At 46.6% G+C, this 277,862-nt stretch overlaps 22 protein-coding genes and 2 long non-coding RNA genes across 55 annotated transcripts; 13 read left to right on the top strand and 11 right to left on the bottom strand.

Annotated features, from left to right (window-relative positions):
• Positions 1–12,277: 12,277 nt before the first annotated feature.
• ache (acetylcholinesterase (Yt blood group)) lies at positions 12,278–25,406 on the top strand. 3 transcript variants are annotated; one of them, XM_015340819.2, is made up of 6 exons: positions 12,278–12,560; positions 15,408–15,653; positions 18,551–19,996; positions 21,106–21,298; positions 21,587–21,765; positions 22,438–25,406. In XM_015340819.2, exons 3-6 carry the CDS (start codon positions 18,580–18,582, stop codon positions 22,557–22,559), a joined length of 1,911 nt encoding a protein of 636 aa, XP_015196305.1. In that variant the 5' UTR covers positions 12,278–12,560; positions 15,408–15,653; positions 18,551–18,579; the 3' UTR covers positions 22,560–25,406. The 3 variants fall into 3 exon arrangements, with proteins under 3 accessions (XP_015196305.1, XP_015196304.1, XP_015196306.1); XM_015340818.2 differs by lacking the exon at positions 15,408–15,653 and having other exon boundaries at positions 12,279–12,560; XM_015340820.2 differs by lacking the exons at positions 12,278–12,560; positions 15,408–15,653 and adding an exon at positions 13,205–14,632.
• A 1,060-nt stretch (positions 25,407–26,466) lies between these two features.
• LOC107076585 (schwannomin-interacting protein 1) lies at positions 26,467–31,105 on the top strand. 4 transcript variants are annotated; one of them, XM_015340608.2, is made up of 8 exons: positions 26,467–26,665; positions 27,216–27,511; positions 28,147–28,402; positions 28,563–28,696; positions 29,086–29,161; positions 29,246–29,413; positions 29,549–29,675; positions 29,902–31,105. In XM_015340608.2, the coding sequence occupies exons 3-8, from the start codon at positions 28,178–28,180 to the stop codon at positions 30,000–30,002; spliced, it is 831 nt and encodes a 276-aa protein (XP_015196094.1). In that variant the 5' UTR covers positions 26,467–26,665; positions 27,216–27,511; positions 28,147–28,177; the 3' UTR covers positions 30,003–31,105. The 4 variants fall into 4 exon arrangements, with proteins under 4 accessions (XP_015196094.1, XP_015196093.1, XP_069042636.1 ...); XM_015340607.2 differs by having other exon boundaries at positions 26,468–26,665; positions 27,266–27,511; positions 29,543–29,675; XM_069186535.1 differs by having other exon boundaries at positions 26,468–26,665; positions 27,262–27,511; positions 29,543–29,675.
• A 1,081-nt stretch (positions 31,106–32,186) lies between these two features.
• gpr204 (G protein-coupled receptor 204) lies at positions 32,187–37,682 on the bottom strand. The gene is made up of 2 exons (XM_006627506.3): positions 37,432–37,682; positions 32,187–34,450 (listed from the first exon to the last, which is right to left on the bottom strand). Exon 2 carries the CDS (start codon positions 34,290–34,292, stop codon positions 33,069–33,071), a length of 1,224 nt encoding a protein of 407 aa, XP_006627569.1. The 5' UTR covers positions 34,293–34,450; positions 37,432–37,682; the 3' UTR covers positions 32,187–33,068.
• A 3,448-nt stretch (positions 37,683–41,130) lies between these two features.
• On the top strand, positions 41,131–47,936 carry LOC107076622 (P2R1A-PPP2R2A-interacting phosphatase regulator 1). 5 transcript variants are annotated; one of them, XM_015340822.2, is made up of 10 exons: positions 41,132–41,419; positions 41,525–41,961; positions 42,162–42,246; positions 42,546–42,602; positions 43,510–43,574; positions 43,746–43,797; positions 44,169–44,236; positions 44,641–44,699; positions 45,501–45,585; positions 45,833–47,936. In XM_015340822.2, exons 2-10 carry the CDS (start codon positions 41,861–41,863, stop codon positions 45,957–45,959), a joined length of 699 nt encoding a protein of 232 aa, XP_015196308.1. In that variant the 5' UTR covers positions 41,132–41,419; positions 41,525–41,860; the 3' UTR covers positions 45,960–47,936. The 5 variants fall into 5 exon arrangements, with proteins under 5 accessions (XP_015196311.1, XP_015196308.1, XP_015196313.1 ...); XM_015340825.2 differs by having other exon boundaries at positions 41,131–41,961; positions 45,501–45,573; XM_015340827.2 differs by having other exon boundaries at positions 41,133–41,961; positions 43,528–43,574; positions 43,749–43,797.
• A 20,400-nt stretch (positions 47,937–68,336) lies between these two features.
• Positions 68,337–79,059, bottom strand: LOC102685177 (chromatin complexes subunit BAP18). Of its 6 annotated transcripts, none has more exons than XM_015340760.2 (7): positions 78,860–79,059; positions 78,408–78,553; positions 76,918–77,012; positions 75,429–75,530; positions 72,701–72,918; positions 71,040–71,144; positions 68,337–70,844 (listed from the first exon to the last, which is right to left on the bottom strand). In XM_015340760.2, exons 2-7 carry the CDS (start codon positions 78,426–78,428, stop codon positions 70,780–70,782), a joined length of 606 nt encoding a protein of 201 aa, XP_015196246.1. In that variant the 5' UTR covers positions 78,429–78,553; positions 78,860–79,059; the 3' UTR covers positions 68,337–70,779. The 6 variants fall into 6 exon arrangements, with proteins under 6 accessions (XP_015196246.1, XP_015196245.1, XP_015196244.1 ...); XM_015340759.2 differs by having other exon boundaries at positions 78,408–78,524; XM_015340758.2 differs by having other exon boundaries at positions 78,408–79,059.
• Positions 79,060–80,168: 1,109 nt separating this feature from the next.
• Positions 80,169–83,909, top strand: LOC102685378 (ribonuclease kappa-B). The gene is made up of 3 exons (XM_006627447.3): positions 80,169–80,452; positions 81,970–82,052; positions 82,807–83,909. The coding sequence occupies exons 1-3, from the start codon at positions 80,375–80,377 to the stop codon at positions 82,949–82,951; spliced, it is 306 nt and encodes a 101-aa protein (XP_006627510.1). The 5' UTR covers positions 80,169–80,374; the 3' UTR covers positions 82,952–83,909.
• Positions 83,910–84,291: 382 nt separating this feature from the next.
• alox12 (arachidonate 12-lipoxygenase) lies at positions 84,292–103,789 on the bottom strand. Of its 4 annotated transcripts, none has more exons than XM_015340755.2 (15): positions 103,533–103,789; positions 95,355–95,501; positions 94,792–94,990; positions 94,496–94,577; positions 93,477–93,599; positions 93,280–93,386; positions 92,866–93,038; positions 91,959–92,102; positions 91,198–91,401; positions 90,786–90,872; positions 90,439–90,608; positions 89,652–89,773; positions 88,036–88,136; positions 87,028–87,198; positions 84,292–86,052 (listed from the first exon to the last, which is right to left on the bottom strand). In XM_015340755.2, the coding sequence occupies exons 2-15, from the start codon at positions 95,499–95,501 to the stop codon at positions 85,873–85,875; spliced, it is 2,010 nt and encodes a 669-aa protein (XP_015196241.2). In that variant the 5' UTR covers positions 103,533–103,789; the 3' UTR covers positions 84,292–85,872. The 4 variants fall into 4 exon arrangements, with proteins under 4 accessions (XP_015196241.2, XP_015196240.2, XP_015196243.2 ...); XM_015340754.2 differs by lacking the exon at positions 103,533–103,789 and adding an exon at positions 98,078–98,137; XM_015340757.2 differs by lacking the exon at positions 103,533–103,789 and adding an exon at positions 98,023–98,112.
• Positions 103,790–105,468: 1,679 nt separating this feature from the next.
• Positions 105,469–118,893, bottom strand: pelp1 (proline, glutamate and leucine rich protein 1). Its single transcript, XM_006627507.3, has 17 exons — positions 118,731–118,893; positions 117,759–117,823; positions 117,121–117,226; positions 116,283–116,432; positions 115,962–116,033; positions 115,660–115,719; positions 115,305–115,455; positions 114,972–115,104; positions 114,562–114,649; positions 114,307–114,395; positions 113,246–113,359; positions 112,803–112,953; positions 112,091–112,259; positions 111,866–111,921; positions 111,186–111,398; positions 105,980–107,908; positions 105,469–105,731 (listed from the first exon to the last, which is right to left on the bottom strand). The coding sequence occupies exons 1-17, from the start codon at positions 118,869–118,871 to the stop codon at positions 105,642–105,644; spliced, it is 3,777 nt and encodes a 1,258-aa protein (XP_006627570.2). The 5' UTR covers positions 118,872–118,893; the 3' UTR covers positions 105,469–105,641.
• A 731-nt stretch (positions 118,894–119,624) lies between these two features.
• Positions 119,625–131,331, bottom strand: plod3 (procollagen-lysine, 2-oxoglutarate 5-dioxygenase 3). Its single transcript, XM_006627449.3, has 19 exons — positions 131,069–131,331; positions 129,014–129,105; positions 128,606–128,742; positions 127,588–127,751; positions 127,104–127,216; positions 126,594–126,657; positions 126,392–126,489; positions 125,968–126,069; positions 125,560–125,691; positions 125,327–125,448; positions 124,989–125,093; positions 124,776–124,901; positions 123,710–123,851; positions 123,473–123,586; positions 122,980–123,051; positions 122,094–122,198; positions 121,734–121,880; positions 121,296–121,421; positions 119,625–120,918 (listed from the first exon to the last, which is right to left on the bottom strand). Exons 1-19 carry the CDS (start codon positions 131,157–131,159, stop codon positions 120,763–120,765), a joined length of 2,208 nt encoding a protein of 735 aa, XP_006627512.3. The 5' UTR covers positions 131,160–131,331; the 3' UTR covers positions 119,625–120,762.
• Positions 129,268–132,956, top strand: LOC107076604 (uncharacterized). Its single transcript, XR_011186597.1, has 3 exons — positions 129,268–129,434; positions 129,509–129,683; positions 132,456–132,956. It is a non-coding gene; the product is annotated as an uncharacterized lncRNA (long non-coding RNA).
• Positions 132,957–136,225: 3,269 nt separating this feature from the next.
• Positions 136,226–143,075, top strand: asgr1a (asialoglycoprotein receptor 1a). 2 transcript variants are annotated; one of them, XM_069186529.1, is made up of 10 exons: positions 136,226–136,376; positions 136,654–136,728; positions 137,520–137,625; positions 138,089–138,211; positions 138,659–138,754; positions 139,124–139,195; positions 139,570–139,662; positions 140,753–140,904; positions 141,752–141,861; positions 142,766–143,075. In XM_069186529.1, the coding sequence occupies exons 3-10, from the start codon at positions 137,556–137,558 to the stop codon at positions 142,911–142,913; spliced, it is 864 nt and encodes a 287-aa protein (XP_069042630.1). In that variant the 5' UTR covers positions 136,226–136,376; positions 136,654–136,728; positions 137,520–137,555; the 3' UTR covers positions 142,914–143,075. The 2 variants fall into 2 exon arrangements, with proteins under 2 accessions (XP_069042630.1, XP_069042629.1); XM_069186528.1 differs by having other exon boundaries at positions 136,553–136,728.
• Positions 143,076–143,168: 93 nt separating this feature from the next.
• On the top strand, positions 143,169–146,659 carry LOC102686116 (BTB/POZ domain-containing protein KCTD21-like). The gene has a single exon (XM_015340698.2). It carries the CDS (start codon positions 144,716–144,718, stop codon positions 145,544–145,546), a length of 831 nt encoding a protein of 276 aa, XP_015196184.1. The 5' UTR covers positions 143,169–144,715; the 3' UTR covers positions 145,547–146,659.
• Positions 146,660–148,627: 1,968 nt separating this feature from the next.
• LOC102697928 (RPA-related protein RADX) lies at positions 148,628–161,800 on the bottom strand. 4 transcript variants are annotated; one of them, XM_069186527.1, is made up of 15 exons: positions 160,970–161,785; positions 160,117–160,265; positions 159,015–159,186; positions 158,696–158,804; positions 157,998–158,086; positions 157,608–157,733; positions 156,619–156,720; positions 155,908–156,075; positions 154,825–154,964; positions 153,510–153,649; positions 152,638–152,721; positions 152,038–152,102; positions 151,484–151,798; positions 150,922–151,074; positions 148,628–150,296 (listed from the first exon to the last, which is right to left on the bottom strand). In XM_069186527.1, exons 1-15 carry the CDS (start codon positions 161,571–161,573, stop codon positions 150,166–150,168), a joined length of 2,547 nt encoding a protein of 848 aa, XP_069042628.1. In that variant the 5' UTR covers positions 161,574–161,785; the 3' UTR covers positions 148,628–150,165. The 4 variants fall into 4 exon arrangements, with proteins under 4 accessions (XP_069042628.1, XP_006627572.2, XP_015196156.2 ...); XM_006627509.3 differs by having other exon boundaries at positions 157,998–158,089; positions 160,970–161,779; XM_015340670.2 differs by lacking the exon at positions 150,922–151,074 and having other exon boundaries at positions 157,998–158,089; positions 160,970–161,800.
• Positions 161,801–162,968: 1,168 nt separating this feature from the next.
• On the top strand, positions 162,969–167,857 carry LOC107076600 (zona pellucida sperm-binding protein 3-like). Its single transcript, XM_015340681.2, has 9 exons — positions 162,969–163,762; positions 163,970–164,076; positions 164,601–164,704; positions 165,145–165,319; positions 165,483–165,600; positions 165,901–165,992; positions 166,388–166,488; positions 166,720–166,860; positions 167,596–167,857. Exons 1-9 carry the CDS (start codon positions 163,067–163,069, stop codon positions 167,751–167,753), a joined length of 1,692 nt encoding a protein of 563 aa, XP_015196167.2. The 5' UTR covers positions 162,969–163,066; the 3' UTR covers positions 167,754–167,857.
• Positions 167,858–169,332: 1,475 nt separating this feature from the next.
• On the top strand, positions 169,333–176,137 carry LOC107076602 (CD9 antigen-like). Of its 2 annotated transcripts, XM_015340691.2 has the most exons (9): positions 169,333–169,534; positions 171,958–172,060; positions 172,689–172,786; positions 173,882–173,956; positions 174,313–174,417; positions 174,658–174,750; positions 174,858–174,941; positions 175,523–175,637; positions 175,802–176,137. In XM_015340691.2, exons 1-8 carry the CDS (start codon positions 169,469–169,471, stop codon positions 175,622–175,624), a joined length of 726 nt encoding a protein of 241 aa, XP_015196177.2. In that variant the 5' UTR covers positions 169,333–169,468; the 3' UTR covers positions 175,625–175,637; positions 175,802–176,137. The 2 variants fall into 2 exon arrangements, with proteins under 2 accessions (XP_015196177.2, XP_069042627.1); XM_069186526.1 differs by having other exon boundaries at positions 169,334–169,534; positions 175,523–176,137.
• Positions 176,138–179,061: 2,924 nt separating this feature from the next.
• LOC102698126 (UDP-GlcNAc:betaGal beta-1,3-N-acetylglucosaminyltransferase 7-like) lies at positions 179,062–185,391 on the bottom strand. Its single transcript, XM_015340689.2, has 2 exons — positions 185,010–185,391; positions 179,062–182,844 (listed from the first exon to the last, which is right to left on the bottom strand). Coding segments are annotated over exons 1-2 (1,179 nt in total). The 5' UTR covers positions 185,012–185,391; the 3' UTR covers positions 179,062–181,667.
• Positions 185,392–197,577: 12,186 nt separating this feature from the next.
• Positions 197,578–203,296, bottom strand: LOC107076599 (zinc finger protein 449-like). Of its 2 annotated transcripts, none has more exons than XM_015340679.2 (3): positions 203,002–203,296; positions 200,001–201,012; positions 197,578–199,204 (listed from the first exon to the last, which is right to left on the bottom strand). In XM_015340679.2, exons 2-3 carry the CDS (start codon positions 200,816–200,818, stop codon positions 197,899–197,901), a joined length of 2,124 nt encoding a protein of 707 aa, XP_015196165.2. In that variant the 5' UTR covers positions 200,819–201,012; positions 203,002–203,296; the 3' UTR covers positions 197,578–197,898. The 2 variants fall into 2 exon arrangements, with proteins under 2 accessions (XP_015196165.2, XP_015196164.2); XM_015340678.2 differs by having other exon boundaries at positions 203,011–203,296.
• Positions 203,297–208,404: 5,108 nt separating this feature from the next.
• On the bottom strand, positions 208,405–226,245 carry LOC107076605 (uncharacterized). 3 transcript variants are annotated; one of them, XR_011186481.1, is made up of 3 exons: positions 226,155–226,245; positions 225,678–225,790; positions 208,405–212,175 (listed from the first exon to the last, which is right to left on the bottom strand). It is a non-coding gene; the product is annotated as an uncharacterized lncRNA (long non-coding RNA). The 3 variants fall into 3 exon arrangements; XR_001477800.2 differs by lacking the exon at positions 208,405–212,175 and adding an exon at positions 215,033–216,151; XR_001477801.2 differs by lacking the exon at positions 208,405–212,175 and adding an exon at positions 218,155–219,173.
• LOC107076592 (proteinase-activated receptor 3-like) lies at positions 213,019–214,151 on the top strand. Its single transcript, XM_015340635.2, has one exon. The coding sequence runs from the start codon at positions 213,229–213,231 to the stop codon at positions 214,093–214,095; it is 867 nt and encodes a 288-aa protein (XP_015196121.2). The 5' UTR covers positions 213,019–213,228; the 3' UTR covers positions 214,096–214,151.
• Positions 225,530–233,686, top strand: LOC107076603 (proteinase-activated receptor 3-like). Of its 4 annotated transcripts, none has more exons than XM_015340693.2 (4): positions 225,530–225,621; positions 226,635–226,704; positions 228,052–228,846; positions 231,767–233,686. In XM_015340693.2, exon 4 carries the CDS (start codon positions 231,779–231,781, stop codon positions 232,682–232,684), a length of 906 nt encoding a protein of 301 aa, XP_015196179.1. In that variant the 5' UTR covers positions 225,530–225,621; positions 226,635–226,704; positions 228,052–228,846; positions 231,767–231,778; the 3' UTR covers positions 232,685–233,686. The 4 variants fall into 4 exon arrangements, with proteins under 4 accessions (XP_015196179.1, XP_015196180.1, XP_015196181.1 ...); XM_015340695.2 differs by lacking the exon at positions 225,530–225,621 and adding an exon at positions 226,245–226,323; XM_015340694.2 differs by lacking the exon at positions 228,052–228,846.
• Positions 233,687–238,045: 4,359 nt separating this feature from the next.
• Positions 238,046–239,143, top strand: LOC102689779 (G-protein coupled receptor 35-like). Its single transcript, XM_015340636.2, has one exon. The coding sequence runs from the start codon at positions 238,046–238,048 to the stop codon at positions 238,907–238,909; it is 864 nt and encodes a 287-aa protein (XP_015196122.1). The 3' UTR covers positions 238,910–239,143.
• Positions 239,144–244,856: 5,713 nt separating this feature from the next.
• LOC107076593 (proteinase-activated receptor 3-like) lies at positions 244,857–247,937 on the top strand. Its single transcript, XM_015340637.2, has 2 exons — positions 244,857–244,922; positions 246,993–247,937. The coding sequence occupies exon 2, from the start codon at positions 247,033–247,035 to the stop codon at positions 247,930–247,932; it is 900 nt and encodes a 299-aa protein (XP_015196123.1). The 5' UTR covers positions 244,857–244,922; positions 246,993–247,032; the 3' UTR covers positions 247,933–247,937.
• A 1,331-nt stretch (positions 247,938–249,268) lies between these two features.
• On the bottom strand, positions 249,269–266,935 carry LOC102686321 (TRPM8 channel-associated factor homolog). 4 transcript variants are annotated; one of them, XM_006627452.3, is made up of 9 exons: positions 265,868–266,931; positions 260,058–260,207; positions 258,351–258,983; positions 255,751–256,742; positions 255,258–255,352; positions 254,806–255,019; positions 253,625–253,864; positions 252,553–252,890; positions 249,269–251,883 (listed from the first exon to the last, which is right to left on the bottom strand). In XM_006627452.3, exons 3-9 carry the CDS (start codon positions 258,959–258,961, stop codon positions 251,641–251,643), a joined length of 2,733 nt encoding a protein of 910 aa, XP_006627515.2. In that variant the 5' UTR covers positions 258,962–258,983; positions 260,058–260,207; positions 265,868–266,931; the 3' UTR covers positions 249,269–251,640. The 4 variants fall into 4 exon arrangements, with proteins under 4 accessions (XP_006627515.2, XP_069042617.1, XP_069042618.1 ...); XM_069186516.1 differs by lacking the exons at positions 249,269–251,883; positions 252,553–252,890 and having other exon boundaries at positions 253,490–253,864; positions 265,868–266,002; positions 266,525–266,935; XM_069186517.1 differs by lacking the exons at positions 249,269–251,883; positions 252,553–252,890 and having other exon boundaries at positions 253,490–253,864; positions 265,868–266,002; positions 266,687–266,935.
• Positions 266,936–270,105: 3,170 nt separating this feature from the next.
• On the bottom strand, positions 270,106–275,373 carry tm4sf5 (transmembrane 4 L six family member 5). The gene is made up of 5 exons (XM_006627470.3): positions 274,797–275,373; positions 274,018–274,098; positions 272,539–272,687; positions 272,112–272,298; positions 270,106–270,747 (listed from the first exon to the last, which is right to left on the bottom strand). The coding sequence occupies exons 1-5, from the start codon at positions 274,965–274,967 to the stop codon at positions 270,730–270,732; spliced, it is 606 nt and encodes a 201-aa protein (XP_006627533.3). The 5' UTR covers positions 274,968–275,373; the 3' UTR covers positions 270,106–270,729.
• Between the last annotated feature and the right edge of the window lie 2,489 nt (positions 275,374–277,862).

Genomic DNA, 277,862 nt, shown 5'->3' with positions numbered 1-277,862 from the left:
AGGACAAATAGGCCGAATTACCTTGTCTCTTTTGCAACCATTCTTATGTTCTTCTTTTCCCATTTGAATCCACAAACTTATTTTTTCTTGATTCTTTTAGCATCAGGGAGAGAACTGTGTCGTTATAAACGAGGAAGTTTTGGATCAATGCATTATGACTCATTCATTTTCTAACTGCTTCATCCAGTACAGGGTCATGGGGAGCCAGAGCCTAGCCTCACTCAAGACAGAGAGTGCATTATGAGGGATGCCAGTCCTGCCAGGCCCTGTACACCTAGAGGGTGTGTCTTTCCGGTGTGTCTTGCTGTGTAGCCTATTTACTTCCTGTGTCTGCTCTGCTCCTGGCTCTGCCTTGAGGGTACGGATGTCCTGGGACCCGCCGAGCACCAGGTCGGCCTACGTCCTTGGCCTGAGGGCAAAGGTTTCTATACCGACATCATCTGACCCCCTGAGCCTGGGCTAACCCCTGTGTTGCCCCCTTTTACTGCTACGCAGGGTCTTTATTGCTCTCCTGGCCATTCCACAGCATGCCCTTCTGCCATCCGTAACAAGTCCATTGCAGGACACACACAGACTGTCAGGAACAGTTCTCTTCGAACCCTATGCAGACGACGCGATCCGGGGTTGAGTGAGGAAACACCGCGGAAAAAGGAGTGCAGGATACAGGAATAAAAACAGGGGGGTGTCCCCAAGGAGTACTGGTGATCAGGGGAGGTGTAAACAATCCAGGGACGAGTCCAAAGAGAAATCCAAAAACAGAGCATAAGTCCAAGGCCAGACGATCCATCCGAGACAGAAAATTAAAAACCAGAGCCGGGTCGGGACCGGCAGGGGAAACAGGAACAGGAACAGAAACTTAAAACCATAACAGAGCGAGGCACATCCAGGTCCCGGGCTCGCATGATGCCAGAACCAATGCAGGGCCCTGATTAGCGTCAGCGTCTGGCTTTTAAGGGGGAACTGAAACGGGCCTGGAACAGGGAACAGGTGCGGGGAATGAGGCAAACAGGGAAGGCCTGGAGCGCCCTTAAGAGCAGGGGTTTGCGATCGTGACACAGTCAGGGCCCATGAACCTACAGTTGACAGAACAACCAGAACAACCTGAGTAGGTCTTTCAACTGGGGCAGGAAACCAGAGCACCCAGAGGAAACCCATATGAACACAGGACAAACAGACAAACTCAAGACAGGTATAGCGGCACCCCAGGTCCAGATTTGAACCCTCCCCCACCTTACCGCCCACATTATGATTCACTAGCAGCTCATTTTAGTGGACAAATCGCTAATAACATAACATGCTACGTTAACGTTTACAGACTCGTAAAATCCAGCGACAGAGGGGAATGTCTGGCTTTTGTTCAAGGACATTCCTACACGTTGAAAGCTTTTTATCTTCATTTTCAATTTTACATCATGAAATATCATGAATATAATTCAAATCACAAGAATTATATAACAACATAATGTCAGCTTGTACAGTATTATGTTGCCGTTGCTGTCAGGCAGCCCAGTCAGAAGCTCCACACTGCTCCACACTGCCCTCTGTACTTACAGGTGGTGACACCATCGTAGATTTTTAAATACGTGTGGAACACTGTGGCTCTTTTGAAGGAAATCTGACATGACAAGAATCTATATCTGTTTACCCTAACAGAAGCTGCTTCTAGCAACAGCTCAAAGCTTGTCTTTGCATTTCACCCGGATCTCTGTGGGAGATTTCACGAACCTGGTAGTGGCAACGACAGAACAGTTTGATGGAGAAAACCCAGTCTCTTTAAAACTAACATGTTAATAGTCTCGCTACAAATGCACGGGTTGATATTTATACAAGGACAACAGGTGATTAATCAACACTAATGTGTTACAGTTGTTTCCGCTTTTTATCAAGGAGGTGGAGTGAAGGACATTTCACACTGCTACAACTTCTTTCTGTAAAAGTCTGCCTGGAAAAGTGCGTAGACTAAGTAATTAAATGATAAACCGCTCTTCCTCCAAGCAGGGAGAAACACAGCTTCTGTCTTCTGTGTCGCAGAAGGATCAAACCCTTGCTTTATCTCTTGAAGGAATGTATTGCTAAATACAGTATGTGAGATGGGTGTTAAAGTGCTGTATAGTTTTGGTTTTGAATACACCAAAGCACAAAAATTCATAATACAAAACACTGACAACCAAGCGTGGCCAGATTGTCTTTGCCCACCTCCAATCTGTCCCGATAGTTCGGTCAAATACTAATGATGCCTCAACTGTTTTTTTTTTAAAGGAAAGATGCTCTGTTTGCGTGTTCAGGCATATGTGTTTCCATGTTTGTTTACATGACTACATCTTGCTTACTGGTGATTAGGAAAACCCCATCCTATGAGTCTCAGACAGTATAGCGTTCAAGTTTCAAGTTTATTGTCATTACACTCATATACATGGTATATGGTATAATGAAATGCTATTTAGCTAGCTCTCGGACATAAGTAGTACAAAGAGAAAAAACAACAACAACAATAATACAATTGTGTAGCAAAAGAAAGACAGAGACAACAGGCAGTGTGCAAAAAACAACAACAGACGATGTGCAAAAAAAACAACAGGCAATGTGCAAAAAACAACAACAGGCAATGTGCAAAACAACAAAAAGGTAACAGGTTATGTGCAAAAATATGCATCAACAGAATAAATTTAAAGGGATAGAAATTATGGGGAGTGAGCTTTTGACATGTATGGTAGAGGTAGATTTTCAATGTGTGTTTGGGTTTTTGGTAAGAAAGAAAGGAAGAAGTGTGCACATCGCGCTGAAACAGTGCTGGCAAATCACAACCCATCACTCTGCATGAACTTTCCCCCTAGCCCAACCTGTCATAGTGTATAATAGTGTATATTGCTGAATAGTTCACAGGTCCACGTTGCCCAATAACAGCCCTGAATTGAGAAATATTTTCAAAGCATTGCCATTCATTGCTTTTATTGCTTGACATCAGCAGATGTGCTCATCAGATAATACAAGTTTCCCTTGGAGCTTTATCTGCCTGCAGCTTGTTTGCTAACAAACAATAGCATGCAATGTAGCTAAGGCGGTCCTGTCCCTTCCTGAAGAATAAGGTGTTCTCCCGTTCTTTGCTCACTGAATTGTTGGAGTGTCATAACCGCCTAATGACAAGCTTCAAACCTCCCATCTGCCCCTAACACTCAGATTTAACCCTTTGCTGTGCCTCACTCCACCCTGTGTAGCTCCAGAATACTTGGTTCTCATGATGTTTTAAATTAAACAAGTCAGAGCTAAAGGTGCCAATTACAAAAATGTGACAGTAGTAATGTTAATATTGATTCTCTTTCCTCCCTTACAACTGGCTTCTCCATGGTGCTCCTCTGAGCCCATTGCCTTCAAATTCTCCTTCCCGCTGTGCTCGATGTCTTACTTGGGCCTCTTCTTTCAGCTTGAATCTAAAAAAAAACTAAAAATAGTTTTAGAAACCACTTTGATTCCAAACGGAAGTAATAATAATAAATCTTTACACTAATATATTGTAGTGCTTTTCTGGACACTCCCCTCCACCACCACCAGTGTGCAGCCCCACCTGGATGATGTGATGGCAGCCAAAGTTCACCAGAACACTCACCACACACCAGCTCTCAGTGGGGAGGAGAACAGGGTGATGAAGCCAGTTCAGAGATGGAGATTATTAGGAGGCCATGACTGGTAAAGGCCAGGGGAAAATTTAAACACTGTTTAACACCCCTACTTTTTTTGAGAAACACCCTTGGATTTTTAATAACTGAAATGTCTAATTAAGTGTATTCTGCACTTGATGAAGCAATATGTAAAGTAGCTGACTCAATGATGACAGCAAAAACGTTCACAGATAAGTACCGCATCATAAATACCAAACCTCAATAAAACTTTTCAGAAAAAAACAGATAAGTAATCTTTGCATTCTGCAATTGTAATGCTATTAGTAGCATGGGGTTTAAAAATAGGTGGGGTGTTTCCTATATTTTGTACTCAACCCACATGCAGAGGCTCCTCGATGTTGGAAAGAGGTGAAAGTTCAGCTCTGTCTCAGGAATCCTGGGACAGAATGCCCAGCAGTGACAGATGACAAGACAGTGTATATTTCAGAGTGCAGCAGAGAGCAGACAGAGCTTCAGTCAGACTGGTTTGCTAGTTCCTGCTTCAGGTTTGAATTCAGTTGTGAAAAATTTAGGCAGACTTACGTTTTTATTATATTTTGATTTTAATCACGCCACAGATATGGAATTTCGGCGGTCGCTAGCATCGCTGAGAAGTACTGTTTTCCTGACATCAAGAGCCACACAGCACAGCCAAATGCATGGTAGATAATTGTAAAGCTTGAGAGAAGATCATTACAGACTTTACTGCTGATACATCTTCCTCACTGACAGCAGGATTAGTCCTAAAGACATTTGCCCAATGACAAGCCACGTTAATGGATAACAGTTTTAAACATGGTTCCTAGGCAAACCCCTCATCATTCCTGTGGTCACACCAGTACATGGCTGAGCCTGGCACTTGTATCCATGGCTGGTGAACCTTTGTGCATCAAGCTAACTGCTCCCCAGCCTGCCTCTCTGCAAGGTGTTCCCATGGGCTGACTGTGTGCTGTTCATCCGTAGCTTCCTATTGGAAACCGCCACAGGAAATCACGTGCCATTGGTAGCTCCACTAGTGCGCTAGACTATGACGGTCAATCCTGTGCTCACTGGACAATGAGCAGTCACACCAGACTCACCGCTAACATCGTCAATCCTGTCCAGCATTTAGCTTCTACAACAATGTGCAATGGAAGACAATCAGTGCCACCCGTCAGATTGTAACTTCCTCCATTATTTAAGACCTGCCTCCATTATGTAAGACCTGCTTAGTGCTTTAGCCTTAGTCCCTTGTTCTAAGTGTTCTCAAGTCCCTTACCTTCCATGTTTTGACCATGCTCCTTTTCACTTCCTTTTCCTGGTTTACCCCTCAACTGTGCCTTGCGATTGTCTCGGGTTTCACCCATGGCTTGCTGTTTCTGTAAGGGGAGCCGGTCCAGGCTCCCGCCAAGCGCAGTTCAGGACCCTGTGCAGACAGTATAATCCGGAAGTAAGTGGAGAAGGACAACAGGGGAAAGGCGAAGAGGATCAGGACGGGTTGACGGACAGGGGGGCGTGGCGAAGGCAAACAAATCCGGACAGTCCAAAGGGGGAATCCGGGGCGCAGTCCAGAGTCCAGGAACCGGGGGATCCATCCGAGACAGACTAAGTTAGAATCCGGAACGGGATCCGGGACAGGAACAAGGAGTAAAAACAGGGTAACTAGGCCAGGCGCTCCGAGTCCCGGAATCAGTCGGTGGGGACGCTGTGAGAAATCCTATGCCGTTGGTTCTCTCCTGGACCTGCTGGTAGGTGGGCTTCCGGCGTCCATCTCCCAGTGCTGAGCCAGGAATAAATATTGGCAGACTAAACAGGGGGCAGGTGCACGTAATGAATTAAAGCACGAAAGGGTCGGAGCACCCTTAAGAGGAGGGATGACGATCGTTTCCACTTTTGCTTTTATGCTTCCCTGTGGTACTTCAGTCTGCGATTTCCTGTTTTTGACCTCCACCTCTTCCTGGCTTCAATATTGGATGACAGTTTTTGCCTTTAGCACGGTGCACCACGTTTCCTGATACAGTCTCCAGCGTCAGGCCATGTCACCCTTGCAGTGAGTACAGCAGTATTACATTCATGGCACATGTGAAAGTTACCCCTTGCTACAGGTACAAGCTATTTTATCCATGAGTCCTTTTTAAATAGTAGTTTTAAAGTTGGTCACTGTTATTATATAGCACTATGGGCATACTATGACTTTCCATTATAATTATTTTGAACACATTTCCTGTAGTACATCATGGTATTCCCATTGCACAGTGAGAGCTCTAAAAGCATTACAAACAACAAAATGTCAATACAACAAAAACCAAACCTCAAAAAAAGGTATTTTAGCAAGCCTAAGTAGGCGGACTGCTATAAGGGGTGTGGCAGGTGTTTCTTCCCATCCCTAAGGTTAGGAAAGGCTCCTTTGCAAGAGTTTCAGGAAAGGAAGAGTCAGATGTCTCCAGCAGGTGGAGCCCTAGGAATCTTTTTCATGTGAGCGTTGCCTCAAACACATCAACACAGATGTTTCTGACCTGCGTGAGCAAGATGATGCGATATGTTTTTTGTCAGAGCTCAAATGTAAAAACAATCCAGTCGGGATTTTTTTTGCCTTGGCATTGGCAAAGTGCCGGGCTGCATTTTAAGGAGCTTGTGCAGTCCAAAGGCACCATATGAACGAAGCGGTGATTTTCCATCGAATGGCAAGACCCAGGTCAGAGCACACCACCACAGGAGGCACAGAAGTAGGAGAACGTTCCGTCATTTTGTTCCTGTGCCGTTCTGCCCTGTGGAAGGCCGTGGCTGCAGCTGTCAGGAGACAAAAGGAAAGCAGGATGTGCCACTATTCCTTAATGGCAGGAGCCCCTGTGCTAGAATCACACCGGCAGCAGGAAGACAGGAGATTTAAGCTGTGGGACGGCTGCCAGCTCAGTGCAGCATGATGGGCTAGGCAAGATTGATTTCTGGGGGCCATCAGTTCTGAGCAGCAATTAGATAATAGCCTGGAATCAGCAGTCCTAACGATGCCCATTGCAGATTAGCCTGAGAAAGCTCTTTTTCCTCTCTGTATTAGATAAATAGGCCATGCTGTGAGTCTTGCCCCTGCTGATGCAGCGGCACAGGGCTGCAGGCTCCTCCACAGGCCCCGAGGAGCTGCATGACGTCAGGCAGCTCGCATACTTTTTGTTGAGCTGATATTTAAATCTAATTTTAGGGGGAGAAACATTTCCGATTACATTTATCAGCATTGAAAATGGACATTGATAGCGCAGCTCGTTTGAGAAGTAACCCACCTCCGGCCTATAGAATATTGCAGTGCCAGTTGCTCCAGCCTGCTGCACTGCTGTCAAAACACTACTGTATTCAGTATATGCAAACTCTTAATGAAGATCCGAAATTAATGAATGCTCCAGGCCACTGAAGATCAGTTGATTCATTATAGATGAGCTGGACAGACCGCCCCAATTTTCTACATCCCTATTGTTCCAGAGTTGTCTTCCCTGCGTTATTTCTTCCTGGGAGTGCTGGCTGTGTGGACTTCCTGGCCGCTGACAGATAGCGCAGGGGCAGTGACACTCTCTCCCAGGTCTGGGGAGGAGCATTCTGCTCCTTCAGCTCTGATGATGGGATTGGAGCAGCTACTGAGCGAACTGGTCTGAAAGACCACGGAGCATTGTAGATCAAATTCCCTATGACCCACCTAGGGAACATTGTTCCAGTCTGCTGCACTGCAGTCAAAACACTACTGTGTCCGGTTTTGCAAACTCTCAATGGAACAACCCTAAATGAATTAATGGTCCAAGCTGCTGAAGACCAATTGAATCACCCACAGGGTCACTACCCCTCTGGGGCCATGGGGGGAGTATTGTGACTCTGGGATGATGCCAGAAAGGTAGACATTTGGAAAAATTAAAATGGCTGAGTCCTGTTTGTCTTCAGCTTCAGGACCCATCTTAGTTTAGTCAGGAAAGCAGCCCTTAATGACGGGGAATTTGTTTTCTTTAGCTTGTTAGTGATTGTTTCTGTCTTTCCAGTATTGTTCCTTTTCTTTCTTCCTCTGTGGCTTCCTCTCATTGTCAGTAATTGATAACTGGCTTGATTTAATTAAAGATGATTAACTGTAGGTGGGGGAGGCAGTAGATTGAAGATTCCCAGCAGAGACAGATAATCAATGGGAACAGCATTAACACCAGCCCTGCCTGCTGTGAACCAGCCAGACACACGCGTTTACACTCTCACACACATACAGATCACTCACACGCATTCCCAAATGCACACAGACAGATCACACACATGTACCACACACTCCTGCTGTCCAGATGTTTCAGCCAGCTCCCATGCTAACAGGGCCACTGTACCCGGGGCCAGAACTCTGTCCTCCCCTTAGAAAGTGCAGGAACACACCATGAAAAGGTACCAAGGTCAACATTCTTAAAAACAGGCTTTCGTTTTTGAGCTCATGGGCCACGTTCTGAGAATTAATACTTTGTACTGACATGCTAACTATCCCCGCCCCCCCCCCCCCTGAGCAGTCTGCTCTGACCTGCTCCACGCTGTGTGTGTTTTGTACACACAAAAAAAAGGATATGCTCATACAAGCGTAGCAGCATAGCCATGTTACAAAAATGGAATAAGAAAACTAATTGAAAAGTGCGTACAGGATTGCTCAGGACACACTCTGGGAGGACAGAGCACTCTCTTTAATGAATGTATCGGACCCAGCCCTCTGTTCATCTATCAACCTGATTCCCCCTCCTCACGTCCTCTCCTCTCCTGCTCAGAAAGACACCTTGTGTAGACAAGGAGACTAGCATTGCAGTGAGTGAGACGTCACTGGTGACTGTCCCCTTTTAGAGCCCTCATGTGATCTCTGAGCAGGGCTGGCAAACAATAAGTCACGCTGGAGGGCCGAGAACAGAAGAAGAAGCAGCAGTGCTGCCCACATTTTCTCACAAAAACACAACCCTTGATGATGTCGAATCTAAGTGCTAGGTTTGTATCTAGTAAGTAAGGCAATATGGCAGTGCAATTCTTCATTGTTAATGTACAGCAGTGTCAGAAAGGAAAAACAGATAAGCAGCTTGAAGACAAACAGATATAAAACACGGAGTAGCCATAGTATTGTTCAGACCGCATGAAGTCTTTCAGTGAGCAGTGACTAATGACTGCATCCCTCTGGCTGATTTTGTAATTGGAAAGGACTTTTTTAAGGAAAGGCACAGCTCGGGACTGAAGCGCTGCAGGACATACAGGTTACTCTGCAGCACATGGTTCTCCTGCGGTCCTTTAAAACGCTGGGCTTCAGGCAACAGCTGGGGGCCGTGTGGGCAGGTACTGCACACCTGGAATGAGCTGATGAAGCTGCCAGTGGCGTCCTGACAGACCCACTCAGGAGCCATTGTGTGGTGTGGCTGCCTGGGCGCCCACTGGAGAAATGGGGCATCGGGTGGTCACTGTCTCGATGTGTCAAGGCCAGTCAGTGCGTTAGTCCGGGAGTGTCAGAAAATCAATATGAGCGTTGCCTGTACCGTCAGTCTGTCAGCCATGCCAGCGCCAGTGGTGCAGAGCCAGTATCAGTGTCAGCGTGTCCGAGTTAGCGTGAATGTGACTGTGCCCGTGTGTATGAGTGAGAGAGTCTCTACAGAGCCGTTTCTATCCTACACCTGTGGTTCTTAAAGATAGAAACTTTCCATTCCAGCTGGCCTGCGGGCTTGGGCTCACTGGCCTAGGGGCTGGCCTGCAGTTGCTGTAGATCAGGGTAGGGGCACAGCAGTACAAAGGGGGGTTGCATTCAAACACATTTACACAGAAGTCCTGCACAGAAGGGCAGTGTATCTTTGATGAGACTAATAAGAAATCTAAGGGTCAAAAGGACAATTGATTGGGTGGAGTGCGGACAGTAATGTGCCATTAGTCAGTTTTTGTTTGTTTCTAACTATTTTCCTTAAAGGCAAAAACAGCATTAAATTCTTGCTGATTTCAGAAAGGGATTTGCTTAAACGGAGAATCAGACCCTGTTAATTAATTAAGCCGGCACTTCCCATGGAAAGGTTAATTAAAAAAGAGGGGGGAAGGTTATCGAGTTCCAGTTGAAAAATGCAGTCCTGCAGAAAATAAATCAATGCCCTCACTGCACACTGTCCCTTGTCCCTCACTTGGAGCAGATCTTTACAGCAATTACCTCAAGACCCATTAATACAGCGGGGCATTTTGCTGGAGCAAATGGACTGAAGTACCTCCCAGTCCGCAGTCCACACCCCTAACATCCCTCCATCCAGTTTCTCACCACTTCTTCCAGTTTAGAGTTGCAGGGGAGCCAGAGCCTATCCCGGCAAGCAACGGGCACAAGGCGGGGTACACCCTGGATGGGACACCAGTCCATCGCAGGGCAGACGGACACAAACACACTCTCACAAGGGCCAATTTCCCCAGATGCCACTTAACCCACCAGCATGTCTTTGGATGGCGGAAGGACACCAGAGCACCTGGAGGAAACCCAGGCCAACATGGGGAGAACATACAGACTCCAAACTGATAGCACCCCAGATACTGAACTGAACCCAGGGCTCCAGCACTGTGAGCCAGCAATGCAAAGTGCTGCGCCACTGTACCACCAGAGCCCTGGCAGCTTATTCCAGTTACTGTCCCTCTATCACCATCTGGCCTGAGTGGAAGTAGTCTTCATAGGGTAGAAAATCAGAGTAGAGCACTGTCACTCAGCACACAGAGTGGGGACCACTTAACAACATTGACATATATAGACAATGTCCGCCTGGAATATCCTCCCCCTTAAACATTTGTTATATCTCTGCAGAAGAACATAGCAGGAGCCTGGTTCAGGTCTTAAATTGAAGCTTAAATTCAAGCACAGCCAGCAGGAGAAGGACAAGGGAATGAGTGCAGAGTGCAGTGCTAGCAGCCCGCTGAAGCTCTGCAGGTGGGATCCTGGCCAGTACCTGGAGGGGAGACCTCCAGGGAAAGCTGAGGCTGCTGCTGGAAGAGGTGTTAGTGGGGCCAGTAGGGGCCGCTCACCCTGTGGTCCATGTGGGTCCTAATGCCCCAGTATAGTGACGAGGATACTAAACTGTAAAAAAAGGTGCTGTTCTTCGGATGAGATTTAAAACCGAGGTCCTGACTCTCTGTGGTCATTAAAAATCCCAGAGAGTTTCTCGAAAAGAGTAGGGGTGCAACCCCACCGTCCTGGCCAAATTTCCCATTGGCCCTTCCCAATCACGGCCTCCTAATAATCCTCATCTCTGAACTGGCTTCATCACTCTGTTGTCCTCCCCACTGAGAGCTGGTGTGTGGGGAGCGTTCTGGCGCACTATGTCTGCCGTCGCATCATCCAGGTGGGGCTGCACATTGGTGGTGGTGGAGGGGATCCCCATTACTTGTAAAGCACTCTGAGTGGAGTGTCCAGGAAAGCGCTATATAAGTGTAAGCAATTATTAGTAGTAGTAGTAGTACACAGCCCTGCCCAGTGCCCTAACCCTAACCCTCGCCCTCTCCTTTTCAACAGGCTGCTCCCAGGCTGCCCCAGAGCTCTGGTTTATGTGACACCAAATATAACCCTGCCCCCGGACCACGAGGTGAGCTGAGATATCCGAGAAGGAGCCAGAGGGCTTTGCCACTGTTGTTTTTGCTCCGAGAGCTTTAGAAAGCCCTGTGTTCCCAGTTCCCATTAAGGCTTCTTGGCTATTTCTCCATTGCCAGAGGGGTTTTTTGTGTCGCCTCACGTATGTTATGAAGTTTGTATGCCCATGATTCTCCAGTTTGAGTCACTCTTCCCCTCCCTCTCTATGCCCAGCCCTGCTTTTACCAGAATTTAGAACTGAGTTTCACTACTCTATACTGTACTCTTACACTGAATTTACTGAGCTTTAGTGCGCTTTATTCTGATTTTGCCATGATGGAACTGTGATTTGCTACAGTATGTTCTGTTTTTCCTTTGCGTGGGTTTTGATCTGAATTAAATGAGCCTTCACTCCAAGCCACAAACACTGTGGAGTTTTCTGAGATGCAGAGCAAACGCTACTATGAGCAATGGCAGCAGCGACAGCACGTGTAGTGGTAGCAGTAGCTGTAATAACAGCTGCTAGTGGTAGGAGAAGTGTTAGTAGAAGCAGAGTAGTAGTATAGTGTTGTCAGTAGCACTGCGAGGGGGGAGGTGAGGAAGTGTCCGGGTTACAGGTTTCTCCTTCTGTTTTGCTTCTGCTGATCAAATGACCAACGATTTTGTTAACCCTGGCTAACTACACACTCCGGTGACCAAGCCCCTGTAAAAGGAGGCCCGTTGTGGGAACCAGCGCAAATCGCACCCTGCTGGAGAGGAGGAAAAGGGGGGTCGCTTTCCCGGGGTGTCCCGCCGAGCAGGAGAGAGGGAATTCCGGCGTGAATCTGACAGACGCTCCCTTCCTCTCTAGGATGTCTGGGTTATCCCCGCGTCCACAGCGCCAGACTCGCTCACGCCAGCGCCGAGATCACGGAACTGGCCCGGACTAGCGCATTAATTAAATTGAAACCGATTTCTTTTTTTTTAAATGTCTTTCTTTTTTTCCACTATTAGGATTAAAAGCGCATGATACAGTGGCCGCACAATATTTATTACTAGACAGAACCGGGGGAGAGAGGAGGAGGGGGGGGGGAGATCTCGCGAGAATAGAACCCGTCTTTTTTTATTCCGAGGGGTTTATTCTAGGCAGGCTCTGAGAGACCAGCAGTGAGCGAGTCCGGAGCGAAGCGTGACCGCCTCGGTGCTCTCGGCAAGCAACAGACGGTTTCCCACAGCCGTCTCTCTTCATTGTTTTCCGGTCCCCCCTCCCTCCCTCATTTGTCCAAAGACCGCCGGAGTCCCCAAACCAGCCCAGCCAAGGAAGACGATAGCAGGAGAGAGAGAGACAGACACGGACTGACGGCCGCCAACAGGAGCAGGTAGCCCCTAAGGTACGGTAACTGAGTGCACGGCTGCCTGGTTTACAATTTAAAATAATAAAAAAAAAACAGCTTATAGTCTTGTTGGTTTTTTTTTTAACCACTCTGATAATAAGCAGGTGGAGCACATTCAGTATTATCGGCTGGCGCGCTGTGCCGTGTTTATACAGTGAAGGGCATGATCGCCTGTGTGTGTCGGTGTGTGTATGCCCGTGTGCGCGCATTTGTGAAAATGCCGCACATTCCGGACGTACACAACTTGGCACGGCCGCTTCTATACATAGAGGGGACTCTGGGGATGCAGAACGCCAGTGTAGTTAATGGGTGGCCCCTGTGTGATGGCCTGAGTTGCTTTGATGTCAGTGTTTTTGTTGGCTCCAGTGAGCTGCCTCCGAACAGCGTAAAAACACTCAGAGGGTGGCGATGATGACGGTGGTTATTACGGTTGCATGCTACGACAGTTGAGGGAAGAAATGGAGCGATTTAATATTCCTAGTAATACGATTTCCTGTTTTAGGATATGGTATATATTTCGTTTTGATTGAAGCATTCACGGTATCAACACTAATCGGACCATCCAGCGCGATTAGCGTTAGTCGCGCCGGGAAAAGAGTTGCGCATTGGTGGTGGGGTGGAGTGAATGTTGCAGAACGGCGGCGGGTCGTTCGAGCAAGAGGAAACCTTCAGAGTGGAGAGGTCTCTTGCTCGTGCAGCCCGCGCGTGTCTTGTGCGCCGCGAACTCCAGCGGAGCAGGTTTCTGAAGCACGGGCTGCGGTCAAGGCTGAGGCGCCGTCACACGCGCCCCCGCCCCCGGGTCGCACGAGCCCAGCTCACCTACTGTACAACGCCTTCGCCTCGCGGCACCCCGCCCCCCGCAATTCATTTTCCAGGACAGACAAATATAGCTGAACCCTTTAAATAAACACAGGAGGCAAGCGAGTCTGTAGAGCGATACCAGGGGAGAATAACACCGCAGCACAATCGGGAATCAGAATGCAAGACGGGGTAGTTTAGTGCTTTCGGTCTGCTTGTTTCAACGCCGAATTGCATATTGTTATACAGACAGTGTATGACACGTTCCGTGACTCGAAATCCTAAAATAATACCACAACGACGTGGGCGCAGCTGAAGACGGAAAATGAAGACGAATCCGAAAAGCTAGAGTACTGTACGTCTTATGCACAGGACGTGAAGGTGCTGGCTGACGTGTACACTCGGTGCACTGGGTATGGGCTCCGGGAGGTCGTTCCGCAGGTCTGGGGGCGACAGAGCCGGGGAGCTCGGGTCTCCCGGGGTTCGGAGTCCCGTGCCGAGAACGGGTCTTGGGTCCGAAGCGAGAGCACGTGCGGGCGTCTTGGGCGGGTTTAAGAGTTCAATGATATCGTCAGGAACCAAACGGCTGTGACCGCCCTGTCCACGCCGGTTTTTATCACCCTGTCCCTTCCACCGTCCTCTTCCCCTCCCTCTCCCTCTCCTTCAGTCTCATTTATCGGCTTTTTAAAAGGCTGTAGAAATAGCTCCAGTAAAAGATTTCCGCTCGGTCGTCGTCTTCGATATGGAGGCGGACGACGAAAAGCGGGATCTCACCTTCACGTAGCGAGTGAACCGGCCGAAGACCAGCCGCCTTCGTGAGCAGCACCTATCAGGCCTGGACAGCAGAGCGACGCTGGGCGTCCGGAGTCGGGTTTTTGTTTTTTTTCGCGAAGGGTTTCTGTTATCGATAACACTGCTTATCGAAAACATCTGCCTCATCGCCAGTGGGCTGGAATTGCTCTTGACGACCTCAAATAAATATTCACTAATTCACAATAACAATCGGGATTTGCACCGCCCAACCCCACGCTTTTGAACGAGGAAATCACGTAACAGGTCAACTTGATGTGATTCTGGCAGCAGATGGTTTAGATCGAGCGCGCATGAAGTCACCTGGGACGGATGTGTATATATAGAACTCATGTGTTTTCCTCAGTAAGCGCCAAGTGCAGTTACTCCCGATGTTCATCTGTGCTCGCTGCTGAAGCTGTGTGTGGACAGCGGGGACGAGCAAGAGGAAAAGACTTCGCATCTCCGACGAAAGTCAAAAGGTTGAATTATTGAAATGAAACAAGAGAAACGTTTCCGTGATTGAGCTTAAAACCGGAAAACAGCGATCGTCCAGTTTGTCGCCGGTGCGCCAGGGGTTAGCGCTTTTGCCTCGCAGCGCTGGGGCCCCGAGATCAGTTTTGGGGGTGCTTTCTGTGTGGGGTTTGTCTGTTTTACCCCGTGTTCGTGTGGGGTTTCCTTCCAGATGATCAGGTTTCTCCCCACAGTGCAAACGCATTCTAGTAGATGAATTGGCTCTGAGAAAATTCGCCCTGGTGTGTGTGCGTGTCCCGCGGCGGACTGGCGTCCCGCCCAGCGTGTACCCTGCCTTGTGCCCGCTGCTTGCCGGGATAGTCTTCGGCTCCCGCGCGACCCTGAATTGGCTGAAGCGGTTAGAAAACAGATGGAGGGGTGTTCGTTGCCCGGCCCTTATATAGGTCAGCTCTAATCGCCAGCGATGTTTGCAGAACACATCTGCTTGGCCTGCAGTTCCCGCTGTTACACAGCTGCTGGAGGAGCATCGCCCTTCCAGTCAGCTGGTTTCCAGAGTCTAATGTAATCATTGTCTTCTTAGTGAGCGCCGAGTTGCTGACAGTTACGATTGTAAGACAATTCTACTGGGTCTAGCATGGTTTTGATTATTGCTCCGCTTTTTTATAGGGCTGTTATGATGTTACCCTGCCTATAGAGCAACGATGAAGCTGTATGAGGTCCCATCGCTAGCCGTCATGTGTTTGTTTGTCGTTCTCGGGGCAGTCCCTATACTTCTCTTCCCAGAGCCGTGAGCCCATGCTGCTGCGTGCTGCGTCGGATGTGAATTATTACACAAAGCGTGAAACAGAGCAGTTCCTCTCCTGGAAGAAAAGCTTTGAAGGGGGGCGGGGGGTGATTCCCCTGCGCTCGTCAAACTGTCATCTCGGCTGGAGTGACAACGCGACCGGGCTGTGTCAGCGGCGCGGCAGATCACAGGATCTACATTAGGCGCAATCGCCAGCGGACCGGGATTACTCCGAGCGACCCCAGGTCTGTCCTAAAAATAAATATCCACTTAAAAATATATCGCATACGACAGAAATACGTGGTCTGTGCAGTGGGCCTCCGCAGGAAGGCGGCAAAGAGCCGTGGCTGTTTTTAGTGCGAAATTTTTAATGCTTCGCCTTACACGGCTCTCGCTCGCTGTTGTCTGGCGACTCCCTGCCAGTTGTCTCACGGGGAGAGAGCCTTAAACAGTACTGGGAAGGAACGACTGGACTGGAGTGTGGAGACACGCTCGACATGTACCAGTCGTCTTTCTGAACGAATACATGATAAGATGACAGTGTTCGTGACGTCTAACTCGCAGCCGGACCGCGAGCGCCGCAGGTCTTTCCGCAATATCGGTCTCTCCGTCGTGGGTCGTGGGTCGTGGGTCGTGGGAGCCACTTAAAACGCGGCAAGAGCGGACCTGAGGCGCACCGAGTCGGGAGGAGTGAAGGAGGGAGAGACGGGGAGACGGGCTTGCCAGGAGGAGTGAGGGCTGGGGATGGCAGGCCGGGGCTGGGTTTCTATGGCAACAGGCGCGCAGTTCGGAGTGAGGCTCCATGGAGAGTGAGCGGGCCTGAGGCCCTCCCCGCCACGCTCACTACATGGGCACCAGTGAGCCTGGTGTAATCCCAAACTGAAACAGATCCCCATGTGAACTCCACACACAGATTCCGGGGTCTATTTTCAGGATGGGAGCCCCTGCTTCCTCTTGCCAGCTGTTCGTCTGCCTGGATATTAATATCGGGGCACAGAAACAGCAAGGCTGTCTGTCACCACCAGCACCTCACTGCTCTCCGTGGACAGACGCCTCTGCCTCTCTCTGCCTTCAAAAGGCGAAGGAGGTATCAGCCAGAGGTTATCTCTGAGAAACTGCTATTGTCTCTGCAGACTGCCAGTCTGCAAAACAAGGAGAGTACAGCTGCATCTGTACAGGAGCCCTGCATGGCCCGCCAAGTGTAAAATGAAAAACAACAAAAATATATGAGCTTCTCAATCGTCTCTGCCCCTTTCCCGCTCTGTCCCTCCCAGCGTCCTCTCCCTCTCCCTTTTCCCCTCCTCTCCATCTCCCTCTCCTTCAGTCTCATCCCCCTGTCTCCTCTCGCTTTCCTCTCCCTCTCGGTTCTCCCTCCCTCTCAGCACGTAGCTGTAATGACTTGGCTGGCCCAGCTGTCAGTCTGAATGTGTGTGTGTGTGTGAGTGAGTGTGTGAACACCAAAATAGAGAGGCGCAGAGTTTGGGGGGCCAGAAATAGCAGGCATCCCAGCCATCCCCGTGTTTTCCTGGACATGTTAATCCCATCGCCATGGCAACCCACACAACACCGGAAAACAACAACAAAGTGTGTGTGTGTGGGGGGGGTGGGGGCTGCTTGTGTGTTTTAGGGGAGAGAGGAGGTAAAATCCATTTCTCCTCTGGGAGGAAAGGGACGTGGGTGCACCAGGATTTATTCGGCCTGTTGCTGCGCACATCATCTGAGCCGGACCCAACCGGCGCAGGTCAGGGTGACCAGCCAGCCTCCTAGGTAGAAGCCTGTAGGGTTCAAGTGTCCTGAGAAAAGAAAACAGAAAAGAAAATTATCTATCTCTTCCCCTACAGTCTGATTTCTATAAATAATACATGTGCTGTTCTTTTGGCTTAAAAGAGTGCAGAAATCACAGCTGAGATTCTGCAAAGGGGTGGACAGCTTGCAAGGAGTCAGGAGGGCTCGATGTCACCAACAGCTGGCCTCGGGTTTTTCACACAAAACTCCGCTCTCGCAGCAAACGCGCTCATATCTCTGCAGGACGTCGGCCCGCGCCAGTCGCCAAACAAGAAACGCGTTCCGAGTGGAACCGAGTTTGATTTACGGGCCGTTGCCTGGGATACGGCTGGAAGCTTCTTTTAAACTTGGCCCAAGTCCGGCTTTTTTGGTGTCTCGGCAGAGAACGCTAGAAAGTGCTGCGGGACAGGAGCGCAGCCTTCTGAGGAAAAACAACACAAAACTTTTCAGGACTGGGCCCGGCTAGGGACAGTCACTGTATAGAAACATGTCCGTGTCGAGGAGAGTTAGTCAGTTAGGAAAAGTCACACTTTTGTCATCGGTTATTCAGGACATGCGAATACAGTCGATTTTGGCGCTGTTTTATTTTCAGTGGCCGGGTTATTAGGAACCCCTTGGCCTATGCAAATATCCTGTGTTAGATACAGTTGGTCACGACAAAGAAGATAGGACCCTATGCGGTGCTTGGCCAAAGATTGGAGGGAGAAATAAAGTAGAGCAGAAGCCGGGTTTACTTAGGCAAGTCACGTAGTCAATAATCGTGGTCAAGAGAAAGCGTGGGTCAAGTATTCAGAGTTTCACGAGACGATGGGTTTCTAGGCGTAGTTTTGAGAACGTAGCCCGGTGAGGTTGAACTCAGTACTGAGCGTGGGAGTGCAGTTGAGGAGACCTTAAGTGGTGGGTTGACGGGAGGTGTGGTGCAGGGCGAGGGGCGTGGTCGGGTAATTCGGTTGTGCGTTGGCGTTTATGGGAAGTAACAGGGGCTTGTGTCTGATCAGTGAGACCCGTGACACCCTGCAAGTGGACAGGCGCGAAGAGGTTGGGCTTGAGGCGTAATGTACAGACTTCCCTGGCCAGAATGGTCTCTCAGCCCTCAAAACTGCAGAAAACCAGCAAAAATGTTCATCTAAACCAGAACTGAAGGCAATTTAAGGGACAGGGCAGCAGATACGTCTCATTAATGTGGAATGTTTTGCATGGCATGTTTTGTTCTAGCTGGTTTTGAGAGGCCTACCGGTATTTGGTGTGGGTTCCTAACATTTGGGCCAGTGAGTGTAAAAGGCATTAATTAAACAGAGGGTATCAGCAGAACTAAAGAGGATTCAGACAAATTTCTCTCTTTTCCTCTCTCCTGCAGAGGCTCATCTTGACCAGCAGCCCTCAGACATGACAAGGCTGCACTCCTCCTCTCCCCCCTTACTCCTCTTACCCCTCTCCCTCCTCTTCCTCCTGCCCTTCTCCTGCCCTTCCCATGCTAGGGAGTCTGAACTCACCGTCTCCACCCGGCTGGGGCGTGTGAGGGGGGTGCGCCTCACCGTCCCCGACAGGGGTCACATCAACGCATTCCTGGGCATCCCCTTTGCTGAACCCCCTGTGGGCAAGATGCGCTTCCGCCGGGCTGAGGCCAAAAAGCCCTGGCAGGGGGTCCTCGAGGCCACGTCATACCCTAAAACCTGCTATCAATACGTGGATACCTCCTATCCGGGCTTCCCTGGCACCGAGATGTGGAATCCCAACCGGGAGATGAGTGAGGACTGCCTGTATCTCAACATATGGGTGCCGTCCCCACGGCTCAACAACCTCACCGTCATGGTCTGGATCTACGGGGGAGGATTCTACAGTGGCTCCTCTTCCCTCGATGTGTATGATGGGCGCTATCTGGCTCACTACGAGAAGGTGATTGTCGTCTCCATGAACTACCGCGTTGGGGCATTTGGGTTCCTAGCCTTGCACGGCTCCTCGGAGGCGCCCGGAAATGTGGGTCTGTTGGACCAGAGAATGGCGCTGCAGTGGGTCCAGGATAACATCCAGTCTTTCGGCGGCAACCCTAAGCAGGTGACCATCTTTGGGGAGAGTGCAGGAGGCGCCTCAGTGGGCATGCAACTCCTCTCCCCAGACAGCCGCCCCACCTTTACTAGGGCCATCATGCAGAGCGGGGTGCCAAACTGCCCCTGGGCCACGGTGACCCCTGCAGAGGCCCGCCGCCGGGCCACCCTCCTGGCCAAGTTAGTGGGCTGCCAAGGAGGAAATGACACTGAGATCGTGGACTGCCTGCGGTCCCACCAGCCTCAGGACCTAATCGACCAGGAGTGGCTTGTGCTTCCCTATAACAGCCTCTTCCGTTTTTCCTTCGTGCCCATGGTGGATGGCATGGTCCTGCCTGAGAACCCAGAGGCCATGCTAAGCTCGGGCAACTTCAAGGACACCCAGATCCTCCTGGGTGTCAACCGTGACGAGGGGTCCTACTTCCTTCTCTATGGGGCCCCTGGGTTCAGCAAGGACAACGAGAGCCTCATCACGCGGGAGGACTTCCTCGAGGGGGTCAAGCTCAGCGTTCCCCATGCCAACGACATCGGCCTGGAGGCGGTGGTGCTGCAGTACACCGACTGGATGGACGAGAACGACGCAAAAAAGAACCGGGATGCCATGGATGACATCGTGGGAGACCACAACGTCATCTGCCCCCTGCTGCACTTCGCCAGCTCGTACGCGCAGCATGCCTCCCTCCGTGCGCAGGCCTCTTCCATGTCTCCAGCATCCTCCGGAGCAGCAGGCAGTTCTGCAGGACCAGATGGAGCTGCAGGTAGAGGCATCAACATGTAAAGGGTGGGGGGTCTCTGGGATAAGGATGAAGTGGAATTATTTTACGGGATCTTAAAATGCCCTAAATCACTGGGAACAATATATTCTTTCTGATGGAGATTTCTATTGGTTTGTCATTTATTTTAGAAGATCTAGGTCATAGAAAGATGCTTCAGTATCATGCAAAAATTGGTCCAAAATCCCTAAGATGCTTTAAGACAGGCCAGGAATTTAAAAATCTACCTTATACAGAATGAAATTAACATGTACAGTATATAGCCTCCTATACCTTTCCTATGACAAACATTGCCTAGTTACTGGGTGTGCCATCCACTGTGTGTGCCCCCTGATCACAGGAAGAGAACAGCTCATCAGAGTTATTTCTTTTGGGAGCCTTTGCAAAATATGACAATTTATTTTTAATTAACATTGAGACAAGCACTTTTGCACGGGTACCTGCAAATGTGACTGTCGCAGTTCAGCGCATTGTCGTGCCCTCCACCACCCGTTCCGTTCCGCAGCACCGGGGGGGCACGAATCCGGGTTTATGGCGTAACGCAACAGGGAACCAGCCGCATGAGCTAAAGGAGACCTCCCCCAGCCCCAGGCAGCTGAGGTCCCTGCTACGCATGTTGAGGGCGATGACGTCAACGTATCCGAACTAGCTCCACTACACCCTCCCCTGCTGAAAGGGCACTCCCATCCGGGTCACGGCACCAATGTGACCGTCGTGGTTCCGCGCGGTGTCGTGCCCCCCGCCACCCGTTCCGTCCCTCGGCACCTGGGGGCGCGAACCCGGGTCTCTGGCGTAACGCAACAGGGAACCAGCCGCATGAGCTAAAGGAGACCCCCCCCCCAGCCCCAGGCAGCTGAGGTCCCCGCTATGCACAGTGAGGGGGATGACGTCACCATATCCGAACTAGCTCCGCTACACAAAGAACAACAGGGCAACCTCATGGTAAGAGTAAACCAAGCGTTTTGCGGTCAGCAGGCGTCTGAAATCCCCATTAGGATTGATCATTTCCAGTTTCTTGGCTTGTTAAACGGTTCCTCTCCCCCTCGCCCTTGTCCGCTTCACCTCTCCGTGGTCTCGCTCTCCCTGTCTCGCAGGGAGTGTCTACGCCTATTTCTTCGACCACCGGGCCTCCAACCTGGTGTGGCCGGAGTGGATGGGCGTGATCCACGGCTACGAAATCGAGTTCGTCTTCGGGCTGCCGCTCGAGAGCCGCCTGAACTACACGGCCGAGGAGGAGAAGCTGAGCCGCAGGATCATGAGATACTGGGCCAACTTCGCGCGGACTGGGTGAGAGGCGGCATGGGAGGCTCAGAGAGGGAGGGAGAGGGAGAGGGAGGGGTGGAGGGTGTTGTGTGTGAGAGACAGAGGCACTGCATGAGATCAGCACAAGGGGAGTCAATAGAGAGGGGCAGAAGAGGATGGAGTGTTTGTGGGGTGTAGGGGTCGGGACTTATTCTGCGACTTCGGGCACGTCTTCACTCCTCCTGCTTCATTCTACTTCTTTTCTTTCCCTCTTCCAACTCTTCCTTGCTCGCCCCCTCCCTCCCACTCTCTCTTCTGCCGTCTTTCTCTCAGAAACCCCAATATCAACGCCGATGGCAGTGTGGACCCCCGGAGCAGGTGGCCAGTGTTCACTGCCAGAGAGCAGAGCTACGTGAGTCTGAACATGGAGCCGCTGAAAGTCCACCAAGGGCTCAGGACTCAGCTGTGTGCCTTCTGGAACCGATTCCTGCCCCGCCTGCTCAACATCACTGGTAAGCTGTCCACCCCTTTGCAGAATCTCAGCTGTGATTTCTGCAGTCTTTTAAGCCAAAAGAACAGCACATGTATTATTTATAGAAATCAGACTGTAGGGGAAGAGATAGATAATTTTCTTTTCTGTTTTCTTTTCTGTCACTACCGCCACAGATGTACCAAACACTGCACAACTGTAGACCTGCTGAACACTGTACACACTCTGCTCATCAGACTGCTGCCACAGTCACAGAAGTGTCCATATAGACCCACTGAACACTGTACAGTTACATTTACTGAACGCTATAAACACTATGCTTATCACACCATCGCCACAGACATACCAAGTACTGTCCAGCTATAGACACTCCAAACACTGTACACTGTGGACACAAGGAATGCTGTGAAATGAAGTATTCAAAGACTGAGAGACATACACAGGGTGACAACGTTGTAAAAAAAGCTCAATGTCCATTCTCTGCCTCCCGGGCAGCTCTGCAGAAGCCTCTTCTCCGTAAGTGGATTAGGTTCTCATTAGAGAAAGAGCAGGGTGAGGGAGGGGAGGGGAGGGGGGTGGTTTTGCAGCCCCAATAGCTCTGGGGTAGTGCAGTGGAAAGACATGCTCAGCTAGCAGAGCAGAAGGGCTCCAGGCACAGCGGCGCGTGCTCCTCACTCCCTCTCCCTCTTCCCAGACAACATCGACGAGGCAGAGAGGCAGTGGAAGGTGGAGTTCCATCGCTGGAGCTCCTACATGATGCACTGGAAGAGCCAGTTTGACCACTACAGCAAGCAGGAGCGCTGCGCCGACCTCTGAACTCTGATCCCCGCCGGGAGCGCGCGTGTATATATGTCTGTGTGTGTGAGCGAATGCGCCTGTAGCAGGTTGTGTGCGTGTCGCTCTCAGAGGGCCAGGGTCCCGGTCTCTGCAGCAGTGGGCTGCTGTGCAGGAGCGTTGGACCGCCAGTCTGTCGGTGTGCATGTGTGTATCAGGGTCTGACTGGGAGATCTCCACTGACAGGCACACTAGGATCCTGTGTAAATGAGACATTTGATGTCGTTCTCACTTTAACTTTATTTTTCCAGCAGGCGGAAGCCTGTCTGGCTGTTTGTCCCTCCGTCTGTCCGTCTGTCTGTCTGTGGGTCCAATCAAAGCTGCTGAGCCAACCCAGGAAGCAGGATTCACACTGTCAGTCCTGCACTGAGCTCTTTGTGTACTGTGCTGGTGTGTCAGTGTGTGTGTGCGCACTAGAACCTTTCACATCAGCCTGCTGATCACTTTGTCTCTCTCTCTCTCTCTGCGGCTTGTTCCCGCCTTGTCCTTATCTGAGCATGGACAATCAGGACTGGCCTGTAAGTCCTGGCTGTGGAGCCCGGAGCACTCAGACTCATCTTTCTGCTGCAGGTGGACTGGATCTCAGCTGCTTTGACACCCCTCACCTGGGCAAGGGGCTTGTCCCCTCCAGACCTTCACCGTCCCCAGTAATTGACGGGATCTGGTTATCTTACTGGAGGGGTTTTAATTTATTCCAGTCCCTACCCCCTAGAGAGAGCAGAAGTCAAACAGGCAGAGAAGGTGACATCGTGCACACACGCACTCGCACACAGTACCAGTCCATCTTGAGCGAGGTTAACACTTCTGTCTGCCTCTTCATCCAACCTCACTGATACTTACGGGTTTATCCAGTTTAAAATGGTGTCTGTCTGTCTGTGTGTCCAGCCGATTTCTCTTACTGGTACGGGTTTCTGCAATTCCAAACTGTCTGTCTGGCCTTTATCTGGATCCTCTCAGTGTGACCTCTGACCTCAATCCCGTCTGTCTCTAAATTATAGCATTATTTTGTATAAACAAAACACTGTGCTACGGGTCCTTGGGTGTGTTTTGAATGGTCAGAGGGTCTCCCAGCGTGTATTTGGTTGGTTTTTGACTTTGTGTCAGTGCATGTCTCTCTCCCCTCAATGGCCTCTCTGTCTTTTACACTGGTGTAGAATAGCGGAGCTGTAAAAAAAAAAAAATCCTAGCTCGTACTCGAAACAGCCGAACAGATCATCTGTCCATACCGATGGAACGGAAGATGGTCCATCACCCGGATGTGGGAGAACGCGTGTGCGCTTCGGACGAGAGCGGGAATGGGAGAGACGGCCGCTCCGGACGCCCCTCGTCCAACAGGGGGCAGCAGTCGCGCTGCACCCCCTCCGGAAAGCCCTCGTGCATGCCTCGAGCCCGCGCCCCGTGTTCCCAGTGTCGTGACTGTCCTTTCACTGTAACATAGCCGCGTGCCGACCTGTTGAGTTTGCGATGGGAAACTATTATAGCAGCTCTAAGATTTATTATACTGATGATGTTAGCAATAATAGAATATAATTATTAAGGATATTTAATATATAATAACTACAATGAAATGTATGAGATTATTATTACTATGGCAATGTCTGGAAACGGTTAAATTAAAGTGTCATATTTTGTATTTTCTGTTTGCACTTTAACCTACCACATGCATTACATATGACTGTAGAGCTAATTCTTTTTTTTTTAAATTATTATTATATTTTTACCAATTTACGCTGAGGCGTGTGCGTCTCTGTGTGAGCATATGAACTCTCCGCCCAGTTGAGAAAAAGCACACCGCCAGGCCTGGACTTCCTTTGCGGCGACGGTTCATTTAGCTGGTTTAATAGACTGTCCTTGGTCTCCCTCTGGCGGTGGGAGTGTAGGACTGCAGCCTTCCTTTCCTTTTCTTTTTCACTGTGATGTGTGCCGCCGGGAGACGCGCCAGATTCCTGCTGTCGAGTGCCGGGATCTAGACCACTGCTGTTGCTCGCAGGCTCGGAAATAATGAGTGGAAATCCGTCTGCACTCGTTAGTTTGTTTTTACGCGTGAGGTCGCGTCAGTCTGTAAGCGTCAGGGGCCAGCACCGTCTGGTAGCAACACCTCCATTGAAGGATTTTGTGGATCAGAAACCCATATCCTTTCACATATTTTGCTGCACTCCATCTTGTGGGGGAATTCGCGGGCACCACACTGGGGAGATATGAAGAAATGAGGGATGCCTGCGCTGTCTTGGTGTAGTAGTATCCTGCAAGATACTGCAAAAAAACAAAATCCTGCGAAAAGTCAGGAGTAATACAGGACTTTCCCCTGTGTGCTCAGTGAATGTCTGGAATCCCGCTGGGCAGAGATCCGCGCACAGTCTCTGTCTCTGGGGGCAGAGACTCTCAGCGTGGCCCACAGTTTCGCGAGAAGCGATGGGGTTCGAAGCAGTGGAGGAGCCCAACTGCCTGTCAGAGGAGGGGTTCTCTGCCGTGGTCATTGGAGAAGATAATTACCCCTCGGTCGCTGCGCTGTTGCCCTCAGAGGTGCTGCCGAGTGCAGTGAAGAACACAGAGGGCACCCAGTGTTTCATTTTGATGAGCCAAGGAAATGTGTCGTTTTCTCTGTAGGTGGTGGCGCCAACCCAGTGCCGCCGGTCATCTGTGAACCTGTTAGTGCTGCTTCAGTATTCAACAGGGATCATTCCAGACATTGCCATCCCCCCCCCTCATGTGCCAAAGTGATCTGCTTTGACTGCGGTGTCTGGAAACTCTGCATGGCATAACTGTGTATCCTGTCCGGTCTCCTGGCACCCACCAAGAGCAGTGACAATAAAGGAAAAGTGAAATGCACCACAGCTTGTTGTTGTACACGTGCTTGTGAGTGTGTGGCGCCTCCCTCCTTCTCTCCCCCCTTTCTTCTCTTTACCCCTCTCTCCCTCTCTCTTTGCCCCCAATCTGCCCCCTCTTTATCCTCTCTCTTTCTCCCCAACCTGCCCCTCTTTACCTCTCTCTTACCCCTCTCTCTCCAATCTGCCCCTCTTTACCTCTCTCTTACCCCTCTCTCTCCAATCTGCCCCTCTTTACCTCTGTCTTACTACTCTCTCTCCAATCTGCCCCTCTTTACCTCTCTCTTACCCCTCTCTCTCCAATCTGACCCTCTTTATCTAGATTTTACCCCACCTTTCTCTTTCTGCCCAATCTGGCCCTCCTTTATCTCTCTCTTATCCCTACTCTCCTCTCTCTATCTCCCCAAACTGCCCCTCTTTATCTTGATTTTACCCCTCCTCTCCCCTTTTCCAACCCACACTGCCTTCTCCCTCTCTTCTCTTCTTTTCCTTCTCGTTCTGCACATTTCTTCTCTCTCCTCCTCCGCTCCGTCTCACAGACCTTATATGTGAAGGCGTGTCACAGAGATCTCTGGAACCCTTTCCTACAGGCTGATATTTCCTACTGATAGGAGCTCTGGCTACGTGCTGCAGATGGATGTGCACCTGCCCCTGTCCAACCCAGAGCTACTCACAACACAGGGAACAATTTAGAGGCCTCAACTGACCTATTATTTACCGAGTCAGAACAATGATGATATTAATCGACTGTGTCATGCAGCGCCTTTAAAAGTAGCTTCGCAAAGCACTTTGACAGTAAGAAAGAAATACGAGAAGAGGAGACAACAGAATGAGTGCAATTAAAACAAGGCTTTTCAATTCAGTAAAAGCCTCCTGTGGGAGAAAACCTCTGTGGACATGGAGGATGATGCAAACCTCTCTCACAAGGTACACAGGGCCTGAATCTTTAATACTGCCAAGGGCGGAAACAAGAGAATATTATCAATAGATGGACCCTATTTTTCTGTTCTTCTTTGAAGTTTTCGCATTTGGTGCTTAGCTCCTCTAGCGGTTAAAACAGGGAAGAACGGATTCCTACAGGGGCTGCTCGGGCTCGTGTAGGCACTCGTGCAAATGGCGCAATTGCTCACAGTTGAGAGTGCAGCCGCCCTGCGTCTCCAATGATCCCGGTGACCTCCGGGGAGCTCGGAAGCGGCGTCCGCGAGCTCTTGCGAGCCCAGGGGGACGGACACGGGTGGGGAGGAGCCCCCCGTTCACGCACAGGTGGGTTCAGCGGAAACTTCAGAGAGTGAGGGGGGGAGTTTTGAAGGCACTCACACTGCAGCAGGAATCTCTGGGCTCGGCTCTGTGATTTCGCTGGGTGTGTGTGTGGAATAGCAAGTTCTAGTACGGCGCGTTGACTGTATTTGGAAATAATGCCACTGACTCTGTTTAACTGGCTTTAATAGTAACAGTGGTTTTCCGACCTAGAATCCCAGCGAACAGAAAACGACAAACGCATTAGAACAGCAACGGCACCAGTATCTTCGCCTCCACCCTAGTACGACAACGCGATTACGTTGCGGTAGTCTCCCCGGTTGTTTGCTCGTCTGCTTGAAAATTATTTTAAAATTCTTTAGTTGAACCGAAAGGAAAAACCTAGGCAGGATCTTGTCCCCTTCCCATCAAACAATCCCCCCAAACCCTCTTTTTCCCCCTCAAACTTTCTCTTTAATGATGTCGGACTCATCTGGTTTGAATCATCTCTGAAACCGGACACCTGGCTCGGTTCTCCTTTCCCTCCCTCTCCCTTTCCCTCCTTCAATTTGCGAAGGAATCTGCACAGTCTGGACAAGTTCACCGCGAGTTACACCCCGTAGGCAGTTTCATCACAGGCGCACGCCAGCAGGCGGCCAGCCCCGCACCGAGCCGAGCAGACGAGGGACGTCTGCGAAAGGGGCAAAGCCGTTTCAGAAAGACGTTGTGGCAAAAGACGGTGGCTCCGGAGAAGTTAACAACTCGGCCTTGCACAGCTGCATGTGTGAGACCAAGAGGGACTTTCCAATCTATGCACCTCCAAGAAAAAGGGGAGCTGAGAGGAGAGAGGGAACAGCTTCCCATCAAACGCAGGTGAGCTGGTCTGTGTATAGGTGTGGTGCGGTTGCTAAGTTTCCTGTGTCTCGATTTTTGTCTACACATGTCTTTCTGTGGGGTGGCAGGCTTATAGTTCTCCTGGCTATACTGTCTGTCAGTCCGGCTGCTCTGTACCCTACATAATGACCCCCCTCCTGCCCACCACAGCTCCACATACTGTCTCGCACTCCCCGTCTAGGATCGGTGACCAATACGCAGCCGATCAAACTGCTCCAGGTTTTATGGTTTAACTGAGTCAGACTCCCATTGTGTAGCAATCTAATCCACTCCAGGTTTCACCAGGCTTCCTGTGTAGGAGCCTGCATCAGAGTCTAGAGTTGTACTCCTGGAATGGGAGTGAATTTGCCTAGAGAGTCTCAGAGAATATTTGTTATAAAATCTCAAAACTGTTTTACATTTATTGCAGCACTGTTACTGTGTATTCGCAGAATAGATTTTTATGAGCCAAAAATCTTAAAGAACTTTCATACTCTGACTTTGTAACCTTTGTAGAATCGTGACAGTCATCAATCAATTGTCAACTGGGAGGTTATAGTTCTAAAAAAGCAGTGGAAAGGTGATGGGATATGCCCCTTTCTTTTTCTCAGGAAAACCTTGTTTTCTCTCCCCAGTCTTCCCACATTTCAACTTCTCTAATTCCCAATGATGGAGCCACAGAGTGAAGGAGAGAAGGAGAGGGAGAGCACGTGGGGTGAGGAGAAAGACTACGATGAGGCGGAGAATTCTGATCAGGCAGCGACAGAGCCAGCCCTGACTTGGGGGAAAGGGTCCATGGAGGATGACCTTGGCCTTCCCATCATGCACTGGGAGGCTCTGAACCAGCGCATCACGGAACTTGAAAAGCAACAGGAGGAGAGTCGGGCGAAGGTGAAGAGAGAGAAATGGAGTGGGGGGTTACAGGAATTTAGGAAACTTTGTAGTTTAAAGGGGTTGGCTCCTTTCATGGTTGCATACAGTTAACATGTCCCAGTGTCTCAAATCTAGCGAAGCAAATCGATCGAGATGATCTCATTCTCCCCTCTCTCAGCCTGCAGGTGTGCAGGAGCGAGGAGCTGTAGCAGCAGGCTGGGCGGAGGAGAGGGAACGAGGGAGTGTCAGGGAGAGTTGGAGAGAGGAGGATGAGGATAAGGACAGCAGCCGTTTAATAGCGCTGACTTCAAGGTACAGGGCAGTGTCTTTTTCCTGTTTTTTTGTCTTTTGCGGATATTTTTTTGGGGGGCAGTGGTACTATAGTCTTCATCAGGTGTGAGAAATTCCTGCCTGAAGGGTGGATTTCTAAAGATCATGGAAGTACTTTTAATAAGCAACATAGGGAGACTTTAAAACTCGGGTGATTTGGTTTCAGATTCAGTTAAAAGTATTAAGTTTAAATTTGGAACAAAAACCTGTAAGTCTCTGCCCTTCAAGGATGGAACTGTCTACCCCTGCTGTGAAACCTGTGGTCTGGTATTCGCCCTCTGTCTTTTTCTGTAGATCATTCCCGTTAAGATACAGCACAGCTCTGTATTGGGCCTTTTTAATCAGCATCGATCCTTTCCTCTTCCTCTCAGACTACAGAGTCGAATGAATCTCCAGCTCTGCTTCATCAACAACAGTGAGAGTGAGGAGGAGGAGGAAGAGGGAGAGGTAAAGATCGGGAGGTCAATGAAGGAAAAGCAGACGTTTGGACAGAGAAGGGGGAAAAGCAACTGTTTCCATGTTGTTTCACAGAGTGCTCTGGGCAGCAGTGGGTGTGGGCTCATGCAGAAGGCCAGTCCCCCTGCACAGGCTGCTGGTAGTGAGTGGTCTGAGAGACGGGCAGAGCTAAGGAGAGAGGCACAGGTTGCACTGAGCACTCTCCGAGAGAGACTGAAGCCATCTTGCACTGCACAGAAAGAGGTAAGGAAAGGTGGATAAAGACGCATGCTGTCAGAGGAACGGTGAGGTGGAAGTGCACCACAGACGCATAGATATCCTGTCAGGCTAGGAGGCAGTATTTATCCTATGCTGTGTTTGTCCTGTTGTGAGGGTCAGCCCACCGCAGGTTTAAGCGAAGGGCTAGGGGTGAAGAAAAGGAGACGACTGGAGCGCAGTGACCTTCAACCTCTGAGCCTGCAGCAGCTGGACAACCTGAGGGAAACACTGAGCCAGGCCATACAGGGTGAGTGTGTCAGAAGCACTGACCAGTCTAGATCAGACATGGTCAACACAGATCAGGACTGAGCCAATAGATCGATACTGAAGTTGTTAATTTATATTGATTTATATTAAGGAGTACCGAGTACAACCTGTTAACTATTACTCTGTTGCCCCCTGACACACACACACACACCCTTGCTGTAATGTCTTAATGTGTACTGACCACCGTTATCCTGTGTCTCAATCAGATTTGAGTTCTGAGTTGGTGGGGCTGCTGCTGACCCGTGACCAGCTGCGAACGGAGCAGGATGCCATGCTGCTGGAGGTTCAGGATATGACATCATTCTGACACCACATTGTGTGCCTTAGCCATGGTTCCCTGACTGATTGACCTCCTACTTCATACTGTATCACGAAACCCCTGCTGGAGCAACATCTTTTTAGTTTTACACATCCAGGCTACGGAGTTGGAGTGGACATTGTCAAAGAGAAAGCACAACACAGACTTTTCTGCTCTTTAATGCACTGCTGTGTGAAATCATTTGTATCAGTCAGGATGACTGAAGTAACATTCCCCAGACAAACTGAGAGGAGCAACTGACATTTTATGACTATTTCCTGTAACTCCTGTTAGTTTTATTCATTTTTCTTCTGTTGTATGAAGGTGAGGAAGTACAAAGTAAAAGAGATTTGTCTTTCAGTTGCCCGAGGCCTTTATCACCTTTGGCTACTGACTGTCTATGCTGTCTGTCGCCACATAGCTACAGTACACTTTCTCCTTTACACCTTAAAATTCTGTCAAATGCAAGCTGCTTGTCTGTGTTTGACTGACATCTCAGACAGAGAGAACTGTTGATGTTTCTACTGAAAACATCAGCTGTGTGTGATGACAACAGAAAAAAAGGCAGAGACGTTACATCACATGAGCAACAACAGATGATGTCATGCAAGGGGCTGGAGTTGCTCCATGAGAAGATGTAATTCTTATTATTGTACCTGTCGTGAATTGTGCTTGCTCATTTAATCGTGAGCGTCTGAGAGCTGTTGTTGACTGAAAGAGTTGTATCACGAATAAGTGAATGTCCACGGTAGAAAGTCAGGCAGCTTTAACTGCAAACTCTACTCGGAATGGCATGATAACATCACTCCTAATTAAATGAAAAACTGTAATCTTGGAGTGAGTTACAGGGACCTGCCCTGCTGCCTTTCTGTCTCAGCATGGAGATGTGTATGTGACCAACCACCAGGCATAGAATCAAGAGGATATAAACCACAGTGCCTTTCTACTTGGGTTAGTGCTGCATACACTCAGGGTCATTTTGCTATGGTGAAGCTTCATCCTCTTTCCAGAGCTGCTTATAACAAAAGGGAGTCTTTACTGTTTTTCTGGCATGAGCAGTTCAGTGTGGTGAAGTTCTCTGTATTTCAATAAACTTTTACCATTTTTTTAAATTGTTGGAAATGTGATGTTAATTCAGTAGCTCATCAAATTCTAATTAACACAGCAAGACGATGAATACAGGGGGGGAGTGTGCTTAATATTTTAATGTTTGCTGTTTATTCACCTGGGTGAGAAAATAGGCCATAAGTTTAAGGCTGACAACTAACTCTCGGCAGGGAGGCTGTGTTGAAAGTGGTTTGAAACCACAGCCCATCATTATCTGTAAGGCTCAGACAGATACTCAGGCAAGAAATTGGAGTAGAGGTTATGTTACTGTACACACAGTGTGTGTGTGCAACTTCAATTGTCTGTGCTGCTGTATGTGTATTAATATTCAGGAAAGCAATCGGGACTTGAACTTTGGGTTGTGTTTAGAATCGCTGATAAATGATTAACAACACATTAACCTACACCCCAGGGCCGGAGCTCAGGAAGATTTCCCCATCAGAACACCATGAACTGAATGAATAACGAGCATAGCTCATGCGCATACATGAACATCCCCTTCCGGTTCCACCTTTATTGAAAATCGTTTACAGGCATATTTCAGTTTACAGTTTGAGCACTTTCAATGCGTAAAGTCTGTTTTCAGGATATGTTTAAGATGTCTTCCTTTGCCGAAGAGTTTGTACGCTCAGTACAAGCAGAGGCTTGGTCCTGCGTTAGAGAAGAGAGGTGACTTCTGGGCTCTCCTCAGAGCCGGGCAGGAGAAAGGTGCAGCTTCTTGGCTTACAGGTGTGTTTTTATAGATCTTTGCTGTGTCTCAATGTTTTATTAATAAGGCTATCAAAGCTTTATCTCATTATTCCAAGTGCACCCAAAAGGACAGCGGGTACACTGGTGTCTGCAGGCCCTTTCAGCAATCCTGGTTTTTAGCACATATCTACAGCTAAAGACCTGAATGCTTGTAAGACGGATCCAGCAGTAACCCCAGTCCTCAAAAATAGAGGAGACCTGATACAAATATTGAAATCCACAAGCATTGACAAAGTCAAGACAATGGGCTTCTTAAGGATCAGGCAGGGACGTATTTGGTTTTTAACAAGAAACTGTACATTGTACACAGAGTTGGCACATAAACCAGACAGGGAGTGGAATAATTAAGTGTTATTTATTTAATCATGGTAAAAACACAGTATCACAGAGGTGAGCCCGTGGGACCACTCTGAATACATATACACACATTGGGCATGAGTGGAAAGAGGCTTAATACGAGGAGATTGCCCAGGCCGAGCACAAGCCTCTTATCCCTTGTGTAGTCTTTGGGAAAAGAGATACAAAAAATGCATTGAACAAATAGAATCACTTTCCAGCCCCAACACACACACACACCACCACCACCCCAATATACTCTTGTCTGTTCATCAACAGATGCTGCTCATGAACAGCGGTATGACCCAGCCAGTTTAGCCGATGAAGAACAGGGCTGATGAAAAACAGGCAAACGGGTCTCTACCAAACATGATCATTGCAGCTACAGATACATGCGATACTCCATGGGATGCACAGACAGACGTACCTTTACAACCAGAACCCCTGCCTGGTGAAAGAGCTTGTTCACCTTTGTCAGGGAGTGACCATTAAGGGAAACGGAGTCTGTCTGTGACACTGCAGGCTATGTCCAACATATCAGTGCCCCTGTTCTGCAGTGTCCAGTGTATGAGTATCAAAGCATCTGACTGCGGGGTCCAGTGTGTCGGGAGGGTTATCAATGTCTTCTGCTCACATGCTGAGATGTGCTCTGTCACTGGTCTCACATTCCCCTGCTGTTAGTATTCTGCCTCATAGGATTCAAGTACAATCTGCGAGTCCATATGCCTTTCTCCCAGAGTCTTTATGCCTCATCTTTTCTTTCCTTTCCGCTTCTCCTCCCTTCCCTCTCCTGTTCCCTTTTCTCTGTCTCGCTGTATCCCTTGTTCTCTCCCTTCTTACTCTTTCGGCCTCCCCCCACCCCACTCACCGCTGTCCCCTCTCTCAGGGCAGACTCCGAAATATGTTCCCCGAGGACTTAGATTCATTATGGTTGTTGCTGTCCTTGCCTCCTGTCCCTCCTGCTCCCCTGCGGAGGAGACGCAGCGGCCAGGGCAGCTGTGGTGGCTGTGGGCAGTGAGGGGCACCCTTCTCCTTGGTCAGGAAGTAGAGGAGGGCATTCAGCCAAGCGTTGAAGGAGGCTAGGGGCCTGGTGACCTTGTAGCAGATGGAGACCATGCGCATGGAGTGGCAGGGCACCCTGGGCGAGACCTTGAGCAGCAGGAAGAGGGTGCGAGTGACGTGAAAGGGGAAGAAGCAGAGGGCGAAGAGCAAAGTTATGGTGATGATGGTCTTGATTGATTTGCGGCGCCTGCGGAAACAAGGCGACTGGGGGCCCGATGTCACCGACAGTCCTCCCAGGGGTGCCCGTCCCAATTCCACCACCCTGTTGCCACCCTCTCCTTGTAACTGGGGCTGGGAGCGCAGGGTGCGGACAATGGTAGTGACCACGCGCGAGTAGCACCAGGCAATGATGGAAAAGGGGACAAAAAAGCCTAACAGGTGCAGAACGATTCCATAGGGAACGTAGTCCAAGAACTCCTTGTCTATGGCATCATCCCAGCAGTTTTGGAAGGCTTCTCCTCCTCCATCGTCTCCAGCCCCCCCGCCTCTCTGGACATGTTCTGTCTGAGCAAATCGAAAGATGGGGCTGGTCAGGGCAAAGACCACTGCCCACACCAAGACGCAGGTTCCCCTGACGGCACGCTTGGTCTCCAGGGTAATGGTCTTCATTGGGTGGCAGATGCCCAGGTAGCGGTGTACCGAGATGCAGGTGAGAAAGAAAATGCTGCAGTAGAGGTTGAAATAGAAGAGGAAGCGAACAAGTCGGCACATGAAGTCACCAAAAACCCAGCGGTCCCTCATGATGTAGCTGGCCACCAGGAAAGGCAACGAGAGCCCGTACATGAAGTCTGTTGTCGCCAGATTGACCATGTAGATAAGGGAGGCGTTCCACCGCTTGGTACGTCTGAAGGAGCGGTAGAGGATTACAGAGTTGAGAGAGATGCTGAAGACAAAGGTGAAGGAGTAGCAGAGAGGCAGGAAGACATACTTGTAGGATTCATCAATGCTGCAGGATGATGAAGGAGAGGACCAGCTCTGGTTGCCGTCGGTGACAGCAGACCCCACCTCCTCTGTTGTACTTATTATCATGGTGCCCATGGTCATGGTGCGTACAGGCTGCTGCAATGCTTATAGTGTCATATCCTTTTCTGGGTGCCTTCACGTCTTTGCTCTGTTTCCCCCAGTACTCCCCTCTCTCCTGGCAGACCCACAGTCAATCAGGCATGTGGACTGGATGTGAATGATCCTGACTTCAACTTTTCCTGTGGAGACACATTTCAGAGTTATATTTTGTATTTGTGTTTTTATTTTTTAAAGATAGAAATGCCAACGAAATGGGCTAAACAGACCTAAGTGCAGAGACAGACGTGCACAGATCCAGCAGATACTCTCCTGACTTGGGCTTATTTCCTCTACCCTTGCTCTATCTCTCTCCCCACACGTTTTCTCCCTCTCCCTCCTTCTCTCTTGCACAATCTCCTGTGTTGTTTGTCCGCCTGTCTGGGATGCTGACTCAGTCCACTCTTTCGCTCCATTACTCCCTCAATCAGTAACCAAACTTCCAGCTTCCCGGGAAATCAACACCCTCTCTTTCCCCCCAGTGCACACAACTCTCTCCCACTCTCCTACATAGCCTCCATCTTTCTCTACATCTCACCTCTAATTACTGCCTTTATTTATATATATATATGGCTGACCGTTCTGTAGGTAAAGAGCAGAAGATGGGACAGAGGGAGGGAGACAAACAACTGATAAGTGAGGGAAATAAGAAAATGAATGCAGCTCCAAATGCCAGCCTCCCTCAGCCTAGATGTCACACTGCACGGCATTAATACAGACCACTGAACTGCAAACTCAACAGCCATTTGCAGTTGCAACACTGTTTAACTGGAATTCCATCCGATGTGAATCATATGTGCTCAGAAGCCCAGTCTTTCTGAGTTTCTGGAACGCATCAGCGTTCTGAATGGTCCCACTGCAGGGAAACCTCTACCCGGATCAGGCCTAAATTGTGACTGGTGAGAGTGGCAAAATGTCCAGCATTTGTACTTGGTGCCTGGTTTCCAGTGGGTAGGTGGAAGTGGCTGCTGAAAAACAGGGAATCTCCATCAAGACCCTGTTTTCAGCACAGGATGGGGGACGAAGGCTGAGGGTTCAATCCAAGCAAAGTTTTGGAATGCTTGCTGGAGCAAATTCACAGGCAGAAGGTCCAGAGCAGCTTATTCAGAAACGGAGTCTGTTATGAAGAGTTCAGGAAGGATGACAACAACCAAGTTCAATCAGACTCGGATGTCAGTTATTATAAGGGTTATTGCCAAAAATTGCTTGATAACCTAAATGTTTTAAGGTGAACCTGTATCTTCTGGGCCTGGCAAACAAATCCAGTTTGCTTTCAGTGTCAAGACAAAACATGTTTTTGTTCTGATTTCATTTCCAACTCTTAAACACTATGAATACCGTACGTGATGCCCTTCTCTCCCTCATGTATGTCTTTTGCATCCCACCTCTACCCCATCTGCACCTCTGCAGCTCCTTCTCCTTCTGGCCTCCTCCTCCTATTCACTAAACACTCCACACTCCTTTCAGGACACCTCATTCTCGGGTGGTGTTGTTCCCAGTGAAAAAGCAGTACACTCTAAGAGCTGCTCAGTTGTGGGAAACCTTGGGGTGGAGTTTGTCAGTGTTGCCCAATCTCAGCACTCGCTGGGCGTATGATCACAGTATAGGATTCTGCTTTTCTCCCCACATGTTTTTGCCAATGTGTTTTCAGAAACATATCTGGAAACAAACAGGACATGTAGGTGGGTTTGTTAGTCTGCTGCTTTGTTGTAAGAAGGAGCTGCACAGCAAGAAACTCATTCCTTGCGAGCAACTAAGGAATCGCAACAGTGAGACTAGGGGTGGGTAACTTGTCATTGGCAGAGGATATCCATGCATTAAAGAAATCAATTTGTTGTGAAATTGCTAGTTTCCCCTTATATATGTTCACTGTTCACATCTGAAGGATAACAAAACATGCTCTCCTTGCCACTCCTTTCCCAAAAAGCGAAAAAAAAATTAAATTTTATAATCAGTGATAAATCTGTGGCTAGTGGTATTTACATCTCCAACAAACCCAAAAGCAGCTTTTTAGTGGGGATCCCAGAAGACTGCCTCCTCTCAGACACCACATGATACAAGAAAAACCAACATGCGAGGAAGAACTCCAAACTGTAGAGAGGCAGCTTGTTTTGAATCTCTGTCAGCTAGATTGATCACTCGGCCTCCCTTTCTCTGAGCGGTTTTTCCTTGCTTTTTTTTTACCAATGTCTTGTCTTCATTCCCAAGAATAAAAAAAAAAATCCCCAGAACTACAAAAAAGCTGGCAGCCTCCCGATGAAAAGTGAAAAACTTGTGTTGCTCTTTATGGTTAATTAGTTCACAGGTCTAGTTATGCAGGCTTACAGTAATACCATCTCTTCAGGTTTTGCTGAACGACAATGCTGAGATGGTCATTTGCGTCAGCAATGAAAGGTGACAGATTCTCCTGGCAGGTCGGAGCTTATTAATAGCTTAGAACACCCTGTGAAAGAAGACCAGGGGTTTAGGGCTCCCTGGTATTCTGCCCACAACCTCCTATGTCTTACCTGCATGTGTTACAGTGTATGTAGCTAGAAGCTTCAGTTGGCTGTATTTTAGTGTCTATGATATTGTGATTATGTGCATGTATCTGTAACCTTTTGGGTCTGTGCTACGGGAAGCACAGATACTGCTTCCTTTGCCTTTGAGTCAGTGTGTGTGTCATACGCTGTATGACTCGGTTCCCATGGTCCAGTGTAGTTAAGCATAATGAAAGCATTTTGAAGCTATGGGCAATGATAGAAAATCAAAGTAAAATAGCAAAACTCTTCCAGTAATGTAGGTTGTGTATCAGAAAGGGTGTAGCTTCTCTGTGTGAGATTGTGAGTGTTTATTATTGTTTCGATGTAGGGATACATTTTGAGAAAATGTTCCCATAGAGATAATAACTAATGACAAAATGTATGATGTGGGATATCCCTTCAGTGTAAATTACATTTTTTTAATCAATGCAACAGTTTTAAAATCTAAAAGCGTCCATAATAATTTTGTTCACAGATGCTTTCACTGACTGCGGCATTTCATTTCAAGAAACAGAAAAAGGACGAGAGTTATTGGGAAGTCCCTTTAAAGACGTGAGTAGAAATGTGTGCCATTGCATCGTGTGAGCTGCTTTACCACTCACCTCTTTCTCAGTCCCCTCTGCCCCCAGTTCTCTCGGTCCGGGAGCAGCCCCCTCTCGGAGCCGATGAGCAACGTTGGTCAAAGCCTTCGCCCTTCGCTGTCCTCCTGACGGCTTTCCACCCAAAGTGGAAAAATCTCTGCGGCAGCTCCTGGGATCGTGAGGTCCGTCTCTGCTGCAGGGAAGCGTGCTGTTCGCTGTGCCCACCCACTCTGTGGAGCTCTGCAGGTGCCTCTCGGGTCTCTGCCTGTCTATCGTGCTCTCTCCCCTGTTAGCACCTCCTCCCTGCTGCCCCACTGCTTTCTGTCTCCCCTCCCTGCCCTCTTTCCCTCCCTTGGCGTGCCGATGTGTGCGTGTGTCCCTGTGTATTGTTGTGTGTCTCTGTGTAATAATGTGTGTCGGTTCGTTAGGTTTCCCAGTATATTGTTGTGCAGGTTTTGCTGAACATGTGGGGACCCTAACAATTGCTATTATGAGGACCGTTTAGGTCTTTTTAGAACCTAAATGTCATCGTCTTTAAAATCCAGACTACTTGAGAAAACTCCATGTGGAGTTTCATTTCAGTGGAGTATGGATTTGTGATGAAAAATAGAATGAAAGTCAATGGGAGGTCCTCACAAGTACAGATGCTTAAACATGAGTGTGTGTCAATGTGTCTCTGTGTATCAGGGTTAGAGAATGTGTTCCTGTGTGTAGGAGTGTATTGGTTGTCTTAGCATGTGAGCTGTACGTCTTTGTATGAGCCTCACGGCTTATGTGTGAGTTTCTTTGTCTTACCATGGTTTTTCAGCATACTGGTGTGTGTGTCTCTGTGTATTAGTGTGTGTCAGTGTGTCCTGTCGTTAACAGGCTGTTTTCCCTCGTTGGTGCTGAGCTGGCAATTTCATCACAGACATCGACGAGGGTCTAGCTAATTAACACAAGAGTGCAGGGCAACAAGACACAGCGCCAAAGCCACATACTGTACACATGCCAAAACTAGGCAAAGTTTTCTAAATGAGACCTAGGATAGGTATGATTTTCCTCAGTTTAAATTTAAATTCTGCACTTTCTCTGCGATCTCTGTCAAGAGCAGGACAATGAAACATGATAACAAGATGCTTTCTATAGGTGGCATAATGAAGCTCTGGAACCATCGAATTTTCTATATTTACAGTATAATGCTCATTCATGCTAAAAATTACCAGTGCATTCAAAACACCTGCAAAATCACAAAGTCATTTTTCACTAAACAAGTTCTGGGTCAGTTTCTTACTTTATATCTGTAAATGGAGTTTGCTTTCAATAAAGAAGCCATCCACATGAGCAAAATAGGCCTACAAATTTCTATTCCTATATGTAGCTGGCATGCAGATGGCATGGTGGGGCAGTGGTAAGCATGGCTGCCTGGTGCGCTGTCTGTGTGGCGTTTGTATATTCTCAACCGTGTGTGCCTGGGTTTCCTCCCCCAGTCCAAAGGCATACTGGTAGTTTTATTGGCTTCTGAAAAAATTGGCCCTGGTGAAAGTGTGTGTGTGTCTGGTCTGCAATGGACTGGCATCCCCTGCACAGTGTGTCTTGCTTTGTGCCCATTGGTTGCCTGGTTATGGTTTGGCTCCCTGCGACCCTGAATTGGATGAAGCAGTTTGAAGGTGGATGGATGGATTGATGACATGCACCTTCTGCATTTCCTCACCCATCCAGGAGATGATTTCTATACTGAGTCCTTCACTTTTTCCACTACATCTAAAAACGGGCCTTAATTATTTGATGTATTTATTTTTTTCTTTGAGAGGTTTCTCCTAACCTCGCTGCCTGACTGTTTAAACTGTCCCAGGATCTCCCAGACCAAGCTGGATGTTCCGCTGAAGTATTTCTCGAGTTTAAAAGGTATTATGACGAGTGTGTGAACTAATACCCCAATCCAGGAAAAAGGAGTAGTTTAGTAGTTGAGGTAATTGTATGTTTAAGATATTTAAGGTGTTACCGTTCCCAAAGCTACAGAGATATCAGGTGAGACGCTCACATATCCTATCAGGTGGCTGGAATGAATCACCACAGGGGCAAAAATATTAGAATGACAAACACAGTATAAACTGCCCATTCATTCTCTGAACAGCATGCCCCCGTTTTCCAACACACTGTTCTAGAACACAGCCCTCTGCCACATCCCTGGAGCCCCATTGGCGGAGTCCAGCAGTCCCGTCACAGGGGAGCAATGGGCGGCCAGTGTGAACTTTCTACCCTTCCGATGACTTTTTAATAACGGGGTACCTAATGAAGCATGAAGGCCCTTGGGACACATTATTATTATTATTAGCATTCTAGGAATGATTAACCGCCAGCAGGCCGGCTGGTGCAGGAGGGAGCCTCCCCCTGCGCTGTTTGGCACTGACCACCAGGCAGGCTGGGAGGGGAGCGCGTCACGCGCCAGATCGGCTCTCAGGGTGTGAAGTCTGCCGGCTGCACGATTCCAAGACCTAGCTGGTCAAGGCTGTGCTCTTAGGCTGTGGGATTTCTCCGTGCAAAATCTACAACTTTGTTTATAGATTGTTATATTATACATACTTTCAGCTTTTACAGAGGCCAGTATTTAAATTAAATACATTTAACTTCTACACTTCTAATATAATAACAGTTCATAGTTTGTCCTTTCCATAAAGGTATTTGCAATTGTTTTTCTAGTTACTGTTCTTGTTTGGCACCTTAATGCAATAAGTCACTTGCAGTAAATAACATTTTGGTGGAACAATCGGTGTGTCCAGAGAATACCAATGAATAATAGCGTTGTTCCCACAGAAGTCTGGTTTGCTTGTTTCAGGCCCAATAAAGGGGAACGGACTGTGATCATGCAGCTTTCCCCTCTGCCTGTTTCCAGGGGCTGCTGGCTCAGCTGTGTCCTGAACAGAGCTTTGCTAAGCGTCTTGCCTTTAGGTATGGTGGTAACTCCTGGGTTGTTTAGTTGCCTGTGTCTTATTTTATCTCCCCTGCCAGATCCTGGGACTTGAACCCACAGCCCTCTAGCCATCGGCCCAGGGCCCCCTCCACACTGCTGGAAGGCAGTCCAGTTCTCATTGGGGTCACGTTTTCTTTTACCACTCAGACAGCTGCTGCCTGTAAATGCCCAGCTGCATGAAATGGTACAAATGCAAGTTGCTTTGGATAGAAGCACCAGCCAGATAAATTCCTAATAATAAAACAAATGGTTATTATGCCCCTAGTGGGTACTGTTTTTTTAAGGAAAATCAAATTTATACACCTGAGGAATCTATACCACTTAAAACTGCTGTAATATAATTACTCCTATTTATAATAATAACCCCTTACACTTATATAGTTCTTTTCTGGACACTCAGAACTACCAGTGTGCAGCCCCACCTAGATGATGTGACAGCAGCCATAGTGCACCAGTATGCTCCCCACACACCTCAATCTCTCTGTGGGGAGGAGAGCAGTGGGAAATCTGTCTAGGACACTTGGGTAACACCACTACAAAAGATTAACATATCAATAAATAACAAAAGCTAAATGAAAAGTCTGGTAGAAGTAATACAGCTAATCTGAGAATACTGCGTATGCAAAGTCTAGAATAAAACGATGTTTAACCATTCAATACTTTGATCCAATAATCCAGTTTAAAAGTAGCACAGTACACCCAGAGGCTGACAGCCCGACCGACTCGCATCTCCGGGCTCACTGCAATGCCAGGGCTGAACGCATAGAGGAGCTGTTTCGCCTGTTCGGCCGATGGAATGAAAACATTTAGCTGCGGAGTATATGAAAAACATTTTAAATGTGTGATATTAATAACAATTTGGATATGTCGCGACTTTTGAACTGAATTGGAGAGAAAGGCGAGACGAGGACGGATGGAAAAATAAGCCTTGGATTATTATTAAGTCGTTCCTTAAATTCACTAATTTTGTTTTTTTCCTTTAAAAAACAATAAATTAAGAAAATATATTTCTGCGATTTAAACTTCAGTTCTGACGGGGGAAAGTTTGAAAATACTGTAAGTCATGCTAACTTTGGTATTTTACCGTAAAACAGACAACAGCAAAGAGTCGGGCACTCAGCCCAATTAATTTTTTTATTCGCGTTAACTTTCTCATTTCAGGTGAAGGTATTTACAATGGAAACGAATTAATTTGGTAACTTGGTCCACGTAATACTTGTTCAGAACAGACATTCCCCCTCCCCCTCTCGCTCTTCGCCGCGGTCTACGCTAAAACCACGGGTCTGGCTTCTCACCCCGAAGATGCGATAGTGGGGCAGGGAGGAGGACAGTGTCCCGCTGATTCGGCGGTTTCGGTTCAGTTTGGACCGAGACGGTCGAAGGTGAGGCCTGCGGGTCAGGCTTTCACCGGGCTAGAGTTGGTGCGCCTCGCCGGGTTCGGGAGCGCAAGGGTCGGCGAGAGGGCTTGAGTCGAGCCCGGAGGCCCATCTAGACGGGATGGAACGGATGGAGGTAGACCAGTGCGCAGGCGCAGCTGCTGGCAGTGGAGGCGGGGCTCTGCGACGGTCCAACAGCGCCCCCATGATCACTGGCGTCAGGTGAGGGAATTTTTAAGGTAATTTAATCAATCGAATGATGTTCTTCGGTGCAATTAAAGTGTGTACAAAACATGTAACTTTAACGTTTTTCAATAGTATTATTATTTCAATAGTATTATACTCTCTCCTTTTTGCTTCCACTGACAATCCCCCTGTTTCTTCTATTGTCTTCCTCATCCTCCCTCCTCCCTTTCTCTCAGTGACGGGATGGCGGTGTTCAGTTCTGGCAGTACGGCCCGTTATCGGAGGAGCAGTGTGTCTGTCAATCTCGGTTGCCCAGGACTGGTCAGTCATGCTCTCTGTCAGCACTCCTATCTGTGTCTCTGAGTGTCTCCTCACCACGTAGCTTTACAGGGGTTGTTACACGTAGACACACTGGCCTGGCCTGGTCTGTCTGTCTCTCAGCGCACCTGTGTTTCTGCGCTGTTTGTTTGGCAGGGTGTCTGGCATGTTCCTAGTCTGTCTTTTGGCTGTGCTTCTATTGTCTTTTAGTACAGGGATTCAATATTTTTCAGGCTGCTCGTGCTGTCTACCCCCCCCTGCCCAGACATTCCTAGTGAGCCAATCGTGTCTTCTCCTCCTAGGCCCTCCCCCTTTCGCCGTTTCCGCTGGTCTGCGGATTGCTGGAGCACTCGAAGCAGGTGAGAGAGTGAGGAGAGAAACATAAGAGAGGTGAAAAAGAATGTCTGTCCTGAATCACTGGGACTGTCGTAGCTTATTTTATTTTTTCTGTGGGCTGTGCCCACCCTGCTTGCCTCAGACCCTTGCCTCTACTCCTTGCACAGCTTCCTGTATCCTTCTGACAATCAGTGCCTCTCCATCCCTCTTTTTATCCCTCCGTCTGTCTCTTCTCCCCCGTTCTCTCGCTTTCCTCTAACTGACCCCTTTCCTGCTTCTCTTCCCGGGTTCAATTCATATTGCATTAGTGGCATGAGTAACAACAGCAGTGTTTCTAAAGTACCTGCACAGTATATCCAATAGCGCATCTGGTGTATATGTTTTTTAGACAGAAAGGTAAATATGTTTTAATCACTAAACAGATTCAATTGAGATGCGTAATCAATTGCAGGAGCGACACATGAGTATTGGAGCCAATCGCATGTTATATTTTAATGCCTCTCAGTGTATGTGTGTGCCTTTGTAAAATAACTGATAAATATCACTTAATACAATCCAAAAATATCATTCATCACAGGTAATGTAAACTGAATCAGTGAGCTTTAATAGCTAACCCTCCCCTCTCTGGTGGTGTTACTCTGTGGTCCTTAGGCTGGCACAGGGGGTCACACTCTGGGTGGCTAGCGGGGCTGTGTGTCCTTGTCCCAGCTCTCTCATGCGTGGGGAAATGCAGGAGGGCAATTAAATGTTTTAGTAAAGAAACTGTTTATTATGGCACACTTATTGTGTCGCAGGAGAAAGTGTATCTCTTGGCAGCCAGGACTGCCTCTATCAGACAGTTTCAATTAATGGGCCTCTCCCACCCCAGCTCCTCTTTTACCTCCTTTCTCTTTCTCCTCCCCCCTGTCTTCTCTCCCACTGTGCTCACAGCGTGTCTCTCTGTCCCAGGACGAATGTATGGAGCCGAACCCCAGAGGAGCCATACACAGACAGAGGTGAGACCTGAACCGTGACTGACCGACTCGCCCATCGTGTCAGACTCAAGTGTGATCAGTTAAGACACGCTCATAATCACACAGGTACACACATGCTGACCGGGGAAGACTTCCCCAAGCAGTCTTTCTGTCTGTGAGGATGACAAAAGGACTGCTCTCTTTTTCGCCCAGCAGTGTTGGTCCTCCACCCCCTGAATGTCCCTGGGAGGACCACAGGATCCTGGTGAGTTGAGCAACCGGAAACCAGTCAGTGTGACAGTAACTCAATGTGTCATTGTTAGTGCATGAGACAGTGAGTCAGTGTCAGTCGTTATATCGGTGTTTTACTATGTCAATCAGTGTTTCAGTTGTCAGTATGTCACTGTATCTGCCAGTCAATGTATTCGTGGATCAGTTTGTCACTCCGTTAGTCCCCATCAGTGTGTCAGCAAGTGTTTCAACCAGTTAGTGTATTAGTGTGTGCATCGGTATGAAAAGAATTCAGCCAGCTGTCTCAGTGTAAGGTGTACCTGTAGGTACTAACATCTACACTAAAGGAAACGGGAACCTGCACTGTCAGTACCTCAGTAGGTATCATTCACCATCTCTTCTCAGGGCCTCCACTCTCTTGACAGTGGTATCACACCCAATTCCTCCCCCAGCCCAACAAGAAGATTCAAAAAGTAGGTTCTGCCTCTTATTTGCTCTTCCAAGAACAGTTATTTATTTTTAAAAATTAATGTGATAGCTAGTAAGTAGCAACTTACAAATAAATGTTGAAGGTTTTCTTTCTAGTTTTAAAGCTCCCCTTCTCCTGAGGCAACACAGACCTCAATGGACTTAGAGGGGAGATGGATGGTTCCATTTTCCATGGAGGAAGTGATCTTTACCTAAATGCTAGTATTTAGAACTGTTCTATGACATAGGAATGAACAGAATACCTTTTCTGAATGCCGCTGTGTTGATAAACCCAGAGTCTTGGGTGCATTCAGATGTGTATTTCACATTACTGGATGACAGTTAATTCAATATTAGCTTTACCGTGGTCCTTAATAATGATGATAATTGTTATCCCTGTCCTACCCAGCAGGGGGAGTGTCAGTCCAGCAGTGCGATGGCCCGTCCTCACTCCACTTAAGAGGAAAGGTCAGTCTGTCTCTCCCTCCCTATCTCTCTTTGTCTTACCTTCTTTCACTCTCCCATGTTTGTTTTAATAGTCCGTGAAATTCAAAGTGAAAATCTCTATACACCATTCTGATTTCACTTTGCCCATTATCGTAAAGCCAGATATTCCTGCTAATAGTCACAGGGAGCCTGATGTCTGTCCAGGAAGCAGAGGGCACAAAGTGTGATTACACCCTGGATGAGATGTAGGATATTTCGGCTCAAGATAGCAATATACTAGGATCATTTTGTGACACGAGCAGTGTCGAGGTACCTTTGCACTCGCTTCCTTATGTCTTCCTTTTTTGCGGAAAACATGGCCTTTCCCTCATGAAGGGTTGCTTTGAAAGAGGCAGTGCACACTAGTGTAGCGGGGCTAGTTCGGATACGGTCACGTCAGCGCCCTCCCTGCGCGTAGCAGGGACCTCCGCTGCCTGGGCTGAGGGAGGTCTCCTTTAGCTCACCCGGCTGGTTCCCCGTTGCGTTACGCCGGAGACCCGGGTTCGCGCCCCAGGTGCTGCAGGACGGAACGGGTGGCGGAGGGCACGAGCCTGTCACGGAACCGCGACGGTCACACTAGCAACTAGCATGTCTTTTGGAAGGTGGAAGGAAAGCAGTGCATGTGGCAACAACCCACAAGGACAAGGGAGAGAGCACTCACACTACCTCAGAGATGTCTTCCTAGACTAGAATTAAATCCAGCCCTAAGAGCTCTGAGGCAGCGACTACAAAACACCACCCTGATATCATTGTTCTTTATGTTTTTCCTGCTCTCTCTGCCAGGTGGAGTGGAATCAGATGGCCCGCCCAAGAAGCTGTTTGTCACAGGAGTGACCGACCCCCCTCATCTAACTGGGTACACCGTCAGGTCGGGCTTACAAACTGTACAAACACGCATTGTGTACACCACTGTTCACCGTACATGCGGTAGATATAAACATGCTGCTCAGTGTCGGAGTGCTAATGCTGGTTCCAAAGTAGCATCTCCCCTTCGTCACAAAAGCAACGGTAGTCAGCTCAGGTTCTTGCTGTGTTTTGAGGTTGAAGTGATGTCAGTGGTGCATCGGTCAAGTTAACTTGCGCGGTTGTTCTGTCTCTCCTCTCCCCCTCTCCAGTGTTGCGCCAGCTGGCTCTTCACCAGTGGGGATGTCCGGCTGTGTGCCTCCCCAGGGAAGCCCACTCTCTCTTGCCATCAGTGTGCCCACCCCCCCTTCGTTCACCCCGCAGCACCCCGGGATGTAGCCAGTCAGTGCCGGGGAGAAGACGCTAGCCCAACCCAACAGAGACCAGAATGAAGAGCACACTTGCCGATGGCCACTCAGAGAACCTCAAGAGGGGCAGCAGCCAATTAGAAGAAAGCAGCCTGGAAACCTGTCCAGTCCGGCTGAAAGAAGCTTAACTAACCGACTCCACCCACTCAGATGCACAGTCTGGCTTTGTAGCCTAACAGAGCAGATAGGATATGTGCTAAGCCAGTTATAGAACAGAAAAGATGGAAGCACAGCCGATCACTGGATGATAGACAGGTGGGCGAGAGAGTGGCCCCACAGAGAACAGATGAGGAGACATTTACCCATTCAAACAGCAAGACTGGTCTGGAGGTGGGGGCATCCTAGCCGGACTTATAGCCAAAGAATCAGCAACAGAGAGAGAGCGTGCATTGAAACCGGATCATCTAGAATTGTGCATCACATACCTTCACACCTGTGTTTCCCTTTATAAGAAAATGACACAATTCGGTTTTGCCACTTTTTCAGAATGCTAGTTTATGATGCCATGCCGCCTAAACTTTAATATTTTGTTGTAGTTTACAGTTTTATTTTCCAAGTGGTGTAAACCCATCTTGGAAGAAAATGCTTTAGCAATATGCAGTGAAAGACTTAAGTGGCACTACGTGAGAGAGTGAGTGGAAAGACAAGAAATGACCACATCAGAACAACTACTGGCTTTTCCAAATCTGGGCTTAGATGTAACTTGTGCAAAAGCTGAAAATTGACATTTATCTCTATATTTAATTCTGTATAAGAATAAAAGTCATAAATTGTGGCAGAGAAACTAGTAATAGGACCTCAAGTGGGTACACAGTGAATTTGGACAAAGTAATCTGCTGGAAGCCAAGAGGAAGCTACTTTGTCATTAAAAGAAGGTGGAATTTCCTTTGGTATTGGGCTTCAAGCCAATCTTTTTAGTGTCAAAAATTGTAAAAATAAGGGTAAATATACAAGTGGTTCTTTGTGCAGCCCTTGGAAGCAGCACTTTCAGTTTGAGCCAATCAACCTAAGGCTAATCCTGCCAAGCACATTATGCGTGTAACAATATAAGTAACGTTGCTTTTGACAAACTCAAACGCAGTATATAGATAACACAGACAATAAAAGACACAGATGTACACGCAGTCTAATGCACAGTTTAATATTATACTCCCAACACAGTGAAACGTTAGGCTTAAAGTCAGGCTTAGTTCCAGCCTGGGCTTTGTGCTCAGCAGCAGGGATTCTCCAAGCTGCAGCCTTGTGCACAGCTGAGCTCCACAGAGGCGTGGCAGACTGTAGCCGACCAGGGCATTCCTCAGCTTTGCAGGCAACATCACCCTCAGTATGGCAGGGCCGAGTCACCGTGCTGATGAGAACTGCACTGGGTGGCAGGGGGTGTGAGACTAAGCTCGAGGAAATTCTAAAACTTCTGTAAGATTTTGGGTCCAGAAACTCCTTATGTATTCTTGAAGAGGTATCCTGCAGGCCTCATGTGGACAAAGGAATTTTGGCTGGAAAATCCTGCAGCATTTTTGAAGTTTGTGTGTGTGTGTGTAGAGATCTTATCGCATGAGCAGTGAGAAGGAGAGACGGGGGTGGTGAGAATAGACAGAGGACAGTAAGAGAGGTGACACTGAGGGAGGCGACAGGAGAAGAGAAGCAGTAAGCGGAGACAGGCGAGCTGAGAGAAGACATAGTGAAACAGGCGACAGCAAGACGGGAGACAGGACATGCAGCAAGAGTTCGCAGATGACTGCCTTCCAAGGTTACATTCACTGTTTGGAACTTGTATATAGTAATTGTGAAAAATAAAGTATTTTTATGGACTTGTAAGATGCAAACAACAAAAACTATATTCATTCCTCTGAGTATTTCATGCTTGTACAATTAACGCCAAGTGTCTCATGTTTCTGTGAAAAAATATACCTTTTAAATATATGAATAAAAATCATCGTATTGTATCTGCTACTGACTACTATATGTATATGGCTACTTTAGGTCTAGTCAAATTGAAAGTACCCAATACAGGGCCTTGAAAACGTATTCAGCCCCCATCCTGTTTTTCACACTTAAGAATAAAAGCCTAGAATTCTGTTTTTTTTTAGAATGGGAATTTTTACGTGAGACACACATTTATCTTCACAGAGTCTCCCCCAAAAAAAAAGATAATGGTCAACCATAAATTAAAAATAACTCATCATTTAATAAGTGCTCATCCCCCGGTCAATACTTAGTAGAACCTCTGCTGGCAGCGGGTACAGCCAGCAGTCTTTTTGGGTAAGTCTCAATTTGTACACCGAGATCGAGCAACATTTGCCCATTCCTCCTTGCAAAATTGCTCAAGGTGGGTCGGGTTAAATGGGGAGCAGCAATGGACAGCAAGTCTGAGGTTTTGCCACAGATTTTCAATGGGATTAGGGTCAGGACTTTGACTGGGCCACTCGGGGACATCTTGTCTTCATTTTAAGCCACTCAAGTGTTACTCTTGCAGTGTGCTTTGGCTCATTGTCCTGTTGAAAGACAAACATCCTCCCCACTCGGGGACCATGTGGACTATTCACCTTCTGGTCAATCTTGGCGAGAGTGCCAGTCCCTGCCGCTGAAAAGCATCCCCATAACATGATGCTCCCACCACCACACTTCACGGTGGGGAGGGGGTTCCCTGGCTTGCTGTGCAGTATTTGATTTGCACCACACATCGCACTTTGGTCTTGTCAGACCATAAGACTTTCTGCCACGTCCCTGCAGTATTTTCTCGGTGGCGTTTTGCACGCTCCTTGAAGGCGAGGATGTTTTTCTTCTCAGCCAGGGCTGCATCTCTGCAACCTTCCCATAAAGGCCTTTTTGTGGAGAGCCTGAGAGATTGTTGACCCACGTACGTTATCTTCCATCACAGCCGCTGACCTCTGTAGCTCGGTCCGTGTCACAGACGGTTTCTCTGGTAAGTGCCCTTCTTGTCTGAAAACTACTGTAAGTTTGGGGGGGCGATCTGAGCGGCCTGAGGCAGTGTGGCTGTGGATTCATACTTCTTCCACTGCTGTTCAATTGACTGCACTCTCTTCGGAGTGATGTTCAGCACCTTGGCCATGGTTTTGTACCCTTCCCCAGATCTGAGCCTCTCTGTAATCGTATCTCTGACTTGTTTGCTTGGAATGCTCTTCCATCTCCATTTTGAGTCCATTTTGGAAAGTCTCTACCATGCGGCAGGACCTTACAGAAAGAATGGTGATCTACTAATTTTCTTACACAGGTGGAGTCGATCAGCACATCGTCTCACTTCGGAGGGCAAATTGGTGTCTGCAATTACAAGGGGTGTGAATACGTGTTAAATTTAATCATTTCTGGGGTTTTTTTTCCATTTTTAGTAAATTGTGGAAAGCTTCGGGAAACTTTGTTTTGACATCGTACTCAATACTTTGAAGATCAATGCCAGAAAATCCTATTTCAAATTTAGAATCTGAGGCAACACAATGAAAAAAAAAATGTTGGGGGCTGAATCCATCTGGGATGTGTACATAGGGCTCAAGCAGCATGACCAGCATACTTATAGGCCAAAAGCCAGTGTACAGAGCTCTGCTGTTGAAGGGTGGATCGGGTTGTAACCCTAGAATCTGTGACCAAACTTAAAAAAAACATCACTAGAAACGTAATGGATTATGGACTGCATCAAAAAATAGAACACTAGGTTTGAAGAAACAAGACTGACACAATGTTCAGGGGTAGGACAGCACAAATGGCAAGCAATAGAAATTAAACTTTCACATCTGCCAAGTGCTATGTGCAGGTTGCTGGGACATACTCTCCATTGATGAGAAATTCTCATTTACAGTCATGCTCTGGGAAGTAACTGTACACCAGGGCATTTGTACTGGAGCGATCTGAACAAATGAAGTGGACGAGTACTCTTCTAGATACAAGCCCAGAACCCCTATCTGCTACCCCAACCTCCAGCCTCATGAGGTATCATACACGGCACGTGGTGAAAGTAAGAAACATGACTTTAGGTGTATAAGTTCCTCAGTATCCTTCTCTAAACATGTGGCAGACACACCCATAGAATGTTCAGCCTCAAGTGAAGAGATGGTCAAATTGCATCAGAATTTCTTGCATTTCTGTTTTGTTTTTCATCCAAAAGAGGTTTACATAGGATGGGGCCCTCTTCATCCCGCACTGAAATGCTACACCGAAACGGGTGACACAGGGCAGCCAATCTGTGCTAATAGTCTTCAATACAGCACGGCAGATTATAGCAGCGCACAGGGGAATTTAGCCAGGAGAAAGTGAAGAGTTGCATCAGTGTATGACTGCAAGTAAAATCGAAGTCACACACTCCATAGCACTGTGTGTCCTGTCACCATACTGGGGTAATGGTCGAACAATTCTGAGGCAGAGGACTAACTGGTTCACCAGCACTCCTTATAGCAACACCCTGGCTTTTCTAAGAGCAGGACAGTCCAACCCTGCTGCTGGAGGCCAGTGTGTCTGCTGCCCTTCCTACCAGCTCCCATCTTACTGAGCTAATCAAGCTGGTTGGGACCAATTTAACAGCTTCTCCAGGCTCTTCGACTGCCGCTTCTTCATAGAGAATTTCAAAACCTGCAGACACACCGGCCCTCCAAGACCAGGACTGGACATCTGTGCCTCAGAGGTGTCTTCTCCCAGTACTAAGCAGGCCCAGCCCTGCGTAGCTTCTGAGATAATTAATAATAGAAAACTTGTATGCTATAAAGCACCTTTAAAAGTGGCTAGTCAAAGAGTTTTATAGTAAGAAGAAAAAAGCACACAATGAGAGGAGACCGCAGAATTACGCAATTATAATAAGGGTTTCAAGTACAGTAGTAAACCAAAGAGGCAGACACAGAAAAACCCTTCTGAAGAGGCAGGTTTTGAGTCTTGATTTGAATGTGCTCTTGGAAGGGGACTCTGATATCCTTAGGGATAGAATTCCAGAGCTCTGGGGCGCAGCAGGAGAAGGCCCTGTCACCCCTTATATGTAGACGTGCCCGGGGGCAGGACAGGAGACCAGAGTCAGACGAACAAAGGTTGCGAGGTGGGGAGAAGGAAGATAGTAAGTCAGACAGGTACTGAGATGTGGTGAGACCAGGCCCTGCTCAGTGTGACAAAGGCCACTATACTGTGGAATGATCCGCCACCCTTTGTAATGGGGGCTCCCACTGATGCAGACATCCCAAGTCTCCCGGAAATCAGTGTCTCCCCCCTGCTCCCATTTTTTTCTGTTGGCGACACCCCGGGCCCGAACAATCATCAGCAATTTATTTAATTATATAATACGACCTTGAGCCATCTGAGAATCTGCTGAAATCTGCTAAACAAGCCTCATCTCTGTACAACGAAAGTTTGCAAAGAAAGTGAGATCATTCAACTGGACTGGTGAGTTTATTGTATCTACAGTGTATTGCATATATTATTATAGTATCTATCAGCGAATTATTTCATTATATAGCTTTTAATTTTTTTTCAAAGGCACCCCCCCGGTCCGCAAGTTTTCACGGGAGGGACGACCCCTCGAAATCAATTTTTCAAAGCTGGGATGTCTGTTGATGATGTATTTATAACCGGAATAAATTTATAAGACTTTCAGGACACAGAATGAATTTCATAAGTGATTGGTGATTACGTTATGCTTTGACTTATATTTGTTGTTTTTCCCTTCAGAAACGTATAATTATTTATATTTTTACTTGTTTTATTTTTTATACATTTCACATTTTAAACTTCCGTCTTGTGCGTTGAAGTGACAATTCTCTGAGACAAATGCATACAAATACGTAGGGTTTAATCTTTTTCTGACATACTTGTATTATTTTTCTCGGATGGATGTATATATATTCGTTTTTGTAAACGTTATAAACGAATCTTTGATTTGTAATAAAAAGTCTGCAAGAAAGTTCACTCCTCAGACTGCTTCAGGTTCAGTAGTGATATGAAGGTTTGATAGAATGAGGTTTTATTGCTGAGGGAAGGGGTATCTTGCGCTATGAGTTTTGAGTGCCGTGAAAATACTGTCTTCGCTTATTGTTGACGCTGAAACTTGAATTGGTCCTTCAAGATGCCTTGCAGATGAGATTTTAGAACCAGTGCTCATCTCTTCTCCTTTGTACCAATTCTTAGGATTCTCCCTGGTAAAGGGCAAAAAAACTATCAGATAAATAAAGCGTGTATGTATGGCCGATTTCCATGATTTTCTTTAGCTTAGAGGCACACCTAAAGACTTGTCCCGTCTTAAGGTGCTTTATAAGGCGAGAGGGAGGTAGATCTACCGAAGACAAAAACGCTGCACGTTGCACTCTGTAGGAGAAAAGGTTTTTAAAGAGGACCGTGCAACAGCGCTTCTCGGCCGCCATGGGGAGACAGAAACACACTCAGCCGCCCTGACTCGGAGTTTGAAAAAAAACAACAGCCTTCGCCTGCGTCGCGTCGCGTCCCGTCCTGCACCGCGGTAGAGGAGGGGGGGGATAACGGTTATTTTAATTAAACAAAAAAATTATTAAAAATCCTAGAAGCGAAGTTCTGAAAAGAAACCAGTCGGGATCAGTGACCTACACGAAGGCGCGCTGGGAGAGGTCGGTGAAAAAAGTTAATTCTCCCGTTTTCATTTTTTTTAATTTTTTTTTCGCGTGGCCGGTGTCAGACGCAGCTCGGGCTGGCTCGAGCCCTTGGCGCCATTTTCAAACAGCAGCGCCGGGAGGCGGATGAGCCCATGAGGGGAGCGCAGCTGCGCGGGGACCCCGCCACTCACCCTCACTCCCCTTTTATCATCTATTGATGTGAGTTGCGAGGCTGGGGGCTTTTAAAACAAAAAAAAAAGGTAAGGCATTTATTTCATTCCTTATGCCAAATAATAATAAAAAAATGTTTTTTTTAAATACACCAAATTATATTTTTGGGTGTGTTTTGCGTGGCTATACTTTGCAGCAGCGTCGTTTGTTTAAAAAAAAAATGTAATCTGTGTGTCTGCTTCCCAGAGAGAGAGAGAGAGAGAGACCGGGAGTCTATCTGTCCTCAGCTCTCAACCCCACCTCCTCAAACCGTCTCAAAACCCCCCCAAACTGAAGCACCCCCACCCCCTAACCCACACCCCACCCCTAAAAATAAAATTAAATACATCTTTATTTGTAAGAAATGTCCGAAGTCTGGTGTTGAGAGCTGTCTGTAATGACGGCAGCGCAGGTGCTTAAGCGAATACCTACCTGCTCAAGTACTGGCGGACTCGCCCTGAGCTCCAGCCTGGCGCTGCCTGACGCCTCCCTGCAGAAGAGCGCCAACAGCCAGGGTCTGGACACGACCCCTCTCTGCGGATGCGCTCGTAGAAACAAAAAAAAAAACACTCAAAACAAGCAAAAAAAAAAGCCATGGGGTTTTTTTTTCCCCGACACTGTTGTTTTGATGCTGAAGTATCACTTCTCAACGAAACTGGAAACCGTTGATGTGTCTAACCCGTGCTGCGTGGATGCAGGAGGGACCCGCTGTCAGTACAGAACCGTAGGTCCGTGTGGATACAGAGCTAATACGGACGGTCTGAACCCAGAGCCGTGTGGATACAGTATTGATACACCATTAGCACAGATCCGTGAGAATACAGTGGTAACACAAACACTTTTTAAGAGCTGTGTGGGTACAGAGTTAATACAGTCTTAACACAGAGCCGTGTGGATAGTATTCATACACCATTAGCACAGAGTCGTGCGGGTACAGTGTTAACACAAACTATTAATTTGACAGAGCCGTGTGGGTACAGAGTTAATACAGACAGTCTTAACACAGAGCCTTGAGGATACAGTGTTAAGAGCATTAACTCAGACACAGTGTTAACACAAACAGTATTAATTTGACAGAGTCGTCGTACAGTATTAATACACCATTAGCAAAGACCCGTGTTGATATAATGTTGACAGTGTTAATACAGCCGTGTGGATACAGTACAGTAGTAACAGAGCCGTGTGGATACAGTATTAAGAGAGAGCCGTGAGGATACAGTAGTAACAGTAGTAACACAGCGCCGCGAGGATACAGTAGTAACACAGAGCCGTGAGGATACAGTAGTAACACAGAGCCGCGAGGATACAGTATTAAGAGAGAGCCATATGGATACAGTAGTAACAGTATTAACACAGAGCCGTGAGGATACAGTAGTAACAGGAATCACAGAGCCGTGAGGATACAGTAGTAACACAGAGCTGTGAGGATACAGTAATAACAGAGCCGTGAGGATACAGTAGTAACACAGAGCTGTGAGGATACAGTAGTAACACAGAGCTGTGAGGATACAGTAGAAACGGAAATCACAGAGCCGTGAGGCTACAGTAGTAACAGGAATAGCAGAGCCGTGAGGATACAGTTAATAACACAGTCAGAGTAACTAATCTCAGGTTGAACCTGTTCAGGGGAGCGGCAGCAATAACTCGCTCTGTTTTCCAGCCTTTCCATTTTCTCCCGCGGCTGCTGCCGTCATCGATAGCCCAGCTGTTCGCCACGTTAAAAAATATTCTGGAAGTAGAATTAACCCACTTTCTATTTTGCGAAAAGAAAACGCTTTTATTTTTAAATCGCTTGAAGTATTTCGATGTACAGTATGCACTGCGGTATTAACTGTGGTACAGTAAAGTACAGTATATCCAGCGCCGTCGTGCTCTGGGCTTCGTGTCCGCCGGAATCCCTCGCATATGGGCTGTCCTGCTCCGCAAAACCTCCAGCTTTCTCTCTGCAAGCCTGGAATTCGTTTTCATTCACTACAGCTCTCCCGTTTCTACGATTTTATTATGACTATTTTAGTTATTACTGTTACTAGTGCCACTATTAATGTTGCTACAGTTAACTACACCATGCATGTTTAACTGCAAGAACTAAAACTAGGCGAAAATAAACTTAGAATTCGAATAGACTTTCCCCTCAATTATACTATTTCATCTTCGTTTCTTGAACAGTGCCCTTCTAAGGAAATTGCATGTAATGGTTAAAACGAGAATTATTCGTTGAACAGAAGCAGTATTGGCAGTATTTCGTCCTTCCTTGAAAGTTTATTCTCGGAGGCCCGCTGTTTCGTCAGAAGCATTTTCGCTGCTTGTCCGAATTCATCACTGCGATTGCAATGCGAGAACAGAAAATACAATAGGTACTACGTCGTGTGACTAAATCATTTACAACGCGATGCTGGCTTTTGGAAACCCCTCTTCCGAAAAAAAAAATAAGCCTGTTGTCTTCTTTTCTGATTTCGTTTCAACTGGATTTCTTGCTGGGGGGTTCAAATATAATTAAAAAAATAATAATAATTTCGTTTACATTTCCCCGCAGTTATTTTAGGAATCATTCATTTTTTTTTTTGCTGCGTGTTAAAATGATTTAATTTTTTATTTTGTAACTTCTCGTCAATTATATATGACTGTAAACTTTATGCAAAACGTGTAACTGTTAAACGTTTCGTAATGACTGCTATATTTAGGTGAAGTATTAAGGCCCTAAATATAAGTGTCTTGTTGTGAGTAATTGAGCGCAGCCGGGGGTCTCTGTTGTAACGGGAGAGCAAAGCGCTTTGAGATCCGGACTCAGACCTATAAACTTGAAATTACTGCCTGGTTACTGGCACTGGTTACAACTCACACAGACAGACACGCTTCTGAGAGGGACAGTCACAAGCCGTTCCATCTTACAACATAATCGTTACATCGACAGTTTTAATGAACTGCGATGTGAACGCGTGTAAAATATAAGCTCGCTTGCGATAAAAACATACGCTGAATTTCTACAGAAATCGATAGTTCAGGGAAAGAGACGAACATTGAACAGCTCACTGGCTCGCTGGTACTCTGTGTGTAAAGCCTGTAACTGCAGACCTTTAGAAATACCTAGATACTAATTTTGAATAACATTTTCTATAAGCACGTGTATATTGTATTACTTTTCAATAGATGTTTGAGATATCTTCTCACAATTGAGTACGTTAGCTCAATTATTTTTAAGTGTTTTTGTATTTTTTGGGACTGCCATCTTTAGGCACAGCAAGCATTGACACTACAGTTGTGCAGTTGTGTGGATGCTGAGATTTTCGTTTTTGTTGTATTGAGTCTTGGCGTTTGCAGGCGGATAACTGTTGTCTTTAGGCTCTGGTCAGTAAAAAGAACCATTAATGAAAAGTTTGGTGTCGTTGTCCAGATGAACAGCCTAAACTATTGGCAGTATCGGACCTCAGGCCCCAAGTTTGCGTAGTGACACGAATATACAGACGAGGCCAGTGAGTCTTCATGCTCATGCAAAACCCCAGTAAAACCGTTTTTCCAGCCGGCTGCGTACTCGGCTCTTCCCTGCGTACAGCAGGGCAAGAGAGCGACTCCGCGCTGTTCGCTGCCCTGTGTCTCCTTTACGGGCCGGGCCAGCGCATTGTTCAGTCGGAAACGGTTTCGGTGAGAGACAAAAATAGTGTAAAGAGGATTAGATAATAATGACATTTGTCGCATCGTGTACAAAATGTAGTAAGAGGTGATTAAAGAGATAATCGCCCGTGTCTCACGGAGCCTGAACGCCGACCCCCGACTGAGCTGTCAGGCTGCGACAGGCGCTCAAGGCCAAGGTTAAAGGAATACCTGCGCGGAACGGCACTCTTGTCACAAGGTCCGGGTACATTAAAATATCAGTGAAGCGCCGTCCTTAAACACAGTTCCCTTGTTTTTACTGCTTTATTTTAGTAATAGTCCTCAATCTGCTTATGTAATGACTTTATTGGTAGATAATCAAGACATAACCTGATAAGAGCATGACATCCTGTCTAAGCTAGCTGTGCAGGGGCATTACCGATATAAAATGTCCCGTTTGTAACACAGGGAGACATTGCTATTCAGCCCAGACAGCAGAGCTACAGACTGCAGTGAAAGAAGGGTATAAAACTCAATCATAAATGCCTGCCTTTGGCACCACTGTTCTCTTATGCCTTATTTCCTGCAGAACCACTGGGCTCTTCTGCTTTGGAGAATCGACTCCTGTTGCCTGTTGATTTAATTGTTAGCTCAGCTACATGCAGTCGACATGTGAATGATTCGATCTTTTTTACCCTCAATGTCTTTTAAGGTTGACAGTTTTAACGGTCAGTAAAACTCTGTACAGTTTCTCTGAGAGAGAGAGAGATGTCCGATTTTTCCAGTGAATTCAGTTAGACTGGTTGAGTCAGGGGAAGACATTTAAAGAAATAGAGATGGAAGCCCTCCCGGGTATCAGTGTTATTAAAGTATTATGTACAGTTTGTGCTGTTTTAAAGTATTATGTACAGTATGTGCTGATCCCTTGATCTGGTTGTGGAGGGTGTAGTTTTATTCTCATGGTATAATTTTAGTGTGATGTGTGTTGCCGAGTTGTAACGGCCCAATTTCCTGCAAGATGTTTGGTTTGACTTTTGTGGGTTGTGTAATAACCACAGAAAACAGCTGTAATTGTGCCGTTTCACATGGGTCCTGCAGACTTTTACTCTGTTACAGTTGTTTGTGCTGTTTATATTACGGGGGTAGCCAACTATGGCCATGGAGAGCCACAGTCCAGCAAGTTTTATGGCTCACACTTAGTCATCAGTTTGTAAACCCTTGGCACAATTTTATTTTTACCACTTAAACAGGTGATTTGTTCAAGGAACCAGTTCAGTGAGCATTTGATATTGTAGCACCAAGACCTTGTAGCTCTCAAGGCCTACAGGTGACACTTCTAGACATAACAGAACAAAATAGTTTGTTAAACCAATCAAGCCTAATGTGCTCCATCTTTACATATTGATTATTTAACAGTGACCTATATGACCTGCTGAATTGTGGCTCTCCAAGACCAGGGGTGGCCATGCCCAGTACATTATATTGGTTGAGAAAGGTTGTCTGTTTTAGACTTTTGGGATGGCTACACTAAGACTGTTTGTCATTGAATGAAGTTGTTGAAGCAGAAGGGTTTATCTTAATTATTCTGGGAGCATTAATTATAAAGATTCATCCCTTCATCTATCTGTTGCCAGAAAGCAGCTTATTTCTGGAAGGGGTCATGGCAGCCTAGAGCCTTTCCTTCTAAACACAGTGTGGAAGGTCATACTATGACCTGGAAAAGATGGCAGCCCATTACAGGGCAAACACATAAATGAGTACCTTTGAGACACCTGTTGATCTAAGCAGCATATCTTTGGAAGGTTGTAGGAAACTATAGCACTCGAAGAAAGCCCATTTTATCATGGAAAGAACATGCACACTTTACACAGAGAGGTGCCTCAGCCTGGGATTGAATCTAAGAGCTGTGAGGCAGTTGAGCTAACTGCCACACCACTGTGACACCAATTTGTATGAATCCTTACTATAAAAATTATAATCTATTTTTTATATATATATAGTTAATGGGGACACAAGGCTCCAGTCCATTAGGAAGCAAAGGTTAGCTCAGTGGTGTTTTTCATAGGAGGGTTGTGTCTTATGATGGCCTTCTGATTTATCTGCAAACTTCTCTGTGAGTGGAGTTTCTCAGTCATCGACACTTTGAAAGCTCTGTGCCTGTGAGTGTGTGTCCCTGTGTGTGTGTGTCGTATGTGGCTGCAGCTTCTCTCCCTTCAGTAAAACTAACTGCTGAACCAGATCAGCACATTCCACACGCTGTGTTCGCTGGCCTCTCCGTAAGCCTATAAAAACGCACCAGGCAGAAAAAAATGTGGGTATAAAATTCTGTACAGTGAGGCAGAAAGGCAGAGGCAGATGTATAGAAGCTGAGAGTGCAAACAAGGAAAAGAAAGTCAATGTGGTTTTAGATGCAAACTGTCTTTTATTCCACTTCAGTCTAATCAACCCCTTTCTCTCCGTCCCCCCTTTCCTCCTCTTTATTCTTGTACAAACTGAATTGAGGCCAAACTGAGGCAAGCTCTGGGGCAAGTGCTTGTGGATTTCCTATGCACATCTGTGTATTGAGTGTGAGTCTGAAGACACAACTAAACTTAATCAGAAAGTTTTTCTCACCGCCACTTCCACCCTCCTCCTTTTGCATACACAAATACAGTCGTACACACAACAGATCCTTATCTCTTTCCTTTTCTTGTTTTCCTCCTTTCTCTCCCTCATCTATCCATTTCCTTCTCTCCTTCCCTCTCTCCCTCTCCCTCTCTCTCTCTCTCTCGCGCTGCCTGTTTGAGTGCTTTGGCAGCCGTACAAAAAAAGCCGGAGAGCGAGGGTTGTTAACATTGGCGCAGCCCAGACACGAAGCCCCACAAATTAATTTTTTGCCCCCCAATGGTAGCAGCGGGAGACCCCAAACTTCACACCCCTTTAAAGTGACCCCAGGGGGAGCCCCTGATTTTTTTTCAGATTTTTACAGCCCCCCGAAAAGGTTCATTTTAATTGTAGAAAGTGATACCGGGGGAAAAAAGCTACAGCCCTCCTTTTATGCCTACCAAGTCCTTCACTCAGCTTCACTACCTCGGCAAAGGGGAGGCTGCACTGCACAGGATTCATATTTTTTGGAGGTGAATAAGGAGGGACGGGGGGGGGGGTGAGGGTTTTGGGGCAAATTTTAGAGACCAAAAACCCCCCCGATCAGGGCAAGAGACCCCCTTTTTAAACGGGGAGAGTTCCTTCTTCTTAATTTGGATTGGAAAGTCCCATTGTGAGGTGGTTTTAAGTCTGAAAAAGTCTCTTTTTTTTTTCCTTATCCTTTCATGAGATTTTTTTCTTCTTTTTCTCCTTCTTCTTCTTCTTCTGCTATATCTAGGGCAAAATCTGGGGTTTACTGAAGTGTTTGTTTGACCCGACTTTTTTATTTTGTTCCAGGAAAGCAGTGGTTGTTTTTTTTTTTGTGTCCATTTGAAATTTTTAACTGTTTTTGTGTGCGTGTGTGTGTGTGAGAGAGAGTGACACAAGCAGGGCAGCTTTACAAATACAAAATCAAGGCGAATATAATATTTTGTTTTTCTCTGGCTTTTGATGCATGTGTGTTTTTGCTCATGCTGTTTGTTTGTTTGGTCATGTGGGTTTGCTCTCAGACTGTTTGGCAATTATTATTTCTGTACATGCATTTTCTTATTATTTTGCATTATTGTTCTGGACTTGGAGGTAAGTGGTGCTCTTTATTTTTTTGTTCGTACTGTGGTGGTTTTTTCTGAGCTTTAGATGTTGAGAGAGGAAGAGAGACCAGTTTATGTGGAGTGGTTTCATGTACGTCTTGATTTTTCTGTTTTTTTTTTCTGATTGAGACTGCCTGTCGTGGTAATGAGCCTGTTCAACAGAGCCTACTCTCCGCGTGCTGACGTGATCACTTTCAACCAAAATTATTTTAGCAGCAAACGTATCAAAACTCACCACTGCTGCATCCTATCACTCTTGTAAATTCATAGAAACACATTTTATTTCATTTTTTCAGTTTCTTAGCTGCTTTCTTTGAATGCGTATATGTTTAGTTGATTTATTTGGTTAAATTTCTGTCTTGGTTTTTAATGATAAATAGTTTTTTTTTTTAAACGCCATCTTATTGATAATTCGTGTTATTTTTATATAAATATTCCGATATAATATATTTTTGGATCTCTAAATTTTTATTTTTCGGATCTGGGGTTGATAGGGTGTACAGTTGTCTATTTCTATTGCTGCTGTTTTGAAAGAAAGGGGAAAAAAGCCGAATTCTGATATTTAAAAAAAAAATCATTTTCTTTCAGATTTTTATGTTTGTAAATGTGAAAATCCGTAATGTTTCTGGGCTTATTTTTCTGTGATTGTGCATTTAATTGTATATTTTTATGTGGAATATTTTTTTTACACCACATCGGGTGTGGTGTGTTTAAGTGGACTGTCTGAAACCAGCTAGGAGATATTTAAGCTATTAAAGAATAAAAAATTATATTCAATAACCATTATTACCATTTTTAAAAATTAAATTAACCCTTCAAACATCTTGGAATATCTTAATTTTTAAAAGCAGTCCTTAAGTTTAGACACCTTATTTTATTTATTTAATTTTGCCACATCACATATCTTTCTTTTTGTTGGTTTCTGTGTTTTATCTTGCTGAAATGTGTTGGAATACAAGAGTAGGAATGCCCTGCCAGAATGGGCATATTTTTTTTAAACACTCTTATCACTGGGATGCTGCTGCTCCAGGCTTGAGTGAATACTGTGTGTGGGGTGCAGTGTGTATCAGGGTATCTCTGGCCTAACTCAGCACTTACCACGCCATTTTATTAACTGGCTACTCCCAGGAGCCTCTCCACTCCAGCACAAGCAGGCCTCTCTCTCTCTCTCTGCCTGTCTCACTCTCACACTCTCTCAGTGCTCTGAGTCGCACTTAGGTACCGCAGGGATATCAAGTAGGCTCAGTTCCTGTACCAGCTGGTCCGTTTGCAGTGTAGCACGGCTCGGTTCTGACACCGACCTGCCTCCTGCTGTTCCACCTGTCTGGTTCAGACACAGAGATTTCAGATGTGTGTCACCAGCACAGATACCAATCTGTGTGAGCAGTGTGAGTTTAATCTAGAAATACTATCTGTATGTATGTATATTGTGTCTGTATGTATACATTTGTGTGTGTCTTTATGGATAACATATACACAGGAATTCTCTTTATATGACAATACATATTGATATTAGCAGGTTTCCTTTACACTTGTGATTTTATTTAATGTCTTGCCTGTGTATTGACTCTCACTGTGTTTGAAAGTGTGTTTATCTTGTTTTTTCCCTACATTGTTGTCTGAACAGAGCTCTGAGGTGCCTGTCCCCTTTCTGTAGGTAATGGCTCTATAGGACCTGTATGTTTCACCTGCATGTCTTGAAAACCATTTGATCTGAATTGTTTTTTTTTGTATTATTGAATTTATTTTATAGAACTTGAAGGCAAGATCATATCTTCACACTCTGTTGTAAGTTAAACATTAAGATCTGTACCATACATACTATGTGTATTACATTCTATATTTGTTTGCATGTGGAAGTCTGTAATGATGAGTGTCCTGCAAGGATTTTCCAAATGGCTTTTAATTTCACCAGTGTATTCAGCACTGTGTGCAGCTTTTCTTTTTGTGTGCTTAGAGCATTAGCAGTTACTGTTGTGTTTTGGTTAAGGATAATTAAATCCTGACATGAAAAAATAATATACATTTATAATTGTTTATTTATTTAATTATTTGTATGTTGAGTTTCTTTTAATGCAATAAGGCTCGAGTGTAATGAGATGAACACTCACACTCACTAAGCTGTCGAAAATGTTTTTAACATACTAAAACAGAGCCTCTGAAGTTAAGGCATTTGGTATTGTTTTTCATTTTTTAAAATAATTTCATTTTTCTGATAAACCTGTACAGGTAAGATTTTCATGGTTTTTTCCTGAAAAAAGTCTCAGAATTAAAGTTAAACTGTGAATAAAGTGTTGTGATAAGTTACATACAGGCAGAACAGTATTTTTTGTGCTTGTCATGAGTGATAAAATCACAGGCTTTCCTGTTGTTAATATTTGCCCGATGTTAGACCTTCATTCGGTACGTTGGGTGTATATTAAATAAATTGTATTTTCAGTTGTATGGTGAAAAAATAAAACTACATAAATACATAAAATGGATTTATTAAACTAATTAGGTTTTCATGAACATTTATTATATAAAACAAGGAGAACCTCTGGAATAATGTAACTCTCACTGATGGTGCATTTGTAGTGGAACATTGAAAGCTGCAGAGGTGTAAAAATATGCTTATAGTAGTGAATGAAGTCAAATGACAAATTACTTTACTGTTGCACTTTGCAGTAAAAAATGATGAGGCAAACTAGTTTTCCTACCTGTTAGGTCACATTTTATTGAAATAATATATAAGATAAGAGTTTATTGTCCCTGAGGGAATTTTTTAATGGACACACATCATATATATATATAGTGCTTCAATATTGAGCTGCCTGACAAACACCAAGAGTTAATGAAGAAGAGTATTGTGATTATTATATAATACCTGAGTAAAAGGGAAATGTTGTCCCTGAACCCAGGTGTGTTAAAGCAGCAGCTGAAGTGCTGATTAATTATTATGGACCTATTTGAAAGAGTTTTTTTTAGTCATGTTAATAACTGTTGTAGATTGTTGCATGTCATTACTGTCTTGCTCAAAGTCATTTTGATTTGGATGGGACTGCTGCACGTATTATAATACTATACATTCTAACGGCTGTATGTGGTGCTGCATGGTGTTCAGTGTCCATGCGTGAGTGATGGTATGTCACAGGAGTGGCTGACTCTGGTCACAGAGATCCCTGCAAATTGGGCTTCTATAAATCAGCTGTTTGTGTTCCTTCTTGTTATACTGCACGTATCAGTGCAGCTCATCCTATGTCAGTGGTTATCTTCAGCAACAGGACCCTATTAACTAATTAAAGGTAAAGTAAACAGTTAATTGATTGCAGGTCCAAGTCCAGGTTGGGCTTGCAGCGGAATACAGTAGAAGAGGTGAGGCTTCCACACTCTGGTTTGAATCAGAGGGTCTAAAGGCCCTAGAACTGCGGTCACTGCGATCCATTAAGGAGGTAATTGGCATAGTTGCTTTTCAATAAGTTACTTTCAGTTCAGATGGAATGGAAAGGCAGGAGAGCAAGGATAGAAGCTGACAATTGCCCCCAATTCTCGGAAGGAAATGGAGTTTCAAGGCACTGCCTGTAGCCATTTGTCTGTTTCTAATTATGTTGTACTTAACCCCGTTCCCTCTCTGCAGTGTCTACAGACACTAGTCCACCCATGGATAATTCTGGTTAATTCCACGTCACTCATCTCATTACCCTCTATGTACTAAAATACATTTGGCTATTTATCCATTTATTATTTTTTATGAACAATAGTATATCATTTTATTCGTTTCTGCTTCTACAGGACAATGTAACCTTCCACCTCTTTCCCCATTTGTTTGTGGCAGAACAGAAAACTGCAGGTGCCCTTGACAGGTGCGTGGAAAATTTCCTTTTTGTCTTCAGATCCTCTAATTTAACACATGAACATCATTGCTTTGTAGTGCTTACTAATATAATGTGCCCTCTGCTCCTGTTTTAATGTCACAGTTTGTGTAACTGTATTTAAAGTCAGTGGTACTGATGTGTTCTTTTTCACAAAGTTGCTTTTGCTTGTGTGTTTTAACCATTTAGCCAGAAACAGCCTGTGAGCAGTGGTACTTCCCCTTCCTCCATTTTGTCTGCTTGGTCCTGTCCTCCATTTTGTTTTTGGTAGCTGTGTCAGAATTCCCTGCTGACTCTTTCCTAAACTGCTCTGTCTCTGTAACACAAAGAGTCACACTGTCCTGGCTCTCCCACCCAGATAGCAGTTTTATAGGTCAATAGGTCATTTATTTTTTTCAACAGCAAAAAAGGGTATTTACAGAATTATTGTCTTATCCTGCTGGATAAAGAATAAAAAAAGGGTTATAGAAAAACAAAAGAGAATAAGGCAAGAAAAAGGGAGGTAACCCTTAATCAGGCTTTTAGAAGGAGGAATTTAGTTGCTATCAGACAATCATCTTTAACAAAGACACATTCAGTCAATTCTGTGGTCTAAATGGGGGGGGTGTCACCCTTTCTGGCTGGGGGATCCCTTTTTCTTCTCAGTTGGGACCCCCAACTTAAAAACAAAATCAAACTGAAGACTAAATTTCTCAGAAATAATGATGCTATTCATTCTAAAATACAAACAGCTGGAGTGTAGGTCAGCAGATTCACTGGTCAGTGCAGGCAGGGCAGATCTGCTGTGTGAGTGTGTGGATTGTGTACTCTGCTGTACTGGATTTGGCGATGAGAAGTGTCTCTGTGTTGGGTGTTGGGCCCTGAAAATCCCTGGCCCAGTGTACTCCAGTCCAGTGATGCTGTTCATAACTCCTCAGTCTCTTTTCTTGGTACAACAGGATCATCTTCTTACAGGTTTTGTAGGGGTGTTTTGTTCCAGTCAGCAGCAGCCCCCTCACATTGTAATTATTTACAGTCTAGACTGTGAATTAAAACAGTGGTAACCAGTTGAAAAAAACAGACACAAATATTTTCAATAGAAAACTTAAAAAAAAATCTGACCTTGCCTTATTAGGAGGAAAAAAAAGATTATCTGAGGGATTTTAAATATTGTCTATTTTATATAATTTACAAGTATCCAGATTAGTCTTGTCACTTGGATGATTCAAGCTCCATCCTCATGGGAGGCATCAGTATGATGTCTAGCGTAGCTTCTGCAGCAATTGGCCCTGTTGGTCACTTCAGTCCTTTAGTTCTCCCATAGCAAGTTAGAAAGGGCTGTTCTGCCAGAGGTCCCATAGTAGGTCAATGAGGGCCTCTCTGCTCTGTTTTACCACATGCCTCACTGTAGGCCCTGCATTTATAATTACAGGCCTTAGGAACACACATTTGTACCTGTGGATTCACTGTTTTGACTAACAAACTCACTAACAAACACTCAAGCTTTGAAGATGGTGAGGATTCTGCAGTGCTGGACGATAGACTCTGTAGGCCTTCAAACAGAAACAGTGAGTGATCTACTGAGTCCTTCAAGCTTCAGTCAATTCCCTAAAGCTATTCCCTAAGATGCTGGCTCAGCAGTAATAATACAGACAATTCTGTAAAATGACCCCACTGAAAGCATTTAGTATGAAGAGCTCTACCTTTGTTTCAGAAAAGCCTTGGGTTATTGTAAATGTCTTTTGAAGAGAAGCACTCGGAAGCCTTCAGTCTCCGTTTTGTGTGGTGTGAAATATACAACAGTTCCTTTGTAAAAGAAGACAAACAGATATTGAAAAACAGGTATTTGCTCTCTTATCAGTGAATTAGTAAAAAACACTGCAAAAATATTTTACATAAAGCAACACAGGACAAAAAAAGAAATATGGGAACTGACATGAAGCATTAGTTTTTTAACCTGTTTCAGTAGGGTAGCTATTTTACCTTTACTAAAAGAGAGAAGTATAAACCAACTAGTTTGTCTTGTGTTAGTTTTTTTTTTACAGAATTTGAAATAGTTTGTGACACCCTTGTTATAAAAACAATCATCCTTTTCGAGCAACAGCTCCCTCCCTGGCTCCTGCGCGCCCTATAGCAGCACATCATGGTTTGCAGGCTCCCAGTACAGGTCCAAACCATTATGTGCTGTTACTGGGAGCACTGGGACATCCACCATCCAGCAGTACCTGAGAAACAGCCGCTCCTTTTATTCCTATCATCTACTAGGCAGGAGAATGTCTTGTCTTGTACAGGATGTGGTGATGGTTTGTATTGAAATTATAAGAGTTTTTGTATTCAATTACCTAGCTAAATTTTACATTACAATTAAACATTACCTACATGTCATCATAACTGAAAAGTATGTAAGATTTCCCATTTATGAGTATAAATTAAAAAAAAGTTTACAAAAACCTGGGACTGTTCCCAAGTTCTGTCACTCATTCACATACACAAGGGTACATTCCTTAATAAAGAGTTAGGCCACATTAGGCTCAACTGTTGGAAAATGGTACCTAGTAATCTAACACTGACTGGCATTTATTGTATGAGCAAGAAGGTGCTTTTATTTGCCTCATAAATTGTGTAACTGAAACAGCACAAGAGAAAGCCAGGCTACAGTGCAACAAAGCAGCCATGTTTTAAACAATAATGTCTTTGTACCTCATTTGATAATATACCTAACACCTTTACGTTAGTACTGTACTGCAGTAGTGCTGGGGAAAGGAAGTACGTTTTCTCTTCTCATGCTGTGTTTTGGTTACTGTGAAAAGTAGAAGAGGTTTCATCTTCAAAAAAAGAAGGCTCAAAAGCAGAAATAAAGACAAACCATTATTATGGTGTTCTTTTAGTGAAATATCTTAGATGCGTCACACTAGCTCCTGCCAAACTAATGTAATAGAATACTAAATTTTCTTTCGCTGAATTCCTGGTGCCTTAACTGCACTCAGTAGCCAGGTTAATTTTATATGTAATTACATACTCCTGATACATTTAACATATAGATGTATGGCTAAGATTAATCAGGATTAATCATGGCATACACAGTCCTTGATGGCACTGTTACGGTGGTGTCACTGGTTTTGTACTCAATAATCGATGGTGCCGTGTGCGTTACTATGTGGTCACACGTGTCGTCCAGCTCTGTCTGCCTGGCTGTAGCAGCACATCAATATTGGTAGCTGCCCTCAAACTGGGCTGCCAGTATAGCTTGTGCTGCTCCAGTGTGGCTGACACTGTCAACACACAGCTTAGACTTGACTGGGTCTACACTGGACATGCAGCTCATACACAGCTGGACGCAGTCAAAACAACTTCGGTGCTGCTGGACCTCCGGTGGGGAGATACCGATCAGATTTGCACAGACCTCAGCTGGACACGGCAGTATAAGGGAGTGGCAGAATGATCCCGGAAAGGCTCAGTGAATATGACTAGACTTAATGAAGATGTACTGAGGCTGGAAATCATTGTCACTTTATCATGGAAAAATAAACTTAATTTCAAATCTCTTTTGGCATACAGTTTTCTTTTCTTATTTTTTAAGTACTTTTTTTTGCAATCAGATCAAAATCCTCTTCAGTGATAGTTATACAACTTTGATTTATTATTGGATGTTGTCAGTGAGTTATGCTTTTAACTTTCACAGGTTAGAAAAGGGTTTAGTTTTCTAAAAAATAGGTAGTAATGAAACTACAAACTGTTTCATAACTTGAATTCAGTAGATTCTATCTAAAAAGACTAAAACAATTACAGATGGTCTTAAAATAGTGAATTCCATTGTAGATTTAGTCCCACAGTATCCACCTAAGAGATAACACAGCATTAAATTTCTATATGTATACAGAAAATGGTTATAATCAAACTTGGAAAATACCAAATATATCATGTAAAATGTTACCAAGGATGAGAAATTACACTAGTGTAAGAAGGTAGCCATAAACTATTTTAAAAAAGTTCAATTTATTTACATAGCAGGGGGCCTAACCGATATACACTAGCAGACACTTTGCATCAGCCTTCTTACTTCAGAAGTGCTGTGATCTTTTTGTGCAATTATAGAATTGACAAAGTATTTAGTGTATTTTAGTACACTTATTGCATATGTGCAATGTGTTCTGTAGCACAGAGGAGGGCCTTAAATATTACTTGAGCTTCCTGTTGATCCTGACACCCATGTTAGACATCAGCAAGCTTAGGCAGAAAGGACCAGAGCCACCTTCATATGCAAGGTAGACAAATGCAACTGCACTACATTACTGCATTTTGTCAGTAGCCACCATCTCGGCTTTTCAATATGTAATTACATTTATGTAACTAAATTGAGAATGAGTTGTCTAATAGCAGTATTCAAAGCACTTTGTGTTAAGCAAGAAGAGGCTTGCTTTTTCTCAACAAATAACCACAAACTATGAGAACAGAATTGGATTGTTTAAAATTACATTTACTACATTATTACATTGCACTGCTTTTAAAAACTTGGTTTTAATTACACGGTTGTACAAATGCATATGTGTTGATCACTATCAAACTATCTACAAGTTACACCAAAACAATTTATATCAACTTAATAAAGGAGAAAAATTGCAAAGGAAAAAAAAAAGCCATCATCACACAACAGGGTAAAGTTTACAAACACAAGTTTCCACAAACTTGGTGTATTCACCAGAAAGTACAGCAATGCTGTATTCCACACTTAACCTTTGACCACTCAAGGTACAGTTAAGGAAATATGAAGCAATTGTCCTTTTTGGTGACAGGTAGGTAATCAGTGTGGATATCAACTGTATTCCATTGTCATGCTTCAGTCCAACCCTAATTATTAAAAAGGACCAACTGCTGCTAGGCCAATTATGAGAATTACAGCAACATTTACATCTGAGCCTTGGCATGGCCCAGAAGAACCAAGGTTACCCATCTTAGAATAATGATCAAGCAGCAGTTTCCACACGGGACAAGGAGACTGGAATTAACAGAACTGATTGGGTTGTTGTGTTCCATGATTTTTATTACTTGACAAAGCGCATTTGAAGAGTGGTGTCTGGCATTGCCTGGGGATTTTCTGCAACTTTAATGTTGCTTATATTGGCTTTGTTTCTCTATTATTGGCCTAAAAACAAAACTACAGACGCAACCTCAACAGAGGTGCAAGTAATCAAGAATATATGCTGTGCAACAAGTATTCACAGCAAATCTGTACCCATAAAATAGAAAATAAGTCAAACTGCCACTACATGCCATTTCAGAAGTAGGATAGTATTATGCACACTCTTGAAAGCTGCAAGAAGAACCAAACGCCCTTTCATTTCTCAATTACTGACCTGAAACAATAAAACCCAAGAACACTGCATGCTTTAAATTATTTTTCCTGTTGTAAATACACTAAATTCAACAATAAAACAAATCTAGCTACATATTCAGCGGAGAGAAATAATCCCCTATATTCATCAGAAGTGAATATTTCCAACAAGTCAGTCTTCTACTGAAAAGACTTTAGAAGCCAGTGTACAGGACAGCAGGAAATGTAAATTTGTATAGAGAAAAATAATTCACTTTGTAAAATTTTAAGCACAATGTTTTATTCAGTAGACCCAGAAATGTCTATCTGACATGATAGAAAAATATCCTTTAATAATTCCACTTGCTCCCGAAACCCAACTCATCGCTTAGGACCAGGTAATATCTGCAGTCGTGACAAATATCTAAAAAGCATATTAAAAAAAAATAAAAATTGAATTGAGATAGACTAAAAAACTAGTAATATTACACTTGGACCCTATACACCATGTGTGGTAAACACAATCCCTAAGAAACATAGTCCAGCAGGGTTCTTTGAGTCTTTAGAAACATTAGATGTAGGAGGGCCAATTTTATTTTAAATGGTATGTTATATCCACCCGGTTTTGATCATCACGACACCTGTCTGCCCCTTGTCTATTTGACACTCAAATTCCATCTCCACAGTGCTTTATGTGAGCAGTCTCTATCACTGTAAGCTCACAGAAGCAGGGAGTTGCATTTCAACTAAAACTCACCTAGCCTAGTGTCTTTTTTTTTTTTTAATTTGAGCAGAAATAGTTGAGAATTAGTCTGCTAACAGAGGAAAAACACAGGAGGTTTTTGAACCCTTTGTCATGAGACTGGCTCAGGTAAGTTAGGAGTGCTTCTGTCCGGTCAGGGAAAGATGTAGAATATTCAGGTTTTCACTCCAATTGAGCTCTTCCATTCTGAAGTCACTGATCCTCAAAAAACACACATAAACCCTGCTGGAGTCCGATGCACCCAGATGGGTGAGCCATCCCTGGAACTGCATCTGAAGATGAATCCTTTCGGCAATGAAGAGTCACCGTCCGACCTTGTCTCTTTTTTTCTAAAAAAAAAATGCTATTTAATAGCATTTTTTTCCTCCAGAGTGCACAAGATAGTCCAAAACGTAAGACAAAGCAATGATCTCGGCCACTCTGAATGAAGTAGGACAGCTTGGGATGGTTTCACCAACACCTCTCCCCTCCACCTGCAGCTGTCTTGTCTCTCCACCTTTCAGTCAAGTACAGGATGCCGAAAAAAACAAAACCAGGAGCTTTTCAAAGTTTTCATCATGATATTTGTCCCCACCCCCCCCCACCCCAACTATAATGATTCCATGATAAATGACAAACATTGCAAGGAAGCTTGGTATGCAGGTAGTAACTGTTCTGTATTTTTCCCCACTTTTTGAGATTTGAGAAAGTGATCCTTTTAAACAGCTAATGTGACTTGTCCCCATTGCCTCGGTGCTGTCCTTTTCCATGCCTGATGTTTTGACGTCTTACAGCGTGTCATTTCCTGCCTGGGTGAGGACTGGCCGGCCTCGTGGGGGAAGGGCATCAGCGCGAGAGGAGGGGCAGGTCGCTGGAGTTCATAATCAAACTGGAGTCCAAATTGAGGCTCTCTGATAAACACACAGCAGGCAAAGAAATGACAGAAAGAACAGACTAAAAAAAAACAACAGTGCAAATATATAGAAATGATTAGAGAATATAAACCACAGTAGCAGACAGCATATATGGACAGGGAATACAAAAACAGAAGGAGAGGTAGCAGGAAGAATGGTACAGTGCATAAAGGCATAGGCCCTGGTTCTCACCCTGGTCAAAGTTGAGCTTCTTAGTGGTGGAGCCCGTTTCCAGTCCCTCAATGTCCACAAGGTCACTGTTCACATCTGAGTCATTCAGTGCACTCAGAGTGACATCTGCCAGGACAGAGATAAACACTAAGCCACTGCTGACTGATAACAGTATATCGACGTGGTATTGACCAAGAGGAACAAACTAATTCTGCAGCTTAAGCAAAGCAACCCTCAGTCAACAAAGTGTAAGCTACTGCCCCCTTTTAATAATAATAATAATAATAATAATAATAATAATAATAATAATAATAATAATAATAATTTGCTTCTCAAAGCACTTTACAGAATGACAACAGCAACAACAATTAAAAATAAACAATAAAAAATACACAAGATAAACATGATGAGAATACACAGAGGTGACAGTAGATGGTGGTACTAAACACAGTAGGAGCAGAGGAGTGAAGAATGGAACCAGTTAAGTAAAGGCTCTTCTAAAGAAGGTTTTGAGTCTGGATTTGAAGGAGTTTAGAGCAGGTGACTCTCTGATATCCTTGGGGAGAGAGTTCCAGAGCTGGAGAAGGCCCTGCCACCCATACAACGTAGACGGGCTTGGGGGACAGATAGGAGACCAGAATTAGAGGAGTGAAGGTTGCGAGGTGGGGAGTAGGGCGATAATAGAGCAGACAGGTACTGAGGTGCCAGGCCATGCAGAGTCTTGTAGGTGAGCACAAGGATTTTGAAGTCGACACGAAACTTGACAGGAAGCCAGTGCAAGGACTCCAGGATAGGAGTAATATAAACACTTGCACTAGACCTGGTCAGGGCTCTGGCTGCCGAATTTTGGACATACTGGAGTTTCTTCAATGTGGATTTAGATACCCCAGCGAGTAGAGCATTACAGTAGTCAATTCGGGAGAAGACAAACGTGTTGATCAGCTTTTCAGCTACAGATAGTGATAACATGGGGTGTAGTCTAGCGATGTTTCTGAGGTGAAAGAAAGATGTTTTGACTATATGCTGCACGTGTGGGTCGAATGTTAAGCCTAAATCAAATATTACCCCAACGTTTTTAAATTAAGACTGAAGCTCAAGAACGGTACCATCCACAGACAGGGTTACAGGATTGGCTTTACGAAGTTGATAGGGGGTACCAATAAGCATGACTTCAGTCTTGTCACAGTTAAGATGAAGGAAATTTTGAGTCATCCAAGTTTTTATGTCAGAGAAGCAATTAGATAGCATAGAGAGAGCCACATCAGTGCCAGGTTTGGTATGGATGTATATTTGAGTATTATCAGCATAGAAATGACAGGTGAGGCCATGTGATCTTAAAAGCTGACCAAGTGGAAACATGTAAATGCTGAAAAGTAGGGGACCCAGTATCGAGCCCTGAGGAACACCAGACTTGATGAGACCAATTTCGGACCTAAATCCTCCAAGAGAGACAAAGTGACAGCAATCAGAGAGGCAAGACTTTATGGGGGCTTCCATATGCTTTGCCATCAACATCTGCATTAATAAACACATTCAGTAAATTAACTCATGCATTACATTTTAAACATCTAATAAAAGGCCCTCTTTTCTGGGATCGCTGTACTACCTGCTATTTTGAACTACCACATAGTCCAACCCTGAACGAGACAAGGTCAAGTACAGACCACCCCTGCCTTACTCACCTGCCGTCTTCTGCTTCTTGATGGCTGAGGGCGCGGGAGAGGGGTCCTGCAGGGCTGTCGTCACGACAACCTGCGAGGTTGGCACAGTGATGACAGCTGGGGTCGTCGCCACGGAGACCTGGGTTTTCTTGGGCGTCTTCTTGGGAGATTCAGAGGAGAGGGGAACCCCGCTGTCCTCGTACAGCTTCCTCTTTACGGTCGTCTTGATTTGAGCACTGCTTCGGGGAGGGACAGATGCAGTTAAAGATGGAATACAGACCTACAATTACAGCATTAGACTTTTTTAGCCTGGAGGTTACGGTTCAGACTTTGCCTTAAGAGAGTCAAAGGGCTGATGAAACCGTCCAGCCATTGCCAATCAGTCACCTAAGATGACTAGTCTCCGCTCAGCTAAAGCAAGTGAACAATATTTTTAAGAACCAGAAGTGGATATTAGCAGATCATATTGACCTCTTCTTGTTTACCCTCTAAAAAAAAATCACACAAGAACACAGTTCCATATCTAACAAAAGGCATGGACTTCTGCATCTGACCTGACAATAAAAAAGCAAAAGTTACATATGAAAGTCTTATACAAATTAAAGATAATACCAATAAAAGTTTGGGATTTTAATAGGCCACATGTTCTGATTTATGTGCTCACAGAATTGCACTCTTGAGTGAAGCAGCAGATAGAAAGATGTCAAATTCACAAGTCTGTTGATCCCAACACCACGACTCAAAATGGGAGTGAAAATAAAGGAAAGCAAAAAGCTGGAGTCGGATTCAGCCCGAGTAGTTGCGAGATGCAGAGATGTTTTCCAGCTGCAGACTTGGGGCGCCCCCTGCAGGACAGGCCTGTTGGTGCAACCCACAATCCAGCATTTGCTTTCCATTCTACACAATTCTGTGAAGTCTTAAAGTAATCAAATTAATTCTTACGGGATCTAGGAAATTGAATTAAACCTCCCATAAAGTCTCTGGGAAGGGTAAAGAGGGCAAAACGAAGGAAGAGGCTGCAGTCACTGCAGGCTGCAGTTGTTGATGCAGGTTCCCTTTTTCTTCTTCAACCTCTGATCTTAAGTGTCAAAAGGAATGGATTATTTGTATAGGAAGTCAGGTCAGCAGAGTTTTAGATCTTAATTGGCTCAACCAACTCAACTTGCTTATATTTCACAAGCAACAGTGTCTAAGGTGATCTAAGTGTGGGACTCCCAGGGGAAAGACACCATTAGAACAGGGCAACAGTGAGCAGATTCACACTCCGGGACTGTGAAATCTCCGCGACAATTCAAAGCGCAAGGCAAAATGAGAAAGCACCTGCAGATCGCCTGATTTCCTGTTTCATACTGGGGAAAGAACAGACAGTTTTCATAAAAAGCTGTCCACCAGGAATTCCACAGAGCACGATACCATAATCGTGCTGCTGTGCACAGACCAATCTGGATGTAAACAACTGCAGGGCGAGAAGTGCAAAGAGCACAGGCAATGGACTACCAAGCAGTGGAGAAATACGATATGGACAGACGACTCATCCTTCTCCACATTCTTGACACCCATGAGCGCACATAGCCCCATCCTAAGGACTCTACAGCCGAATGCTTGATGAGCCTTTTCCTGGAATGGCTTGGGTTCACTCATTCCGTTAGAAGGCTAGGTCAATTCACATCAGAGTTTAATGGTATTAAGTAATCATCTTCACGCTGTGTTGCAGCATTTCTTTCCTGCAATGAGGGCTGGTCTCCAGGATAAAAATGGAACCCCATCCATGAAGCACATGTGGCCGCCCAGTGGTTTGTTGAGCATGACACTGATTTTATTCAGATCTCATCCCCCTTTTCAGTCATCAGCTCGGAATCCAATTCAAACATTTATAGCATATTCTGCAACGATGCCTGAGAAAGCAGTTTCTATCTCCATCAACCAGGCGCGAGTTGACAGACACTCTCGTGAAAATTGGTACCACATGCTTCGGCAGAATTCCAGACACTGGCAGACATCGCTGCCACATGTGATGGGTCAACAACCGATTGGCCTAAGATTGACATGACATTATTTTTTCCACTATCTGTACCTCTAAAACCTGAAGGAATGCGGTTGACAGAAATCGAAAATTATTACAAGAAAGAAAAAGAGTGCAGCGGTCCCTAATATTGAAGTTAACTCCTGGCTCTTTAAGTTTACACCATTGTAAAATTCATCCTAATACATGCAAGAAAATTCACAAACAAAATACCAAAGTGTCAGTAGCATAAGTATGCAGAGCTCAATAAATCTGGTCATGAATTGCCTGGGACTATTTATAAACAGAGCTATCCACAGCAACAGCACAGCCTTCACACACTGGACACCCCCAGAGGAAACAGCGCGTTTTCTCTTGAGCCTGACCAGAGTTCAGCGCAGGACACGGCCAACTTATCCAGAAAGGGGGAGTGAGCGCTCGGCCTGGTATAAGCATATTTGCATCACTAATGTCGGACACGAACCACTCTGGTCTGCAACCTCTCAAAAGCAGCATGCGTCATTTCTCAACTGTTTTGATTTAACCCGAGACCAATTTCAACGGGAATAAGAAAAAGCCATGCTTTGAAAACAGGAGTATTAGACCTCACAATTCCGTCACAGCATATATTGAATTAGCAACATCTGTATCCCAATTCACCCGCGCCCTGGAGTGGGTCTAAGCCGAGTCGGGGGAGGTGGGAAGGATGCAAGGGTGGGCTGGACAGGTCTTGGGGATGGTCCTTACACAGTGCGGTCCTTGATGACAGAGCTGATTTTGTTCAAGTCGTCCCCAAACCGCCGCACGGCTGCACGCAGCATGTCAATCTCCGTGTCCGTCCACTTGGCTCTGCAGAGACAGACAGCACACACAGGGGCAATGGCACGCCAGCTCGCACTGTCCCCGCCTCGCCGCGTGCTGCCCTGTCACGCCTCGCCTCCCCCTCGACACACGCTCACACACGCACGCACACGCAGGGCGTCACCCTGCAAAGAGGATGTGATCTCCAGCTTTTTGGATTTCGGCCGAACGTCATGAATTATTGAAAGTGGATAATAAAAGCGTCTTTAACCCATAACACCTCCACCAACTGTTTCTGAAAAAGCGGCCACGGGCACCCGTTGTTGTGAAAGGCGAACTGGACGGCCAATCTCTCGTTGGCATCGGTTACTCACACGGGGGCAGGCTATGCCGGATGATTCTGGTCAAAAGTTGAAAATCCCTTCAACTTCCTTAAGTATCTCCACACCAGTCGTTTCGGTATACAACCCCCTTCCTCATCTGCCCACCACCTGTTGGTTTGTTTGTTTGTTTGTTTGTTTGTTTGTTTTGAAACAAAACAGAATCCCTTGCAGGCTTTCGTTTTCTGCACAGATGCCTTACTATGGGGCAGCCCCTCTCGCTGGGTTTTCCGACGAGCTCTAATGAAGACAGTGGAATGAGGGGGGGCCTTCACGCACCTCGGCTCGGCTCGGCACACCCCACACCCACCGATTATGCTGGGCTGAAGATCTATTGCCCTTCCAAGACATACCAGCAGCTGAGCAGAAAGCTCACAGCCCAGCACGCACAGACCCATCCATTAGAGGTTAAAAGGGATTTGCATGGGGGGGAGGGCACATGTGAGCCCCGCAGGGGGAAATAACTGGCACAACACATGGCTTAAAGCCACCACAGCGAGCAGGAAGAGCTCACCGTCGGCGATGAAGGAAGGGGGGGAGCCTTCAAAACAGCTGGACACGGCAGAATGATTCCGTCAGACTCAAGAGAAAACCACTTATGAGGAGAGTTCAGTGTGTGGCAGCTCGTCACTTAACGGTCTTAAAGTGGACTGGGGATGCACAGAAAGCAGCCTGCAACTACACACGCATTCCAGAGATGGACACCCTCAGCTCCCAAGGGCGGCTGGTTTTCATTACACCTTTGGTCATAACTTAAGCGAGCTAAATGGATAATTAGTCAGCTGAGCTGTTTTCTTAAGTCCTAACCACATGCTAAGTGAATACTACCTATAAACTCCGCAGGACTCCAAGCTCTGGTGAACTGGAGCGGCCCACACTGCCTTATATGGTCAATCTGAAGGAGAGCTGGGGAATGAAGCAGATCATTTACCCACACGAGCCGAGCTCTGGAGCGGACACTGGAAGACAGGGTGGCGGCAGCAGCATCCTCGGTACAGGATGGGGAGGCCGAGGCCGGAGTCAGCCCTGTGTACAATGGCGTCATGGCGACTCACCCAGCCGGACTGGAGTCAGCCACCGGGTGCAGCTGCATAGTCAACTCCCCCAGTTTGGTGAAGGCAGCACCTGCTGCGGAGAAGATCTCCCCCACCTGCAAAAGACGGACCATCAGGCACACAGAAAGGCAGTGCAAATTCTTCCACGGGCAGGTGCCCCAAACCGGACTGACCCGTGAAGCCAACAGCTCCCTCTGAACTTTGACACCTTCAGGTTCATTAGGAAGCACCGGTCTGTGCAAGCCACCCAAAACTGATGGGAACGTCCAGCTTATTACAGAGTTAGACGAGCCTTATTACAGAGTTAGACAATTGGTTTCCAACCCTTTCCACACAATTGTTAAAAAAAAGAGGAAAAAAATATTTCAAGCTACTACATCATTGGAATGACAAGAGAAGCAGAGCCGAGGGCTGTCCAACTGGACGAGGCATGTCCAGTTATCAGAGAAAGCCACCCTAGGAGTTAACAGCATCACCAGCAACAACCTCGAGAGATCTTTACAGCCCGTTCAGCCTTCATATACAGTGAAACACGAAAAATGCATTCAGCTAGTGAACCAGGCAGCCGTTGTTTCCCGCGTGATTTTTCAACTTGGAGTCTGGAGTTAACTGCTTTGGGAAAACGAACCTATGTTGTACAAAAAAAAAATAGAATATTTAAAATATATATCTTCAGGGGTACTAGAGCACCTTGGGTTCGGCTGTCAAAACCGCACTGGGCTCATCTTGAAGCTATAAAGAACCGTCCAGCTCATCGCAGCCTCGACACCTCGTCAAGGTACAATAAAGGAAGAAAGGACGAGGAGGGAGAGGGAAGGACGAGGCGCCACGATCCACCAGCGACACCGCGCGGCCGACACCGGGAACTGCGCATCTCTCCTCCGAGCAACAACTGAAGTTCGCCAACTTCTCACCGAACCCCGCGTGTAAATACGCCAGACGTGCATCAGAACCTCAAAGAAGAAACCGGGTGGGGACCTGTTTTCGGGTTTTAAAAGGAGTGCGACATCACCTGAACAGCCATTCAAAGTACAGAACCGAAGTAACCGACAGGGTCATGTGGATAAAAAGTATCGTTTTTCTCCAGCCGCTTACTCCCGACTCGTTTGAAGACGATTACAACAACGCCGTGATACATTACTCTATTTAGCAGCGCGGAGCTGTGGTTATAGGACCCTAGACTCCTGACGGGAAGACAGAGTTTAAATCCAAGGCGCTGGACTTCTCTTCTATCACTGTACAAGCTACGTAACCCGTATTTCATCAGTAAAATGCCAACTGAATTAGAATAAGGCTCGGCATAAGTTAAAAAAATATTTACCAATGCCTCGAGATTCACCCTAAAGAGATTCTGATAACACATCACAATTTTTCGTTTTCGGCTAAATAAACTGTGCTTTTGAGACGTTCCGTTAAAGAAAACGCGCTTTGAAAAGAATACCCCTGAAGGAAACGGGCAATAGAAGGTGGTATGTTCTCAGAGCACCTACCTTGGTCGACGCTGAAGTCATTTTTTCCCACCGAATACTTGGAAAGGACAAATAAAAACACTCCGGGGTCTGCAGAGGGTCTAAATCATCTAACTGCGGTGGCACATGCTGGGAGCCCTCCAATGCAAAACACAATCAAACAGATACTACATTGACTAAGCTTAGAAGCAAAATACACTCTGCCAGTGTAACTTCAGAACGATGTTGCTGTTGCTTTCTTTTCTGAAATTAAAAACGTTGTGCTTTACAAATGCAAGTGCACTGTATTTCCCCCCCCGTACTGCATGTCAAAGCACAAATTAAACACTTTATTTTCTACAACGTGGACGTTACAGGAAAGAACTGGCATGAAAGTCGCATCGCGCTTCAGGTTAAACTATATTCTGTGTCCATTCAGTACAAAACAATACCCAGGCCTCCTTCACTCCTATCATTATGACAGACGTACAGACCTCGGAAACCTGTATAACGCTCCCCCGGGGGTGAAAACAACCATTTTGATCATGCCAACGAAAAAAGCGGACTTCCTAGCCCATCTAGTGAGCCCATTTCTGCCAATTTTGCTCAAATTAAAATAAAAAGACAGCAACTAGAGCGCGAGCAGGAAACCCCAGCCACCCGCGCGGCTTGCGCTTCTATTGGTCCACAACCGCGGTTCTCGGCTGCTGATTGGCCAAGGCTGCGTGACACTCATTCTGCGGAGTCCCGCCCCGCCCTTACTCTATTAGACACAGGCTTCGTCAGTCAAGACGCATTTTAACTGCATTAGAGAGCAGCGGCTTCAGACTGTTATAAGTGGTTGTTAGAATTTCTCCCAGCCTGATCCGTGATTTGTCCATTCTTCGCATATTGATGGTCAATAAGTCAATCACGGTATCCATTTTACCGTTCTGTGTTTTTGGGCGCGATTGTGTGTGCATTTAAATTGTTGTCAATCACCATGTCGTAATGCATTATTCGTGTTGGCACAATCTTAGACTTACTTTACAAATAGTGTAAATAATAAATGTTTTTATAATACTTTTTGAAGTTTCGTAACATTAATAATATTTTATGTTTTGGGAATACTTGTTCTAAACCACTGACGCCCTATTAGCGCTGTGTCTAAAAGTATACGTAAGGTGATGATGGGCAAGCCCCTGTGCTTTGTAGCAGGATTGTATTTACTATCTGTCTTTGTTAAAAAAAAACTATTTTGGGAACATGCACGTTCGTACTTGTTTCAGCCATTTTGCGCCAGTTCTCGGAGTCGGCCTCCTGACGTCACAGCCCCCCCCCCCCAGGCTGGTGACGGATTTTGCCGTCACATGACCGCTCCGGGCTGTGCCATATTCAGAAAAATAGGAGGGGGAAGTAGGATTTCAGTCCTCCAAGGGTAAAATAATCCTATCTATTTTGAAAATAGTTAATATAGCATTAATATGTAGTTTTTAAACCTGTTATGTATTAGCTCCCTTTTCATCAAGGAAACTGTTTGCATAATATGTGTTATAGTGACCCTATGCTTCATAAATTGACACGTCTAATTTGGAGCCTTCTAAGAGGAGGGAAGTATCTTTATGGTCCCGTAAAGAAAGGTATCCACTATAATACCTAACATTTGAGTAAGTTTGGAAAAAGCTGCAGCCTAATAAGTATAATATTTATTTCCTCATCTCTCCATAAAGACTATGTTCCTGAGGGGTTCTCGAAGAATATTTCTTACCTTTATACCCCTCTTTTCAGACAGTGGTAGCTGTCCTGCCGGTGGGAGCCGAGTGTCTCCGGAAACGGCCGAATACCCCGTGCAGATCAGCTGAGAGGAGGTCACAGCGGTCCGTCTGTTTTTATTCAGACGGGCGACTGTCTTTCGACAGAAGGCAGTTTGAAAGTATAGCCGATGAAAAGCGGATTCCGGACTTGAAGGGAGTATAAAAGAGCGCAAAATAAACAAATAAGAAGCGGACATCTGTCTCTTCAATAAGGCAATGGCGTCCCTTTTATTTTGCGGTCCCAAACTGGCCGCCTGCGGAATAGTACTCAGCATCTGGGGAGTCATTATGCTGGTAAAATTACATTTTATTATTATTATTATTATTATTATTCATAGTAGAGAAAATGCTGTTTATACTTCGGTTTCTGTACGCCTGTCTCCTAGCTGCTCTGACAGATGTGATATATAAACGTTTTGTATTCGTTTCGTTTCGTGAATTGCACAGTAATTAACACTTCCCTTTGGGAAATCCAGAAGCCATCGAAGGTCGTGAGCTCCGCGGAGGTTATCCTTACCAATACGTGTTTCAGTATTCAGCATCATTTAGCTACGATTAAGACGCGACAGGGAGCGGTGACGTTCAGTACGCTAGCTAATTGCATGGCACTTGAATCAATCGCAATTGTTCAAGTCATTTCTTTATCCCGTCGTCTGTTACTTCTAGTCCCACCGGTGTTAGGGACAGGGTCACGGGTTCAGTGACACCACGATCTTGTGATAGTGACTGCGAGATGAGCAGCTTCTGAAACATCCATCTGTGTCTGTCTGCCTGTTTCTGTGGGGTTTTTTTTATCGTTTTGCACGTTGTTACATAAAACCTTTGCACAAAGATAAACGGCCGGGTGAATGTGTTACGGAGACCGTGGAGTCCAGTTTCAAGTTCCCTCTTTCTGGCTTGGGAGCTGTGGCACGGTCTCCAGTGGGGAGGAAGAAGTGTTTCAGAAAGGCGTCCCAGAGGACCTAATTATAGTGTGAACACTCACAGGCCTCAGTACTTTCCATCTCTCTCAGAGTACTTAGAAGTATTTCAGTACGTACACAGATGTCTTTAATTGATCAATGCTAATTTGGAAGATAGTGGCTGTTTGCACAGTTATCTGAAGATGATAAGGAGTGTGGAGCTTGAGGGCGGCCGTTTTAGTGCTGCATGTTGTCGGTATTATTGCCCAAAGCAGCTCGCTGAAGTTTTTCATTTTTTTATTCTCCGCTCACAAATTAAACTGATTGACTAGCGCTCCGCACTGACAAGACGATGACCGGCTACACCTTTAACTCAGCCTGGTGACAACCACGTAAAGTGGAGAAGCACCAAGTCAGTGTGTGATGTCTGTATGGCCACATGTCATTTTTCCAAGGATTAATAATAATAATAATAATAATAATAGCTTACACTTATATAGCGGTTTTCTGGACACTCCACTCAAAGCACTTTTCAGGTAATGGGGACTCCCCTCCACCACCACCAGTGTGCAGCCCCACCTGGATGATGCGACGGCAGCCATAGTGCCCCAGTATGCTCACCACACACCAGCTCTCAGTGGGGAGGAGAGCAGAGTAATGAAACCAATTCATGGATTGAACCAGTGTGTAGAATCAAGGACCTGTTTTCTCAGTGTCAGCTGCCTGCAGGAGGATACAGGTAGCTGAGACTTGCAGTGTTAGGAAGTCACTAGGCGGGCAGTGTTGTGTGTTTTGTACACACTGGGCAGCTGTTTGCAGTGTTTTGTATTGTGTACCTGTTCCAGATATAGGCGGATCAAACCAGTGCGTTTAACCTTGCTGTCTTGCTTTCGTCCTCCTCCACACCAGTTGCTGCTGGGTATCTTCTTCAACGTCCACTCTGCAGTGCTGATTGAAGACGTGCCCTTCACTGAAGATGACATGCTTCTAGAGTGAGTGGATTAATATGATGAGCTAGCCCGTCCCAAATACCCTGTTATACAATTGCATCATCTGTTAGACAGTTGAAGGAAGCAGTAGCCTTGTAGCCTGCTCTCATTAAACTGAGCTGTTAAGCACAATACCCAATAATGGGAGACACTACAGAAGGTTTGCTGCTGTAAGTGTAATTGCTGGACCAGTAGGTGGCGCTTTTTTCTGTGGCTCAGTAGGATAACCTAGTGTGGTGGAGATGCTGACCTTTAGATGAGACATTAAATGCGGGATCTGTCCGCTTGGTAATTAAAGAGCCCTTGGCACTGTTGGAAAGAGAAGAGGAGTTAACCTCCTGTGTCCTGGCAAAACATCACTCTGGTTTTGCACGTTTTGAAACAAAGATACAGTCCAGCATTGAGGTGATGGGGTCAGATTGGACTTGTGGTGATGGATTCTTGAAAACGTCCTGGAAAGCAGTGAGATCTACCATCAAGGCATTTGTTTTGAGATGCTTTGAGTTGCATACAGTAAGGTCATAAAGTTGCAGACAAGGAGCTCCTGTCGGTTCACTCTGCTTGCCAGCTTGCTAAGGTAGCTAATCGGTCTGGGGATCTTGTTTAGCCATTTCTGAAAGGACTTAGGAGTTCTGCACCCGTAACACAACTTGGCAGCCTGTTCCCCACACCCACCCCGCTTTGTGTGAAGTGGTCATTCCTGTGATCTCTCCCCGCATCGCTCTTTCTTACCTGCTTTGTCTCTGTTCCCATGCAGTAAAAATCCTCCTCAGAAGATATACGGGCTGTATGACCAGGTCAGCTACAACTGCTTCATCGCTGCTGCCATCTACCTGCTGGTGGGGGGTCTGTCCTTCTGCCAAGTGCAGCTCAACAAGCGCAAGGAGTACATGGTGCACTAGACTGCCTCCTGCTGGCCTGGCCCAGCACTGCACCGAGGGGCGGTTTTACTGCAGGGGCTCGTGGAGGGTCTATTGTCTTCTCTTTTTGTTTTTCCAATGAACCAAATTAGTCTCTTAGACTAATACAGGATTGTTTGTAAGTCTTTGACTCAAAAGTCAAGTAAAGGCAACCTTACAGTCCAGGTCATTACAGTGATTCTGTGTGACCAAAACATTAATTGCTTAATTGGACTTTAATCACATTTTGGACTCCGCTACTGGGCCTTTTGTTTTTCTTTCCCAAATCCAAATCCAAATAGTTGTATTATTAAAAGATCTCTGTGACAACCTCTAGGACTGTATTTATTAACCGATGGATTATTATTCCTGTTTTGTTATTATGGCTTTGTGTGGGATAACACTGTCACAATTCAGCTTGGTCTGTGAGCCCCCCTCTTTTCGTCGGTGATGTGCTGATGTTGGGTGGCAGTAAAGTGCAGTCGTCTTTCTTTTTTTTGGGTGTAAAAGATTTTATAGTCCGTGTTATTTCTGTGGCTGTGCCGACAGTCTTAAAGCAGGGAGATGGGAAGAGCCAGATACTATAGAAACCTCCCTGATTACAAGACTGCTGCATCTGTGCACAGCCAATCCACACATCCACATGAAACCCTGCCTGCGTGTTGTAACATATTCTAGAAAAAAAAGACTGTATTGTTCATTTGAGTTGAGAGCACTGTAAGTCCAGTAGAAATGAGAATGTATATTTCTTGTCATTGTTTATTCATTCCAGGTGTATAAAATTGATGGTTGAGAATACTTGGTGCTGTGCAGTGCTGGACTGGACTGTTTTCTTTGGCTCCTGGTTCTGTTGATGAAATTCTGTTTGTTTGTTCCCCCTATGCTCTGTCTGTTTGCTGTTGGACCCGAGTCCAGCTCAGTCCTGTGTGAGCTGCAAATAAAGCTTCCCATGAAGGTGTAAGTCCTCTGAGTGCATCCTCTGTGAGTGTGGGAGCTTCGTGTTAACAGCAGATCTGTCCATCTAGCTGTATGTCCGGTATATTGATCTGCTTATCCTTGCTACCTGTGCATCTAACTTACTGTCCAATTAGCTATAATAATTTTATGCTCTGTCCTCTGTTTATCTGTTTGTCATTTTATCCATTTCATGTGCTGTATATCTATCAGTCTATCTTCTGTCACCCTTTGACCTTCTTACCTACCAGTGCACACAGCAGCTACAACAGATACAGATACAACAGAAGCAGGAGAAAGTGTTCATCCATCCAACTACAAGACGTATAGTTTGCAAGCTGTTCTCTCCTGCTCCAAAAACATGGCACCGCCAGCAGACACACAAATCATTAATTTTAATGTAATTTATTTTTAAAGCTAATCCACTGTGGTGGTGGGCACAACTTTCAGTAGTATAATGAAGCCTGTTAATGTTAATACAGCCCAGGAAAAATACTCTACTCCAAAGAAACAGTCCGCTGAAAACACAGGGATTTGGACAGTGTCATTCTTGTAGCAGAGGAAAACTTGTGCAAAGCACTGATGGCAAGTGTTTGCACAGGTTTGGTTGCCGAAGGTGAGTGTGTACACTACCTGTGACCCCAGGTTTTGCGACAGAGGGACTGTGCTGTTAGGAGTAAGAACTGTTCTGAAAAGGTGTTGTGTACAGGATTTGTCTCCCGTCCGTCCTGTTTAACATGCAGTGCTTGACGCTGATAGCCGCGTATCAAATTGTGTACTTTCCAAATGCCCCTTCCTAAAATAGAACCATGACATTAACGGTTTTATTGTGTTCCATGCGGGAGTTTGTGCCAAAGCAATCTGTGATCTGAGGAATGAACAGAACATCAGGTGGGGCTGATGTTTTCTGCGAGTTCCTTTGAGTGAAAGCGTCTTTAGATACATCAGGACTGATCCGAGTGGCTTCTAGACTCTTGACACCCCTTCTCTAACCTGTCCTCCCCTCTGTTTCATTCTGCATGCCCTCTGCTTCTTCATTTTCTCCCATTGCTCATTCATCTACTTCTTATTAGTCCTATCTGTTTTCCATCTTCTAATGGGTTATTTATTTTACTCCACTGGTTCATGGATCCATCTCTCCCTCTGTCCCACCCTTTTCTAACTCGTCTCTACTTTTTCCCCTCTTCGATAGCGATTTGCATTCTTGAACAAAATATTTGACTCAAGCATTTAAATAACACTTAACCGATCAGCACAGACAACCCTCCCCCAGTAAAACATTTACAGCAAAGAAACAACCAACATTAAATTTCCCCCTTACCTTCATGTTTGTATATTACTTTGCAATGGACGATATACATACTCTTAAAACATACTCAAACGAGGAATCATGAAATACTCTTTAACACACATAACAAAAAAAAGGAATGTAGAAATACAAAGTTATTTGTTTAAAAAAAAAATAGGTTGTGGAGAACCAGATGCTAACAGCCCAGGTTTCAGATTTGAAAAATTAAGAATTTGGTTTTGCAAATACAGAATAATAGTGAATGAATGCTGAAATATTTGTTGACACTGCAGAAATATGTTTAAGCATAGGCAGGGGTAGAATAGCCCACTCAAAATGCATTCACTAAAAGTAGATTATGATTCACAGTTTTCTTACTGCATAACACACTTCTTACCATGGTCTGTGTATAGGATTTAAAACATTTCCACTTCTCAGCCTGTCTCAAGACATGACCTGGATTATTGCTGGATAATAATTATTGCTAATGCTCATCGTGTGCAGCATTAGTTTGGGAGAGTGTGTCCCTGTTTCTGTAGGATTACAGACAGATCTCCCAGCAGCACGCATGTCTTCTCACTGCAGAAGGAAAGGAGGGTGGAAAGTCTGAAATTGGTGAGGCTTCAATCAGAAACCTGGACAAACCAGTCAGTTTGTCTCCTCCATCCTTCCCTCCCTCCCTCTAGATGGTGATGCTGTTCTCGATCTTGCTGGGGCACAAGTAGAGGTATTTGAGCTCCAGCCCCTCGTTCCGTTGGATGATCTTGTTCTCGATGTTGACCAGCTCCTGCCGGAACTGTTCGATGACCTTCAGGGCCTTGGGCTCGATGAAGTGCTGCTCGGTGTACTGGCCCAGAGGGATCTGGACACAGAGGTGGTCAGTGGAGGGGGAGGAGAGAGGACAACGGAGTCAAACAACAGGATGGCAAGTGGGGTACCTCCCTGTCCAGGCACAGAAACAGCACAGTGCAAAACACACAGCAGACAGGCCTGTCTCACTGCTAGGTAATCCTTTGCCAGACAAACAAAAAAAATCTGAAAATTGCCTGCAGTCCAATGTTTTTGAAAATTCACTCAAAGCTCAACCCCAGACACCAAAAGTGCTCCCAACACTACAAATGTGTGACAGTCCTGCATGACATACAGTATATTCATAGTACTTAGAAAGTTGTTTGCACCATTCAAAGAACTAGAAAGGTATACACCATGGCTCAATGGCATTTGGTGTGTTTGTACATGTGGTCGGGGGAACTTGCAGACTGTCTCCTTGGCCACAAGGGGGAGCCGATGTCAGCAGTATCCACCCAGAGTGATGCATACAGCACATGCTGTCGCAACGGGATGGCTGAGCTGATATAGCACAACTATTGCAATATCTACTATGTGAATGTACTGCAGCACACTGCAAGTGAATAAAAAAAAAGTAGCTTTATCAAGATAATCCTTGAAGCAATGCACATTCTCGCATCACATTCCAGACAAACCTTGTCACTCTTCTCATGTTCATTTCTTTAGTGCCTGTCTTTGAACAGAGCTAAATCTCCAGCCATTTTGCACATGAGCTGCAGACAGGTAGATGGGTAACTGGAGTTTAATGGCAAAGTTCTGGACGCTGATATCAAAAGAGTCTTTGGGCTTTCCACTGAGCAAGACCAGAATACAACCAGCCCCAGCCTGGGGTTACAGTTCAGGAGGTTACATATGGATGTATTTGTTAAAAGAGATTAACGGCATTGCAGGTAAGCCAGTTTCAAGCCCATAGTGTGTGTGTGGGCAGCTGACTGACAGGAGGTGGTGAACTTGCAAGGCTAGGGCTCAGACACAAGGACAGACTCACCGCATTGGGCTGGGCTCGTCCCAGATGCCATGTGATCGCCATCTCCACACATGATTGGCTGATGTCGGGCAAGGTGTCCATGATCATCTCCATGGTAACGGAGTCCTTGCTGGTGGGTGGTGGCTGGCGCATGGTGCACGGGGTGTTGGGAACCCAGGCACACCAATCAAACTGCCGGGCATGGACACAGACAGACAGAGGTGCCTGTTCATCACACTGATATTTAACAGATGCTCTCAGCCTTTGTGTTGGATGTGCAGCAAAAAAAAATAAATAAAAAAAAATCAAGGTGTGTTGGCTAGTCCTTTGCATAATTTTGGAATCCTCAATCAGATCTGTGCAAAGCTTTCTGTATTTAGACATCTTGGGTGGCAATAGCTCCTGTATTGGAAATGTAGTTTGTTATGGCTCATATATCCAGCAGCCGTATCACCCTGCAGCTCACAACTGCCAGCCCACTGAAACTCACCAGGTGTGGCCTGGCCAGTACCTGGATGGGAGACCTCCTGGGAAAGCTAAGGTTGCTGCTGGAAGAACTGTGAGTGGGACCAGTAGGGGGCGTTCACCCTGAGGTCTGTGTGGGTCGTCATGCCCCATTATAGTGACAGGGACACTCTACTGTAAGAAAACAAAAGTGTCCTCCTTCGAATGAGACATAAATCCGACATCCTCATATTCTGTGATCATTAAAAATCCCAGGGTGTTTCTCAAATAGAGTAGGGGTGTTACCCTGGTGTCCTGGCCAAATTTCCCCATGACCTAATAATCTCTGAACTGGCTTCATCACTCTGCTCTCCTCCCCACTGAGAGTTGGTGTGTTGGGAAAGTACTGGTGCACTCTGGCTGTAGTCAGGTCATCCAGGTGAGGCTGCACACTGGTGGTGGTAGTGGGATTCCCCATTACCTGTAAAGCGCTTTGAGTGGAGTGTCAAGAAAAGCACTATGTACTGTAAGTGTCAAGAATGGTTATTGTATAAATGGGGATGTTTCTTGTGGCAGCTGTGTTACCTGTCCATTGTTGGTTGCTGCGTGCTGTGCAGAGCAGGTGAAGAGCACCACAGCAAGCAGAGTAATCAGCTCCTTTCTGGTCTTTAGCTCACTGGCCAGACCTGCAGTTCCAGGAGAGACACACTAAGTCAGCCCTGTGCCTTCTGCCTCTTCCCCTGCCCCCCTGCCCTCTGACCTGTGCAGGGAAGCTGTACATTTCTGTGTAAACAGCTGTAAGGCCTCGGAAAGTGTTCCACCTGTAGCGGCAATGCTTGTTAATAAGACAGAATTAAGTGTTGCTGTGCTTTCCCAAATGAGGCCCCATCTCTCTATTCATGCAGGCTGATTTAAAGATGTTTTCTTTTGATAAGGGACAGCTCCCAAAGGGGGATGCACTTAGCTAAGCCTGGCTATCATGATCAATGGTCATCCATTGGCGCCTACCTGTCTAGGGAGTGCCAGATGGACATCTGGACTGCATTCCTAGGTGTCAGGAGTAAGTGACTCATATCTCACCTTGATCAACCAATCAGGGACTGGTAGGGCCGAGTAACCCACGTGGGACTCTGATGCCCATGGAACTTTCAGCCAATGAATGAGCTGAAGTTCCTCCAGGTAAAAACAGGCAACACAGAGAGTCTGTAGGAGACTATTCGAAAAACTATTCTGAAGAGTTCCAGGGCAGGACGGCCCAGGAGCAGAAAGGCTCCCAAGGGCAGGACATTCTCGCAGAGCGCCTCCTGACCATCCTAAAACTCAGCCCGGACAACCACGGAACGGCCAGTGTGTCCGAGTGCCAGAACTTTCCTCTGTTCTAAGAGTCGAGAGCGGAGGTTGCCAGAGAGTAACCAGAGGATCCACCCGAGGTTAGCATCAGCTGCAGGCCTCGTGAACAGCTGAATCACTATTCAGAACTAGTGCTTCATCAGGAACGAACCGGTCCTCTTCCTGACTTGCTGGGACCCATAGTCATCTTTTCTCCTATGCACAAACTGTCCTAGTTAAAGCCAACACTAACTAGCCGGTCAGTGAGCATCAGCAGCGCACCATCGCAAGCCGCACAGCACAGCCTGACACGGAGCCAGAGAGCCCGCAGGAGATCTGAATCCCCAGAGATTGGATGAGTATTCAACTTCAATGCATTACAGCTCGAGAATTCAATTGTTATCCCAACCAGTTGATATCAATTTAATTAATAAGAGTTATGTACTTGTTTTGAGTATCTAATGTAGAAGTTGTTCATTTATGAAACGGTCTAAATGAATGATATACTGAACGAATGTCCTCTTGATATGTGTAACTCTTTGTAACTGAATGAATATATATCTTTTGTATTCTGATAACCCTCATGATAAGATCTGTTAGGTTTACATGCATATTCTATGTATTAATAAATGTATCCTCATGTATTAGTACCTGTGTGTGTGCGTTGTTTGAGTTATATCGCATGGTTGGATTCTAAAGCCATTAAAATAATCATTTTGTGATTTACGGCTACAATTAATAATTGTCCCCGTAAATGCCCAAACCCTACAGAACTGGTGCCTTCAGAAAGCACACTACACACCTATTCAGTCTTCTGTCCACCTATTGCCAAGGCAAACCTTATCTCACTGGCAGGACAGAGAAGGACTTACCAAATTTGGAGACTTCATGGAAGCCCTCCTTAGTGATGTCTTGAATCCAGGCCTGGAGCTCTGAGTCCTGAGACACTTCTTTGTCACCAGAGTAATACAGAGCCACCATCTCCGACACAAAACTGAGAGAGAGAAGGAAAGAGAAAAGGGTATGTGGGCTCAGTTCGACAAAGAGCCAGAGATTCCTGGTGGGCATAATGGCATTTTAGGCAGTTTTAATCTCTTAATTTGTCACCATTGGAAAAAGAGTCAATATTTGCCTCGTAAGTTTATATAGTAGAATCCTGGTTTATGGCTTAAATTAAAGCTAAATTAAGAGTCCCTTCAGCCTGTCAGTCCTGGTGCTCCCTGCCCTGAGCCACACTATACTGACCCAGCACGACACTTCTGTAACACCAGCAACAATCTAGCCTACTAGGACACACATTCACAAGCAATCTGAGTGCGATCAGGCCCTAGTCACACAGTACACCCAAGCAACATATCTTACCGGTGGAAAAGTAGACGCTGATCCTGATTAAGCACAGGATCTGTGACCACCACCTGGCCATAGAAAATGGACACAGATAGACCTGGCTGTCTATAGACGATAGGCTCGGTGTCCACAGCCTGGCCATAGAAACAGGACAACACAGGAAGACCTGGCCGCCCAGAGAGGACAGGCTCAGTGACCACAGCCTGGCCATAGAAAGAGGACAACACAGGAAGACCTGGCTGCCCAGAGAATACAGCCTTGACAGTCTTGGGCACTGCAGCCCACCGACAGCTGTGTGATCAGCGACCCCACCTGTAGATGGCATCCCAGAGCATCATGCTGTCCTCTCTGTAGAAGTAATCTCTCAGACGTGTCACCCCACGGTCCTGGAAGTCCCAGTCTGGCTGCAGGGACTTGTAGGTCAGGACTTTGTACTCCTTCTGGGAGAGAACTAACAGCCCCTTGCCTCCCGTAGACACAACCTTGAGAGGAGGGGTGGGGCAGTGGTGAGAGAGGCAGGAAAATAGAGTCTAAACTATTCCATACATGTTAAAATAAAACATGCATAGGAAGCATTTAAGTTGTGAGTGCAGTTAGACACAAAATGCATTACATTTCCTGGGGTGCAACAACGTTTTCAAACAGGCAAACAGACAGACCCTCTTGAAGATGCCTTCTGGAGAGATGAGCTGGGTGCGCCCGCGGCAGTTGATCTCCAGGGTGTAGCGGAGGTGGGGAGCCAGCAGCTGCACAGACACAGTCGAATTAGGGCAAGAGTGTGGCAGTGGCTCACACAAGAATGCATTCTTATCCAACAATTGGGGTGCCTCCTATATTTGGTATGTAATTACCTTGGCGAAAAGATGTGCATGGTAAAAAGTGATAATTATAATGTCATTACAATGTAACAAAGCATGCATTGACAAAGAATGTTATGACACTGTACAGTATATACAGTTCATAATCATACAGAGTACTTTTTCAGTGTTACTGCCTTGTAGCTGGGATGTATATATGATGTTATTCCATTGCAAGAACATGGCTTACAAGGCCCACCTGCAATGTCATTACCTTGTAGATGGGGTGCACAGCAGGTAGCTGCCTCAGTGTGGCCACACAGATGACCTCCACCACCAGGTGAGTGCGCAGCAGGTGCGAGAGCAACTGGAAGATCTGGAACTCGGAGTGACGCACCCACATCTTGGCCAAAAGCCAAGCCAGTGGAGGATCAGTGGGCAGGAACACAGGGGTGTCTAGACCAGGGGTCTGATCCAGCTTAGAGAGGAGAAGGAGATAAGATAATATCACTTTTTTTGGCCATTATAATTTCTTGCATTAGGAGTTTGTCTTTTTGGCATATCCCCGCTTGCTCTCCATGAGACACACAGAGAGAAGCTGGGGGTCAGAGCGCAGGGTCAGCCATTTATACAGCGCCCCTGGAGCAGTTGGGGTTAAGGGCCTTGCTCAGGGGCCCAAAGGAGCAGGATTCCTCTGCCAGCCACAGGATTTGAACCGGCAACCTTCCAGCCACAGGTGCAGATCCTTAGCCACAGTCTCACTGCTCCACCCCACATGGGGCAGGGGTTAATACAGAAAGGGTTAACAACACTGCACTTTATAACAGCCTTGATTGTGGACAGATCCCTCTAAGAGGAGTCCAATCCATGTGTGCTGATGAGGAAACTGCGAGCAAAGAGGTCATTGCAGTGAAGGGGTCTGCTGGTCCCTTCTTGTCCTTCAGTTTGAGGAAAGCGGAACTGTGTCTGAGGCGTCACCAGACCATGTGACAAGATGAGAAGGGTTCCATGCTTCCTGTCTCTCTCCAAGCCCACCTGTATAGCCAGAGGGATCAGCCCCTGGTCGGGGTGCTCATACAGGAGGCAGAGGGGGGCGCACAGGTACTGGGGGGAATTCCGGATGACATTGGTGGGAACCCCCTCCAGGATTGCATAGTCGACCAGGTAGATGTTGCCAGCCTGGGGAGAGAAAGAGAGAAAGGAAATGGTGCTTCTGTCTCCAGTGCTCTGGAAGATTCAGCTGCAGAATAATGACATGTCCCACGGACAGTTTGTCTTAGTAGACGATTGATAGTCAATGTTTTCACATATAGCTCCAGTGCCCTGTAGGAGGTCATTGGATCATTGGGGAATGAATTGCTGATTATTATACTGCCGATATATCCATATCACTATCACAGGTCATAGTTCGTTGTGTTTCATGCTGATGAGCCCTAATAAGTGTGGAACAGCTGTCCGTGGCTGCTAACTGCAAAACATAGAAAGAGAAGTCATAAGATACATCAGTCTCCCATTGAGTTGTAATATGAATTATGAATATGAATTGATTCTTGTCCCATCGCCTGCATGGTCTTAATTGCTATGGCATTGCATGGTATTCCTAGTAAGACATCTACTGTATAATCAGGGATGGGTACGTCCGATCACTTATATTAAAACCTCCAGTGTCTTGAAATTTTGCAGATACTGCGTATTTACACCAGAGCTTAATAAACTGTTTCAAATGTATGTCGCAGTTTCATTTTCTCAAATCAGGAACCTGGATCTACAACAAAATTCAGTGCAACGCGGCCAGAACGAAACTGACAAAAGTGCCGTGGAGGCAGTAGCTTGCAGCTGTGGGCGGCTGCTGTCCTCAGACAGCTGGATTCTGGGTGCATGCTGCTCCAGTGCGCACCGTTCGTGTGAGGGGCTGAGAGTCAAAGCCTCAGCTGACCAGTACCTTCAGCTCCTTGGACAGATTGGTCCGCGGCCCCAGCGATCCCTGCACCATGTCCCCCGACACTGCGAAGTTCTCCGGGATCTTCCGACAGCGCCGGATCATACGTGGGTTCGAGCCATTTAGGAACTGGAAACCAAAGAACCAGTCCTCGCGCCAGTGGTTCATCACATACTCTAAGAGAAACGGAGGGAGAGAGCGTGACTAATAACCACTCATGAACCCAGTGTCAACCAGGGTTGGAGGGAAGAAGAGGAGCTGCCGCAAGCACTGGAGAATGTCATAGTATGAGCCGAGTTTTTATCTGATTGGCACGGACACACGGATTGACAGAGTGGCACACCAAAACTCCTGCCCGCTGACACACCGAGTGGCAGTGACAGGACAGGCGAAGTTCGGCAGAGCTGGGTGTCCTACCAGCCACAGGGCTCTTGAGTTTCCAGAAGATGCGCTTGAAGTCATCCAGGTCACACCAGGACTTCCCAAAGTGGATAACCAGCTTCTTCAGAGACAACTCTAACAAGCTGGAGCAGAGAGAGGCAGCACGCGTCAGTGGGCAGATTCCACTCGCGGTGGGCATTTCAGAAGGGTGGTCCTGTGTGTGAGAGACTCACGCGAAGTGCAGCGACCCCTCGAAGTCGCTCATTTTCTCGTTGTCGAAGCGCACGTCCTGGGGCAGGTCCTTCTCGGTCTTTGCATCAATGCACTTCGGGATGCCCGACTCCCAAGCCTGCCACCTGACAGGCACACAGTGTAGAGAAGCAAGGAGTCACAGAACCGTCCAGGGAAGGTTTGAGAGGAGTTTAATTGTGACAAAAATGAACACTGAAGAAGAACACTGGAGAACACTAAAGAAAACTGAAGAACACACAAAGGTATTTTTTCCACTGTGTTATAGAGGGTTTTATATTCCAAGTCCAGCCAATTTATTACCATGAACGGGGGATTCGGGATTCAAGATTCAAGATTTATTGCCATACCAACTTAGTTGTTAGGAATTTGCCTCAGTGTGCTCATAACAGTTAAACAATAAGACAATAACAATAACATCAACACAACATAACATAAAACCTTGAGGTTACAAGAAGAATCTCATACAATATTAAAATGAAATGAAATAACTGGGGCATTAAAGGGGTTTACAGTCCATTTACATTGTCAATAGTCATCATGAGGTACTAATGTGTAATTGGAAAGCTGTTCAGTACCCAGATAGTCTTACAGTAAGTACTATTAAGGAAACGAGAGGTTTTGGTTTTAATGCTTCTCTTTTTCCTGAGGGAAGGGGTATAAAAAGGGAATTGGCAGGGTGTGCAGAGTCTCAGGTCGGCTCACAGCCAATGATATTTGAAGCTGAGCACATAATTCTCTCCATTCCCCCTTACGTCCCACTAGCCCTTCCTGATAATGTTATCCCCACCTTCCAGCTAGTCCCGAGGTGTCGTCAGGAGTTCTGACCGCAGGCCAGAGCCAGATTTCTGCAGACACAGTGACTGAAGGACCGAGTGGCCAAGACATACACGTGTGTTCCTGCCTGCTGCGGAACACATTCAGGCAGAGGTAGGAGAAGGAGAAGGGCCGAGCGACCAGCAGGCACAGAGAGGAATACAGAGGGACACGGAGAGCTGTTTACCGGTAAAGTTTCTGTCTCTCCTGCAGCTCTTTTTTTCTGTGGGCCAGGAGCAGGGGCTCAGAGTCGTCACAGTGCCTTTTAGCTGGAGACGGAGAGAGGAAGTGTCTTAGGCCAGCAGGTTTACCAGAATGAGTGTGCCTGTGAGACTGCGTGAGTGGGTTTTTTCTCTTTATGACCATCAGGCAGTGCTAGTCAGTGCGCGTATGAGTGTGTGTGATTTTCAGTATGATACACCTGTGGCACCAGTGTGGCTATTAGACCACGCAACAGTTCATCCTGGCGTCTGACAGACTCACCTGTTCCCTCTCTCAGCTCCACACCGACGTCTCCTACCAGCCACCGGTAGCAGGGGAACGTGAGCAGGGCGCCCCCCGGTGGCCTCACACACACATAGCGGCAGAACCAGTTATCCTCCACCCAGTACCTCTGCTTTTCCAGCCGGACCACCAGCACCTCACCCAGTGGGACGCTGCTCTTGACGGTGTAATCATCCACCTGGGAGCGGGGGAAAGGAGACGGATGGAGAAGGAGGGTGCGAATTAGAGAGATGGGAAGCAACGTGCAGAACGGGTTGTGTCTGAGAGGTTGTGTCAGGTCAGCAATTCGAGATCAGAGGTTATATACAGCAATCAAGCAGGGACTGACGCCCATCCATCTGATGAGACATGCCCAGGTCCTGACTGCGCTGAGCAGACAAAGGGAGAGCGAGAGCCGGGCAGAGGCTCCGATGCCGGGCTGTAGGGCAGAGGATGTGGCGGCAGCGTTTGGTGGAAAGCAGGTTCCTGCCACGCATCCCAGCCTCAGGCACTGACAGCCGCGCGCGGAGGTGGGCAGCGGGCGGAGGACCGGACAGGCTCACCGCCCCCCTGCAGAAGTCCAGCCCCGGCTTGTCCAGCAGAGTCCTCTCGCTCACGCCCTTCTCTCCGATCAGGGTCGCGTACACGTAGTTATTGGTGCCGGAGTACTCCGACGTCCCCGTCGCCACGGTGATCTTGTATTCCAGCATCTGCTCATGGAACAACAACAAGAATCCTCACTAAGAGATGGCTGGATTAGTCCCCTGTGCCTCCCCCACCCCCCGCATCCTAGTTCTCCCCCTGGACCAGTTACTGACTCCCACCCTGTGCTCTGTATCTCGTAACTTTGTAGCTCTGTCAAAGTTGATGCGATAGTTCATGGCTTCTCGGTCTTGGTCCTGGGTGAGGCCTGTGTCTACTGTGGTTTTTTTTGCATCCTCCAGCTGTTTTTCATCCCAGGCTATTTGATTTCTTGTTTTCTGTTTGAGGCATATTGGAAAATTTGCTTTCAGCTCTTAAAAGGTCAAATCTGATTTGTACCAGGTATCCACCCTGTGCTAATTCCCGAGCTCCAGAACAGAGCCAAGGCAAACCGATCCGACGTGCTGATACCTGACTGCTCAGTCAGATGAAGGGCAAGCAAGCCGGGGGGTCTGATCGGAGGTCTGGAGGCTGGCGCTGTCAGAAACAGCAGCCTTGAAGTCAGGTAGTGGCCACACTCAGGAGCAAGTGCAGAAACAAGCAAGCAGTTCAAACAAAATCGCCAATGGAGATCTAGTGCTCAGCCATTACACAATATGAACCACAGGGAACCCCCAGATCAGCACTGGAAAAAAACTGCCACAGTTCAGCACCAAGCATAAGACATTTTTAAAGAAAAACAAACTACTATTTAAAATTAATTTGAATTCATTCAAAGTAACTCAAAGACACATGCAAGTATCCACACAAACCCATATCAGTAACCTCATAATATCCAGGCTAGTGCAAACAGTGAAAACACAGTGGAACCAAAGAAAGTGATTATTACATTTTTTTCTAATTATTCTCCCTTTTTTCGGATAGATAAATAAGGGCATTGACTGTTAATTTGGGTTCATTGCAGTCTTATGATTCTGCATCTTACCTTGATCACCCTATGCATTTGTTGCAGTTTAAAGACAAAAATGATGTAGCTGGCTAGCATAAATCTTCTACGGTTGATTTGTAACTCAGTTAATTTGAACTGTGATGGTGTGCTGGGAAGTCTTGTGTTTATGCAGTTATATTTGAACACATAAAAGATTATTACTGCATATCCTTTACTGAATAGAATACCACACATAATAAACAACGCCACCGGTTAATACATCCTGTCACACTGTTTAAACACACTGGGTTAGGCGGCAGTTTTATTTAGACAGCCCAGTAACAATCAAGCTAAATAAAGGTCTTGTCACTAACTTTGTGACTCTCCTGGAATAAGCAGTTTGTCTGCACACACGATGTAGTATATGTGTGGCATATTTGAGAATTCAATTCACACGAGGTATACTGTATAAAACAAAACCCTACACGCTGACTGGTGCATGAAACCCCAGTATTCATACTTTTTCCTTATAAATGCAAGATGACCAGATTGTGACCTTAAAAGTCTGTCCTGGATTTCAGCAACAAAAAAGGTTCAAATCTGGCCATTAACTGGGACATCAAACTGAAACATAGTTACTCACTGACCCAGTTACAGGCCTGTGAATTCATCTTCAGATTGGTAACTGTTCAGAGACTCCCAATCAATCTAATGTCTCACGTGTTTATAGAGCAAGCGAATGCATCATCCCAAGGCTCAGGCAGAGCATGAAAAAAGGCTGTACCGTCTCACACACCTTGCAGATAAACAGCACCATAACAGAAGCAGGCTGCAGTTATAGAGTACTGTACTGGGACTTAAGAGACTCAGGCCACAGCAATGAGACACAGTGAGTCACAAACCCTGTTATTTACTGCCTTGATCACTCAATGTTTCCGCACAGAAATCGGTTCTTCTCCTCACACCTGAGTGCTTTCTGCACGGCTCCCGGTACAGACCGTGTCTCGATCAGACCCGCACCCCGAGCCAGCGTCCCACATACTCACCTCGCCCCAGGAGCTCGAGCCTGGCCTGACAACCTCTCCAGTACAGCGCGCACTGGACTAATGCACCGAGACCGAAATTAAATTAAAAGCACGATTCCACTCCACAGGGAAAGGCGTGAATTCTCTGCTCTAAGGCACCCTTTCTGCTGCTTTGAAAAATCTGAAACAAACGCTTCCCTGTCACGACCACCAGCCAGCAGAGATCAACGTGTAAACGAGCTAATCAGCACCAGCAGCGGGTTACTATTAACAAGCGCCGCCGCACGAGATCACACCTGCAATTGCTCTACCGTGCGGCACGCCGGGTTATTTATACTATTCTAACCCACTTCTTGTTGCTCTGTCTAGCGTTTCTTGCCCTTTTGCCTTCGGACTTCGGACTTCGGACTTCGGACTTCGGACTTCGGACTTCGGACTTCGGACTTCGGACTTCGGACTTCGGACTTCGGACTTCGGACTTCGGACTTCGGACTTCGGCACGCCCCGCCCCGCCCCTTGGATCGTTTGCTATCGGTGACTGTTTCGGATTTGACCCTGCCGCTCTCATTTCGACCACGATTCTGTCTCACATTTTGGATTGTTCGTCACCAGTGCCTTTACCGGATCTTGACCTACCTTACGCCTTCGGACTACGATTCAGCTCCTGGTTTTGCTCTGTTCGCTTACTTACAGTACCTCCCATCGACTCCTGCATGTGCATCGGATCCTTTTCACCTCTTCAGAGCAGCGCTACATTCCCATTGGAGCCCCTCCTAGACTGGTCATGGGGCCAGCAGAGAGCAAAGCTTTGGAGATGCTGAACATGTTGCAACCAGAAGAGCTGGAATTCTTCAGATTCTTCATTATTCCTGCTGGGTCTTGTCTCTTTAAGAGGAACTTGTGACATTGCCCCCTGGGTGGCCACCGGTGAGGCAGACACCCCCTCCTCTGACTGACAGCTTTGATCTCTTATCTCATCATCAGACAGTGCCACTGGAGAAAGAAGAGCCAGAAAGCTCTCCTACCGTTATACATCCATGTGTAACTTGATCCTGGGAGGGTTGTGGTGAGTCAGAGCCTTAATGGCTCCGGGCACAAGGTGAAACAACACCCTGGACTGGACACCAGTCCATTGCAGGACACGCACACTTCAGAGACACCAAGCAACCTTCACAGCAAGTTTTGGGGTTGAAAGCCTGCTAATCTAGCAGACATATCTTGATTAGTTCAAGTAACCAGTCTTGAAACTTTATCAGGATTTAAATTTGTGGCCAGAAAAAATGATAAGAGCTGCAGATTTGTTACCATGCTTGATAGAATTCACTATCTTCAGTTCATCTTGGCCGGCTGTCTGGTGTTTCAATATTTACTTGCATCTCTTTTTTTGCTTTAGTTGGGTCCAAGTGTTTATATCAGCCTCTAGAGTTGATGACTGAGGCTCGGAGCTGCTCTGGGGCATTGCTCCTCGTCTCTCTGTCTCCTCTGCTCTGCCTCAGTTTCTTTTTTTGGATATCTAGATGATCTTGCTGGGTTTTTATCTCAAAGACTGTCACCGAGACTGTTGATGTGAAACCAAAGACAGAACGAAACTTCCTATAATGTGACCAAAGGCTTTATCTTCCCATCTGCTGATGCTCTTGTCTTCTTGTGAGACAACAAATAGGTCACTGCAATGTGCTGATGAAGCTCTCAGTAAGACAGTAACGGTTATGCATTACGTCCATCAGGGCAGAAGCATCACACATGTATAGTTCACTTGGCGATTCTGCAAGTTTCATCTGAATGTCACTGGAGAGTCTCACCTGGAGCTACACGCTACAGCTACAGAGCCAATAGGAAGTCCAGTCACCTCCTAGATGGGTCATTTTCAAGAAAGGACAATAATGAACGCAGAGCTGTTAACCTCAGATTAAGTTCAATAGTTTGAGGGGGTTCTGATAATTAAATTGATAGACTATCAAGTATCAAAATCTCCAGTAGGCATTTATGTCTAGGGAGAATTAGTCCCTTTAGCTGGAATACAATCTACTTTTACTTGAGCATGTGTATTTTTATTTTTTGTAACACCGTAAATAAAAGTGCACAAGATTCGAAGCAATCTTACCAAGACTTCTGGCCGATTCGAGTTCTGCACTTTCAAATACATACTGTACCACGTATGTCTGTAATCTGGCCAGGACAGAGGGGGACAGACAGCAGGGCTCTCCATGTGTGAGTGCTTTCTGGTGCAAGCCTGCTATCCGAGCAGACTGCCCTTCTTTGCCATGGAGCAACTCTGCCATCCGCAACTAAAGGTCTGAATTAACCTCCCCATGAGACTCTGATGCAACTGAGCCAAACGGCTGCCAACCTGCAACTCTCCTGCACAGTTACACAACCAGGAGGAAAGATGGTCGCAGAGCAATGCTACTCAGGCTGATAAGCATCAGCCTCCCCAGTCTAAATTGCGACATGCTCCTACATGCTGACAGACACTGGGCTTGCGCTGCTGTGAGCTGTGTGCTTCGGCCTCAGGAGCCATTAGAGGCAGCAGCACTCTGCCACACCATGTGAGCACACATCACCCAAAACTGCTGTACTCCAGCCGGGCCCTGGAGGGCAGGCTGTGTGGTCTGATCCCTTTTGTTTGCTTGCCTGCTAAGCTCAAGAACCCCCCAATCAATGTGCTTTGGGGAATCCCAGTCAGTCAGATACTGCACTAGTGCTCAAACAATCTTTTTTAAAACCAGTAACAACTATATGGGAGGACCCTGAAGAAAATAAGCAAGGTTACAAAAGAGAGGCCATGTGGCCCATCTAGCTCATTTGGTTGCCAGTAACTAGTGGAACCAAGGATCTCATCCTGCTGTTTCTTAACACCAGCCTGGGGGATCAGCTTTAGCGACGTGTTAGAAACGTGCCTCCAGCTTTCTATTTTCGCACGCTTCACACGTTAAAAGGTGAGAAAGTATGTGCGAGAGAGAGAGCGCGTGCGTTTGTGTATGCGAGTGAGAGATTCAGCGCGTATGTGAGAGAGACGGCTCAGGGTTCGGGTGTGTGAGTATGTTATAGAAAGAGCATATTTGTGCTTGCACGCTCGAGACAGATGATGTTTGTAGGTGGAGCTGATGGAACAACCACAAATACACCCTGACTCAGATTATCTGTGCAGGAAACCCTTGCAGAAATAGTCTGGGTGTTTATATGACAGCAGAGGATGTTGGAATTAATGTGATTTGGCCGATCCATATGTATTGCATGTGGAGAGAAGACGGGGGAGGTGGAGAAGAAGGATAGTGAACTGGAGTGCAGTTCAAGGGAATACGCTTTGCACCATGACATTCATGAATTCACAGCAGAAGCATTTAGTGTTGGCACACCCTGAGCACAGCTGAGGAGCAGAGGGGAGGGAGTTGCACAGTTGTCTCAGGAGATAAGCACAAGCTTACTGCAGAATTAAGCTCAGTGGATGCCACAGATCACCTGCAAGAGAAGCGCTTTCTGCATTTCAAATCCTATCTTGTTCTGCATGTAAATCTCGCTCTGCTTGGCCACCGAGCTGTTCAATTGAGACATAAACATGCAGCTCAATTTCCTCACAGAGAAGACGCCAGTAGTCAGTGGAGGGCCAGTGGAAGTTAGCTGCACACCGGTGCAGGAAACTAATTAATTGGTGCTGTCTTTAACCATCAACAATATTAACCTGAAAAAACCAACACTACAGTATACAGAAGCCCGATTAAAAAAAAAAAGTAATACAGCAACATAAAATGTGATTCCAGAACAAGATGATGCTTCTGACTGCACACAGGTAGGCATGTGCATTGTTGGGGAAATAGACTATGTTTAGAATGTATTTTTAGTTGTGCATGGTGAGCTAAGCAAAAAAAAAAAGCATTACAGTTGATATTCAATGCCTGTGAATATAAAAGGCTATCTCTGTTGATTTCGAAGCACTCACAAACTGATAATATGTCTTTAGGCTGCTGGTGATTGTATTGTGCCTGTCAGTGTTACCTTCTGCCCCTGTGGAACAGAAGCAAGAGCTCAGGGGTCAGAGCACAGAGGGAGCAGTTGTTGCCCCATTAGAAATGTGCAGATGCACATCTACGGTGCCCTACCAACGTTTCCAGCGAAGTTGGTTGAATCACCAACGCTGTGTGACGGGCACGATGAAAACTGGCAAAAATGTGTTCCACTCACACAACACGGGCTTCTGGTTTTGATGTGCTGTAGCTGTGTTATTCCACAGCTCATTTTGAAACAGCAGTGTTATTTCTACATACTCATAAGGTGATGTTGCACAGCCCCTGTGACTCAGTAACTTTGTGGATCCTCAGTCATTTCCTCCATCTTTACATCATCACCTACCCCTGTAGCGTCTTCACAGCCTCCCACAGCTTATTCCTAAAGAAGCCTTTTACTCTGCATGTGTTGAACTACAACTTCTTGGAAACAAATTTTAATACATAAAGTAAATTACCTGAGCTATTTAGCTATTTAATAGCTCCTGCTATTTAAATATATGTAAATCCATGGCTTTCTCAGATACGGTCCTCCTGTTTTGCCATTCAGCTAATATACACAGTCAGCACCAACAGCAGCATGTATTGCACAGTAACAATGTGCACAGACGCAAGAACAAGCTCCCCTTTGTTAACAAAACTTCCTTAATATCTCAAGCTTGGCTGTCTGGTTGATGATCAGCCAATTTGCTGTTTAACATACTGAGCGTCAAAAGAAACTACTCTAAGCCTGTGAAGTTTTATCAAATTAAAATGTTTGCTGATTAATTAATCATTCATGACCGACCCTGATGCGATCAGCTGTACACCTGTCATGGTGTCCCTCAGTGTCATGACTCCTGTCAGCTGTACACCTGTAGGTCCCTCAGTGTCCTGGCTCCTGTCAGCTGTACACCTGTAGGTCCCTCAGTGTCCCGGCTCCTGTCAGCTGTACAGCTGTAGGTCCCTCAGTGTCCCTGCTTCTGTCAGCTGTACAGCTGTAGGTCCCTCAGTGTTATGACTCCAGTCAGCTGTACACCTGTAGGTCCCTCGGTGTCCCGGCTCCTGTCAGCTGTACAGCTGTAGGTCCCTCAGTGTCCCTGCTTCTGTCAGCTGTACAGCTGTAGGTCCCTCAGTGTCCCGGCTCCTGTCAGCTGTACACCTGTAGGTCCCTCAGTGTCCCTGCTCCTGTCAGCTCTACACCTGTAGGTCCCTCAGTGTCCCGGCTCCTGTCAGCTCTACACCTGTAGGTCCCTCAGTGTCCCGGCTCCTGTCAGCTGTACACCTGTAGGTCCCTCAGTGTTATGACTCCAGTCAGCTGTACACCTGTAGGTCCCTTGGTGTCCCGGCTCCTGTCAGCTCTACACCTGTAGGTCCCTCAGTGTCCCGGCTCCTGTCAGCTGTACACCTGTAGGTCCCTCAGTGTCATGACTCCAGTCAGCTGTACACCTTTAGGTCCCTCAGTGTCATGACTCCTGTCAGCTGTATAGGTCTGTATCTGTAGATTCCACACAGTGTATCCTGTCTGTCCTACTGCTCTAAACCTATAAATCGTACAGTCTTTTAATAGTCTTTGCTGCACCTTTAGTCCAAAATATTTTCTCTATTTCCTGTCTGCTGCAGGGTTACTTGCTTCAGTCTCACACTGTGTGCTGTTGTCTTTCATCAGTCCTCCGCTGTAACGCACGTCTACACAGAGGAATGCATATTTGAGGTTTATAAAGTACATCAGGGCTACGGATTTTTAAAACACAAGATTCAACATCTATGGTGCCTTTCACACACAAAAAAATAAAGCAAACTTGTCTGCTTGGAGGCAGTTCGATGTGTTTTGGAATTCTATCCAGTCTGCTTTCCCCCCCAGAGAGACAGACCAAAAGACTATAGCACTGATGCAGATCCCACATCATGTGAAGGTTAACAAAAATGCAATTCTAAGAATGTACTTTTGACACGTTCTACCGCTGGTGGCTGACACAATACTTTTTCATGTGACTGTAAATTATTTTCATGCACACTATTTTTTTAGTCACCTGCAAAGTCAATCATTTACCAGTTTGAAGTGGATTTCTGTGGACACTGGGGTTATTTCATCTACAAAGCAACTCCAACCGACTAACGCAGCCTTGTGAGAGTGGTTATAATTGTGTGTCCTTCTCTTACCTGCGCAAAGGAAGCGTATCCAAAGTTAGGAGTCTCTTCTCCCACCTCTGTGATCCCACTCTGTTGTGTGGTCACGGTATCCTCTCTCTGATCCTCTCCTCTTCTGCGTTGTGTGTGTCTCCTTTCTTCCAGCCTCCCTGGAGCGCTGTCCCTGCGTCTACTGGATCCCGCCGGACCCACTCGCTCTCCTCTCACTTCGCAGATCCTCCCTCCTCTCCTCGCCCCCCTGCCCTGCCACCGGTCCCTCCTCCGTGGGTCGGCCTCTCTGTCTCCCCCCCCCCCCGTTTCCTGTCTCTCCCGTCTCTGTGAAATGCGTCTGGGCTTTTCTCTCTCTTCCCCTGCCAGTGCTCTGAAGGAAGCAGTGAATTCAGTTGCCCTCCTGTGACACAGACCAGCACCCTTAATGGGCACAGTGAGAGATTTTTATCACATGCAAATACCAGAGACCTGTGGAAAAATCCCACCTGACTTCCACAGTCTTTTATGGCGATGCTAATGTAAATAAAATGTTACAGCTACTCTAATGGAAAAAAACACAGTAACAGATTGCTGCATGCTGGTTTATACAGTCTGGATCTCCCTTTTTTTAAAAAAAAGACCTAAAATTAGAAAAAAAGAACTGAGCACATAGAAAACACGCACGCACACACACACACACACACCGCTCTGTAAGCATCCAGACAAGAGAGCTCAGCTGTCCACTGCTGCTAAAACACAGAGTAGTGCAGAGGGACCCAGTCTTAACAGACAAGCCAACACATTATCTGCACATCAACACACATGCTGCTGGCTAAAAATTTTGAAAGTGTGCACAAGCTTGGAACATTCACCCAATGGGCGCAATCACAGTAGATCAAGTGGCCATCTAGCCAGCAGCCATATCACCCTGCAACTCTCAACTGATAGTAGGGGTGTAACCCCAGTGTCCTGGCCAAATTTCCCATTGGCCCTTACCAATCATGGCCTCCTAATAATCCCCATCTCTGAACTGGCTTCATCACTCTGCTCTCCTCCCCACTGAGAGCTGGTGTGTGGTGAGCATACTGGTGCACTATGGCTGCTGTCACATCATCCAGGTGGGGCTGCACACTAGTGGTGGTGGCGGGGATCCCCATTACCTGTAAAGTGCTTTGAGTGGAGTGTCCAGAAAAATGCTATATAAGTGTAAGTATTATTATCAAGGGGGCAGCGCAAATCTTTAGTCTGAGCTACAGATGTAGCTAAGGAGAGAGGAAGAGAGGGAGTGAATGTAGGACAATGGAGTCGTGTCTCGCAGTGATGCAACCTCTCTTCTCCAATCTGTTATGTTGACTCCAGGCTATTTTAAAGGTGCAGGCAGGATGGAGACTGTTGATAACTTCTGCATTTATGTAAGTCACTTTCACCAATGGCAAACAAGTGCAAGAACTATTTCTGAAAGAACCCCCAACCCTTCCTCAAACATTAACAGTTCTGCTTTTTCTTGCACAGAAAAAGCTGAGACAGCAAAAGCCTCAAGAAATTCCCAGCCCCAGACAGCAAAAACAGAGATGCCAAATCTGAGATCACAACATCACAGCTAGCACAAAAACATACGGGTGATCCTTTAATAACCTGGTCAGGAGGTCGCAGGCGGGATCCCAAATACAGGATGGGATCCTTACAGACTGGAGATCACAGGCAGGGTCACAGTAAGAGATGAGATCCCAACAGACTGGAGACCACAGCCAGGGTGCCAGTCAGGGATGAGATCCCAACAGACTGGAGATCGCAGACAGGGTCTCTATCAGGGATGAGTTCCTTACAACACTGGAGATCACCAAGACAGGTAATGTGAGAAACATACATATGTACATAATTTTGTACATAATATTGGACAGAGGACAGGACAAGCCAGACAAGTGTGGCTGCAGACTGTGATGTATGTAAAGGGGGAAACAGATTAAACAAAGACTGCTCAGTTTTCTTGATAGTTTATTAATAAAGAACAATGAAATGGAACAACAAAAACATTTTGAAAAAAGTACAAAACAAAAATGGCAAAAATACACACTGGAGTCTTAGGCAGGGTTCAGTTGTGGTATGATCCAACCCAATCAAGCCCAATCTCAATCTGGTGTCATCTGCGTCCTAGGTGTCCAATTTAGGGGGCTCTTCCTCATCGTCAGGGGGACAGTCCACAAAATCGGCAAGCATTGAGGCCATGGAGTCTTCGGCAGGCTGTGGGGAGATGGGACATTTTCAATGCTGCAACACCTTGCCGGTCTGCGTAACCAGACAATGAGCCATTAACAAAAAAAAAGTGTTGGTAAAAATTTAAATGGCATTGGAATAATTTTTAAATGATAAACGTAACTCTTAAATAACTGTAGTGGTGTACAGGAGGATGACGAGATGCACAAACGGATAGAATTAACTCATACAAAATTTGTCACTAACAAATGGGACAGCCAGCCGGCCAGACTCACCTTTTTCTTTTCAGCACTCTGCTCTGTCAAATCCTCCTCCTCCTCTTCTCGTTTCCTCTTCCCCTGTCTCTCTTCTGCGTGCTCCTCTATGTCTCTTTCTCTTGCACACCCTATTTCTTCTTCCGGCGCCGATGACCTCACTTCCTGTCCAAGTGCCTCCTCTTCCGGTCCAGCCCTTTCCTGTCTCTCACTGACGTCTTCCTGCAGTTTAGCTGCCAGCTCTCCCTGACTCAGCTCCTCCCCCTTCAGCTCCAGGGATGACTTGACTTCCTGCACAGGTTCCAAATCCTGATCCTGGGAGGAGGTGGCCTTCTCTTCAGCCTGGGAGGGCAGTATCTCCTGTGCTGTCCCTAGCTCCTGTGTCAATTCCTGCCCTGGTACCTCCACCCCCTCCACTTTTGGCTGAGCTTCTTTTCCCTGCATCTCCTGTCCCACGGTCCCTTGGGATGGGGAGCTCTCTGCTTTCTCCTGCGGAGGAAAAGCCTCCCTCTCCTCCTCTCTGCCTCCCCCATCTCCATTCACCTCCTCTAGCACCCTTCCTTCACCCTCCAGCCCCTCTCCCTCCTTCATCACCTCAAGGTCCAGAGGCTGCTTGTATGCTTCAACATCTACCCTCTCCCTCTCATCTCCTTCCTCGCCGTCCCGCTCTCTTTCCAGCTCAAAGACCCCTGTAAGTCCCTCTCTTTCCCCTCTTGGGTCCATCATCACTGCCCCCTCCTCACTGGGCAGGACCTCCCCTTCCTCTTCTTCCTCTTCCTCCTCTATCTCCTCTCCCTCCATCACTCCCTCCTCCTCCTCCTCCTCAAACTCCCCTTCCTCCTCAAACTCTTCTTCCTCCCCATAGTACTCTTCTTCTTCCTCCTCCTCAGCAAACTCACTCCCTTCTTCGTCCTCCTCTTCCAGATCCTCCAGGCCTTCCTCCTCCTCCTCCTCCTCATCTTCTAGCTCATCTTCTTCTTCCTCTTCATCTGAGCTGTTGATATTGATGACAGTCAGGTCTTCCTCTCCTTGCTGCTGCTGCTGCTGCTGTTGCTGCTGCTGCAGCCTGGGTGTCTGCACCAGCTGCATTTGCATGGACAGGGATAGAGCAGCTGGCTGCGGTGGCTGCATCAACATCTGCTGCAGCTGCGCAGGTGGAAGAGACTCCCCTAGACTCCCGGCAGGTGCCTGCAGGGCAGGAGGAGTGACAAGACCCGAGACCTGGGTCTGATTTTGACTGGGGAAAGCGTTCATCACGGCCGAGTTAGGTGGCAGGATCTGATGCGCCGGCAGTTCGTTGGCCAGGGGGCTGTGCACCCCAGCTTCTGCCCCTCCTTCTTCTCCCAGTCTTCGGGTCCCCGATCCCACTGCAGCGGGGCCCATGGCACTGCCTGGCACCGTCTGGGTCAGCTCCTGCTTGTTCTGCAGCATGCCCTCGGGTACGATCACCACGCTGTCATCCGAGTCGCTCTCCAAGGAGATCTCCACGTCCTCCGGCTCCTCTTTGTCGTAGCGCACAAAAACAGGCCGGTGGCCTTCGGGGCCCCCCAGGGCTCCGGGGTCACCCAGCTGCGGGGTGGAGAGCAGGTCCCCTGCCGGGGGGGGCAGATGAGGCTGTGGGGCTGGGGGGTGCTGCTGGTGGGTGGCAGACTGGGGCAGGGCGGGAGGCTGTAAGGGCAGATGGTTGTCCAGGGGTCCCCCCAGCAGCCCCTGAGCCAGGCCAATAGGGTGCCGGGCTGTGAAGGAGGCGGGGCCCTGTGCTGGTGTCCCTAGGAGTGAGGGCAGGGAGAGGGCAGCCTGGGGCGCCGATGCAGTAGCAGTGGTCGGGACAGCAGGGGGCGCTGGGGACGATTTTAGCGCGAGTGAGGGCAGTGGGAGGGCAATGGAAGGGGTGCGGGGGTGAAGGAGACTGTTGCACACTGTGAGGGCTTCACTGCAGAATGAGGAGACCTGAGGAACAAGAAGGGAGAGCCAGGTGGCAACTTTACAGAATCCATATTCTTGACAGTCTGGTATTTCCCCACTCTGGTAAAAACTGAGTTTCCCCACTGTTTTGAACTAAGCTTGTTTTGCTAGATATGAAGTTGGAGAGCTCTCGAGTGACAGTACTGGATCAGCTGGTCTAAACGGACAGTCCAGACTTCACGTCCTAGCAGTCCCTTCACACAATAGAATACGTTCAAAACCATCTAGCACCAATTCTCTCTCAGCATGGCCTCCGCTTTCTGTGTTGGTCTCCCCCATCATCCTGAGCTCCACTGAAGGATGACACAAAAAGCTTTATTAAAATGTCATTACAGATTTGCATGAGGTACCTGTCCCCAGGGAGCCAACAAAACAATGCTCCTCTGTTCCTGCTTCTCACACTCACAGTGCTTCACTGTAATATCACCGTGCAGGCCGAGCTAAATATATAAGCCTCTGTCCCCTGCCAAGTTCCCAGCCATGGCTTTTCTCCAGTTTTCCTACAAAAGCAGCATATCCAAGGCGCAATCTGCCCGACAGGTCCTCCGCCCTTTCACCCCACTTCACAGGATGAAAGACCACAACCACCGGAGAGCTGGTGTCAGGTCCCGAACTAAACACAGACACTGTATTGTAGATGTACTGCACTGAACTAGTTTGTCTTTCCTATAAACTGGATCCAAGACTGTATAATTGTAATAACATGTTACATGTGACATGACGTAACATATTTGCACTTTCCAGTAAAATGAAAATACCCAAATACAGTAAATTAAACACTTAAAAGACGGAGTATAAATGTAAGTTTCATGACAGGATTTAAAACGAATTAATTTATAATATGAAATACGGGCCGGGAGATTTGGTTCCACTCTCGGAGCAAGAGAATGGAGATCCTAGATTCCTGGAGCTGGAAACTGAAACAAGGCCAAGTGAGAGAGTCCAAAGAGCAGAAATGAAATGCTGGCGGTCTCTCTCTATATCTCTGGGCACTGCTTAAGGACACTCCACCAGGACAGCCCAGGATCTTGGTGTTGTAGCTGACGACAACCTCAGATTCCTATAGAAAACCCAGACGATTTGCCCTCACCTGACCACCTGCTCAGCTTAACTTCTTGTCCAAGCACCCGTCAGCTCACATCTGGACTACCACATGAGCTACAAGACCGCTCTAATTTATTTAAAAAACCTCACAGGCCCACCTACTCTCCCAGTTCCCCCCAAAATAATACACATTTCCACCCTCCTCATCTCTCTTCATTGTCCTTGCATGACTCAGTCCTGCATCAAATTCAGACCCTTGGTGTTGGCCTACAGGGGCCCCAAGTGGACTGCATCAGCGTACTTCCACACCACTGCCAGACCCCGGACCCAGCTGCTCCCTGCACTGTCCCCCCCAGTGGTGGAACAATCTACCTGCCACAGTCCGAACTGCAGACTCGCTCGCCCAACTTCCGGAGGAAACCACAGGCTCATTTCTTCAGGATACATCCAACCCCAGAAACCGGTGACAGACCCCCACTTACCATCTATGCTCTTACAACACTACTTCCCGTCAGTCAAGCAGCACTGAAACTTCTCAGCATTGTGCAACAATGAGAACGTAAGTAAACTCTGCCTGCTGCGGTCTGGGGTTTTATTGTTGTTCTGTGCTGCCGTCATATGCATCTATTATATCTTGATCAGATGCTTTAGATTAAAGTGTCCCCCAAATGAATACATGTAAAGTACTGGAAAGGTAATACGGAGTTAACAGAACACGGATGTGGTTCACATAAACCCCTCACAAAGGGAGGCAGCAGTAATTTGAATTTTCTAAGACCTAAGCAGCTGAGTTCTAAACACGCTGCAGCTTAGGAACAGGATGGAAGCAGTGCCTCAATGTCAGCGTGTGTTTGTGCTATCAGCAAGGAGACAGATGGCTGGGCTGACCGATGTTTATACAGGTGCGGGAACGAGAGGGGCAGACTGAGGGAGGGAGTCGTTCTTCAGCCATAGGCTTAAAGAATCCCAAGAGCCTCTTCCACCTGGCTCGGGGCCAGACCTCCCTAAAAGGCTCCCAGGAAGGAATTTCAAGGGGGAGAACGTCGGGGGGGGGGGGGGGGGGGGGGTTGGGGGAATGTGGCATGAGGAAACACCACTCCTCTCTCATTTCACATGGGATCCATAACGGAGCAGCTCCAGGAGCGAGGGCTGTTCACAAAGGAGGCTGGAGCAGTGCAAGGCCAAGGACATCTAGCAGAAGAGAAGACTGGAGCCAAGGGCCCAAAGGCTATTGGACAAGATAGCAGAGGTGCAGTGAAGGATCTATAACAGAAAACTGAATGAGATCTCCATTCAGCAAGGGAATGGCACCTGCCCAGGGGAGTAGAAGGACAGGTTGCGACAGATAACTCCTTCACGGAGGACCTGCTATTCCAAAGCCATAGAGTCCAGTGCTCAAGGCATTATGGCACTCTTTAGGCTGTGTCCCAGAAGCCGCACAAAGCCCTAAGCCCTTCCTCCATGACCCCTTCACCGCTCAGAAATGGGACTGTCTCAAGCGGGACCAGGCGTATGAAGGGCACGAGCCCACAAGTGTGGACACTCGCACACGGCCTTAGCCACCACATCCGGGCTGGACACCCAGATACACTAGGCCCAGAGATTCTGCGCACAGCCCACCCCTATACCAGCGAATCCGTTGCGCACCCGTCTTCGTCTTACGACGTATCGCTGTGCACGCATCCCCACAAAAGCACAAGAGGTCAGAACTTCCCCTCTTTTCACAAAAGACTCCACACTTCTTCCAACAGGCAGCAAAGACGGAGACTCACACTGACACACAGAGTCCCGCCCAAGTGTTCAGACCCATGCAGTGCCACAGCTGGGCATCACTAATTAAACCTGACGTAAGAGATCAGTAACGCAGACAATACCACAGTCACAAACACTGCTGGTCAGGGTAGAAAGGGGAACGATCATACAACAAGAATCTAAACACCTCTGCAAGCAGCTGATAAAATACGTCCAACCGACAGAGAAATCTGTTCATGTAAGATGTTTGTTGCCAATTACATCCCTCACTCCTTCAACACGCCTCATCTACTGGCGATGGACAATGTAATGTCCTTGTGGATTCCTGATCCAGGCGAGTATGTTTTGTGTTCAGCAGTTTTCGTTGCAACGTTCTAACATTGTCTCAGTGATGCCATCGTTACTTCATTATCTCTTTGTTACTGTGCGTACAGTGGAAATCTCACTCTCAACATCTGGGCCTCACCTGGACGCTGGGGTCATTCAGGCCCTGGCTGAAGATTCGGACCGCGCAGTGCAGTGGAGGGGGCCATCGGGGGCTGGGCACCAGGACCAGCGCCAGCACCAGCTGGTACAGTGCCCGGCGGGCCAGCGGACTGGCATACAGGCCCCCCGCCTCTGCCGTGCCCCCACATTGCTGCAGCCTCACGCACAGGGGCAGAGCCAGCTCCTGCAGCCTCTGGCACAGAGACAGCGGAAGAGAGAGAGGACAGTCAGGGCGGCACCCGGGTTCAGCTTGAGCTCCCAAGACTCAAGCCTTCAGCGTGACATGAATTCAAAACCACGTCTCGAAGTGGAACAGTAACATTGGTGAAAACTATTAAGACACGAATGGAAAAACTGTGATAAACTGGTGTCAAGCCCAAGGTGTAATCCCACCTTGTGCCTCTGCGATAGACTGGCATTTCCGCGACACTTAATAGCAATAAGTGACTTTCTGATAACAGTCGACCAGATTAAGATTTAATTCACACATGAACATGTGACACTTAAAGCCAAAATATATCCCAGGTAGTTTAATTCACAAGAAAGTCACGAGATCGAATCCACTTGGAATCTTTTCGAGTAATGAGAAATATGAAAAGCGTGAAACAACGTCACAGATTAAAATGACTCGACAGTCGGCGAGGTCGGCGCCGTGCCCACCTTGTGCGTGTCCTCCTTCAGCAGGGTGCCACTGGTCAGGACGATCTGCCTCAGAGCTGGAACAACAACAGCATCACGATGACATCATCGACACGCGCCGCACACCTAGCCGTGTGACTCCTGCTCACTCTTGGCGCATGCAGACAGCCCTTCCTCTCCCACTGCAGACGTGTCTCTCTCGGACAGCTCTCGGCTCAAGCGCAGGCAGACGGGAATCTCTCTCACCTCTCAGGGCGGACAGACACGTGTCCTGATTGGCCAGCACGTCGCTCTTCCTCTGGAGTGTGATGCCAGCCCCCACCGCCTCACCCAGGTCGAGCCCCTTCCCCCGCTTCCCCCCAGCCTTCCCAGGGTGCCCTGCCAGATCGGCCATTCCCGTCCTCCCTGGGCGCAGCTGAGACAGACAGAAAACATTGCTGCCAAAGGTCACCACAGGAAGGCCCCACGCATTCTGAGAACACGACATCTTAAAATAGTGGAGTTGAAGAGCAGAATGAACAAGAAGGCTCAAAGCAACAAAAATAAAATCAGGTTTAGAATAGCAGCAACTTATAATTGTAAGCAAATGGTATAATTTCCATTTGCTCAAACTGTCAATTTAATCCAGGAATGACAAGAATTCCAGCCTGAGCTCATTTAGTCCGTTTTAACAGAACATATTCAACACTGAGTCAGAGCTCAGTGTGACGTCTCATCAGTCATGCGTGCTTTGTGAGAAGCCAGGTAAACGTCTACTTATATATATTACGCTCATAACAGTTAAAATAATTATCACCAATATGCAATGGCTGCTTAAACAGTTATCTAAAAAGATTTGGTGCCCCTATGTGGAGATAGGTGGAAGTTCAGCATACTTCTCTCTTTTTAGACCACTTAAAATAAAATAAAACAGTTTGATGTCTGCAAACCCACGCATGACCTCATCTGTTACACTCACCTTGATAGAGTCCGCCCCCGGAGTGATGTCACCCAGTAGATGGGCTAACAGCAGCTCACTGTGGGTGGGGCTTTGTTGTAGCACACTTGCCGCAGCCCCTCCCACACGCACCCACAGGTCCAGACTGCGGTACAGTGCTACTCGCACGGCACTGTGGGTATTGAAACAGGGAGATGGGTTGCACCTTTGACAAAGATACTTTGATGTAGCCTGGTGTGGGGTCTTTAAGATGGTTAGAGTGAAAAGCCTGCCGTCTCTCGATCAAACCAAAGAGTTTTACCTCACAATATGTCTAAGAACATGTCTGCTATTGCTCTACAAACATAAGTGTCTGTGTGATCTGAAGCCCGGTTGTCCAGGGCTGGGCCCCAGTGTGACCTGTTTGTTACCTGTAGGCACCCTGTTGTCTAGTGTGTGTGTGTGTGTGTGTGTGTGTGTGTTACCTGTAGGCTCTCTGTTGTCCAGGGCTGGCCTCGGGGAGGGGCGTCCAGGCAGACAGAGTCTGAGAGAAGAGCCGCGTCAAGACACTGGAGTACTGAACCAGCCGACTCCCAGCGCTGAGACAGGTGGAGAGGGGAGGGCGTGTTAATACATCCACACATCTGTCAGCGGCAAGAATCTGGACTTCATTCCCTAAACACCCTTTAACATGGAATTGCCAATTTTCAATCAAGTCGTCTCGATGACTAGGACGGTCAAGAAGAATGAAAACCATTTTCCACAGACTGGGACTGCAAAGCACCCTAGCCGAATAAAACAAGCGTGTATGACAAAATATGTAACTGCATGGAGCACTGGTCTGGGTCATTAGTAATATGGCTTTCTCATGAAACATTTCACACAGGCCAGCAAACAGCTGGGTTTCAGTTACTGAGTGAGCTTGTTACCCAGTTTTACTCCTAGCATGACCATGACACATCCCATCACACGCTTGCTCACTCAAGAACTGGCTATACTGAGACGCTTCCACTTTTAGATCTGTGAGAGGTATTGAATGAGAAAGCTGCAACACACTTGTAGCAACAGATCCTTAGCCACAGGTGCGGTGGCACACTGTGGGTAAGGATCTCTGGCTGGAAGGTTGCTGGTTCGTATCCCGCGGCCAGCAGAGGAATCCTACTCCGTTGGGCCCCCGAGCAAGGCCCTTCACCCCAACTGCTCCAGGGGCGCTGTATAAATGGCTGACCCTGCGCTCTGATCCCCAGCTTCTCTCCCTGTCTGTGTGTCTCATGGAGAGCAAGCTGGGGTCTGCGAAAAGACAAATTCCTAATGCAAGAAATTGTGTATGGCTAATAAAGTGATCTTATAAATGCACGCCCTGTCTTACACATGACACAGTTACTCATTTTTGTTCTGCCAGGGCACTGCCATGTGACACCAAATGTCAACGGTCCATTGCACGCGGCTTTCCCAGCAGTGCTGTGTGAATGAAGCACTCTGAATGCGTCTACAGAGAGGGGAGACGAAAAGGAGAAAACGGCCGTCCTGATGTGCTGCCACTCACACTGTGATGAGCGTCGACAGCAGTTCCAGGGTGTCGCGGTGCAGAGAGGGCAGAACCAGGAGTTTCAGACAACCGTCACCTGAGACGCTCTGCAATACACGCACACACAAAGCATGTCAGCATGGCTCTGGCGTTTCCCGACACGCATGGTATCACTACAGAACGGCATGATACACGGAAGCTGCACACCAGTGCCGACACCGCCCCGTGAGCTCACAGTGTAAAACAGCCCCTTGCACATCAGCCAATACTCACAATGCCTTTGGCGGTAACAGCCAGCGCTCTGCAGACCAGGTTGAGAACACTCTGTACAGGTAGGCGGACCGGAGAAGACAGATCTACACTGAAAGAGACAGAGAGAGGGAGTTCAAACACACTCAGCTGCACGCACACTGCAAACACAGCTGTGTGTCTGTGTACAGTGCGTCAGTACCTCAGGGTGTGAGTGAGGTTCAGTCCCAGCTCTGTGTCTGTGTACAGTGCGTCAGTACCTCAGGGTGTGAGCGAGGTTCAGTCCCAGCTCTGTGTCTGCGTACAGTGCGTCAGAACCTCAGGGTGTGAGCGAGGTTCAGTCCCAGCTCTGTGTCTGCGTACAGTGCGTCAGTACCTCAGGGTGTGAGCGAGGTTCAGTCCCAGCTCTGTGTCTGCGTACAGTGCGTCAGTACCTCAGGGTGTGAGTGAGGGCCAGAGTCACAGCTCTGTATCTGTGGCGGAGCTGTAGGACGAGCAGGGGGTCAGTATCGTCCAATGGGGGTAGCAGCAGCTCAATCCCAGGGCCTTCATACTGTACTCCTCCCTCTGAGGCAGAGGCAGGGGGAGAGAGAGAACACGGCACAGGCAGGCAAAGACATTATTTTAAATCAGAAACTTAAAAGAACTGCAAAACCTGAAATTGAAAGAACAAAACGAGTCTTGTGTTTTCTTAAACAGGCTGACAAATAAGCGAAGGAGCGATGCTCAGCGAGCCATCTCAGGTCCGTCAGCTGTGGAGGACTGACCTGCCTCCACCCCCTCATACAGCTGTCCCAGAACACCATGGGCGGTGGCCAGGAGGCAGTGCAGATGCTGCGCCCAGCCTTCCGCCTGACGAGAACCCCGCTCGAAGACGCCACCCAGCGAGGACAGCCGCCCGTAGCACGCACACGCCATCTGAGAGAGGCAGAGAGGAGGTCAGAGTGGACTGAGAGAGAGGGAGACAGACAGGGGCAGGACAAGGCAGCTAAAGACAGGGCGGGAGACACAGGTAGAGAACGGTGGACATAAGTAGATAGGGAGGAAGGGGTAGTGAGCTACAGAAAGACAGGTGAAGGGAGGGAGATGGTACACAGATACAGAGAACATCCGCAGTCTCACCTCCTGTATTTTGGGATTATCAGAGTCCATCTTGGACAGGAAGTAAGCCCCCAGTTTCTCCTGCAGAGAAACAAGAGTGCTCAGTCACCTGTACAGAGGGGACAACAGAACCACAGGCCACTTCGGCGCTGCCTCATCACTGTAAAACACCACAGAGCCCTGTTTCCATGTAATGCCACATTGCTCCAGTCCACGACCACATTGCCTCGTTCCTGTATGGACCTGAGTTTTATCAGGTTTTATTCAGAAAGTTTTCTTGCTGTTCAGCCCTGCTTCTCCACTGAAACATGCTACTCTCTTACCCGGAGAGACCCACAGGCACGAGGGTAGTAGGTCATGCAGGCTGTCATCCCCTCCATCGCCCCTAGGTGGCACTGTGACAAACACAGACAGTGACATTAGTTCGAGTTTAATACGTTATGGCCAAACAACAATTTGCATAGAATGTGGTTCGGTGAGCTCATGCAATTAAAGACAGAAATGTCCTATGTGTTAGGCCACAAATCCTTTTGATCACAATCGCCAGAGGAAACTAATAATATTCGTCCATCCCAACTCTGAGCATGGTAGGGATTGTGTACCTGCCCCCCCCTGTGCTGTCAGCCCTGATCAACCCATCTCACCTCCTGCTTGAGGCCCAGCAGAGAAGTGAGGATTCCCGGGATTGAGTTGAGGCCAATTTCCCGGGAGAGCTCTGGGAGCTGGGAAGAATACTGCAGCAGGTCCTGCAGAATGGTGACAGCAAGCTGGACTGAAGGCAGAGGAGCCTGTGACTAAAGGAAGGAGAAGGAGAGATTGTTAATGTACAGTCTACCAGCTGCACAAAAATAATAATAACAATAATATTAATAAAAATAATATTAATTCCTGACACCTATATAATGCTCTTCTGGATGCTCCATTCAAAGTGCTTTACAAGTAATGGAGACTCCCCTAGCCCACCAATTTGCTGCCCCACGTGGATGATGCGCCAGTGCTCTCCCCACACACCAGCTCTCAATGGGGAGGAGAGCAGAGTGATGAAGCCAGTTCAGAGAGGGGGATTATTAGGAGGCCATGATTGGTAAAGGCCAATGGGAAATATGGCCAGGATGCCAGGGTAACACCCCCTACTCTTTTCGAGAAACACCCTGGGGTTTTTAAAGACCTCAGAGAGTCAGGACCTCAGTTTTTTGTCTCATCTGCTGGATGGCGCCTTTTTTACAGTATAGAGTCCCCCTTAACTGTACTGGGGCATTAGGTCCCACATAGACCCCAAAGTGAGCGCCCCGTACTGGCTGCACTAACACCCCTTAGGTCTCCCCTCCAGGTACTGACCAGGCCCACACCTGCTGAGCTCCAGTGGGCTATCAGTTGAGAGTTCTGGCTGCTGGCACATTATCCCAGTCCCAGCTCCAGGAAGAGCCTGGGATGCAGAAAGAGACAGAGCCGCTGTCAAAGGGGGAGGGAGAGCTGGCTTACCTGTATGACCTGCTGGACAGCACGCAGCCAGGAGAGACAGTGCTGCTGGAACACATCGCTGGAGCTGTCCCGTACCAGTACAGACAGCAGGCAAAGGCCCTGGAACCTGAAACACACTGCACTTTAATCCCTCACCACAACCCTACTCGAAAGGTCAGGAGACTGAGCTGCACAGGTTTTAAAGCCTTGTGGAACACCGTGCCAGATCCCATTCTAGCTGTACTTGATGCTCATTATTCAGTGGGGGGCCCTTATAATTTAAACAACTAACTTCACGTTGTCACTTCTGGAAAATCAAAGCTCCGCTGTGGAGCACGGCAACACACAGCAGTTCTACTGAAGAGAGGTGTCACCCCTGGTCTGAAATGACCCATCTAAGCCAGGACAGTTTCAGGAGTTCCCCCTCTGGATACTCCCAGCTGACACTATGCACAACAGTAGGACAATTCCAGGCACTATTATTTCATAGTACGAGCAAACAGCTGGGAAGCAATACACAAGTCGAGCTTACAGCCCCCTTGCTGTTAGAGCAGACGGATGCACACAGCTTCTCCGACACAGGGAGTGGGTCTCGTGCCCTCTGACCTCTGCCACTCACACTGTGATGTCCTCGAGAGACAGGATTCAGGGGGGCTCACCTGGTTTTTGTGGAACTGAGACGCGCATTGCTGAATCCTATCAGATTCCCCACCACTCCGGCACTCTGAGGACAGACAACAACAGACAGACTTCAGTCACCGGGGGGGGGGGGGGTCTTCTTCCGCAGGCTGTGCCCTGACACCCCTCTCCATGGTACCACAGCGCCCCAAGAACGGATCAGAACCACTTCTGATACCTACAGGAATACCTCCTCATTTCTGGGCCTGCCGGGACAGCAGGAGCCTGGCTGAAACGCACTCAGGCTCTACAAACCCAGGCAGACTCCTCGGATCAGTGAGAACACAGTGCAGTCAGGTGCTCTCTGTAGCCACCCAGGCTGGGTGGCAAAGCAGTGCTGTCTAACTCTCTCTGTGAAGGAGAAAAGACGCGTCCCCGCGAGTGTGCAGAACAGACTCTGAAACTGAAGTCTGTGTTGTTTTTACACAGACCCTACAAAGAAAACTTGAGATTCTCTTCACCTCGGAGCCAACGGAGATGCTGATTAGCTGCACAAAACTAAAGCTGTATAATAAACAAGTCTCCTCTGGTGGGTTCTGGCCTCTCCAAGCACAGTCCCGGCGTCGGACTTCAGCAGCTAACAGGCGCGGAAGACTGAAGTTGTGATCCCCAGTAACGTGCTTTCGTGACACAAACTCAAAGCAAATGGAAAGATACATAAGGAAGCCCTTTGAAACTGATCGCTGCCGATCGGGTCTCTTTAACGTACTCGATAGTCTTTCAGTGAAAACATCAGCATCCCCAAAACCTTTTAATTTATGCATCGTTTTATTGATTTTTTTCGATTTCAACACTCATCGACTCAAAGTTTAAAGTTAAAATTTTAAGTTAATGTGATCCTCCTCCTCAAGTCTTACAAAGGGGGCACTGAACATAATTAGAAAGGATGTATAAAGCCGAATTGCACAGAGAGACGGGCGACCAGCTAGGCTGTACCCTGGACTCCAGCGTACCTGTGCGGAGACACCGCCATGCTCCCGGTAGCTCGCCAGCAGCCCTGGAAGGTGGCCGGGTCGCTCCTCCTGTAGCGCAGACAGCAGCCCTTCGGCCAACCGCGCACTAGTCGGTCCATCCACCCAAGCCGAGGCCGCCATCTTTCCCTCACAATGACGTCAACCCCCCTCGACAGCAGCACTGAAAGCTGGCGCCCTTGTGACGTCACTCGGAGGGTTGACACGTTCGTCGAGACTGACAGTTGTTATGCTATAGTTTTTGATGCTCTTCCTCAGGACGTGGTGAGGCTGTTTAGAGATAGTCTCGGCCTTGCCACTCAGTTTCTTCTGATTTCTCTGATAATTTATTTTTGGATGGAGTAGATATAAAAGATAAAAAAATGCAATAATAATTATATTAGGAATGTAAAAAGTATAATTGTCAGCTTTTATAATTGTGAATTCCTCTGGCTGTGAAGTGTCTATTTCTGGATCTATTTTAATATTCTGCCTCCTTTTTTGCAGCTCTGGTGTTTAAATAACGTTTTTTTTAAAAAGACACTGAGAGCTGACAAAGACGTCACACCAAGCGACTCCCGAAACCCAAAACGACAGATTTTTTTTTAACAAAACCGATTGGCTTCCAGTACGCTACTCTCCTTAGACACAAGGTGTCACCTTTTGTAAAGCATTTTGTTAGAACTTTACTATTTATATATAAACGTCCCTTTTCCAAATATAAATATAAAAATGAGACGGGATCATTGCCCAGCACTGGGGAGAACCAGTGCTGGGAAACTAGCGCAGCCTGACTGTGTAATAACTGTCTCTAACGATCCGGTCTGTATTCTGAAATCCTTCCCAGTAGTGTGGCACTTTAGCCTCTCCCTCCTCCACCCCAGTGAAAGACAACGCTTTGTTTACAAAGGTATTTTAATTCACAAAACTCGCACATTTTCCAATCCTTACAAAAATAAGTTAACGCGCTTTGTACAAAGCCTTGTATCGGAGGTGTAGAAAGAATACAAAGACAGGCACGACGTCTTCAAATGAGCAAAAAAATAATAATTTAGAAACATAAGAAATTAATACCTACACTTAAATTAAACCACAAGTATTTTCCTTATATCGAGCTCCTTGCTGGGGAATCAAGTTTTGGTTTCCAGCAAAAAAAAAAAAGAAAAAAAATCTGAAATTTTATTTGGTTGCATATTTAAAACACAATTGCACACTGTCTAATGTTCTTCACAGCTCTGTGTCCCTCCCAGGTGTCTGGGTAATCGGATTTTACACTCTGTGGGGGTCATAAAGGCCATTAAATTCACAGGGACATTACCTAAAGCTATAGACCATTGGGTAACATGTAAACAAGCAGGGATGATGCCAAACCTGAAACTGTCAAGAAATATATTTTTTTTCCTTTTATTTCAAGAGCGGTTGTGTGTTCTTGAGTGTGCTTGTAACTTTAAAAGCATCAGTCCTTAAAAAAAGTGTTAATTCTGTCACCATAACAACTGCATACTCCGGTCAGAGCTCATGTTCCACACTGGGTGAGGCACAGAGCTCTCTTGAGCTCTCCAGTACTGATTGTCAAGTTAGTACAGTAGAGGGAGGCTATGATACGGATTCCCATACGCTCCCATTGTGGCTCTGTAGAATCTGCAATTTGCTATTCACTAGCCGGTGTTGGAGATGGAATGATGTCAGTTTCAATAACTTAAAAACACTGCATGATACGCCAAAGAGAAATGGAACAACTGCACCAAAGAACATAAAAACTGGTCATAGTTTTGCCACCATTTTGGCTCCTGCAATTCCCCACCAGATTGTATCTTGGAGCCACAATGGCGGCCAACCCATAACATCCGGTGTGAACCTGCACCACTTTCTATAAAACGTAAAAGAAAGGGAGGTGAGAACGTCATGAAACTGCTTTCCAACATGTGCCAGTCTGGCTCCTTCTGGCTTAACTGGTCGGCGACAGAAGCAGATTTCCCACAATCCAAGGCGAGTCCGCATCAGAACCACAATGGGGTGGGCCTCCGGCCGGGCCCTAGGGGTCGACGAAGGACACCATGATGTAGCGCGTGCCCTGCGTGACGGGCAGCCCCTCGTGGTAGTGAGTCAGCCTGCCGGGGTGCATGAAGGACCAGCCCTTCCTGGGGGTATCCACGCTGCAGTTGTAGCGCAGGAATCGGCAGCCGCCACCCTGCCACACAGAACAACGCGGGTCAAAAACGCCAGAACGTCAGCAGAGCACGGTCAGTATGCGGCAGCCGGGGCAGTCACACCTGGTCTATTAAAGGAACAAGTACAGGTTTATTCCAGGCTGAAAAGAGAAAAGAAACCCCAACGTTTCGGTTGTGGAGCCTCTCCAGGAGAAGAAGCCTCTGACCTCAAGAAGGCTCCACAGCCAAAGCGTCTCGTCTCTTCTCTTTTCAGCATGGAATAAGTCTTCACTCGTTCCTTGGCTGACGCAGCTCCCGACTCGAACGTGTTATCTATTTAATGTGTGCCACGTTGCAGCTGGCGGTGCCCAAAACTGCTCTGTATCCAGCCAGCCTGTCCTTTGCCCACTTGTCGTACCTGGAAGTCAATGCCCTTGCGGTTGAGGGCAATGTTGATGGTGAAGGTGGAGGAGTCATGGTGAGGTCGCAGGGAGGGCTGCTCGTCTGGCCGGTAGCGCACCACAAAATTCATCACAGCCTGGGCCTGAGACAGAGGGAGAAGAGGGGACAGGGAGGGAGTCGGACTGTGAGAATTCACTTCGGTACGATCTACCGAAGATCGTTCTGTGTTAAGCTGCTGTTGCACTGCAATTTCCCTCGCGGGATCAATAAAGTATCTATCTATCTAGGTTTTGCTTAGGCAGAAGATCTCGGCTTTTCAAGTTCAAATTCCCCTATTCTCCGTGCTTTCGCAGTGCCAGTGGCCCACTCAGTGGCAGGTGGAGACTGGCAGCTTGTACTGGGACTGGTGGATCCTGAAGGGGAGGAAACCGTGCTTCGGTGTGCCCGGTCTCACCTTGGCGTAATAGCCGGGGTACAGCTTCTCCGTGACGGGGCTGATGTACTCCTTCAGGAACTTGAGCCACTCCTTCTCGAACCCGATCTGGTTCATGTGGATGTCGACCGTGGGCACGTTCTCGTAGCCCCCCGCCAACCGCTCATCCTGAAAGGGAGAGGCGCTCAGATTGACAGAGGTGCAGGATCATGGGTAGGCCAGCAGAGAAGCTTATACAGGCATGTCATACGCTGGCAGAAAAACTCTTAAAACACAAGCAGATAAAGAAGCAGACGGATGGACAGACGGGCGAATATGGCAGCTGGACATAAGCCCACTGCTTCACATCTCTCTAGCTATCTGCTGGCTAGCTGTCCTTACTTTGTGCCTCCCTCCAGACCACCCCCCGAAATTCTCCATCTCCTCCACCAGCTCATCACACATCCGGTCGGAAAAGGCTGGGAACCAGTACACGTCCGGACAGGGCTGGGGGAAAAAAGCGATGGACAGAGTGGTCAATTAAACAACTTCATCCCGTCTCTTCTCCCTGTCCGCCCCGCAGCCTCCCTAAGAATCCTCTCCCTCTTCAATAATAATCTGTTCCCCAGGTGTCCTGGGTACCTTTAAAGTGGTCCCACCATGTACCTGGGGCTACACAGGAGGCACAACAGCGCCTTTACTCCCTCAGACAGTTGAAAACATTTGGTCCACCTTCAGCTGTCCTGACCACATTTTCCTGGTGCGCTAATGAGAGTGGCTCACGTGTGGGATTACAGTGGGGTCTGGCAGCTGACCGGAAGGCGTTGGGGGGGTGATCAGGTCAGCCCAGTCCACCATTGGAGTACAGCTCCCCTCTATTTCAGACATTTTTACAACTCGCTGTCTCAGGAAGGCTGGAAGTAGCACTTAGGATACCAGTCATCCTGGTTTCTCACTTTTCTCCCCCCTTCCCTCTGGGAAGCGTTACAGGAGCACGAAGGCACGAACTTCCCGATTCAGAGGCAGTTTCTTCCCGCTAGCTGTCAGATTACTGAACTCTACCCCTACCACCGGCACACACTGATGGGTTTTTATTAAGTTGTATGTTATTTAACTTGTTGCTGCTGCTGCTCTGTGTTTATATTTTTGGCGTTTCCTTAATGTCTTTGTATTGGAGCATACGTGCGCATAAGCATTTCACTGCACTTGTGCATATGACAACAAATTGAACTGAAGTGAGCTGGTTTCCCCTCTCTCCCTCCTCCGGCACATTTTCCTATCTCCTCACCTGCTCCACGATGTTCTCGTCATCCTCAAAGATTTTGGAATAGTTTTCATGGATATATTTCTCCTTCCAGTCCTAAAGAAAGAAACAGGGCCAATGCATGTGATATTCCAGAGAGTACGCGTCTGTGTATGCATTTTCTTCTTGGACATAATATATCAATATATATTCTCATTTGGTCATAATACTTTTACATTATTTTTTGGGTCTCTTCCTAATTTTGTTTACCATAGTTGACGTTTAATTTGGCAAGAATGCCAATCAGATTGCTAAGGAGAAGCAGTTTAATCCAGTAAGAATAACACCCTTCAGTAACACTGAAGCAAAAAAACACAAATATTTTCTCCATTTTCCTGGGGCTTTGCACAACTAACTTTGCACAGCTGCAGTCCCCAGTGTTGCTACACAAGCGCCCTGCAGCTGGAAAAACATGGAATGGATCAGGCAGTTGTGAAGCCAGACTGATCTTGCAGGTGTGGACATGCAAGTGACTTACCACAGGGTTGTCAAAGATCTGCCACATGTCTGGGTGCAGTCGACTGATGTTGTAGTTGCTAGTGGAGATAAGCCTGCCGAACTCGTCCCGGTTGGTCACAAACATGAACACCCCCTGCAAGAGACAGGTGGGGGTAAATAGGCTCAACTCTACCATCAACAGTCTGCCCGGCCCGGAGGTGGGGGTTAACACACTCGCTTTATAATCGGCACCACGCAGAGAGGAGGACAGACGGACCTGCTCGCGGACGTTCCTGCAGAAGACCATGTCGGTGTCCATTCCTTCCTGGGAGTAGACGTTGACCTGGGCCAGCTGATTCTGCAGCACCTCCCCCTTCATCAGGTAGACCTGGGTGATGTAGGGTACGTTCCACACCCCGCTGCGAGGGGGAGAGCGCGAGAGAGGGAGTGGGATGGAGAAGGAAGAAGAGGGACGGGAGGGACTCTTTAACACAAATATCAGTGCTGACGACGAGCTTTGACTCTCCTTTACAGCCTGGCTTGACACGGGATCGAACTCGGGTGATGTGGCAGGACGCTGATGCACAAGGGCGAGGAAGTGTGGAAGGGGATTACTGCACCCTCTCATTGCAACTGCCTTTATAAGCAGAAGAGGGGGTCTCCAACTTCATCCTAACAGGGCTATGCTCCAGGGGTAATGCTAGACCAGTCTGCAAGCAGTCGGTCCAGTACCCTGTTATCGTAGGGAAATTTGAAGCATTGCAGTCAAGGGGTAGTCTATTTGTTCCAGCTCTTTAGTTTACTAACTCAAGTTCAAGTTCAAGTTTAGACCTTTGATCCCAGAACCTAACCCACCTGTCACTTGAAGGATCCCATAGTGTTCGAATCAAATAACGTGGCTTGGCAATGTGTTCCCGACACCCCCGCCATCTCAAATAAGCACCCTCTGTAAATACAGTGTTCCTTTCCTGGTCCCAGACGAACCTGCCTACCGACTCCCTAAACCCCAGGCCCATCGCAGAGAATGCAACTCTCCCAGCACCAGCTCTTCAGGGTAAATTCCTAACATTACACTTTCCTGCCTTGCAAGTCCAGTCATGCAAATGTCCAGACTTTATCAGATGAGCCCGCATCTGCAAAGAAGATTAAGATTAAACAAGTTGACCAGGGCTTCTTTGAAAATCCTGGGTCCAAGCGAGTTAGCGCGATCAAGGAAATAAGGAGAACTGTGGCCAATTAAGACTGAAGTGTGATAAGAGCAGGTCCCTCACGTTATCTAGCGATCAGAGGGGGAGGCTTGGATGGTGGTTGTTTTGTAATGGCCTTTTCCCCCCCAGACTCACACGCGCTTGCCCTGAACAATGTCGATATAGTCCTCTGACCGGGCGTAGAACCCCTCGGGACTCAGGGCTCCCCAGAAATTTGACCAGAGCTTCCCATGACGCGAGAGCATGGGTGCGATCACCGGCCTGCAAGAGAAAGAGAGAGCAGGCGGCACACTGTCAGAAAGAGAGATCCAGACAGCAAAAGAAGTGTTGAGAAAGGCAGTCCCTCACTTGTTCTCCTCGATCAGGATGCGCAGGGTGTCCGGGTTGATCAGCGCCACATCGGAGTCGATACTGAAGTAATAATCACATGAGGGGTCCTGTCGACACTCGTCCCTGAAAGTCGAAAGAAAGGCAGAGAGAGTGTGAGTCGGTGGGCATGGATATGCATAATGGTCAACTTTGTGATCAGGAAACAAGGTCCCAATAAAAACCGGCAATTCCAGACAGAGCTGGAGATGGCCTTTTATTCATAGCCCAAATCGCTCCTTCTTTTAAAAGGGACAGTAAAGACAGAACAGGAAGTCTTCGCCATGACGGAAAGACCGTGCACGCGTTTGGGGACTCACTGTGCCATGCCTCGGGCCTTGCTCTGATGCAGATTCTCCTCCGGCCCCACCAGCCGCAGATCTGGGAACCGATCCTTGTGCCTCTGCCAGAACTGCTGGATGTGCTGCTCGTGGTACACCTCCTGAGAGAGGGGGAGAAGCAGGGAGCGTCATGTGCACACTTCTACAGCTCGCAGGCAATGCAGGGATACGTAGCCGTGTGGTTCCACGGTGCTGTGTGGGCGTGTACTGACGTTGTTGTGGATGAAGAGCCGCAGCTTCTCGGTGGGGTAGTTCATGGTGGTCAGCCTCTCCAGGAATTCTGGGAGGAAGGGGGTGGGCTGCTCAATGAATACTCCAATCAGCACCGTGGGCAGCTCCTCGTCCTCCAAAGAGAAAGCACAAATGGTCACAATTTGGACACTACACATCACAAAATACAGTATAATGTTATGTCTGGGCACAGTTTCCCTCATGGAAAATCTGAAATGGTTAACACTTATGCAAAGCCATGTATGTAAGCCCACAACACAACAGACAAACTCAGCAGTGAGGCATCTTCTAGAGTCAGGCCTTGTGGGCCGAACAGCTAAGCTCACATAGATGGCTGATTTTTATATCACACATTACGGAGCGCCTGCAGGAAATGGGGACAGACTCACCGTCAGATCGCCGAGGTCCAGCAAGTCATCGTCACAGATCCCACAGCCCGCCTCGTGAGTCCAGGCTGTCGGCACGTAGTTCCCCAGGTAATTCAGCTGGAGCTGCAGACAGACCGACGCAGAGCTAAGACTTAAAACTTTAAAACTTCCGCGTGCAACACTGCCAGACTAATTACACTCCCTACTCCTGAGCTACTCCTGAGCACATTACACTCCCTACTCCTGAGCTACTCCTGAGCACATCTGGGTCTTCACGACTGATCACGTCTGTCTTGATCATTTTAAGAAAGTGACAGCATAAAAGAGCTGGCCTGGGCTGTGAATCGGGGCTGGCCTCCACCTCGGTACACTGACTCAGCACGCCATGTTCAGTAACCCAATCTAAAGCTATGTCCTCCAGGCTCCGACTCCGGGCCGTGCTTACCTTGGTCGGCCCATTCCCATGGATGACCACGGGAAGAGTGTCGTAGGCCACATTCCGGGCTCGGACGCGCCCCTTCTCAAACTTCAGGACCACTTCCTCTGTAAGGGCGGAGACCGAGACGCAGTCACAGTGTTACTGAGGAAGAGGGACATAACAAGGAGAAAGAGCAGAGCAGACGGGAGAAGGGAGGACAGTGTCTCACCTATGGCACCGTTCAGGTTCTGGAAGATCCGCGACCGGTGATCCAACGTCATGTTGTACTTCTCCTGCAAGAACAGCACCGCAGTGACTGCCAACTCCTCCACAGCGCGCACACACACACTCATGTCCGTCAAACCCTCGTGACTGGGCATGGTCTGACACCGGGAAGAAAGAGCTTTCCGAGAACAGAATCGGACAAAAGCCGACGACTAGGCCTCCTTCAAAGCTTGTCTGCAAAAGCAACAATAGTCTACCATGAATGCTGCAGACCTTCCATCTGCCTGCTGCAGAAGGATCAGGAGCCCAAGCACAGGCGGAGGTCAGCCCAATTATAGCCCACAACAATCCCCAGTGAATAAAGGACGCTCTGTTTGTTACAGTTCGTGCCGATTCTGTTGAGAGGTGGTCCTGGGCTGTGTACTGATGCTGCGTCAGATGTGTGCTGTGCAAACTCCAAACTCACTGCACCCTCCCGACTTGGTGCTGTGTGCCCCCACTATCCTCAACTGACCCGCTGCGCCTTGTCCAGGTAGATCCTGGTGTAGAAGAGCTGGTCGTCATCATTGTCTTTGTATTTCCACTGCTGGATAATGCCGTTGAGCTGCGGGGCGTAGCCAATGAAGCCTGGGACAGAAAGGGAGACACGCATACGGACATAAGAAACATAACACTTTGTTCAGAGCTATTCTGCATCAGCAGGCTCAAGCTGACTGCTTTTCTCCACTGGACAATGCACTCACTCACCGGTTAATTGCGCGAGAGATTTTTCCAGCTCCCGATTATAAAATGACCCTTTGTAGAGTTCAGAATCGACAATTTTGTCCCGTTTAAAAATTCCCTTCCGCCTCCCACAAAAATTGTGCACAATCCTGGACCATTTTACTATACTACAACAGACTGTTGCGGCACATAGTTCTACACTCGCCTGTACTATATTGTCTCACACTGCACTTGTCTGTTCTGTGCCACCTGCTCCACCAGGCACGGTCTCTTACCCCCAGAGTTCAGGTAGCGCTTGCCAGTGTAGACAGGAGGGTATTTGGAAGCCAGTTTCTGATCTGGCCAGCAGAAGCCTTCAGCAGAGAATACCACCTTGTGATTCATTCTGCCGAACTTCCACAGCAGCTCCTGGGGCCCGCTGGCGAAGATCACGTCATAGCTGCAGGAGAGAGAGAGAGAAGAGTCAGGGCCGCCCTCCTCTCTCCTCGCTGGGGCACGCCGAGGCTCATGGGTACTCTGGAACTTCCCCTGGAACTTAGGGGATCTTCCCACGCTGGGGTGCCTGTGCACACTGGGGCCCTGCGGACACTGGATGAAGTGCCTGGACTCTGGCCAGCCTGGCTGGTGATGCGTGGGTGGCCAGCAGAATTGACCGTCTCCCTGCAGGAGGGAGACAGCAGCGCTATCGGTTGTCGGACTGTCGTGCCCGAGTGGGCGCATGTGATCTGTCCTGCACGCACACGCGGGACAGCACACCTCCCAGCGCTGTGAGAACACGCTCAAGCAGGCAGACTTCCACAGCAGGCAACTAATCGATCCTTTATTTCATTATTAGTTCCGTTTTCCTTTCCAACTTCCCTTACCCTTCACTCAGGGCCCTGTCGTTAGCTGAGCTGCTGTGCGTTAGCTACCCCATAGTTTCTGTCCCAGATTGTTGGCTTCCTTGTTTCAGTGCTTTCCCTGTTCCTTGCCATAAGCGCACTGCAGGCTTTATTTTTCATCTCTTTCTTTTCCCCTTTGTCTTTGACGTGGCGTTTCCCACCTCAGCGCTGCCTGGGACCTGCTCGTGAGCTCTCGGCCACACCTCGGCGCCTCATTACACTGACAAAACGCCTTTTCACCCGAAGTGGGGCAGCTGTTGTCTGGGCAGGTAGGACCGGTGTCAGGTTCGGTTACCAGAGCCGCAGACGGGAACAGAGAAAGAGGAGAACGAGCATGTGGACAGGGAGGGGAAGAAACTGGACATTCCAGGAGAAAGAGAGACGGAGAGAGACACATTCGGCATGGCCTGACCTGTCCACAAACATGACGACCAGCTCCGGTCTGTCGGCGTATTTCTGGATCTCCTTCTTCAGCCAGCGTACCTTCTGTCCCCCCCCGACCGTCCGCAACACGTCTCCCCCCCGCCACTCCTCCCCCAGCCCCAGCACCTACGGGTGAGACAGAGCAGAGGGGGAAGGTTAACCACCAAGAGCAGGACGGCGAGACACGAGCTAGAACCGATCACAGTCCCAGACCCCATCCCTAGAGAGGCAGACCACCCCGTCTGAACGCAACACTGGCTTTCCCTCCCGTCTGCGTCGGCTTAGGGCGCCGACACCCGTTCAGTCCATCGCCCCTTGACCCAGCCTGGGGAACAAACTGCCCTCCACCCCTCTACCCCCGTCTTCAAGGGACGGGCTGGGCAGCGCAGGGCCTCACCTTGACGGTGTAGTTAAACTGCCTGCTCGTCCGCATGAAGCGCTTGAACCCGTCCGTCTCCTGGGTGGCCGCTGTGATCACCAGCAGGTTCTCTAGAGGACACAGATCACAGTGCAGCCGATGTTAAGCATGTAGTACGATGCACTTATACACTGCATTCTAATGTACATACTGTTATAGTATACAAATCACATAATACACGGCATCCAAAAGGCACATGTACAATGAGGTGATTGAACCAGAACACCACAGGCTGACTGAATACTCAATCTCCTTCTCCAGCTCTCTGGAAGGACGTCCCCCTCCCTGCGAGTCAACACTCCCAGCCCCACCCCCGTGGGCATGGGGGGATGGCAGGCAAGACTGAGCAAGACCAACCCAAACTCGCCACTGTACCAGAGTCCAGGTGCCGAGATCTCAGGTAGGAGCCACACGGATTTACCCAAACCGGTCAGCGTACGCAATTCTGACATCCTCACGTGCTGTTCCCCACAGTTTGCACGAAGATTCACCACAAATATCCCCCGAGCTCCGGCTCCGCGGCTCCAGAACCGGGCCAAGGAAACGGCACGGACAAAACCCGGCGGTCAGGCTCGGACTCATTTTCATTGTGCAAATCCAGGCCCCACCATCGCACCGATCGAGCAAGGACAGGCCCCCGGTTGAGAAGGTTTCAGAGTGACGAAAGTTGAATATTTTGTTAGAATGTGTACTTATCGTGAGAAGTTCTGGGTGAAATCAACTTTATTCCGATAGGAAAAAACTTTAAGAATGTGGGGTGTCAGCCAGGTTAAGGCTGTATATTGGAGTATAAAACTTGCTACACTGTCTCCAACTCCATCTACCTTTCAGTGGGTATTATTTTGGTAAAAAGCACTTTATCGGTCCTCACAATGGGTCAAATTCTTTTTCATTTACAGATGAAAGAGGCCAGCAGCCCCAGGGAGAGAGCCCTTATTTCTGCTTTTTAAATTTTTCCTCCCCACAGTAACGGTCAGAAAGCGGGAACCACGGTCCATATCGCTCAGTTCTCATGGGAAAACCCGGAGATGAACCCAGCTGGGGGCTGGGGAGAGCGCCTTTGTAAGGGAGAGATCTTAGAAATCCCGATTCTGATTTTTGGTTCTAAACCACTGCGGCTGTGTGCGTTGTCTGCTTGGTCTCGGTCAAAGGATTTAAAAAAAAATTCTTAAAAAAGTGTCATCTCTCTCATACGTGACTGTGTCCCCGCGCTGCGAGCCCGCGGGTGGGTGGGGGAGCCGTGGGGTCGCACCAGTGAATCAATCGCCGCTTTGTACTGCACCCTTAGGCTGACACCGCAGTGCTTTTCACTCCCTCCGGCGAGCCGACCTGTTAATGAAACCGCTCACGACATTTGCCTGCGCCCCTGCGTTGATGTGTCGAATCCGCCGTTAAGACGTTTTCAAAATTTCTCCAACCCGTCTGGGAAAACAGCCGATCGATTCGATGTCCGTCTTCACTGCTGCGTAGGAACTTGGGATCATAGGTTTTAGTGCTCCCCTCCGCCCAGTTTCCCCAAACAGTTCACTGCTTGTATAAAGCGGTTTGTTTTTCTTTTCAGAGACCAATTACTTTCCAGTGATTGGATAGGAAGAAGATAGCGCTGTGCGGTCGGATCAATCAATTAATCAATCAGTCTTATTGGAGGAATTAGCCGTTTGTTAATGGCACTGAGCTTCTCGGGACCAAGAATCCAGACAGCCCGAGATCCGACCTTATTTTCTCAGATATTGAGAACTCTGGGCGAAAAGCGTACCATGGTGAAATACAACCGAAGTTAACAGCCTTAGCAATACGTACATTTCACAAAAAGAGTCATCTCTTTACCAGAGAATCACCTTTTCTAGCTAGCTTACTGTAAAACGCAGACAGTGCAGTCATACAAGGCGTGAAATAACACAGCTGTAGTGGCCTTGTGTTTTAAAGTTTACACGGCATTAGCGGAGCGGACTGAGATGCCAGTATGCGGGTGCAATTTATAGCGTACTCTTGTGACGGTGCGCTAAACTGTTCATTCCGAGATCACGCTGCTACCTGGAGGGATCGCCTGCGTGTCCGCCGACGCGACATGGTCCGAGATCCCGAGGCAGATCGCACAGATGAGGAAAGCAGAAGTCAGCTCCATTGCGCTGTCAGTCCCTTGCCTTCCCTAATTTTGTCTCGTCTTCCCTAACCCTGTTCTCTCTGGCTCCAGCACACGTCCCCCACTCACTCTCCCTTTAACCCGACGCCCGCAAAGTCTCGCGAAAACTGGCCCGAGCCTAAAAAATGCACCTAAATCCCGACACACGAGACCCGCTCCGGCCCCCTCGGACGAGCCAGCCAATGAGCTGCGCCCGGCCGGTGATTGATGTGCCCGCCACCCAGTCGTAAGAGAGGACCGGAGGAGGGGGGGCGGGGCGACAAGGGGGGGTAGGACAAACTTTCCTTTTATAAAATATGTTTCGGCTGCCTGAATGGAAAGTTCTTGAATAGCGGAGGAGGGTGTCCGAGTTACCTCCCCCGTGCGAGGAAGGGAGTCGGAAGATGAGTGTTGCCACGTCTCAGGAATTGGAACTGGAACTGGGGGGCTAGATTTGGTGGGGAGGGGGGTCCGGGTCCCAGGTCTATTGACGGGATATGCAGAACGACTTCTTCGGACTTGTAATTCACTTTCAATGGGAAACGCCGCAGTTCCCGTTAAGCGTCCGCAGTGATAGTGCTCATTATCTTCATCATCTGCCCCGGTTTTTAATGACCCGTATTTCCACGCTGCCCAGTATTCCTGAATTAGCCCCTGGATTGAAAAGCCTGCCTCTCAGTGTGGAGACACCATGTAACTGACTTGTTGATTTGGAAAGACGGGACCCATCACTGTTACCGGGTGTCCACGTTGTCCTCTAGTTCGTGTGTATATCACGGCCCACGTCACGGATATAGTATTTTTCCGTTGTCCAGTTCTTTTTTGTACTGGCACAACGGCACGCGCTTCTACTGCGATCTGTTATACCTGCTTTTGCTTACACTGTCCTGTATACGATGGCATTGCTCTCGTATCAGTAGCTAATGTAAAATGTAATTAATAATAAAGTAATAATGCGAACAATAAGAAGTATAGCAATAACAACACTAAATATCACGTTACATTAAAGGCACGTTAGAATACCAGATGGGATCCGGAACCGAAATGACGGATCAATTCAACAGAAAAAGCCCCGCTTCTCCAAGCCTGTTTTATCGCTTTTGAATATCGTGATTATTAAGAAGATGAAGTTTATTTTCGTGCGGTGCTCCAGGCTGGCCCAGGCGGCTCGCGCGCCCGCTCTGCTGACCTTTAAATGACCTAACTGGAGCCTTGATTGAAGCGACAACTTGCTTGATTGCAGGTTGTTAGTTGTTGTTGTTGTTGTTGTTGTTGTTGTTGTTGTTGTTGTTGTCCTAGAAACCCCGGGGTTTCGTATTTTGACCTGCGAAACACCATAGACGATAAAAGGCAAGTTTCAAGGCGGATGAAGCGCCGAAGACAGTCGGACGGTTCAGATGCATCCTGTAACTGGGCCAGTGAAGGGTTCAGCCGGGCGACTCAGAGCCGGCCGGGAACTCAAACCAGACGTGCGGGCCTCCGGCACAGCGATAAGGACCCCTGTCCCCAGGGAGGGTCCTTCTCTTGTGATGGTCTGTTGCTCCTAGGAGCATAAGAAACACTGCAGATGAGAGGAAGGGGTGGCCAGTCTACAGGAGCTTGTTGATTGATCCAAGGATCTGCTCCTTCTGCCATCTCATGAGAGAAGACAGGGTTTCGGTTCGGACCGTGTCTGATCCACTTGTTCCTCAAACGTATGAGTACAGAAAAGCCTCCTGTTTGTTTGTTTTTATCAGTTTTCACTGCACTTCGTGTGGATGTTCCCCACTAAACCGCGAGCGTGTGCGCGCGTACACAGGTTATGAAATCAGCGCACATAGGAAATTGAACTGCGCACAAAAAATTAACCCCCCCCCCCCCAAACAAAAATGATAATAATAAAACAAACACGGTCGTCAATTGAAAAATGCGAAATTGACCACATGAGACTGGCTGCGAGAGGCTCAACTTGGCTGTGTGCGTTATTATTATTATTACTACTCGATAATCGGTATCTCTGCTCTCGTAGTCTCGAACCCACTGCTCATGCTCGCTCGACACCCGGTCTCTATGACCGGGCTCGTGGAATCGCCGTCCCAATCTTTTGGATCTCTATGCTTATATTTGGATGACTATATTAACAAAAAATAATTTCAGGTTTACAGTTTTACATAAGCTCAGTTTAGTGCGCACAAGGTTTTGTCACTGGTGAAAAAATTTGCACAGCTTGAAATGTTTGCGCACACCGGCCGTAAAAAATGAGTAGGAACGTCGTTCGTCTTTCTCTGTTGCTTCTGCCAGCGGAGGGCTGGAGAACGATTACGTGGATGAAATGCAGAGAACACTCACATGTGAAAGGTCAGTAATTGTGGCTGTTCCCAGGAATCCCAACTTCCTCCCAGCTGGGAGGTGGGTGGGAAGCCGGGATGATTTATGGTTAACTCCTTCAGCCCCACCGTTAGGAGAGCAGAGCTCACACAGGGAGCACAGCACCTAGAGGAGGGGTGGGAATAAAGACCCACTGACCCCGGGTTTGTCAGCTCCAGTCCTGCCTGGGCAAAGCCACTTCATGGAGTCTGGAGCCAAAGTATGTAAGATCAGATCACTTTATCGGCCCTATACAATTTCTTGCATTAGGAATTTGTCTTTTCACAGACCCCAGCTTGCTCTCCATGAGACACACAGACAGGGAGAGAGCTGTCTCTCTCTGGGCGTCAGAGAGAGAGCTGGGCGTCAGAGAGCTGGGTCAGCCATTTATACGGGGCCCCTGGAGCAGTTGGGGTGAAGGGCCTCGCCCAGGGGCCCAGCAGAGTAGGATTCCTCTGCCGGCCGCAGGATTTGAACCGGCAACCTTCCAGCCACAGGCACAGATCCTGAGCCACAGTCCAACCGCTCCGCCCCATGACCAGTCATGTCAGATGACAACAGCCAAGTTCAATCAGCCTCGTCAGTCAGTAATTTGTCATCATTCCTGATGTCATTTCCTCACCTTAAAACAATAAGCACTATGGGTCAGCCCCTTCTCTCCCTTGCACACGTCCTTTGCACCCCTCCTCCAGCTCTGCAGCTGCCCCTTGGTCACCCCTCAGTACACATGGGGGTCCCAGCCTCCTCGTCCTGCGGCCAGGACGTTGGCCCTCAGCCCTTAAGCCAAACCCACTGAGAGTAAAACACTCTGTAAATTTGTCACCACATTTAGTTCTGGGGTGTTGCTATTCCTAGTGCACATGGGATTGTGATTCAATTTTTTGTGCGCTCGCCCAAAAATCAGGAACCCCCCCAAACAAACATGGAGGGGCTTCTCTGAGCTGTACATGTACTGTATATCACAAGGCTGGGAATTACAGTATGTGCTACCCAGTCCCGCCCTATTGATTAATAATAATAATAATAATAATAATAATAATAATTCCTGACACTTATACAGCGCTCTTCTGGACACTCCACTCGGAGCACTTTACAGGTAATGGGGATCCCCTCCACCACCAGTGTGCAGCCCCACCTGAATGATGCAACAGTTGCCATAGTGCGCCAGAACGCTCACCACACACCAGCTCTCAGTGGGGAGGAGAGCAGAGTGATGAAGCCAGTTCAGAGATGGGGATTATTAGGAGGCCATCATTGGAAAAGGCCAGGGGGAAATTTGGCCAGGACACCGGGGTTACACCTCTTCTCTTTTCAAGAAACGCCCTGGGATTTTTAATGACCACAGAGAGTGAGGACCTTGGTTTTATTACTCATCCGAAGGACAACACCTATTTACAGTATAGTGTTCCCATCACTAGACTGGGGCATTAGGACCCACACAGACTACAGGGTGAGCGCCCCCAACTGTCCCCACTAACACCTCTCCCAGCAGCAACCTCAGCTTTCCCAGAAGGTCTCCCATCCAGGTACTGACCAGGCCCACACCTGCTGAGCTCCAGTGGGCTGCCAGCTGTGAACGGTGATATAGTTGTATAGATTAAGCAGGATTGCCTTTAGTGAATTTTTGTCATGAAAGCGAGCATGATCTTTGATTGAACTGCACGTTCTACTAGTTCTATTTTTACCATGTCTTTTTATAGGATTGAGATCTGGGGATTTCTCTGGCCAGGGTGACTGCATCCTTCTTCTCCAGCAAACCTTACAGTGCCTGCCTCTGTGAGAGCTTATCCCTCGGACTCTTCCGAAATGAACTTCTGAGGAAGGAAACTGAGCACCAGACACAGATGGTGTAAATGTCTCCTGTATATTTTTCCAATGTGGATATGTAGGGAGGCAGAAAAGCACAGCGTAGTTCAGTATGATTTTAAAACACGTTTTTTATGAACAGCCATCTGGTGAGCAAGCAGAGAGACACTGTGTTCTCTCATTACTCAGCATAAAATGCACAAGTGCATAGAGTGCATTTTATAAGCCATAAATGTTGCAAGTTGGATAAGGATACAACATACTGTAAATTTACACACAGAATGTAAAAGGGTTAAACATGGTACAATTATAAACACCAGCACAGAATTGAAATTCTTCTTTCCAGTTCTTGGACAGTGTTGCATACTCTTTTAGTCAGGTAAACAAAGATTCCTTAGACAGGCAGCTCTTTCTTTAACATGAAGAAAGCTAGGTACATCCCAAAACCTACAAAGACATACAGAACGAACCCTACAAACAGCTGTCACACCTGACTGTCTCTCATCTGGGTTCATTGTCAGACATTAATGTTCTTGTGGCTGGCAAGTCTGCTTCTGCCCTTATGAAGTAGGCAGCATTCCAAGACATGAAGACACAGAAGCTGGTTGCAACTCCACTGAAGCTCTTTCAGAGCTCATCCCCAGAAAACAAGACCAAACACACAAAACCTGCATACAGCTGGCCCGCTTTGGGATCCAGATTGAATGAATATATGAGCTCCTGATCCACTACTGCCACAAGACTGGATAACATGGGGAAGAGCAGATTAAAGCCTGTGAGAGGAGTAAAGAGCTTTTCCTTAATTAAACTTGGGGGGTGGCTCCCAAAAATGCATTTCGCCTGTGTGCTTTTGCAGTTGAACCCTGGTCCTGTTTGCTCTGCGGTCTGTGTACACAGGTGGAATATTTGCTGCTCAAAGTACATCATGCTGCATGTCCCTGCTGCAGCCAATCTGGCACGGACTGGAAACCCACAGCCCTGCTGAAGCCAGGCTTCTGACCACAGTAAAACTGCTGTGCTTGCCTCCTGGCAGGAGACCGTGCCTTGGCCCGGGACAGGACAGGACAGGTGGGTGAAGCACAGATCTGTCTCTAGAGTTGTCCCACCGAACTCCAAACCCGCAGGGGATCTTCTTGCAGAAGAGCAAAGCAGGACCTGCCCCTGGGACTTTTCTTTACTAACTTAATTGCCCGGGTGGCACAGAGCTCTGCTCATCAAACCTCAAAAGGTCTTCTGTGTTTCAGATTTTCCTCGAGACCTCAGATTCAGACGTTATTGGATGTGGGGGGCAGAGCTGCTGATAGCTCGAGAAGAACCGCTTGTCCCTGTTTGACTCTTTTCTCAGGCGCGGAGAAGCTCTGAACAGGTGCCAGACGCCCGCTGGGTGTGCCCCTCTGGCCGGGCGTGTTGAATCTTCACGGTAAGATCGCTCTGGAGTCGCCAGTTTCAGCTGGACACTGGGCACATGTGACGGCACATTGCCCTGCTCTCAGCGGATGGTCCAGTGCTGAGAGTGAGGATTTCAGCTTATCCAGAGTGATCCCTGGATAAGGCACCTTCTTCGTACTTCGAAGGCTTTACTTGTGATTAATGAATACTTGTACTCTGGTGAGGCCGCTGAATAAATTAGTAAGGTTAGTACTGTTGTGTCATACAAATGAAGGAGTCCAGGTGTCTGTGTCGGAGAAGTCTCTTTATTACATATGCATATGGGAGACTGGCTTTTAGGAACTGGACTCGAAAATAAGTAACTAAAGATGGTCTTTTATACCCAAGAACAAACAACCTAAAGTGACACTGCCCCTTATAGTTAGTAATACAGAAGTATGTCTATATATGGATATACGTCACATAAGTTCATGTGAAGATTAGTGAAGAAAACTGTTTAGCGCACCACCCATATAACTTTGTCTCCGTGAGCTTACCTAGTAATACATGACAAACTGCTCAAATGTACAAATAAGCAGAATTTCCCTGGATACATTTATAATGAACATGCAGAATAAGCATCTTACTGTATAAATTAGATCATATCTTTTGGCTTATTGACAGGCACAGGTTCCTCTTTATGTTCTGGGCATAAAACCAACGTTAGAACACACAAGTCTTGTACATATTTTGTTCCTGCAGTACTTTAACAGGGTCTACGGTGAGTCTCACTTGAGCTCACCCAAAGCAGACTGCTCTTTGAAGAGCTGCTGTCCTCTCTAGGTGTTTTCCAGGGAACGGATCTGGAGCTGAGCCTCCATGGCTGACGAATATCAGGACGACTTCCAGGCTGTGGACACCCAGGAAGAGAACGCCTTCTGGAGGAAAGGTTTGAGGAACGGGGTGGGGTGGTGGAGGAGCTGGTGTGTGAGGGTGACATTTTGTGGGTGTGTGTGTGAAGGTCAGTGTTTCAGGGGTCACTGTGTGGGCGTTCGGAGTGTGAGGGTGATATTTTGTGGGTGTGCGTGTGGAGGTCTGGGTTTCAGGGGTCACTGTGTGGGGGTTCAGACTGTGAGGGTGATATTTTGTGGGGGTGTGTGTGGAGGTTGGTGTTTCAGGGGTCACTGTGTGGGGGGCTCAGAGTATGAGGGATATATTATATGGGTGTGTGTGAAGCTCAGTTGTTCTGAGGTCACCGTGTGGGTGTGTGCATGAAGGGTCAGTGTGTAGCAGGTCAGCATGTCAAGGGTGAGAGCCTGAGACCCTCACAATCCGGAGGGTCAGAGCGTGACAGTTTAAGGCTCAGCCTCCACCTGTGCTGGATCAGCTGGGGCTCTTTGTCTGTGTTGCAGAGATGGGGGCTCGGGTGGTGCAACATTCCAGGTTAGCCGCCAGGACCTCCTGGGCGCTCTGGGGCCTCCTGGCCCTGAGTGCCACCGTCTTACTGGCCATCATCATCGCCGTGTCTGTCAGCAGTGAGTACAGCAACACAAGCCTTCTGGCTCTGCAGCTCCTGCAGTCTATCCACATTTACCAGGATACAGTGTGCTGGGCGGGAGAACAGCTTGAGTCATGTGTAGGATCACAATTAGGGCAGGGTTCATGGTCAGTACTGGGGGGAGGGTTAGCATTAGGACTAGTGTGACTGTTAGGTTAAGAACCGAAGCAATGCAGGGATTCAGGAGTAAGTCTGGTTTAGGGTAGAGGTTGTGGAGTGGATTTGTGAAGCAGGGTTGCAGAGTTTAGTGGTTGGAGCTTAGTGTTCGGAGCTATTTTTACAGAAATATGTAAGGCACTAAAAGTAAAACTCCACAACCTCAAAAATAGATCTTAGGCTCAGGTAAGGCATAACTACTTGGATAAAGATGATATCTTTCCATCTTAGAAATGGCATCTTTTCCTGCGGGATTTGTGTTTTGCAGATGCCAAAATGAGCAGGAGGATCATTGCTCTGGAGGGCAGCGTGGTCAACTTCAGCTCTTCTGTCAAGGCGGAGCTGCAGGCTGGGAGAGCCACAGGTGCGCCAGCCTCCGTTATGAAGAGTGGGCGTGGCAGAGGTCCGGCCCTGAGCTGGCAATGGTTTGGCAGTGAGCTTGCCCTGACCCAACTCTGGGTAGGAAGAAGGCAGAACTTCAATTTAAGGACACATTGAGCAATCTGACATTGTGTATTGAGCTGTAATTGCAGGCACTATGTGCACAGGGGTCTTGAAAAAGAAAGAATTCAAATTAAATTTGCCGATAGTGCTGCAGTACAGTACATCCAGTGATGGTCCTGTAGTATTCCTACACTGAGAGACAAACAGATACATAGCTGGATAACTACTGTAAGTAATAAGTATTTAATCTGTTATTAATCAACCAAATGTTGTGTATGTGCTCCTCCAGACCAGGAGATTCAAGGGGAGATCAATAAGCTGAAGGTGTCCACACTGACCACAGAATCCCAGCTGAGCCTTGGTATGTCTTGATCCACGATCCCGTGATAGTCGGCCATCAGGTCAAGATTAGGCTGAGACAGACTGTACATTGGAAGAGTTTGTGCTATATATTGATTTATTTCACACTGACAGGCACTAGTACTCTTGGTGCGTTACTCTGGCTCCTCTAGAGGGTCTCACAGACAGCCTGGATCCCTGGTCCTCATGATGGATCATCCTTGCTAGGCATCTTAAAACGCTGGCTAACCCCAGCACTAATTAAGATGGGTCAGCTTGATTAAGTAGGTGAGAGCTGGAACAACAGGGGGAGCAGGAGATCCTGAGCTCTGCAGGTCCAGGACGGGAGGGGTATACGTCAGGGCCGAGGTCTTCACAGCTGCGCTGTCGTTCCAGTGGGCAGAGCGGTGACGGCTGTGAACGAACTGGACACGCTGAAGTCGATGGTCTTCCAGGTGAACTGCATTCTGGATAAAATGAAGAAGAACAGTAAGTCACTAAGATGTGTAGAGCGTGAGGCTAAGGGCAGAGCCCTGCATGTTGGAGACGTGCTCCTCCGGTCTTGACATCAGAGCGCTCTTCACCACCTGAGCTATACATGTCTTCCCATTTCCTGAACACTGGCATCAGGCCCCGCATGGGGCACAAGGCTACTGCACACTGCGCTTGGACTGAATACTGCTCCACACATACACTATCACTGGCATGGCTGCTCCAGTTAACATGGCAGCCGTGTATTATCGTTTCCGTCATGCTCTTTAACTTATTAATTACCAAAGGGTGGCACAGTGGAGTGTCAGTTTACGCTCTGGGTCCTGGGCTCAATTCTAGCCCTCGATCTCTTCTGTGTGGAGCTTGCATGTTCTCCTTGACATCAGGGTAGTTCAGCCCCAAACCCTGTATTTGAATGGCAGGCTGCAACTTGCTGTGACTCCTGCCCAGAATAAGCGACTTTCTGATAATGGATGGGTTAATTACCCAATAATTTACCCAGAGATAGCCGGTTATCTTCACAAGCTGTCAGAGAGCAAAACACAGGCTGAGCCTTCACAGACATGCCCCCCAGTCTGCCCTAGGACGGGGGATACAGATTTCTCGGGTTTCACCCATGCTTTAAAGCTCGGCTCATTCAGTACATAAATGGGGTGTGAGTGTAAGAAAGGGGAAGAGCCAATTCGACTGTTCTGGCCTGTTTTGCAGTTGGTAGCTATTTCATCTGAGTAGGTCCTCCAGTTCTTTCTTGAACGAATGCAGGGTGTCGGCTTCTCCAGCATGGCTGGGCGGCTTCTTCAAGACCCCCACAGCCCTTTGAGCAAAATAAGTGCCCCCCGTTACTGTTCTCGGTTTGAATCGCACTTCGTAGTAGTTTCCACGTGTCCTTTAGTTTGTGCGTCACTGTTTATTCCGAAGGCCGGCAGGGAGACCCTGTCCCCGCCTTGGGGGGTTTTGAAATGCTTCAGACGCAACGCCTGTGTGACCCCAGACTCACCCTGACTTCACTGCGCCTGGCCGTGGCACCGAGCCGGGACCCGCGGGGCTCTGCCCTGACCACTGCCCCTCCCCTGCCGTTTTTCTGCAGTGACCACGGCAAGCTGCTGTCCAGACGGCTGGGTGTACTTCTCAGACAGCTGCTACTACATCTCCACCGAGGGCCTGTCCTGGGATGCGGCCAAGGATTACTGCTCCAGCAAGTCCTCCTCACTGGTCATCCTCAACAGCGAGCAGGAGTGGGTGAGTCACACAGAGCTCGCTGACCCCAGGTTGGAGGACATGCTCATACAGTATTAGAGGGGAGCTGCATTCCCAATTTCTCAGACCGGTTATTAAACCCTTAGTAACAAGAGAAATGAATTGATGGTATAGAAAAAATGTGCAAATGTCAAATTGAGCACAAAATTGTGAACTTTGTGATAGTACTGTATGGTCGCCGTGTTGTCACCAACACCCCACGAGTTCAGTCCAGTTCCCACGAACTGGAACGTGTGAAGCAGCCCTTCCTGCTCGCTAGTCCCTGTCATGACCGATGTGCCACGCTGTACAGTATGAGCAAATAAACACAGGTTGTGCAGCAGTTCGTTGCAAGTTAACAAGTAAGTTGTATTTGTTGGCAAAAATATCTCCCAAGCCGAGAGCAATATTTCTATTCGATTAAAAGAGATTTCACAAACCTGCTTGTTTACAATGTTAAAGGGCCGCAATAAGTCACAGAATCTGTTGTTGCCTCCTTCTGAATCACAGAATACGAATGTAAATTGGAGGTTTTACATGTTACTGTGTCCATTTTACTTTATTGCGGTTTGAAACGCACGGATCAATGCTGATTCTTACTAACCCCGAAATATAAAAATAGCATTGCAGTTCCCCTTTAGCTTTTTGCTAAGCTGTTGATCTTTATACTATTACAATACAATTTCCTTAGCTCAGTGTCCATATACCTCTGTGCCTGCCGGTGTCACTGGTATCATTCAGTGTGTGTCGCTGTGTCTCTGTCTATCAGGGTTTGTGATTGAGTCGTGCTATGATGGTGTTTTTTCTTATGGCATCCTTACGCCTCTCTCTGTTCCTCGTGGTGTCTCAGAGGTTTGTTGCTGGAAAAACCATGCCCAGATTTTACTGGATCGGTCTCACGGATGAGAGGACAGGCAAGTGGGAGTGGGTGGATGGGACACCCTATGTCCTGGACCGCAGGTGAGCACCCTCCCCCTGTTCGTTCACCTTCGCCCCCCTCTCGCTACGTTCAGTTCCTTACAGTGTAGCTCAGTGGGGAGGAGAAGCCCTCACACGCCACAAGAACCACAAGTAAAGTGGTCTGTAACCTCTGGAATGATGCTAGGGCTCTGCCCTGCGCTGCTCGCACACAGCTGAAGTTGGGTGGCCTCAAGACAGAGTCATGCTCCTCAGTGAGCCTGGTGACCCACGCAGGGCCCGCTGCTGGTGTTCAGGGAGAAGGATAATAATCATTAATAACAATTCATTACATTTACTGTATATAGCACTCTTCTGGACACTCAAAGCAGTAAATGGGATCCCCTCCACCACCAGTGTGCAGCCCCACCTGGATGATGCAACCATAATGCACCAGTATGCCCACCACACACACCAGCTCTCAGTGGGGAGAAAAACAGTGATGAAGCCAGTTCATAGATGGGGATTAGTAGGGGGCCATGATTGGTAAAGGCCAGGGGGACATTTGCCAGGACACTGGGGAAACACCCTGGGAGATTTAATGACCACAGAGAGTCAGGACTATACTGTACTGGGGCATTAGGACCCACACAGACCACAGGGTGAGCGCCCCCTGCTGGCCCCACTAACACCTCTTCCAGCAGCAAGCTTAGTGTTTCCCAGGAGGTCTCCCATCCAGGTACTGCCCAGGCTCACACCTGCTGAGCTCCAGTGGGCTGCCAGCGGTGAGCTGCAGGGTGATAGAGCCGGTGGAGTGGCTGACCTCTCTGAATCTGAGGTGGTGAAGTGTGGTGGGGGAGTCGGTTCCCCCTCTGCTTCCTGCAACAGGAAACAGGCCAACCCGTCGGCATGGCGACGCCGCACACTCACTCCCCCCGGGCGCCGCGCTCTTCTCCTGTCCCCGCAGGAAGTGGAGGCCGGGCCAGCCCGACGACTGGACGGACCACGGCCTGGGCGGCGGCGAGGACTGCGCCCACCTGCACCGGGACGGGCTCCTGAACGACGACCACTGCTCGCGCTCCTACTACTTCGTCTGCGAGGCCCGCGCGGGGTAGCCGTCACCCTGGCGCCCCCCTTGGGTCAGGAGATAAAGGGGAACGCGCCAGAGCCCTCTGCCTGTCTGCTCTGACGACACGTCGTCGGAAGGCGGCGGCTGTGAATTTTGTGTGCCTGTGATGATAAACCATGTAAAAATAATAATAATAATAATAATAATATTTGATTAAGAGTTTCAACAAAACAGCTGGAGCTTCTCTTGAGGGTTTGAGGTTCCAGGGGTGGGGGTGGGGGGTTCAGCTCACACGTGGGGGCTCTACGGCTGTACCCCTCAGGAAGGTGTTTTGCCCAGCTGTGTAAATGGGTACCCCAAAGTGTGAGTCGAAAAAGGGGCAGTGTAACCTCTGTCGGTTGCGTTGGATGAAGGTGCCAGTCTCTCCCACTCTCTCACGCTGTCTGGAAAAGCGCTGTCAGTGTGTCCGCACCGGAGGAGGCTGGGGTGTGCGTTTCCAGGGGCGAACACGTGCCGAGACGAAGATGGGAGATCTGCTGCCCACCTTTGCCCTGTGTGCCCATGGCTGGAGAGGTTCTGCTAATTCCAAAGTCGCCCGGTTCCCTCTCCCCTCATGGCCAGGTTCAGATAATCAGGAAATAAAGAGGGCTGGACGTCCGAGGACAAGACTGGCTCGGTTTTTTGCAACTTCCAACACAGACTCTTCTGAGTGTGCATGGGTACTCTGTCATAACCATTTGGAAACAATTATTTGTGTGTTCTTTAAAGGTTTTTCTTTGGTGAAGGACACAGCCAGTTTTAATTAACTTGATATCTTTGCTAAAGATTTATGTTCAACTCACTCAACGCGCTGTAAAACATTAACAGCGCACAAACAGGACAGGAGAAACTAGTTCTTAACATAATTTCACGGACCTACAGTATGAAAACCCTTAACTATAGTAACGCATACAGAAAATACTATTGAGCGCACAGAAATTAAACATACAAGTGGAAATCTGTGATAAACAAGCCATAATAGCTCTTTGGTAAATGCCTGATAAGGGGAATCAATGTGTCAGGAAACAGCTGTTCAAAAAATGGAAATGGTTAATATCAGGTGAGGATGCACGCAGCGGTCCAGGATCAAACTGGAAACTCCACGCTTGTTCAGGCTGTCGGATTGTAAGAAGGGGCTTTTTGCCATCGTGCTGGCAGACGGCGAGTCGAGCACCGGCACGCGGGACGCGCAGCGCCAGGCTCGCGCACGCTGCCCCCGCCGCGGCCCGTCCGGCCCGGCTGCCGCTTTAAAAGGCGGAACGGAGGCGCAGCGCCGAGTCTCTCCCCCGAAACTGGAGCCCCGGGCGAGCAGCAGGGAAACCGTTTAAATCCCCCCCTCCCCTTTCGGCTCTCTCAGCGACAGCCCGAAATATGCAGCAGTAAACAAACAGAACGAGAAAGAGGACGACGACGACGGCGGCGGCGGCTCCAATCCTGCGGGTCTAATCTGGACGCGCCGTTTTTTTTTTCTCTCTCTTGTTGTTTCGAGCGACAACAACAAGAACAACAAGAACAACAAATCACCATCAAGTCGGTTCCCGAGCTCATTCATTTAGCTGTTGCTGGCTCTGCCGGCAGCCTGATCCTGACGAAACCCGATCTCGGCGTTACGCAACGCCAGTATCAGCTGACCGGCAAAGAAGAAGAAGAAGAACAAGAACAAAAAATAAACAGCGGAAAGCGGGAGAGGAGGGTGCTCCGTGTTGTGAACCCGCCCTGGTTTTTGTGAAGGTGGCCCACATCCTCGCTTCTGGTGACTGCTTTCAGGCGTTAAGGAAGAGAGGGGGAGAGGATCCCGGCAGCGGCAGGATGCTGAATTTAAATAACCCGGACAGCAACGCCCTGCAGGACCCCGTGTCTCTGAACGTGGGCGGCGAGGTCTACACCACCACGCTGGACACGCTGACCCGCTGCCAGGACTCCATGCTGGGCGCCATGTTCAAGGGCCAGCTGCCCCTGCTCCGGGACCGGAGGGGCAACTTCTTCATCGACCGGGACGGCAAGGTCTTCCGCTACATCCTCAACTACCTGCGCTCCAGCAGCCTGGACCTGCCCGACGACTTCAAGGAGATGTCCCTGCTGAAGCGCGAGGCCGACTTCTACCAGATCCGGCCGCTGCTGGAGGAGATCGGGCGGCGGGAGGCGGGCGAGGGCGGGCCGGCCGGCCGCAGCGCCGTGCTGAGCGCCGACGTGGACAGCCAGCTGCGCATGCTGCACTTCAACCTCAAGCGGGCCCCCGAGAACTACGAGCTGTGCACCGTCGCCGTGCGGGTCCACACCGCCAACGTCTTCTGCACCTCCTGCGCCTTCGTCCAGCTCCTCTGCCGGCGCTTCTCCTACCTCCGCGCCCGCGAGGGCCCCCTGGCCCCCCAGCCCGACGAGGGCCGCCCCAACTACCTGCGGCTGGAGTGGACCCCCCGGCCCGAGCAGCTGCCCCCCGAGCAGTACGAGAAGCACCGCTTCCGCGAGCTGGCCGCCGCCGCCCCGCCCCCCCGCGGCAGCCTGCCCGTGCCCGACACCCGGGCCTTCATGGAGGAGGTGCTGAAGCTGGCGCTGGCCGAGGGCTTCCGGGTGGACTCGGTCTTCCCCGACCCCGCCGACATCCTCAACTGCAGGTCGCTGCGGTTCGTCAGGTACTGAGGAGCCGGCAGCTGGCGAAGAGTTTCCAGCCCTCTCGCGGCCCCACCTCCCCCTCAGCTGCGTTCTGCTGCGCTGGGGTTATTAACGACTAACACTGCGGAACTCACTGTGGGAAAAACTCACCCTGTAGCTTTAACTGCGCGGAGGGAGTCAGGGAAAGACCGTGCTGCACTAAGGCGCGTACCCGTACGGACTCCGTCCCTCATCTGTAACGCGGTAACGTTTGAATGCAGAAGCAACGTTGGGCGACGGCATGGTTTTGATGCCCCTCTCTCTCTCGGTGAGGGGAGGGTGCTGGGGTGAGGGTGGGGTGGGGGCTTGTGTTGGCTCGTATGTGGGGCAGAACGAGGGCCTGTGACCTGGCTTTTTTGCCCCAGGCCTCAACGTTCCCCCATCAGCACGGCCGAAGGTGAGTCTTCTGTTCAGACTGTGAGCGTGACGACCTTACCTCCCAGTCTTAATGGCACTTTAGCTGCTCTAACTTACTTGAACTTTAATGCACAAGGTGCTCGCTCTTCTCGCGACCGACGGTAGAGTTTACGGGGAGCTTGTTGCAGCCCAAGCACTCCGGGTCAAGCTCGGCTTGCGGTGGCATGCATTTGTCAAGGCAGACCAACCTTTAACGATTTCTGAGTGATTTTCGGGGGAAAGTGGAGGCGGATCTGGTGGGGGGTGCTGATGGCTGGAGGAATGGCACCCCCTGCTGGGGAGCAGGGGCTCCTGCATGTTTACATAGTTCTCAGCAAGTGCCTCTTGTCCAATGCGAAGTCTCTGCTCCAGCCTCTGACATGCTCTTCTGGAGAAGCCATGGGAGCTGACTTCGCCTCGCCGAGACCGGTTCTGTTCCAGGTACAAGAAAACCTGGAGTGGATTTTAAGTGCCGTGCCACAGGAGGCTGCCGGGTCCTCTCTGGAACAGGTGGAGTAACGTCATTTGCACCACAGGAAATCACACCTGTGCCTTTGTTCAGTCTTTTGACAACTCTGAGGTTTTTTTTTTGGGTTAAGAGGGTCAAAAACTTTGGTTTTCTTGAATGTTTACAACCGCACTCCATGCTGCTTATTAAACATATTCCTTCTAACATTAATAAATGCAATTTAAAGTGGGGCAGTAGTGATTACAGACTGGATTTTTTTTTCCATAAGAAGCAACTCAGCCCGTGTGCAGGTCTTCTGTGCTGCGAGGAAGTGACTAAGCAGAACCCCGCGCACTGCGCCTGGTACCATTGTGAGATGCACACACAGGGCATTCCCAGGCAGCTGGCTGCTCCGCTCGGCTCTCGCTGCCTGAAAGGCTCGTTGTTATTCCGGCTGGGAGCAGCAGCGCTCAGCTCTTTGTCTTCTCTGGCAGTTTAACAGCCCTGCGTCAGAGTCACAAGACCCGGCTGTCGGATCAGTGCACAGCTCCAGTCCGGCAGGGCCACAGCCTCTGCAGCTTTTCATTTCCCCCTCTGCTCTTAATCGTTAGCTTAACTGGACCAAATTAACACATCAAAATCTCTTGATTTTAAAAGTGATCCTAAAAAAATCTACTGGATTCTGGCCATCAAAGATCTGAGTTGTGCTCATATGGCTTGAAATGAGAGGAAAGCTGCAGTCTTTCTGTATTATTTTAATGAACTAATGACAGTATTTGGACAAAAAGCTGTCATGGTACATCTGTCAAGACACAGCTGCTCTGGTTAATTCAGATGGATTACTCCATTCGAGGGCGGCATGGTAGCACAGTGCCGAGGCCCTGGGTTCAATTCCTGGAGTGCTGTCTGTGTGGAGTTTGTATGTTTTCCCCGTGTTCACGTTGGTTCCTCCCTTGTGATTCTGCATTGGCTAAAGTGGCCAGGAACTGGCTGGCATGAAATCCCACATGAGGGCGAGGGGTTGGTCAGAATGGGCTCTGTGTGACAATCAGACCCAGACCGTGTCTGGATCAGCTGGAAGAGTTAGTGATGAGTGGCTGGGGAACTCTAGTGGTTGTTGATGAAGATCTAGTGCTCACTGCAGAAAGAGATGGCAGAATTGTTGTACTACATATTAATGTGAAGATGGAGAACTGTGTGTTAAGGATGAAGACAAGTTAAGGCGAACTGTGACTAGAAGAGACTGAGAGCTGGGCATTAAGAGTTAAGCATCAGTGTCTGCTTGATTTAAACCGACAGCTTTACCGAACCTTACAGATGGGTGACATGGCATTAAAAGTTGAATTCTCCCATGCCTGCAGATCTAAGACAGAATGCAGAGCAAAGCTGAAGAGCATGAACTGCTGGGCGTCCCAAAGTGAATAGAAACACTCCAGTGCCTGGTGATTAGGGAGGAAAGACAGCAGAGAGATGAAGACCTGTCCTGTCCAAGTATAGACTCAAGGAAAAGGAAGAGGGCCAAGCAGCTGTGAGCGACCCAATGGATGGACTGATCTAGGATCCTGGAGTAGTCTGAAAAAAAGGACAGACTACTTAAATGCGAACAAAAAAAGATGACACGCTGTCGCATAGTAATGTTGCGACTATGGTGACGTGTACCAGTGCCATCACATGTGCAATCATCAATCTTATTCTTAATTAGTTGCTGATTGCAAAATGCCTGTATGAGCTGTGAGTCTTGAACCCTTCTAGCACTGGAGCTGCCTCGCACGTATTTAGTGTCTTTATTGACTTGCATAATCTATTTAGACCAGTGCTGTCCCATCCATCTGCTCTGGAAAGCCAGTGTATGGGAAGGTTTTCACTGCAGCTGGGCTCCTAGCAGGCTCAATCAGCTGGCTACTGGCTTCACTGGTCCAATTTAACACCTTCTCCCAACTCTTGCAGGGCTGTAGATCTACAGAATACTAGTAAACCTGCAGACACACTGGCCCTCCAGGATCAGGACTGGCCAGCTCTTAAACTACATTTCACAGGCACGTGTATAGAGGTTTGGACCAAGTCTTGCTGTTGGAAATGGGCACAAGGCATATAGATAAGAGAAGAGTGATTTCTGTGACCCATGTGTGAAGGACACAGCCATGACACAAGTGCCACTCAAATCTCTGAGGGTATTTGAGGATGTAGAAAAACTCAAATATAAACCGCAAGGTTCACTGTATCATTTTTGGGATTTTTTAATTGATAGCCCCTATGCCATCCCTGCAAAAAACAAAAAACAACTTAAATTTTTAAATAATATGCATTATGCAACTGCATTTAAACTATTAATGAGTTAGAATGGAAAAAAGAGACATTTTAAAATATTTTTTGTAAAGTCAGTATCAAATATATTGTGCAAATAACATCTGGGAATAAGATTTATGAAAAGGCTTTTGAACACGAACACTTTCGGCAACAGTTGAAGGAACATCTTTAAATAATACTGCCGCTGCTGCTAAACAGCTCAAACTCTTCCACAGCTCAAACTCACAGAGCATAAACCCTCTTAACACGGGCTCAGAGCTCTTGGGGAGTGACAGCAGTGCATTGAAAGATTTCGGGCCCCTGTTACAGGCCCCTGTGCTGCAGCCATCACACCTACAAAGCAGGGTGGGGAGGGCAGTTAGATCAGACAGAAACACTTCGTTGCAAATGGGTACAAATGTATCACTTTATAAGAGATCACTTTATTAGCCCTATAAAAATTCTTGCATTAGGAATTTGTCTTTTCCGCATATCCCAGGTTTCTCTCCATGAGACACACAGACAGGGAGAGAACCTCGGGGTCAGAGCACGGGGTCAGCCATTGTACAGCGCCCCTGGAGCAGTTGGGGGTTAAGGGCCTTGCTCAGGGGGCCCAACAGAGTAGGATTCCTCTGCTGGCCGTGTGATTTGAACCAGCAACCTTTCAGCCACAGGTGCAGATCCTTAGCCACAGTGCCACCGCTCTGCCCTGGCACCTAGAAGGCACCCTAGCCCTGGTGCTGTCAGAGTGCAGCACAAAGAAAGGGAGGAAGTTGTAATGGGGGGTGTCCCTCTGCTGAGAGAGAGAGACCCCTACTACAGCACCTCAGAGCGCAGCCCTCTGGAAGAACGACACCCTCACTGCACCACCACAGCCCCAGTGTGGGCTGGTTTCAGCACCACCAGGGAGGGACAGCTCCCACTCCCACCCTGAGCTTATCCCATTCCTGCACCTCAGGGCTCTGCAACGTCCAACAATATAAATACACAACATTCAAATAAATAAATACAATTAACTCATCTTAGCCTGTATTACATCAACACAATTTTGACCCACCTATAGTTTGAAATAAAAAACACCCTTTTTATAGTGTCAAGTTTGACAGGTGTTCAGTTCAAATGTCTTCCTTCACTCCTGGCCTGAGACAGGTCTGTACCAAAAACTGAAAAGCAGTAGGATCATAATTCAGTCTTTACTAAAAACTACTCCAGACTAAAAATGCAAATAAAGCCATGATGGTGTTGAAAGAAAATGTTCAGTGTGCACAGCCCTGGAGACCCCAGATTGAGTTCTAGATCACCATGATCGCTGGAGTAACCAGGAAGCCCCACGTCTTGCTGCTCGGCCTGATCTCAACAGAACCGAGCTGGGCTTCGTGAAACAAAACGGGTCACACTGTCGCATGGCATTTTGAACATCCGGAACATCAGCACGAGCCTCAGAGGTGCTGGCCAGCCGTCAGAAGGCCCAGGAGGCTCACAGGCTCGTGCTCAATGGGAAGGCGCGGCTCAGCACCAGCTCCAGCCTATCACCACCCAGCTGGCACATGTCAATCACGAACACCATCCTCCGATTGGTCAGCCGGCCGGCTGTGGCCAACAGGTCACCTGCAGAGAGCATGGAAGAGAGAGGGCTAGACTGAGGTGGAATATTACTGGCCTACAGAGATATTTTAACAGTTGAATTATATTACCATTCTGTACCGTGCACTGTATTGTATGTACTTGCTGCACTCTACAACTTACAATTACCTGTGAAATCATGTTACTGTGTTATAGAAATGACTGCCCTGGACAAAGGCTTCTACTAATAAAAAAAAAAAAACAACAACCATAGGTTTTAAATTAGCCTGGGCAAAGAGCATACACTACTGCACCAACACACACACAGCTAGTCCCTGACCATGTTCCACATCAGGACTGGAAGGGTTGTAAAAACAGGTCATCTGAAGGCTGCCACGTTAAGGGGGAGCGTTGGTGGAATAAAGACCAGCAGACGCTGGGGTCACAAGGGGCAGGCTATGGGTTCACAGCAGGGGGAGGCCCCCAAAAAATCCTGAAACTAGTGGTACAGTTGTGGGCCTCTGCTGTAAAGAAAGGCTGTGCGACAGACCCGTGGAGCAGTACGACACGCTGCCATACTGAGCAGTAAAACACCAAGGGGTGAGGCCGGGCCAGTCGCTGGCGGCCACAGTCAGGGACTAGTGGCGTGACCTCCTGTAGGGAGACTCACGGGGAGCAGGGGGTGCCGAGGAGGGCGAGAAACCCCCGTGTGCCAGGACGGCCGGCCAGCTGTTGTCGTGGGATTCGGGCAGCGGGGGCCAGTGCCAGTTTCCGGGGGATGCTGGGATGAACACGGTCTGGAGGGCTACGGCCTTACCGAGGTCTAGAGAAGAAAGAGCAAGACGTGCACGTCACAGATTCATACCTCTTGCACTGCTGACACTGCGGTGTCTCCACTACAGAAGAAACCTTCTTCTTCAGAAAAGACTTTACTTAACTGGTTCCATTCTTCACCCCTCTGCTCTTCTTAATACCACCTTCCATGGTCTCCTCTATTGTTATTGTTGTAATTATAATTGTGTCCTATCTTGAGAAATCTTCTTATTTATTGTTGTAGTCTTCTTATTTATTGTTATTGTCATCCTGTAAAGCGCTTTGAGAAGCCACCTTTAAAGGCGCTATATAAAATAAAGTTTATTATTATTATACTGCAGGCCATAGCTTTTGGGACTGCAGCGTCTGTATGGCAGGCTGGACCTTTGGGCTACAGCACCTCTGCGACACACGCGTACCTGCGATAGTGAAGGTGTAGTGCCCTTCATAGCAGGCCGCGGTTGCGAAGGTGTGCAGTTTCTCGTCTGGCAGCGTCTGCTGGAGCCGCCCCGGCTGTAGCCCCACTGCCGCGGTCTGCACCTCCCGGCGCTCATAGCTGCACTTCAGCGGCAGCGTCTCCATGGCGATGCCAGACTGTCCGAGCCGAGCCCCGGCCCAGGAGGACTCGGACCACTTCGGCCCGCTACTGGAGACAACTGTGGACGCGGTGCTGTAGGAGGCGTCTTCTTCGCTGTCGTGCAGGAACTCCATGGTGGCCTCCCAGAGAGTGCAACCTACCAAAGAGGAGATGAGATTGGTTTACACGTTCGTTTCAGTCTTTTCGCCCCAGGGCAGCTCCAGAAGAGACAGGTCAGATCTTGACCAGTTATTCCACCCTCTTGCTGCATGACAAGTCCAGGCCCTTGTGCCCAATATAGTGACAACATTGCTGCAGTACTACAGTTCCTACAGTCTGCAGCACAGGGTGAACTGAGCTAACAGGTGAGAGGCACGAACGAGAAAGGACACCTACCGCTGTCGGCCTCTGGGGCAGCCTGTTGGCCTCTCTGCAGAGGCGTCCTGGAGGGTCGGGCTGGCCTGCGGGACAGAACACAGGACACAAGGAATGTACACACGATGAGGATCAGATCTCATCCAACCTCAGCAGATCAAACTGAAGGACACCTCATAAAGGGAAGGGGTTTCTTTGGAAGGGTCAGATCAGTGTTAAAGGCTGAGCTGTGTTCAGCGTTGAACCTTGAACCGCTGTGATGTTTCCTAGGGCCTCGGGCTGCCCCACTGGCCTGCTGGCCTCTCTCCCCAAAGGAGAAGACGTTCGGAAATTCTGCACGGCCACCTTCCTAATTGGGTAACCAACAGGCTGGAGAGCTGCCTGCAACCCTTCCAGTTCCAGCGCAAACCCTCTGGAGGAAATTCCGAAGACACCCAGCACTAAAGCTCCACGAAGCCTTCCATCAGAAACATCACAGAAGCTCAGAAAAAAAGTGCTTCTAGTTTTCAGTAGACACTGGGAGGGTCATTACTTTCTTAGCTCGAACTCACATTTTTCACGGCAGCGAATGAGCACCAGGCAGGACTCGGACTGCCCGGTCCTGCCAACAGGAAGACGAACCTTTTTCTCTGTAGCTCCCAGTCGCTCCTCTTGTCCCCCAGCTGTCGTTTGAGTGATCCCCCGGCCGGGCAGCTGGCCACCAGGCTGCAAGAGCAAATCAGTCTCAGGACCGCTGCCCTGTCAACGAGCGCTACAGGGCAGGGCAACCTACTGTATTACGCGGGTGGTAATGCAGAATTACAGCTGCACTGAGAAGATAAAAATTCCTTTCATCGTGATTCCCTGCGGTGTGAACTGACGTACACCTTAAACTACAAGAAGACTGAGACGCAAGACGCAAGACGCAAAGCAGTAATACTCCAGTGGTGCTTTCATACTGACTTAAAATACATTTTGAGTTAGAATATAATAATAATAAACTTTATTTTATAAAGCGCCTTTAAAGGTGGCGTCTCAAAGCGCTTTACAGAATGACAACAACAATAAATAAAAAGAACACACAAGATAAAACACGATTGCAATACACAGAGGAGACCGTGGATGGTGGTACTAAGAAGAGCAGAGGGGTGAAGAATGGAACCAGTTAAGTAAAGGCTTTTCTAAAGAAGAAGGTTTTGAGTCTGGATTTGAAGGAGTTTAGAGAAGGTGACTCTCTGATATCCTTGGGGAGAGAGTTCCAGAGCTTGGGGGCATAGCAGGAGAAGGCGCTGTCACCCATACAATGTAGATGGGGGACAGTTAGGAGACCAGGATTAGAAGAGTGAAGGTTGCAATATCTTTATTGCGACTCCATCCACCAAGGCCAGAGCTCCCAGTTCGGGGTTGAACGAAACCAAGGGATCAGGTGTCCCGCAATGGGACAAGGGGATGGGTGTCCGACTGCTCGGACGCAGGTTGAGGCGTCACTAGGACGCTTCTCCGCGCAGACTCACCTGCTTCGAGGAAAGCGAGGCAGGATGGGGATCTCCGGGGAACGCTGAGCTGACCACAGGGCAGTCGGTGGGCTCCTGGGAGATGTCTGCACAAGGCAGGGGCTGGCGCACATAGCCTCAGCTGAGAGGGCGCTCTCCTCCTGAGGAGCACAACACAGCGCAGAGACACAGCCTGCTTAATGACCACAACACCCACCCTCCTATCAGCTAGAGCCTTCTGTCAATGGATTCCCAGGGCGCATGGGACAGAAAACAAACATACACAGTTACGTTAATTAGATTGTCCGGGCAGAGCTATACTGTTACAAAAAGAGGATTACGACACTAGAGAAATATCAGGAAATGATCGAGCTGACGGATCAATAATTAAAAATAAGCACGGCCCCCAACCTGCAAAGATTTTGCCAAGAATATCCCCTAACACCCCGAAAAACCCCAGACTGCTACCAAGTATTTGACTCTTACATAACACCTACACAGGCCAAGAGAAGAGATAAGCTGCCTTCTAAACTAAACAGAACACAACCTGCTGTTAAATCTCTCTTTACAATCCTGGATGCCACAACATGAACGAGAACCATTCTCCCTATTCTAAAAATGCAAGGCCGTTTTTAATCAAGGGATTCTTTACACAGGAAATCAAAGTTCCAAACAGCAGAATAACAACAGCAAGCTCTCTTAACGAGGTTCAAAAACCCCCTTGTTGTTCCAGATGATCTGAATAAGGAACCCTCGCCTTTGATATCTCCCTTTTCGTCTTCCTTTACCCTCTGTACTCCCTCTTTCTCTGGCGCCCTGTTTTATCCCCTATTCCTGGGCTGTTGCTTGACACTTAATCATCGACCCAGAACTTCATTAACTAAGGTAAACCAAGGTAGACATTTTACGATGGCTCTGAACACTGAATCTGGGACCACTTAATCCCAGCAAACAACCCGTTGCTAGGAAGCTGGAAATGTTGACACTAGCCAGGTGTCTCCATTGAACAGCCTTGTCTCGTTTCCGACGGTTCTCATGTTCGTAGAAGTGGGGCGTGAAAAGAAACCCGTTGGACAAGTGAGTGCTCAGCGCCAGGGTGTGGGGGGTGCATCTCGGTTTGCGTGCGTGTGGAAAATGCCCAAGCCAAGATGGGGAACCCCTCTGCGCCGAATGGCGCCTTCTTCTCAATCTCAGTGACGAGACCAACACGCTCGCGCCGTGCGGAGGCCCGTTTCGGTGAGGTGTACGTTACAAGCAGGCCGAGGTGTCAGCGGGAGGTCCCGACGGCCGCCGTGCGACCCCCCTCCCCCCCCCCGTGCCGGCCGTGTCTGCTCACCAGTGCCGCGGACGACCCGTGGACCCCGCTGTGCCCCACCGCCATCACCGTGCCCTGAAAGGCGAACCGCCGGCGCTCCCGGTACTGCAGTCTCTCGGCCTCTCGCCGCAGCTCGCTGGCGCTCAGCACGGGGGCGTCACCTGCGCACAGCAGACAGGTACAGGAAGGGGCCCCGGTTATGTAGGACGTGTGACCAGTGGCTTCCTCACGGCATGTCCGAAGGATTTCAATAACTTATCCATCCTTCTTCTAGTCCCTTTATCTTCCCGGTTATCCGGAATTAGTCGGAGCCTGTCCCGGCAAACAACCCACCCAGGACGGGACGCCAGATCATCACGAGACACATACCTACACTGGGACCAATGGTCCCAGAAGCCAATGAAACTACCACCATGTCCCTGGACTGTGGGAGGAAACCGGAGCACCTAGGGGAAACCCACACGATCAGGCAAACTACACGCTGTCTGTGACGGAGTTCAAACTCAAATCTAGTGAGGGTCTTCTTCCAGAGCTTCTGAGGATACCTTCTTCAGAAGAAGGTTAGATGTTCAAGAGTGTGCAGCCGTTTTCCCAGCTATGCAATAATAATAATTCCTTACACTTATATAGTGTTTCTCTGGACACTCCACTCAGAGCGCTTTACAGGTAATGGGGACTCCTCTCTACCACCACCAATGTGCAGCCCCACCTGGTTGGTGCAATGGCCAAAGTGCCCCAGTATGCTCACCACACACCAGCAATCAGTGGGGAGGAGAGCAGAGTAATGAAGCCAATTCATAGGAGGCCATGATTTGTAAAAGCCAGGGTCAGATTTGACCAGAGCACAGGGGTAAAATCCCTACTCTTTTTCCAATAAGTGCCATGGGATCTTTAATGACCATGGAGAGTCAGGAGTTCTGTCTCATCTGAAGGACAGCGCCTTTTTTACTGTATACTGGGGCATCAGGACCCACACAGACTGCAGGGTGAGCGCCCCCTACTGGTCCCAATAACACCTCTTCCAGCAGCAACCTTAGATTTCCATGTAGTGCCCTGGGTATCCAAGCAGCTTTCCTCAAGAAGGCATGACGGATAAGGACGTACCTTCTCCCTCCTTCAGGAACTGCTCCAGGGCAGCGGGGAGCTGGGGAAAGGTGAAGTATCCGCCCACGGCCGACTGGCTCAGAATGTCCTCATCCCTCAGCGTGTCCACCCACTGCAGAAACCGCTTGACCGCTGGGAGTTTCCTGTAGGGCCTGCCAGTGTGGTGCCCTGAAACACAAACGGTAACAAACCAGATGAAAGAGCAGCTGTCCCAAAACTTAACGCTGCGGAGCTGAAGAATGATTTCAACTGTCGAAACAGCTGCATTATTCAAGCCGAGTGGTTAGAATACAAGGCCTCACATGTGTAATTATTCTTATCAGAAAACAGTTGAACCCACAGCCGAAGTCATCCTGCCCGGCTGCTCTCTCTCACATTTCGATTTCACTTACCATTTTACAGGATTTAAATCCCCCCCAGTGTGTTGTGTATATTGTATTATGCATTGCCTTGTAATTTGACCTGTCTGCACCCGGCGCTATGGGTATCCTGCCTACAATGTCTATGCCAGTGTCCTGTCTGTCCTGCTGTATTTGCACCGTGGACGAGGAGGAACGATATTTCGTTCCACTGTATACTTGTATAGGGCTGGGATGGCAAATAAACCTGAACTTGAACTTGAATTAATGGCAGCAGCAGGCTTGCAGAGACCTGCATGACCCCTGTTCTCTTCCCTCGAGGCTGCTGGAGCAGGTCCTCAGCTCAGCTCACCTGTGCCGTAGACTTGGGTAAACTTGGTGTTGGTGAGGTACAGCATGCTGGGGCCGGGGGCCGTCTGCACCACCCTGAGGTTAGTGCACACCAACAGCGACACTGGGGTGAGAGAGACACCGTTATGCTGCAGTAATGCGATCAGGAATGAAAGGCCACTCCACTAGGACAACACAGCAAATTCAGATTTGCTACCATTCACCTCAAGGTCATCTTTTACATCTTATAGCGATATGTGCAAACTTACATGCGTTTGGTCTCTATTGATTTCAACACTTGTAATCCAAAGTAATTGTTATATCAGCAGATTAATCTGAGGCTTTATCAAGCAGAGCAGAACCTAGAATTAGGAGTGTTTTCAGGCATGTAGGTGCAGGAGCGATCTGTATTTCTCCCTCAGCATCTGTGCTGACAGTCTGCGATCAGGTGTGTTCTTTTTGCAGCTCTTGTGTTTAACATTGTTACTGTTAGAAAAAGCGATCCGCTCTAGAACAGAAAGGAATTCTTTAATGCCACACAGCAGGAGCTAGTGGAATTTGTGTTTGACACTAGCACGAGAACACTGATGAGGCAGACGTACAACACATACGATATTAAAAAGAAGAACACAAACTGAAACGAAAAGACAAGCAAAACACAAACTCGTAATCACACGCAGAAGTAAATACTAACTTTACATTAGGCAACAGGATTGTAAGGAAGATGTTCACAAGAGGCTAAATAGCTGTAGAGGGAAAGTTCAAGGTTCATGTGGCAGTGGGAGAGAAGCTATGGTTGAAGAGGGTGGTAACATTTATTTTAAGCAAATAACACCTCCCTATTTTAAATGGAATATGACTGTTTTATGGATCTATGAGTTTCAGAAGAACAGGCTGCCTGATGTGAAGAATGATGGGGCTCGATATAGCCAGACTGATGCCACACGCGAGCTGGACTGTGTGTGTTGGTACAGTTAGGCAACTTTCTCCAGGGTGGCGACGGCTCCTTACTGGGGTAGATCAGGGCCTGGAGGTCGGGCTGTGAGGTGGCGAACAGCTGCACGGTGATGGGATGGTCCCCCGTCCCGTCCTCCAGCGTCAGCCAGCGGTACTGCAGGAATTCCCCTGTCCCGTGCCCTGTCACACAAGACATCACTTTGCACCACTGCTCACTACTGTGCGTCACTGCTCACTACTGTGGGTCACTGCATACCACTGGTGTCAACTGACCACAGCTGCCCCTCTTTCTCCTGGGGCGGGGTGGTACAGTTGCCATGCAGACTCCCTGGCATGCTCTCGCCTCTCTGTGGTTTGTGTGCCAAGATGACACATTATGGGTACATAACACATGTTCCAGACACCACCGACAAAAAGTCTTTTGCACTGGCCAGTCAGGCTCACCTTTGGCTCTTATGCGCTCTGGCCGCCCAACAAACGTCACCAGGCCGATGACGTCACACCTTTGGTCACCCTGACAGCCGGCCAGTTCGCTGCTGAAAGACAAACCAACCGGTCAGAGTTACTGGGAGCTGAGCCGTTGCTCCTGAGGCAGCTGGGGCTTGATTTCCAGGAGCTGAGGAGTCCAGGAAGGTGGAAACACTGGTGTTCCTCTCCAGCACAGGACGAGAGTGAGAGTGTGAGAGTCCACGAGTGTGTGTGAGTGGAAGAGAGAGTGAGTGAAAGAATGAGTGTAGGTTTGAGTGTGAAAATGTGAGAGTGGTAGAGACAGCGAGTGTGAATGTGTGAGAGTGTGAGAGTGAGTGGAAGAGAGTGAGTGGCAACACCGATTGTACCAATCGGTCATGCTAATAAAGCACCTTGAATTGAATTGAATTGTGTGCGAGAGTGAGTGAGTGTAAGAGACAGTAAGTGTGAGTGAGAATGTGAGTGAGAGAGTGAGACAGTGAGTGAGTGTGTGAGAATGCGAGAGAGGAAGAGAGTGGTAGAGACAGTGAGTGTGAGAGTGAGTGGCAACACTGATTGTACCCATCGGTCATGCTAATAATTGAAATTTAATTGAATTGTTTGAGAGTGAGTGAGTGGAAGAGTGGAAGAGACAGTGAGTGAGAGAGTGGAGGAGACAGTGAGAGTGAGAGCACCTGTTCAGGAAGTTAAAAGTCAGTGCAGGAAGCTTCCACCGGCGCTGCTGCTCTTCCTCCGGGATCACAGTGATGGCTGCCGCAGGGTTCCGGGAGTTCAGGCTGATTTCTGTTTCAAATACCAAGAACACCCCAGATCTTAACCAAAGGCAAAGGAGGGCTGTTTAGTCCTTGGCAAAATATATGTAAAACAATTTCCCCTCTCAGCCTAAGGCTTGAACAGACCACGTTCTGCTGTGCTTTCTCACTGTGCCCGCTAAAGGAAAGCGAACCCGGTGCCCCTGACCGGGCCCTGAGCCGCGAGACCGCGCCGGCCTACCGATGCCCTGCTCCGCAGAGTTGCCCGTCCGGCTGGAGTAGCTCTCTTTGACACGGTAGTTGCGGAGCCGCAGCACCAGGCCCGGCTCCAGGCTGCGGTACCAGTCCAGGCAGAGGGAGTTCCACAGCACGACGGCGGCCTGGGCCGTGGCGTCCGCGACCTCCAGCGTGGCCTGGGAAAGACAGGAGGGGGTAAGGCGCTGCAGGCCCACCAGAGGAACACATCTCATTTCCACAGGACGGACGACTGCCCCATGCACACAGCCTACTGATGTGAGACCGCCTCACAGACCGCCTGAAACAAGAATAATAATTGCTTACACTTGTACAGCGCTTTGCTGGACTCTCCACTGAGAGCACTTTACAGGTAATGGGGAATCCCACTACCACCACCAATGTGCAGCCCCACCTGGATGATGTGACGGCAGCCATAGCGCACCAGTACTCTCCCCACACACCAGCTCTCAGTGGGAGGAGAGCAGAGTGATGAAGCCAGTTCAGAGAGGGGGATTATTAGGAGGCCATGACTGGTAAAGGCCAAAGGGAAATTTGGCCAGGACACTGGGGTAACTGGGCTACTCTTTTCGAGAAAAGCCCTGGGATTTTTAATGATCACAGGACCTCTGTTTCACATCTCATCTGAAGGACGGCGCCTTTTTTGCAGTATAATGTCCCAATCACTATACTGAGGCTTTAGGACCAACACAGACCAGAGGGTGAGCACCCCCTACTGGCCCTACTAACACCTAATCCAGGAGCAACCTCAGCTTTCCCAGGAGGTCTCCCATCCAGGTACTGGCCAGGCTCACACCTGCTGAGCATCAGTGGGCCATCAGTTGAGAGTTGCAGGGTGACATGGCTGCTGCAAAGCAAACTGACACAGTCCTGGTGTTAGAGGCTCAAGGGCTCCTCTACACAAGCCAGATGTTGGAGATTTCAGATGACTCGGGAAACTGGGACATCCAGCTGTGTGCAACAGCCATCACCCATGCGATCGCGCCTACGACTCTACGACTACTGGGCTATAAGGGAGAGAACTGACAGCAGCTGACTGGGCCCCGAAGGGGAGTGAACAAGCAAGCGATCCACGCGGCCCCGCTCACCTGGTACGGACACTCGCAGTTCTTGTCCGGCCGGCCGTAGTGGAAGAGGTGGGACTTCCTCAGCACGCGCACGACGAGGGCGCCGGGCCTGGGTCGGGCCCCGCGGAAGAAGGCCCTGCGGAGCTTGGACAGAGCGACTGGCTGGAGGTCTGCAGCACACAGGGAGCCCAGAGAGGGGGACTGTTAATGTGCACAGGCAACAGGCAAGAGGGGCGGCTCCGAACGGGCTTCCTGACCGAGCCGGGCTTTGCCTTAGGGAAAGAGAGAAAGTCACTCCCTGCTGATTAGGCACGCGTGCTGTGAGGGGATCGCCCGTAGCAGTGTCCAGCAGAGCTCTGATGTGGGAAGACAAGGCTAAACGCCCGAGGCCTTCACACAGACTCTGTACAGACCTAGCGTCTAGCCCAATTAGTTTCAAGTGAAAGAGCTTCAGCCAAAGCAAACTGGAATAGCAACAGTGCTGTTCAAAGCCACGAGCAGCCAGGTTGCGCACAGTGCCGTTCAGAGCCACGAGCAGGCAGCAGGCAGGTTGCGCACAGTGCCGTTCAGAGCCACGAGCAGGCAGCAGGCAGGTTGCGCACAGTGCCGTTCAGAGCCACGAGCAGGCAGCAGGCAGAGACCCGAGTGGGCAGGTACTCAGGTGCTCGAATTCAACCCAGTTCCCTGGAGCTCCGAGACTGTGGTATTAAGAAGCACGCCACCAGCCGACTTCAATAAAGATTACCCACAGAAGCATCAGGAAGAAAACAAACGGCCTCACACCCACACACAACGCATTTTTAAATGAGCAGTAACGAAATCACACCGCTTCTGATAGAAGCTGTCAGCTGTCAGGAGTTTCAGAAGCGCTCACCTCGTGTCCAGCTGGGCGGGGGCGTGTCATCCGAGTCAGACGGAGGCGCCTTGCTCCACACCTCGCCCCGCAGACCCACGTTGTTCCACAGCGGCAGGTAGCAGCATCTTCTCGCCCTGAGGGGGGCGACGCGCGGCTGGGCATCTCCCTCCACGCCGTACCAGGGGATCGCGTCCACCTGCACGGCGCTGAACGCCGCCAGCCCAGCGGCGACCCCCGCCTCCCGGTGCACCTCCAGGCTCACGACGTGATAGCCCCGGCAGCCGCCCTCTCCGCCCGTCTCCGCGGCCGCCGGGGCGAACGTCACCCGGCGCAGCTGACAGCCGCTTCGCAGCTCGTTCCTCTCCGCCAGGCGGTTCAGGCTGGGGTGCAGGCTGGCGCGGATCTTGCAGTGCCCATCGCTCAGCGTGACGTCGTAGAGGCAGTCGGAGGCGCTGGTCGCCTGCGGGAAGTGAGCGGAGAACTCCAGGTCGCGCAGGTACCGGTCTATGGCCAGCAGATACAGCGGCCCGCCGCAGGTCTTCGTGCTGTCACTGGAGGAGAAGGCAGAACTCGGCCGGGAAAGAGCCCTGTGCAAGACGGAGCTCTGCCTCAGACCGTCCATCCTCCCCTTCCCGACTGTAAACAAATACTGTATTTTTAAGACGCCCACTTTTAGTTTTTGCCTTTCCGATGGATTAGCGCCCTCTGCAGGCTTGGAGGACCACAGGCTGTTTTAAAATTGGCCGTTCATGGGTGACTTTTATATTCTCAGGGAGTATTACAAAGTTAGCTCTCCTTAAACAACCAGAGTATGGATCTACCACTTACTCTTGATTTGACAGATTGTGGTCATTTGTATTATGACGTCATCTTCTTCGTCCTCACACATCTTTAAATAGTAATGTTTTGAACATCATATTAAATTCAATTTATTTTCATAGAGTGGCTTTCACAACACGTTTGCCCCAAGGCGCTTAACAAAGCAAGTGATCGTACATGTTGTGAATACAGAACAGAAAAGACCAGAAGACAACGGAGGAGAGGAACCACAAACCTCTAGGGGTCCAGGGTCAACTGGCTGCCCCATTGCTTTGGGCATGCTATACAATAAAAAAGGAAAAAATAATAAAGGTATTAATCCACCCATCATGTCTTCTGTATGTCAGTACTCCATGCAGAGCTCTGTAGACCAGCAAAATCCTCCTTAACGAGAGCTGTTTCCACGATGTCCCTCTTGGGTCCATGGCAGTGATGCAGCAACCGGCTGTGCCATCTGGGCATGTGGGGAGGAGAATGGGATAGTCTGGTCAGAACAGATGTATCTACCTGGTGGGCCAACACAGAGACAGACGATGTCATGTACAGCAGCACCAGCAGCCATGGGTGCAGCAGGCTATGATGTATATGAAACCACTGCACTGCCAGTCTCAATCGCACTGTGGGCTATACACGGTTTGTTTTAAAGGCGAGTTTAATCCGTGTCCTCTGTCTCCCTCTACTGGGAATTCTGGTAAACCACGTTGCCAAACGAGACAGGAGACAAAGTTGAAGAAAACCGCTTGAAATGGATTGCCCAGTCGATAAATGAATGTAGATCACGATCTGTGACTATTATCAATCAAGAAACCCCACCACAACTTCTCATTCTCTTTCAATTTACCTTGTTGTCACGGGCGACTGTGATCTTGGGACGTCAGCGTAATTACTTGCGTCTTTCGCAGTTCAATGCACTGGGCGCAAACGCTCATTGAAGCCTTGCTGTCACGGTGCGTGCAGTGCAGCTAGCGAGCCCCACTGTGAACATAATCAGAAAACAAACTGTCCTTCGGAAATAGGGGAGAAAAGCGTTTTGAGCTGAAAGTGAGCCTGGTCTGCGCGGAATGAAGTTCAGTTGTGGGTGGTGCTGAGGCTGCCTATGCAATGGGTATCAGGTGAGACAGGAGAGCATCGCGGCGCGCTAATTATAGGACTCTCGGAGCCGCAATTATCTAATCAGCAGATAAAATCGGGGGTAGGAACCCACCCGAAGTCCTGTTTAAACGAGAGAAGTGGAATTTGGACGTTTCCTGAAGTTATAGCCTTCTAGAGTCGCTAACCTTCGGATACACTTGCAAGATGGGTTTTGTGCAATGCTTGGTTTTCTTCTCCCTGGCCAGCGGCGCAGGAGCTATCGCGAGGACGGGCGCAGAAGAGCGGAGAGAGCTGGAGCCCTACCCGTGGCTGGAGACAGCCGCCAGCTCCCAGCCTGTAACCTCCAGGCCCGGCCATCGCAGACGGGACACCGTGCAGAGGTTTCGGATGGTCCCCCGCGCGTTCCCAGGGGGGAGACTGGATTTTATCCGCCGGCACAACGGCACTGGCGTCAGACTCCCGTTTGACGGAGACGGGACTCCAGACGCACTCTCCCCCGGGAGCAAGAAGACGGACCTCGCTTCTCCCGACGAAGACGCTCAGTTTCTCGGCGTACGCAGACCTACCCCGGCCGTGTCTACGGCTCTGGGGGCTCCCAAAGGCCAAGGCCGTCGGGTCGCGGGTCCCGCCCCGGCCAAGGCGCCGTCCCAGGAGAGCCGCGGGTTGGGCTACCCGGTCACGCAGGGGTCGAAGCCCAACGGGACCGGTTCCGTGCGAGTCAAGTGCGGGGACAAGTACTTGCGAGTGGAGGTGGAGCGGGACTTCTGGGGCACGGGGACGCTGCTGGGAGACTCGGAGCTCTCACTGGGCAGCGGCTGCAGCAGTAACGGGAGGAAGAGAAAGCGCTCCAAGTTCATCACCTTCACCTACGAGCTGCACGCCTGTGGCACTCGGCGACAGGTAAGGCCAGCCCGCCGAGCACCACCTCGTAGCGTTTCTCCTTTGCCGTTTTTGTTTGGGGGGGCAGATCTTCGCTTCGGACGACCATTTGTAACGGGGGGAGAGCATATTTAAACCTGAGTTGGCAAAAGAATGTACTTTTACTGGCCTATGAGACTGACTGAAAGCTGCGCTTCCCGTCTCATCTCATGGCGCTCTGTGCGGCAGATCACCGACGCGGAGCTGGTCTACTTCAACCGCCTGTACTACACCCCGCGGGTCGGGAGGCGGCGGAGCAGGACGCAGGTGGCCACGCTGCAGTGCCATTACGCGCGGTAGGGAGAAGCAACAACCCGCCGAAAAGCACACGAAGTACTCGAGACGCCCATTGCGCGGACGTCTCATTGCGAAGAGTTGCGCTCTGTTTTGGTACCCGGAGGCGGCAGCGTGGGGACAGCGGCTGGCGCTCTGGACCCGCGACCTCTAGGGTCCCTGGTTGGAATCCCAGACTGGGGCGCCGCTGTTGTACCTTTTGAGGAAGGCGCTTTCCTCGGGTTGCTCCAGTAAACACCGCGCACCGTCCTGGCGTTTGACTGCGTCTTCAGGCCTCATTGTCAAGCCATTTCAATGGGCGCACGAATAGGGGGAGGATTCATCGAATTTCAGCATCTAGTAGCCCTCCGTCCCAAATCCCGCTGTAAAGGCCGAATTCCGAATGTAATCAATATCTTCTCCGGGAAGCTTGTATGCGTTTCGGACCGGGCCTTGATCCCTGTCGTGAGAGGGGGAAGCGCTGTGAAGCCGGTAGGTTTGCCGAGTCGGGCTGCGGCGTCTGATGCGACTCGGCTCTCTCCTCCAGGACCAAGACGGTGTCCAGCCACGGCGTCAAGCCCACCTGGGCGCCCGTGTCCTCCAGGCGCTCCTCCAGCAGCCACTTCGCCTTCTCGTTCGGCGTGATGACCGGTAGGGTCGGACCCTTCCACCGCCGGTCGCCAGACCTGGACACGCGTGTGAACCTTCCCCGTACACAAACGCAGTTAAAGAGCGGGGGTGTTACTCGCTGGTCCCTTTCCCCGAGTGTAGTGGAGTCTTCCCCGTCTGACTGCAGCGCTCGCTGTGGCACTGTGCTGCACCCATGGACACCTCTGTATTAGGGAAACAGGGGCTGTTTATATCCTAGTTTGTCCCCATCTGTAACTCATTCTGAATGAAGTCTTGTAAAATCCGGCCTTAATTACTACAACTGGGACTACTTTTTGACCCTGGTTCTAATTACCATTTAACTATACACCACGATACAGGGGGCTCTGTCTTCTACATGTCTTTGATTGGATTACCTTGAAGAAAGGGAATAGGTACCTTTTTAATGTTAGATTGATGTTAGTTTTTCCCCGTTTGGCCAGATGATTGGAAACCTTCGTCCAAGACGGTCTACTTCCTCGGACAGACCATCAATCTCCAGGTGTCCGTGCGTCTGCAGGCCCGTCTGGGTTTCAAGGTGTACATCGATAGCTGCGTCGCAACCACTACCCAGAGTGTTGACTCCAAGCCCAGCTATTCTATTATTCAGGATTATGGGTGAGTGTGGGGCTGCCTGTTGGCTCTGTGGATTGCCTTGGATCCCCCTGACCAGTGCGGCACCAGGCCAGCAAGGTCCAGTTCTTCCCGGACCCAACCTCGGAGCTTCAGCAGGACCTCCTACCCAGAATGCCACTTTTTTTTTTTTTTTTCCCCTCCCCAGGTGTCTTGTGGACAGTAGGCTCACCCACTCCACCTCGAAGTTCATGTCCCCTCGGAGCAACAGCACCCTGCAGTTCCAGATCAAAGCCTTCCAGTTTGAGAACAGCCTCTCGGACAAGGTAAGGCTGAATGGAAGCTTTCACACTTCAAGATATACAGTAGGGGTGCAGCGTGGCGCCGAAGGAAGTGTTGCTCAACGGGAGCTTCACAGAGCTGCAAACGGGATCTGGGCGACTACCTCCGCGTGAGGAATTCCGAACGCGTCTGCTGTTTTGTCCTAGACCCGTTCTCTGAACCTCTCGTCTACAGGCAGCCGCCCACATCCTGTGTAGTGAATAGTGGCTGCACACTCTTGCTGTGAGAGGGGCTGGGGGCACAAGGGCAGTGCTGACCCCCCAGTTATGCGCGTTCTTTCCCAGATATTTATCCACTGCCGCGTTTGGGCTGTTGACGCCAAGGCCCCTCCCAGTGAGAAGAAAAAGAGCTGTCAGTACAACCAGGGAGACAAAAGGTGAGTTGATCCTTGGCCCAAACTTCACTTTGAGTTATGTCGGCGCAACCTGTATCTGTTCCTGGGTTTAATAATTGCTTACACTTTTTCTGGACACTCCACTCAAAATGCTTTACAGGTAATGGGGACTCCCCTCCACCACCACCAGTGTGCAGCCCCACCTTTTAGGATTTAATTCAGTGTCCTTCCCTTTATGGGAGGATGTGTAGGCTTTAACTGGCAGCAGAGCAGTTTTCCAGCTCTATCCCATTCAAATGTTGGGGTGCTATAAAGCAACGTACATGTCCGCTTAAAGTAGTGCAAGAATGCTCTGATCGGATTGCCTCTGAGCACTGCTGGACATGCACACGAGTGCCCAGCCCGGTCTTGCTTTCCTGTGCCCTTTGACCTCGCAGGTGGGAGGAGCTAGAGGGACAAGATGGCGTCTGTGGCTGCTGTGAACGGAGGTCGTGTGGGAGAGACCGCTGGAGTCGAAGCCCAGAGGATCACCCTGATGGTGAGCATCTTTCACATTCGTTCTGCCTCCTAACTGGTGTGATTTCTGTCCGTTTGGGTATATGTTTTCTGTTTAACCTTTGTATAGCGTAATGAATAGAACTGTTTTTTTTTTTTTTATCCTGTTGAATGTAAGCTATGGTGATCATTTTCCCCCAATGTAAAAGGATTTTTGTGGAGAACTGAAGATGGGATTTGCCTCTCTACCATGAGGGACTTGCTGTCTCCACAGGGTCAGGATCATGGAACCCCAGTGGGGCTCTTGGTGATGTCACAGTGGGCCCGCTGCGCATCTTGGCTCCCAGATCAAACTCGTCTGTCAACAGTAGGGAGAGTCGCCCCTTGTGGCATGACGCCAATCTGACCGTGGCAGGTGAATGCGCATCTTTGTATGGTTTAACTAGGGAGAATGAAGACTCGATTATAAAATCCCTCAAGGACTGAAAGGGGAAAAAGATCTGATTCTCTCAGATGTTCTGCTTTTGGATTTAAGATCAAGGTGGAGTAATCCTGTGGATCCTGTCGATGTAACATGAAGACCAAGCCCTGAACAGTCTTGTTCAGAGGTTCATTTGGAACAAAGGGGCTCTTTACCAGCAGGGTTGCTTGCATTTGAACCAGAGGGACACCAGTGTACTGGGGATGTGTATAAAGTGTAGGAAGATTTCAACTGCAGATGGGAGTTCACAGGAGGTTGATTCTGATGGGGATCAGGAAGGCATTGTCATGGGCTAAGAAACCTAAAGCAAATGGCAATTAATGACGGATTGAGGAACTTGAGGTCACTGCACTAATGGGAAATGCCCATGCATGGGGGTTATGGTGGACATAATGGACACAACCTTCAGATGACGGTGTTTATGTAGATGCGGTATAGAGGGGGTGGTGGGTTTGGGAACTAATATAATCCTGAAAGCTAGAGAATTGAAGGATGAGGGTACAGATATAGACAGTATAGCACATAGGTTAAATTTGGAAATGTGAATTCTAAGGGCTTAACAAGTGATGCTGCAGGCCACTTAATGCAGACATTGGGACAAGCAAGTTACTGTATGATGAGACCGGGGAGGTGATGCTAATGGGGGACGTTGCATTCCCATGCTTTCAGGTGACTCGGGGATGCAGCTGGCCCAGCTGTTGATCGCCTCTGCCTCTGCGGTGTGTGGCTTCTCTCTCCTGATGGGCCTCTTCTGCCTCTGCCGCCTTGGCTGTCGCATTCCCAGGCATCCCTCCCTGGATTCCTGCAGGAATACCCACAGCCCATGACCCGGTCTGCCCGGGTCTGGGCAGATTCACCCGTTTACTTTGAACGGCAAATAAGTGATTATCACTCTGTACAGTTAGATGGTTAATAAAGCCATTTTTATGGACGGTTTGTGTCGGATCATCATTTATTATGAAAACTGATTGAAAGCTGCAGGAAGATCTGCATCTGCCTTAGATGGTCACATTAGCCTGTTGGTATTAAATAGTCTGGAGTGTATAAATGGGCTCCTTGTTTTATTGCCTCGGATCAGGCGCAGATCCTGGTCTGGATATGCAGACTTCCTGGCTGGCTTTAACGGGCTCACAGTGTGGTACTCGGACCAGTTTATCCGTTTCTCCCAGTTCTCCATGCACCTGAGTGGGGTGGATTGGGGGCGGTTCCATCTCGTCTCCCCAATGACTTCTGTGAAATAATGGATCTTGGGCTGTCGCAGTGGTGGAAAGGTTTGCTTCACTGGTCTCTGTAGATGATAATGGTGCCATGTTGGGAGCCTCTGTATTCTGTTCTGCCTCTATGTAGCACCTGCCAGGGTGATGGGTCTGAGGTGAGTTGGAGCTTGGGGTGTCCCAGTGCACGTGGCTCAATCCTTGTAGTGCAGCCCCTCTATCGTGGGTGTCCTCTGGCCAGGAGCCCCCCAACATGGCAGAGCCCTCTCTAAGCAGCAGTGTGTTGGCTGTGCAGGAGGAGAGGAGTTACCCTTCCTGTAGCCTGTGTGCAGGTAGCTGCTGCTGCTGTTGCTGGCTGACTGGCGAGACCGGGCTGCTGGGAGCCAGTGGTAGTGCAATCACTGTTAAAGGTAGTGTGTGAGGGTTTACATTCAAAATGGCACAGCAGTAGGCAGAATGTCCCCAGAGCCAGAATATCTCCCTACTGCTACTGACTACCTACTGAGGGAGACAAGCAACTTTGAGCCCACTGGAGCCAATGACTAGAGGGGCAGCATAGTGCTGACCTGCAAAACAACAATTGAACCGACGGGAGCTGCCTTATTTCAATCTGCAGGGCGCCCATTGCTTCTACAACGCTGGCAATGTATTCTGGGGGTGTTACCGCATTACTGTCCTGGACAGCCAGTGTGTGGGAGCAGCTTTTCAAACCAGCTCAGCGCTTTACAACCGGGGTCGGATCTCTAATCGTTTAAATGATCCCATTTTTCAGCTTCTCCCGGCTCTTCGGGTGTCGTTGTTTCGGAGGGACGGCGGGAGGGAACGTGCGGACACCCCGGCCCCTTGGTAGCCGGACTGCACTTGGTTCTCGCACGGTCTCGGGTAGTTGAAAACGGTTTCCGAGTTTTAGCGGGGCCTAAGACGTAAAACAAATGGTAAAACACAGGGCGGGCGGCAGTAACGGGAAATGAATTGGTAGAGAAGGCATCAAACCGACTATCAGTGGGGTTAAATAACTCATGTTCCTGCCTCTTCATAACTGCGCTGCTTTTCCGAGGGCTTCGCACATAGGATGGATGTCAGCGCACACATATTCACTTTGTGTTCTTGGCAACGGGCTTGTAATAGCAGCAGACAGGGCGTTTTTTTCTTTTTTGTATCTATCCGCCCCTCTGCTACTGTACGTGGAAGGCGTGTTTATAGAGTCAGCTCGGATAACGGTGTATCTAACCGCGCCTGCTGGGACACGGGCAATTCATTCGCATCTGGAAACTCTCCGCGTGAAGGACCGGCATTTCTCCCGCAGAACCGAGCCCTGTATTGGAACCATGGAGCTGGACGGCTGTGGTTACGCGGCAAAGATCTTCTTTTACCTTCTGAACGTCATCTTGGCCGTGAGTAGCGCGCTCAGCAAAGCGATGGGTTTGAGATCGCGACGCGTGTTCAGAGCTCGGTGGCAACATGTGTCCTGTACACAATCCCAGCCTTTTCTCCCGCAGTTCTGACGAAGTGTAAAGGTTAAGCTGGCGCTTTGGGTAGCCTGTTTCAGGTTTCTGTGAGATGGGACTTTTCTCACGAAGTCGTTTTTATCGGGATTAGTGTGGCTCAGGGACTTTCCTGCTCCGCTGCTCGCACAAACACCTACAGATCCACAGATATACGGCTACAAAAAAGGGTTTAATGCTTTTCTATTGCACATCCGTACAATATTTTGTATAATAAGCGATTCGTTTACGTTACACACTGAAAATCCATATTAAAAAAAACTAGTCTCTTTTTCATTGGAGTTTGTGCTTATTTTGGAAGGTGTCATCACGTCAACCAAATCTGAGGGGGAAAAAAATCTTCAACGTTAGAAGTTTGAAATCTAAGAGTGCCCCGACTGTTCAGTTTGGCTCCACTCTAAAGGCGGAATATCATTTTATTCGGAGTAAAAGTATTACGGTTGGTCAGCTTTTTCAAAGGAGCGATCTTTCTACACCTGCAGTTCAGGAGCCGGCTGTTTGTGAACGTTTTCTTGAGACTAAAGCTGGGCCGCACTCTGTTCAAAACCCCACATCCCCCCCGAAACCAAACTGCGCGCCCCGGGTGGGTTTAAGTTTCGTTTCTTCTTCGGAACACAGGCGCACGGATGACGATCGTTGACGTTCCTATGGGATGAATCAGGGGCGTTTGGATAACGATAAGGAGGGGAGGGATATGTGGGGCTCCGAGAATCTCTGATTACCTCAGAAACTCGAACCGAAATGAGAAGAGGAGTTTGTCCCTCAGACTCCCAGAGTACAAGACCGTTTTGTAAATAGTGACTAATTTTCCTATAATAGCAGCCTGAAGGTCTTCCTCAATTAATGGGGGAAAATTACGGCGCTATAATGTTCCTTGACACACACTTCATCGCCTTCATCAGAGTGACAGTTCACAGTAGTTCCTATGAGAACAGGGCTGCAGTTTCAGTCTGTGCGTCAAAGGGGATGCAGCTCCAGATGTGTTATACGGGGTGTTATACTGTATGTTTCAGAAAAGGTTTTGGGTGCCAAACCCGCGGTTTTTCAGTCACGTTACTTTCGATTCTGATTTTGAGCGTTTGAGACTAAATCGCCCCTCCCCCTTCGCGATTTCACAAACGATAAACCTGGGCAGTTTTTTTTTTATTCAAATCTATTCCGCAGCACAGCCGCTCCGTACCCGCACAGACCTGTCCCACTTCCGCTCTCGCTTTCTGATAGGTAGTGGTTGTGTAAAGGAGAGAGGGTAAAAACTGGCAAAAGAAAAAGTCAAATTGCTATTCTGTTCTTGCTGCAGGTGTTTGAAATGTCTTTGGAAAGCTATCAACTTAACTATTTTTTTAAAACGTGAGGTGATACTAATCTAAAGTGCTTGAATCCGTATCAATAAAGCACTGTAAGTAAAATTAAGACCTTTGAAGTCCTTTGGTGAATCAACGAATTGGATTGCAGTAGCACTTTCTTCCTCAGAGGGTCCCAGAGTGCGCCACATATATTAAAGGACCCATTTCATCCATCCATCAATCAATCAAGGTTTATTTATCAAATGCATGACAGTACAGCACACAGTTGTCGGCAGTGAAGTGCTTTTTCCGCAAGCTCACAAGGAGAGAGAAGACAGACGTTGGGAGAATTAAGGTTACAGAGTAGAATACAATGAATGATACAATTTACAATTCGCAAGATTACACAATGAATAACATAAGGAGATGTGGTAGGGATAGGAGGTATCAGGGAAAGAAAAAAAAACCTTAGGTGCACCTGATCAGTTTCAAGTGGACACTAACACTGCTCGGCTGAAAAACCAGTGACCAAGGGGTCAGGAACTCAGTTTAATGTCTCAGTCAGTAGGAGGCAGTGTCCACTGAAGCCCCCCTACTGGGCCATTGGTGGTCCTGCAGGTCCCGGTCCAGAGGGAACAGTGCCGGGATCCCACGTCCGATCCCTAACCGGTGCCCCTGTGGGCATCATCAATGGAAATCCAATACCTGCAGTGTGAGAAAAGAACACGCCAACTCCCAGGGTGGGAAGTTTCTTCACTTTGAAGCCTTTCCCTCATAATTAGAATTTAAGCTGCGTTAAACCCAGCCGAAACAGGACTGCACTGTTGAATAATGGGGGTGTGGCGTCTCTCTAGGATAATGCTGGTTCCTCAGCTCACTCAGAGGGGGGCCCTGCTCGGGACAGGGGTTGCGGCCCACAGTTTGAGATCCAGTCCCTGCTCTCAGTGAAGGAACGGGGATGATCAGGGCTTTAGGAGGAGCCTGGGGGACCCCCATAGTGACACATTGCTTCCTCTCCCACACCTGCAGCTGGAGGGACTCTTGCTGATGGTCGGAGGCAGCTTGCTGGTCATTTTGGCCCAGTCCAGTCAGTTCTTCCAGATGACGGGACATTATGAGATCATCATGATTGGTGAGTTTCCTCTGTTTCTGAAAGACTGTTGTGTTTTCTCTTCCGTGCTGCGAATGCTGTTTGAAAGTAGTCGCGAGATTTGCGCGCACCCTGTGATGGCTTCCCACACTCCCACCCCCTCGATCTCCGGCTCAAGCTTGGAACCCGCTTGCACAGAGACACCAAGAGCACCCCAGCAGCAGATGTGGGCACAGATTCACGGGGAGCCAACCGGAGGAACCAGCTGGCATTGCATGTCTGCTCCCGTGTCTGAGCGGCGAGAGTGAGCGCTCCACTGGTGATAACACAATCCTCCCGCTCTCCCGCCCTGCCTCCTCCCTTCCCACCATTCCAGTGGAAGGAGACACCTGTCACGCCCTTCTCAACCTGAGCTTAGTCTCGGCCCACATTCCTTCTCTACTGCCTGTCAAATAAGAAGAGAAATATTTAGACTAATTCTAAACTTAATAAAGTGAGGGGTTCCTTAGTGGATTGTTGAACCCCTGTGGACACACAAAAAGAACTTGGAGAAAATCCAGGAATTGCTGCTCCTAGCTTTCAACGAGGTGTGATCAAATCCAGTGTTATGGGAAGCCATGTCAAGTTGTTCTGATGGTTCCAGTGTCTGTCCCTCTCTCCATCCTCCCAGGGCTGATCTTACTGATCATTATGGGATTGATCCTCATTGTGGCCATCATAATGGTCGACGTAGCAAAGTGCTCCAAGTCCATCGACATCTACAAAGCGGTGAGTGAGATGTTCTCAGTGGGGGAAATAAACAAAGAGGGACTCTTATGTGGCTGAAGTTCGTGTCTCATTCATGATCCATCTTCTTGTGAAGGTGATTCTTCAGCACAAAACTGGTGCCAAGCCAGCTGTGGCTGACTGACAGAGTAGTGCCTGTGTGAATAGACACCTGCTGGATGTCAGTGGTTAAATCTTTTAGCAGAGCTCAGATTCCCAGATCATGGTTCACTGGCTACTGTAGAGGTTCATTGGGTTCGGAATGGGGAATTCGACATCAAAACATTGGTGTTCCAATGCAGGCACCAATTCAAGGAGCATTCATTTTGCTATAGCTGGGTTGGCATCCATGTTATGCCAAAACGTTTTCCCTCGTGTTTGATTTAAGGAAACTGGGATACGAATATCAGTGGGTCTGGAATCAAATATTTGTAAGACATGCAAGGCAAAGTTTTTGTTTTTGCTGTCCTGCGTGATTTACAAATAAATCTTTGTAGGATATCTTGGTTCTGATCAGTGTTTTGACTGTGGTCTTACGAAAAACCTGCTTGATCTTGAGGTCATTGTACTGTAAGAGGGGATTGTTTTCTAGTTGCTCTCCAGCAGGTGGCAGTAAGGCTGTTCTGTTTCAAGGCCGTGTCTTTGATGTTATTTGCCTGCGTGAGGGCTCAGCAGTGCAGCTGGGTTGCCTTGGCCACAAGATGGCGATGTCTACCTTTGCACACCCTCACCGAACCAGCTGCCAACAGCTGTGATCAAAGTCCTTTAGACTCCAACCTTTGTCTCACTATTTCTATACCAATAGAATATTCATGTTTGAGTTCTTGAAATGACTGTGGATATTGTGAAGGCCCTGGCAGATACATAGCTGGATGAAGGAGCTGCGTGGAAATATCTGTTTCACAACCCTCCTACCTTCATTTGCTCTCCATTGATTTAAAGGGGCTGCCAGCAGCACCTGTACTGCTTCATTCATGTAGAGGAGGCTCTTACCCTATTTGTTTGAATAAGGGCGTTCCAGGGGAGTCTCGACCTGTTGCTGTAAAGTGAAATCCTGTCGTGCTCTGAAGTCTCACTCCCTCCTCTTCTTTTTCACAGTACATCTCTATCATTAGCAGTGCCCTGGGTATGGCCATTGCTGTGGGAATCTCTGCTTATGTCAGTCGGCAGAAGGTAGGTTTGATCTGGCTATGGTTTTGTCTCACTGTGTGCCCCTGTCCTCTTGTATGGGGGGGGGGGGGAGGTTGATGCATTAAACATGTTTGTACTTGCTCCATGGCTTGCTTGTGGCATTTCTTGGTTGTACCTTTACTACACTGGACCATGATGATACCACCAGAAATGTCTAGACTGTAGTCCAGTGCAGTAGAGTAATAGAAATCCCTTGACAATCTACAGTACAGCTATGGGGGAAAAATACTGTTCTGCTGTAAATTGTAACTAAAGGGTCCATATGTGTGGTCATGGCTCTGGAAATCTCCCAGCGCTGGAGGTCAGAGGTCTCTAAACAGATTCTTCTTGTCCTCTAGGTGGCTGCCCAGTTAAGTGACTTCTACACTTGTGTGTATGTTCAATATGTTGGGAATAAACACAACACATTCCTCCGGTTGTCCCTGATGTTGGCTCAACGCATGGTACGTCCTATATAAAAACAGAACTGTCAAAATTATGATGTACTCCTGCCCCGCCACGCTGGCAGAGCAATAATAATAGTGTTATCCTGCCGGACTGAGGCTCTTTGGAGACTAGAGTCAGAGTGACGAGGAATAATATATTGTGAGGGATTGTATGCTTTAGTACCTGTCATTTCTTAGTTAGGTTTGGAGGCAGGCAAGTGACCACTGCTCCTCATGTAATTTACTGCCTCTGTCTAGCTGGACTGTTGTGGAGTTGGCGGGATTCTGGAGCCCTTTGTCCAAGAGACATGCCCAGGAAGAGATGGGTTCTGGAATGCAATCACAACGCCAGTAAGTTCAAGTGTTTCGAGTTATTTGTACAACCATCTTGTTCTTCACTTGCTTACTTCTGCACATCCACATGGATCATTCACGTACATCCATGTTTTGTTTTACAGACCTGTCCTAACACCTTGAGCAGCCTGGATGAAGCCATTGGCAAAATCTTCCTTGGATCCTTCATTGGAACTGCAGTGCTACTGGTGAGAACATCACAGAGCTAGTATGGTGGTGGTATGGGGCAGTGAAAAAGGAAGGAGCAATAGCTATTTACAGCCCTGTAGATTCTGGCATCTCCAATTTCCAGACAGACACTGAAAATTGCAGTCCTATCCCTTCCATTAGGAGTGGTAATCTACTGGTAGTATAGATCAGGAGGAGCTGTTACCTTTCCAGTCTTGTAAATAGACAGTGGGAGCTTGTGGAGTACATCTAATGCTTATCAAGGGGTGCATAGTTAGATACTTAAATTGTATATACTTAAACATAGGTGCTGCATTTCAGTATCCTAATTGAATATCAAGTTTCATTCACACTCAAATCTCATTTGGTTGTTTGCAGCACATTTTCTAGAATTGTTACAGTACTGACCACTGGTTTATTGACATTGTTACCACAGTGAAATACCCAATGCAACTGAGAGATTAACTACATGAAGTGTATTTCACAACATTTTTTAAAGGTAATTTCTTAGGAGTTGGCCTTAAATTATTCCTCTCTCTCAGGTCTTGCTCTGCTCTACCAGTTCTCTTCCTAACACGTTTCTCCTCTCTGTGATTGACAGGGTCTTGCCATCCTCTGCTGTTGTGTTTTCGTGAACTCTGTGAAGCTAGCAAGAGACAGGCTACAACAAAACAACTTGTTTCATCTGATCCCTCAAACATAAAATCCTTCCCACGGTACTCCCCTCTCACTCCTTTAAATAGAACCTAATTCCTTGTCTCAACCTGCATAAGACTCTGATCCATATCTCTAATGACTGCAGATTTGGAAACCTTAAAGACCCTACACAACTCTCAGTTCCCCCCATATCCTGATGTTCCCTCTCCCTCTCCTGCTGCAGATCAGAGGCCCTTCATCTCTCCTGGAGGGTGTTCATGGTCTTGCATATTTTGTGGACCAAATTGCAGAAGGCTGGGCAAGATGTAACACAGCCTATCTTTCCTCCGCACATCAGGCCCAAGGCCTGTTGTTGGCTGCATGCTTTTTCATTTGAAACCAGGCTTAGACCTGCTGAGAGACTGTTCAGTTTTATTTGTTTTGTTCTGCTTTTAGAAAAACACCACTCTTGCACCCTTCCATCTTCAATTTCATTCTGGGAAGGAATGGGGTGGATACAGTACTTTGTGAATGTTTTGTAATATGCACAATTTATAAATATAGATTCGTTTTGATGAAATCTTGTGTCCTCTAGTCTCTTTTCCTACAATGGAAGCAAAATGGCTTGGACTTCAGTGCCTGAGCTGGATATCCTCCTCTTCATCTGAGCAACAGTGACATGGTTGCTTGAGTTTGTTCGTCAACCAGAGGAGCCCACATCTTGATGGCTACCATGTCTTCTCACCGCAAAATAACATTGAGGAGTTTGGAGCTGAGCAGCTTGGATAATTTCCCAAATCAAATGGTGAGAGTGATCGAGAATGGAGGGGAGGTGTGAATGATTGGCATCTTTAAAGAACTGATGGGTAAAAGATAAAATGTCTTCAAGATTAACACACCAATGTAGGCTGTGGATTACAGCTGGATAGGCATCATTGGCAGTAATAGAAGACTCTTCACCAGGCTATGTTGTTGATGCACAGTTTCTTGGATCATTTAAGACATTAAGTGGGCAGGAGGACGTTCTGGACTTCCTTCAGTAATAGGAATCAGACCTTCCTAATGAGGGAAAGTTTTATTTATTTGGGAGTTGTATAATATAAGAATCCTGCACTTTAGTGTGTGTGGACAAGTATACTGAAAGAGAAATAAGCTTTCTGTTATGATGCAGCTGGATACAGCTGCTCAGGTGGTGATTAGTCAGAACCCAAGTGCAAGAGACCGGAGAGTGTCGAAACACCCAAAGAGACCTGACTGATTGGGATTCAAGCGCTCCAGGATGGAGTGAAAGTGAAAGCCAACAGGAAACAAGAAAGGTGACAATAGATAATTTATTGCTGGCTGGTGGAGATTAATCAGCCCAGGCTGGTCAGTAATGGAAAAGAAAACAGAAAAAAATAAAACGGAGTTGGCCAGAGGAGCAAGGATTGTCCCAGCCGGTCAGCAAGAGAAGAAAACAAGTGAAGCGCGATGGTCTGGGAGATGCTGTCTCTGCATCTCTGGTGACCAACATGCCAGCTTCAAGTTAAGCTGCTCAACCCAGCCCGCGTGTCATGACCGTAAATCCCTCCTCTTAAGGGTGCTCCGGCTCTTTCCCGTTTTGCCTGATTATCCTGCACCTGACTCTTATCCAGCCCCTTCCTATAAAAGCCAGATGCTCCTACCATTCTGGGCTCAGTTTTGGAAGATGGACGCCCGGAAGCCCGCCTGCCAGCGGGTCCTGGAGTGGCTCGAAGGCATAGGCTTCGCAACGGCGTCCTGACCATCTGGGTCTGGGGCTTGGAGCGCCTGGCCCCGTTACCCCTTTTTATTTCACCGACCCTTCACCAGATCCCGCTCCGGTTTTTAACTTTTGTCTTGTCAGTCTTGGATGGAGTACCCGGCTCTGGACTTATGCTCCCACTCTGGATTTCCCTACGGACAGTGCACCGTCGACACGCCCCCCTGTTCTTCTACCAGCCCTGATCCTAGTCTCCTGCACTCCCTTCCGGATTCTACTGTCTGCATAGGGTCCTGATAAACGCTTCCTGACACCGACGACCAGAATCCGGAACCCTCGGCGCTGGGCCAGACGGGAGCAGAGCTCTGCAGTGCAGAGTGATGTGAAATCCTGGACTGGAGACAGAGCAGACTGCTTGAGCTGCGTGAATCGAAGAGGCAAGGTGGTTGGTGAAGAACCCTAGTGAATCAGGAGCTGGGCATCCTCGCCTTCTGTGCCGAGCTCCCAGGAAGAAGGAGAACGCTGGGGTATCTCAGCCTTAGAGAGGAATCCCGGTGCCGATAACCAAGGAAAGGGGTGCAAACAGGCTTAGCATTCCAGGGAGAGATGACCACCCAGAAAAGCTGCTGAGACACCTGCCCCATGAACCAGAGATCAGGAAATGGCAGTGCAGACAGGAAGGGGTGAAAAGACTAATGAAGAAGTGCCGTTGGAGACGTGTCTCGGGATTAAAAAGAGAAGGAAATATTGAGTAATAAATTGGATTTAGACGGATCTGCCACAAGGAGGTCCGATCAGTGCAGCAAGCCCTGGAAAACCGTGAGCCCTCGTGAGAATGTGACAGTTTCCCAAGTCAAATGCTTGCCAAGAGATTCTACAAGAAACCAGTCATAACACTTTCTACATGAGTAAACTTGTCAAGATTGAATGTTTACTGTGTTTTAGCTTGGCAGTCAGTGTAGATAGATACATTATTGATCCCGTGAGGGAAATTGCAGTGCAACAGCAGCTTAACACAGACAACTCAGCCACAGTGTAACGAATGACACAATAATAATAATAGTACAATACATACAATACAATCAGTACAGTGAGGGGTGCACTAAAAGAGTTACTCACAGTCCGGACACACAAAGAACAAACTAGAACAGAACAGTATGCGGAAAAATCATATCACACATATGAATATAAATATAGATATAGATATAAATATAAATGTATTGCACAGGTCCCTGGCATATATTGCACAAAAAACGGTTGTAAACGGGAAAAGAAAAGAAAGAGAACAGATGTAGCAGTAGATGTGTAGATGCGTTCAGTCCAGAAACAGGTCACTGTCGCTGTTGCCTCTGCCCAGACGCAAGGTGGATGCGTTGTACAGTCTAATGACAGAAGGCAAGAATGACCTCCTGTAGCGCTTCCTGTCGCACCGTGGATGAATCGGTCTATTGCTGAACGTGCTCTTCATTTCTGCAAGCCTGTCATAGAGGGGATGGGAGATGCTGTCCATGATGGCCTCTAGTTTGGACACCATTCTCCTCTCAGCCACTACCTCCAAGGGGTCCAGGTCAGACCCAATGACAGAGCTGGCTCTCCTGATGAGCTTGTGTACACAGTGTGAGTAAATTTCCTCTATAAACATATTTATTTCTATAAACATCCCTGGTGGTGCTGTAACCATCTTAATACACAGTAGTATATTATAAGTATAGAATATACAGTAGTATATTGTTAGTTGTTCTAACCTACCAGGTCGCTGAAAAGAACAACACAACAGGCGCAGGTCAAATGAATTTTTTATTTTTCTTTTCATTTACAAATATGGTATAACATTTAATGAAAGTTCTGCTCCCATCTCACCAGACAAGGTCCACTTTAGATGCCCTCCTACACAGATGGAATGTACCTCAGCAATGGGGAAACTGAACTCTGCCTGTCACAATGATTGTCAGCAGTAGTTTATTGTATTCTGCTCTGCTGGACAAAAGTTCAGACTCGCCCTTCACACCTCCTATGCATCTTCAGAAATATTCACCCTGACAGCTCAAACGGAAAACAAGATACGAAAACAGGTTCCACAAGAATACGAAAGAATAGACATTCGAAAAACGAAATAGAGGAAAGGTTGCAATGGTTACATGAAAATACTGTTTCTCACAATGAGGACAGTCTCAGAAATGAAAATAACAGAAATTTGAGAACAAAACTCCCCCCATAAAGCATGCCTGTAAAATGGCAGACACTGGACCTATACCTATGAGCCCAGGGCCTTATACAACCCAAGCAGAACCAAGAAACAGGGCAAGACCTTAGAGTTAGCACAACTGATCGATAACCTACAGTACCTAAAGACAAGATACCAGTGATTAATACACAACTTCATCCCAAGGTACATTAAAATGGTATTTAAGCTACTGATCGGCCTGCATAACAAGCTTTTAGAACAGTGGTTTCCAACCCTGGTCCTGGTGCCCCACACACCCGCTGGTTTTCATTCCAGCCTACCTCCATTAGAACACTGAAGCCTCACTTGATCCAAGACGTTGCTTCAATTAAATATATGTATGTAGTTTCTAGTGCTATGGGATTTCATTTCACTTACAAAATACAGCAGTTAAACCTCCAACCTGTTTCAGAGTTGGGAACAAACAGTTACAATTAATCTAATTATTATTATTAAGTCAGTGAAGGGTTTGGTTGCGTAACCGAGGGCTCGGCTGGAACGAAATGCAATGGGAACCACTGGGTTAGACTGGTTGAATTTCACTTCCAAGTAAATGTATTTTCGTGTACATTCTCGCGTTGTCCTGTTGAGTCTTTATTTATTGCAGCACTTAATGCTCAGGTGTTAGAGACAGCATGACTGGAATTTTGCAAATTCTACCCTGTCTCAGCTAGGAATTCACTCTACAGAGGTGGGTACAGAGGCATGCAGCAGGTGTGGCTCAGTGGAACATCGGCTGTAAAACTGCAAGATTGTAAAACATAAAGGGCGTTTTCTGCTTAGCCAGAGGCTGTGCAGTGCCAGGGTTGTGGCACAAGTTCCATTCTTTGTGAGAGTCAGGAGGACAAGTGATGACTAGTGATTAGTGTTTGATTATCCTGATTTAGGATCAGTGCACTAACTAACCCCGGTGAAAAAAACAAATTGCTCGGCACTTGCATTTGCGTCATACCATTTAAGCAAATTGACATGCAACTGCTGACATTCTTTTCTCTGAAACAATTAGTTTTCTTACTTTAGCTGATTCAATGGATTAAGCTTTTCTTTACTTCTGGATGTCGTGTGAATATTAAATGAACCACTACTCACTGCACCACTTCGGGTGCTTTTCCCCAAAATACTCATCTGCTGTCGGGAGCAGCAGGACTTTGTTTCCAAGCGCTATTATTCTGGAACAGTTCATGTACAGGAGAAGCTGCCTTTCTGGGTGTGTGCTGCTGAGTGCTGATGTGTCCCCAGTGTTTATTAAAGACACTTTAAGACGTCTGTCATTTAAAAAAACAACATATAATTATCATAATTATGATGTCATTTTTTTATCATTCTGGGTCAATGGTGATTTTTTAAATTCGACACCTCTGCAGTTTGGTGCCTCGAGGAGCAAGTGAGCTGTTCGTCAGCACATCTCAAAGCGAGGTGTGTCTGCAGCTCTGTCAGCCTGATCTCTCTGTCCCACAAGGCCACAGCACTCTGCTCTGCTTGTTCAGACACGGTGGGCTGTACAGGACAAATGGATACGTGCCTGATTGCCGTTATGGTGCTGTTTTCAGCGTTATAAGCTAAGCTGCAGGTGTTTATATCTGTACAGCAGTTCCTTTTCTTCAACAGTGCTTCAGTTTCAGAAGTGAGGGGCTTTCTCTGCTGTAGCAGGGCAGACAGATGGAGATGGGGTTGAGTCGCCAGACGGCTGTGACGGCACATGGAGAGAAGTGCATTTCTCACAGTCTCCTAAAGGAAACCAATGAACTGGCTGCACCTGGGCCGGTCACCGTGGCCGGATCCCTGTATAGACAGAGTACGAAGAGTGCGTACTGAGCATCTTGGGAAGATATCTGTTTGGAGAGTGCTGTCGCCGGTGACATGCTCCGTCAGTATATACTGTACACGAGGCTATGACTGGATATCGGCCTCGGTTGCTTTCTGTGTCGGGACGCTGTTAAAAAGAAGGAGGGGAATGAGTGTACCTGGCCAAACAGAATTGACGGGGTGAGGGAATCGCTGCCTCGGGTTTAAGATAGGATTTGGTTTGGAGTTTTCGCACGCTAGGCCCCCTGCCACATTTGCCACCTCAGTGGGGTCTTTCCCACCTGCCTGCAGACTTGGAGGTGATCTTCCCCACGGGAGGAGGTCAGAGCAGGCACTTTGGCTCGCTCTGACCTCGAGCCTCTACCCGAAGTGTTTTACCCGCGAGCAGATGACATCGCTCTTCATTATTTTCCACATGAGAAGCAGCTCTCCGGGGGTGAACCTATGGACCATCAGCAGGTCCCGATAGAAACAGGGGTTTTTGCTGAGCTCGTTCTTTTTGCCAGGCTCATGGATCCCCCAAGGCTTGATGCCACTGTGCTCCTTGGGGCTCACGTGGAGCACTCTGAGGCACATGCCCACGAAGGCATCGTCAATGGGCAGGAGGTCCACGCGCTCAGAGGCCAGGTGCAGCCTCACAGTCAGGGGCCCAGCCATGAGGTACCCCCCTCCACTGAGATACGGCGGGTAAAAGGTCTCATTGAACATCTCGGCGGGGACGAAGTATCTGTTATTCTTCTCTCTGACGGGCGGGGAGGTGTAGAGGAGTGTCCCCACAATAAGGTCCGGATTGCTGCCGTTTTTTTCCAGAAACTCGACGATGTTCTCCACGTTGACGAAGATGTCGTCATCGCCCTTGAAGACAAACGGCACGTTGGGGCAGTAGGTGGAGAACCACTTCAGGAAATTGACTTCCTTCAGGGTCAGGTTGTAGAAGGTGTCTTTAAAGTCCCACTGCAGGATGTCCCCAAAGAGCCTGTCTTCGTACTCCAGGAGTTTCTGGTGGTGGACGTGCTCTTCGCCCAGGGTGGCTGCCCCCACCAGGAAGACCAGCCTGACTTTCTTGCCATTCACCTTCTTCTGTTCACCCCAGGTCTTCCGGATGGCCTCTCTGCGTCTGTGCTGAGGGATCATGGACTTGATGACTAGAAGGAGGTAGACGTCCCCTTCACACTTCTCTGGGTGGTTAAAGATCATAGGGTAGTACCTGCAGTGTCGGTACAGCAGGAACTGCTGGGTGCGCTCGCCCACCTCGGCAAACCACGGCAAGGCAGCCAGGCTGGTGTTGGCCGAGCAGTGGGCATCTGTCACATCCCAGGCTCTGACCACCTTGTGTTCAGTGACCGACTCATTCCTGCCCCCGGTCCAGACGGAAATGTGTCCACGGACGTAGACGCGCTCGCCGGATATGTCCCGGGCTGTCTTTTCAGTGAAGGCACTTTGGAGGATGACCTTCTGCACCATGGCAAAGATTACCATAAAGATTGCCAGTAGAAGGACGTTGCAGAAAGTCTTCCCGCAGATCCTGCTGAGACGCCTAGAAAGTGAGAGAAGTGGGAGTTACGGCTGCTAGCATATGGCAGAGTAGCTTGCTAGATGGTGACTCAGGAGATTCAAGATGAATGCATTGAGGACAACGTGGAGAGGCAGTGAACAGCTTTAAGGGTTTACCACTAGCAGCTGTCAAGGCAACGGCAGCTAGATCCCATTTTCTCTCAGCAGGCAGCTGAAATTAAAGGGACATTCAAGCATGTGAAGACAGCCTAACGTTGCTAAAATGGGCCAAAGCAATCGGCCTGCAAATTGTGCCCAAGTCAAGAATATCCCTGCACTGTACTATCCTATTCATGGGTCTCAGTAATAACTGAACATTGTGCCTGTTGAGCACGCTAGAGGAGCTTAATGTTTCTGTTTTCAAAACGCAGTGTAATATTAAAATAACTAATAAGATGTTTTTGCCTCAATTCAGCTTTAAAATAGGAAACATTTTGAAATTGTGTGCATTGCATGGTAACTCTATAGGGATTGCAAATGATATTTATTTGTGTGTAATGATCTCTTAATGTGAATTATCTGGCAGTGATTATGTATTAACAGTGCACATATGCATGAGAAGACTCCAGACTTTCTTTAATAGCATACACTTAAACGTACTAAAGGGATAATGTATGAAAGGTTGCATGTGATACTGATTGTGAAATGCCAGGACACATCTTTGATAATATTATTTCTCTTATTCAATGATATATCTCAATAAACAAAACAATATATTTTTTAATGAATTTGATTCATAACATTGTGCATTATCTTTCTGTTGTAAAAAAAAAGGTATTTACTGCACTTTACTTTCAGTGAAGAAAAACACACCTGATTAAATACTGTATTCCAAAATGAGAAAAGATAAGATAAGCAATGATTGTACTATACATACAGTATAGCAATATAAGAACTTATACTGGACTCTAGATACAGTAGCTAGTTTTAGATAGGAGTAAAGAGTTATCACATTCTCAGTTATGAAGGAAGGACACAGTGAATATTTAATCTGGCTCAAGATATTCTCTGTTTGTATTTTAAAGGAACAAATACACACCCATGAGATAGCTCTTCTAATGATTATTTAAAATTAATTTAATAAGGAAACAGTTGTTTGCACATTGATAGTAAGAACTTGGCAGGTACCTCATGATTAATCCACCCTGTAGCTTCTCTATTTTACTTGTGTAAAGTTAAATAAAATTAAAACAAATACATATTTTAAAATATAAAAAGTATATTTAGGCAGAAATGACAAGAGGGTGTTGCATGCACCCATTTTGTTAGAAGATTAGAAGACCAAGTAACTTTCAGAATTAGAATAAAAACTGTGCAGTAATTTTGAAACACCATTAATCAGTGCTGACAAAATCAATAGACCAGAATAAAATGAAGGGATTGTTAGAGTTCTTCCGTTTGAAACAAAGAAGGATATGGCTTTTAACAGATTAGTTGCAGTATGAGATTCAGAGTACAGGGCTGCAACGGAGAAGGTTTTATGCTGAACTCTGGAAATGCATTTTAGTTGCTGAGAATAAGAGACAATAATTTTGTTTTATTTGTATATAGTGCCTGTCATGTGAAGGCAAAGCACTACAGAAGAGGTAGCAAATCATCAGCATATAGATAGTGAGAACATCTTAAGACACAAAAAAGAAAAACTGGTTTAAAGACCAGGATGTGGTTTTTGACAATGGATATTTTTCATTGGTGAAATTTAATATGTAGTCTCCATGTGATTTACAATTCTAGTTGTAGGAAACAGGCATATCTTTCTTTCTAAACCTATTTGTTCAGGATCGGACAACCATAACTCCAAGATCACTTTTTTTCAGAGTTTGGATACAAACTGATCTCAACTGTTGTTATTTAGAAAAGAGCAAATCCACACAAATGTAAAACTGTATTAGGCACTGAATAATCCATTATTCTTTTTATCAAAGAACATCTATTTCCATCTGAAAATGCAGACAGTATGTTCGTTGCTTTCCAATTCATCTCAGAGATTAAATCTTTTTCATACAGAGAGCAAACTCATGACCTGCGGATTATGCCTTATGTAAATCCTGCCTAATAAAAAAAGAACATCTATGTTTGGAAAAAGATCCAGGTTACTGGGTGTTTCAAGGTGAAACGAATAGAAATACCAGCTGTGGAAATACTCACATTTTCTGCCGAAGACGAAAACAGGTGAGTTGTTTAAGGCAAGGGTATGTCACGACACAGAAGCCAACAGCCAGATTCCAAGCTCCCTCACAGGTAAGACATTCCTATTGTGAGAATCTGCCCTACAGTCAGCAGACACCTGAAGAAAGTCCCTCCCTCTGTACGATATACTCCAGAAGGGGTAAGAGCATAAATCATCACCTCACATCACACATACAGGTGTACAAATACAGTACCTCCCTTCTACCTCCTTAACATGCAGGTAGCAAATTCAGAAACTATCCTCAAGAGACCTCGGCTAAACAGATGAAAATCTGAGCTCTGTGAAGTGCAGGTGTGTACAGAGCCATCAGAGCACATGCACCTGCAAAGACGGGACATTGGTCTTGACAAGTTTTCGATGCATGCAAATACAGGCACCTGGAGGATTAACGAAACATAGTCATGCAGGGATTTCCTGATCTTCGTTTTCCATGCCTGCCTCATTAACCCCCTTCGGCATATTCAAGAAACAAAAGAATTGCAAAAAGGGCCTGGAAATATTCCTGCTCAAACTTGTCATGAAGCAGAAACCATGGCAAGTCATCAAATTACTGTGTTTCAGAAACAGGACAGAATCACTCAATTAACAAATTCAAAGCACACAGAACAGGGGTAGAGAGCTGTATTTAGCAAAGGAACAAATGGCCGCTCTGCCTGTTCCCTGCTCCTGCCTCCAGCCCCTCCTCTCTCCCAGCTTTTGTTCTCCTTTCTCTATTGGGATGTTTTGACCTCACTCAGTTTGTTTGTACCCCTACACATAACAAAGGACACACCTTAGATCTAATTATTGCAAATGACTCCTTTGTCTCCCACTGCTCTCCCCTTTATCTAGGCCTCTCTGACCACTTAGCCATTCTCTTCAATCTGGAATTACCTGTTTCTAACACTCCCCCCCACTCTGTTAATGTCCGCAACTGGCAATCAATCGATCACCCAAGGCAAATTCTGTTCTGTCCACCTTATCCTGTTTCTCTTCCTCTCACCCTCTAGAGGACAAAATACAGTTACTTGACAGTGCTCTTTTATCTGCGCTTGACACCTTTGCTCCTTTAAAAACTCGCACCATCTCCTTCGCTTTCCCTGCCCCCTGGTACGACCATTTGCAAAATATGAAGGCAGCCTCTCGCAAACTTGAGCGTAGGTGGCGTCATTCTGGCCTAAATGTACATTATCAGGCTTGGAGAGATTACTTATCTGAATATAAGGTTACTATAGAATCTGCTAGATCCACCCACTTCTCTCACATCATTGAAAATCACCCAAACAACCCCAGACATATTTTCTCCACCATCAACAGACTGCTCAAGCCAAACTGCCCCACCACATTATCTGCCTCATCGCAACTTTGCAACACATTCTTAGATTTCTTTAGTTCTAAGATCGACAATATCCGGCATCACATTCTCTCCACTACGCATATCATTTGCATACCTCCTCCTTCCTCATCCAACTTTTCTGGTTCCCTTCTCTCCAGCTTCTCTCTTCTTGACTCAGCATCCCTCAATAAACTAGTTACACGCATGAAACCCACTTAAAATTTCCTTCATCTTAACTGCAATAAGACTGAAGTCATGCTTATTGGCACCCCCATCAACTTTGAAAAGCCAGTCCTGTAACCCTATCTGTAGATGGTTCTGTTCTTGAGCTTCAATCTAAATTAAAAAACCTTGGGGTTATATTTGATTCTGGCTTAACATTCGACCCACATGTGCGGCATATTGTTAAAACATATTTTTTTCACCTCAGAAATATCGCTAGACTACACCCTATGCTATCACTAACTGTGGCTGAAAAGCTGATCAACACATTTGTGTTCTCTCGAATTGACTACTGTAATGCTCTATTCTCTGGGATATCTAAATCCACATTGAACAAACTCCAGTATGTCCAAAGTTCAGCAGCCAGACTCCTGACCAGGTCTAGTGCAAGTGATCACATTACTCCTATCCTGGAGTCCTTGCACTGGCTTCCGGTCAAATTCCTTGTGGACTTTAAAATCCTCATGCTCACCTACAAGACTCTACATGGCCTGGCACCTCAGTACCTGTCTGATCTATTATTGCCCTACTCCCCACCTCGCAACCTTCGCTCATCTAATTCTGGTCTCCTTACTGTCCCCCAAGCCCGTTTACATTGTATGGGTGACAGGGCCTTCTCCTGTTATAACCCCAAGCTCTGGAACTCTCTCCTCAAGGATATCAGAGAGTCACCTGCTCTAAACTCTTTCAAATCCAGACTCGGAACCTTCTTCTTTAGAAGAGCCTTCACTGAACTGGTTCCATTCTTCACCCCTCTGCTTTTCCTAGTACCCCCATCCACGGTCTCCTCTGTGTATTGTAATTGTGTTTTATCTTGTGTAGTCTTCTTATTTATTGTTGTTGTCATTCTGTAAAGCGCTTTGAGAAGCCACCTTTAAAGGTGTTATATAAAATAAAGCTTATCTATTATTATTATTGTTCTCCTGCTACATTATCTTTGCTGACTGTCCTGTCTTTCTCACACCTGAAGAAGGCTCTGTAGCGGAGCTAGTGTGGTGATGTCAGTGCCCTCACTGCACGTAGCAGGGACCTCAGCTGCCTGAGGTCACCAACACCCTGTAGCGTTACACCGGAAACCCAGGTTCGCGCCCCAGGTGTGGGGGACGGAACGGGCGGCGGGGGGCACGACCCCGCGCGGAACCGTGACTATCACAGCTCCACGGCTGAAATTATGTGTTTTCTGTCTTCTCTTTTCAACTTGGAATAAACCTGTTACTTGTTCCTTTGCAACCTACACATGCTGACGCAGCTACCCACCTGAACTGTATTTAGCAAATATTTATCAAGCTTCCCGGCACATTTGAGGCTACCCATACTTAACAGTTTGTATGAAACAATTCTTTTCCACTCTGGATTGTATTAACACTTTCCCTCTATTCTTTGTGATCACATACCGTTCCACAGAATTGATATAATTTTTCCTGTTATCAAGTTGCAGAGTCCTATGTTTTAAGATGTTCATAATCAATTATTAGGTTTTCTGCTGCAAAACAATTGGACACACAGGGCCAAGTCACCCAGGTGAGAGCAGGTGTCTTGTCCGGCAAAACGTGGATTAAGCTTTATAGAAGTCTTTATCTACACAGCACGATGTTATCTAGTCATTGGAATGTGTAACAAAGAAAGCTTGAAGTCTGCACTTTCTTCGCTGAAATCATAGCTGTTACCCTTGTACTCTTTGTAAGCATAGTCACCAGCCCAGCAATTACTGCAGAATTAATGAGTCATGACATTGAATGTCAGAGATGTTGCCGGATATCATAAGGTAAAACATACAAATTGTTGGTTTACTGTAAAAAAAGTTTAATTGCGAAAGCACAAGGCAAGAGAGCATTATGGTGAATGTTTTCCTTGCATCTCCTGCTCTTGGACAACTTGAATAAATAGTAAGTATTGTTACTGGAAATGAATTCTGAATAATAGCTTCCCTTTGTGTCATGTCCTGCACACGCCCTCGCAGACTCCATTACATTCCCAAACCCACTGTTTCACAATCCCATTCCTGACTGAGCCCAGCACATTTCCACAGACTCTCACTCCTGAACAGTTATCCAACCACGGCCCTCTCCCTATTAAAGTATTTAAAGCACCAAACCATGCTCACTATTGAAAAGCATTATTTTCTTGTTGGATTTCCCGGTTTTTGGACTTTTGATCTCGTCTCTCAGATTCCGCCTTTCGGATTGTCTCGGCTCATTCTGATAAACTGATCTCCAGCTTCTCCTATCCACCTTGCTTCTGGATGATGATTTTGGATTGTTTGCCTCTGCATCCCCCAGAATTCACGGCTACGCACAGGATCCTCAAAGAACTACCTGCCAGATCCCTGACACTTTGGATACTTTTTTACTTTATCCCTATACAGTTGTATAGCCCTCTACAATTTCTTGCATTAGGAATTAATCTTTTCACAGACCCCAGCTTGCTCTTTCCATGAGACAGGGAGGGAAGCTGGGGGTCAGACCGCAGGGTCAGCCATTGTACAGCACTGCTGGAGCAGTTGGGGTTAAGGGCCTTGCTCAGGGGCCCAACAGAGTAGGATTCCTCTGCCGGCCGCGGGATACAAACTGGCAACCTTCCAGCCACAGGCGCAGATCGTGAGCCACCCCAATTCCCCAAACCTAGCAGCATGTGTTGCTCCTGGCAGGCAGGATTTGAACTGGCAACCTTCCAGCTACAGGGGCAGATCCTTAGCAACCGAGCCACCGCAATGCCAGTTTACTCCCTAACGATTAAACTTCTTACAGAAAGTCACATGATTGTTACAGGACATGGAAAATACAGTAATACTGGGGAGCTGGTATTTGAACTTGAACTTGAACTTGAAGAGAGAGATGGGGCCTCATTTGGGAAAGCACAGCAACACTTAATTCTGTCTTATTAACAAGCATTGCCGCTACATATATAATGAAGTGAACTGAAATATACAACGAACTGAAACAGTGTTGTATAGAGGAATGGGCCAAAATACCTCCTAACCGCTTCACAGGTCTGATCAGCAGCTACAGAAAGCTTGAACTTGAACTTGAACTTTATTTCCATATGTAACCAGTACTGGCACAATGGAATTCTTATTTACAGAAAGTCTCTCGATTGTAAAACAAGTGTAAGAAACAAAACAAAGTGCAAACAGTGCATCAAGATATTATATAAACAGTATACAATGTACAAGTAAATATGTAGACAGTTTGAATGTAAACAATGACTGGAGATGTGCAATAGATAAGAAATTATAATGAGGTAGATGGTGATGGTGTAGGTGTGCCCGGGGTGGTGACTGTCCTCTATGATGGCCAGAATTCTACCATGGCAGCGGTCCTCATAGAGCTGTTTAATCTCGGTGAGACCGCAGCCAATGATCTTCTGGGCCATATTGCCCATTCTCTGCAGTGTCTTTCTTTCTCGCCAAGAGGTGTTGCCATACCACACGGTGATCCCGTTGGTGAGGACGCTCTCGATGGTGCAGCGGTAGAAGTTCACCAACACATGTATTGGCATCCCCCATCGCTTGAGGCACCTCAAGAAATAAAGGCGCTGCTGAGCCTTCTTCATGATAGATTCAGTGTTCACAGTCCAGGTTAGATCGTTAGAGATGTGAATTCCCAAAAACCTAAAGCTGATGACTGTTTCCACTTCCGTTCCATCAATACTGAGTGGGCTGTGAGTGTGTGGCCTGTGTCTCCAAAAGTCCACTATTAGCTCTTTCGTTTTCTTTACGTTCAAGTCCAGTTATTGCTATGACACCACCTAAGCAGCTATACGACTTCATCCCTGTAAGTGGACTCGTCATCATCACTGACCAGTCCTATTATAGTGGTGTCATCTGCAACCTTAATGATGCGGTTGTTGCTGTGTCTTGCTGTGCAGTCGTGAGTGAATAGGGAGTACAACCTTGGACTCAGACAGCAGCCTTGTGGGGTTCCAGTGCTCTGGGTGAGTGGTGTTGATGTTTTATTGCCTATCTGCACCACCTGTGGTCTCTCGATAAGAACGTCCAGCAGCCAGTTGCAGACAGAGTTTTACAGACCTAATCCCCTGAGCTTTGTCACCAGTTGACTGGGTATGATGGAATTGAATACTTCTGTTGACACTTGCAATACTGACACTTAATACATATCAGGAGGAGGAAGTTCATTTTTACCTTTGGATGTTTATATTGGCACTTATTCCCTTTCTCTTCTGGCATACCCTTTCTAACTAGTCTCCCCAGTTACCAGGATCTTCTGCAGCCTTTTCACTGTTTTTCAATGTCATTTCACAGCACAAATGCACAGAAGAAAATAGGAAAAGACACATAAAGTACAAAGCCCAGAAGAGGAGATTTCCACATCTCTAATTCTTCTAGAAGGGAGGAGAGAAAAGAGAGAGAAAAGAGAGGATGTTGAGGGGTTTTGCTTTGTACTGAAATGTTTAGAGCAATAAATAAAGGGGCATCTGTACAAATCATACTGAAATGGTCTGTTTCATATTACCTGGTTGTATTGACAACTGAGAACGAGGCAGTAGATCTGAAACTTTTATATTTCACTTTGGTGTTATTTTGCCTTTCATCTTGTGGCATTTATCAATTGGGTGCTTCCATTACATTGTTAAGTGTAGCTTTAAGTTCCTTAAAAAAATGTAAATAATTTTACTAACTTATGGAACTGAGGAAGCCAGGGTATCAGAATAGTCAAGGGAAACTTTTGTGTTAAGATGACCTGGTCGGTGCTGAGGAAGTCGGGTATGTGGCCTTATAACTGCTCTTGAAAAAACAGACATTCATAATTTGCACACAGTACACTGAAGTAGAGAATAAAAAAAAATGCAATGACGACATTCCAGTTGAGCTTATCTGTAGAAAGGTAAACAAGAACACCAAAATTCTAAGTTCTATAATATTCATAACACTGAGGAATATCCTGGATAAACAGACACATTTGAAAACCACAGCCAGCACGGCGGCATCAATTGAAGTGCAAGTCGACGCTTTTGAACACTGACGAGACGGCAGCGGGAGTGAGCTGTAGTTCTGTGTGTAGCCAACAGAGGGCGTCGAAACCCCGTCTAAAACTGAACAGCGATTTCCACATGTGGAGCTGCGAAAAGCAGACAACTTGCGTGGGAAACACGCTTAAACACCGGCGCTCTGGATCTAACAGAACGGCATAAAAGTGAAGCTCTTGAAGAGGAGAAATGCTTACATATAGAGACTCCGCGGTGAAGGGCATCTGGTAATTCTTCTCTTTTTAGAATCTGTAGTTGGAGAGAGCACCTGGAAGAAGAATCATTCTGTGTAGACAGATTTGTGTGTGTACACAGATACTATGGATACTACAAGGATTAGACATCTGATGTGGTTCCAGGACAGCCTGAGCTCTTTTCTTGAGACGGTTCCAATTTAGAAGTCACCCTCGTGAGACGTTTGGGTTATATAGAAAGTTTAGAGGAGTACAGTAGATAACACACAGCCTATTCTTCCCAGAGCACAAACTTGTCAGTGTTAGACGTTATAGATTATCAGTGGTTAAGTCACTAGTCACTAACACCAACACATGTCTGTGGGAGAGGAACTACAAGCCTCTTAAGATATTTACTTGATCTGTTTTAGTCACAGAACTGGCAGAAGATACAGGCATAACTAAGAGAATAAGAATCAATTAAAAATGAGGAGCAATAAGGAGATAACCTTGTTTATTTGTTCTGAAACAGGACTGTCAATACTGGGATCATCTCACAGTAACGTGACTTCTGGTTACAACTCTTTAAAGAACATTACCTACCACGAGAATATAAAACAGGTCTTAGGTGTGGCAGGTACAGTATATTCAAATAACAGGTGTTAGATTGAACAGGTGTAATAAAAAAACGTAGGTGTTAGTTTGGTCTCTGAGCTGTAAAAATTCAGCTCATTCAAAATTTACATACTGTATAGAGAATTATTAATAGGACAAGCTACTGTCTTTGAATAACCATAGAGTTAGGGTTGCAGTTAAGGCTCGGGTTAGGGGGCGATTTTTATTGTTAGGCAAATCAGAATATACAAGCACAGGGAAAAGAATCCCAGGTCTGGAATTGAACCCAGGACCCTACCCCTACAAGGCACCAATGCCTAACCATCATGCTGACCTGTATGTTAATTAATCCTCTGACAGAAACAATATTTGTTATTATAATTATGCCACAAAAGGGGTATAACTAGAATAACTAAAAAAATTGCAGAAAGCACCAAGTCAGATAATGGGTCTACTTAACATGGTTTGTCACTGCTAGGGCCAAATCGCTAGCAAGTTCTTAGAGTCACATATGGAGATAAGCTGGGGACAAGACTGAAAGAAAGCGAACAATGTAGAGTATAGACTTGCCACAACAACTAGCAGAGACCTACCTAGACCTGTCAGTTAGCCAGTTGCCATGACTACGCGCTCAGGCAGGAGGTCCGTTCCACCCGTGTGCAACTACCCACCACACCTGTCTCATGGGAAAAGGTCATTTAAGTTCAGGCTTGGCACGATGCCAGTGCTGTCTTACAGTTTTGAGCCCTAGGCCTCAGCAGTCCCTGCATTGCTACTACTTGGATTTTGACTCGCTTTGCTTTTCAGCAGGCAGCTCGCTTGTAGTTTGAGCTTTGCTCAAAGCTCTACGGTTATGAGCTTTGCTTTGTTTTTGACAACACTTCAGATTGTGTTTTACTGCTTGCTAGTTGCCATGACAGCCTGTCTGCCTGTTTGCCCACATACCTGCCGGATCATCTGCCTGGACTTGGGTTCCTCTCTTGTCCCTGAATGCTGCTTTTCAGGTACTGTTACCGTTTCACTACCCCGCCACCAGAGGGCACCCCAACCTCTAGTGCCTGCTCTAACTGCGCAGCAGAGGTGCAGACCAAGCTGACGTCATTAACCAATCCATGCTCACCTAGTGTCCCTAGCTCACCATGCCTCCCCTCCTCCAGCCTACTTAAACCCTGCTCATTGTTCGAGCAGTGCTCAGTATTGTTGCCATTCCTCTGCGCTCTAGATCTAGCCTTTGGTACATTCTTCCCTGGTTCCTGCATTTGTTTCCTGCTCCTGTTTACTTCTCTGCTCATCGTTTGCCTCATCTTCGTTCCTGCGTTTTGTCTGCTTGTTGCTTCCTGGTTTGTTTTGTTCAGTTTGATGGTCTGAGCCCCTTGCCTTTTGTTTTCTTCCGGGACTCCTAAACCGTTTTGGGGATTTTGGGCCTGTTTCTTGACTTGGACTTTTGGATCGTGTTCCTGGACCTTGATTCTAGACTTCTCCTTCTGGCTTTGGACCCTGGCCTTGGGTTTCCCTCATTCCCTGTCTTGGGTCTTTGTGACCACATAGGGTCCGTTCCCTGGTTACTGAACTGTGGACCAACCTTACAGGCACAGTATAAGCTGTGTCCCGACACTCAGAACCAGAGAGTGGACACAAATAAACCACAGTTGTGAGAAAACATTAATGAACCCTTAGGAATTATATGGATTTCTGCATGAATGGCTCCATAAATGTGATCTGATCTTCATCTAAGTCAAAATAATAAATAAAGACAGTCATCTAACAAACAACCCACACAACATTTTACATTGCCATATTTTTTTTGAACAAATGGTTAAAACAATCAAGGTCATTGATGGAAAAAGTATGTGAGCCCTTATATTTAGTAACTAGCTCCTTTCTTAACAATAACCTCAACCAAAAGGTCTACCTCTCTACCTCTTTATGATTTCTTATCTATTGCACATCTCCAGTCATTGTTTACACGTCTGTATTGTTTACATTCAAACTGTCTACATGTTTACTTGCACATTGTCTATTGTTTGTCTATTGTCTTGATGCACTGTTTGCACTTTGTTTTGTTTTTTACACTTGTTTTACAATCGAGAGACTTTCTGTAAATAAGAATTCAAATTGTACCCGTACCGGTTACATATGGCAATAAAGTTCAAGTTCAAGTTCAAGCTTTCTGTAGCTGCTGATGAGACCGGTGAAGCGGTTAGGAGGTATCTTGGCCCATTCCTCTATACAACACTGTTTCAGTTCGTTGTATATTTCAGTTCAGTTCATTATATATGTAGCGGCAATGCTTGTTAATAAGACAGAATTAAGTGTTGCTGTGCTTTCCCAAATGAGGCCCCATCTCTCTCTTCATCTCTGTGGTGCAGCCACAGAGAAACTATTCATGCAGGCTGATTTAAAGATGTTTTCTTTTGATAAGGGACAGCTCCCAAAGGGGGATGCACTTAGCTAAGCCTGGCTATCATGATCAATGGTCATCCATTGGCGCCTATCTGTCTAGGGAGTGCCAGATGGACATCTGGACTGCATTCCTAGGTGTCAGGAGTAAATTACTCATATCTCACCTTGATCAACCAATCAGGGACTGGTAGGGCCGAGTAACCCATGTGGGACTCTGATGCCCATGGAACTTTCAGCCAATGAACGAGCTGAAGTTCCTCCAGGTAAAAACAGGCAACACAGAGAGCCTGTAGTGGACTTTTCTGAAAGGGAGAATCTCAAAGGAGAATTCCAGGGCAGGACGGCCCAGGAGCAGAAGGCTCCCAAGGGCAGGACATTCTTGCAGTGCGCCTCCTGACCATCCTGAGACTCAGCCCAGACAACCACGGAACGGCCAGTGTGTCCGAGTGCCAGAACTTTCCTTTGTTCTAAGAGTCGAGAGCGGAGGTTGCCAGAGAGTAACCAGAGGATCCACCCGAGGTTAGCATCAGCTGCAGGCCTTGTGAACAGGTCGGAACTGTGGACAGCTGAATCACTATTCAGAACTAGCGCTTCATCAGGAACGAACCGGTCCTCTTCCTGACCTGCTGGGACCCACAGTCATCTTTTCTCCTGTGCACAAACTGTGCTAGTTAAAGCCAACACTAACTAGCCGGTCAGTGAGCATCAGCAGCGCACCATCGCAAGCCGCACAGCACAGCCTGGCACAGAGCCAGAGAGCCCGCAGGAGATCTGAATCCCCAGAGATTGGATGAGTATTCAACTTCAATGCATTACAGCTCGAGAATTCAATTGTTATCCCAACCAGTTGATATCAATTTAATTCCTAAGAGTTATGTACTTGTTTTGAGTATCCAATGTAGAAGTTATAACCAAGCGCATTTACGAAACGGTCTAAATGAATGATATACTGAACGTATGTCCTCTTGATATATGTAACTCTTTATAACTGACTGAATATATACCTTTTGTACTCTGATAACCCTCTCGATAAGATCTGTTAGGTTTACATGCATATTCTATGTATCAATAAATGTATCCTCGTGTATTAGTACCTGTGTGTGTGTGTGTGTGTGTGCGTTGTTTGAGTTATATCGCATGGTTGGATTCTAAAGCCATCAAAAGAATCATTTTGTGATTTACGGACAATTAAGAATTGTCCCCGTAAATGCCCAAACCCTACAGAACTGGTGGCTTCAGAGAGCACACTACATATATTTCAGTATTTTTTTGGCATGTCTTGCTTGAATGGCCTGCTTTAGATCATGCCACAGCATTTCAATGGGATTGAAGTCAGGACTGACTTGGCCATTCTTAAATACGGCATTTCTTCTGTTTGAGCCACTCTACTCTACTCCTGTGTTTTGGATCATTGTCATGTTGCATGACCCAACGGCTTTTGAATTTTAGATCGCAGACAGATGCCCTGACATTCTGCTGTAGAAGTTCCTGATACAACATGGAATTCATTGGTCTCTCAATGATTGCAAGCTGTCCAGGCCCTGAGGCAACAAAGCAGCCCCACACCATTATACACCCTCCACCACGTTTCACAGTTAGGATGAGGGTTTGGTGTTGGTATGTGGTGTTTTGTTTCTCCAAACATAACGCTGTGTACATTTACCAAAAAGTTCAACTTTTGTCTCATCTGTCCACAAAACATTGTTCCAGTGGTACTGTCGAACATCAAGGTAGTCTTTAGTGAACTTGATACAGGCAGGAGAGCAGTGGTTTCCTCCGTGGTAACCTCTCATGAACACCGCTCTTGCTGAACACAGATGTTATCAAGTGCAAGAGATGCCTGCAGACCCTTAGTTGTCACCCTAGGGTTCTTTGTCACCTGTTTGAGGACTGTACGGCGTGTCCTTGCGCTGATCTTTGTAGATGCCTACTCCTAGGGATAGGAGCAACGGTGCTGAATTTCTTCCACTCGTAAACTCTCTGCCTGACCGTGGACTGGTGAAGGCCAAAGTCTTTAGAAATCCTTTTGAAACCCTTTCCAGTCTTATGAGCTTCAACAACTCTTCTTCTGAGGTCCTCTGAAATCTTGATCAGGCCATTTTGCACTTCAACAGAATTCTGTTGTGAAGAGCAGGTAACCAAAACTGGGTGATTGTTTTATACGGCAGGGCAGGTCGAACCCACACCTGAATTGATTAGGACACCTGACTCATTGATTGGAATACCTGACTGCAATCACCCTCTTTTCAAGATGTCATTATCCTAGAGGTTCACATACTTTTTCCAGAAATGACCTTGATTGTTTAAACCATTTATTCAATAAAGAGATGACAATGTAAAATGTTGTGTGGGTTGTTTGTTAAATAAGACCGTCCTTATTTATTATTATGACTTAGATAAAGATCAGATCACATTTTTGGAGCCATTCCTGCAGAAATCCAGATATTTCCAAAGGGTTCACAAACTTGTTCTCACAACTGTTTGTTTTGCTTGAGGCAGTGTTTTACAGCCCTGGACAGAAAGAGCTGGACATGTTCACAGAACATGTCAATTTTAGTGATACTTGTTCTGAGGAAGCCACATACCAACCCCTCTACCTACACTGCTGATGTTTTTAGAAGTGAGACAAATGGAGATGCAATCAGCAGCAGAGGAGGTAACCAAAATAATTAGCGATGGCCCATTCCAACCCAAAAAGTCAGTAAATCAGAGTTGGGCTTCACAAAACATTTCATTCTCTTTTTCTTGATCTTCCATGGAAGTATTACACATCCACTGGATACAAACAATACACGTTGCAAGATCCCCAAATACTGACAATAACATCAATTTTATTAAGATGGAAACCAAACACTAAAACGGTCACTGAACACAATCCCCATCTAACACGTCACATTGGGCGTCTGCTAACAAAAATAACCCTCCACGTGTAAAGTACACCACAAGTCCACATTGTGAAATGAGACCACCAGATTACAGTAGATCCAGCGCATGTGATGAATAACACCATTGTCCACCAGTGTAAGTGTATTCCAGTTCTGGTGTACTTTCCAAATGTGTGTATGATATTCTGTAGGTAATTTGGCAGCTAATTTGTAATAGAGGTCATATCCCAGAAGAGGGAAATTTTGATTATTTTCTAGCTCTTGTCTCGTTTGGCTTCTGTTTCATGTGGACAACCTGGTGCCTTTTGAGAGTATCCAATTGACCGAAACCCTTCCTGCATGTCCCACACACATACGGTCTCTCCCCTGTGTGGGTTCGATGATGCTTTATCAGGGCACTTTTGTGCCGGAACCTCTTCCCACATTCTGTGCACCTAAATGGTTTCTCGCCCGTGTGAATTTTCTGGTGCTCTTTCAGGCTCCAAATCTGGCTGAAGCACTTCTTGCAGTCCTCGCACTGCCACAGCTTGGCTCCGGTGTGAATGTGCTGGTGCCTTTTCAGGGTGTCCAGCTCTCTGAAACTTTTCCCACAGTCCCCGCAGCGGTAGGGCTTTTCCCCACTGTGGATCCGCAGGTGTCTCTTGAGATGGTGCGGCTTACTGAATTTGCTGCTACACTTGGGGCACACATATGGCTTCTTCCCACTGTGAGACTTCTGGTGGAGCAGAAGGTCCGGGTGGGTCACGAACGTCCGCCTGCAGTAGGAGCACTGATGCAGCTTGTCGGCCACGGGAATCTTCACGTGCTGGGTGCGGAATTTTCTCCCACTTCTCCCACTGTCCTCGGTCCCTTTCCTTTTGGGATCGGGGCTGCTGGGACCACCTAAACTAGGGCCTGCTTCTGTCTCAGAGGTACAGGCAGGAGGTAAAGAGTGCGGAGATGGGTCTGGCAAACAGGTCATTTCCTCATCAGCCAAGACCTGTTCCTCCTGATCTTGAGGGTGTGACGACTGCTCCTCTGGCTCTTCAACGCTAACGGGTAGGTCTTCATCAGCCTTCTCATGAGGTGCAGTGTTCTCACTTACCCTCCAAATAGGGCTTATTTCTGCAGTCCTCCCTTCAGGTGCCTCAGGATTAGTGCGGTCAGGATGGGGATTATCTCCATTTTCTCTGCTGTCCACTGACGACTGTAACTCCGGTGGCTTCTGTACGTTGTGGACATGCTCTAGTTGAATTGCTTCTTGGCTGCGGTGGACAGTTTGCGATCTGGGCGGCTCACGTTGAACAAAAAGACAAACCCGTTCACCAGGCTGACAATGCATTTTCGAGAGCCTGCGGTGACAGCCGGCAGAATGTTGAGCACGCACCGGTTGTGTGCTGTTAACAGAACTGACAGCGGGCAGCTCCACTTCAAAGGAAACAGATGGTAACTCATAGACCTCCAGTTTAACGTTTTCACAATCCAGAGAAACATCTTCACGCTTGACGGGGAAGGACTTGGTCTTGGAGCCTTGACTTCCATTATAGTCAGAACCTCTGTGAAGGTGTACTTTCCTAAAAAAGACAAGCAATACCCATCTTCTGTCTGAATCCAGCTTTAAGATGCAACATTTTAAGTTTTGTACTTTGAAACAGTGCCTGGATTTACTGTATAAAGACCTGGGTAGGGCAGGTTTGCCCAGAACTTTTAAGAAATCAACTAAATAGATCATTTTCCTCAGCTTCTTTTTTCACAAATGGCCTTGACATAAAACACTTTACGTTCTTTTTAAGTGTAAACCGTCACCCACAGGTCTGCTGAATGGAAATCTACATGAGACATGATAAAATATGAACACTAACCACTGCAGGATACTAGGAAAGAAGTGCTGATATTCTACTTTTCCTTTTGAACATTTCCCTCTCCACATTTCTCATTTAAAATGTGTTATGTTGACAGGTATCACAAACCTATTAAAATATAGCAATTACAAAATGAGATTGGCTTCTGCTTCAATTTATTGTGTGCCCTTTGTAGTTCTATTGCTTTGTGTTAAATCTGCTGAATTCATAACTTCTTTTCTGATGGCATTCAAACTGCTTTTCCTTATTGCTCATTGCTAGCTTGCCTGTGCTGAACCATGTCTTTTTCCTGAGGGATGTTACTCTGAGGACACTGCCATGAGATTATAACCCTCCCACTGGTCGCTATACTGTACAAGTCCGGACTGAAAACAGAAATCCTGTTTATGCCACCGGCTAATCAAGAGTAGTCACATGGCCCACTTTATCTGTAGGGTATTCATTCTGACAATATGGATCAGTGTGTATTTAGGTCAGTTTGACACTACGCGCTCTAGCTGATACGTACTGTGGAGGAGAGGGGTGCTCCTGGGTTGGGAAATGTGAACTCCTGTCCTGTGTTGCTTCTCCTGGGGTTTGCTGGGAACCGGAGAGACCGGCAGCTGCTGGGCCTTGACCTGAGCCGCTGGTTTGGCTTGGGAGGGGGTCCGGTCCTTTCCGCCCGGCAGCGGGTCCGGGGACAGCGAGGTGGTCTTCGGCGAGCCGGATCGCCCTGTCGAGGTTAGTAGGACAGTGTCTCCGGACCCAGGCGGCGGTGTCGTCAGGGAGGACGGACACAAACTGCTCGATAACGATCCGGTGGAGCACCTGCGTGCTGGACCTCCTCTCGGGCTTTAGCCAGCGCTCCGCGGCCTCGTACAGCTGCTTGGCCACGGCCCGGGGGCTCCCGCCGGGGGGACAGCGGAGCGAGCGGAACTGGAGGCGATGGCCGTCTTCCTCGGCCGCGGACAGGTTCAAGACCCTGGCCTTCAGCGCCTCGTAGTCCGCCGGCTCCTCCCGGGAGCTGGGGGCTGGGCAGGCCGCACGAGCCTCTTCGCTCAACAGGCCCCTGAGCCGCCCAGCCCACTGCTCCCTGGGCAGCCGGCTGCTGGTGGCGGTGTGCTCGAAGACCGTGATGTAGGACTCCGGGTCGGCGCCCGGAGCCATCTGCGGCATTCGCAGCTCTCCCCAGGTCTGGGAGGGGCTGGCTTTCCTGTAGTTCAGCAGCTTGGCCAGCACTGCTGCCTGGATGTCTCCCTGCCTGGTGAGGGCTCGAAGCTGCTGCCTGTGCAGATCTAACAGCGAGGCAAAAAACTCAACGAGATCCGTCCCAACATCAGGCCCCATCTCGTTACGTCTTTATCTGTCTTTTTCAGGCAGAAGAACAGCTGATTTTTGAGACAACAAATGCTCCCAGAATGAAATCAGCAGCTGTCCAGGGGTGAGCAGCAGTACGACTGGAGCTCGGCCTTCCTGGTCATCTTGCTCCTGAAGCTGTTTCACTTTCCGTTCTCTCCGTGCCCCTCGTCTGTCTAGGGATTCTGAAAAGACAGACACCAAGGCAGGCTCAGCCCCTTCCCAACAACAGAACACAACTGCAGGCTACTTTGCCTGCCTCTTCTCTGAGCTCGGGAGGAAGCGCTGCAGGATGGTCTGTCACTGTAGCTCGCTGGTCAGTTCTCTTACAGGACATCATGCAAATCAACTCCTAACAGGCAAATGTTTTGTATGTTGTGTTCCCTCATGACTTTGTATTGACATCCAAATGATCTTTCTTCGGTGGGTTCTGACCTTATTGCAAAGAGACAGTTATTGCCGTAACCACTAATATAATACCGTCTTTCTGTAATTACATTAGGAGCTGTGGACATTCCACAGAATTTTAAAAATCATCACAGTGTATATTGCAGTGCCAGTTAAATACCGATGTTCTTAAACTTGCTAAACGTGTTAATAAGAAAACAGATTGATCTGATAAACATAATGTACACCTTTGAAGCAAATGAAATTTACGGAGCAGCTTCCATGAAAAGCACACGAAAGGATTTCTGGATCTTCTCCTACTCCTGCTGCCTCCTCTTTGCCTGCAGTTCTGGATTTTCCTGGCAGCCAGCAAAACAAACAAATGCCCCCCCACCCTCGTATCCCATCTCTCTCCACCTCTGCCCCCCCGTCTCCTGCTCCTCTTCTGCCAGTGGCTCAGTTGTCCCCTCACCTGTCTGCATTGGTGCTGCTTCTTCCCCTCTCCAGCGCCCCCTTGTGATGGGGCCAGTGGCTACCCAGAAACAGGACTACATGTATGCCACATGTCCCCACCCGCCAGCGGCTCCCTCTGACCCACCCGTTTAGCAGTTACCTTGTGATTCATCCTTGCGTTTGGCAATTTCATTTCGGTTGCCGCAGGGCTGACCCCTTTATCGTCACAGTTTCTGTGCGCTAGATTATCACGGCCTTTTCCAGTTTTTATTTCTCTACAGCATTTGTTTTTTAAGAGGAAGGCTTTGAGGGCAGCATGGCATGGCAGCCTGGGGCCTCTGGGTTCAATTCCTGGTGTGGAACTTGTGTGTGTGGAGTTTGCATGTTCCCCCCATGTCCATGTGGGTTTCCTCCCACAGTCCAGAAGCATACTAGTAGGTTCACTGGCTTCTGGGAAAAGTGTGTGTGTGTGTGTCCAATGATGATATCGGATCCAGCTCCCTGTTTACCCTGAACCGGACGAAGAGGTTAGAAAATGGATGGCTGTAAGGCTTTGAATAAAGATTTAAAAAAATATGTTTTGTCTGTTGAGCCTCTTCAGGTAGTCAAGGAATATGAGGATAAGGAGAAAAAGACAGAGACTGTGAGGATGAGTCAAGGCAGGTGAGCAAGAGAGTCCAAAAAAAAATGAAACTCTGGGAGCCAGAAATGATATAAGCAAGCACAAGATCACAGACAACAGGAATACATTTTTACAGCGATTCTTTTATTGGAATGGGAAAGAGGTCACTGACTTGAAGAAGGAAATATTAAACAAACACAATGGTGTGTCATCCTGTAGTGCGTGAAAAAGAATTCATAAAAAAGGGACACTCTCAGGTTCTCCTCCAAAAACGGAGGGCTTAAAATTTTAAAGCATGCACACATGCAAACTAATAGGAGTTGCAAATTACATTCTTGTTTGCAATAAGTCACTGTTACATACAACCATCAGCATTAATGAACTTTACTGATGTGCAGAAAGCACCTTAAACCAGCTCCGTACTCGCACCGGCTACCATGTACGGTAATTACAACACATTCGGCTTTAGCACATCATTCTCATTCTGTGCCAACTTTAATTAACAGCACATCCATTATTCCTTCGGTTCCCTATTTTTCTCGTCGTTGTGCATGATGATGTGGCGTTGAAAGCAGATACTCGTCGAAGGCGATTTCAAGACTCCGTTAATCACTCCGTATACATCACACAAACATGACGCCACGACATGTTTGATGCATGATCAAGGACATGGGCATGATGACGGAAAAGCGCGTTTAAATCAAAACGTTACCTTTCTTACCTACGACCAGCACGTCCTTTCTCCACCACCTCCGTTAGCGAAAAACGTTATTCGGCTGAGAGGAGATGGGGAATGTTTTTCTTGCGACACCAGATCAGAAACGGCCACACTCTGGTTACCGCTAGAGGTCTCTTTTAAAGTGTGCTTTGAAATAAACTTAAAAAAAAATCCCGCAATTTCGATCCATCCCGAGGAACAGCGTCTCCCCTCGCATTTGGTTCCGTGTGAGACGTCTGCAGTGTTTTGCCCTCCTGAAGCGATTAATACAAGACGGTCCGCCGAGCTTCCCGCCGCTGAAAAGCCATAGTTATGATTTTAGTTCCTACCGTAACTGCGCAGAGACAAGCCAAAGCACCAGTTTCAATGCATTGATTAATAACCTAATCTGTCGTCATTAATTATCATCATTATTACTTTAAAAATGTTACTATGACCTATATCAATAACAATATGGTTGCACAAAGTCTGACCCTTTCTTACATGTGTACATTTTATAAAATGAGAATCAGGATTTTTTTTTACATAGTGCCTTAATTGTATGCAGGAAGGAACCTGCAGTCCAGATGTTGTTGATTCAAGCCTCTGCTATGTCTGGAGTCATGGACCTGAGTTCCATGGGGATTCTGTATTTTTTCCTTGCACCTAAGGATGTGAGGGTTTTAAAGTCAGCATTTATCATAGGTGAAATACCCTCCAGCCTCACCCCCAGGTTTTTGTTGTAACTAAAAAAAAAATCAATGAGTCTAATTCTAAATCTCTGAGGAAAAGTCGTCAATTTCCCTGTCACGGTGATAGAGTTATTTCAAAAGCATGAAAAATAACGTTTTCAGCAGTTTCTAAGTGGATTCTCTACTGCTGAGACGTCTGCTCTGGGGCTGCTTCCTGGGCAGTGTCTGGTTTAAAAAGAGAACTACAGAACCATACCCAGCACACAAATGCTCAATAACGTTCACCCTTTGCGTGCTGGTCCTGTGAATGTGAAACGCAACTAGAGCTGAGGCTGACTAAGTGGAGTTAAACTGGGCCGAAACCACTGAGCTGAGACTCCTGAGAAGGTTCAGGTTTCAAGTGACAAGTTTATTGTCACATGTGCCTGATAACAGTGGAAGGCTTACTAGCGTGTCTCCTCGCACAACAGATGACATCACACATTGCTGGAGGTGAGAACATAAAACAACAGCACGTGTGCCAGCAGAATAGTGGAAAGTAACAGTGCACATAGGATTAGTAAAGAAAACAACAGCAGCAGTACACATGACTGCGTGATACCTGTGACCTTCAGCAGCACTCAAAGAGCAGCAATATGCAAAAATTAAGTAGAGACTGCGTTGTGAAAAGGTTCAAGTAGGTAAGTACGCAGGCGTCAGGGTGCATAGGCTGCAAAGGAACAGATCGAGGTTTATTCCATGCTGAAAAGAAAAGGGGACACCTGGCCGAAATGTTGTGTCTCTTTCTCTTTTCAGTGCTAATAAACCTTCACCTGTTCCGTGACTGTGTTCAGTGCAAAAGCAGTGGTTTCAAGTGGGAGCAGGAGGATTAAGAGGAGGTGTTCAGAAGGCTCATGGCTATGAGAAAGAAGCTTCCTTTGAACCTATACGCTCTGGCTTTTATAATCCTCTGTCTTCTGGATTTAAAAGGTATGGATCAGGCCAGGAATTCTCATCCCTGTTCTTCCTGCTCCCTGTGTGCCCTGGGGTCTGTACAACTGTTAGTAGAAAAACAAAGGGACAGACAGGAAGTGGGAGAGAGCAAGCTGTCTGCTTCTCCTTCAGTTTGGCGCCAGGGTGAGTTACACAACTGTATTGCGCAATTACATCCTTCTACACTGAGCTCTCTCTTGTGCTGCAATATTTAACTAGTTAGGTAGTCATTATGATGAACATGTATCCCAGTATTCGTCTCCTGTGAGTTATAGAGTGAAAACTGAGCAGCACAAGGTTTCTTTCAATTTCCATGGACAGAAAGTCTTACCTACAGGGATTGTGAAGGTAAACAGGAGTCTATCCATCCTTTTTCAACAGCCATTTAGCCCAGTGCAAAGTGGAGGTGTGTTGTCGCCTTTCCCAGATGACAAAGGTCCAAGGCACGGTTCTCTCAAGCTAGGACACTAGTCCATTGCAGGGCACACACAGGGGACAATTTAGAGATTTTACCTGAAAAGCATGTCTCTGGACAGCAGGAGGGATACAAGGCAGCCAGTGAAAGCTTGCATTGCAGAGTCCCACACAGACTGTACCCCAGGACAGAACTGAACCCAGGACCTTAGAGCTGTGAGTCAGCAACACTACCTAAATTTCCCGCATGGGATTAATAAAGTACCTACCTACCTCTGTCAATAATTCAGCCTTTACTGAGCAAGCTGCTGTAGAAAGTCCTGTTGTTCTGAATTGAATAGAGTACATTATTAACCGGCTCAACAAATCCGCTCTTAATCGTGATGCATGCCAGGCCGCAGAGCAGAATGACTCCTGTCTTGTGTGTGTGTTGTTTTTACCAAGACCAGCAATTAGTATTTGAATTATTACACCCAGCACAATATCTGTATGTCCCAATGAGTAGGAAGAATCTAAGCTGCCTTTGAATAGGAGGAGCAGTGAAGGGACACATCTGTCATTCTATTGAGTTTGCTTCAGTTTGTATGAGGGACCCTATAGCCCCATTGAGTTGTCTCCTATCTCTCAAGCTCGAAGCTCACTGCAGGTGCTGGTCCTGTGCTGCTGGTGAGGACCAGGGCTGTGATGACCACAGAAAACACCATCCTGGGCAAAGAGGTGTCTCCCTCTGAGGCCCTCAGTTCTGCAGCAACATGGGAGGGGGAGAAGAGAAAAGTGTCCAGAAGGCAGGTGATGATAGAGTTCTGGTCAGGTCTGAATGCTCTCAAGCAGAATAGACACTAAGTGGAGGGCAGATGCCCTTTGAAAGAGTGGAGTTGGAGAGGACAGAGGAAAATCCAGAAATCACAGGGCAGGAGTGGAGGAGAGAGTGAGAGCAGACCAGTGGAAATTCAGAGGAAGGGCACCTGAGACTGAGAGCAGAAGGCATTACATTTACACAAGCAGTTATAGGATTGGACATTGAACTTTGGGATTGTTCTAGTGAGGCCTGGTTGAGATCCTGTGAGATCTGAGATCCTGGTTCACTCTGTAGTCTGTATAGGTCCTAATGCCCCAGTCTAGTGATGGGGACACTATACTGTAAACAGGCGCCGTCCTTCTGATGAGATGTAAAACCGAGGTCCTCACACTCTGTGGTCATTAAAACCCCCACAGCGTTTCTCGAAAAGAGTAAGGGTGTAATCCCAGCGTCCTGGCCAAATTTCCCATTGGCCCTTACCAATCATGGCCTCCTAATAATCCCCATCTCTGAACTGGCTTCATCACTCTGCTCTCCTCCTCACTGAGAGCTGGAGTGTGGTGAGCGTTTTGGACTATGGCTGCCGTCGCATCATCCAGGTGGGGCTGCACACTGGTGGTGGTAGCAGGATTCCCCATTACCTGTAAAGTGCTCTGAGTGGAGTGTCCAGAAAAGCGCTATATAAGTGTAAACAATTATTATAATTATTATTAGAATTATCCTTGGGTCACCTAGCTACTGGCAAGCAAACAGGCAGGAGAGGTCAACGGCCCCAGCTCATCTGCCACCTCTCCTGAGCTGCGTCCCCAAAGGATTCCTCACCTGGTGTTTTGCTCTGTAGCTCCTAAACGAGCCGGATCAAACGCCATTCTGCTCCTGCATGTAACACCTTACACTTTCTTACACTTTCTTGCAGTGGAGTTGAGCCGCAGAGCCCTGCTGTGTTGCATCACGTTGTTTACACTGTCTTTCAGCTGGGCTGCCACGGTCCTATTGCATCACTTCTGAAAGTGGACTGGAGGATTCAAAAGACATGCTTTCCAGCTGAGCCCTGCCTAACACTTGTATCTTAATCCCAAACACACCTCTCATATTATTGTGAGGTCTCCTCATGGCTCTCCTCTGATTGGGCGCAGTGTCAGTCCCCATCAATCTCTTCCACTGGAGAGGTTGGGGGCCCTTTCCCTTAAATGGCCCTTCCCTGGTGAACATGATTCATTTTCCTCAGGAGCATTCCTAAAGGATACAGTGCATTGAGGACCCCAGGCACAACAGTAGCACACAGGCAGACAAGGTAACCAGATTGATGCCCTTGCTGATGCTGTGGTAAGATGACTGTGATTTGAATTCTGTCTAGCCAGTATATACGGTAGTATTCGTACAGTTCTTAGTGTGGCATATACAGTAGATTGATGTGCCTTACTGTGTGGTTTCAGAAGCACTCAGGCAGTTGACACCTTTGCACGCTGCCTTTGCCCACGAGAAGTCAAGGACAAATCAAGACACAAGAACTAAGTACACTGAACACCATGAAAAAACAATACCTTTGGTCTGCTCAGATTGTTTTGATTGTCCTCAGTCTCTGTTGGACGAAGAGTCGATGAGGTCCTGCCTTAAACTAAGGTTGCTGTTTCCTCCATCCTGCTCCTCACGATTCTTGATTTCATTTTAAAACGCCGCAGGAGGTGTTCCTAAATTGTTCTAAAATGGTCCCAGTGTCCTGTCTGAGGCAGGCTTTGCTGGACTGGGGAGCCCTGGTTAGACTCAAACCCCTCTGTTGCTGCTAAAGGTTTTGGCTATTTTATATGACTAACACTGAAGGCAGTAAACAAAATATCTCCCTGTAAATAAATTGATTTCAGAATTTGTACATACAGTACATATTGTATATATCAATCTAGCAAAAGCCACGATTATTCTTGCAATTACAGATCACAATTTATATTTTCTGTTGTACTTAATGAGATATGCTATAACAATGACGATACAGAGCAGTATATGTTTGGGAGTAGATTGAATGTACAGAAATGTGTAAAACACACTTGGGGAGGAAGGCTTCATTGTACAGCAGCCTCCAGGTGAGAGCTCTGAATGTACACCTTGCTTCCCCGGTCACAGCTCTGCTGTTTCTGTTAAATACCAGAGCAGAACAAGAGCAGCAGGGGGCTCTTGCCCACAGCAGGACTCTTGTCATTGTGATCTGAATTTAGTGCTTTAACACTTTGCCGATTCCTGCTGGGACGCTGCTGTATGTGTCTGAGAGTCTGTGACTGGGCAGCAGTCCAGGGTCTATCTGGTTTTAATCGTTTGACACAAGAGATGAGCTGCGATGAATATGAAGCCTGGAGCCAATTTTCAAACTAGTGGAACCATCTGCTTCATCTGTGTTTTGGAGCACAAGCAGATATAGAGAATAGAGAATCCACTGCAGCAGCACATTGAGCAGGGACTGCAACATGTCTGAGGCAGTTTTTATTCGTCCAGTGGGCAGAAAGCTGCTTTTGTCTGGCTCAGAGGGAAGAACAACACCCGGGAACAAAATGTTTCTAAATGTTTATTGAGTGCTCAGTCATAGAAAGCTTCGGCTTAACAGGCCTGGCTGGGACCCCTGTACAGAGAGAGGATCCAAGGAGGAGGAATGCAAAACATGAATGTGCAGGAGAAAAGGCTCGCTATGATACTTCCAGTTTTTTAATTTAGGAAATGACATCAGGGACGATAAGGGGTCAAGGCGACTGAGGTGAGAGTGATCTTGGCTGCTGTCATCTCTCCTGCACTGCCTGTAAACTCTGTTAAGGGTTATAACAAGCCAGACCCTATCCCGGACAGTCAGGGCACAGGTCACTGCTATCCCACTGGACAGGATCGATCTAGGGCTCGTGTGCACACACACAGGGATAATTTAGAGGCGGTAACTAAACCAGCCCACTTGTGTTTGGAAGGTGAGAGGGAACCATATCGCCTGGAAATGTGGAGAAGCATATGCAAATTAAACACAGAAGACTCCTCTGTGATTAATTAATTTCAAATGTATTCAATTCTAGAGCTAATCACCTTGCAGTACCTCCATGATGTCTGGCATCACCAGTGTGCTCCTGAAATCCAAATCCAGGCTGAGGTTATACAGTACAAGATCTAATTACACAAGCTGGGACTGCTGCATATCAGGGCCAGAATCACAGGTTCAGCTGGAATGAAAACCAGTTGAATAAACTACGCTCGATAGCTCTTAATTGGTTGCCAATTAATGATGCAGAGACACAGGTGGAAATGTCAAGCAGTCCTTTAATGAGCACTGTTAATTCCACAGGGGTTCGTTTGCTAACATTACAGGCAGCGGGTCACACGCCGCGTAATTGAGGAAATCTTTCATTCTGAAACCTCCAGCTCAGGGGCGTAGCCAGGAATTGATTTTTGGGCCTGTGCAAAAGTGGGTGGCCCGGGCTCTATCTGACCGTCCTGCCAGCACAGGGGCCCTACAAATTTACAATCCAATCCTCATGTGGTATAATCAACCTTATACAGTATATATACATACTCTCTCTCTAACACACACACACACACACAGGTTAAGCCATAATTACCTAGGCTGCCAAACGCTACGGTGTCACGGTGGAAACACACACACAAAAAGAACAATCAGTGCCTACCTCTGTTGTGAGGTTTTGGCCTTCTAGACCAGACTCAGGCGTTGGGGCTTGAATATTGATAATCTCATCGCTGTCTAGAGAGTCTGCAAGTTCCCGTTCAAATGATAGTATAGACAAGCTGTTCAGACAATCTGATGACATTGAGGATCACACATGCGTCTTGACCCGATTAACAGCTGAAAAGAGTCTCTCAACACTGCGTGATGTACTTGGATGTGTGACTATTACTCTTAACAGTGCGTTAACTTGCTAATAAACCAAAAAACTTGCGTTAGATGGCTCTAAGAGTGTCTGATGACATCAATAGCTAATTAGGCTACGTGTGCACTACCCCACTGCAATTACGTAATTTTCAAGGGAAAAAAATCTTAAATTACTTTGGACTGATTGGGTAGGCCTTGGATCAGTCAGGGTGGGCCTGGGCACCTTGCTCCAGCTCCAACTCCTGACTCCTAGCTTCCCTTGTAGATAAAACCTAATTTCAAGTGAATTAAATTGACTGCCTTTGTGCGAACAGCAGTAAAAGGGGAGTTCATCTTCCACAAAGGCTTGAAGATGATTGAACAAGTGAAAGAAATGATGCTGAGATAAAGCAGAGCTGTCCAATCCTTGTCCTGGAGGGTCAATGTGACCTCAAACGTCTTTATTCCAATGCAACCCTTAAAAAGGTAAACCAGTCGGTTACTGGCTTAAGTCACTTCTCCCAGTCTGGACTTCAGATGCTGCTGTTTTAAAAAGACCTATGAATCCTGCAGACATATACAGTAGTACCAGCCTTCCAGCACCAGAATTGAACAGCCCTGTCCATTCCACTGCAAGTCTTTGATACTACAAGCTGTTTAACTGCGTACCTTAAGTGTCATTATATAGCCAAAATACTTTACTGAAATGAACTGAAATTTCAAACCCAAGGTGCTTTACACAATGGAGGGGGCCCACAACACAGCAGATCAACCATCACGGCATGCACTACCCCAGCTGAGTGACATAGGGTAGCCGTTCTGCCCAGTTCTGCCCCAGCAGCCCCACTGCCCAGCAGATCAGGTGGAGAAGGGAGATGCTACTTCACCAAATGACTGGAGAGGCTAGGTTGAGCAAATTCAATCAAGGCTTGTTCTATATCTGGCTTAGTGACCGTAAAAAAACTTGTAAAGAAGGCAGGGGCAGTTTCCTGAGTGGCTGAACCAGTAAGCACAGTGGCATCGAGTGCAGGCTAAGGTCTGCGGTGCCTGTGAGCTTGTATGTGCTGGAGCTGAGACTGGAATTGCTGAAGTGGAGAGATTAGACTGGCTGAGTGCCTCTGAGGTGGAGCAGCTGCTGGGACACGCCAGGCGTCTGAGGCTTTGCAGGGCTGTCAGCAAGAGAGGCTCTGCTTCTCCGATCAGCTCGGGCACTCCTGCAAGGATGCGTGGAGCTCGCCGACAGAAAAAGGATACGTGCCTTTGATCAGTGGAAAAACCGACTTGACTTGCTCTCAACAAGAGGAATGGAGGGTCAAGCTTACTTTTTCCCAGAGCACAGCAACACAGCATCTCTGTTCACCTCCTGCAAGGCAGACCCGTGCACCTGCATCCATTTGAAAGGAAGGCAATTAGCTCATAATTAAATCCTCTCTGAACTCCCCTCTCTCCCAGTAAGAAAGTCAGGATTTCCCTGGGCTGCCTCGTGCATATTGTCTGTGTGAGTGTGTGAACACTGAGCAAGGCACAGGGGAATCGTGAGTTTCTTACTGGAACATCTGGGACTCAGGAGGTGATTTAATTAAGAGCTAATTGCTTTCCATCCAAATGACTGCGTACACAAGCAGGAGAGGGATGAGGTCAGAGAGACACTGCATCACACATCACTGGTCCCAGAGAATAGAAAGTTCGCCCCCTCGTTTGTCTTGCTCAGGCAGGAGGGACAGGAGCTTCCTCTTTTGGGGGAAGCTGGTTGCTTCACTGTCACCTAACACACCAGACGGGAGTGCTGGCCACTGTCCGAGGATGAAAAACAATTACACTGCAGCTCTTAATGAGGACAAGTACATATGCTCGTCAATATCAATGATCTTCTCTGGTATAGTCAAACTTCTTGCAGATGATTTCAACATAGAGTATAGTTGCAAATACTGTTACAGCAGCAAGCCAATTTGAGAAGCACAAAGATTCTGGAGGACTTTTGAATGCAAAGTAATCCAGTATATGCCAGGAGCACATATATACAGTACATTGTAACTGTCAAACAGGGGACGAATAAACTAGATAGAACCAAGTGCGATTTTCTAATTCCTGAAAATATTTTCATCCCATTCTATTTTCAGCTCCTTCAGTCAAGCGCATCGGCGGATATTCTTATTATTAAAGGTTTCTTTTAATTTCTTTAATCTCTAGGTATTTCTATTTTGTGGACTTTACTCATGTTTCTGTGATTTTCCCAGGAGTGTTACAGTAGATCTACTGCTCTGCAGGCAAGCTCTGTGGCTGTGGGGTAATGCTCTTCAGGATCAAACTGGCCGACTTTGCTGTAAAAAGGCATGCTGTGTCCCAGACGTCATGCTGTTACTGCAGAGGTGATCAGCTCTAGAGCAAGTACAGGGAGCAGCATGGGGGATGTCTTCCCAGAGGACTGAGCGCAGGAATGGGCAGCGAGAAGGTTGTGGTGATCCAGGTGCACCGGTGGCCTAAAAAGAGAAATGAAGACAGTGGGTCATCGAGCACAGGCCTGCTTCACATGCGTGGGGGTGGAGGGGAGTTCCCATTGCTTGTAAAGCGCTTTGAGTGGAGTGTCCAATAAATAAAAAAAAACGCTCTATAAGTGTAAGGAGCTGTTAACCCGAAGCCAAGCTCACACTATGCACACTGCAGTCAGGTCTCAGAGCCCTGTGCCCTGACACTCGTCACAGGCTTGTGTGCTTGATTTCACTGTGTCGGTGTAAAGATTGACTCCGTGGGACGAAATGCAGAAAATTTCCACTGTGTTACAGCTCAAAAGCCTTCCCCAACCCAGCTCCTCAGACACACTCCCCCATTCAGAAAGCTATCTAAGCTTACAAGGGGACTTATTTTTGTTTCATGTATTCTGTATAAGAATATGAAATTTCATTGTCTGTTTCACTACACATTATTTTATTGCATACTGATTACAGTGGCTAATTGCATATTAGCGCAAGGTGGTTTAAACTCTAGAGACTCTGACACAGGTGCTTGCCTGTTAGTATTTCAACAGCTATGTTGACAATTAAACTGAGGGAAAGACAAATGCACTCACATGACTTATATGAGTGTCATGCTAACTTGATACCAAATGAAACCAAATATCTAGCATAAAAACTGACACGTTGAATGTTTACCACCAGCTGTACGTTCTGACCTGCTCATAACCCTGTTCTTGTTTCAAAGCTCTCTACTCTGTGGTGTGCTCTGAACAAGGAACTGCATCAGTGCTATTGGCACAAATGGCATTTCATAAATACATACCGTAGGTGGGGTTTTGTATGCATACTGATAATGCCGTCAACGTTTACCTTGTACGACATGAATTCCCCTAACAGATAATCCCATTAATCTTGCTTCCTGAATTCCCACCAGGACCCTGTTCCCCTGGTTCCGATTGCTGTACTGTAGCTTGGACTAAAATGGACTAAAGTGTTTCTGTGTTCTTCTTGTGGTCTCTCTGACAGCGGCCCTTGACAGTTCGCCATCCGATTCCCTCTCTCCAGGCCCCGTGCCCCGCGATGGAGGCCTCCTACGCCAACTCCAGCGCGCCCAACATCACGGCCGTGCCCTGGAGCCAGTTCCTTGGCTGCGAGGCGGACATCTCCGGCTTCGTGTTCTATTTTGGCGTGAAGGTTTTCAACTTTGCCATCGGCCTGCCGGCCAACCTGGTGGTGATGTGGCTAATCCTGAGAAAGGCCAGCGACTCCTCCACTTCTGACATCTTCATCGTGAACCTTGCCGTCTTGGACGCCTGCTTCTGCGTCATGACTCCTGTCGAGCTGCTTAACCGGTTGCTTCTCAACGATGAGCGGATTTGGTACGCCCAGAGGTTCTCCTATGGGCTAAAAGACGTCACCCCGCTGTTCCTCACCTGCATCTGTCTGGACCGCTACGTGGCCGTGGTGCACCCCATCACCTTCACCAAGATCAAAGACCGCAGTTACAGGGAAGTCTGTGCTGCGGCCGTTTGGGGTTTTACAATAGCCTACTCCCTGACCAAGTCCATCCTTGGGATAGGTAGTATAGTAGAGGCCTTCAGCATTGTAATTCTCACCTGCTTCACCATAATGGTCTTCTGCAACCTCTCCATCCTGTGGGCCTTGAGGCGGTCAGTGTTAGGCAAGGAGGAGATGCACCCCATGAAGAAGAAGGCCTTCAAGATGGTTCTAAACATTCTGGCCATTATCGTGTTTAATTATCTCCCGCCTGTGGCTCTCTTCCCCTTCCAGTACCACTTCCCTGCTCATGATTTCAAGTGCTACATCAGCGTTTTCCTCTTCTCCTTCATGGATCTCAGCTGCAGCATTGAGCCAGTGCTCTACATTTCTAAAATGGACAAGCCAAACTCCTCAGGCAAGATGTGCTGTTTTCCAAAGAAGCCCTAACTACTAGCCAAAACGCTCACGTGGTAGATACACTGTAAAGCATTGAGACACCTGACAGCTGGATCCAGCTGTGCAGCACTGGTGCATTCTTGGCTAACTGTGATTGGTCCCTTCAACTGATAACAAAGTGCCTTGAAAATGATCTGGATTGAAAGGTGCTATAGGAGAAAAAATGTTGATTGATCGTTGGTTGATAATAAAGGAGAACCTTGGGACCTTCACATTGTAGGCATTAATCTGCTCTCCAGCCCTGAAGCCACTCACAGGCCTGTTCATTTAAGGCTTTATGCTTTATGCTTTTATATCTCGGTAATTTTTAAAAGTAAAAAAAAAATGTTTTTATTATTTTGTTGCTTGTAGTAGTATTATTTTGAGACACCGTTTTGAAAATGCAGATTGAAACTTAATTAAATGTTACATTTTCTGACCTTTATAGTTTTCAATCACTATTCCTGACTTGTTTACCTACAGTAAATAGCCCACATTGTTTAAGCCACTGAAAATGAAGCAACCTGTACCATTTCTTTGAGCAGATTGTTTTTGCTGTACATTGAGTAATTGACCCCTTGAATTTGAGCCTTTTGTTTTGATTGGCTAGTTCAATAAACTGCTTTTGCTCATAAAGAGAGTACTGTTTGTGTTTGTGTGTAGAGCTATACGAGACTCTCAACACACTACAACTTAGTCTCCAGGTATAAAGAAGATTGTATGCTAATATCTTCAGTCTGCCTTTTATTAGCAAAATCTAGAATATGTAAGCTCAGGCTTTAGCACATGGTGGATCCTGATACCCATGTTTCAAGGATGCAATATTCATGCTACAGACCCATGTGTTCTTAATAAAAACTGAACCACTTCATGACTTCATCTCGCCTGCACCACACACGTGTTGCTGTTTAATTCCCTGCCAATGCTCGCTCTGTTATTGCCTGGAGAAGAGCGCCCCCTGTTGTCTCTTTTTTGGTACACAGCCACAACAACGCTCCTTTGTGCTTCAGCTGTCACACTCACGTCACATTGAAAGTGTTTCAATGCAGTGGGATGAGCTCACTAGCATGTTCAACCTGCTTCATTCATGGATCAAGGTCAGTCTCTTCCAATTTTGAAGGGACTGAACAATGAACAAAGTATTGATTGATTCGATCAATTGGTTGGATTTATTTATCACTGCCTTCACACTGCCCTGGCTCATTTGGATGATAGAGACACATAAGTCAGAATACTATTCATCGATTACAGCTCCACTTTTAACACTATACAGTAGTTCCATCCAGACTAGTCAGGAAGCTTAATGACTTGGGCATCAAAGCCTCTTTTTGCAGCTGGATTATGAATTTCCTGACTGGCAGAATACAGACTGTGGGGGACGATGGAAACTTTCTTCCATGCTGACTGTCAATATAGGTGCCCCTCAGGGCAGTGTGCTTAGCCCCCTGCTGTTTTCCTTGTTTTCCCATGATTGTGTGGCCAGGCATAGTCCCAATCCCAAATCATGAAGTCCTTGGGCTGCCCTGGTGATCTCATCATCTGGCAGGAGGATGATAGGTCATAGGAAGTTTGTTGGTGTTCTGGTGAGTCAAAATGGCACTAGCTTCCTCTAAACCCTGTAGTATGGAAAGTGGCTGAGTGGTTGTTTGGGTGTCAGACCATGTATCGAATGCTGTTTCCTATCTGATGAAAGATTCACACTGCTATTTAAAGTACCTCTAAGAGGCCAACTCACCGAACCTGTTCATCTTGTAGTGTCTGGGTCAGCGTTGTAACCTATGGCTGCCAACATTCCCTGATTGTACTGGAGTCTCACAGAGTGTGTCTAACCAATACAGGAGAGGAATCCAAGGACGTTCACACAAGGGGAAGTCTCCTCACATCTCCTTTACAGACAGAACTGCTGTGTTTAGTCCCAGTCCTGCCTACACGATCCACATCTGCAACATGTCTATGGAATTCTTGTTAATACACTATAAGGAAAATGGTTTCAGTATTTCCTTCTGTCAGTTTTTTCTAGCACCTCTGGATGCCTTTGCCTTTACAGGATTCTTCCAATGGCTTTTCCCTGAGGATGGAAGACAGACATCAATTATTTTGTGAGCTGTAAGCAACTTCATCAGGGAGTTATTGCACAGGATCCGTCTTATAGACATTGCACTGTGTGGAGGTGCCCTCTGGAATTGTTAGGGAGCTTGGTGAGAGCAGCAGCTGTGTGGGGTCTTTGCTGGACTACAATCAATATTTGATTTGGGGTCCATTTCATTGTTATTAATTACGCATGATTATTATTAATTCATTTGATTAAAGTTTTTAAAGAGAGATATATATCCAAATCAATTTGCATTTGTACATATTTATACAGCATGGTGTTTTAATGGAGCAATCTGAGTGATGTACCATGCTCAAGGGTACAACAACAGTACCACACCTGGGATTCAAACCCACCACCTGCCAGAACCTTTATTTACTCTAGGTACTGAGGGCATTCACCATTTGTGGGAATTCAAGTTAACATGTTGAGTTTTGAAGTCTGAATTGTTAATGTACTCATGGTGATATGTGTGAACCAGTTCCATTTGTCCATTTTGTTTTAAGACTCTTGGGTAACAGGTCAATTATTATTTCTGGTGGGTGGCTGTGTCAGTGTCAGCATGCGTAGTCTACAAAGGAACAAGTAATAGGTTTATTCCAGGCTGAAAAGAGAAGAAAGAAAACAACATTTCGGCTGTGGAGCCTTCTTTAGGTGTGAGAGAGACAGGGCATACAGCAAAGGTAATGTAGCAGGAGAACAAAAGCTGGGAGAGAGGAGGAGTGAGAGGTGGGAGCAGGGGACAGACAGACTGGCCAATCAAGAGGTGTGAAGTCAGGATAGGTGTAGAAACTGTGAAATGAAACCTACAATGAATAGAGAGAATATAGAAGAAAATTAGTCTGTGGTTGAGAGAAGGGGAAAGGTGGGATCCAAGCTGCAGGATAATTTTAGTTTCAAAAGTCTTGCTGATGTAGGAGTTAGGAAAAACATCTTTGAGAACACAGATGGAGAGGAACAGGTAATAGCCTTTGAAGAAGGCTTCACAGCCGAAACTTGGTGTTTTCTCTAATCTCTTTTCAGCTTGGAATAAACCTATTACTTGTTCCTTTGCAGACTACGCACGCTGACGCAGATACCCACCTGAACTGCTTCAATATTTATTTCTGTCGGGGACACACTCTTGCTCAACAGTGCAAGGCACTGTAATCAAAAATGCAAGGCATTGTAAATCAAAACAGTTAATTTACGTAACATCACTGCAAGGTCCAGGTTTTTTACAGTGTGCAGAAATTCCAGAGGCTCTTTTGCCTTTGTGATTTCATCATCAAAAGAATTAACAGTAAACTCAGCGTAATTTGTGCAATGTTACACAGTGACGGTGAATTTGGTAATCTTTCAAAATGCCAGCTTTTACTGCTTTCATGTATTACGCAAACATCAAGTCCATTGAAAAACAGATTCTGTCCTTCAGTCTCGGAATTTCCCTTTTTTCTCCCATTCTATTTCTTTTTTTAGACGTTTTGACATCTTCAAATGTTTTTTTTTTGTTGTTGCTATGAGCTCAATGGAAAAACAAACACTCGGCTGGCATCTACGTTCGTCCAGGTACACATGTGCCCCAAATTGCACCCCTCGCCTAACTTAACTGTCTTTTCACTGCCTCTGTGAGCATCCTTAGCATGATCTTAACCCCCCCTTGCCATTAAGATATATTCACATTGAGCACGCATTGTGTGAAAGATCTGGGTTTTTGAAAACAAAAAAGGACTGCACGTAAAACACAAGGTTTGGAAATGAGTGAGAGGGCCATCAGAGGTTTTCAGCCAGTCCCATCTGGGACTCTGCACTCAGGAAGCCCTGCTTGCCAAGATCAGTGTGGAAAAGAGGGCTAATGCAGTAGACTGGGACCCCAGTTGGGCCTGAAGTAACCAGACAAGCTCAGGTCTTGCATGTTGCCTTTGAACTGGGACAAATGAATGGGCAGACTGGGGACAACCGAACAATTCGGTTTATTTCCTTTTTTGCCAGCCAAAGTTTCTTTCCATGTCACAGCGGTTTACCCTGCTCACACTGTGCTGTCTAACGAGCATTGCTCGCTTTCCCCATAGAGAGGCCAGTAATTACAAGATATGCTCAGAAGAAGAGCATGAATCTGTTTGTTTACATGTACCGTGTGATGAATCTGAGTCCCTGGAGAAAAGCTATACAGGCACAGGGAGAACTTGCAGACTCCACACGGAAGGCTCCCCTAGTGGGAAGTACAACAGCTGAATCAACTGATTTGCTGAGTGCCAAGCCAAAAGTGTTCCTGTGATTACTCATAGTATTAGAGCAACTCAGCGAAATAACTCTGCCCGTTGTACTTCAAGCGGAACTTGCAATACTTTTTTTCCTTGTTTTCGTAAGACTGGGTTTTGATTAAGTTCCATTTTTTTCCTGTTGTAAATATTTCCTGTTCTCAACCACAATTACAAGTATTTGTAAGAGCTTCAGAATGTTCTGTTACCAGTCTACAGTACATCTTGCTGTAATGATTGTATTTTTCTTGCTCACAAACAAAACAATCAGTGAATCAAGATGCTCAATGGTGATAATAATAATGGGGACTCCCCTCCACCACCAGCAATGTGTAGTCCCACCTTTCCAACAACAGCCAATGTGGGCCAGTACGCTCACCACACACCAGCTATTGGTAGAAATGAGAGCAGACTGATGAAGCCAGTTCATAGATGGGGTTTATTATGAGGCCATGATTGGCTGGAACACAGGGGTAACACCCCTTTCTTTTTGAGAAAAATTGAAAGCCCTGGGGTTTTTAATGACCACTGAGAATCAGGACCTTGGTTTTACATCTCATCTGAAGGACAGCGCCTTTTATACAGTATAGTGTCCCCGTCACTATACTGGGCTATTAAGCCCAACACAGACCACAGGGTGAGCGCCCTCTACTGGCCCCACTAACACCTCTTCCAGCATCAGCCTTTCCCAGTAGGTCTCCCATCCAGGTACTGGCCAGGCTCACAACTGCTGAGTTTCAGTGGGCTGAAGTCTTTCTCTGTAAGGTATTTAAAAGGAGTTGATCACAAACACAAAATGAACACTTTATAAGTAAAGTTTAAAATCTGAACCCTTCAGTTTGAGGTTTGTGGACACTTGTGACATAGAACTGAGTTACAGTAGCTGCCTATTCAGAACCAGTACAACATTGTAAATATTGTACTTTATTAAGTGTGTATTATTACATATGCTGTTATTAATGTGTGCTGTGTATTTAAAATATAGAACGCAAATATCTACTGTTACAACCTTTAACTAAATTCAGTTTATAAAGTGTTAATAATGCACCTCATGTACAAGAACATCTCTCACAACCTGATATACAGTATAAATACTAACACAAAGTCAAATATAAGAACATACAAGTTATCATTGTGTGACACACACTTGAGTGACACAGAAGCACAAATAATTTAATGCACACTCCCTGATGAGCACTAGAAACTAAGGATAGTTCATAAACAGTGATTTGCAGAGATAAAGCTGGTATTATCACAGTTTAGCAACATTTCGCCTTCTCTATTTAATGTATGTATTTATGTTAGTCAGTCTCTTATTTTCAGTAGTTTCACCTCCTTTAGTGGAAAAAAAAACACAATTTATTACCTCACTTGGGATTTTTTAAATCATGGCAAGATGTTCTTTTTTAAAGGCAAGTGGCTTAATCTAGTGTAAAATTAAAATAGAATAGGGAAGGACCCAGGGAGAACATCATATCCTCTGAAACAAAGGCTTACAGAACATGAAGCTGGACACCCTTTGTTACTCAGACTTACCAGGGGAGCTCTTGGAAGAAACCAAGATCTGAGACATGAGGGACGCAGTTGCAAACTTACTATAAAGAATTGCATTGCACTCCTGCCCCGGGTACTATGAGAACAGGAGTCACTTTTTTACACAAAGATTTTGAGAGTATGGGACAAGCTACACAGTCTTGTTATTGAATCCTAGCTGCATGAGGTCCTTGCAGAAATTAGTGCCTAAAATAACTATATAGGTTGGATGGGCATAATAATTTGCTTTCATTTGTAACTTTTCTTCTTCCTCTTATGAAAGTGCTGTGTAGAACCCAAGAGTACTGTAGTTTAAAAAAATGTTGGTATGTGTGAGGTAGTAAAAGGTGGCTATAAGAGAAACCCACCTTTTAATGCACAAAACAGGTTATAATGTGACACACCTGGGCTCGTAGAATAACTGACACCCACAGGGAGTGAGATTCCACACAAGAGAAGGAGCAGACAGAATAGGCATGAGTACAATTGGCCTCTTCCCTGGACTAATGGAAAGGTGAATAAGAGCAGCCAGAAGGAAGAGGGTTCAGACTGTGTCTGGGAAAGGGAGGGAAAGGGAGAGGAAGTGGAGAGGGAGTGGGAATAGGAGTGAGAGAAGGAGAAGGAGAGGGAGAGGGTGAGGTAGAGTGTGAGGGAGAAGGAGAGAGAAAGAGAATGGGTGAAGAAGTGGGAGAGAAAGTGGGAGAGGGAGAGAGCTCTGTAACACTGATTTCATCTGCCTAACAGGCCCGTGGGGCTCAGTGAGTGTAGGAAGTGTGAGAAGACCTAGCTTTGGCTGTACCGAGGGACATCACAAGTGCTAGGATAAGCAGACTGCATGGTGGTTGGTTTGCTAGGCCCAGCAGGGTTGAAGTGTGCTCCTGAGGAACAGGTCTGGCCAGCTGAGCCAGGGCTGATGGGAGATGTTTGCACCTAGAGAAATAGGGCAACGTGTGGCAAAGTAGCAGCCTATTCTCTCCCCACAGCTGGGTGGGGAGTCTAGACAGCAGAGGGTCCTGAGGACTCCTGTGCTATACCACCAGCAGACTGTTGATGTCTCTCCGAGACAGCACACCTGACTGGCTACTGCTGCTGTCTGGGGTGTGAGTGCTTGTTAATTAGACTGCCAGGTGTCCTGGCCAAATGGGATCAGCCGGTGTAGCTAGCATTAAAGCTAATGGCTATAGTGACCTGGAGTGAGTCAGGTCAATGCCTAAATAGGAGTGAATGATGCCTAGTGAAGATAGGAGAACTTCGGACCATGCAGACTTCACCATGCAAAGTAAGATTTAGAAGTCCAGGGAGGCTTGTCTGTGATCAAAGATGGACCACTGAAATGCAGGGGGACTAAGGTGATGCGCTGGCGGGGTTGTGATTGTGGTGAACATGCTGATGTTGCCACTGTTTAGCATCAGTCCTGTGAAGAAATAATCAATAACCACTTGTGCTGTTAACTAACTGCACTGAAACAACCAATTCTTTTAATTAAGACACTGCCTTCCAAGTCCAATCTTTCTACAGTACATTCGTCTGGTTCATTGTTTCTTGATTTCAGGTGCTCAAACTGCTAGAACCTTCTGAAATGTAGCCCTGGATCAGGACTGGAGATTTTGTATACAGTCTTAAATCAGGCTCTTTCATTTAGTTTCAGAGAGAATTTTCATATATTCGGGTAAGTGCATTCTTGTAGATCTCTTGTGCATTTACTGAATTGTATTACTTCCACTTGACTACACGTTTTTTTAACTGTAGTCTGCAACTGTCTGAGCTGCAGCATCAGGAAACGAGAGTGATTTCTCACATCTGTACAGAAAAAGCACTCAGACATCATGCACTGTTTCTGTGAAAGGGCTGCTATCAGATGGAGTGGCAGACAGAAATAGCCATAACCTGAGCAGGACTGCAATTTGCTTTATTCTGTGTCTCTGCAAAAGAGTGTCAAACACTGCAGAATACAGGTTCAAGAACCAGATTGATTGCTGTCGCCTTGTTTATTTGCTCTTGCCTTTAAATCCAGGTGTTTTCTACTTAGTTTTCTGGAGTTCGTAGGGTGGGAGAGTGTTGAGTCGCAGGTGTTTCTGCCCTTGTCCTGGTACTGGTGATATCACTCCTCTGGAACTTAGATAGTGATGAGGAGGATTACACACTGTAAAATGTTGTAGCGCTCTCTGGTACACGTGTGTATGCACCCTCACCGCTACCACCTCAGGTCGGCCCCCCCCACCGCTGGGGACTCGAACCCGGGCCTTCGGCGTCACTCAACAGGGACCCAACCAGCTGAGCTAAAGGGAAATCTCCCATCAGCCCGACGGCTGCGGTGGTGAGCCGGCTCGCACAACCCCTGATGTCGGCCGTATGCGTTACAATATAAAAGTATGTATTATTGTACGCAAGCAGCAAAATGAAAACTTAGAGGAAATATTTTTAAGTGGGTTTAAATTTCTAAGTAGGTGTAGGAGCCATGTGGTGTTTTAATTTTTGGTTATATTCTTTTAAAAACAATCCTGTAAGTACGTAGTCAAAAATATGTTGATGTTCCGCTATTTGAAAACCACGTTGTTTTATTACGCAATTGCGTGTATGCCTTTAAGATTGTTAACCAATCTCTCAAGTTCATTTGTGTAAATTCTAGAAGCTTCAGTGACGGTGGACGATAGAAAACGAGGGTGGCTCGGTTTCTGACGTGCTTGTGTTTCGTTTATCCGAGGTTTGTGGACTAGTTGGTTATGGTAGAAAACTTCTGATTTTTGTTTTGTCAACGAAACCATCGTGAATTTGAATAAAAGACGTTTGTTTATTGAAACCTGGCCAAGTTTCTTGAGGAGTCTGCACAAGAACGGCCAGCCTTTCTTACGGGGAAATGTAGAAGTGACAGTGGGCAGTACTGTTAATCCCTTGTACAGTGCACTTCATGAGTTTTTTAAGATGTGCAGCCGTGCAAAGAGTGCAAAACTGTTATTTGCTTTGAGAAAAATGTCAGCCACTAAATAAAACCTTACGTTTTCTTTTCCAACCTAAAGGAGCCACTTCTGTTTTCTAAACTATATTGAACGGTTTCTGTTTTACTCACTAAATTATTCGAGTGGTTCCTCATACAATTATATAAATGCCTGTCTGAATTTAACGGTTTAACTAGCACAACCTGGCATAGTTTATCATTTGCGTAAATTCTAGAAGCTTCAGTGGCGGTGGATGATAGAAAACGAGGGCGGCGCGGTTTCTGACGTGATTGTGTTTCGTTTATCCGAGGTTTGTGTCACCTGAAGAAGGCTCCACGGCCGAAACGTTGTGTTCTCTTTCTTCTTTTTTTCAGCATGGAATAAACCTATTACTTGTTTCTTTGCAGCCTACGCATGCTGACGCAGCTCCCCACCTGAACTACTATAGTTTATCATTTCTCCACTCGAGGTAGTTAGACTCCACGAAACACTTCAGAATCTCGATGTGCATTTACCTCAAAAGTATTGATCAAAAACAGCCCAGCCTCTTCTATTTCACTTGTTATATTATGTGCCTGGTATATAGGATTTCACATTCATTTTCATGCAACTTCATCTGCTGTCTGTTGAATATGGTGGACTTATGCCTGGATAACTGTGTTACTAGTGTAGTTTGAGATTTTGTTGCATTATATTGCCAACAAGATCACTAATGTAAGCTAGTCTTATAAAGCTGTTTTTGTAGATTTCTCCATATTTAGTTTCTGCTAGTCCACACTGGTGCTATAATTAACACATTTATACACTATTTTATATTATGCATTCTATGACTGCTTAAAAATCTTTGTAATATTTGATTGACAGATATTACTTGGTTGATATTAATAAAGGCATACAGCTATGTACTTGTTATTAATGTCTGCTTCTCATTTAGAGGTGTAAAACTTTTACATCATTTGACATTAAAAATCCTGCAAAAAAAGGAAAAGATCTGTTTTTCTGGGGCCATGGTAAGTGCCGTAAAAAACAAGAACAAGAAGTGCTTTTATACAATGTATGGAAGAAGCTACACAAAACTGTTGTTCTCAAAACTGATGACCTACCTTCCTACACTGGGACCATTTATTCAAATCGCAACGAGTAAAGCAAGAGGACAGGTAAATGGGCTAAATAGCCTTTTAGTAGTTTAAGCAGGGAGCTGCGTCAGCATATGTAGGCTGCAAAGGAACAAGTAAAGGTTTATTTCCTGTTGAAAAGAGAAGAAAGGAAACAATGTTTTGGCTGTGGAGCCTTCTTCAGGTGTGAGGAAGAGGAAACCAGCTGATGAAGCAAATGAGACCCAAAGCCCAAAGGAGACCCAAAGTGGAGAGGAGATGGGATCTTAGGATCACACCTTCCCCCTTCTCTCAACGACAGACTCGTTTCTCTCCAGTCCTCTCCATTCATTTGCAGGGTTCGACTTCACACCTCTCCTCACCACCTCCCTCGACTTCGCGCCACCTGAGTGTACACTCCGCCTCCCCTGCTCCTGCCTCCCCTACACTCCTGGCTGTTGTTCTCTTTTGCTTTAGCAGCTGCTGACTTTCCTCTTTCACACAGCTGAAGAAACGTTGTGTTTTTTCTCTTCTCTTTTCAGCCTGGAATAAACCTTTACTTGTTCCTAAATAGCCTTTTATCTTATACTTAGGAATTGAGAGGCTTCAGTTTTGCATGTTGAAAATGAGTAACAGTCTTTCAATTTGTAAATAATTGCTTACACTTATATAGCGTTTTTCTGGACACTCCACTCAGAGCGCTTTACAGGTATTGGGGATCCCCTCCACCAGTGTGCAGCATCCATCTAGATGATGGGACGGCAGCCATAGTGCACCAGTACTCTCCCCACACACCAGCTCTCAGTGGGAGGAGTACAGAGTGATGAAGCCAATTCATAGATGGGGATTATTAGGATTATTATTATTGTAAAGGGTATTGGATTAATTATAGATAAAGCATTATGCATTAACACAAACACCCATTGTATAATAAAGATTAAATGTCTGTCCTTTACTCGATGTAAATTCTTAATCCAACCAAGAATGTTTTTCTGTTTTTAAAACACTCATTTAGACTGACATTGAAATAAATTAGGAAGACTAGTGGTCCTCATTACAACACCCCACTTTGGCTGCATTTATCAGCCTCAGCACTGTCTAGTCCCTGTTCATCAGTCTCCTTCTTTACCTTTGGGTTCCACATCATTCAGACTCGTCCTTGGATATGGGACTCCATCAAAACCTTTCTATGTGTTTGTAATCAAGGTAATGAATGCAGTGTACCTTTCCTAAGCCTGTAGACCACCTCTAATAATTACGCCCTCTCAAAAAATATGAATACATGTTTTTACTTTTGACTAGAACATTTCGGCCACCTAAAATAATTATCCCACTTTAGCCCTAATGAACATTTACCTAATTGGAGAGGTACAGCACAGGTGAGACTGGCATGTAGGTGCCTGCCGTTCTGTCTCTCTTTGTACCACCGGTGCAATTCTCCAGTCAGTTTCAGCTGCTGTTGTAGCGACCCCTGGCATTTCTGTTACATCCTGTGTGTTGGGGATTGTTTGAACGTGCTTTAGCTTTGCTCCTAGATCGGAGCCCACTTCCTCATTCACTCTCTTATTATAAGAACTCACAGCCCTCCTTCACACTGTCATCCTGCCTTCCTCAAAACATCGCTCTTCTCCTTCTCCAAACTTGTGAGTAACTTTATAGGTCTTCTGTCTCTATGCACCTTACAGCTCTTAGACCTTACCTGCAGATGCTTCTGCACTGCAGGAGTCTGTGAAGCAGTGCCGATGGTGTCAGTCAGGCTCCACAGCTCTCGCCGCCTGGTGGTTGCTCCCTTTATCTTCTCGCCCGCTGCCTCTTGAGGAAGAATTTTAGCATTTACCTTTTTTAAAGTGTATAAGATAGTGACTAGTTGGCTTTGAAAAATGCTTTTTACCCAGCAACAATATGAAAGAATAATTGTAAGCATATTATTTGACTTTTTGATATTAATGGTACAACTGCAGTATGTCTATCTTATTTCACACCTTTATTTATATACAGTACTTCCTTTTGTCTGTATGCAAGGTCGAACTGCTTCTTAAGAAGAATGTGGTCAATTACAAAGAAATGTTTGTAGAGAGAAAAACAACTCCTAATATGGAAACTTAGAAGCTTTCTAAGTGTGAATTTGTGGTATAAAACTCATTGCATTTATCATCTCGGTGGAGAGGTTACTCACAGGTCTGTATGAGAGGCTGCTCTCAGGTCCGCGTGATTATATCCTCCCCATGCGCATGTATAAAGGGACTCTGCTTGACCACACCTAACCTGAGTGAAGACTTTTCTTCGACACTCTGAACCTCTGAGTCAAAGCGGAGATACTGGAGGAGAAGCCGGTCCAGTTCAGGGTGAGGGTTTGCTGAAGAGGCGCAGTGTGACCGGGCAGGATCCTGAATGAACACGCGGCACGGTGCTGAGCGTTCTGAGGTGTTGGGAAATGTGCCACAGTGAGGGGCCGAGTCCTGGCGATGCCCTGTTTGCCTCCCTGCTCAGCACATGGAACTCCCCTCTGCTGAGCGCAATTAACTCCCTTCTCCCTCCAGGCAATCAGCCAGTGTTACAATGTATTGCTTCACCTCTTCTGTCAGCATTGTTATAAGTCTGTGATTCAGGAAGCCGGTCCGATTTGACTTCGCTCATCTCTCTTGTTTTTCACCAGTGTCAGAACCTGATAGAGGCGGTGGGTCGTCTTAATTACGGGGTCGTCTTCCTGAAAAGCCGCCAAGAAGGTAAGATTCGGTGTGACTTACACTGTATAGCCGTGCACACTCTTTAAAATGACTTGTTATACATTTCGTAAAGAGCTGCTACCTATGGATGTTGACTCAGGATTGGTGATGTCTCTGAGATTATTTGTGGCAGTCTCAGTTGTCCATTGCCTTTTGTACATATCGGGATCAAGCTGAAAATTTGTACTTTGAGTGTGTTCTAGCTGGATGAATTCATAGCCGAATAACAAAGTGGTCAGATATGTTAACATATCATGCAGAAGGGATTGGTGCAGAAGTGTCTCTTGTGAATCCTTCTAAAACTTCACTTTAGGGCACCAATAGACGTGTTCTATGAGGACTTAGTAACACATTTACTTGTTTTATATTGATCCCATCTTAATCCTGAGAGACATACACAGCCTGATAGTACCAACATTCATAATTATGTTTAAATACTTTACCTGAACATAACACAAGACTTCACAATAAGTCATAGTGTTTGATATAGCAACAGTAATTTGGTATAAAGGCTCAGTATGAGTTTTTTTCTCATTGCTCAAATTAGCTTTTGAAGAAAAGGATCTCAAGCCAACCCACAATTTGGTTTTAGTTATTAATAGTTTGACTATTAATGGGTATAAGAAGGGCACAAAGCCAGGAAATGCCGGATCTTTTCTTGTGACTAATCATTACTTCATAGCGAAGTGTTATTAAGTTACTCAACCAACAGAGCCATGCAACCATTGGAGGTATTATCTCAACCATAATAAAACACATAATAAAAAGTGGCCTTTAAAAAAACAGGAAGATGATTGCATTCATTTACAGTACATATTTTACCCTACCCAAGACATGTGAGTGCTTGAAAAATTTAAATAGTTTTCTTCGCCTTTTCAAAACTTACACCACAGCCAGGATACCATAAATCATTGCTTATGACTAAATAAACAGGTGATCCCTCTACACTCATCAAGCAAAGGGGAGACACTACCTCTGGTCTAGTACAAAGTGGACTTTGGACAAAGCAATCAGCTTTTATAAATGTTTCAACATGGTCTCTAGTGTGCTTTAAATGCATTAAAAATGCAGACTCTGAAAAGGGGAAAGCAGAGTGCAAGACACAACTGGAAACTAACAGGAAGTTCATTTAAATGTTAAAAAGGAAGCATTTTTAAATAAAGGGCTGTACTACTTCAGAACAAGTCAATGTTTTTTGCCAAAAAGGTTTTAATAATATCTAAAAATGACAGGGGTTTGCAACTATGTAAATATATTCTTTAAAAAACGGATCTGAATATTCTACCCAACAGCTGCTTCTTATTGGAACACAAACCCGTTTCTGACAGCTGTTTTCATTCCATTCAGAATGCTTCTTGCCAAAAAACAGTTTTGCTGTGGGAGTTTCTAAGACACCTAGGCTAAATGATATATGTAAAAATACTTGTAAGAGCTGTCGGATGTGAAGGTGGAGTTCATGAGCTGAGTTGGACACTACTGTGGTACTCCTGAGCAAGGACCTTATTTTATAAAAATGTCAACAATGAAGAGAAGAATATAAGCTTGATGCTGGTGCCAGGAGGATTTCACCGAAGAACGTAAAAGAGCTCACGAAGGAGAGGGGACTTTTACACCTTGCTTGTTTAGTTGCCGTGCTGTGTAGTGATCACGACTGTCGAGAAGACTGCTAAGGAACTCATCCCAAACTGAAGCAGTTCTGGTCTCGAAGATGTCATCGTGGCTGACTTTGTGAACACTTTTCAGGGGCTTGAATCAACACTCCTGAGTATGACTTTTGCTGCTGATTGAATTGACAAAAAGGAGAAGTCAGTGTTTCCTGGTTAGCCAGCTGAAAATGCATTGCAGTGTTTTGGGCAATGTCAGTTCCTTCTTTCCCTGATTTAATTTTGAAAGTATGCACATTTTTACGTCAGTAGCCCTAACTGTGCGGCAAGGAACACCACGCCTTCGTGTTGCAGGACATTAATGGTCAAGACAAAGGACCTGGATTCACAGTCAGAAAGAGCCGTTGCCATTGGCTGCAAGGAAATGGCCCCAAAGCAAAATCAAGGACATCTGAAGTGCTGAAATCTAGAATTAAGACATACAGTACCACCGAACAAGAAAGAACTGGACGCCCAAGGAAAGCTGCAGTTCTAGCAGGTAAGAGAACCTTCTTGCGAGCAAAGACTCCAGTATTATGGACTTAATGCAGGACTGTACAGTCACCTGAGAGGAGAAGAGTTGCATGCAAATAGATCTCCAGCTGCCAGCTGTTTTTACATAACAAACAAATACGAGCACTATCGCCTTCATCCAGAAAGAAACTGTCAGGGGCTGCAGTGAAGCGTCTGGTTAGGTGCCTATGCGAAGTCCTAGAAACGGAAAGCGACGCCATAGTCAAGGGATTGAGCAAGGGGTTTCGAGAGCCAAAAGACGATTAGGTTTAAAGTGTTCTTTCCCCAGAAAGGTACAGCGAGGGTTGAGCTCGGAAGAGGGAGGCTCAATAGTGAGCGGAGACTGAGAGGGTATAAATAGGGAAGAGTGTGGAATGATAATTGATTAATTAGTGCGCGGGATGAGAGGTGCTCATGGGAATGCGGTGGCGTTTAAGTGCTCGCGTGCGGATCGTGACAGAAACTCACTCAAATTACTTCCACTTTTTTGGTAAAATATGCATAATCTAATGAAGGAGTATTTTGTTGTCATGTATGTAGATACACAGAACATATATACTTTATGCATTTTTTGTGGTATGGAAGTTAGGACATTTAAGAGTCTTTCAATATAAAGCCTAACTGGTCTAACTGCTCCAATCATAAAATACACAAAGCATACTTTATACGATTAACTTTATAATAGAAAAGACAATTCCTTAATGCTTATTAAATGTACAATAGCAAGTTTAAACTAGTTAAAATTTCCTGCCAATTTTACTTTTTTAATGCCTCACCTTTAGTTTAGAGAACGTGACAGAGGCTCCTGTGCCTATTGGAGATTATCAGTTTTTGAGCTCAGTTGTTGTGTAACCTCTTAAACTTCTGTAACTGTGTAGAAGCCACAAACTGTGTAGCTGTGATGTAAATCTTGAAATACCTAAGCAACATGACTAAAATTGTGTTATAGGCTATTAAGTTACAATTGTTTTTTAAAATATACTGCAATTTTCTACATTTCCTTAAACAGACCTAAGAAATTCATTTATTGCTTATACAGTACGTACATAAGATTGGTGCACAACTTTAATAAATGAAACCATTGTAAGTACTCAGATATACCTACTACTGCTAGTAAGTGTTGTAAATTAAGAAAAAAGGACATAATATCCACTGGGAAACAAGGAAGCCATTCCGAACAAGGAATATAGTTATGTAACAGTATGCTTAGAACACATTAAAAAAAATGCTTCATTTTATTACATTAATACATCAAGCAGTCGAAATATCAGCATCTCTTCATAAAGTCAAAGGGGAGGTAACGATTTTGCATTTCGATGTATACCTCCTGTTAACTCAAGCAACGAAAAACAATGGGCTTTTATCCTAGAGATTGCCATCAGTAGCATCACTGGACAGCCATCGCCCAGGGCTCTGCTGGCTTCTGGAACATATGGCAGTTGCCCAGCAACGGTCAGATTACACATCAATCAAGTCGTGAGCCCTGTCCTCTGCAGTCCGCACTGCTACCACACTTTACCTGTTACTGCTAAGTGCTGGTCAGGTCAGAATTCCCCCACAGGTGGGAAATACTCAGGTTACTGCTTTTCATTAGTTTGACAAAGCAATGGAACTGACTTGGGCGATCTTAGGCTTCTTTGTGTGTACGCAAACATGAAAATACCAAAAATGGATGCAATTCTAATACCAATGAACAAACTCTGCTGTAAATCCTAAAATGTGCTTTGAAGCGTTAAATAAATGCTGCAAGGTGTGGAGTGCAATCCTGTCATTAGAAGTTGACTGGAACAGTAGCGTGTTGTCATTACTCATATTTGTGCTGCTGAAACACATGACCCTTACAATGTAAGAGAGCAGAAATCTGCGTATGAGCAGGAGGATGTTTTGTAATCCGTAGGTCTTGGTAGTCACACATATGAGGTCAGTTCAGAACTTAGATCATTCTTGTTACCATGACTCATGCTACATAATTGCTCTGTGTGTTAATCACTGTGTATGTACAACTCAGTTGACATGACAATAATTTTGCAATATGGGAAAAAAGCCTTTACAATGTACAAGCCATCGGAAGTGAGTTTGTTTGTCATTCATTGCTGTCACTCTGTCCAGGAAGGAAGTTACATCTCCGAAGTGTCAGAAATCGCTTTTTGTAAGTGAATGATTAATGAAGTGATGTATGAATGGGTAAACTAAACTAGTTAACACGTTGGATGGATACCTTGATGCACGGCTTAGCAACTATTCACTTGCAGTCTGATTATGCCTTGTACTGTACATGCAAAGTGACACCTGCTCCTACACAAGCACATTTTCATGCACAGGGCATTGGTGGTGAGGGTGACATGTTTTTTTACAGCACTTAGGTAAATCATAAGCACAATGCACTTCTGTATAAAACTGAGAGATAAACACTCAGACATTTGCTGGGGCACATACAGTAGCTTAACCTCAGACTTGCACTGGCCAATTTGCATCGCAAACTCTGAAGTGTACTTGAGAATCCAGCATTGAGCATCAGTATGTTGTTGATGAGTTTGATGAAAACTCTGTACGATACCAAAGAGAAAACAAATTCTCAGGCTGTAACCGTTGTGAAAACCAGCTAGAAGGCAAGGCAGTTCCAAGCCGATACAATTTTTCCAACCTGCACATGAGATAAGTGTTGAGGTTTTGACTGATGGTGTTCCCAGAGGCTAATAGAAACTTAAATGTAAAATATAAAGTACCAGAGAGTAGTTTTAATTAAATGTATTAAACAAAAGGATATTTTATTGCAGGTGAAAAAAAAAAACATTTTACGTAGAAACGTTGATTTTGACCTTGGTTACTTTTTCAGTCATGATTCACTGAATTCAAGCTCTGTATGCTGTGATTTAAGACTAACCATGTCTGTTTGTGTCTCTTAGTGTTCAGCAAAGATGGTAGACGCTCTCTACACCAACTCAAGCCCTCTCCCCAATTACAACACGCCCAACGCCACAGTCCAGCCGCCGAGTTTCTTCGAGGAGTGCAAAGTCATCCCCGCGGGACCTATGATATACGTCAGCGCACAGGCTATCAACATTGTCCTGGGACTGCCTGCCAACCTGATGGTGCTGTGGCTTCTACGCAGGACCAAAGCCGATTTCACTACCTCGGACATCTTCATCCTGAACCTCGCCATCTTGGACACCTTCTTCTGCCTCATGTCTCCTGTTGACCTGCTCAACAGGTTACTGCTGAATCATGCGACCGTCTGGCAAGTCCAGTCTGTCGCGTACGGTATAAAAGATGGTTCTCCCCTGTTGCTCACTTGTATCTGTCTGGACCGCTACCTAGCAGTGCTGCACCCCATCACCTTCACAAAATTCAGGGGTCAGAAGCACAGAATCATTTGTGCGGAGGTGCTGATGGTCATTATCATTAGCTACGCCATTTCTTACGCTGCGGGCGCAGTGAAGGACTTTCACCGTGTGTTCAGTGTTATGATCCTTACAATTTTTTCCATCATGGTGTTCTGTAACCTTTCCATCCTCTGGGCTCTGAAAAGGTCTGGCCCAGGGAGGGATGAGATGCATCCTGTGAAGAAGAAGGCCTTCAACATGGTCCTTATCATTCTGGCCATTATAGTGTTTCATTATTTCCCACCTGTCATTCTTTTCCCTTTCCAGAACTACTTCTCTCCTCTTGTGTTTAAGTGTTATGTTCATCACATTGCGTTTGCCTTCATGGACCTCAGCAGCAGTGTTCAGCCTCTGCTCTATCTGTCGAGAATAGTCAGATTGCCTTGTTTCCTGACTGATACAGTTAGCGACACTTCTGTGAAAAGCATCACAGTCAATTAATAACTTTATTTCTCAACAGAGTACAGTTTCATCAGCCATATGTATGCAAGTTTGCAGAATCCGTGACTCCTGGTCACAGCACAATCTGGGATCTCAGACAAGGATTTCCACCGTGACCCTAACTTCTAGCTCTGAACCTTAATCTAACCCAGGAATTGAACCCTTAAACCGTACCCTCTTCATTAATCTTAATCCTTAACACTCTAATTAAACCCTAAATCCTAACCCCCTTACTTACCGTTTAACATTTTTCACATCAATGTTCAGTTTTTGCCAGTGCCAACACAGAGATTTTTATATTATACTGAGTATATTTATATTGTTGACTATACAAGGTATGTAAATGCTATGCTATATCATCCCAAGTATTAAGTTTATTAACACTTACCGCTGCCACAGGTAGGAAATTACAAGATCAGTGTCAAGTATACAGAATTGCAGAAGCAGAGGGCTATAAAGGACTGAGTTTGTCATTTATGTTTAATGAGTGAGGCAAGGTTATGGTTTCATTTGGACCATGGGACTTCATTATTACCTGTGTTGTATTATTTTAATTATATTGGCTGTAAATGGCTGTACTTACTTCATTTTCATTCAAGATGGCCAGACTAGAATAGGCGATTCCTAACTCTAGACTTTGGAGTCTGTTATTCAGCAGCTTTTCTGTTTTGACAGGACAAAGAAATGTAAAATTACAAAATACATAATTACATTAATAATATTTATGTATTGTATGTGATTTAAACCCATTATCTATGTTTAGTTTCAATGATCTATCTACAGTGTCTCAGTTTCTTACAGGCTTCCTTGAATTACTCTATTTCAAATGAAATACTGTAGGGTGCTCATGACATACCATGAATTTTGAGAAAGAGATTTGCACTTCCTTTATATTTAACGTGGTCACTTTATTTATTTGTGTGTTTCTTTGTTTGTTTCAAATATGTTGTGTGCAGCTGTATTTAAGTGTTAAAAGCTGTAAATAAACAGTCTGGAACCTGATCATGCTGCCCCGTGGGTCTCTGTCAGACAGGAGGAAAGTCATGGAAAATGGTGTCAAAAGAACAGACATACAGTATGGAGATAAAGTTTAACACTCAAATGGGACAAAAAAGTCTTAAGAATGGGCTGTGGGGTGGTAGAGTAATGAGTGACCCCATGGAGACCTTAAAAAAAAACATTAAAACATTAAATTAAAACAAAAACAGTAAACCAACTTGAAAGAAGAGGGCTACAGTTCCCCTTTTACTGTACATATGTTGCCTGGCAATATTCTTTGTGTTTTCTACCCTTCATTCAGTTATCAATGAGAATGCATGCATTAATTTTCATGCCCACAAACATCAGTTTCAGGAATTTATCCACCTTGAGAATGGGCTGGGGGGGCTCTAGAAAGGACCATTCAAGAACATCCATCATTTCCTCTTGTATAACTGGTTCAAAACCATCTAAAACCGCAGGTTACATTTTATTAAGTCACAAATAGCTTCAGCCCCTGCTTTGCTGATTTAATTTCCTCTTCAGAAAACAGCTGTATTAACTACTATTTCAGATATTTCTCTGTCATCTTCAAAATCATCTAATTATTTAAGAGAATTATGTCTCTCTTGGCCATTCTAAAGTTTTTTTGACCCGTGGTTGTAATTCAGCACTCTCTGTTCTCTGGATCTTGCTCCTTTTTAGTTTCCCTGTAGAGTGCTTTCTTTCTCCTTATTTTGTTTTACTAATTGTTCTATTAATGCAACAGAGACCATTCTTACTTCATTCATACTTTCTAGACTTTAATTTATTTTTCTCCTGAATATGTTCTCTGATTCAAACTAAATATTTTTGGAAGGCTGCAGTCCTGTTTTTACTGATTCCGAATGTATTTTCTTCAATTATACCACACTTAATACCACACATAATCTTTCCAAAACCAACTGACTGTTATACAGATAAATAACTGCAATCTCAACAGATTACATGTTTCTGTCATCTATTTTCATTGTCAGTGAAACTCCAGAAGCACCATTTTAATCTGCAAAGCATGCAGTGGAAAGGTCTAGAGTCACTATCAAATTAATAAGTCAAAATGCAACAGTGCCAAGATTGGGTTTATTGTGTTTTCACTAATCTTTTACATCATGCAAATAGCATTCATAATCACAAGTACTTTTAGGAATTAATATGTTGGTAAACACGTGGAAGTGTGAAAATATGTTGCACAAATTATAAAACAATTTCTGATCACTTATCAGGTTTATGAGTTTGATCTGTCTGTTTTGAATCACCCTTTTGTTTCTACTATAATATTTGCACCATGCATCTTTTCAGTGTGTGCTAAAATACTGCATGAATGTTGTTGATCGCTTTTTGAATGTACTGCATTGAAGGTGATTCTCATTGTCAAGTCACAAAAGGGGATCATCATGTCTATTAAACTTCAGATGAGTACTGTGAGCATATCATTTAATTAATCCCCCCACTGTCTGTTCACTTTTTTATTCCTGTAGCTGTGGTGGTACTGGAAATCTCCTTTAAGTTAGTTTGATCACCAGCAGCGATGTCACACGTTACTTTCTCTTGCCAAGTTAAAAACCTTTTGTGTCTGATTACAGTGTTCCTGCTATTTCTTTGACCTGTTGTTTTTCTTCTTCTCTGTTAAACAATCTGGCAGCAGCAGATACTTTTTTGGTGTGTATATGTTACATGTAAACTAGATATACTATGTCCAGGTATCTCTGTGTCCAGGAATTGTGACCATCTGTTCTCTCCGTGTTTCTCTCGTTACTCCTGTCTTGAATACTCTCTTACTCTTTTACCGTCAATCTTCTGAAAACTGTACATCCCCAAATGACAGGACATCCACTAAGGTTCAGAGGACAACACGTTATGATCCCCAGTCGCCAGTAGTCCCTCCACGTTTCTAACCTAGGAGGACGTGCTTGTGGCCTCCTGAGCAAATTGGGTTAGAAAAAACATTTTCCCTCTTGCACGTAACACCTTAAACTGTATTACACCGAATTTCAGTTTTGTACACCTGGTCTCTTGCATCACTTTGTTTACAGCGAATTTCGTTTGTTCTCCAATGACCTCTCTATTGCATCACTTGTAAAAGTGGATTGGAGGGAGACTTGGGTGCCAGAAAAACACATTTTCCGACGGAACATTGTGTGACGTATGCCCCTTTTCATACTTATGACCATGCCATTTTCCCATATTTGTTTCATACTGAGTCTCCCCCTGGATGTTTTAATGAATATATGATTAATATTCCATATACCTGAATGCCTTGGAGAGCTTATATTAAAAAAAAGATTCATACTGATTCTAATTTGTGATTGGAAGTGGTATAGTTCTCTCTACCAGCTTCTGATTGGATGGGGTGAAGATGCCCTTCCTTCATGTCCTCTGGAGAGTTTGGCTTGGCTCCCCTACAATACCCATTTCCAAGTGAACAAAGTACAGTGTCTTGAACAAGATTCCTACAGGATACTACAGATTTCAGGCTGCAAGACACTCAACACAGCAAGCTCAGGAGCACCACACAAGAAGAACAAAGACACTGAATGAAAACACTGAATTTGCACAGGTAAGATCAGTCTATTTTGATTTGTGATTGTTATGCATTGCATTTAAGACTAAGAAGCAGTGTTGACGTCAGAAGCTTTAGAAGCTGCACCTAGCTACTGCCATCTTCTTCATTAAAGACCACAATAGTTTAGAACCAAAAAATACTATCTAAAAACACTAAGGAAATGAAACTCTAATTTATTGCAAAAGTAATGAATGGATTTTATAAATGTACAGTGCAACAAATCTGTACATGTTTTCTTTGGAATTTATACATGCTGGAATCATTTCATCTTGTGAAATACAAAATGTTTAAGTTGAAGAGTTATTTTTTATTAAACTGAAGAAAGAATTAAAAGGCACATTGAAGGACAAGCAACCTTTAGTTGCAATAGTTGTAATTTATGTCCTATAGTTTGAGCTTTATGACTTATGTCAGACTCCTTGACTTTTTTGACAGCCATTGCTTGGCACTAATGCTGCTTATATAATAATTTTATACACAATATTGTGATTTCATTCCCACAGTCCCAAATATCTATCCAACATTCATGATTGTTTTTAAGAGAACTCTTATCTTCTCTTAGCCCATATACTGGTATAATTGATTACTTCAACAGAATGCAGATCCATACACCTTATCAATCATAACATTACTTTCAAATCTCTCTTTGATTTAATGTCAACTAGACTGCAGCCTCTGTCTGTTAATGCCTTTAAAAATGGTAGATGAGAACAGTACTGAACCTGAAAGTATTGCTATTTGAAAAGAATAGCTTTGATTTTTTATTTACTTCCTCCAAAATCTATAGACTCACCATTCACCATGGTTGACTGATAATGGAAACATGAGCATGGTATCTCTTTTCTTTTACAGCAAAACACCTAATCTGAGGCAGGTATGTTTGCATGGTCTCATTGAAATTGTAAAAGCTTTATTTATTTAGAAAACAGTTTATTTAAAGCTATTGCGTTTGCTATCTGTTTTAGCCTGTGCATGTGCATGCAATCTGACGCCAATTCTTGCACAAGCACATTTCCATGCAAAGGGCATTGGTGGTCAAGGGAAAATGTTTTTTCATAGCGCTTAAGTAAATCTTGTACTGACGTGAAATGCACGTCTGTATAAAAATGAATGATGCGCCTACACTAAGATACTGTATATGCTAAGGCATATACTGTAGCTTAACCTCAGACTTGCACTGGCCATTTTGCATTGCAAATTCTGAAGTATATTTGAGAATCCAGCACTGGGCACTGCCACTTTGCTGTTGATATAATTTATACACATTGTGTATGATAATACATAGAGAAACAAATTATCACACAGTAATCATGTGAAAACCAGCTGGAAGGCAAGGCAGTTCGACGCTGATAAGATTTTTCCAACCTACGCTTGTGATAAGTTTTGAGATTTTGACTGATGGGGTTCTCAAAAGCTAATAGAAGCTTAAGTGTAAAATGTAAAGTGCCAGAGAACAATTTTCATCTAATTGAATAACAGCACCTTTTATTCTAAGAGGACATACTGTAGAGTGGTCACTCTATTAGAAATCTTGAGTATGACCTTGACTACTCATGTGTTGGAAAGAGTCATAGGTTTATTGCATGCCGAAAAGAGAAGAAAGGAAGATCATCGTCTGTGAAGCCTTCTTCGGGTGTCACCTGAAGTTACACCTGAACTACTTGCGCAGCTCAGTTTTTTAGTCATGATTCACTGATCTTATTCAAGCTCCCACCTTGCTGTGATCTTGCTGTGATTTAAGACGAAGCATGTCTGTTTGTATCTCTCAGTGTTCAACAACGATGGCAGTTGCTCTCTACACCAACTCAAGCTCTCTGCCCAACTACAACACGCCCAACGCCACAGTCCAGCCGTTGAGTTTCTTCGAGGAGTGCAAAGTCATCCCCGTGGGACCCATGATCTTCATCATCGCACAGGCTATCAACATCGTCCTGGGACTGCAGATCAACCTGATGGTGCTGTGGCTTCTACACAGGAACAAAGCCAGCTTCTCCACCTCTGACATCTTCATCCTGAACCTTGCCATCCTGGACACCTTCTTCTGCCTCATGTCTCCTGTTGACCTGCTCAACAGGTTACTGCTGAATCATGCGACTGTCTGGCAAGTCCAGTCTGTCGCGTACGGTATAAAAGATGGTTCTCCCCTGTTGCTCACTTGTATCTGTCTGGACCGCTACCTAGCAGTGCTGCACCCCATCACCTTCACTAGGTTCAGAAGTCAGAAGCACAGAATCATTTGTGCGGAGGTGCTGATGGTCATTATCATTAGCTATGCCATTTCTTACGCTGCGGGCGCAGTGAAGGGTTTTCACCGTGTGTTCAGTGTTATGATCCTTACAATTTTTTCCATCATGGTGTTCTGTAACCTTTCCATCCTCTGGGCTCTGAAAAGGTCTGGTCCAGGGAGGGATGAGATGCATCCTGTGAAGAAGAAGGCCTTCAACATGGTCCTTATCATTCTGGCCATTATAGTGTTTCATTATTTCCCACCTGTCATTCTTTTCCCTTTCCAGAACTACTTCTCTCCTCTTGTGTTTAAGTGTTATGTTCATCACATTGCGTTTGCCTTCATGGACCTCAGCAGCAGTGTTCAGCCTCTGCTCTATTTGTCGAGAATAGTCAGATTGCCATGTTTTCCTGACTGATAGAGTTAGCGACACCTTTGTGAAAAGCAACAGAGTCAATTAATAACGTTATTGTTTAGCAGAGTACAGTTTCATCAGCCATATGTATGCAAGTTTGCAGAATCAATGACTCCTGGTCACAGCACACTCTGGGATCTCAGACAAGGATTTCCACCTTCAACCTATCTTCTAGTTCTGAACCTTAATCTAACCCTGGAAATGAACCCTTAAACCTTACCCTCTTCATTAATCTAAATCCTTAATGCTCTTATTAAACCCTAAATGTTAATTATCTTATTGTGTTCAATGACATTTTATACAATATTTTGGTTTTTCCAATGCTAGCCTAGAGATTTTTTATATTATATGTTTATGTTGTTGACCGTGCAAGGTAAGTTATGTAAATGTTATTGTCACGCCCTTTTCAGCCAGAGGGGGCTCCTACTCTGTCCTGTCCCTAGTTTCCTGCCTATCGTCCTTCTTCTCCCTCTCTTTCCCTTGGGCTATATATTTCCGGGTCTTGCACTCTGCCCTCGCTCAGCATTGACGTTCGGATGTCCTGAGACCCGCCTAGCACCAGGTCACCCCACGTCCGCTACCTGAGGGCACAGGTTTCTATACGGCACTCCTGAACTCTTTGCACTAAGGAGCCTGGGCCTTTTTCCCGTCTCGCCGCTATGCATATGAGTCTTTTTCCGCTCTCCTGCCTCTCCACGGTTAATCCCTTTGGATGTCCGTGACAGTTATGCCATATGATCTGAAGTATTAAGGTTATCAACACTTGCCTCTCCCATAGGTAAGAAATTAGAAGCCTAGAGGTCAGTGTCAAGCATACAGAGGTGTGGAAGCAAAAGGATATAAGTACTGGGTTTGTCATTCATCATTTGAATGAATGATGAAGGATTGAATCAAGGTTCTGGGTTAATTTGGACCATGGTATTTCATTATTAGCAGTGTTGTATTATTTTAATTATGTTGACTGTAAATGGAGTTACCTACTTAATTTTCGTTGATGCTGTAGTTGACAGCTGCATTTTACAGACACCCTAGGGATCCAATTGCAGGAGACTGGTGATCTCCAGAGGATGGTGGAGACTGCCTTGGAGCTAGAGTTTGGAGACCACTGGAGACTGCCGAAGAAGAACGGTGAAGTGAACTGGCAGTTGTGAGCAGGACTAAAGAGAAGGCGAGCACAGCCGTTTGGACAGGATCGGACTGGGAGACTGCGCTACTAGGAGGGAAACAGGCTCTGGTGCTGAGCAGGAGGCTGATGTTCTCAGGTTCGGGACTGATCGGGAATTCTTCAGGCAGATTCAGGCAGAGATAATCTTTCAGAGATGCAGGTCAGTACTGAGAGAGTGTTGCTGTTTGTCAGAAAGGACCTCATTGACAGAGCACCATCCCAGTGGAAAACAATGGTTTAAATAATGAGGAATGATTAGTGAGGCACCCATTAATTGTATGAAGGATGGGTTGAGATAATTGGCCTGAGTGTGTTCTGTCTACTCCAGATGGTGTGCAGTCTCTTGTGAGAATTCACCTTCCTAATGACCAGGTAAAGACCAGCCAGCAGGTGATGGCGTTTGTGCCTTCCATTTCCTTACATGGGCCAAAGAAGGGCACAGAGGGATCCTGGTGGTGAAGGACCAGGGCTAAAGTGAAGTGGTGCTTCAGTTCCTCAAAGGCACCCCATGTCTGGGGGGTCCACCTGCTCTTGCTGGGCTTCTTTCTGGTGAGAGCTGTGATAGGGCCCACGACTGTGGTGAAGTTTAGAATAAACCTGTGGTAGAAATTGGGGAAGCCCACAAAGCGCTGGACCTGTTTGAGGGTGGTAGGAGTGGACCAGTCCCTTAATGCCGGGGGTCCATCTGCAAGCTGAAGGAGGAGAGGATATATCCTAGGAGCGCCACCTCTATCTGGTGGAACTGACACTTTCCGAGTTTTGCATTTTTCGAGGTCCCATAGAGGTTTGCATAGAGGTCCTCAGACACAGAAGGAGGCAGTGGGAATATATCAGGATATTTTCCAAGTGGACCATTCATAAAGTCCAACAGTTCCATAAATTGGTTTTAATAACATTTTGGAAGACAGCTAGATCTTTTGGTAATCTTAAAGTCAAGGAAGTTCCTCACTACTCCGGGGCCAATAAGGGGGTTGACAGGTTGCTCTCCAGGTCTTCGTGGCTGGGAGTATAAGTCACTGCTGAAAGCACACGCTTCCTGTGCCTGCAGGGCTGTCTCATGGCTGGCCAGGATCTGGAGCTCTTCATCGAGCCCTGTTGGACCTACATGATGCGTCAATCTGAAGCTGACTCCCATGTCTTACAAACAGGCTAGGAATCCAAATGCAGGAGCTCGGTGATCTCCGGAGGCTGGCCGAGATTCCCGGAAGGTGGAGCTCAGAGACTGCCGGAGACAGCCAAAGAAGTACAGAGTCGGTGAAAGGAGCCAGCAGCTGTAAGCAAGACTGAACAGGCAGATGTGAGCAGGACTGAAGAGAAGGCGAGTGCAGTCATCTGGACATAATTGGCCTGGGAGACTGTGCTACTAGGAGGGAAACAGGCTGTTGAAGAGAACCTACTGATCTGGTGCTAAGCAGGAGGCTGATGTTCTCAGGTTTTGAACCGATCAGGAATTCTTCAGGCAGAGAGAATCTTTCAGAGATGCAGGTCAGTATTGAGAGAGTGCTGCTGTGTGTCAGAAAGGAGCTCGATGACAGAGCACTGTCCCAGTAGCATAAGGTTTAAATAATGCGGCGTGATTAGTGAAGCACCTGTTAATTGGATAAGGGGGGGCTGAGTTAGGATTAGGGTTAGGGTTAGGGATGAGCACATGCATTTGCCCATGTGTTCCAGCAGTATCCCGTCTCTCGTGGGAATGTGACTGTTTGCCAAGGCACCCAAGGGAATGACACAGCCTAGATCAGGTGGTTCCTAACTCTAGATTTTGGAGTCTTTAAACCAGCAACTTTTCTGTTTTGGTGTAGAACATAGGCAGGCAATGTTATATGACATGTTATATAATGAATGTAAAATGAATGTTATATAATGTGAAGATATTGTATGTGATTGAAACCAGTTTCTATGGTTCAATCATTTCTTGTGTCTCTCAGTTCTTACAGGCTTCCTCTCATTACTTTGTGATGCACCTTTCAAATGAAAAAGGGTGGTCCCAACTTTCCATGACTTTCAGAAAGAGCTTTGCACTTGCTTTTCATTTCACATGGTCACTTTATTTTTTTGGAGTAGGTAGGTGTGTCAGCATGCACAGTCTGCAAAGGTACAGGTAAAGGTTTATTTCATGCTGAAAGGGAAAGAAAGAGACACAACATTTCAGCTGTGAAGCTTTCTTCAGGTGCCAAGAACACCAAGAACTCCTGAAGAAGGCTCCACAGCCGAAATGTTGTGTCTTTTTCCTTTTTCTTTCAGCATGGAATAAATATTTTCCTGTTACTTTATTTGTTTTAAAGATTTTGCGTGCAGCTGTGTTTAAGTGTTAAAAGCTGTAAATAAAGAAAGAGGCTGGTACCTAATCATGGTGCCCTGCGTGTCTCTGTAATGGGGCAGGGAAGTTTTGAAAGACAGAATGTTAAGGAAGACATATGGAGATAAAATATAGGACTTAAATGGGACAAAAAAGTTGTTAGAAGTGGTTATGGGGAGGTGGGGTAGTGGCTGACTCCATAGAGACCTTCAAAAACTATTAAAATCCAATTTGAAAGGAGAAATAGCTTAAGCCTTTTGGGGGCTGCAGTTCCCCTTTTACATATGTTGTCCGGCAATATTCTCTCTGTTTTTGGTCCTTCATTCAGTTATCAATGAGGATAAATGCATTATTTTGCATGCCCGCACACTTCAGTTTCAGGACTTTATTCATCTTGGGCAGGGGCTAAGCAGACTCTAGAAACGATCCATAATTAACATCCATCGTTTTCTCTTGTGTAACTGGTTCAAAACCATCATAATCAGGAGGTTCAAGTAATATTAAGTCAGGAAATGCTTCAACCCCTGCTATGCTCATGTTAATTTAATTTCCACCTAAGAAAACACCTGTGCTAAATACAATTTTACATATTTCCCTGTCATTTTCAAAATCACCTCTTTATTTAAGAGAATTCTCCCTCTTTCTTGGCCATTCTAAAGTCTTTTTCACCTGTGGTTGCAATTCAGGACACTCTTTTTTCTATAATTGGATCTTGCTCCTTTATAGTTGCCTTGTAGAGTGCTTTCTTTCTCCTTATATTTTTTTTCTTAATTGCTCTTAATTTATTTTGAGTCACCACCAGCCTAATAAGTCCAAGTTGATTGTGTTTTGACTGATCATTCATGCAAATTGATTTTGTAATCACAAATACAACATACAACATCATGCTAGAGAACCAACTGAGGTTGGTTATTTGAAAAAAAAATACAGTGCTTGATTAACCATCACCAATTTGATGTGCACTTTAAGAACTAGTCTTTGATATTGATCCAAAAATGATTTTCCCGTGATTACAAGCCTGGTATGAGGTGCCTCCAAAGCAGCCAAAAAGCACCTATCTAAACCACGTCAAAATACAGTTTTTTTAGGAATGATTGTGTTGGAAAATATGAGAAAATGTGGAAAAATGTGGTAAAATTCATGAAATGATATCTGATCACTTTGCCAGGTTTATAAGTTTGAGATGTCTGTTTTGAATCACCCTTGAATTTCTACTATTACATTCACATCATAAATCTTTACCTGGTGCGTATTGTACATGCTAAAGCATATAGCATTTAGCATTTTGAATACTAAATCAATACTCTTGATTGCTTTTTGAATTTAGCATTCGAGGTGATTCTCCTTGTCATATGCCAATTGTGCCATAAGGGTATCATCATTGTTATTCTGCTTCTGATTTGCTTAATGAACACTGTAAATTTACAATACAATTTACCAGTTTATTGTGTTCACTTTTTTATTTTTGTATGCTGCAGTGGTACTGGAAACTCTGCTTGGTTCGTTTGATCACCAGCAGCGATGTTACTGTACATGTTACTTTCTCCTGCCAAATTAAAAACCTTTTGTGTCTGATTACAGTGTTCCTGCTATTTCTTTGACCTGTTTTTTTTCTTCCACTTGTTAAACCATTCTGGCAGCAGCAGAGACTTTTTTGTTGCATCTATGTTACATGTAAACTGGATATACTATGTCCAGGTATCTCTGTGTCCAGGAATTGTGACCATCTGTTCTCTTTGTGTTTCTCTCGATACTCCTGTCTTGAATACTCTCTTACTCTTTTACCGTCAATCTTCTGAAAACTGTACACCCCCAAATGACAGGACATCCACTAAGGTTCAGAGGACAACATGTTATGATCCCCAGTCGCCAGTAGACCCTCCACGTTTCTAACCTGTGGGACGTGCTTGTGGCCTCCTGAGCAAATTGGGTTAGAAAAAACGTTTTGCTTCTTGCACGTAACACCTTACACTGTATTACACCGAATTTCAGTTTTGTACACCTGGTCTCTTGCATCACTTTGTTTACTGTGTGTTTTGTTTGTGCTCCAATGACCTCTCTATTGCATCACTTGTAAAAGTGGATTGGAAGGAGACGTAAGTGTCAAAAAAACAAATTTTCCACCAGAACCTTGTGTAGCAAAAGCCCCTTTTTATATTTGTAACCAAGGCATTTTCCCATAGTGTTTCACATGAAGTCTACTGAATGTTTTAATTAATATATGATTAATAATCAGTATATTCAAACTCCCTGGAGACCTTGTTTGAAGGTAAAATGATTGCTAGAAATTCAAATCTCCAATTGAAAATGGTTCAGTTCTCTCTACCAGCTTCTGATTGGATGGGGCGAAGATGCCCTTCCTTCATGTCCTCTGGAGAGTTTGGCTTGGCTCCCCTACAATACCCATTTCCAAGTGAACAAAGTACAGCGTCTTGAACAAGATTCCTACAGGATACTACACATTTCAGGCTGCAAGACACTCAACACAGCAAGCTCAGGAGCACCACACAAGAAGACCAAAGACGCTGAATGAAAACACTGACATTGCATTGGTAAGATCACTGCGTTGTGATTTGTATTGGTATGTATGACATTTATAAACTGAACAATATGACTATAACTGCAGAGGCACTGGAAATCACTTTACCAGTGCCTCTATATGTAGGTTTGATAGGTTTGAAATAGATTAAGCAGCAATGCAGATGTTAGAAGCTTTAGACAGCTGCACCTAGCTACTAGCATCTTCTTCATTAATGGGAACAATAGTTTAGAACCAAAAACTAAAATCTAAAGATACTATCTGTAAGGAAACGAAACACAAATTTATTGTAAAATAATGTAAGGGATTGTAAAAATGTATCACATATCTGTGTGTTTTCTGTGAAATCATTTCATGTTGTCTGTGAAATACACGATGTTTAAAGTTGAAGAATTCCTGTTTTATTAAACAGAAAAAGGAATGAAAAGGGCATTACCTATTATAATTTTTACAGAATATAATGTGAGGTGAATTTGTCATTTATTTCCTGTTGCTTGAGTAGTATTAACACTATGTATTTCCTATTAGATATTATGTTACATTAACATAGGGAGTGTAATTTCTTTATTCATTTAGCAGATTTATGATTTATGTCAGACTCCTTGATTTTTTAGATTGTCATTGTTTGGCACTTAAATATGCTAGTATTATAATGACTTGATTATAACAATTAATTATTTGATATAGCAATTCTCAGCGACCTGAATAACCAAACTTGTTAATATAAATAAATACTGTATACACCTCCCTTTTTTTAAGAGGACTGTCATTCCTCCTCAGCCAGTATAGTCATTGATTGTTTAACAGAATGCAGATCCAGACTCATCAGTCATTACATTATTCTCTAATCTCTCTTCAACTGATTCGGTTGGTTTGTCTGTAAATCCTGTTCCAAGTAGAAGATCAGAGCAGTAGTGAATCTGACTGTACTGCTATTTAAAAAGTATAGCTTTGGTTTTTACTTCTTCCAAGATTTATAGACTCTTCTTTCACCGTGGTTCACTGATAATGTAACATTATAAACTCTTTGCTTTTACAGTGAAACGCATCTTCACAGGCAGGTGAAATTGCACTTCATTTGCAAACCTCTTTGAAACTGCAATTAATTTGCAAACCTCAGGAATGGTTCATGTTGTACATTTTCACTATGTACAGTAGTTCTGTACGTCTCTGGTACTGTGGTTCCTCATGAATTGATGGGAAAAGTACAGTATTCAGTACTTTAATATTTGAGAAAAAGCCTGTTACTTAGAAGGCATTTAAAGGTTAGTAAAGTAAAATGTGGTTTTCTGCCTTATTAATGCCAAAGTAAAAATTTCCACAAATAATGTAATGATGATGATCACTGGAGGCTAAACTGTGTAAGTGATGGGTGGACATGTGGGTTAAATGAGTTTAATCCACAGTAAATGATAAGTGTTAACCTTTATAGATCTCTAGTTTTTATACAAAAAATAACTTTGTTGCCTACAAGGTAGTTTTAATCAAAAACCAGAAACCGAGGCTGTAATATAAACAACACACTGGTATACAGGCTACAGTAAGAGCACTACACATCACACACTCATCCTCAAGCTGATCTAAGCAGAAACCGGCGTGTCTTGACACACCAAGGGCATGAAGGCTCCTGCATGGGTTTGGTCTGCAGGGTTCAGTACCACCGTAAGAGTGTTGGCACAAGCAAACAACAGGCAAACACGAGTGCACCCTTTGCACAATTCTTGGAGTCTCGAAAGAAGGCAAGGGTTTTCAGTTTAGGCCACGTGTAGACAGTGAGAAACTCAAAATTGAGAAGGATGTCTACAAAGTTAGAGCAGGACTGAGTAGCCAAGCCCTGAAAACACATCTTGTACTCTATTGAAGAAGTTCAAGTAAGTGGGTGTGTGACAGAAGGCTCCACAGCCAAAATGTTGTGCCTCTCTTTTTTTCCTTTTAGTGTGGAATAAACCTTCACCTGTTCCTGCTGGACTTTATGCTCCAAATGCTACATCAGTAAACAAAGTTTCAGTTTAACCCAATTCTGTTGTGTTCTTGCTGCACTAGGACTAAAAATGTCTCTTCTTCTTTTTGTCTCTTCATTCAGAACCACTTGATCAGCTCCGTCACTGTCTCCAAGAACGGCAATGGATAGTTTTACCAACTCGAGTCTTCTTCTCAACCACAGCACGCCTAACATCACGGTCGTGATGTTTAGTAAATTTCAAGGGTGTGAAGGGCATTTATCTGGCCTCCTGTTCTACTACAGCGTGAAGGTCTTCAATTTTGTGATTGGTCTGCCGGCCAACCTGATGGTGGTGGGGCTCGTCCTGCGGAAGACGAGGGACTCCTCCACCTCTGACATCTTCATCATGAACCTCGCCGTCTTTGATTCATTCTTCTGCCTGATGACTCCGATCGAGCTGGCGAACAGACTGTTCCTGAACGACATGCATGTTTGGTACTTCCAGAGGTTCTCCTATGGGGTAAAAGACAGCTCCCCGCTGTTCCTCACCTGCATCTGCCTGGACCGCTACATGGCCGTGGTGCACCCCATCACCTTCACCAAGATCAAAGACCGCAGTTACAGAGCCGTCTGTGCTGCTGTGGTGTGGGCGTTCATGGTGGCCTATTCCCTCACGAAGTCCATCCTTGGGATCCAGAGTGTAGATCAGGCATTCACGATCTTCATACTGTCTGTCTTTGCAGTGATGCTGTTCTGTAACCTCTCCATCCTGCGGGCTCTGAGACAGTCTGTGCTGGGCAGGGATGAGATGCACCCCATGAAGAAGAAGGCCTTTAAGATGGTTCTGATCATCCTGGGTATCATTGTGTTTAATTACCTCCCCCCAGTCGCCCTCTTTCCCTTCCAGTACCACTTCCCTCCTAACGATTACAAGTGTTACGTTAGTCTGATATTATTCTCCTTTATGGATCTGAGCTGCAGTATAGAGCCCGTGCTCTATCTTTCGAAAATGGAAACGGTACCATTTTTGCCTAAATCGGTCAGTATGGTGTGCTGCTCCACGAAGGCCCATTGTCCGTAATTTCAGACCCGACTGTGATAGAAATACTGAGCTGGGGGAAAGTGTCATGATAAGAGTCTCCTTGCGTGAAGCAAATGAATGCTGTTAGATGAATCTGGTCAGCCAGTGTGGGTTCATATCCGGCCAAGTCTGTGCTGGCTTGGTTATAAATGCTAACACCCTGGTGTTTAAGAAACAATTAAAGAATAACCATGCCTAAATGAAAAATCGATTGCTTAATATCTTTCAAATGCAAGCTGCGCTGTAAATGTTAACTATATCAAAACAGGCATTTACTGAATTATAGCTGGACCCTGTAATAATATTGTCTTCGATGACGTCTTTATGTACTCATTAAGCGGTAGTCTTCCTATTTTAGTTCAGGTGGGGAGCTGCGTCAGAATGCGTAGGTTGCAAAGGAACAAGTAAAGGTTTATTCAATGCTGAAAAGAGAAGAAAAGAAACACAACATTTCAGCTGTGGAGCCTTTTTCACACCCATTGTGTTTCTTTCATTCTTTTTTCAGCATGGAATAAACATTTACATCTTCCCGTTTTGCCTTGATATCTTAAGATATTCTTAATCAAGGTATTGTAATTGCGAATTTCCAATTATATATTTTGTTTTGCAGACTTTGGCAATGTACTGTATTTTTGTGCACGTCTGTGAATAAATGTATGTTAGTATTGTTGGGTGGTCCAGTCTTAAAGTTTAGAAATTAGAAACTTATTCACACACGTGTTTCAAAAATATTCAAATGACAATAGCAATTGCATGAATGTAATGAAATTATCTTAAAATAAACATCCAATAAGTAGACCTGGTACAACGTTGGTTCTGAGAATTTATTTAATTATGACCTCTTCTTGTGCTGTATGACTGTGCTTTTCCAGCGCTTCCTGAACTGTGTGGTGCAGAAAGGCCTCAGGCAGATTTAGGAGAAATTGCTTTTAAAAGCAATTCAGATCCTTGAGCATTGAGTCCAGTAGCTATTGAAGAGTAAGAGTTGGGTTTCACAGGGGTAATCAATGAAAAAAAAAAAGCATATTTTTCAACTACTGTATACACAGTGTTCTAGCCACTATGTATAATTATTCAACAATGAAAATACACTAGACAAAACCTTTCTAGCCCAGAAAAGCACAATGACTGGGTGGTTCACTTCCTCTCTCTCCACTTCTTGCTCTTCAAGCATTTTTTTGGTCCTCTTTTGCACTTTTTCTAGAGGGGAGTCATGTACTCTCTGCGCTGTCTCCCTGTCTTTCTCTCTCTCCCCTTACACCCTTGCTCTCCAAAACTGTTAGTGCCCATTGTGTCAAATAAAGGATGCTGACAAATACTTTCACCAAAGTAAGAATTTGTTTTGATTAAGAATATTTAATTTTGTTGCTGCAAAAGAGAGATAGGGCCCAGGAGTTAATAATAGAGGTTGCATAATACATTTCATATCAGTACAACATTTAGTCTTTATAATAATCAGTCTGACACCGACCTGAGTGCATACAAATCATGAACATGAAAAACACCCACATTGTACTGTATATTAAAGCTTCCTGTGATGAAGTCCCTTCAGAGCCCATTACATGAGAAGATTTGGTTTATCTGGGAATCCAGTGGTGAAGAGGGCTCTCTGTACATTATGTCTCAGTTAGTTAGCTTCTCTTGCTTTTGTTGTCAGTTTTTATAAACACAGTGTTGGTAACAAACTGGTGATATGAAAGTACAACATACTGTGCAGTATCTACCCCAAACATGACCTGGATGGATTTAATGTTACTGTAACACTTCGGGGTTCACGTGGGCGCCCTCACCTGCTGCTGCATCAAGTTAGCCCCCCACCGTCGGGGAATCGAACCGGGCTTCCGGCGTCACTCAGCCTGTTGAGCTAAAGAGAGATCTCCCTCCAGCCCAGCGTCTGTGGTCCTGCTATTACAGGGAAGGGCAGTGACGTCACCGCTCTGATAAGCCGGCTTTCACACTCAATGGCGGCAGTAAGCATTACATTATAAAGGTTAATGCAAAATACAGTATGAGTCCCCTGTTTTCTTCAAAAAGACGATCTAACCAATTCCTAGACTAAATACGGTAGGTACATTTTAAGGAAGACTCGGAAAACAAACTTCCATCACCTGTAGAACCGCAGTTGAGATGGATTGGTTGGGTGTCTGAAGATGGCGTAATTGACCGTTAGGAACCGCAAACATTGAACTGTGAGTTTGAATACTTTTTTTTAAAACATTTTTTGAAGAAAAAATTTAAACCCAGAAAAAAAGATTAGACCGTGATTTACGTTCGTAACAACGTATGTGTTTGGAAATGTGCACTATTTCACCTATTAACGGGACACGAAATACCAGTTTCTTAAAGTGGTTGTAAATTCTCGCTTTACCGGCGTCTGTTCTCTACTGTCAGGTCGATGTTTTTCCGAACCACAGCTGTCAAAATTAAAATTATGTCATTTCAGATTTACGATATGTTACACCTGAACGTTAGTGGGGAAAAATACTGAAAAGAAGGAACGTAAAGATTGCTTTGATTGAAATGTTTGTGTAGAAGCTACCTCAATGTTTTGTACTATTTTTAAAGTTAAATTTAGTGAGAATAGCGTAGCTAAATTATTATTCAGCGTTCAGGTTATGATATTGTGATGCCTGTGGGAAGAATATTCATAGAAAGTAGATAAAATAGATACTTTAAAAGTAACTGTTGTGGACTCGAGCTCCGTTACTGTATGAAACGCCAGTGAGCTGAGTGCACAGTATGGCGAGTTCCCATGTATAGTGTAATTTGGCGTTTTATTATTGCATTTTTAAAGTTTTTGAACAATATGAAACCTGTTACCAAACCTGATATTGTGGTAAATTACAGTAAAAACTTAATTTAGTCATTTCAATGTTTTTTTTACCAAACCTGTTATTTGGGGGGGAAACCCTATGAACTGTAAATACGTGTATGTATTCTAAAATATTTAGAATCTGAAGTATGTTTTTATGAATCAAGGTATTCGAGATAATTGAGGTGGAAGCACAATAGTTTCTCGCTTTCTCCTCTACTCTGCACGTGTAGAAAAATGAAAGTAGTTCAAGGGGAGGTTCAGATTCACAAACAAGTCAGGTTTCATGCACGAATTAAATTTATCGTTCTCTCCCTCTATCTGAATTCAAAACTAATTTACACTACCCCTCCCCAGACTCTGTGAATTGGCCTTATGTAAAATCCTCCCATACGTCACGTAACGATAAATACAATTTTATTTACGCGTAAATCCATTTTCTAACCTCTTTATCCAATTCAGGGTCCTAGGGGAGCCGGAGCCTATCCGGGCAAGCAACAGGCGCAGGGCAAGACCCCAGTCCAGCTCCGTTTGTTTATGCGGATCGTTTGGATTTGTATCGATTGTTTGGATTGTTTGAATATTCCTGGGATCAGTCAATTCCCAGGGAACGAATGAGCGGCAATATCTCTCGCGACCTCTCTCAGCAATATAACGGAAAGCCTGCAATGAACACACCAAAGCACCTGCGCGCACCTGTAACACCAAAGCAGCCCATTTCCAAGGGGTATAAGCTCAAACAAAGTGTGGGACCTGCTCACATGTTGCAACGTCATATGATAGCACCATGTGTGTGGGTGACACATTCATCACACGGGGTAACTGACCGGGCCTCCTGTGGGCCTGGTCTGGGAGCAGAGCAGTCTGACACTAGCCAGCGTGATGTCGTGCTCTGCTCAGGCGTATTTGGTCATTGGATGCTCGCTCCACTCCGGCAGCTCCGACAGGCGTTTCTCTACGCCCTCCTCAATGGGCCAGCCCCAGGACCTGAAGAAAGGAGCCAGGTTCCTGCCGACCACCGTGGAGAACGTCTCAGCGTACAGGTTCATCTTGCCTGTGTTGTTATTGGGGATGTTGCTCATGAGGTGGTAGGTCGCAAAGACTTTCTTCAAAGCTTCCCAGCCGAACTCCTCCTGGAGCTGCAAGACAGGGGTAATAAAATAGCATTTCTTTGTGTTAAATTGTTTATTATTATTATTACTATCGACAATCACCAAAACTCCGATCGCAAAATGAGAACAGAACAAAACATATCAAACCCTCTTACCTCCCTACAATGGCAATCCGCTCTCAGAAAGAAGAAAACCAAACACAGTCACAAACCACAACTATATCTAGTGCACATGAAATATGCACATATAATAAACCTATAATAGTGATTTATCTTGGATACATGCTGACTCTCTGTGTTTTAGCACCAAGGATGCAGACTGGAAAGTTCCAAAAATAAAATTCTCAAAAACATAAAAGTCTGCTGACGCCGAGGAAGAGCGATAGAGGTCAGCCAGTATTGTGCTATTGTTTTTTTAGCAGCGATAGTACCAGCTTACCATATACTTTTTTGCAATATGGACAGTTTTTACTTACTTTTACATCATCAAGTAAAAGTGATTAATAGCATTTACTGTATAGAGATCTTTCCAACCCAGAGGATTGCAAAGCACTTCACAAACAGCAGGGGGCGCACTATATCCATCACACCCATGACACAGGGCTGCCATTATGCCCATATAGAACACCTATACACCAATCAGGAGAAGGAAGAAATAATTCAGAAACCTTTCTGTCCCTGCATATGCTTCCTTTACCTGCATGTAGGTCTCCAGAGCAGTGAACACACTCCAGTCATTCAGGCTTCGACCCTTCTCCACAAAATGACGGGTTCTCTCCTCTCGGTTTTGGGGCGTACAGGCCTCGTGGGCTCTGTGCTTCTCCTTGCCCAGCACGGTCTCGTGGATGTAGAGCGACCACAGGTTGCATGTGCACTCGGTGGTGTGTGGAGGGAACTCCCACGCTCCTCTCTGCTGGTTGTGTCCCAGTTCGTGGATGGGTCCCCACAGCCCACTGTTTTTAATGAGGTCCAGGTCAATTAAGTTTTTGGCTGCAGTTGAGTGCATCATAACAGGGTATCCAGCGTGCATCCAACCTAAGAAAAAAAAAATCAGCTTAAATACGTCAGTCAATCCCTCGATTCCCCGATCCCTCGATCAATCCTTTATTGCCTTTACAACAAGTTGCATAGAATTTGTTTTGGCGTACGGAAGCACATTGCTGTCACCAAGGGAAAAATTATTTCTTAATTACGAGATAGCAACGACTACTTCAGTGTATGTACAACCTGTTACATTGTGCACTGAACGCATCTAGAAGCTATGGCACTTTCGGTTTAACGATTGTGTCGATGTCCAGCGCTGCAGAATTTGTATGGATTTACTTTTCGACTGGGGTTTAGTCATAAGGAAATCTTGCAATTTGTAGCAAATATGAACAGAATCAATATAAGCATGAGGATCAGTTTTGTGGGATGTAGAGATCAAAGCCATAATGGTTCCGTTATGAAGTTACACGTGCAAGTCTGCACGTAGCTATGGAGGTATTATATGACAATTGTGCTATCGCATGATCACATAAGAATGTATTATATGACAATTGTGCTATCGCATGATCACATAAGGATGTATTATATGACAATTGTGCTATCGCATGAATACATAAGGTACGCGAGAATTACTATCTCGTAATATCCAGCATAAAACTCCAAACGCTCGAGACAAGCATCTTAAATCAGATTCCGCTGACACTGATTGGCAGGGCAGTAAACAGACCGATCATACATCGCGGGCCTTCTGCGGCGATGGGCACGCGCCGGCGAACACTTGCCGTGGGAGATCTGTACGTCGGCCACGAAGCGCTCCTTCCTGGGGAGCCTCTCGGGGATGGCTGCCAGCTCGGCGATGCCCTTCATGATCTGGTTCCACAGGGCCGCCACCTCCTCTGGGTTGTCCAGACAGCGCACCGCCTCGGAGGGCATCGCCAGGATGATGTTGTCAAACTCCAGCTCGGCCCAGGGAGCGGGAGCACCACGAATGGCCCCTAACCAGTCTGAGGTGCTGGTCTCCCCTGGAGAGGAAGGAGCAAGGATCTCTGCGTGGGCACTGCCGCCAGGGAGACGTTCTCCAGTTTGTCACGTTCACGGTACAGTGATGGCCCTGTGGCATCATTCTCCTCAATTCACCTTGAAAACCACCTTACAGGTCAGCAGTGAAACACAAACTAGTTGATGTACAGTAAGGACACACTAAGGGGAAATTGAGAGGGGAAATAAAAATTGAGAACAGGAGTGTCTAGTGTGTCTAGTGTGGGAGTCTGAAACAAGTGACCTAACCACATGGTTATCGAATGATCTTAGCCCATTTTCTTTCAAGTAACCACTGGACCAGATCCTTGTTTTTATTACCTCTTAACCAAAGATGTACTAAGTGAGCTGTCCATAAGCTTTCTCATGTTGTGTTCTGACTTTTGTGTGCTCTTTTCCATAAAGCAGTGCTCAGAGTCTGTTTCAGATACAAGATTAAAGCCCTCTTACTCCAGAAACATACGTCAAACTGATAAGTTCTATCTTGTTGTATTTCCAGAAACAATCCTACCTGTCAAGGATCTTCAGCGATCTGTAACATAATTTGTTAAGGCAGGAGGTACCCATTTATAAGTCATCCTGATGTATATTTTTTCTGCACTAACTGTTGAGATGTTGGCTACACAAGGTCACGATTTCCTGCAGTTGTTGGCTTTGTGAATTAAGTTGAACAAAAAGGCAGTTATCTCATGTTTTATGTGGCTGGTGGTGAAAGTTAGCCTACTCTATTCCAAGTCACATGAGCAAAGTTCATGCTGTTATGGTCCCTAATCCTCCATTGTTTACATTGTTCTTATAAAGGGGGATTTTCCCCATAACTTGTGACCTTCTAGTCCCCAATCCCAATATATATATTGGGGACCCCCTTTACACAAAACTCAGTTCTCTGTCTGGCTTCTGCTATAATGCACCACCCCTGTCATACCTCCTTTGTAGTATGGTGCTCGGACTGCCTTCTCCACAGTGACTTCTAGGTCGCCCAGACTGACGTTTGCCGGTGCCACGAGATAGATGAGCCCCCCCCACAGGTTCGACACCTCTGTGCTCTCAGAAGCGATGGGGAAGCTCTCGCAGACTGTCGGAGCTCGTTTCAGCTCCTTGCAGTGCCCAATGTAATCCGTCTGGCAGCCAATCTGCACCTGCAATTCACAGCATTGAAGGGGGTCCCTCTCAGAGCTCTGTGGGGTCTTCCTCCCTTCTGGTCGCCTGGCAGGGAGGAGACCCACAGCCAGACTATTTGTTAACTGCAGGTAGGAGCAACTTGTGGCCATTTCTGATAGTAAATTGCCAGGGTACTGACACGACATTGGTTAAAGGGAAGGGAATGATAATTTAATTATTGCTTTGAGATTTAAGACACAGTGAGAGAGAGTTTACCTTCCAGTTCTTTCCAACGATTTCTGGAGGCACAACAATGTTGGTTTTGCTGCCGGGAGAAAGATAAAGTCCTGTGCTTTTCCATTCCACAGCATCTGAAACAGAAAAGGAAACGTACCTTCTGTTCAAGGTTGTCTTGACAACCACTGTATAAAGAGTACATTAACCCAGCAAGAGTGCTAGAGTTACAATTAGCTCCCTAGTGGCATTTGTAAAGAAACTGTGGGACATGAAGTGAATTTTGTTTTCTGCAAATGGGTTACACAAGGTGTACTTATGACGCTGGTTGAACATTTTAGGCAGACATTCGATAATTAAATAAGGTTGTTTTTCTGATGGAGAAATACTGTCAAACAGTATAGAAAAACACTGGTGCCAACAGAATATCAGATAGCATGTTCAACACGGAAAGAAAAGGTGATATACCACTATGTTACAAAGCCACTGTAGCTGTCTAAAATGTTCAGTGTGTCAGAAATCGAAGCTTTCTTACTGCCAGTGTTGGCGTTGATCTTAACCTTTACATCCGACACAGTGGGTAGGTCCTCGCGGTCTTTGATAATGAATGGGAGGAGAGAGTCGGGGTCAGGACACACTTTGTAGATCTCGACGCCCAACTTGAGGAGCACTTGGTCCTTGGAGTTCTGAATGGGGCAAGACTGGCAGGCCTGGGGGAGCCCCGTTTTCTTCACCATCTCAGTGAGCAGGCTGACGATGGAGGTGTAGGAGGGACAGTCGAGAGCCTTCATTCTGAGATATCCAGCGCAGTCGTTCCCCAGTTTGGGAAGCCAGGCTTCCTCGTGTGTCTCCAGGGACTTGCCTTCTATCACGTCCTCTGCAAACCGCTGCAGCGACCTTCGGAAATGGTAGGTCTGGGTGAAGATCTCCTCGGCGTTCAGCGCCTTGAAAGTGCCGGCCTGCAGGGTGGAACCCAGGATACCAAGGCCGAACTTGTTGAGGATGCGGTTCCCAGGGTAGTGCATCACAGGGTCTTGGCCCGGGTGGTTCTGGGACCACCACCAGGCATGACCTCCAATGAGCAGTCCCCCTCCCTCTGCCACAAAGTCCTGGATCTCGGCGGCATGGGCATCGCTGTAGGAGGTGCAGACGTAGACACTCAACTTGTCACTGAATTCGGTCTTTTCGCACGGGAGGCCCCCTTGGCTTAACAGCGCATGGGCTCCACCCAAGTTCGGGTGGACTCCCACAAGGCCGTTGCGACCCTCGTCCAGCCAGCGAACAGCATTATGGAGGAACTTCCGCAGCGGCTCGTGGGAGAGGTACGCCTCGTGTGTGGTGGCGATCACCTTGCCCTGGCCATAGCAGGCCCCGGCCAGGAAGCTCTGGTTGTTGTCGTTCATCCCGATGGGGAAAGCAAGCGGCCCGTGAACCAGGATCTCGGAAGGTAAGGCCGCGCCCCTTATGTCAAATTCGCTCACTCCCTCCAGGAGGAATTCCAGGTCCTCCTTGAAGTCTTTGCCGATACTTCAGGGGCCGCCAGTGTCCACAAGGGGGAACAAGAAGGAAAATGTAGTCAGAATAGAATACAAATTAGATGCTGAGCAGGAAGAAAAAGCTTTTTCTTAAACCTGAAAAACAGTATTGCAAGGAAACAGAAAGGATAATGAAAAAGACGATGATTAAGGATGCTGATTCATTTCCATTGCACCCAGTAGGAACAAATTAAGAACAATATTAACTAAGGGCATTAAGTAAGTTAATATTAACTCTATTAATATTAACTGTTAATATTTAAAATAAATAGTATTAATAATAACAACTGTTACTGTTAATATTAACAAATATTAATTAAGGAGGCAGAGTGCCTTACGTTACGTTACGTTTTCTAGTCTTGATGAAGAACATCCCAGCAGAGCTACAGCTTTGACACTTGAAGAAGGCTTGACGGCCAAAACGTTGTGTTCTCTTTCTTCTTTTTTTCAGAATGGAATAAACCTATTACTTGTTTCTTAGCGAGCTAGAGCTATGCTCATTCACATACATATTTCTAAACATCAAAATAAAAAAAACAGTCACTCCTCCTATACAATGCTCATAAAGCTTTTTTTTTATACATTCTTACAAGTAATTTAGTAGAAACATTGAAATGCATGGAAAAATAGTTCAACTTGTTGTCAGTGTTTTTAAATGGATGTGGAGACCAGCTTCCTTCCACCCCACTAGAGGGCGCTGTGATACAAGGCTGGCAGCCCTCCAGACACTGTTTCTAAGACTATCTGGATCTTCTGCCTTGTCTCTGGGTGCCTTTGGCCTCTGAATGCAGGCAAGTGAGGCTAGCTGTGGTAAATATTTTAATTTAAAGTTTAAAATATTTTTAGCTATTTACAAGTCCCTTTTCTTTGTTTCCTTTGTGGTTTCATTTACCAGCCTGTCACTGTTATAGAAGTTCAAGCAGGTGGCTGGGTCAGCATGCGTAGGCTGCAAAGGAACAAGTAAGGGTTTATGCTGAAAACAAAAGAAAGGAAACACAGAGTTTTGGCAGTTTGACCCTTCTTCAGGTCTTTTCAGCATGGAATAAACTTTTACTTATTGCTGCTATAGACAACACTGAGCAGGCAGTGGCATGTTGCCCCATGACTCTCACAATGAAACAAAAGGTACCATGTGCAACACATAGTTTGGTAAACTAGACTATATTTCCATCCATCCACTTTCTAACTGCTTCTTCCAATTCAAGTTTGCAGGTCCACCAGAAGGCTACCAGCACAAGGCAGGGCACACCCTGGACAAGACACCAGTGCATTACAGGGCACAGTAGACACAGATGCCTAAGGCTCATTTTCCCAGAAGCCAGTTATCCTACCACTATGTCTTTGGACTGTAGGAGGAAGCCCACGGAAACCCAGAGGGAACATACAGACTCCCTGCAGACACCACCCCAGGTCCGGAATTCAACCTAGGGCCCCAGAGCTGTGAGGCAACAATGCTAACCTCTTCACCACCATGTCACCCGTAAACTAGACTGCTACTCATTTTATTTTGGCATCAACCTGACAGCAGAGGGTCTTCTGGCTGAACAGTAACCCACCTCATTACCTTACGTAATCAGTCAGATTGTGTAGAGGTACTTACGAAACAGCCAGCCAGCTGGAGGGGATCTCCTTGGGTATGGCGACGATGCCAGTCTCCCCCTGGTGTTGTGAAAAGTAGATACCAGCCACACTGCTCACTTTGTTGCCAGGGAAACTCAGGAGAGGGTTCTTGTTTGCGTGGCACTGGGACCAGTGCCAGGCCTCACCAGCAATCAGCAGCCCACCTCCCTCCTTCAGGAAAGCAATGAGCTCGCTCACCTGGTCATCTTTATAGGCGGTGGTAATGTAGACCCCCATCCCGCTCTTGAAAGAGGTGGTCAGCTCCGTCTTGGTGGGCGTGTAGCACAGATTGTCCGCCACAAAGCGGCAGGCCTCTTGGATGCCCACCTTAGCCTCCGGGGTTGGCTTTAGCCAGGCCACAGCGTTCTCCACAAATCCGGGGAGCAGGCTCAGGTAGTCCTCGTGCCCCATGGCTACCAGGCGGCCCGCCCCGTATCGCGAGGCTGCCATCAGGACTTGGCCCCTGTCGTTCATGGCCAGAGGGAAGGCGTCATCGCCCGTCAGCACCAGATGACAGGGAATCGCAGACGACCTGAAATCCAGCTCGTCCAGTCCTTCCATCAGAGCAGCATATGCTTCTACACGGGCCATCCCCTGGGACTTCTGCGGTGACCTGTGCAACAACAGAATCAATGTGGGCTTCAGCTCATCCAGACGGACAGCGCCACATATCTCCCATTCCAAATTGTGCTTCCTGAATGAGCTGTGCTGGGGACAATTGTTCTCAGTTTCATCGGTAAATTTCTAGGCTTGATAGAAAATCAGATAATCAGATAGCTTAAAGTAATTTTCATTTGTTAATGATAATCATGAATGATAATTTGAAAGCAGGCAGTGGTAAGATATTTTAATAATCAAAGAAGCGAGAAGACCATTGAGCAGAGCTTACAATGCAGCTGTGAGGAGCTTACCACTCCTGTGTGTAGTGCTGAACACTGACAGAGGACAATCTTTCTGAGCTTTCCCCCATCCTCCACCGTGCCACTGATTGAGGTTGTGATACTGGGCCAAACTGGCTGGGTAAGCGGGAGCATACTGGAGCTGTCTCAATGGGGTCCAGCACAAAAGTCTGGTGGCTCTGAAATTTCCTTAGTAAGAACTGAGGTTCTGCCAGAAACTGTGACAAAACAGCCCCCACAACCAGCTGCATCTGGCTATGGACAGGGACTTTCCAAGTAATGCTAATACAGATCAAGAAATAAATCGAGATGGACGTCCCCATTTTTCAGCCACGTATATTTTTAAGCGATGAAAAGCAGCCCATCTTGTGCAAATCAAGCCAGTGTTGCTCACTCACCCAGTGCGCTTGTCAGAGCCTCTCATAGTGGGGCTCAGTTATCCATTCAACAGTATATGATAGTCAATCGCATCTCCACAGAAAAGGTAGTGAATACACCTTCGGAATATTATACGGCACAGAAATTGTGCTATTAAAATGTCCATCCTTCAGTTCGGCAGATCATTTAAATTTGGTCACCTAACACCAGTCCTCCTCAGGATCTGTTTAAGTTATGAACAGGTCTTCATCCAGGAGTGCTGTTACTATCATCCAGTTCAGGTTTAAGAGCTATGTACTATACAATTTAAACTACCAAAGCAGCCTGGTGTGTGAAAGTTCCTGAAGTCCAAAGTAGGGGACCTTAAACGCACTTTGAATGGAAACTCAAAGACATAACAGATATCTTACCTGAAACAGCGGGAGGGTGAGGCAGCTGATAGTCTCTGCTTCCAGCTCTTGAATGGTTGTGACTGCAGTTGTCTGCGCTATCCTCACAAGCAGCAGGACTTGTTTTTCCGGGTCGACAGAGGTGGAAGTTGAAGAAATGACTACGTCACACTGGGATGTGGAAAACAATTTCTTTACCGAGCTCACAAAAGCAACAAATACAGGCTTTCAGCCAGCGGAACTGTACAGTACCAGCGGTAGGACTGTACCACCATCAGCAGCAGTTCATGATCAGTTTAATGACTAGCTTACTAGTTATTGTTTTAGCATTGAGCAGAAGCATTAAACAAACCCATTCTAACTGCTTCTATTCAGCAAGTTCTGTTATTCCACGATTTGTCCCATGTGCTCCTGGAATTTTCAACCTTCCTTCTGGCAGGGTGGTGGGGCTTCAGACAGGCAGACTGCTCCAGATCTAGTCTCATATTTACCTTAACCCTAATAAGACAATGTCAGTTTTACCTTTTCTAATTCCAGAATCTGAGGTTACCGCTGTAGGCATGTGCTTGCAACAGTGTGCAGCACTAGGTTTGGATTTAATTAGGATTCTTGTTTGCATTGTTGTAAAATTGTTCTCTGAATTTGTGTGCTTGTTGTTCCTATCCTTCAAAGAGTAGCTAGTTGTACTAGTACAAGCTGTACTACTGTACAAGTTGTACTATTTAATCATCGCTGTATTATTTTTGCACTGTTTGCCGTATTACTTTTGCTCTGTTTTTGTCCTGTTTGTATACTGTACTTTTCTCTGTGTGTTTTTGACATTTTTGCACTGGCACCATACTCTTGTTTACACTGTTATTGTATTTCTGTCTATTGTCTTGTCTGCTGTTCTATATATACAGTATATGCTGCACCTGAGACTCATGAGAAACACATTTCACTATACTATGCACCCTTGTAAGTATAATGACAAATAAAGTTGGATTGCATTTAATCCCATTTAAAATCCCTTTTAAAAGCATTGTGGCTTTTGAAAAATGCTTTGAATCAAGTGATAAAAAATGGGAACAATTAAAAACATTATTTGTTATTCATATTTTTCTGTATAAACTATTCTGCTGCTTTTTCTAAATCACACTCTGGTTTATAAAGTTACTTAACCATTAGCCTTACTTTCTTCTATATATTAAAATATAACAACTTGTGTTAGTACTGTAGGTGTGGTGGTTTCCCTGTTTGTTTGGTATGTTTATTATAGAGCTGATGACAAGGATGTACTGAACACCCTTAGCAAATGTAATAGGCGTGGCAGTTTTAACTCCCTGTTGACTTTTACAAATCCAGCTGTATCATTTCTGCAAACTGTCTTGTCAAACCCAGTGTTGAATTTTCCTTCTCCATGTGAGACAAAAGTTATGACAATAATAAGCAGCTTGTGTTACCTACATACACAAAATCAAATTTTTAAAACCTGCATTTGGTTGACATTAATAGTACAATGTAACCCTATAATTTGGGCTCCATAAACCTTATGCTGTTTTCTACTTAATTATGATGATGCTAATTCCTTACACTTATACGCGTGTTAGAAGTCCAGCGTAGTGTAGGGAATTAAAGAGCTTACTTGTTGAAGAAGACTGCACAGTTATAATAGAGTAGAGGTACTGTTCATGTCCTTGACTTTATATAAATTCAACTTCCCGTAAAAAGATGTGTGTAACCTGAAGCAGTCTTGTTCTGCATTGTCTTGCGTGTTACAGGTGCATTGTCTGATATAATGTCAGGTATCTGTTTCCAGTAGTACTCCTTTAGTCATGGCTGAAAAGCATTCAGATCAGCTCTAGGAATTTAGATATGTGAACGTCTACGTTAGATGATGTGATGTGATGCTCTTTGCTTGAACTACAGTTTTATTGTACGTACTGCAGTGGGTGTCCCTTTTGTTCTGTAGAAAGTGTCAAGAGGAGAAGTAGAAGCAGGACAGCGGGACTTGGCCTTAATTAACAGGTGCGTGCTCGTTACCGAGAGGGGCTGAGAGAAAGCCAGGTGGTATGGAACATAACCATTGTGGAACTGCGGGGGTGCCTGGGTGTAATGAGTTCTTTTGTATGCAATTGAATGGGGAGTCCATTCATGAGGCCACGCTTGTGAACTGGGCTACTGAACTTCTGCACTTCTCATCCTCTGCAGTGCAGAAAGATACCACAACCAGCTCCTTCGTTCTTTCATAACTAATGAGCAAGGCCAATGTCATAGATAAGATGCTAGTTATATCTGAGGGCTGCAATAGAGGGCTTTCGAAGGGCCAGCAGCTAAGAAGCACTGGGCTGGAAGAACGACACATCACGACATAACCCAGGCTCCTGCGGCTGGGCAGACCTGTTCCTTGTTTCCCTGTGTCCGTGTCAAGGGTTCATTCCCAGGAATGGTCTTGCCTTTTGGTGTCTGGGGGTCAGAGGCGAGAGCCGAACAGCTCCCATGCGCTCAGGTCCTGTATTTCCCTTAACAGGACTACTGTCGCTCGTGTGGGGACAATGCAAGTTCAGGTTACCCAGAATCTCTTGGACAATATTCGGTTAGCTGGGATCGCTACTTGTCATCCGGAGGGGCTGTGGCGAGAAGTGTGTCATTTGATCTCTGACCATATCTCGCATTTCAGAGAAACCTGAACCCAGAGGAGCCTAAGTGCATAAAGAACCACAGGAAGGGAAAGCACCTGTACAAAAAACTTAGCCTTGGGATAATATACTTTGTTTTTTTATTCTGATATGCTTTCTTTTTAAATACAAATAAAAAACACTTGTGTTAAGAGGCTATCATGTTCCCGGTCTCGTCGTGTTCCTCTCCCCTGTGTCAGATCACAGTTGCTAGCGGTTCACTGAAACGGAACTGCAACTGTGACCCTCAGGTGATTGCATGTCTGTTTGCATAGATACAATAATTCTCTTTAGAAGAGAGAAGCTGCTCAGTTCGTAGATGGTGAGGTTCATTTCAGCAGGAGCGTGGGAAGAGATTCCCTTTGCAGCCTTACGTGAAACATTGATTGTTAGAAATCCTGCACTACCTGTCTTTTGGCTAAAAGCAAAATGTTTTGCAATTAACTGCTGTAGTGGGGATCCATGCCCTTGTGCTGCATACCTCCCATTGTGTTAGTCTGAGAGCAGGGTGGCTAAAGGGTGGAGCAGCACAGGCTGACTCAGCTGCTGTCTTGTTGTCTCTGCTGTGGAATCGTATTAGGTTAGAGGGTTGGCCTTTCCCGCGGTTTAGGCGAGGTCTGTTAGTGTCGTGATTAGACTTTGTTTATTTGGTTTCCAATTTGTAGATTAAGGTGCGCTGAACTGCCATCGCTATAAGTGCAAGGCCATTTCTGACATGGCGAAGATGTGAACAGTGTCACACCATCCTCAACAGACGAGCCACTCCAGCACCCCACTGAGTTAGGGAGGGGTTGTGCAGCCTTGCATGTACAGTAATTGCCACACTAAGCTTCATCACAATAATGATGAGAAGGGTGATCATTAGCACCACATGATACAAGAATCACCCAAAAAACACCTTCTTGTCTCTGCGGGCCACAGTACAGTATGGATCTGTATGAAAAGGGCACGTATTATACACATGGGGTACAGTTACTGTGTAATTGTCATTTCAGTGCTTCTGTGTCTGGTAACAGTTTTTTAATTCCATGTTCTTGTTAGTATCTTAAAACAGAAATGAAAGAAAAGTAGAAATGAATTGGTAATTAAATCATGTAAAAGTGAAGTGAAGTGAAGTCTTTCAATTTGAGTACATTTTCCCTTCAGAACCATGTTCATCACCTTCCCAGCTAGCCCTCAGCTCATTTCTGCTACTGGAGTATTTATTAATTTACATGGTTGATGCTTTTATCCAACATAAGTAACCATTTATGCATGTGGTCATTTGTATTGTAGATGTCTGAATAGAGTACCTTGTTCAAGGTAATCAGTGACAGGTCTTAGTAGGTAATGGGAGGTGTTCATTCTGTCATCATCCAATCTAATTGGAGGTGAATCGAATATGTGCAGTATATTCACTGTTTCTCATGAGTTTTGTTCCCAATGAAATCATAGCAAAAAATATATTTAAAAAATATATATGCATTTGGAATTGTCTTGTGCTGTTTATTCTAAGAGACAATGAAACACAGCTCAAGAAACACAATAGCGATATGACTCCGTGAAGGTTCATATAACAAGTATCCTACCTGGTTCAGATTAATAATTCAATAAGCAGTTAAGATGACCTGATGGTGGACTGGCTGAGGACACTGGCTATGTGGGAGAACACACTGTTGTTTTGGGAAAATGAGCTGTCTGGGGGGCTGCATTTCAAATGGAAGGGGGAAGCGTTGCAAAATGTTACCCTGTAAGGCAACACGTTCTTATCAGCACTCAGCATTAATCACATATAATACTAATAATCCTTACACTCATATAGCACTTTTCTGGACACTCCACTCAAAGTGCTTTACAGGTGATGGGGACTCCCCTCTTCCACCACCAGTGTGCAGCCCCATCTGGATGATGTGGCGGCAGCCATATTGCACCAGTAACACTCACCACACACCAGCTCTCAGTGGGAGGAGAACAGAGTGATGGAGCCAGTTCAGAGATGGGGATTATTAGAAGGCCATGACTGGTAAAGGCCAGGGAGACGTTTGGCCAGGTAGTACTACTACTCTTTTTGAGAAACACCCTGGGATTTTTAATGACAACAAAGAGTCAGGACTTCGATTTTACATCTTATCCGTAACAGCGACTTTTTACAGTATAGTGTCCCTGTCACTGTACTGGGGCATCAGGACCCACACAGAGCGCATGGTGAGTGCCTCCTACTGGTCCCACTAACACCTCTTCCAGCAGCAACCTCAGCTTTCCCAGGAGGTCTCCCGTCCAGGTACTGACCAGGCTCACACCTGCTGAGCTCCAGTGAGTTGCAGGGTGACCTGGCTGCTTGTTGTTGAGTAAGGACTGGCCATAAGAAGCTTTTAGCACAGTAAACCACTGTCAGTCATTAATAGGCCTGTTGTTGGTCAGTTAGAGCATTCTCTGTAACTGACCATTTGTTGTGGTCATGTCTTACTGTGGTAATGCAGTGTAACCAGGATGAGGACAAGCTACCACCAGTATTCCAAACCGACAATGAATGGTTGCTGAGTGGACACTGGGAAAACTTTTAATATTCAATAAGTATTTCATATACTGGAAAGCAAATGGCTGCATGTTTCTTCTATGCAATCCCATGAATTACTGTCTTCAATACTACAGAATGTGTACTGCTGATTGCTGCACAGCTGTAACTGATTCTTAAAAAAAGCTGACACTTTTTTCCACATACCAGATTTTTATTTATTTTGAATTCGTTGAAGCTTTCCTTGCGTCTCATATATTTGTAAAGAACAGTCCCTCAGAAGGCAACCTTCTTCGTGTTCTTGTGTAATCCGTTGCTTGGTTGGGTTTAATACAGTATTGCAACATACTATCCTCTTATCCCTTTGCGAACAGCATTTTTTAGCGAAAAAGCACAAGCTCCATCACGTTCTTGTCCCTTGATGATATCACTGAGCTCCGCTCCTGTGCATTCCTCTGCACAGAATGCACACAGCCCGCCTTGGAAAAGTTTCCACAGGAACCTAGCTGTGGCTGGCTGTGAAAGTGCACCACTGTGCAGAGATCAAGACTGGTTTACTGGCTAAATCTATACTGACTCACACTGCAAACAGTGTCTGGGAATGAAACCGAGCTTTTGAGAAATTTGCATCTGGGCCAATAAAAATTCAATAAAAAGCAAATTTAAAAACATTATCTTGCCTGGTTTTCACTGTTCTGTCACCAGTTGTCCTTCCAGTCTTATACTGGAAACGTGTCTCTGATCTGGGTCCAGGTATAGTTATTGGCAAAGTAATAGCACTTGGTTTTGTATATCATCCAGCTTGCAATATCACTCTGAGGAAGGAGAAGAAGAGACCAGTCTGGATCCACAAGAGAAATCAGATGGCCAGGTACACTCTTTTCACCAGAAGCCAGCAATTATCTGGGGATCGCCTACGAAAAGCAAACGTCGGACTGCTTTTTGTACATTTTAACCTTTTTAGTTTTTTGCCACATTATTGTACTTTTAATTACTGTTGGTGTTTGATGGATGTCTGAGAAATTAAATCATTAAAATGATAACCTACTGTATGTTTATGTTCAAAATCCTTAGTGAAAATGAATGTTTTCTGACTAAGTGTTGCAGCATCTCGAAAGCACTTGCATTGACTTCTTTAGTTATGTTTATAACGACTGTGATGATCCGATGCACCACTTACAGACAGTAATTCCTCTGGTTACTAGTCTGAACCGGGCCTGGGAACTTGGACTGTGTGTGGTGTAATGTCACAGAGGGGCGGTCAGGTAAAAAGTGACGTAACGGACAGGTTTAAGCAATATAAACAATCAGCCAGACTCTTAAAAATAGTACTGTACCTCCGTGACTTTTCCTTGAAAGTTTAGACAACTTTAGATGTCTCCATATCTTAGTCTAAGACGCTATTGTCTGCAACAACTCCAACAACCACATAGTAATCCGCAATCCAATAATCGTTCCCGAATGACAATCTACAGCATTCAAAGCACCAGAATTTCTACCTTTAATTCTCTTCTCACACCACGAGTTATTTTTCTCTCCCAAACTTCCTCATCGATCGAGCCGATCTCGACTGATATAGTCTTGCGTGTTATACGGTTGTTCCGTATGCTGCTGATGTGAGATATAGCTTTCCCCGGGTGTACAATTTGTGAGTTCGGTCGGCCATCTTTGTAGGGTCTAACTGTACCCGAAACAGGTTTATTAGGAAAAAACCAGATCCAGCCATTTAAAATGAGCGAGGTATGCTTCATTTAAACGCGGTGGACGTACGGCAACATACCGCCTGCTTTTTGATATATTGTAGCGCCTCCGCCCGGTGGTGAGGAGGAAGCGCACCTAGACACTCAGGGTACAGCGAAACAGGCTAGGAGTTGTAGCCGGGGGGAGTCTGAGAGTCAGCACGATGACCAGCAGCTGACCCTGCTTATGTAAACAGTGTTATATTAGTTTACAGTAAGTGTCCTGTGTAGCTTTGTAAGTGTGTAGTCTTCTGTTAACGAGTTACCACCCTAAACCTGTGTACGTCTTCTGTCGCCTTATGTGTGTGTAAATCCTGTGTTGGTTTTGGTTTTGATGGAAGAAAAACAGCAGTGCGCCACCCCTGCTACCTCACACCCATCCAGGACTGCATCCTGGGGCTGGACCTGCTGCAGTGGGCAGGGGCCAGTTTGGACTTGGGCCGGCAGGAGTTGGTGAGGCAGGGAGAGCGACTTCACCTGGTGGAGGGCAGGCCCGGCGAGGGCCGAGGGACGCAGGCTTGCTGGAGCCGGGGTGGAACGGGCCCGTGAGCCGAGGAGCGAGCGTGCCGGATCCTGCCCCTGAGTCACCAAGGGGGCCAGACAAGGCGGCGGTGGCGGGGGCCGAGCATTGTTTGGAAGCAACGGCGTTGAGGACCTGCACCAGTGAAGCTGCCAGGGCCTCGGTCGGGACCAGCAGCAGCGGCCGCAGGCGCTACTTGCCCAGAGCGAGGACCTCTTCGTGGCAGGGCTGCACTCGCACTGCCCTGGTCCAACACGACTTCGACACCGGCGAAGCTCGGCCCATCTGCATCCCACCGCGGCGCATGGCTCACACCAAGAGGACCGCCGCCGAGGACAAGATGGCCACAGCGGGGGTGACTGAGCCCTCCGCGAGCCCGTGGTCTGCACCAGCTGTGCTGGTCCGCAAAAAAAGAAGGCTCGTGGAGGTTCTGTCACGGACGTCCAAAGGGACTAACCGTGGGGAGCAGGAGAGCGGAAAAAGGCCCGGGCTCATTAGTGCAAAGAGTTCAGGAATGCCGTATAGAAACCTATGCCCTCAGGGAGCGGACGTGGGGCGCCCTGGTGCTAGGCGGGTCTCAGGACATCCGAACGTCAATGCTGAGCGAGGACAGAGTGCAAGACCCGGAAATATATAGCCCAAGGGAAAGAGAGGAACAGGAAGGACAGCAGACCGGAAAACTAGGGACAGGACAGAGAAGGAGCGCCCTCTGGCTACAGAGGGCGTGACAGGTTCAGCGTAAACTACCGCAAGCTGAATGAGGTCACCCGGAAAGACTCCTACCCCCTGCCGAGGATAGACGACGCCTTGGACTACATCACCGGGTCGACCCGGTTCAGCTCCCTTGACCTCCACTGCGGCTACTGGCAGGTACCGCTCGCTCCCGAAGCTCGCCCGAAGAAGAGGCCAGGGCCTCTGGCAGTTCACTGTCATGCCCTTTGGCCTGTGCAATGCCCCGGCGACCTTCGAGAGGCTGATGGAGAGGGTGCTGGCATCGGTCCCGCAGAACCAGTGTGTGCTGTGCCTGGACGACCTGCTGGTCCATGCCCAAGGCTTCGACCGGGCCTTGACAAACCTCCAGGCGGTGCTGGCCCGAGGCTCAACCCCCGCAAGTGTGAGCTTGTGTGGCGGGAGGTGACCTTCCTAAGACATGTTGTTGGACTTTTCAGGTAGGAGGTAAAAACCACTTGTTCTAAACCTGACTTGGGACCCAAAATCCAGCCCTGGGCTTGAAAAAGCGTGTGAATGCAAACCCAAACTCTACTTGGGGTGTCAACTGAACATTTCTGCCATCTATATCTGAACTTCTCTGGGCATAGGATTTTGACATGTTCCCCAAACCAAAAAGAAAGAATGGGAAACAAAGAAGACCACTGATAACGGCACTTGCATTTGAATGACATTCACTAATGCTAGGTTACAACTTTTGATTTGACCGACTCAGTTTTGAGATACAAATGCAGCGCGGTGCACCGAGGCATCCATGCCCTTCGGAGTTTCTGAAAAAAATAATTTCAGATAGGAGGTCAAAAACCACTTGTCCTAAACCTGACTTGGGACCAAAATCCATCCCTGAGCTTAAAAAATGTCCAAGTAGTGTGTGAATGCAAACCCTAACTCAACTGAACATTTCTGCCATCTATATCTGAACTTCTCTGGGCATAGGATTTTGACATGTTCCCCTAACCAAACAGTTTGAGTGGGAAACAATCAAGACCATTGATCAAAGCTCTTGCAAGTGAATGGGATTCAACAAGGCTTGGTTACAACTTTTGATCCGACCAACTTAGTTTTGGGATACAATTACCACGCGGTGCATCGCACCATCCAGGCCACAGGGATTTTCCTTTTAAAAAAAAATTCAGATAGTAGCAAAAAACCACTCGACTTGGGCCCCCAAATCCAGCCCTGAGCTTAAAATGGTCTAAGTAGTGTGTGAATGCTAACCCTTCCTGGGGTGTCAACTGAGCATTTCCACAATCTATATCTGAACTTCCTTGAAACAGGATTTTCACATGTTCCCCAATCCACAAAGTATGAGTGATAAACAATCAAGACAGCTGATAAAAGCTCTTGCATTTAAATGAGATTCAATAATACTTGGTTACAACTGACCGACTCAGTTCTGGGATACAATTACCGCGCGGTGCATCGCGCCATCCAGACCCCTGAGAGTTTGGCACTTTCGCAATGCCATAGGGCTGAGAAAACCTGGCAAAGTTATTTAACTGACTGTACTGTGATAATGTTGTAGAATGATGTACAGTACTATTGAACTGTTCACACTTTATCAGTGCAATAGAGGTGAGAACAACTGACGATACCATGGTATTTCTATAGTGCTGATTGCTCCCTGGTAAAACTATAGGGCTCAGAACACCCTGACAATGCTGTGGTTTTTCTGTAGAGCTGAAGGCACCACAGAGAAGCAGCAGGGCTGTGCAGTCCCTGACAATGGTACTGAACTGACTACACCATTGCAATGCTACAGACCTGAAGACACAGGGGAGTATTGAGGGCACCCTAACTGTCTCATGAGAGGCTCATGGTATGTTACAGGGTTCCCTTAAGTTTCTTGCATAACACTTTTTCTGAAACATATCTATACTTTTCTTTACCATTATAATGAAGATATAATGCAACAAAATAAAGACAGAAATTACATTACCAGCTGGGTTTCTGTTTATTAAAACCATATGGTTGATTGCATATCGTACTTTGCATATGCTATGGATAAACTGTTCAACAAGAGAGAACCCCATGAAAAACAAGCTTGACTCACATTTAAATAACCAAGCTCTCATGTTTATTGTGCTTGTTTGTTCTCAAAGTAGAGCCCTACCTAAATCAGCCAAGAGAAAAAAAGCTGAGTTAAAGCAATCTTATTATAAATGATCAGATCTGATTTGACCAATCAGAAGTATTCCCTGCAATAACATAGTGGATCCAACTCATGCATAGCAGTGTGATCCTTTTAGGATTTTACCAGTTGCAGGGCTACTGTGTACTTTTTTGTACTGATAAAGCAGAAACTAATAAATTACTAATAAAGCAGAATAATGTGTAATTGCTACAGTACTTAAACGTGACATGTCAGGAGAATGAGAACCTCTAATCTAATAAGCATGAAATCACCAGCAACCAGCAACCAGTGTCTATGCAGCATGCTCCTGTAGCCGGATCAGACTGCTGTGCAGTGGGAGTCTGGTCTCTCTCCCTTCCAAGCAGAAGAAAACTGAGTTGTTCTGGAGTGGTTTGTCTGGCGCTCACGATCTTGTGACTTTCACAAACCTCCATCACCCTGGAATGCAAAGAAAGCAAATAAATAAGAACAAAGAATACACAGGCAGACCCATTATACTGGACGTCAGTGATCCAGATTGCCGTGACAAAATGAAATGATGTATAAAGGTAATTCCCTCTAAGGATAGTGGAAATATGGAGGTTTGGAATTGTAATAATGCCTTAAACTTTGCCTTAAAAACGGGAGACTTTTCCCATGAGAATTAATGAATAAAGTAAGGTTAGGAACCATAAATGACAGTAGATTGAGTTTGTTTTACTTGTAGCTACCCAGATACAGTACAGAGGGCCCTGTTAAATCCAGTTACATTCCTTAATAAAGCAATTTATAGACTCGGGAGGGGAATTATTCTCCATAAGGAATAATGTAGTTAGCTAGAGTCAGTTCAGATACAGCTATATACTGTATAGTACACAGTATTTAATGTATAGCCCATAATAAAACAAACAGAAATGGATAGCATTACCAGCTCCTTTCGAACTGTGGTCTCGTCCACAGCAATAATCATTTGGTGCTTAAGGGCAGATTTTCTTTCTACACTGTTCATGCATTTGAAGTTAGTGATCACACCTGAATCCATCAGTTGGATCAACGACATTTTGCATGATAATAAGATTTCAAGTTTAATAATGAGGCATAATCAATCATAATCTTCGCATAATAACGTTTAAATTAGAATTAGATTAGATTAAATTAGATTTTGCTTTGAACATTTTTTTAATTCCAGAACAGAATAATTCAGTCCTCTGCGTTGCTGCTCCTTAGCACCTTGAAAAACATCATAAATGCAAGGATTTTTTACATGTAGTGGGACGTCTTATTATAGAGACCATCTATAGTTCTTTTGAGACTTGAACAAATAAAGAAGGAGGCTCTGTAGTTTCTGTGTGCAGTGTGAGCAGAGATTCCTGAAATTCCTGATTCTTGATTGAGAGGATGGGTGAAAGGGCACGCATTCATTATTTTAGGGGTTCAGTCTCATTTTTTATGGACAAGCAAAGCTGAAAGGTCCAGTTTCCTTAAAGCCGTGTGTGTTTTGGGAAAAAACAAAAACGTGGGAGATTAAAAGTGGAGCTTCTAGATGAGGGCCTAATGTACACTTTGAGGATTGTGGGTGCATTGAGGCAGGACGTCCTACAACCTCAGCACAGCATGTCAGAAAACTCCATCTCCCAGAGTTCAACAGTCTTGGCCACACTCTGCAGGAAGTTGCTTCCCATGATCCCTATTGTATATGAACTAAACAGAACACATCTTTAAGAGTTACTTATAATCTCTCCTGTGCCCCTTGGGCCCAACTGTGGGACCCCAGCACCCACGAGAGAGGCTTCTCGTCAGACAGAGCACTGCGCTTCACCCACCTCTCTCCCTCCCTTCTTGCGGCAGTCTCCGCAGATGCAGCCCAGGCAGCCGTTGAAGACCTGCACCCCGCAGAGGATGAGCTCCAGCCCGCCCAGCCCCAGCAGGATGGAGAAGAGCACGATGTGCCACAGCACGATGTTCTCCGGCTCCGAGCACTTCCACCAGATCCCCTCGTCCACCAGGTAGCTTTGAGTGGGGGCAGGGGAGTGACAGGGTTGAGAGAGAGAAAAGAGGGGAAGAACACTGTCTTCACTGTACAAATGGGAAACACAGTCAACATCTCCCCAGGCTTCCCTACACCGCCACAAAAAAAGCTCCCCCAACCCAAAGAACACAATCTGAAGTATGCAGCTGCTTAAAACGGCATGCTTCAGGTTTAGAGCATTGTCTTCTGATCCGAACGGAGGGGCAGGAAGGGGCACTCACTTGCCCTTCATGTCCGCAAAGGGGTAGCCCCACTCAAGGGTTTCATTCTTCAAGCACAGCGGTCCTCGGGCCAGCCCTGCAGAGGCCACACTGGTGCAGTAGAGAGCCCCCAGTACCCCGAACACAGAGGAGAACACCGAGCTCAGCATCTGGAGAGACACAGAGGGTCACACACCCTTTTTAATGCAAACTGCTATTTTTAAATATCAGCCTGAAACCCAGAACTAAGGTAGACTAGGGCCTTCAGCTGTATGCATTCGTTGTATGAAATGTTAAATTTGTGATTCATTATTATTCATACAAATCGTGCATTCAAAATACTATTCGACACCATAACTAGTCAAATACCCTTTTAATTTGTTGTGATGATTAAGATGTCAACAGCTGAGAGGAGGTAATAACAACGTAAAAACACACTCGGCGCTTGCATTAGCCAGGAAGTGACTGTAATTCATGTCACAAAAATAGCTGTGTGTACAGTGTGTCTCTTATTGAAGTGAGTGCTCATCTAAGGAGGGGTGAGAGTAAACCATCTATAAATGTCTGTCTTCCGCGGATTTTCAGTAAAGATTGTGTGCCCCTCTTGTTAGCATAATATATAATTAATATAACCATAGTTTTCATTTTTAAAGTTTTGTACAACGTAGCTCATGAGAAATAGCCTGGTCTAACAGCAGGTGGTGTAGTGACCGCCTTTCTCCAGCAGAGGGCAGTGCACACGAGCGCCTAGCCTTCGTTTGGAAGCTCTTTCAATCATACAAAATACTGACCCAGCTTGTAATGCCTTTTTTGTGTCATTTCTTTTTAGATCTTTCAGTACTAAGTAAACGTTTGTATTTTACGTTTTGTGAAAACATTCTAACCCCCCAGCACTCGAAGTCTTGATTTGCTTATTCCTAAATGTAATGTACTGTACCGCTGTGCTGTTTCCCTAATTGTCCTTGGCACAGTAGTGGAACCTGCAGAGCTGAACCTGCAGACTTAGCATACCAGCCAAATCCTAAAAAGAAGTAGGAAGCTGGGTGTCATCCTTTTGGACAGGATTACCCTTCAAAGCTGCCTGATCACAAAACCTTGTCTCCCCCACCCCTTCCTTGCAGGATCCACAAGGTGGCAGTGTGCCTTAACAGTACAGCCACGTGGTTCTGTTCTTACTTTCTAACTGCCTCCCTCCACCACTCTATGTGTAAAGAAGTCCTTTTCTGTTCTCAAGCCCTCAACAAATCAACTGAAGCCTGAGACCTAGCGTGGACATTAACAACGAGCCTAACGAGCCTCCCTCCTCTGCCCTGCCTCTCAGGTAAGTGACTGAGCAGCTGTTGTATGCTTCGAATTTGGGCTGGGGAACGAGAGTCTGGAATACAGAAAGGGAGGAATGTAATAGATCAGAGCAGCACAGTACATCATTATTGTGTCACATCTGAAAATGACCAATCAGGAGCGAGCAACTGCAAACCACCTCCGCCCCCTTTCTCTCACCCGGCAACGGTTTCCACAGCACCCGGTTCCACAGCAGCCCTTGCCTCCGGCTCTGATGGCGGAGCAGCTCGGACACAGCATCTGTAACACACAGCCCAGGCCGGTAGTGAGCTTCCTTCTTTCTTCCGGCTCACTGGCAGGCCCTGGCGGCGGACAGACTGACACCCTCACACCGGGGACAGAGGGGCTCCTGTCCGAACCCTGGAGGAACTGAGGAATGTAGGCAGTTTGCCCCAGCATCTCCCCCGTACCCTAAGACACTGGTTCCTCTGTAGAAATGCTGCCATGTTTGTTTGCCGGTCAGCCTGTGCTATTTAACAATCTGATGGGATTTCAGCTGCACGAGACTAACGTGGCCATCAAAGGCTGGGGTTACTGTTCAAAGTTCAGTAACTTCTCCAAAGTGAACCGTTTCTCAGGGTACTGTTTGGGCGTGCCCTGCCTTGCGCTCGCTGCTTGCCGGTTAGGCTCCGGCTTCCCGCGACACCGTACGGTTTAAAGCGGTTTGGCAAATGACAGGACATTTTTAAACCCTGAAGCTGAGGGTTTTGCTGAACTAGTTTAAGACTCAGACCAGGGAAAGTGATCAGACAGACACAGCACAGCATGCGGATCCCTCTGGACTTTGTGACCCACAAGCCTCTTGTCTTAATGCCAGCACAGAGCAGACAGGTTGGAGATTTTGAGGAGCTGGAGGGGGATCACGACCACTGCAGTGACAGGGGCCACGGGGGCCCCGGCAGCTGGGGACACGCGGGGGCGAAGAGGTGCACACTCACGAACAGGCCGCCCCCCAGGAAGCCGCCCATGAGCAAGGTCTGCAGGCTGGTGTGCTTGATGTCCGGCGAGGTGCCGCTGGGGAAGAACAGGAGCAGGTTGGCGATGATGCAGCAGAAGGCCGAGGTGAGCAGCGTCAGCCCGATCAGCCGGGAGCACTTTCCGGTACACATGGCGGAGAGAGCCCTGCAGGATCCCAGCGAGCGGCGGAAAGAGGTGGAGTAGGAGCTGCCCTACTCTGTAGCCAGTCCCCGGGCCTTTTCGAATAACCAACGCTTTACAGTGCCTTTAAAAGTGGCTCCTCAGAGCGCTTCTCCCTTCCTGTGTCCCTCTCTCCTTATCAAGACAGAAAGACTGACACGCAGGGGCTGAGGACGAAAGTCCTCTTTGCGGGTTCGCTGTCCTGTTTCTCCCTTCCGCTCGGAAGTAAGGGGCAAAGAAACAGAGATGCCAAGAGCCCGAAAGAAGAGCTCCCCTTCTTTTTCTCTTCACCCCAAATCTCTCGTTCCTCCGCTCGCTGGCTTCCCGGCTCCAGTGAACTGTGTCCCAGGTGCCCTCTGTTATCTGCTCAGCTGTTTGCACAATTTATGGTTCGTTTGCAGGGGATGGGGGGGCAGCTGAGCGAATGCTGCTGGCTGATTGGACACTGTGGACACGCAGCCCAGCCGGAGGCCCGGTGAAGTGGGGGAGGACACCCAGGTGCTGACGCACCAGGGCTGTAGAAACCACCGGGGTACCAAAGTCCGGTCCTCTCGGTTCATTTTTTTTTAGTTTATGATAGCCATTATTATTACTCCTCTGCTGTATCAGTTGATTTTTTTAATTTGATGGTCCCCGTTATTATTACAAACACGCTATATATAGTTCAGGTGGGGAGCTGCGTCAGCAGGCGTAGGCTGCAAAGGAACAAGTAATAGGTTTATTCCCTGCTGAAAAGAGAAGACAGAAAACACAACGTTTCGGCCGTGGAGCCTTCTTCAGGTGTGAAGAAGTCTTCTGTCTTCTTTTTTCAACATGGGATAAACCTATTGCTTGTTCCTTTGCACGCTATATATACAGTCTTTCACATCCATGCTGTGCACAAAATTGTGATTCTGTGATTGGCTGGAAGGGCGCTCTGAAGTCCTCGCTGGGAGGTGGGGGACTCCTCACTCCTTCACTCCTTCAGTAATTACGTCACCCCTACTGATCCAGTCTCCCTGGCTGGATGAATGAGTATCGGTTCCACTGAGGTAACCCTGCAAATGGATCTGCATCCACCTAGAAAAGAGTCACACAGTTCCTGCTCAACACTACAGAAGCCAGGGTATGTTCTGGCCTGTTGAGCCTCTGGTCCCGAATCGGAGTTGTTGGCATTGCACAGTGGGCTCCCATTGTACAGCAGTCTGATCCAGGCCAGGTTTTGCCATGTTGTAAGGCAGACTGCTACAAGTATAGACTGATGCACAGTATTGAATCGAGTTTCGAGGAGGCTGATCTGGGCTAAACTGAGTGTGCGAGCTGCAGGAAAAAAATAATTTGCCCTTTTGCTGGACTCGACTGTGTGATTCAGTTGTAGGTCTTGCTGTGAGCCACGGGCTGTGTTGCTGGTAGTTCACATTTTGATTGATTTATACTCTGTCTAAGATCACTGGTGTGTTTCAAGTGTTTGTCTAGCTGTAGCTGGGTTAAGACGCAGGTAAACACAGATGATCAAGGACCTGTGTTCTGGTCAGTCTGGGAGACCAGGTTCAGCATAAATAATCCGAACATTATTTTAGAGAGCTTGTTGTCGTATTTATTTTAGGACATTCTGATTTTTTGTATTGTGGAAACCTCAGCCTAAGGCACTTTTGTACTTTCACAAGCAGCATCTGAATTCACCACCTTACAGTCCAGCTCTGCACATTCCTTGGCCACATGTTCTGATTTCACGTGTCGACCTTGGATTCTTTGGTAGGGAGATCAAACTAAACTTAATCTCCACTCCCAGTCAGTGATGTATTTTAAGAATATACACCCTTTTGAGTTGTCCTTTCTGCTGTCTTATTAATAAATGTTTTCCACTTGATTATTACTCTTTTACCAGAGCTGTACAGTACCAGAGCCTATGAATAACTCAATTGTGCTCCAGAGTTATTATCTCCGAAGCGGCAGAGGGTTCACTAGATAAGAGGGTCCATTTCCTTGTTGGAGTGACAGTGCTTGCTTGTACCTGTACTTTGTTTCCATTTATTGATTGCCCTTGCTGTTCATCAGAGAGGGCCAGCAAAGACGGACAAGCTTAGCTGTAAAAATGATGGCCTCCTTTTCCTGTTCCTGCTTTAGAAGGTGTTGTGGCTCCACCTGTCGAAGAGCCACTTCCAGTCATTTACCCTGGCAAGAGCACCACACTTCTGATGATCTCACCTCCACTCGTACAGCTGACCTGATCTGTTCATACTGCAGGGACGTGGTTGATGCCAACTCTGTATTCATGTCTGAGCAACCCACATCTGATAAGGAGAAGTATTAAAGCCCAGGTTTGTGTAAGCAGGGAGAGCTGCTCATGCTGGGTAAGGTGCTGAAGGTACTGTTGAAGGTGCAGTAGGGTCAGGGCAGCAGTGCCTTCTGCTGAAACATCTTGTTTTCTCGAAACCTCTACAGAGATTGGTATAATCTGCCACAGCCATATCACCCTGCACCTCTCAACTGGCTACCCACTGGAGCTCAACAGGTGTGAGCCTGGCCAGTACCGGGATGGGAGACCTCCTGGGAAACACTAAGGTTGCTGCTGGAAGAGGTGTTGGTTAGGCCAGCAGGGGGTGCTCACCCTGCGGTCCATGCCGGTCCTAATGTCCCAGTATAGTGACAGGGACACTATACTGTAAACAGGCACTGTCCTTCGGATGAGATGTAAAACCGAGGTCCTGAGTGTTTCTCGAAAAGAGTAGGGGTATAACCCTGGCATCCTGGCCAAGTTTCCCATTGGCCCTTACCAATCATGGCCTCCTAATAACCCCTCATCTCTGAACTGGCTTCATCACTCTGCTCTCCTCCCCACTGAGAGCTGATGTGTGGGGAGTGTTCTGGAGCACTATGGCTGCTGT

This window comes from Lepisosteus oculatus, chromosome 3 (genome assembly GCF_040954835.1).
Source record: "Lepisosteus oculatus isolate fLepOcu1 chromosome 3, fLepOcu1.hap2, whole genome shotgun sequence".
NCBI lineage: Eukaryota > Metazoa > Chordata > Actinopteri > Semionotiformes > Lepisosteidae > Lepisosteus > Lepisosteus oculatus.
The sequence above is the reverse complement of the archived record's forward strand: the minus strand, read 5'-3'. Positions and strand labels throughout refer to the sequence as shown.

Excerpts from the sequence above, each read along its gene's own strand:
- tm4sf5 (XM_006627470.3), bottom strand. The coding sequence starts at position 274,967 with ATGTGTACCGGAAAGTGCTCCCGGCTGATCGGGCTGACGCTGCTCACC. Across the intron at positions 274,099-274,796 it reads TCCTGGGGGGCGGCCTGTTC|ATGCTGTGTCCGAGCTGCTC; the intron begins GTGAGTGTGCAC and ends TGTGTGTTACAG. Across the intron at positions 272,299-272,538 it reads TTTGCGGACATGAAGGGCAA|CTACCTGGTGGACGAGGGGA; the intron begins GTGAGTGCCCCT and ends CCCCACTCAAAG.
- LOC107076603 (XM_015340694.2), top strand. The coding sequence starts at position 231,779 with ATGGTAGACGCTCTCTACACCAACTCAAGCCCTCTCCCCAATTACAAC.
- LOC107076593 (XM_015340637.2), top strand. The coding sequence starts at position 247,033 with ATGGATAGTTTTACCAACTCGAGTCTTCTTCTCAACCACAGCACGCCT.
- plod3 (XM_006627449.3), bottom strand. The coding sequence starts at position 131,159 with ATGGAGCTGACTTCTGCTTTCCTCATCTGTGCGATCTGCCTCGGGATC. Across the intron at positions 127,217-127,587 it reads GCGCTACCTGAACTCTGGGG|GCTTCATTGGCTACGCCCCG; the intron begins GTAAGAGACCGT and ends TTTCTGTCCCAG. Across the intron at positions 121,881-122,093 it reads GGTCTGGAGGGAGGCACAAA|GATGAGCGGTTGGCGGGGGG; the intron begins GTAAGGACAGCT and ends TCTCCCTTTCAG.
- LOC102685177 (XM_015340758.2), bottom strand. The coding sequence starts at position 78,428 with ATGACTTCAGCGTCGACCAAG. Across the intron at positions 71,145-72,700 it reads CAAGAAGCAGAAGACGGCAG|ATGTCACTCTGAGTGCACTG; the intron begins GTGAGTAAGGCA and ends CTGTCCTGGCAG. Across the intron at positions 70,845-71,039 it reads GAAGCTCAACTTTGACCAGG|AGAGCCTCAATTTGGACTCC; the intron begins GTGAGAACCAGG and ends TGTGTTTATCAG.
- LOC107076585 (XM_015340607.2), top strand. The coding sequence starts at position 28,178 with ATGATGGAGCCACAGAGTGAAGGAGAGAAGGAGAGGGAGAGCACGTGG. Across the intron at positions 28,403-28,562 it reads AGGAGGAGAGTCGGGCGAAG|CCTGCAGGTGTGCAGGAGCG; the intron begins GTGAAGAGAGAG and ends CCCCTCTCTCAG. Across the intron at positions 28,697-29,085 it reads TTAATAGCGCTGACTTCAAG|ACTACAGAGTCGAATGAATC; the intron begins GTACAGGGCAGT and ends TCTTCCTCTCAG.
- LOC102686321 (XM_006627452.3), bottom strand. The coding sequence starts at position 258,961 with ATGGCCCGTGTAGAAGCATATGCTGCTCTGATGGAAGGACTGGACGAG. Across the intron at positions 256,743-258,350 it reads TCCAGCTGGCTGGCTGTTTC|TATCGGCAAAGACTTCAAGG; the intron begins GTAAGTACCTCT and ends CGGCCCCTGAAG. Across the intron at positions 253,865-254,805 it reads AGCACCATACTACAAAGGAG|GGGAGACCAGCACCTCAGAC; the intron begins GTATGACAGGGG and ends CTTCCTCTCCAG.
- LOC107076599 (XM_015340679.2), bottom strand. The coding sequence starts at position 200,818 with ATGGGGCCTGATGTTGGGACGGATCTCGTTGAGTTTTTTGCCTCGCTG. Across the intron at positions 199,205-200,000 it reads GAGCACCCCTCTCCTCCACA|GAAAGTACACCTTCACAGAG; the intron begins GTACGTATCAGC and ends TGTCTTTTTTAG.
- alox12 (XM_015340754.2), bottom strand. The coding sequence starts at position 98,107 with ATGCACATGCAGGAGTCGATGGGAGGTACT. Across the intron at positions 93,600-94,495 it reads GAGAGACAGAAACTTTACCG|GTGGCAGGCTTGGGAGTCGG; the intron begins GTAAACAGCTCT and ends TGTGCCTGTCAG. Across the intron at positions 91,402-91,958 it reads TGATCCCTCTGGCTATACAG|CTGGATCAGACCCCTGGTCT; the intron begins GTGGGCTTGGAG and ends CTCCTCTCTAAG.
- gpr204 (XM_006627506.3), bottom strand. The coding sequence starts at position 34,292 with ATGACCATGGGCACCATGATAATAAGTACAACAGAGGAGGTGGGGTCT.
- LOC107076622 (XM_015340822.2), top strand. The coding sequence starts at position 41,861 with ATGGAACGGATGGAGGTAGACCAGTGCGCAGGCGCAGCTGCTGGCAGT. Across the intron at positions 41,962-42,161 it reads CCCATGATCACTGGCGTCAG|TGACGGGATGGCGGTGTTCA; the intron begins GTGAGGGAATTT and ends CCTTTCTCTCAG. Across the intron at positions 43,575-43,745 it reads GGAGCCATACACAGACAGAG|CAGTGTTGGTCCTCCACCCC; the intron begins GTGAGACCTGAA and ends TTTTTCGCCCAG.
- LOC102689779 (XM_015340636.2), top strand. The coding sequence starts at position 238,046 with ATGGCAGTTGCTCTCTACACCAACTCAAGCTCTCTGCCCAACTACAAC.
- LOC102697928 (XM_006627509.3), bottom strand. The coding sequence starts at position 161,573 with ATGGACGGTCTGAGGCAGAGCTCCGTCTTGCACAGGGCTCTTTCCCGG. Across the intron at positions 153,650-154,824 it reads ACGGGTCGTCCGCGGCACTG|GAGGAGAGCGCCCTCTCAGC; the intron begins GTGAGCAGACAC and ends TGTGCTCCTCAG. Across the intron at positions 150,297-150,921 it reads CTCGGCACCCCCTGCTCCCC|GTGACCTGTTGGCCACAGCC; the intron begins GTGAGTCTCCCT and ends TGCTCTCTGCAG.
- pelp1 (XM_006627507.3), bottom strand. The coding sequence starts at position 118,871 with ATGGCGGCCTCGGCTTGGGTGGATGGACCGACTAGTGCGCGGTTGGCC. Across the intron at positions 117,227-117,758 it reads CTCAGTTCCACAAAAACCAG|GTTCCAGGGCCTTTGCCTGC; the intron begins GTGAGCCCCCCT and ends AGTGTGTTTCAG. Across the intron at positions 112,954-113,245 it reads GGACAACAGAGAGCCTACAG|TGCCGTGCGAGTAGCACTGT; the intron begins GTAACACACACA and ends CAATACCCACAG.
- ache (XM_015340819.2), top strand. The coding sequence starts at position 18,580 with ATGACAAGGCTGCACTCCTCCTCTCCCCCCTTACTCCTCTTACCCCTC. Across the intron at positions 19,997-21,105 it reads AGGACCAGATGGAGCTGCAG|GGAGTGTCTACGCCTATTTC; the intron begins GTAGAGGCATCA and ends CCTGTCTCGCAG. Across the intron at positions 21,299-21,586 it reads GCCAACTTCGCGCGGACTGG|AAACCCCAATATCAACGCCG; the intron begins GTGAGAGGCGGC and ends TCTTTCTCTCAG.
- LOC107076602 (XM_015340691.2), top strand. The coding sequence starts at position 169,469 with ATGGAGCTGGACGGCTGTGGTTACGCGGCAAAGATCTTCTTTTACCTT. Across the intron at positions 172,061-172,688 it reads TTATGAGATCATCATGATTG|GGCTGATCTTACTGATCATT; the intron begins GTGAGTTTCCTC and ends CCATCCTCCCAG. Across the intron at positions 173,957-174,312 it reads CTTATGTCAGTCGGCAGAAG|GTGGCTGCCCAGTTAAGTGA; the intron begins GTAGGTTTGATC and ends CTTGTCCTCTAG.
- LOC107076592 (XM_015340635.2), top strand. The coding sequence starts at position 213,229 with ATGGAGGCCTCCTACGCCAACTCCAGCGCGCCCAACATCACGGCCGTG.
- LOC102686116 (XM_015340698.2), top strand. The coding sequence starts at position 144,716 with ATGCTGAATTTAAATAACCCGGACAGCAACGCCCTGCAGGACCCCGTG.
- LOC107076600 (XM_015340681.2), top strand. The coding sequence starts at position 163,067 with ATGGGTTTTGTGCAATGCTTGGTTTTCTTCTCCCTGGCCAGCGGCGCA. Across the intron at positions 163,763-163,969 it reads CCTGTGGCACTCGGCGACAG|ATCACCGACGCGGAGCTGGT; the intron begins GTAAGGCCAGCC and ends TCTGTGCGGCAG. Across the intron at positions 166,861-167,595 it reads CGCCAATCTGACCGTGGCAG|GTGACTCGGGGATGCAGCTG; the intron begins GTGAATGCGCAT and ends CCATGCTTTCAG.
- LOC102685378 (XM_006627447.3), top strand. The coding sequence starts at position 80,375 with ATGGCGTCCCTTTTATTTTGCGGTCCCAAACTGGCCGCCTGCGGAATA. Across the intron at positions 80,453-81,969 it reads TCTGGGGAGTCATTATGCTG|TTGCTGCTGGGTATCTTCTT; the intron begins GTAAAATTACAT and ends CCTCCACACCAG. Across the intron at positions 82,053-82,806 it reads GAAGATGACATGCTTCTAGA|TAAAAATCCTCCTCAGAAGA; the intron begins GTGAGTGGATTA and ends GTTCCCATGCAG.
- asgr1a (XM_069186529.1), top strand. The coding sequence starts at position 137,556 with ATGGCTGACGAATATCAGGACGACTTCCAGGCTGTGGACACCCAGGAA. Across the intron at positions 138,755-139,123 it reads GCAGGCTGGGAGAGCCACAG|ACCAGGAGATTCAAGGGGAG; the intron begins GTGCGCCAGCCT and ends GTGCTCCTCCAG. Across the intron at positions 139,196-139,569 it reads AGAATCCCAGCTGAGCCTTG|TGGGCAGAGCGGTGACGGCT; the intron begins GTATGTCTTGAT and ends CTGTCGTTCCAG.